Genomic DNA, 288,358 nt, shown 5'->3' with positions numbered 1-288,358 from the left:
TTAGAAACTTGTCCTGTCAATAGATGGCGATACTATACAGGTGGAGTAAAGTATACTCATTACCTTGCAAGGTCCTCCGAGGAAGTCCGGAATGAGATCTTTTGGGATGTAGTCGAGCAGCCCGCCGGGCTGGAGGTAGTCTTTGCCGCCGTAGAATAGGAACTTGCTGCGGGTGTTCTCGTCTGAAAATTTTTTACTTTACATTTTTCAGAACTCTTAAATAAAAACTGACGAAATAGATATTGCGATCGCAGAAACCTAAACATCAAATAGGAGTACTCATCATATAAAATATTCTACTCTGGGCATTCGGAATAAATTCTTCACCAAAAACTGTACAAAAGTTATAAGAAATATCGCCAGAAGGTATAATATTACTGCCTTACCAATAAAAGTGCTAACAATAGTCCACAGTATCGGGAAGACCCTGGGCGCCCTGACGATGAGCACGCGGCCCATGGTCTCCGGGTAGTTGGCCTCCACGATCTGTATGATGCGGAGCAGGGCGCGGACCCCTGGCCTCCACAGGTGGCGCATGTTCAGCCCATCCAAGTCGACCAGCAGGCTCCAGGCTTGGACGGCGCGTTCTTCCGAGCGAGTCGCCTCTTCTAGAAGTTTCAGACCCTCTTCGCATACGTGTAGAGTCTAGATAGCAAATAATGTGATTCTAATTAATTAAATCTCTGGGATATTGAACATATCATAAATAGTGACCATTATTCTCTATTTTGTATCTTTATCAACTTCTCATTCTTCCTATTTCATAAACTTAAGCTAACAGCAACTGGCTTTCTGTCTTTATATTAACGAAAAGACATCGTCGATCGGGATTGATAGGTGATGCAAAGCTGGGTAGCTAAATTAATGAATGTTAAAGCCTATAGAAGTTTTAAAATCTTATGATGAAACAATGAAGTTGACTTAATGAAGATCTTGTTATGATAAATCACTCACCAACTTCAAGAGGCCATCTTCGCCGATGGATTTCAGCAATCCTTTGACGTCCATCTGTCCCAATCGCAGGATGTACAGGGGACGTCCATCTAGAAAATAATAATATAATAACATTGGCAACAAAAGCGTGAGGTTACACCTATTCCATCAAATAATACCATCGGTATATTTCTTACACATTCTTATCTAGAACTCAGGTGCTTTTAATAGAAAAAATTACATACATTTTTATTGCTCTAAGGGAAATTGGAACCTAGATCTTCTAGGTTTACAGCTCGTGTAGGCTTCCAGAAGTATGAACAAGAGTGTAGGATGGGTAATACATGCTGGCGGGCGGCCCAAAAATCTTAAAAAATTGTGTTACGTAATACATGAACGGCCCGTATATACTATATAATTATGTGTTTCAAAATGTATCAATAGAAATACATTGAAGATAATTTGCTTCATTGTTATATTTATATTTGAAAACGTCACAAAACAATCACAACTGTGTTTGCAACGGAATATTTCAGAGAGATACATTTACATGGGACTTAATTTGCTTAAATTAAACACACACCTTTAATAGTACTTATTGATATTACCAGTAAGGTCTATTTTACACTAATGCCTTGCAAATAGACATTGTACACATGTGACATAGTAAATATACAAAGTCTTGTACAATTTCCTTTAATTTTAATCACATAATATAGTGAAACAAAATATTAGATAACTCTAAAGCCACACCAGTTCATGAGCAATATGATTGACGTGGAAAATCTATCCAAAAATAACAATAAACTAAAATTTCATCATAAGGCATGGGCCTTATTCACTATGACGGTGTAAACTCATAACACAGCCATGATCTTTGTGAAATTAGCCTGGAATGGTATTCTGTATGCCAATTTCTATTGTATTAAACGGGACATGACATGTACCACACTATTAAAATAAGTTATTGCATAGAGAATAAGGCCTCAGCAATATTGTTACCGAAGCTCAAATAAAACTTAAAAGACCTTTGTCATGATGGTGCCACCCGCCCGGGAAGTACTGCTTGACGACATCAGGTGTCTCGTACTCTGACAGGATCCTGTCGACCTGGTGCTTCTTGCGCCACAGCAGCGACTGGGAGAGCATCTCGCGCGCCTTCTCCACGTTGAAGTCCCTCGCGCGGAGGAAGCGGAGAAGCGTCGTGTCGCTCGGCACCTGGTGGAAATACATAGCATCACATTTCTCTTTTTAGAGGGTAGACAGAGCATTTCGCGAGGTATGTTCGATGCTATATAATAAGAGGCGAGCTTATTGATATTAACAAGTAAAATTTCAGACTCTGAGCTGATATTGAGCAAAAAAATCAATATCACTTTTTAAAGAAGAATACTTTGATGTTTAAATCGCCAATGGTGTAGTTTTGGTTACAATATAATAAGGGCAACCCTATATGATATACTATCACGCTCCCCCCTAACCCCTCACCATTCCACACAATTAAGCCGGCCTGTTCGAATTTAATGTTCTAAAATTTGTTTTAGAATGATACCTTGCCCTTCTGCAAGTCAGCGATCCACTTCCTGAGCTGCAGCAGCCTGGACTCCTGCATGGGCGTGAGCTCGCCGAGGTAACGTTTTATGTACTCGCTGTCCAATGTGTATTGATCTGAAACAATCAAAATCTTTAGATACAAGTGAAGTAATTTTGGATAGTAAGGATTTATTTCGCGATGTTCAAGTAAATGTTTTCCGTCAGTTTACGTTTAACAGGGCTGGCGAACCAGTGGCACACGTGCCAGTGGTGACACGTGACAAAATAATTCGGGCAGGCAAGACAAAACAATGTATATGTATCTTACTTTGGGCTTCACGTCGCTTAACATCAGGTGCAGTGAAGACAATTTGCCAAGCCCCGTTAAAAAATATAGTTGGGTCAAAAAAAGTCGCTAAAAAGGGGCACTCAGATAGATAAAACCGGTCCTGGATGACACGTTATAGGCAATTTTTTTATATATAATGGCACGTTAACCATTAAAAAGTTCGCCATCCCTGACGTATGCAATAGTTAATGCTGAAATTTGAATTCAAACTACCATTTATATGGCAGCATGATATTAATAACGTAATAAAGGGTATATGGGTAAATTACGCTACTCGCCGAATATAATGTAAGGCGACTAAATATAGTTGGTCGTTGTTTAGACAGACATCATTGAACGGGCGCTTCGTTATTGTTTTTGGTTGTACATTAAGCAAACATATAAATGCTAATTTCACTTGATTCAAAAATACTAACTGGGTAAGGTAGATAATATATATAAAATAAAGGGGACCCAGGTTGTTTGCCTCATATGACCGTCCCCACTTTAAGAATACAAGCCAATAAACTTAAAGACTTAATTGAGGAAAATCCGCCTCGACTACTATTGAAGCTGCGACACATTTCTACGTACCAACTGCACACATTTAGCTAAATTATTACTCTAATAACTGAATCAGAGTGCGACGTCTTGCGTTATTTTTGTCACGAAATTGTATTAACTACGTGCAATGCTAGGGACAAATAAGCTTACTATAGTATGAGATGCTTGGAATTCCTTAATTTAATGTTCGTATTGTGCGCAAATATACAGGGTCGTTTTGATATTGCGTTACTATATGAAACAACATATTTATCTACTGGGAAATAACAATTTACAATAAGTGACTTGAGCCGTAGGTATAAAATAAAAAAGTGTAAATTGCGAAGCATAAAAGGTAATTCTAATTTTACGCGCCCTAAAGCCACTACTAATACTCTAAGAGAATTCGTTGCACCGGCAACATCATACTTTTAGTCAGAAATACGCCCACGCACACGCCATATTCGCATTAAACTACAAAATTATCAAAAAATCAGAAAACTAAAACCAAGATTTTTCGCGAAAATATTAGTTATTAAAGGATATTTTTTGGCACAATGTCGGCAAAGGTGAAGACGAATATGACATGTGGTTTCATTTAGTAACGCAATGTCAAAATGACCCTGTATAATGTCAGAATTGCGTCGCTGAATGTTTTCGTTAAGTGACCAGAATTTTGTGTTTGTTGAGGCATTTATCAAGTATTGAGGTACAATTCTTGACAACCAACATATCTATAGAACATATTTGTCTATGTGTTTCCACGAAATAGTAAGGTGGATAGACGACTTGATTAAGGTGGCAGAAACACGATGTAGGCCGCTTTTGACAGGTCCGTCTGGAAATCTTTAGGATGCCTATTTTCAGCAGTAGAATTGATATGGCCGATGATGATAGTTCACAAATAGCAATACCTAAATTATTATGCAATTTATTATGGTAAATACTGAAAACCCAATCGAGCGAAAACTTGGAAAAAAATTCGTACACGTTGGTCAAATAAGCACGAAAACGTAATAGGATTAAGAATCCGTATAAGGTATATACAATTAATTTAGCACGTGCGACATACGTGTTAATTGTCGCGTGAAGTTCCCACGAAGTAATTCACGACTAGCTTGGTAATCAGACGACAAACATAAGAACTAAGTACTAGTATTAAGGTAATATTAAGTTATATCACTGTACTTTATTCTATATACATACGGGGAAAAAATCTAAAAAGTTTGCTGAGCAGCAAATGTTTCTTATGTATCAATCCGTTCGTGGTTTCACCTGACGATATTATGCACTACTATAATGTCAATTTGCCAAATGTTTGGAGCATTGAATTATTGGTACAAGAGTATATTGCAAGCCAGTAAACAAAGCTTATATATTTATATTACAGGCCCGAACCCTCTTCGCATTAAGATTACTTCATAAAACCTCGTAGAGCCTGACCAGGAAAGCAAAAACCTGCTTAGGGACTCCATTTTTGCTTCTTCCAATTAGTTCTATATTTTACCATGAGGCGGCGTGGTTCTTTGATTTTCTTGGTCACTGTATACTTGACTATCATTAATAATAAGTATAAAGTCAGTTATTATTCCTAAACCAAAATTACGTCTAGTTTACGCCTCAATAAATACATCCGCGTGATCGTCCAATTTCCTCGCCCATAATGTATCCGTTTGTCCCCCAAACATTTGGCAGATCGGACGTGGCTCCAATACTCAAACGGTCCCTTGTGGCTGGCTCATCCTATCGGGTCAGGGCCGCCGAGGAGCAAGGTCGACTCCATTGAGTAACGAGACGAATTTCAATTGATACAAGCACTGAACATTGATAACAGAATATAGTTTAACAATGCTAATAAGTTATGTATTCATATACATAGCATTATCATTAATGCTTAGATTAATCTAAGTCTCACGTCCGATAATCCATTTAAGTCCAATAACAGCTTATATTTCTGCTGCTACAGAATCTGCAAATATCGCACTTAAAAGCCTAATATTATTTTGCCTCAGAGCTACTTTTAAATAGAATTATAACTCAAATGTTTACACATTGCTAGGCGACATAAATAGACAAAGAACAGTGTTACCTGTCCATATGGGTTCACGAGAAAATTACTATCTTAGCCGGTCTGATTTTTCTGCACTGAAGCCACCTTCTGCACCATTTTACACTTAGAAGTCAACCGTCATAGTCCGACTAGTTATCTTCAGGGCGGTCATATAGGAATGAATATAAATAATTGTTACGAACTGCAAATTCCAAAACTTGCAAATATTTACAATACTCGTCCATCAGGCTTACACTGAACGGAACGGTTCAAGATCAAATCCCTCGGGAACTGTAATCGACGGAAGCAAACAGCGCTGCTCAGAACAGGCTCGGATTTAGGCTTGGTGATAGGGGTCTTTCGCCTACAAGATAAATTTAATATTTTGTTTAATCTTAGGCTATTTAAATGAAAAATCCTTAAGAGGAGTAATTTTAAAATCGGTTTAAAGTGCCACTGGTTGATGAATTGCACCTCTTTATTTTGTCTTCGTTGTAAAGGAAGTGAAATAGATACACTAAAAATTCTTTTAACGTATGATAAATCTAACATACTGAATCTTAGACTACTCGGAGCGTGAGCAGAATATTAATACATCATATTATATATTTATTTGAACATCACAATGCTTTTGTTTATGGCGGTATAGACAAATACTAATAGTGTAAGATTACTTCCTTAAAAATAGCTAGAATAGAAAAAATGCCTACACGTTTTATTTTTGTTTATTCCTTTATGTATGTAGTAAAATAAAATAATATCTATTAAAATAAATGTTAGTTTTAATTCACTTCAGCATTAATTTGGTGCCTCACACTTTTTTATTTAATCCTGAAAGAACCAGAAAATTTGTTCAATATGACCCCCAAACTAAAATCTAAGTTCGGCCCCGTCCCGTGCCATCCTCTTTCCAACTATCCCGGATTTGCGACCTTGCCGCAAAACAGCTGTGGCAAACAAGCACGCAATCCGCTATTTTATAACTATGAGTCTAAAGTTTAAATTCTTTTCGAGCGTTATTAAGTGCAGTGTTAGTGCTACAAGGTCGTATCACGTTCATTTTGTTTTAGGAACATGGAACCTTGCCGCAATTATGGCATGCGGAAAGACACCTCCATTGCGACATATTGAAAATAAACGTTCTTTGTAATTTAGTTTTATAATAGTATGTCGCGTTTTGGGAACTTGCAACCTTTATCAAGGTTATTAGACGATGGATGCAGGCCGCTTCTGACAGGTCTGTCTGGAAATGTTTAGGTCTATGCCGCAGTGGACTTAATATGGCTGATGAAAATGAGTTTTGAGGTTGATATAAATAAACGACAACGTAAAATAACTAATGTTTGTTTCGTTTTGTAGTAATATTGCTGGAACATTAAATAACTCACTTGAACACTATAATGTAACTACACAATATTGAATTGTTGCTTCTATTCATGTTCTTATTTTCATAAAAAGGACACAATTGCATATTCTCATATTCCAGGGAATAGGTCTGCTACAAACACAATACAAATTTAAATTGCAAGTGCAATAAGAGATTGTAAATCTTTTTATGAAATTGTTTCTCTTAGTACAAAAAGCAGTGCATACGAAATTGCTGTAACGAAGGTTAGTTCACACTTTCGCGTAACCTTACAAATGGTTTTTTTCACCTCTCTGTTTCAACATAGTTTAGTTAAGTTTGTAAAACTTTTTCCCTTTTCTTTCGTTATCTTTAAAATTATAATTTAATGTAAAGTTTAAGTGTGTGACTAATTTCACGCACTATTATTATTGTTTTATTTCGTTTTACATAATTTAGTCAAATTGTTGGTGTTTTTATGCATGCCGTGTACGCCTTATATTGTAATTTGTAACGACATTTAGCTTTAGAATACTATTATTGTTGTTATTGTAATGAATTTTGTGTTAATGTGTTAAGTTGGCGTTACTAAACAAATAAATAGTTTCTGTAATAATGCCATTTTTCGTCCACTATCCAATGTAAAATGTCTTAATGACAAACAAAATATATGAAAGCTATGCGTCATCCGCTTATTTTGAAATCGCAGGGTCGCACTGTTTCAAAACGCAATTACTATTAGAAGAACTTAAAAGGTAGCGAAAGACTTCATTTCATATCGTCTATTAACTAGCAATAGCCTTGATAAAAACATATGGACCATTCAAATATTTCCTTCGACATAGATTGCAACTAAGTCTGCTAATCGTCTACTGGCCATAAGTATTTATGCTATATGTATAGTCCATAGCAAGAGACCAAAACCATCCAATAATAAATTTGGATTGTCAGAATAATATAATGTCTTATGTATAATCGATTCAAAAACATATTGGGACGCAAATAAACAATATAAATGGCAGTCGCCTTGTGTGTCCGTTAACACAACGAACTAAACTCTAAACCGTGCATCACATGATGAATTTAAATTAGCTCTTTGTCATTCTTAATCCGGATGTGTCAATACACAATAAACTTTATGATTATGTTTGAAATCGATAGTGAAAGTTACATTTTTTATTTCTAAGCGTTGCCGTTATAAGACACAGAATTCTATGAATATTAATATATTAACGTTGGAATGTGAACGGACCTCTCCCAACGAATTCGCGCGTACGGCTCGGTTCCAGCTCTTTGAAAGTACACTGCATTGGATGTCAAGGTCAGACGGCCGCTTCAATGTGTAACAGATATTTAGTTATTGCTCTCTTATGGCATATGTGAACGCAATATGTCTATAATAAATATTAATTCCGAGGTCAAGGTCAGACGAGTTTGTGCGTATTATTTACGAGTTTCAGTTTTTCAAGCGACGATAAAACATTCTCTTACGGCCGTTTTCAATAAACGATCCCAATCTAAAACTTTAATCCGATTCCGAGAATGAACCAATCAAAATAGCTCATTTGTTAGCATGTCGGAAAAACTTTGTTCTAATTGGTCAAATGTTGGAAAGATCGAAAGAAGCAATTAAGATAGTTTATTGAAAATATAGTCGCAAACCACAAGGTGCAATGAAAATTATCTATGTAATTCAATTATTTTAAAAAAAGAATAGCTATAGATAACTAAAATTTTTCCCTTCGAAAGTCAACTGCATTAGAGGTCAAGGTCAGACGGTCGCTTCAGAATGTTTGTGTAACTTTCTGTTTATTACTCTAGTATTTATGGCTTATGCAAACGAAACGTGTTTTAGCACTTTTGATATTATAATTATAGTCTGAGTAGGAAAATACAGAAACCTGACTTGGGGGCGCCACACGTACTTTTTCGTTTTAAAGTTGACATTTTTAATACAAGAAATTATTTCCATATTTTACAACATGGCGGCGTTTTTTTTCCTGGCCAAGTTATATAGTCAAAGTCGTTACGTTTTGAAGTTGTTTACATATTTGTATTAATGCAGAATCTGTCAAACGAATTTCGATTAAACTTGGATCTCTCTTTGATTAGAGCCTTAGAAAATGCACAATGAGATATATTTCGCGAAGAAACCTTCACACGAGCGTAGTCACGAGCTAAAGTTAGTAGTCCCATAAAACATTGCCTCTCCTAGAGATAAAACATAGTTCTTTACTGGTTTTACAACCTTCTCTAAGCTAAGGAAACAATAACATTGTATTGAAACTATTACAGGAATAATGAGTGCGCTTTTATTGCGTCTTCGAGGGGTGGTTACTATGTATATTTGAACTTAATTGAATTTTTATGTATAAAGTAAATGGGTCCTATTCCGCCTACGGGGGTATATCCGTCTATTTGCAATTACAGGCGTTCTAGTTATAGGACAGCTTTGATAGCCGTGTAGGTATATAGGGGATTTATTGCCTGTTTTCCCTCTTTTATTTATTTATTTATTTGGACAACCAACAAAACATACACCATACATAATTATTTGTAACATTACAGTAAGTAATTGCTGCAGTGCAGTTTTAATTACAGGCTGACACTTTTCCAACTCGTCCCTATCTTTCTATTTGATTAATTTCGTTGCGGGATAATGACAAATTAGTTTTCCCTGAGACTCGCCGAGCTTCACTGCTCGATGTCATAGAATGCGTGCCACTGGCTTACAGGAGCTGTAGTGATCGGTGTGAGGGCGGGATAGTCTCTCTCTTCCCTAAACCGCTATCGAAGCTGTCCGTCGAATAGACGCCCGTAATTGCAAAAAGACGGATTTGCCCTTATAGACGGAATAGAGCCCCCTGAGTTTAAGTTAATTCATAGCCTAATAAACATAAATAAGTATTTCAAAGATAACCTTAAGTTGCTAATTGAATCAGTAATAGCCTCACGCAATGTACCTGATATGTATGTGTTTATTCATAAATGCCTTTAATATTATTTAAAAACTTTACAGGTACAAATAAATAATTATATTTAATTTCAATAAGACAGTCGTCTGTTGAGCTAATCTGCATTCAGATCAAAATAGCACGCATCACCATAGTCGATTACTGGGAGGATCAAGGTTTACCATAATCTTGGTCTTGGACGGAAAGAACTTCTTCAGACGATATAAACAACGAAGAATGCCGGGTACTGAATTAAATCTAGTAATAAAAAAACGTTTTTTTTTTTAATTGCACGAAAGGTAAAGTAGATACCTGTCTATTGGCTGTATTTTCATTCACTCAGATTCAAATCACAGTTCTAAGCCTAAAATTCTGGGTCAAGAGACATTTTTAATTAAAAAGCGACATCATTACTTTTAATTGCATTAAATACAGGACCGAGACTGATAGTGGCATGATCATTTTAACTATTTAAAAGCAGTATAAAGAGACTATATAACTTGTGTAATGTCGGAGTTTTGTATGAGGTGGCTGTTTAAACACATTTCTTTGTTTCATTTAAAATATAATTATTTAGAGTAAAACACTGTTAATGGAATACGAGTAAATACATAGCTTAATCTAAAAACAAAAAAAAGCAAAAAAGACTAAGGTTCATGGCTTAATTAAAAAGGTATTTATTATATCCAGTTTATTAAAGAAGTGCCTCATTAGAATGTCCCAAATAAACGTGACTAGTTAGTAGATGTCGTTTTATTCTGATGTTTATAATTGATCAAAAGACCTATGCGTCACTTACATATTAGTCCTTCAACTATTCCCAATGACACCTGAGTATCAGTAATGTCTCATTATGTTACTGCACTGGGTACAATATCGTTGAAACTTTTAGACAATATACAAAGGATGAGCGTTGTATAATCTCTATTTTTTGGTAAAGTATAACAGCAAATGCTCATGCACATATTCACAAAAACTGTAGTAGTGTGCGTAAAACAGACGTGTGTTTTAACTTTATTTATGTGTGCGTTTAAACCGACACAATACGGTATAGAATATGTTGCAATATCTATGTAGTAGTCACATTGGAAGTGACAGTTTTTTTTTAGCGACAATCACACGGCCCCTTTCTAAATGTCTTATTCCAAACTGCATACTATATAGCTTAGTGATAAAATATATAAAAGGGCTATCACGTAAGAGACTTACCAACTATACCTAATACAAGCCCTAAGGCCATTAGTATAGCATTAAGAAACAGTTTAAAAGTAAAAGTATCTCAGCCGTGCTTTTACTCATGGTTGTTTACGCAACTCTAGACATTTCTCAATCTGAATGTAGACCGGAGCGGATGCGCGCAGACTTTATAAATTGCTGACGCAAGGTTCCAATTACTTAGGATTTGTAGCCTTGGATTACGGAGAAGCTGAAGACCTAACTAACGGTCATTGTTATACAGTTTCAATCCTACCAAACCGCTTAAGTAGAAACACCGTGGAGGATTTCTTACCGGAAGCATTTTACTGATCTCTATTCGTTTCATTAAGACCAGTAGTTTATAGGCATTGGTAAACACTCGAAGAGAAGATAACTCTGAAAAGGTATAAAAAATATTACTAATGGTGTCACCAATCATCAGTCCACTGCTGAACATAGGCCTCTCCCAGAGTACAACAGACCCCAGTCTGCTGCTATATGCATCCAGTCACTACCCTGTTATGGAAATCGTCCCGCCATCTTGCCAGATGGCGTCCCACGCTGTTTGCCAAGACGCAGTCTCCACTCAAGTTCACGTTTACTATAGCATTTATCTGTTCTACGACATATGTGGCCAGCCCATTGACACTTCACCCTGCTACCTTTTAGAGCTATCAGTCACCTTCGTTCTTTGACGGATCACTTCGTTCCGAATTTTATCCCTTAGAGACTCCGAGCTCTTTTCATAGCTCGTTGAACGACTTTAAGCTTATGGATTAACTCACAGTCAGAGTCCACGTCTCGGCTCGACACGTCATTATGATGTAAACAAACTAATCTGCGGTTTATGATTTGCTCTCGGTTGTTTTATTTATTCGCAATTCTAGACAGTAGGTGTCTTTAAGTTCTATCTGGGTAGGCATTGCATGGTATTATCTTTTTCTGCCCGCAAGCTTGTTGTCTATGTATATTGTCAGAGAACGATAACCATAGAATAGGGTGAAGTATCCCCACCCCCCCACCCACCCTGGGATCGAACCCGAGACCTCAGCAATGCAGTCGTACCGTAATACAACTATGCCATAGGCAGTCAGTGTTAACACTCCAGATAATATTGATAACTAAAAACACTTCTGACGATTGTGTTCGGATGTCACTACAAGATATTCGATAACAATATTCGGTCAAGGTAAATAACGTGCAAAGGACATTTCGTCCGAAGTTATGATAATTTAGCTCATGTTTGTCTTATTTATTTTGTGGAGAATTATATTAAAATTATGTAAATATCGCTCGTTCTGTTGAATATTTAGCATTCTTTTATTATTTTTTAGTGGCGCGTCGATATGACTTGCGACTATTGTGTGATGAGACTTCCCGAACTATATTGAATAACTATTTTACACTATGTACTGTGACGAAAACTATATATTTTATGTTAACGCTGATATCCTCTCTGAAGTAAGCATAAGAGTAGCTAGTGTAACCATGATACTCATTCTATTGCCGTATCGTCACATGGGGCCAATTCCAATAACTAGCAAATCACATTTATCAATGAAAAAAATGTTTGAACACCTTGAAGGCAGACGCAATTCGTTTTGATTATTGCAGGGTGAAATATATTTCCACTTAAGCGTGATATACTGAAGCTTCAGGTAATGATTTACACAGTCAGGAGTGGGGGTAACTGTGACGTCACGGTGACGTACACCAGGAGTTTAGCGGTTCTATATTTAGCATATTCGGGGGTCAAGGTTTCGCGACGAGACGCTTCCTGATCTTGCGCAATATTATAAACATTTAATATATTCTAGATATATGACATATTAATTCAGATTGCAGTCAGTAATATTAGCATAAATAAATAAATCCGTAGAAATAATTGTCGATTAGTTTCGTACGATAAAAAAAGGCAATCAACTAGGTAAAATGGTGCCGAATAGATTGTGTTGACATGTTATATCATAGACTTCGGATACGCAATGTATTTTCAGTGATATTTAATTGTAGGTATTGTCGGACTGCACAAAAATGTTGCGAACTGCGAACGCATTTCAGCCGACTTCACGTATCATATAGTTAGAGGCACAGTGAAGTTTCGACGTCACTTTATGTATCTTAAAACTAAATGGAGCAGTCGATGCAGAAATCATTAATTAGAGCAAACGAAATAGACGCCAAAAGACCAGTCTTTGTGTTATAGCTTCCATTTCTAGTTCTAATGCGACCTTTAACAATTAACACAAAACGTTGCAACTGCCAAATTGTCATTACTGCATTATTGTCATTGTTATCTATTAGGAATGTTATAGTTGTAATGGGAATGTACGCGAAAATGACTTTTATTTGATTAAACCGAAACTCAATAACTATTTCCACAATATACTTAGTTATTTAGATGGTTTTGAGCACGATAGAGTAATTGAGAAAAGCTATTCGTGCAGCTGTCGTTAAAGCGCGGCAATTTAGTCATGAATTGAAATAGCTGCATTGAAGACAATTTAATTTGCCACAATGTGTAAGCTTTGGGCATAAACACACACGTTTTATCAGTGTTTAAGCAGCCTTACTAGTTAGCAACACTTCTCTGAACTTGTCTTTTTTTATTGCCCTAGTCGGCAAATGAGCTAGCGGTTCGCTTGATGGTAAGCAGATTCCGTCGCCCATGGACTTTGCAATGCCAGAGACATAACCACGCCATTATTGCCTACCAGGGTCTACCCATTGTCTTCCTCCCATAATGTTACATAAGTCTGTTAAATGCCATCCAATACCGTTCAGTGGTTTCAGTGTGAACTCATAACACCCAAATATCCATGCGCATTTATGTTAGTAAGTATTAAAATTAGTTTAAAAAACTATGATTTGTTTCCCTCCCTTGAGTCGTACCCTGATCCCTTGTGTATGAATCATGCTGCAGATGTATCCCATTGATGCGGATGGCGGAGACAGGTCGGCGACGCGCCGCGCCAGCTTCGTATCATAACGGTAAATATAGCTTTCCTTTGTCTACCATCTAGCGTAGAATTGTTTGATTCTTAGGTGAATATATTAGGATTCCCTTGTCTACCACCTAGTGTAGTGTTTGATTCTTAGTATCATTAGAAGGATTTCGAATAACACCAGGTTTCTTTACTTAAGATCTACCTAAATATTTTAGGTATGTTACTTATGTATGCGAATAACTTAGATAAATTAAAATCGAAGCTTAGGTATTTATTTAATGCTGAACAAAAAATACACCTAAAAAGCCACAAATACCATTGTAAATAAACAAACACTATTGTTTACAGTGGGTATTTTCCACGTCTCTATTTATGTTGGCTATAAGAATCGCTGCAGACTGCAGCCGTAGTGTGGGCGTCAATGCGGCGCCACCCACGCTCTGCGCACCCCAATCATTATCCGATCTAAACTATTTTGATTTTACGTAAAAAATATTTACACTAACAACTAAACTGTACCAAGCACGCGCGGATATTTGGCAAAAGTTTGCGAACGTAAATATTTCTCCATCTGGGAAACAAACCTCCTTACAGATACATTATAAGAACTGCCACTAGTCCTGTGATGATGTTTAAATTATTCAAAACCATTTTTACCTATCCTTATTCCATTCTAATGTGTGGTTGACGGAACACATATCGCATGTAGCAGAAATTATTTGCCTAAATGAAAATAGTTTCAATAACTAAAAATATTGCTGACTAGAAAATTGAATTCAGAACATTGTAGCCAGTGTAACTAGACATAATAAGACTTAACATCGCATCTCTCAGGATGGCGAGCGCAGTAGAATACCAAACAATATTTTGTAATTCAGAATGTTGGACGCGGTTTCTACTGTTTATGGGCGACCGTATCGCTTAAGGTCAGGCGAACGACAAGCTCATCTCGTCATTCAAAGCAATAGAAACAAAGTCCCACTGGCAATTACAGTATTTTGTGTATAATCTAAACTATGCATTACGTAGACAATCTTGAACCTCAATGACATCAAATCACAACGCCTGGTGCAGCACAACCCTAAGATGTAATCATGCCCGTGGGCGGAGTACATGTGCAAGTTAGATCCCGGATTAAAAATACGACTGCTGTCTTCGTAGATGTAATCAATGAGAAAACAGCGAGATTGCATTCTACAACGCTTTTGATGTGGGAAAATTTTATAACGATGTATTTATATAGAATATTCAATGTATATAAGCATAAATAAATGAACTGCTCTAAACAGCAAAAAAAAATTTTTTTTTCTATGTACTATGTACTGTAGTATAAACTACATCTATTTTCAAAATCAATTTTACGTATAAACCTTAGATTGAGTTTGAAAGAGCAAGGCCAGAGTTTTAGTCTTCTTTTTCTTATAAAGGCCCAGCAAAATGACGCCACTGCAGCCGATGGTAAGTGGAGTAGCGTCGACTGTCGACTGACGAGTGATGGATATCCTACGCTAGTCAACATATTTATGCCAGCCGCTTTAAAATTGAATGTACAGAGGGCTATCCCGAAGAGCGACACACTTTCGTCAGCCAATATATGTTCTAAGGGCAAACTATAAAACACCAAACCTAATTCGAAGATTATTAGCATAAACAGCTCAGTTCCCATCGTATCGCCGCGCACGTGCGTAACATTTCACATAGGTCGCCCACGCCAGTTCACGGGACTCGTAAAGGCAGACCCGCAGGACGGATTTAATTTCAACTTTGTTGTGTAATGAGACCGTCTCACAAGTTTTAATAATCGTGCTAATTTTATGTTTAAGCTTACTAATTATGTTACGTGACTTCAAATTTAATGGGATCAAATTGAATTTAGTAAGTTACCTTCAGTCAGAATAATATTAGCTCTAAAAACTTTGCTTATTAGCCTGTCATCTTAGATGTGCAGTATTCTAGTATACTCTGTAAATGTTTTGAGCAAAAATCCAAATTATACAATAAAAATAAACACCTTTGAAATTTGGCTATTTTCTATATAAAAGCTAAAGATTCTCCTTACGATAAATCTAAGCCAACTTCTACTAAAAAAAAATAAACAAAAATCCCCACAACTCATATATTTACACTTAACTATCGCCGCTCGCGTCTCTGCCCTAGAAAGAACGTGAGCGGCGCGGACAGAAGCAGCACGATCATCATCGAACACACCAGCACCACCAGCAGGCTGTCCCATCGGCACAGCAGCTCGCTCACGCTCACCTGCTGTCGAGGGTCGCACAGGCACGGCTTCAACGGCTGGAGGTGCAGCAACGAGTCCTCCGACTCTATTCTGTGCCGCGACAAGTCCGGATGACTCCCTACTCTTCGTTTCGCGTCTCGCTCCTCATTCGCCACTCTCTGCATAAGCTGGGTTTCTGGACTTATCGAAAGGGTCTTCAAAGACTGCGATCTCGGCAAGCGATCCTGACTTTTTGGTTTTCTCGAGAAAAAATGACTACCTTTTTGCGTTAAACTCTGTTTTTTCATTTCTGGCTGGCTGATTCTCTGAGCTACGGTGGACGGTTTCCTAATATCTGGTGAGCTTAGCTTCACATTCGACCTTGACAACTCAAACTTGGACTTGGAAGATCCTTGAGCGAGTGATTTGTTCGATACGACAGACTTCAGTCCTTTGTACATTTTTGTTGTGGACAGTGATCTTTTCGAGGGACCTGGGAACAAGGATGGTGGTCAGGATGGGTTAGGCAGGAACTAGCAGGAAATTGGTACGGGAGATAGGGAGTAGTTAATGTTACGAATTTGGATCGTTTCATTCACGAAGATACGCCCCACGACTTTCAATAATCAATTGAACAGTGTGCGTAAGCAACATGCGTACACACGCACACTACGTTGGATAACTTAGCGGAAAGAAATAAATAAATATTTAGTAATGTTGTGACAAATCGTATAATTGCCCAACATGGGTCATACTACTTGTACTACTTATGTTTATTGAATCGCTAGCGGCTCGCGACTGAGGCTTGTATCGATCCCCTTACCCCCATGAATAAGTCTACCTCCCCTTCCCCGCGCGTAAACGGTGGGGCGCGTCTTCGTGAATGAAATGACTTATAAAGTGATCCAGAGTTTTGTGTAGTTTATGCAAGTGATGTAATTAATATCGGTTTTGAAACGCAAGCGGTCTAAAAGCATTGGTTGAAATACAGGCCAACTTGACTTTCTGATTGCGGACATACAGTCAAGACTATAGCACGATTCAGTAACCCGCACTAAACCAGAGGACTGGATAATTATTGCTCCAATTTTATTTAACGCACAAAAATATTTAAAACGAAATAAAATATTTTTTACTGAATGAACAACGTTGAAACTTCTGTAAGCTTTCATTCTGAAGTTAACGTTGAAAGCCTTTTCCAGAATGTAACACGAACAATGAAAATACCGTCACAGCTGTAAATCTATCAGACCCCCACATTCCTTTCATTCATTACTCCACGCAAAACGCACAAGGTCACCTATCTAGGTCGCAAAAGCATTCAAAAGCCGATTCTGAGTATTGCAAAAACACTGCGTAAAACTAAACGCCGACGGCAAGGATAATACATATGGCCGAATGTGAAAAGGACTTGCGAGGTTACGCGGGGGGGGGGGGCTTGCGGGGAGAGGGGAGGGGAGGAGTGGGGGTCATAAATAGCGAGCATCAGGGCTGGCTGGGTAAACTGCGGCTTTACGGGCTAATGAATATTTATCGGTCTCACTACACAGGATTCGTTTTACGCAGAATATGAGTGATTTAGATAAAAAAATGTGCAATGATATTCACAAAGATTTCGTTGATATCATGTGATAAATTTTGATTTGATCGTTATGTTGATTGATAGAAGTCAATTTCAAGCCATTGAATGTGTTTTTTGAATTAAAAATAAATGTATCTAGCTCCTATGTCATTACAAACTCATTGTAATTTCACTGTTATAAATTTAACAAAATCAGTGATACTACCATTTGTAATTTAAAACGTATTATGCCGGTTATGGTAGGTATAAAATGTAAGGTTTGTCTAAACCATTTTTTCAATAAATCAAATCTTGCATACGTGAATCTCCCAGCTCCAGGAGAAGATATTTGACTCTGCAATCATGACTGATTTCGGTCGAATTCATCTGCCCATCCCATTTCTGCCGCGGTAATAAAAAAGATAGTACGTCAGAAAAAGCGGTTCTGCTATATTACATGGTTCACTAGATTATTTTATCGATTTTACTGCTGTTTATCAAAAAAAAAATAATGCATTTATAATTTAGGTATACGTATTGTAGGAATTAAACAGAGTTTGTGTATAAAAAGCTATAATCAATTAATATGGAGTATCACAAACGCATGACAAGTTAGGCTAAAGCGACAAGTAGTTTTATATTTTTTTTGACAGGTATATAAAGGTCGCAATGGATGTCATTAAATTCTAACACGTATGAAAGCTAGATAGAAATAAAGTTTGTTTAACGAACCAAATCAGTAATAAAAAAAACTGGCCGCCTTTGACGTACTGCCCTCTCGATTACCACGACAGATTTAACATCCCAATACTGCTAATATCGAACCGTAATAAAATTTTCTAATACCTATCCCATTAAAATAACATATCGAGTATGTCTTGCCACTTCAGATATAAAACATGATCCTACAGCCCCCGTATCGTGTAAGAAGCACAACCAAACGGTAGGGTTACCATTCGTGACGCCAAAGTGGGATATTTTGAATTTTTAATGACTAAAATATCACACACGTAATACAGACCCTATGTCCCCGTTGTATTTCCACGTACTTCTATAATTCTGGGATAATCTTTACCTCTGGCGACAGGGGCAGATATTTTTATTGGTGACATGTCGCCGGCTTACTGTTATAAGATTCAAAGTTATATTTTTTTTTAACAAATTTAACTATAATATCCATTCTATGATTTTTTTTAGTTAAAATTTCCCATAATCTAGAAAGTAGAATACAGGGATAACCATGAAATCTCATTTTTCCATAGTTGATTTGACATAGGATATAATAGTAGACAACATTTTTTATTATTGCTTGTGTAATTGTATGTATGAATCTTGTAATATCCCGATATATTGGAACAGATGGCGACGCTACACAGACCGTGCGTGGGTGTTAAATGTTTCACGATGAAAGGTTTCCTAGTCCCAAACTTCGCTCTTCAATTATTACTGAGCCCAACGCTTACGGTTAACTTTGTATGGCGTCTGTTTGGGCGACAATTGTCCAGAATGTGTTATGTTCTTGACCTAGTTTAGTATTGATGTGGGACTTAATTTCCTTTACAAAAGTAGTATCGATCATATAGAACAGTTACAACTTGAGTTAGGTAACAGATGGACAAAGAAACATTTGTTTCAGGGCTGAATTTTCAATTGTCATATATTTATTCATGATATAAATGATAACGCGACCGACTATAATAGTGTAACAACTTGACAACTTCATACATATAAATATTATTTTTAATTAGTTTATATTGGTACTTTATTCTACCATTGAAAAATCGGCCTCAAATGTTTTCATATTTGACTGTATATTCCTTAACATAATTGGATGGTCTACTTTCTTTCAAATATCTTACGCGCTTGTTATCAACTAGATAGACATTAGACAGCGCTGATGAGGAAGACATTACTGATAAATGGATACACAACAGACCTCTCTTAATTTCCTCCTGTAGAAGAAAAAAATGGATGTCGGTAGAATGACCTAGAACGTAGAAAATTAGAGAGAGACAAAAGATCAAAACTTGGTGTTGTAAAATGCCATAGTTGTATTCATTTTAATGTTTTGTGTGACCTCGAAATATATAAACTTACCTGGCTGCGAATGCTTTCTTGTCTCCGCCACAGGCCTGGGCGACAGCGGCTCGGTGCCGCGCGACACTATCCTGCGCAGGTGCCGGTTATACTCCGGGTCCTCGACGCTCCACGGCCTCAGCTCCGTCACGCCGTCATCGTGTACCTCCTTCATGAACGACTCGATCAGCTCCTTGCCTGTGAAGAGTTCAAGGTCTATTTTTAAAAATTCTTAGGGTCACAAAACCACGATTCAACATTATAAAATCGAATTCTTAAGTCTTAAGAGTAACAGGTTCTGCATGACGTGGCTACTGTTTATAGGCAAGAGTATTTTAGCTATTAGCTCGCACACACTCGACATCCAAGGGTATAAGAATTACAATATAAGACCGCACAAAAAAGAAACATAGAAGAGTTCGAAACTCCTATCATTCTCTATACTGGTCGGTACTGCAATGCTGAAAACTATGATAATGTCAGTTAAGACTGTCCAGGATCCGATATTGGTATCCAACTGAATAAGCACCGTATCTTATGGTAGAAAAATACCATAGTGGATTGTTACGAATCGCGCCCCGAAGGCAGTTGGGGACATCGTGTCGTCCGCACCGCGCCCTCGACATACACAACGTCTCATAAGTCGATAGTATATAAATAAAAAAAATTGTGTGTGACCATGATGACCTTCGGATAGACATGCCAATAACATTTTAATATATATTTTTTTACGTATTTTATTTGCATACGATTTGTGCTGACGACTACGTCGGCTTGGTTTTTTTATTCGTGTGTCTGTATTTATTGATGTTCCGTTTACTGATACGTCTCTAGTACGCGAGAGCCGAGCTGGGTGAATGGCACCGCTAGGTCTATTTCTTCAAGCAACATTGTGTACGCACGGATGGTTCCAGTGTAAAGGTGTAACCACTGAAATTACTGGGCATTATGACTTAGTATCTAAAGCCACCGTCTAAGGTCTAATGTCTCAGGGTGGCGAGAAGAGTACAATGCCAGGGAGTTAATAATTCAAAGTTTCAGAGGTACCGTTTATAGGTAGCTTATATTCCAACAGATAAAGTGCATGTTTAGTTTTGAATAACGAACTAATATATATGAGCTGAGAAACTACTATTAGTTTGAGTTTACAAATAAAACACACATACATACATTTCCGTCTTTTATATTTTTATACAAATTTTAAGCTCTAATCTAATACTGAGTAGAAAAACCCAATATTATTTCTCCCGACCCGGGGGTTGAACTCGAGACCTTAGCACTGCAATAGCATCGTAATAAAACAACACCATCGATGTAGTAAAAAAATAAAACAATTTTATGTATGCCGATTTTGTGTTCAGAAATATACCAGTTTACTATTTGTAAAAAAATATATTATGGAATAATTTATTATGCGTTTTTATGCGATGGGCAAACCAGATGTGGATTTTTTATTTCTTTTTGTGAGTGACTGTGTTAAAACTTTACGTTATGTTTGAAGCTACGTCTTGGCATTTCGAAATGATTGCGTTTGCTATTTCAAAACAAGTAATCAACAATTTATAATTCAAGTTTTTTTGTTCGAATTGTATCGTTTATTTATTACATCATAGAATATAGCTATTTATATATTTCTAATTTTTGATGCAATTAAATACCACGAGTAAACCGCTGGCCTGAATATAAACAATAGTTTAAGTAACAACACCCAACAATTATACAACAAACATCTGCATGGCGCAGTACTACAATCGTCAGCCTAACATATAAAAGGAACATGGCAGAAAATTTGTCAAAACAACGTCACCTAGAGACAAACTCGACACAAGAATATCACTACTGTGAACTTAAATAATTAAACAGTTAATTTTCGCCTTGGAGACATTCTTGTAATCTGTAATCTACACACGGCAATGCCACGCAAATGTTATTTCCTTATTTCGATGCTAAGGTTTAACTCGCTCTCTCTCTGTCTCTCTCTGTTAAAAAGTCGCAATGTGCTTCTTCATATTATACAATAACCTAATTAATCACCAAACCTTTTATTTTTGACCGTAAACCATCATTAACTCGACAGCATTCTTGAGCCACCCTCGAAGCTGGTAAGTGGTAAGTCGTGACACATATACGTCCCGGGGCAGATTTCAGTACCGTCGCACCGTCTACGGGTCTATTCTATTGTGCACGCTCTATTGGTTCGTGTAAAGGGGCCCTAACGGACGCCAGGGTTGGCACTGGAGAAATGTACATTTTTTATTGCAGAAAGGTGATATAAGTGGATCAAGATGGAGAGATTCTTTCCGACCATGGATAGGGCACAATGCCAGAAGAATATGGTTTGTTGAATCTCGAATGTGATAGGAAAACAATGGGTATACTTTGGGACACTGTTGCGAAGGAACACGTGACAGTACGAACCGAGAATATATTACAAATTTCTTTGAAACAGCCCAATCGTACATACTACTCTGACATAGTCGGCTTATTCTTGTAGATTAGCGGCATCTAATGAGGATAATGATTTCGATCGAAAAATACCGCAAGCGAAAGCTAGTTGTATAGAACGGTGTACGGGGAAAACCCTTGTAAATTGCTCTGTCGTTTTAGGCTCGAATCGGGCAAGTATCTTTGTTTCACAGCAAAAATTACATGAAGCGACAGTCTACTGGGTTTTGTGTAGCATTTTTTTTTTATAAAGGCACGACATAATGACCCTGATAATGAGTGGCTTTGGTTCCAATGACATGTCGACTGACCAGAGATGATTACTCGACAGTCGACACAATTGTGCCTGTTGGAACCGGATATACACAGGCTGATCCCGGAACGATACACTTACCATCAATATCATATCAACCTTGATTCCATGCATGTTTGGAGTGCTTCCATGATTCTTCTGGTTTTATAAGTTTTATTTATGGCCGTTGAATGTTACTTAAAATCAGATAAATGAATTGTTCATTTGCAAGCCCATTGAGGAAAGAAAACACGTTCCTCTTACCAACACAAGTATATACTTGTGACCTGTGTGTAACCTATGTTAGTGTGGGGATCACGATTGTGAAGGGTTTAACTTGAGATTAATAAGTTATTCAACATTTAAACCTCGGAGTGTGTTTAGAAAAAAAGCTTTATAACTTAAGTAAATTTATTTACTGAAAAGTTAACAATCATATGTGCCACCCCTATTACTAAAGCGTGAGGCTATTGTCGCTGATAAATCAACCGAACGCATGATGAATGAAAGCGTGTCCTTTCACAAAGGGATACTCCCTTCAGATTCCGTTTCATAGCACGTTTTCTTACCCCCGTTATCTAAATGTCATTGGATTTTTGTTTTAGATCGAGTGAGCAGCGGTTTCTCTTGTGGAAGTTCATGAAGATATTTTGTTTAGAAATTTATTGGAGGAATGGGAAGTATTCTTTCTAATTTTAAAGAAGCGTTTGTTAATTGTTTGCTATAATAAGACATAAATTCCTAAACGGATTTGAATGAAAATTGGTACATGGAAAGAGCAAATCCACGGTTAACTTAAAGACAACATTTTATCCAGGAAAAGGTATTTCAGGCAGATGGAGCATCATCCAAATGTAATTTATAAGCATAAGTTCTGATCTAACGGGTAACCAAATCTATAATTGTGATTCCCGTATGGTTCTACGTGAGTTATAATCAAAAATATGTTGTGGATCCTAATCATCAAATACATTTACACATATATTTCAAAAGCATTAATGACTGCGGAAGCCTACAGCATCGTATCTTACGTAACACTGGAATCGTGCCGTCTTCATTATCTTCGACGGCTTTATGAGTAACTGATGTACGATTGCACGGCCAGTGTATGTACTATGGTTATTTAACATTGTAAATTAACAGTAAAATCGATAAGAATAACAATTATTTTGGACTATATATTATGTACCATAGGGTCCAGATCAGTTTGCAAGGCGAAGATTAAACATTATAACATCGTGATCACGGAACGCGACTCACCAAAACCTAATAATGTCATATCAGATTTATCACAAAATGTAGTATTGACGCTTTCCACATATAAATAAACAATGCGTATTGAACTATAGATAGGCTCGCCCTCTACCACATCAGGGGCGGAACCCATTTGGCGAAAAGTGGGTGCCGTGGTTGCACCTCTGCATACCCTTTCGAGGATAAGTGCGTGATTATGTGTGTGTATTGAACAAATTAGCGGCCAAATTGAGAAATCAACACTTCCAATTCCAATTTATTTTGTTTGGCTGTACCGTTTATACGACAATTCTGCCAATGTCAAGTTTGAAAAGCTGAAACTAAGAGAATTATAATATATATGAGCGGAAGACCCATGGGCTATATGTCAAAAAAGTCTTTGGCCGGGTGAATATGAAAATGAAGATAAGAAAAAAGCAAAAGAAAAACCATGAATAGGAATAATTACAAATTTGAAAGTTCTTAAATCAACACTTAAAAGAGAATAATCTGAAGACAGTCACGTGTTCTTCACTGTCACATGTGAACTTGTTATTCTATCAGCTAATACAATAGTCAAACAGGACGTGCGCCGCAGATCTGCCTAAAACCGCCTTCAATTTGCAACACACGGGGCGACGAGGTCGTGCAAAGTTAATATTCCATCCAAACACTTTCAAACAAACAAACTATTCGGCTTTATATTCATTAAATATTTCAGAAATTGCCTACAATTTAATGCTGGGAACACACATGAGTTAGTCAACGACTATTAACGCAATAATGGCAATTTAATAAAATCACACCGAAAATGTCAAATCAAAATACAAAAAGTTAGATGCATAATGCCCTCAAACTATTAGAGTCACATATAAATGTGATTACGCCTTCGGGTCAATTACTGCGAAGAACAATGTCATTGGGGCTTACTGTGGCCTTAGCATTACTTTTTTCATTTTCCATCGTTAATGTAAATTGACTATCAAAAGAAATCATATCTAAAAATTGGCTAAAATGAATAGCAGATACCAACAATTCAAATCATATTGACAATTCATTAAATTGATGTTCCCGACAAATTCCCAAAACATGAATATCCGAAATCATGAACAACGCAAAGTGAGTTAATCTCGAATCTCATTGAAATGTAAGCACGCGAGATAACATTTGGTTATACAAATAAATGTTTCATGTCAACAAAACCGCAAATTTGCCAGTGGAGACAAAACAGGAAAACTGTAATCACGCGACGTACAGAATACTTAGTGCAAAGTGCACATAGATAATATTAAAAAGGTATAAACATTAGGTCATAGGAACCGGTATTTTTGTGGTTAATCCAGCTGAGCGCAGTTCGGCCGGCGACAGGGCTGTATTTTTAGGGCAGGGCAATTCTCTCTCCTGGTGCTAAACGCTACGATAACAATTGTAACACATCCAGAATTTTTAATTTCAAAACTCTACGTTGGGAATGAACAACGCTCGTCATCCTGAGACATTCTATTTTAAATCTCATAATGTCCAGTAACTACACTAGTTACATAGTCCTTCAAGTAAATTATTGCTAATTTATGCTTAAAAGAAATACGCAAGGCCGGGGTAACTACCCAGACAGCCTCTCGAATCAACACCACGTATTAAAACTCTAAATGTTCTCAGGGCCTTACCTTTAGCGATGTTGGCGGCGTACTGTTTCATCGCAATCTTCTCCACTGTGTTCTCCAGTCCGAAGAAGTTCTTCACGTCGAGCAGCGCGCTCTGTTCGAAACACGTCCATTCAGAATTCTCTGGGTGAACCTGGACCAACAAACGATGGAAATTTATTCAAATATCCCAAACACTGGTTTTATGAACCTTTGAATTAACATTTGTGTTAATTTATGTTATAATTTACATAATTTTGAAATGATATTATTTGTGACATATGCATGGTAATTTTTATCATCTCTACATTATGACTAAAATTACCTTTATATACGATACAGAAAACCTCAAATTTTCAAGTTCTAAAATGATTCAAAATATTTAAAAATACTTTAAAACTTTAATCCTTAAATTTTTAATTATATTAATAATTTTGTATTAATATTGTAGCTTATAGCCAATTTTAAACCAAATATTTAATGGTCTTTAATCCTTCGACTTCGGCCGAATGTGACGATAGCTGATTAATCGGCCCTCGGTCGGACACTATCCTCACTCACAACTTCACGACTGTTCTACCTCACTACGACACTGTCCAATCAGCCCAATAACAACAGAGCATCCTTACTTGAAAGCCTATATTCGAACCCACATCAAACACTGCCGACCCGTGATCCCCTCAAAGCTAGCAACAATGGCGCCTCACAAGACAAAGTTATCCACAGCGCAGCTGGCCCGGACGAACGCATTGTTCTATCACAATGGCCGTCGACTCGATTCCGTCACAGCAACGTGCTCTATACACTATCAAGACATTGTAGCGTGCGGTGACACGTGACTATGAATTTGGTGGTTCTACTTATAGCCTCATTGTCGTGTTGTGTTTTCGTATTGCATTTGTGGTACGATTGGCCTGTTGTTTTGCATTCGATCCCTAGGACAATTAGTGATAATTTTTTATTTCAGTATGTGACGAGTATTTAATGCTATGTTCCAGGCAATATTCCAAGCTGCATAGGTCTAACACAGCGAAATATGTTAAACATTTACCTACACTTGAAAATGGAAACAGGTTTGCATATTATGTTCTATGACATACCTCGTCTTTTAAACATAACAACATCACCAATACCATGGTATCTAAGTGTGTGAAGGAGCTACATCTCCATAACAGGTCTGTGCACCAATCAACCTTCGGATCAACGCTGCCGTCCTCGCGAAGGGTTCTGCGTAGTGCGTCGATGCGCGTGCATGGTAGTTATCGCATGAATATTTATGTGTTGCGTTCGTCCCAGATTTCGCCCACGCGCGTTACAGTTTGTAGTTACTATGAAATGACGGGAAAGGTTGTAGAAAATGGTTTAGTCACGCTTCGGGCGTATTCTGTTTACTGCTGGAAGGGTCAGCTTAAACAGAAGGGTATCAGTGTCCCAGAAACAAGGATAAGACCCGTGCTGTCGCGTTTCCAGTGATTAAAAAAGGAGAAGCTCAAGCAACTGTACTACCTAATCCCTAATTGCTTTCCTAATTCCTTCGGGAATTGTTCATGTTAATGGGAGTGAAAATCTCTTAGTGTGTCGCTTACTATCAAGCAAACGGCTTGCTAGTCTTGGTCACTTGCATGAAAAAACCTTAATCCTAGAATGCATCGGTATGATAGTCATACAAATATACCTCTAACTATTTACATGTAACAAGTTACGGTTGGGGTTGTCATGTCTGCTAAAGATAAAAACCCCGAAATTAAAATCAAGATAAAGAAAATACCTCTAACGTACTGGAGTATACAGACCATTCCTTTATAAACCGCTACTTTTTATAAGACAAAAGAAAACTGCACAGACCTTGAAAGTAGCATTACGAGCAATTACCTCAATTAATGCAAAAGCTATGCGGCGCGCGCGAACCGCCGGCGGTGGCTCTATTAAAATAATTATGTACGACATTATATTTATAATGACAGATAATTTAAATTAAACTTTAATACGTGCATATTTCAGTATAATTTGTATTATAATAACGTTGAATTTTAAAAATCAGAGTAGTATATCATACTTTGTTTCCATGTCTAATAGACCGCTCGTGTTGGTTTGAGGATACTGGATTCTAAACGCTTTCACACGTAGGTTTAAAATAGAATGGACGTTAATAAAACATACATAATGATTGAGATTTTGACAAGAGACAAATCCGCAAAGCCGTTGTCGACAAACCGCGTGACCCGCGGGACGTTCAACCGCATTGTAATTCAGAACAGGTTGCGCGCATGCCGCCGAATTCGCGCACAAACTCGTAAAGGAAATAAACACATTGCCCGACAACTTTCTAAAATATTGCAAATCATACAGCATTGAGACGCGTGTCTACAAGAGGTAGTTTTTAAACCCAAAATAGACATGTTCATCAAAGATAACGATGAGGATTTTTATATTGTGGTCGTTGGGACTCCTATAAATGTCTTACATTATCAGAATGACAAGGCAAGCTCGTCTTCTTGAGGACAACAGGTGTCTACGAACAGGAAAGTATATAGTATTGCATAGTAAGACATTGTATCTACCATGTTTTATTAATACGGGCGCCGCAAAATGACTCAATGCATTTGATGATAAGCGGAGTGGATGTCCAGATAGAGTTCCGACTGACGAGAGATGATTATCCCTCGCCAGTCAATGACACTCCGGAACTTTGACATTAGCATTAGTTACTTACTTGGTTAAATACAAAGCCATGGTATGTTAAAACATCACTAATATGAATAATGTTTTCTTATGTTTACGCGAATGTTAGACATTTAAATTAAACTATTTTACAGATTCATAATGAAGACAGCCTTCATAATCATGGGGGGGGGGGGGGCATGAAGGCTGCAAAGTCTTCGAAACGTCGAAACAAAAATAAAATATTAAAACCGCGATAAAATCCGTAAAATAGTTTAATTTAAACAGAATAATGTGTTTGGTTAAAGTTATAATGCGACTTTATTTCAGTGGGCTGATTGATTCCTTTAAGTCGAACAAAACTACGATATTGGCGACCATATAAAAGTGAGTATACTGTGCCTTCTTAATATTAACAGCTCCGATATACTTCAAATTGATATAAAATTATTTGCATATAAAAATAATGACACCTAACTAGACAAACTTTCGCATACGACATTATCGTCAAGTTTCTCCATCGCGGGCATGTTTCGTAAAAAACATCGACTAAATATGCAAGAATGTAATAAGATTTTATGCGACACGATCGAGAAAGTAATTTCGCCAATCACTTTTTAAAATTATCCCATCAAACGAATGTCTTTCACAAATCTGACGAGTTTCGTGACGTTGAGCCGCGAGCGAGAATTTGGGGAACAAATTGAGTGATTCACAAATAACGACCCAAATTGCGTGGGAACAAAGTATTCGATGTTCGAGGCTTATTTGATCTAGAACAATTTTGCTAACATTTGGATTTTTATATACAAACATCATCAGTAAATTCCCTAAAGGTGTTATTTAAATATACATTAAATCAGCTATAGCACTAAAATCTTTGCAAATATCAGAGGTAACGATAAATTTGATCTCACACAACGCAAACACAAAACAAATATTTGCAGAAACATCTCTTTGCCAACCCGAAGCATCTAAGCCCACAGCCGACTTGCCTCGTATAGGCCATATCAAAGCATCCGAACTCCAAGATTACTACCTAAACCACCGATTGAACCGATTTCTCAAATTTCTAATAAAATTGCCAGCAATCGGACGCAATTGCTAGTTTGGCAGTTATTCGCAGGACGTGAGGAAGGAACACATTGTTAGTGTATTGATTAATTATTTAATCGTTAATGAAGAGGAAGCTGCAATGTTGAAATTCGCAATGCACCGATTATATCAGAGTGATGCAAGAAATGAAAGTTGCACGCGATTTTATTGGAAGACAGCCATTGTTGTAAGTAGTCTGATCTGTTTTCCTAACAATTTTTTATGAAACGGTAGGTAATACAACCAATCTGCTTGATGGTAAGCAATACGAACTTCCAGAAACAGTAGCAACACCAACTAGAACTTCTAATTACAAAACCCTGCACGGTACTGCAGTGCTCTAATTGATCGCACATTGTTCAGTACTAACATAGGATGTGTTTAAGTTCTTCAAACCGAACAGGTATTACCCTAGAACTAAACAAAACAGTGTTATCTTCAGATAAATCCTCGGTTACGAAAGGCAGCTCTTAAATAACATTTACAGCGGTATTTGATTTGCTAAAGATCAGAAGCATAGCAGGTAAGTAATTCTGCAGCCAAATATAAACATGTACTTACATAATATTTACATTTCTCGACGACACCGACCCTGGAGGCGAAGGTTTCGTTCGTGGCTTCGATCTCCAGGACGCGGCCCTTGAGGTCCAAATGGTTCTTCTGGATGAAGTAGATGTAGTCAACGCCGATCATCTACCAAAAGGAAATGTATTTAAAATAAAGATAGCTATTTATATTGGTTTTTAGACTTAGTAGAATACATGTCCTGGATGGCTAAACTTTTTCGTTACCGTGCTACTACCGATGAAAAAAAAATCAAATAACGTCCCATCGAGGCCATCCTCGGATATTCGCCTGCCCATTATATGGAGACTTATTATAGGTCCCAACTTTATTTTAGTATGCTTACACTCACAATCATTATTATTATTAGCGTGCTGGAATTACTTTATCAAGTTCCACCATTGGCATTGTTACGATTGATTCGCCATCCCTGCCCCACACTACTGGCTTGGCTTACCTAACATACACAATATAAAAAATAAATTGGTTGTTATCAGCTCCGGAACTAATAATTAAAGATAATTTTCCAGCACATCCTGATAAATTTGTGTCATTATTTCCTCATAGTTTCTAACATTAAAGGCCTCGACACGAAGTACTTCTGATACATCTAATATCATCACAACGTATCCTTGTATGACGATGTCCAGGAAAAACACACATAAATAAATGGAATGTCACTACTAACTAATACGTATTGTTCAATTATACAATATACATCTGTGGCATTTACATCTAAAACCTAAAAGCCATTTTTATTAGCCTGTTGATTCTCCGTTGCCAGACTCTGTGAAAATTTTCTATAGAAAGAAGAGTTTCGACCGAAACTATCAGGTAGTGTGAATCGGCCAATGGGTTGTTGGGAACTGTTCTTTTTTAATATCATAAACCGTAATTTACACCTATAAGAGTTGAGAACCGCTTCTTGAGGTTAATGGAACATGAATTCATTACCAGGTCTAGAAGTAAAGAACAATTTCTCGTAAATAAAATGCCTTACATACAACACGCCCTTTTCCCTATCAGGGGTAGGCAGTGATTTTATCAGACCCACATTTCCCATGTAACCTCTATTAGGGAGAATGAAATACCTTTTTCAACAGATAAGGCGCCTCTACGTTGAGTTGACACCGCCTGGTGGTGTGCCGCTGCGAGTCGTCCGCGGACCAGCTGTCCTCCGTGATGGCGCAATCGATCACCACCGGGATCTGCGGGCAGTTCGGGAACCGCCTCTCGTACGCCTACGACAACAAGAAATTTCTTTTTGTTACCATAAATATAGTATAGTAGGTCATTAGCTCACTGCTTCACCCATGTGCACCGTGTGTGTACATTCTTGGAATAAAAGTCCCATAGCATTCATTTCAGGGATAAAAAATGTATAACAAATTTCATCCAAATTCATGCAGCAGTTTTTGCATTATATCAAAAAACATCCAAACATCAAAACTTCTGCATTTAAATAAAAGTAAAATGAGATATTTGTTCAACCCCCCATTCCATCCCAGTTTAGAGGAATAAGAGATGATGGAAGACCACGAACACAATCCATAACGTTCCCCAGGCAGCCTTAAACGGCATCAGCTGAACCAATTGCTTAACTCCTAATCGAAAATGATTCGACAAAATATAAATAGCCCAATCACAGGGCCGGGCGTGCGGGCTCCGGTCACCTCGAGGGGGATCCACGATCCATCATAATTAAAGATGGCGGATCATCCATCATGAGCCGTTATTCACAACCGTCGCAATTCGATATTAATTAAAAGTGACGCGGATTACGTTGAAACCGAAGATCTAGACAAGAAAGTGTAGGTTAGTGAAAAAAAAATTTTTTTTTAGTAATAAGAAGGTAGATTTTTTGATTGTCAGTGCCATGAATATCCACGCTGCCATTTCATCGGGGCACCACAAGGTTAAAAACTCAATATCTAAGGACGGAGAGCGTGCTGCCAATCATTGCTTTGTAATTCAAATTACTATATGATAAAACTTGCCCTTAAACCAATCTAAGAAGCCAAATTCAATAAAAAACAAATAAAAACTTCGCTAGTCACAAAGATAGTAACACGAAACTAAACAGTAACGCAAAACGTCTCACAAAAAGCTTGCGCTAAAAATATCTCTTTAATATGGCGGTAATATATTTTCCGCCAATGGCGTTCGATATTTATTTATTCCGCTGGGAACTGAACGTTTTATTCCTCGCTCCTTGTTCGACTACAGAACCAATAAAGATTTCCAAGAAATGTAAAACTTTCCTTGCTAGACGTAATTGTACATCTATATTGTGCACATTTATTTAATGCGTACTTTATTTGGTGATGAAACACATTTTCTGTACAGTGATATTTATTTTAGTGTAATAAAATTGAATAAGTTATGAAATGATGTACGGAATGTAGATGGAAGTATAGTTTAAAACAATTTTATTATTGTATTTTTAAATACAAAACTACTACGAAACCAGCATGATTAGTTAAACGAGATTTCAAGATAGTTAATGAGGTGGCGTAATTTTTAGCTTCGATCGCTTAATTTTAAGAAGCAACTTAATGCAGGTTCAGTATTTTTAAAGATTCTATCTATATAATAGAAAATTGTTTATATTAGGAATATAAAAATCTTTATTTGTGTTCGAGACGAGAAGGCTGTGTTCTTGACTAGGACCTGAAATAAGTAATAAGTAATAATAGACATTATCTCTAAGAGTTACAGTTTCCGAAACGATAAAAAGGTTACGTACATATTTGTGCCAAGAAGGAAATCACAAAAAAAATCTGCTTTTTAAAAATGAACCGCGTAGACTTTAATTTAAAGCATACATTACAATAATTGTCACTGCGTTCATAACTAAGTAAGAACAATATTTGTTAAAATTATTAGATTCAAAACAAACATCGTCGGTTATTTACGAGATCAATTACAAAGGCAAATATTTTTAATTAGTCAACAATGCCGGTAAAATTACGAAACGATGTTGAGACGCGTTGTTAGCACATTTCTGTGCAAATATTTGGCGGCTCGAATAGCGTTAAGACAAATTTATAATTCAGTTTTTTAAAGACAAAGGGCCTGCTTTACAAGTTTCAAGTACATTTCATTCAACAACTAGCTGACCCGACAGACGTTGTCCCGTCTTAACTATGAATTTGCAGCGCGCATTCTGTCAATCGCTGAGTTATTTCAAACAATTGACAGTTATATAAAATTAATATTTTTTGATAAGTTTTCTTAAATTTTCTATTTTTCCGCGCAATTATTTATTTTTTTTCTTTCATAAGAACCTTCTGCTGACAATATCAAACACAACAACAAAAAATAGTGAAATCGGTCCAGCCGTTCACGCGTGATGGCGCGACCAATGGAGATAGGGATTCATTGTTATACTATAAATAGATATAGATGATTATCGTATTAAACAATTAATGTAGATAGCAGCGGCGAATGGTTCATAAAATCCAATTCCTGCTGGCTTCCCTTCTGTTATTTATGTAAAATTTAATTATCATTAGAAAGATTTGAAGACCGCATTTATACACATTATTTGTATTTATATGTGTAAGGTTTTTTTTTTCGAAAAAAATATCACCCTTCGCTACTGGTAGATAGTACTAAATTTATTACCATTGATTTCATAGCATTGATTAGTCTGACTTGTATATTTAGTAGTGAGTAGCATTTACTCAGAAGTTGTGAAACCGAAAGACAACAACCAGAAGGTAGGTCACTTATTTAGTGATTTCAGAGTGAGTGACCCGTTGCTAGTTTAAATTAGTTGTATTTGGTTTTATGAAAATCTCATTTCCAATATAAAACGCAACAGCAAAGTGACTCAACGTCGTTTTCCTATGAGATAATGATATGACATATAAGATCCTTGGTGGAGCAGGTCCTTTCGCGTTGTAAACTAACATTTCCAATTGCGAGGTTCTATTATTTAACAGAGGGGTTCAGAGTAACCTTTATTATCATCTTTTAGTTTTTCAAAGTCCACTGCTGAACATAGGCCTTCCATAAAGATTTCCAAACCATACTATAAGAAGAGGCCTGTATGCATCGAATTCCTGCGACCTCTACCATATTGTCAAGTTTCTAGATTAGAGACATATGTTTAGAAATTCAGATTGTCTATATACTGACTAAAACATGGACATATTCCTATCCGGGATGCAGGGAAGCGCTACGAACAAGTAACGGTAAAATATGTTTAGATGCAATAGGATGCAGAGGAGATTGAATTTTGCCACGTCTTCGCGGAATAGCATTTTCCAAACTGGATAATGGGATTTTATATTGGATAAACTTTATGTTAAATATAACAAGAAAATAAACCGGAATAAATGAGTAACATATATTTTAGCATGTAACAATAAACTGTTTTATGTTAAACGTTTATGAGAACCATCGGTTCAAACATCAAACATTGCGAATTTTCTTAGTTTTTATAAAGAGACTAGTGAATAAGATGGACCAAAGAAGGTAAATCTATAGAAGGTCTCAATATGCATAGAATTAACCCCCATGTTCATTCTCCCTTTCTCTTGGTTCAATAAGGATTAGAGGGTTTAAATAGTTTTTATAAACTTTCTACCTTGACTGATCAATATTACACCTGTAAAGTTATGATGTTATAGTTTTTTGATATGCACTATTTGCTACAGGTCCTATTTTACCCTTAAATCTAACACAAATCAAAACGACACGACCAAAGAACCTAACATTCAAAAGCAGAGACAAAACATAAAAAAATTAAAACACCAAGCAAAAATCCACGCGAACATAACAGGTTTTATATCGAACAAATTCTAACATTTCATCACTAGGAAAACATTTGAAGCGCACTCGGCCAGTCCTTTGAAATGAGACAAGTTATTTAATAACATTCCGGGGTGGTGGAAGGGAGGACGGGGGGGGGGCGTTATGACACCCGCGAATATATTCAAACTGGGGAGCATTTACATCAGGATGCTATATTTAGAAATTCCCAGGTAAATTTCGTTTCAATTATTCCGGCGAATTAATTTCGTATTCTTGTTTCCAAAGGGTCTTGTGGAAAGTAAGGCTAAACATTAATTATGACGTTTATTACGGCTTGGATTTGACGTTAAGCAATTATTTTGGCATACAAACCACTTATGACTTATAAAAATAGTACCACCCTTAGTGAAGTCGTAGAGTTTTTCATAAAGCTCGATTTCTTTTATTGGGAATAGGGCGTTTTCTCCTTAAACAATATATCCCAATCCTTTTCTTAAATGCCAATAATTCTCCCACGATTCCTGATATAGTAATCATGAGCAGTAGTGATAATTTTTCATCACATGACCCACTAAGTTGTCCGTCATTGTGTTCAATCTTAAATAACCAAGACTTCTTGTTAGACTTCCATGAAAAACGTTGGACCAGTGCAGTTATATTCGCTTTCAAAGTAGACATACTACTAAGAAGTTTCACATATCTTGTTGAACAAGTTTTTTTGTTCGTATTAAGGATAATAGATCCGGATGTTCGTTAATTAACTTTTCTTTGAAGCTGTTCTGAGACATTTAAACTCGCTGCATCGCCGGACTCGAGACTACCAGCTATAGCATTTTAACACGGAGTGGTTTGATGGTGCAACTGTGACCCCGTTACGCGGGAATGTATTGGGTTTGTGCATCGCCATTAGCTTTGCAGTGGTAGGAACTCTAACATGTGACTAGAAACTCGAAATATATTAGTTGGAGTCTCCTTTACCGCTAAAACACAAAATTCTCTTCGAGCCGAATTTCGGCGTACAATCTCGACGGAGATCAGCCATACGCACTACGCACTACGCAGGAGATATAATAGTGCTCAATTATGTGCGCAATACACAGATGCACTGTCTGTTCCTTAACTATCATAGTCCGTTGAAACGACAATCCGACATGACGAGCGAAATCAGGCGCAAAACCAACGGATTTACGTGCTTCCGAAACAGCGGTATACCATCGCCACTTCCTAACTCCGAGCTGCAACTGAGTAATTTTAAGATATAAAAATCCAGTCAGATTGTTTTTGGCCTGACCCGGGATTCAAATCCGGGATCTCAACGTGAAAGTCGTCCTCGTACCGCTTACTCTACAACTATGCCACCGAAGCAGTCAAACTATAACTTATCGATCAGCCTATCGCTATCCAATTAACAAAGTCCTTCGAATGAGTATCATCAACCTTCCAACATAATAAAAATTCATTATACTAAAGGGCATACCCAATTCCCAATGTAATATTTATCTTGGGATTAATATAAATCCTAACGGATTCTGTGTTTATTCAGATCCTGGACTCACTAAGCAAAATAAACAAAAACGATACGTATTTATTCATGGAGGCACACGGCCGAGTATGTGTGAATTCTGTATGAAAGTAGTTAGAATTATGTAAATACTTATTCATAGACGTTTTTTATCTAAGGACGGAGTAAAACTGTGATAACAAGTCTGTTTCTCAGTGCTGACGGCATGGCAGTCTTTGCAGTGCGTAGACATAGGGCCTTTGTTATTGGCTAATATTGAGATTCAACTATCCTATATCTAATAAGTGGGTTCATATATTTGTTAATTATATTCATGTGAATCATTTAACATACTTCTTTTGGGGTCGGCGTAGTATAATTAGGGTATTACACTATCATACACGTTGTAATAATTAGGCTTAGTTTCAAAGTCCTGACGTCAAACCCCTCTGCCCGACCCCAGGCAAATCGTCTTACAACCCACGCAGTGTTATCCGTCTGGCAATCGAACCTCTTAATCCATTCTATATTAGATTACGGGGCGATCACCTTTAAAACTCTATCTTAATGAATTTAAATGATTTCGCGTCAGCAGGCTACGCGTGACGTATTTTTAGTGACGCGTGGGTAGCGTTGGACGTCCACGTGCATCGTAATCAGCACGCTACGTCACAACACGTCACACTCGATTACGTCCTTTATCTAATTAGCTCTCATTCAATACATTTACTAAATATTTTACATGGATATAACTTCGGGTCTAGTAAATATTCCCAACATTTTTTATGTTCCAGATTCCTATTCGGAAACGCATAAATTGCTGGACAGATGTTGATGAAATTTGGCACATGGATAGACCATATTCTTGATTAACACATGGACTATTTTTATCCCGGTATAGTACATTTGGACTCTTTAATTCCGGGCATGACTTTTTCACGCTAGCAAGCCGCGACACAGTAAAACTATATTATCGGATTGGAGTATTTATGGATTCCTCATACTATTGTTTTTAGTGCTGCATGTAAACCGTGCTACGGGTGTGGGAAAGCACAGTCATCGCAAGTTATTTATCGCCCATAAACACTTTACGGCCGCTGTTTCTGTTCCCACGGCGACCTTTCATCGATTCCATAAAAAATTAACAATACACCATGATAATGGGCTGTTGTTTTCCACCATGTAGCAAAAGCTTGAGCATTGATTAAATTCAAAAGACGTTTTGATAAAAAAAAAATGTGCTACAATCTGTAGAAGTGGTCGAAATTCCGTCGAATTTTATGTGTATATTTGCAACACATACGAATTATAAATAAAATTTTATTTTTCCTCACTCCCTTACATGAACTTTATACAAAATTATGCAAAACTTTATGCACATCACACATAAAAAGGGTGCAAAGATTTTTCTTCACGTATTAATATATAGATAACAAAAGTTTATTTTTTTTTGTTCGCTATGCGATGCGAATGGTAATGATTACAATCAAACATCAATAATTTAACAGTAAAGATTCGGCGCACACAACTAAAAAAACCGAGGTTTGCACGCACACTAACACATAGCAACCTGTAATCCCGCACCAAACCAACCTATAATTTACGCAATTCCTCCGAAACCCCGAAATTCGTTTACTGCTCTTTAATAACTCATCTTTCTCACAAATTTTTGTATATCAAACGCGGGCGTTATCTTGTTATGGTTTTGTTTCGTCCTTTGCAAGGTCCGCGTGGGCGAAGATAAAGCTGTTTATTCAAACGGCATTTGATGCGGGTTTTTTCGCTGCACGACGATGTATTAACAATTTGAGCTTCCCGTTTGGCACAGTATTTGGAAATGACATAATTATTTGAACCTATACAATTTCAAACATACATATTCTGTAAATTTGATATTCTACCACCAGTTTGGAAAGCAGTTTCCATCAGAAAAGAATGAGGAAGAAACTCTAGTGTTGGTCTAAGTTGCAAAAGTAGCGTGCATAATACAAAAGAAACATAAGATTAATATTATTATCCACAGATTACAAATACGAGATTAATTTATCATCAACCATATATAAAATTACAAGGTACTTACCATGCTTAAAAAATATACCACATTAACATTTTGACCTTGAGTCCTTTAAACTAGCAACACTTCAAAACCATTAACTTAGAAATGTATATTTTAATGCTAATGATTTACAGGTCATTTTTGCAACTCGAAGCTCGGACACTTGAGCTTGATTCAGTCCATTAGTTAGAAGTCAATGTCGAAAACAGCATAAACAAATTAAACGTGTTTATCCAAAGATATTTATTTACATTATAGTATTAATGGGCTCAATTCTAAATCTTAGTAATTGCGGAACATCGTTGAGCTGTTTACGGTGTAAACGAATATTTAATGTTAACCATAAATTCACTTTGAGTTACGTATGGCCGTTTATCTATGATAATGTTTCCTATACTGCGCTCATGGCGCAGCGGGTGAGAAACTCGTTATGAACGACAGGCCGCGGGTTCAAGGCGGCAAAAGTAATTGTGAAATGAGTAAATAGTTAATACGTATGGTACAAAATTTGTACCTGATTGTAGGACCATGATTGAAAGTGGATTTCAATATAACCATATTCTACACTAATATTTTAAAGAGGAAAAGTTTGTGAGTTTGTTTGTAGAGGCTAAACTCTCGAACTGATTTTATAAATTCTTTTACTAATAGTAAGCTACATTATTCCTGAGTGATATAGGCTCTCAGGGAAAATATATATCCTCGAAAAACTATTTCACACGGGCAGAGCTGCGAGCAAAAGCTGCTGATAAATAATTGATCGGTAGTAATCTATTTTATTTAATAAAATTAAAAGAATTAGAAAAATCCTGAGCCTTTTCATAAAACAAAATACTTGTAGTAGTATTTTTATAATACTGAATAATTATTATTATTGTGATAAGAAAAGAGACCAACTAAAGGTCCGTCCATCTATGACTATTATTTATATTTACTTTGGCGGGTTATTGTCGGCCTCCAAAAGTGCTCGTACTTTAAATAAAATTGGCTATAAGTCACATAAGAGCGCACAGGGTAGAAGCAAGACTAAAGGGTACCCAGTCTTACTTCCAGTTAAACATGCCTGTCCAGTTTATAGCCGCCGTGTCCCAAATCGGCTAGGAAGATCATAAAAAATAACTTCAGCTGCCGAAAACATCGTGAAATACTAGAGCATCAAGATCAGCTATCACTGTCAGCCGCTGAATGACGTTATCTATGTTTTTAAACAATGCGTGTCAAAGGAAGCAAGACGTTTCCTGCATCCTCGTCTAACGGCGCGTGTAGATAATGCCTTTGTTTGCAACAAGATTATTAGACACGTACGTAAATGTCACGCCTTCTGTCGCTTAGAAAGTAGACAGATACCATGATCCGTCCCAAGGTTATATTGTAGAATGCGCCCTAGGAATCAAACCCGCGATCTGAATTGAATGCCTGTCTCATTTAGACGCTGAAAAACGTTGTCCGTTTGAACATGCGCAATGGCGAGTCAGATCTCGCGCGCGTTGACGTATACGAGTCTTTGGACATAGTCAATAAACTATTATTTCTAGCAATTATTGGTCTGTCAATAATCACTAAAAGTAATGGTTGTATAAATATTTTCTTTGTTGTGTACAGTCAGTTTACTAAAAACTCGGTTGAAGAAGAAATTCGGACAATACAATGCTTGTGAAAATAGTAAATACTCATCCAAGCGGACTCTAGTATAGGATAAACTTTCCAGCGAATACCATACATTAAACAGTGTTTTATGGACCAGGATAAAATTCTTGTACTGACAATGTTAACTTTGAACTGTTGCAGCTATAGTGGCGCCCCGAAAAGCAGAATTTTTATTTTGATTCATAGCACTATTAGATAATTCCTTATTATCAACCACCGGTTTTCTTACGCTTACGTGAAATGTTAAATATTAAAATAAAACTTGTTTTAATTTACGTAATAAATTTAACATAAACCAATGCGCCAGTCCGCCCCGTGACCACAGTATCCAAAGCCTTCGAAACGCGGGAGTAAAATAGAAATAAAAACAGCGATAAAATCCGTAGAACTAGTTTATTTTCAACTTTATTGCTCTCATATTTTCGACTCGAAGGCGCCTCTTAAAAAAACCACGCACATACATTGCCAAGTCTTTGTATGAATTGAGAACAAATTCCATTCATTTTTATGTGCAAAAATAATTGCAATAATTCTTTACTGTCATCTGTAAACTAAACAGATCATACAAAAACAAACGTCGCCATTCTTAATGAAATGACAAAAACCTCGATAACTTTTTAGGTTGTGAAATATTAAAAAAAGAACATAAAGCCATATTTGGAATTTTAAAAAGTGAATTTATTTATGTTGACACACTGATATCAACATAAAAATATGTGTGCAATTAAACTGGACGAACAAAAATAAGAAAAACAACATTCTTTTTTTAAAACATGCTAATAGCCGGCCAGTATTACAAATATAGAAAATAAAGTCGCCCGTACACTCGACGATTTGTTATTAGAGTTCCCGTCCTTTTAGGTCATGGAGATAGGCAATGTCGACGATGTGGGCGGGAGTTGTTTGTAAACAACCTTAATTTTCATCAAATTAACTTAGAATTTTATTTTTCACGGACTATTAATTGCCGTCTTTTCAATTATTTAAATGAGGTCGTTGGAAGTTTTAAGAAGACAAAAAAGGAATATTTTGGGAGTTAAATTAAGTTCTCTTTATATGACACAGCTTATTTATTATAGTCTGCAAAAAGCTTACAGAAAAAAATATTTTTGCAGTATTTAAAATAATTATTGTAAAGATCGTAAAATTTCTATACGGAGCAATCAAAATAAAAAAAGGATGTTTTAAAATTGGAACGCTAGTGAGGCAGCCTTCGCTCATCGATAGACTTAAATGCCGACTGCCGACAGCCGACGAACGGATATGAAATCGACCAAATAGATTACAAAACCGTGCTGGCTGGAATCGAAAATTTTAAATCAATTTGAACCTTTTGAGAGGCGAGTGATTTGATTGCTTTTATATTTTTTATTTCTTTGCAGGAACGGTCTAAGAAACTTTATATTTACACCCCCGTTATTTATTTACAAATAGGTTTTTATTGCTGCAAACTGGATTGAAGTTGCCTGATGGTGGACTGATAGTTATTTTTTTATGCCGATCAGACGATTTTTTTAAGCAATAAGTGTAAATTATTATAACGGTACGTTGAAATTGCATCACGATGTCACATACTGACACCTACGATCTGTGGGTACTTAGATCGGAACTTTAAAAATATGCTTGAACAGAGTTCCGTTCGGTTACAAAACAATCAAAAGTGTAATTATTTTGATTGTTTTGTAACTGGACCCCCGTGACCATGAAGGCTGCAAAGTCTTCGAAACGTCGGGAGAAAATAATAATATAAAAAACCGCGATAAAATCCGTTAAATAGTTTTTAGTTTTATTTCAATGTCTAACATTCGCGTAAACATAAGAAATCATTATGTAATTATTTTGTCGGTTACCACACTAATTACCATGCCCGAAAACAAATTATGCAAGTTATGGTTTTGATTTTACAAATAAAAACCTTCTTCAAACTTGTCTTCTAAAATACCACAGTATATAAAATGTTTAGTCAATCTCAACTCTTTCTTAGGACAGTGGGACATTAGAATACGAAGGTCTGGATATCTCCGCTCCATGTATTTCTGTCAAAAAGTACTTCGTAGCCAGAATAATTACCAAACATGACACCGATCTCCTCATGTCTCAGTCCAGTCAAAACTGTCATCCTGGATCAATCACAACGAAAATAAACAAAGGTACAGACGGCCAAGTAAGGTGACCACGGCTGTAAGACGGTATTGATTTTCAGCGAGGGCCCGGAGACCGCGTTCGATAATAACACAATTAGTGTAATGGCGCGTGATTACATTAAACATCCAGCGCTGCGTTATTAGCTATTACTAAGTTCGTTTATGGGAAACTTGCCTACTTGTTTTGATTTACTTGACTTCCAAAGGCTGAAGAAGGAAATTATACCAGTAGCATAGGAGCTACTCCTGACCAAATAGAGTGGCAACGATACAAAATAAAGTTAACCACTGCGCTAGTTTAATACATTTAATATTCAGTGTCAAGGACAATAATCAAAAGCGGCTTGATAAAAAAAAAAAAAACAAAAAATTCAATCCAATTTAAAAATCGAATATCGGTTTAATTCAACGATCACAAAAGAATTTCTGTCCTTTCCATTCGCAGAGAGAAAAAATCACCAAGGCCACGAACACTTTCGCAACAATGCGAACCTTGTCTAACCTTTTAGGTATTAAAATTATCTTACTAGTATAAACACGAAGGTTATGATAATTGTAAGAAGACTAAAACCACTGAACTGATTGGGCTGAAGTTAGGCACGCAACAGACAACATATAGGTTACATTTATCCTGGGAAAGTGCGCAATGGATTCTGGAAAGATCTTTCGCGCGTCTTCGCCCGCATGGAAGGCAAAAACTAATAATGAACTGGCGAAATAATTGAGCATCATCCTTCAATCAATCTCCGTCACTTCAGACAATCGGATCATAAAAACATTTTCGGTAGACCGCCCCGCACCCTCTTCTCCTAAGTCAATCAAACTGTCATGGCGGCCGGTCAGTTATTTTCGGAGACGTTGTCGATTCGACATGGCTAATGGTGTTTTGTTTTCGATGACGGATATGAAGGGCAAAAAGGTATGGTTTACTATAATGTATTTTGTTACTATTAATATTACAAACCTGAAGTTATAGTTTGATCGCGCTCTAGACTTTTTCGATTCTGAAAACACTTTATCTAGTGAGAAGGTACTTTGTCCTTGATATATTATTTATTCCGATTACAGAATTCAACGCAGGCATAGTTGCAAATGTAAGATAAAAAAAAAACAAATATTTAATTATCATAAAAACATAACAAACCTTTTTAATGTTTATTTCTCACAGTATCTTTTAACATACCCCTAATATTTTTCCAAGTTAAATGTTTTTGAAAGTTATAAATAACGAGCTTTTGAGCATAGTTCAACTTTATAACAAGGACATCTTCCGGAACATGTTGGAACGCTTTTGTCCCCGACAAAGCTTTGTCGAGGAGCTTTTATGAAAACATACAATGGCACTGTGTAGTTGTTAAAAAAATATCATTTAATTTTTCCAAACAATATAAATAGGAAAGTTTGTAGGACATGATTTCTGGAACTATTTAACCAATTCAATAATTATTTTACTAAAAGATTCCATATTGTCCTAGAGCAACACAGATTATAGTTTGATTACTTTTGACCCCGGAAAATATGTGGACAAAGTTGCGAATAAGTTTTTTTATACGCTTTATTATTTTTTCTGTAGACTACAAACAAAACTGACTACCTTGGTGGCGTAGTTATACCGCAATGCTCTAAACCTCTGGATTCGAATCCCAGGTCGGGCAAAATTATATTTGGGTTTTTCTGCTCAGTATCAGTCTGGAATTTGTACCCGATATGGTGATAGGCTTGCCCCCTATCACATCATGGGATCCGTCCCACTTGGCGGAAAGTGCCCTAGTTGCCCCTCTGCATACCCCTTCGGGGATAAATGCGTGATGTGTGTGTGTGTACAAAAAAACATTGTTTTTATGAAAGAGGACATCAATCAAATGTGACATACTCACATATTTATTAAAAACAAAGATAAAACTAATGTAAACTAGAATTGTTATCGTCCGTACGCCCCTGTTTAAATTACGCATAAATCCGGTAAATAATGAATAATTTTTAAATCTAACCTAAACACATTTTACACGATATACATTCAGCGTTTTAACTGTATGTATGATATACAAATATTTAAAAAAAAAAACACAAGTTCCTAAAGTTTTAATGTCGGACACCTTTCATTTACCAAAACCGGTAACATACTGACCACACGATTTTGTAACAAAAAATAGTAGTGGCATTACTTTTTATTGATATTTATTTCACATCTACGGCTCAAACAACTTATTGCACGGTCTTCAAGACAATAATTATTTACTTTCATATCGTCAACCAATTTCAAATTATATTTCACATCAAGGATATTTTATTCTGCTAAATACATACACATTAATAAAAGCACGTTCACACGGCGCGAATACTGCGAAAAAATTAGCGTTATTAAAAACGTGCGGTGTATTATATTAAACGGGAGTTCAAGCATATTTCGATCACAAGATTTCACCGTTGAATTGACATAAAGTATAACAATAGATGTTTTGTAACAAGAGTCCAGCCGAGCGTGATACACACGCCTTGACGCACAAAGGGCCTCAAGGAGCTATTAATAACAGTTCGACGCCGTCGTCTGTCAAAAAGGACAACGCGTAGTCAAAATAACAGATCTAGGTCGGACGCTCAATGGACTAGATTACATGGCAGCTTTTTATTAGAAAAAAAATCTTATATCAAGGATCTTTGGATTGATATTTTGCTGATTACAAACGAAGCACCGTACTTCTCAAACCTAGCAAAATAATCTGGAACTTCTCAAACTAGCAAAATAGTCTGCAATTATATAGAGTACTAATTACACTTGCATCATGGATTTTGCGCTCATTGTAATAATTTCGAGGCATTATGAGCCCGACATTATGTCCTCGTTCAATTGTTGTTATCGACAGTCAAAGCCCGTCTTATAAATATACAAAAAGAAAAACATAATTTTATCCCTATTTTTCTAGGTTCCAACATGCTCTACATTTGTCCAAGACTGGCAATCATATTACCAGCACAAACATTGTCCTAAAAGGCCAAATATACGATAATACATCAAAACACAGTATTACATATGCCGTCCGACCTCTTTGCAGGCTCAGCAAATGTTTATCTGGTCCTCAAACATTTGTTTCGGTAATGTGTTTCAAAGACCTTCGTGAGTGACAAGTGTAACCTAGGCGCGTCCTGTGCCGCACATACATTACCGAAGACCTTAAATCATGTTTCTACTTTGTTTTCAAACACCTTTTCACGCTAATTCTGACAACATTTATGCCCGTATTCATAAACGTTATTTATCTAAGGACAGAGCATTCCTGTGATAACAAGTCTGTTTCTCAGTGCTGACAGCAGGACAGCCTTCGCATTGCGTAGACATAGGGCCGGTGTGATTGGCTAATATTGAGATACAACTTAAATCTAATTGGCTGTCAGATAAACAAAGCTGAACAAACAGCAAGCTGTCAGATAAACAAAGCTGAGTAACAGACTTGTTATCACAGCAATGATCCGTTCTTAGATAAATAACGGTTATTAATAAGGGCGTTAGACTACTCAAAAAAGTTCCAATAATTAGTATCTATACAAAATCTCTTTATAAAGTTATTATAGGTTATTGGAAAACAATATAAATTCACACACATAATTGTTACTATGCCATTTGCGACGTCACTGTCTGTGGCATTTCCGTCTTCCCCGGCCTCCCTAAAACATTGCAGACGTGACGTGTTGAATAAATTAAAATAAAGCATTTCTAAAGGCTATTTAAATACGAAACGCAAACCTTAATATAGGTAGCAGCGTTGCAGCGTTTACAATTTTCTTAAAAAAACATTTAAAGGCAATTTGCAATCGGATGCAGTTTCGATCATTTCAAGACATTAAAAGTATAAAATAGCTAGAAGATATCTACTCATATCTTTGGTTATAGACTCCGCCGACCTCATTCCCGCTAATTTTTCGGGTGAATGTCGCTCAGTATTATCGAAACCGTTAAATATTTAATGAATTCAGGCTAAACTGAGCGCTTTATTTGCGTACGCGGTCATGGATTTCATAGATATCAAAACAACTGGAATGTTATTTACGTAACTATATTTGTTTTGGCAATACAGCGCGACCTTTCCAGTATCCACTATTATTTTGAAGGGTATAGATTGGCCACTGTAAATACAAACATCTTGCTTACTCCTACTAGATTTTAGAAATGTTGAGACTTTAGGCAAAGCAAAATAAAGAGTGTTTCCACTACACGTTTATAAAATTTAAGCAAAAATCTACCTGCTTTTTAAATGATTCTTTTGTTAGAATATATTAGTTCTCCTTTGTTTCTAAAACATAATATGTGAAAACTATGTGTGGATTTCACGACAACTTACTATATAGGTAACTCTAAAATCGAGGCAATAGATGAGTTATCTATGTTTCGAAATCTGGCTTGAGTATGGACTATACATCAAAGCTTTACTGAAGGACACCCACACCTGAGTGACTACTGTATCATGATTGTATGCGGAATCTAAAATAATAGTTCATTCCTGTTAGGTGCTACTCTTCCAATATGCCAACAAAGTCTCAACTCACTTCTCTACAATCAGTCACTTTACTTTCTCTATTACCTTTTTTACCATTAATTTAATAGTGTATTACGTTTTAATAGCTCAAATAAATTATTAAATTTCAAATTTCCAAATATGTTGGAGGAGACCGTAAGAAACATCATCATCATCACCCGCAGAATGTCCACTGCTGAACATGGGCCTCACCCAAAGATTTCCAGATCGCCATATTGGAAGCGGCCCGCATCCAGCGACCTCCTACGACTTTTATGAAGTCATCTGTCCACCTCATGGGTAAGAAATATGTCTGTATTTAAATAAACTAAGTACAAAACGGTTACATCCTCGTTTAGTATCACTAACCCGTTATCAGGCAAAGAATTTGACTCGTAACTTGTACTACGACGCGACATATAGGTTAACCGATAACATTATAATTACAATTACTGTTATCTACGTAGTATAGAATGCGTTTAAAAATATTGTTAAATTAAATTTATGAGAATTTGTCGAGAATTATATAAATCTTACTGATGTTATAAATAAGAATGTTTGTTCGAAGTAAACGCTGAGACAACTGGACTGTTTTGGATGAAATTTGGCACATGGGTAGATCATGTCTTAGATTAATTCATAGACTACATTTCTATACTGGTTATTTGCTCCCATGGGAAATAATGGGTTTTTAATCTATTTTTTAACTAGATGGCGCTGACGTCGTAGATTATTTTCGCGAATTTTGTAGCAGGAATATCGAGAAGAGCTAGCAGCTCGCCTCATCACGTCTCATTAGGCAGTACACTGACAGTGCACTTCTGTTATAAAACTAGTGAATTCAGGAGTGCGAATCCGTTTTGAGAAATAAAATTTATATTCGGAAAAAAATTGTCTCTGATTTTAATTTGTACCCCATGTAGCGATTTTGCCCCAGGATAAGCTTGACTCGCCGTGTGTGTAATATAGTACGTCCATTCCCTAGGGATATACAGGCGTTGTATATCCAATACGATTTTTCCCTACAGGCAATTTATCCCAGAATAACATCGATGTTGTTTTTAATTCGTCTTTGTACCGCATACCTGTTGATGAAAGGTTTGTTAAAAAAATATTTTCTTTCCTTATATCGTCAGAAGGCCATACATGAACGAAAAATCGGGCAGATTTTAAACTTTCGGAGAATAAATATCTGTAGAAATATTTAGTGAAAGTTATTATTAATATCTTCAACATATACAGCCGCACGCGCGCACGCACACACACAAACATTCACTCACGGCTTTTATCCCTGAAGAGATAGGCAGAGGCGAAACTGATACACCAATTTTTCGTAGTGTGTATTCCGTCCCATAACGTGATATGAGGGCCTATCGCCATATCGGGCACAAATCCAGACTTCGGCCTGATACTGAGTAGAAAAACCCAACATCACTTTGCCCGACCCGGGGACCGAACCCAACACCTAATTACAGTTGTATCGTAATACAACTACGCCACCGAAGCAATCTTGATAAAATTATTCCACTGTACTAATAAAGCGGATTAGACCATAAAGCCAATAGCCACAAACAGTCACCACTCATGACCTAGTCGGCTAATATCCCCGACTGCAAATTATAAAAAAAACACGTTGAATTGTATAACCTCTTTTTTTTTAAATCGGTTAAAAATCAAAGAATTCATCGTCCAAACTGTTTTTACAAGTCCTATCAACGATCAAATACCACTCGCTGACTTTAGAGTAAAGATCAGTAATTATTTGTTTCGAAATATTACGAAAACAACATCATACTTAGTAAGTACATACGTGAGACACCATTGCGACACACGTCTGATATAGCAAGTATTCAACCTATTGACGAATTAAACAAGTTACTTACCTAGTTGTAGATGCAATGCCTTCTTACAGAAAGAAAGTAGCAAAGACAAGAAGTCACTTGTCTAATAGATGCCATGCTTCCATACACTAGCAACGAAATCTTAAAAAAGAATTACGTACATACATACGACTATTATTTATATAGTAGTAGCTTTTGCTTGCGGCTTCCCCCTCGCGGAGGAGTTTTCCGGGATAAAAAATCCCGCTATATGTATATTTCCCCGGGATAGAAATCTAATTCCATATAAAATTTCATAAAAATCCGTTCAGTAGATTTTGAGCAAATCTATTACAAACAGACAGCATTTAGGGACTTTTTTTATAATATGTATAGATGTACCTAGTATAGGATAGTATAATAACTAAACTCAAAATGTAGTACAGTAGAGCGTCGATTTTTCGTATTAATTTGGGGTCATGGGTTTCGGACAACCGGTTTATTTAGCTAATCGAAATGTATGCAAGTATATGTTTACTAATAAAAAACATACATTTATAATACTGATCTCATTTATCAGAGTGGTAAGTAGGAAATGAAGTACACGTAGCTTAAGGAACAATACATGTTTAATCAGTGACGGATTTATATTTTTTATGAGTGTAGGTCTAGGTTTATGTATGTAAGTAGGTTTCTAAAATACTTAATAATTTTCCATTTGTTTGTATTTTGGAAGGCACTAAAGTTACGTGCAGAACTTCTAAACTTTTGTCTATCGAAGCGAGCCTGTTCATTTATCGATGTTTTGATAATTACATACATAACATCACGCATTTTATCCCCGAAGGGGTATGCAGAGGCGCAACTAGGGCACCCACTTTTCGCCAAGTATGTTCCGTCCCATGATGTGATAGGGGGCGAGCCTATCGCCATATCGGGCACAAATTCCAGACTCCGGGCTGATACTGAGTAGAAAAACCCAAATATCACTTTGCTCGACCCGGGATTCGAACCCAGGACCTCAGAGCGCTATTGTACCGGACATGCAATACAACTACGCCACCGAGGCAGTCAGTTTTGATAATTGACGATTTACTATATCTCATTGCGACATGTCAGTCTAACTTTAGATTTTCGAAGCATATATAAAGGAATAAGGAATCCTTATACCTCGCTTTATGAAACCTTAAAATATATCAATTCATTTCGTCTTTCTTTTACCAGACGTACTCTTTATAACATCTACAACTGACTCCTATTTTACTCCGAAGTTTGATGATACTCACGGAAACTCATTGGAGTGAATGTACCCTCATTTCATATTATCGCTGTCACGAGCATCGCGTGTGCGATGTAGGTCGAAACTGTCGATATTCTTGGGGTAGCATGCTTGTAAATAACTTTATGACACTAAAATGGGGTTGTTCAAATATTTCACAATATGTGTTTGCTTGTGAGGGGGGCGGAATACACTTTGTAATGGCTTGAATATCGACCGGTAGGAAAAAAACCATAACTCGTTGACATAAAGACAATTATCGAACATCAAATCAAAGTTAATTAAGGATCTTGATATCTACAGATTGATCTAATTAACCAATTAGAATCCATATTTATAAACTCTAAAGTAACTCTGTTACGCTTTCTCGTCTGACCTCCTGAACCGATTTTAATGAAATTGGTATGGAGATAGTTTGTGACTCTGGGAAAGACATAAGCTACTTTTGATCCCGGAAAAATATATACTGAAACTTTTATCTCAGAAAAAGTTTATCACACGGACGAAGCTGCGAGCAATAATCATATATGAACGCTGAGAAACTTCATTCTTATGAGTCAATTTTTAGATATAGATTGAGGCAGTTCATTTGGGCAGCTAAAGTCTTCCCCACGAATGTATGAATAACCCTTTCAACTTCGTCTAAGATATATGAAAATGTTAATGTATAGACCGACAAGCATATCCGCTCTAATGTAGCAAAATCGCTGTTCAAAGTCCAAATTGATAGAATCTATTTTCGTCTAACACACTCTAATACATTTCATGGAATATATTTCTCAAACATCAAGGAGATATAATGCGCAATTTCTCCGAACACTCCAGTGCTTTCAAACTATTAACCATCAAAGTATGGGAGTATGCATCGCTTACGAAACAATGTATTAACAAACAGCTATTTATAACCGTTTATATGTAGAAGATGAAAGCTTATATCAGTGGGCGATAAAGGTATATTTACGTTACAGGCTTGTTCCAACAGCATAGTAAAATAAAATATGAATGCAGACTGTTTCAAACTATAAATGTGTATACGCTAATTAAAATTTTTGAAAAATGTCTAAAATTGATTATTGAAATAAATTATTCGCAAATTTTTGCACATCCTCCCTGAAACTTGTGCGCTGAAAGTATATGGAACGAATGCTCAAAGCTGTTTGCTCGGAGGAGGATCTTAATATGTACCCATCAGTTACGTAGACTCTATACGTTACGATTACTGCCAGCTTACGTTTGCAGAATTCTCTAAATATGCCTCTGAAATAATTTACGAGAACGAAACAGTAATCCCTGACATAATCCTGCATACGAGAGACCTAACATTTAATAAATCGCGTAAGTCTGAACCCTATAAATATTCATATTGTGTTACGACGGTTAAAGTTTTGATTGTGTATGAATGCTGTAATATGGCTTTCCGAGCTAGGCACTTCATTTTAGCTGTAAACAAGTATAATGACCTTTCACTGCATAGCCAACGCGTAGGCGAATTGCTGACGTCAAACCTAAATCCGAGACAAAAACAATCAAATTAAGATCAACTATTACAGTCATTTTCAATTAACGGTCATAATCTAAATATTCAATCCGATCTCGAGAATAAATTAATCAAGATAACTCATTTGTAAATACTCCGAAAACTCCTTAGTAATGTATAGTTCATTTTCGCGATGAACTAAAAAAAAGTTATTGCGAACGATTTTGAAAACGGTCATTAGAGAATTAAGATATCATAAACAGATACATTAAACTTATAACACATCTATTTTTCATTCGGTGTTCAAATAAAGTTTAATAGTAGACCTAATTACATTATATCTTCTCCCTGTGTTAAAATTTTGCCGTGCCAGACAGGATCCCCAATTATGTCACGTATATTAAAATGTAACATCTTTTGTTTGAAATAATTGTGGAGGTCCATGTACTTCAGGTCCATATAATTTGAATAAGATAAAAACAAATCCACACAAATATTTATTTCCAAAAATGTACTACTTACATCTCTGCCTACCTAGATTAATCGTGTTTGTATAACACGCATATTTACAAACAGCAATACAGTAAAATACATGTGTGTCTGTGGTATCAAGCCGATTCGCGGAACTTGCACGACTGGTTCCAACGGTCGCGAACAACGTCCAAACTTGATTTACCGGCCGATGTCTAATGTTTACTGCTCACCCTGTTACAACTTGAATATACGCATTACGTTATAAAATGTATGGCACAGAGCACCAGAGAATTTGATGTGTTTTTGTGCTTAGGAAAGAAAAAAAAAATATTTTCGTGAAAACTGCAAATAATAGAATAAAGTGGTTACAAATTAGTACATAGAAATTATGAGAAGTTGTGTTGCCGTGTACAGAATAGATGAAAATAGCGCAAACAAGATTTCATACTTCTTACTAGCATACTTAGTTGGTAATTGGTATACTGATACCTCATTATAAAATATAGTAGCTTTGCATTACGTTTCGTAATCGGCAAAATTGCTGAAGACAAACTCTACCTCTCTCTTTCCATTTCACACTGGAATCCATCCAAATCCATGGCTGGCAAACCCAATTCCTCTATCATTACTGTAAACTTGTACGATGCTTTCCATTAGCCGACCACCTGTGCCCGTATAGGGCTACTAAACGATAACGAGTGAGATAAACCGTGAGATTCATTGGCGCCTCACATCTGCCGTGGTCCGATGCATATATTAAACGTGTTTGTAGCCCGCAACGTGCTGCCAGCTGGTTGTCTCAAACCACTTGTAACGATTGATTGACCAAAACATTTTCAATTGGCATAAATACGAAATTATGATCTATAAATTACGTAGTTTAATTAGGTTAGTGATAAGGTAGAGAATTTGTTAAAAATCAATACTGTTGGTATACTTAAAATTATTTCGGAATTAATTCAATCATTTTTATTAATACCTATAAAATATTACATACATTAGTTTGACATAATTTACAACATACCTACTGCATAACGTAATGAAAACAGGTTTGCGTTATAACCTTTACTAATGAAGTTAGTTACTTCACACTATCAATAACTATGTACAGGTTAATGCCTTGGTTCATTGAATCTACACATAAAAGGTTTTAGTAGCAACGATTGAAGTCGTAAAGCAATTTAAAATTACAAAATTGATCGGACATTTTAATGATAATTGTACAAGAAATTAATAATATTATATAAAAAATATTGTTTTCTTTTTATTTCTAATTTAATTATATTTACTTAATTGACATATGTAAATAAATAAACCATTGCGTGTTACTAAACGATTTGATACAACCGATCCTCATTGATTGGCACAGAGATTACGAAGGAAACCTGTTTCGAGTCGTAAAAAACATGTCATTTAAAAGTAATTAAAAACACCGAACCAGTGTCGGCGTATTTGTAAACTTATAAATAAATAAACGCATTCTTCAATAATAATATTTTTATAGGAAAATAAACGCGTGGTCGACCATTTTTACAGACTAATAAAACTACCCTCATTAACATAAATCCAAAGGACACGTAAAGCCGTTGGTCCTGCGCCTGATCTCTTTTCGGTCATGTCGGATTGCCGTCTCACCGAACTATGAGAGTAAAGGATCAGCAAGTACACATTCACTACATCTATTGCGTATCTGGCTGATCTCCGTTGAGATTAGCAGCCGTGGCCGAAATTCGGTTAGGAAGGAAATAAATCAATCAATCATTGACATAATATTGAAATTGCGTGGAACTGTGCCCTTAAACTATTCTACTAATAATACCTATCTATGAGACAAAGTCAAATTGGAAAATATATTTTGTTTATGTCAACTACGAGATTCTCAAACCCGATACTAAATTTGCAGATGAAACAACACCGAGAATCGAACACACAGCCATTTAACAGTTGGCTAATCGGCTGTACAATGGCGCTCTTCATTAATCATATTTCGTACGTAGCCAGAGCAGTTTCGGTCTTATCAACATGAATAAACATTAGCAAATTATCGATTTCCTGAGGATTTGCATCCACTTCTGCGAATATAAAATATGCATAATGTCACGCGGATGTTTGCACTCGGAAGACCTAATTATATGGAATTCATACATTTCCTTATAACAACAAATATTTATTTTATTTATTTATTTTGAGAGTTTACAACAGAGAACACACATTACATTATTTTCACACAAAATTATTCTTTACAAGAAATATTTTTAGTTTGTATCTACTGGCAGTAGATTTCTAGCCAATAGAAAATACTTGCCGAATATTGGAGACCGATGATATCTTCAAAGATAAAAAAAGACTAATTTCTACATTCATAAGCTTTGCTTTATTAAATAGGTCAGCAAAGATGCACTTAGTAAACTAACGCATCAATCGCCGTATTTATTTCCATCCCATGATAGCGGAATTTATAACAATATAGGAAACGAATTTGGATACCGAACAATTGAATCCATATTACTTAACAATTGTTACTGCTAAGCGTATGATTCTCTCTAGCTTATGAAGTTATTAAGTACATCATTGATTTGTTTAATGTGTATCTGCAGTTGTATGTTGTTTTAACTTAATTAGTGTAATTGGTTTATCCGTTCTAATTGAAATAAATAAATAAACATTTAATGAATAAATTACGATAATGTCATATGTGACTTTAAAGTTTATAACGACTTGATTGTCTAGGCGTGACATTTAAAACATGTTTTATTTACGGAATGTTGTTTTATAATATGCTAATAAACAAACAAATAAACTTTAGCATTAATTCCCAAATTAGCTGAAAATAACATCGATTAATTAAATTAGTAAAAAATACTAGTCTTTCAATTACAAAAAAACACGTGAGTTCTCAGAGATTAGATCTTTGTAGGAGGCCCGTGGTCAGCAGTGGACATCCTAAGACTGATGATGATGTAGGGATTGGAGAATATTGTGCCCGAGTTAACGATGGTTCAAATATTTAATGGTTCTATGTTGAAACATAGGCACGATGAAATATGCAACAAACGTATGCTAGTTACACCTCTGTCTACCTCTTCGGAGATTAAAGCTTGAATGTCTCTACTAATATCTATCAAGGTTTATTTTTTTTTTTTCAAATTACTCGCACATTGTATACATCAACAGCATATAAACACATTTGAAGACGTATCTTATATGACGAAACCGAGATTTAGTACTCAACACGACACCAAGGCCTTTGTGATTTGTAATTACTGATACGACTCGTCGGTACACGCATCCGGGTTCCGTTTCCGACAAATTAGACATTGTATATGATTATTTAATCATGACAACATCGATAATTACGTTATTGAACTAAGATATAAATATTTCCAAGATCTGATGGAAACTGCAATAAATACAAAATATTTCGTCGCCTTACAATCTATTTTTGGTAAAAAAATAATCTGAATTTGACTGACTGCAGAATTCTGTGATTAATAATATAGGCCGGCATAATTGTGTCGACTTTTATGTCTCTCTGACTTTTCTAAAATCATGTGTGTATTCTTTGTGAATTTATCGTGTCGACAGCCGAGGGGTAATCATCTCTCATTAGTCTACATCATATCTGGATCCCACTCCACATTACCATCAGGTGCAGTAGGGTTACATTGTTCTACATGTATATAAAAAAAAAATAAGCTTCTATCACCTAAGAAAAACATATGAGGGAGCGGTAAAATTCTAGCACGAAAGCTGCAAAATCTTCGCAACGTCGGGAGAATATTAAAATATAAATACCGCGATAAAATCCGAAAAATAGTTTGATTTTAATGTCTAACATTCGCGAAAGCATAAGAAATCATTATATTAAACTACAATTCTATTAAATACGTAAACAATGCAAAACTAATTCATATTGGGGCTGCCACCTTGAACTGTATTTCAAACTATTTCAAAACAATACAAGGCTACGTTTATATTGAAGATCAAAGGTGTAGTTTTAATAGCAAATCTTGAGTTTATTTTAATCTAATTCTACTATCCGCCATTTTCAATAAACAATCCCAATTCTTATTTCGATCTATCTCAAAATTGGACCAATCAGAACAAAGCATTTTTTGACATGCTAACAAATGACGATAGGTTCATTGTTGGAATCAGATTAAAGATTGAGATTGCGATCGTTTATTGAAAACAGCTCTAAAATATGTTTAAGCAGATACTAGTGATCTTCCAGTGGTTTTAATTCGACCATCAAATTTAATATATTAGTAACATATACGTGTCATTAAGTCGAGTTTTAAACCATTTTCCCCCATTATGACATTATACATTGACACTCAGATCTGACGCGCCGAAACATTCGGCCGGACGCTGTCTAATCGCGATGTCGACGACCTTCCCGGGCCGCGGGTCAAGATTCTGAAACTCGACCAAAGGGGCGACAGGCGACAGAGAACAAACAACCTAACGATTATAACAATAGATTTACAAATCGTCCGTTAAATGCGTTTGTGGCGGCGACCGAAGCCGATCGGTCACAGAGCGACAGGGTGAAACTTGGCACTGCCTCTCAATTACACCCAATTAGTAGAAAGTGTGCCTTGACCACATTTTTTTAAAGTCTTTATTTAAACTGATACGAAACAAACATTTACTAACATATCTTTATTTTCATTGGGTATCATGACACAGGGGCAATCGGTCTCAAACCTTTGATATAGAATATAATGAGATAATATTGTACAAAAAACTTTACAATAACTATTTTCAAGTTCGTTCGGTTTTTAGTTTCGATTATATTTAATCGCGTTGGTACAATTTATAATAATTTATCTGACTCGCTATTATCAGGCGAAGGACCTATCGCATTTAATATTATACAAAACGCACAAACACTCAAGACCTTTATACCTTAATAAACATCCCTGACCCCTGAGTTTAATAACGTCAACTCGAACAATACTAAAAATATAGGATCATTGTTCCAATTATTGTAATTTTACGTAGACCAAGGCTATTGGCCCCTGACGAAATTCGTGCGAGATCGCAGGATTTCAATATTCAGAATGGGTATTTTGACCCAAACTAACAGAAAGCAATGTCTCGGTATAACTAACAAAGAAAAGTCAATGCAAGGACTTAATTTTCAAGATAGATGTGTTACCCTAATGCTATTAAATTTATTTCTTTCATAATGAAAACTGTTTATGTTATTGTCTTCAAACATAATGGCCCGGCTTGATCCGACAGAATCGATTTTTCAAACAAAACCTATTAACATAATTTTATATTTGGGTTTCAGACGAGTGAGATTTTCGAAGGCTCCAAATATATAGTTCCCTTACTTATCTTTATTCCTATCGTTTCTTTCAAGACAGGCAGGGTATACACGATTTTTCTGGACTGAGTGTTGATAGGCAGTGGAGAAGCCTTAACATCAGGTCACTTACTTTACCGGCAAATGCTATTAAATATCAGCAAGCTGATCCAATGCTCCCTTACGAGAAGACATACCCTTGTCATGCTGGGACCATGCCGACGATGTTCATTTGTGGAACGAAATATTTTGTGAATTAGACTTCCTTAAAACAGTTATATCCCATACTATAATAAAAATAAAATAGATTAACGTGCCACGCGACGTAGCGTCACGCGATGACAGGCGCTGCAGAAAACAGACGGAGTGACTAATTTTCCACCGGCCAGGTCAAATTACACACATTTTATATATTTTATAGTCTTAGAAGGTGAACGAGAACCAATCCACCCGAAAGTAGCAACTCAACCCATGGACTTTTCCCCCTGACGCAATTCTTGTGCGCTTAATCTCTATACCGAATGCACACCCATACACGGGGGGACATTTATCGCGGCCCTAAACACACAGTTAAGTGTATACCTCATGATTGCCAATTCATATTGAGGCCTATGAGGGCTCGCGCACATTTTCTGGTCTACCCCCCTCTTCCCATCCTAAGAGGTTTATGGTTTCCCCATCCATCCCTCATACTTTCTTCCCAGCTATCTGATCCCAAGTTCCCTCCAGTCGCTAAGTCGGGGGATTCCAGTATTCCAATCTCAGGTTTCCCCAGTGTTGACTGCGAGGTCCGATTCCCAAAAAAAAACCATCGACTTTAACAATATAAATTCCACCACGACCTTTTCCTACCGTTACATTAATTTTGCAACCAACATAAACAACTGTCAAAATTTAAATGCATGGATTTCGAGACGCACATTGCCACTGAATTATCTAACCCACGGATCCTACACATATAAGATGAATCACGCAAATAAATCACATCCGTTATTGCACGAGAGCTATCTCTCGTGGCGCGGAACGTGATGATGCGTCGTAAACAATGTTCGGTCAACGCGTTCACGTATTGATCCTGTGCTATGATAGGTTAGGTTACGCTGCCAAGCTAATAGTCAAGAGCTAGTATCGCTTGGTGGCTTTGCAGTTATATGTTTAGGGTCCAAACTTCTCTGAATCATCACGTGAAATTAGTGACATAATAACTATCTGTGATCACTGAAAAAATATTTTCCAAATTCATCGCCGTCGCGAGTTAAGCGGTATTCAAGATACATTGTTAATACTATAAATACATAAGTATTTGAAAATGTTTTGAATGTCTGGAAGATAAGCGCAGAAAGACCGAGTTTTAGATTTATAAAATAGTCCATAAAAATTCAGAAAGGCGCTATTATTAATAAACGGACCATACATAAAAACAAAAGCAGTTTTTAGTCTATTATCTTCTATAAGCATTGCACATAACACATTAACATAAGTTAAGTGACGTTGTTAAGCTTATTAATTATTATCTTGTCTACATAACTGCTGATTATATCTTCCATACATTAGCACACCGCGTGACAGCGAGGCGTGACATCAAACTTACTTGTTTTAGCGATTTACATGAACGTGGTTTATACATGAATGAGCAACAGAATATCAAACTTAGAAGTAACATTTTAGTTACAATTACTACAATAGAAAAAAAAGAGAAATAAAGTTAAATTAATGAAAAAGTATTAAGCGTAAATTTTTGTTCAAAAAAATATTCGCTGTACAATTCTCTGATATAAATAGATGTTTGTTAATCCGTAATCTAAACATTCAGCTATCTACACAAACTCTATCATCTGAAATATTATACAATAGTATCAGAATTCATAGATTAATAAACACTCAAAATCAGTCTAGTAATCTAATACAGTAACATTTATCCAGAAAAACCCAATCAAAGTCCACACACAGACTTTACGCCGATGTTGGCGCCGATTTCTAAATGAGTAACAACTCTCAAGATTACCTAAACCGAAACGTCTAATGCCGGGATAACTTCGGCAGTTTTCGGGGATTCTCGGCTTGTTACTGCCTGGTAATCCGGGTTATAAAACTGGATTTAGTTTTCATTTCCAGGGATAAGTGATATTTGCATCAAATTCTGTTTACATTAAAATATTTCGTACAAAATTTATTTATACCACATAAAGCTGCGAATATGTTTCTCGTCTGATCAGCTGATGCGCATTAATGTTAGAAACACAGTTCAGAACTTTACAGTTTTACCTTAACGTTCTCGTTATCTTGATCATATTTTCAGCCAGTGTTCAATAAAAAATGGCTACGATATCCTTCAAATTAAAACAGAAAATGCTTGTTTTACTAGACGACGTGAAAAAAATATGCATCAACGAAATTGTAAACGAGATAACATTTGTTTCAGAACGAAGCTAGAATCTAGACAAACACTACGTTATACTAAAACTTATTATTATCTTACGTCGGAAACCAATAAACCATCCCAGTCGCTATCTTCGGGTTGATCCCGAGAATTAACCAATCAAAACAACTCATCTGTAAGCATGTCAAACTTTGTTCTCATAGGTCCATTTTCGCGATCGATCCGAACATATCTATTGCGAACTTTTGACGTACGTTACACCCATTGGAGTTAATTATAAAGGAGTGTATCTACTAAACCGTTTCATATCACGACCGTGCTAGGAACGTGTCAGACATTTTTTTTATTGTTTTGATTGACGAGACGAGCTTGCCATTCGCCTGATGGTAAGCGACACGACTGCCCATGAACAGTGGAAACACCATCTAACACCTTATATTACAAAGTATTGTTTGGTAATCCACTGCGCTCGCCATCCTAAGAAATGAGATGTTAAGTTTCATTATGTCCAGTAGTTACACTGACTACAATGTTCTTTGTAATGACATGTTAGGCGATGATAGAAAAGTGTAGTGGACAGTCTTATATTTTCAATAGAAAGATTTGTTTTTGCTTGACACGTTACTAGCACGATCATAGTTTGAAACGCTGTAGTAAACACTCATTTATGATGCCTTTTACAGCTTTCATCTCTCAATATCGGCGCACAATTTCCGTGTTACATACATTATTACGTTTAACAACCGATCGTAAAATATTTTGGATCCCACACCACATAAAACATGTTAATAAAGCCCGTGGGCATGCAATCTGTAGTTTTGTTCAATGAAGATGATAAAAGCCGGTTTGAGACCAACTATTTTAGGCATACGCTGTGATAATGCTTTGTTTTATCGGCATATATTTATCTATACTCTATATTATGATATAAAACTACAGTTTGTTTTTGTTTGAATACTCTTATCTTAGGAACTGGTTAGAATTAAAAAAACACGTTAAGAGTTGGATAGTTCATTTATTAAAGAAGCTATAGGTTATATAACATCACGCTAGAACCAATTGGAGCAGAACAATAATGATAAAAGTTACAAATTCGGGGAAAATGTATTCCTTTAGAGAGCTTCCGTTGCACACTCTGCATAAACGGTTAGAGTTACGTAATGTCGAAGGAAGACAGGATTTGTCCTCTTAAAAAAATATATATGTAGGTTTATCGCAAACTTCAACCATGCTATTTATCACCACTCTTCTATAAGACGTATTTATACGTTGTTAAGCTTATTTGTTTGAACTACGTTTCCGATTTGCATGGCTAAACAGGTGCACGGATTTGACAGTATTTGACACATGAATTCCATGATACTGAGGGCGTACATATGCATCCCAGCAATTGATTCTAACGAGCGCATCTACTACTTTACATACGAGACATTTTGTTCTCATATCTTCCACTCTAAGCCCTGTAAATCAGCATCAACAGTGACACGCATCATCATGAACAAAACTCAAATCTAGGACAGCTAAACTCCGACCAATTTTTCTTAAAAGAAACGAACCTAAAAATATAAATTATCCACTTCGTTCCAAACTTTTTTACACCATCCGATAACGTTCCCACGATTTAACGACTTCCTAAACAACCGGAACAGAGTGCTTACCGCCCTGCAGAGGGGCTCGAAACGTTTGCGGTCACGCGTCTAATTTTGGGGCGAATTAACAGAATACTGTTTAATTCCAGATTATGCCTTCCTCACATCCAGTTTCATTTGTAATAAAATGCCTTTTGTTTTCATTCCTCGTTTTAATAAGTAAGCAATTACGTAGAATGTAAAAGGTGTTGTTTAGAAAATCTCGCGTCAAATCAACCTACTAAATGTTTTCTTTTTCACGTAGCACGTAATATTTTATGTAAAACTTAATAAATTATTACGCAGTGCAGCAAAACTTCTGAAATCTGCTTGATAAATTTGCGTCGAGCCCACCATTGATGAATAAGGGCAGGTGGAAGACTCCAGACGAGTCCAATGTGACACCCATATCAATAAGTTACCCCTGCATCATGTCGCGTCGTTGGCAAATCTTCGTGCCGCATCGCAATCATGTTTAGCATTTTTTTAAATCTTGGTTTTAATTTCGTGGTTTTCATCTTTAGCAGACATGACGACCCCATTCTAACGTGTTACAATGTAAATAAAAAATTTAATTAAAAAGCAGTCTTCATTTAGTTAGATATTAATAAATAAGGCGACTCACTACTGAACAACTGTTGCAAAACTTTCTAGCGATCTCTGATTTATTTATGCAAATGTTTCCCGCGATTACATCGCAGTCATGTTCGGGGAGACCACGAATTTGTTAAAACACGGACATTTCGCTAAGCTGGATTTTATACCGTTATGATGGACTTAATGATGCGGTGATGAAAAAAGAAAGATATTCTGGTGCTTTCGAATGTCATTTTATTCGCGCCTGTTTTGTGAACAATACTACATAAATATCATCACGCTTTCTCCCTTTTCAGGGGTAGACAGAGGTGGTTACACTCACAAGTTGGTATGTTATGTCCTATATTGGTTATGAGGGCGAAGTTTTAGCCATATCCTGGGCACTGTTCCGAACACCAGCGTCACATGAATAAATAAACCTATCAGATTACGTGACTCGGAGATCGAACCCAAGACATCAGTTACTGGTTTTATGTCGCTGCGGCGAGGGTAGTACATTGCATTATTGACAACACCGTTCAACGGGTATGGTATTTATTATTGGTATGACGTGTATTTACGTCGCCTGGTTTCTTGCGGCCAGTGGTACGTGACGAATTGTTACGCAGACTCTCGTATTACACGGTTGCCGGGTCCGTAACCCGCCACGTTCTGATGCGTTCACTATTGATCACGTGGTATAGCAACCTTCAATGAGTAACGCCGCTTTATGAAACAAGCTAGCTGTATGTGCGCTTGCGCATAAACATTGTTACAAGGAACTTTGAATCACAATGACCGGAGGCCCAAATGGATTTCTATTCTGTGTTTCTTTAAGACCGGTATTTTTAGTATTGCCCCTCCGCGTATTTCTTTAAGGCCGATATTATAACTGTTGTCCCTCCGTGCACCCCCTATCTTATGATCCAAAATGTCTTGTTAATTAGTATTACATTTGGACTTCAGCTAACTAAGAAAAAAGAATTGACCAGTAATGATATTACAACCCAACACCTTAGTTCACAAACAGAAAACCTAATCGAAATCTGAACAAGCAATAAAATAGATAACATAAATCTCTTACAAAAACAATCCACGGTCGGAGCGATAACGCTAGAGCGTGCACCAGTCACGTGTCCGTGTGCACGCACGTATATCGATATCGACAATAAGCTGTGCACACACTGCCAACAAAATATATTATATCCGGCAAATAACTTGAGCACACAACTGATCAGTGGGTGATTTGTTTTTGAACGTATAAAGAAAGAGATTAGCGTCCCCAGGCTCGTCGAATTTCACCACGCAGTGTAATAAAATACGTCCTGCTGTTGTTACTGGCTTATAGGACTTGCAGGGGGGACAGTCAAAACATAGCATACACTTATTAAATTTTTTCTAAGGCAACAAAAATACTAAAATACGTCGTAAAATTGTCTATAATTAAGAAAACCAAATATGTATTTTCTAAAATCTCTTAGATATTTTTGTAGACAACAAAAGACAATTTAGTACGGTATTATATTTAACTAAATTTTCATACCCGCATTTCCAGTGCGGAAACTGCTTGTGCCGTAGGTACAGGAAAAATTGTTAGAAACAAATTATTTGCGTACTATAGCATTTTACAGGTTTATTATTTAAACGCAATAGGATATCATGTGTAAATGTGAAAATAAATATTAAAATGATAAATGTCATGACAATTATTTCTTTGCGTATTAACCCGAAGCAGTGTGGACTCGTAGTATATATCCCTATCTCTCTCGCACGCCTTCACGTTAAAGCTGTGACGTCATAAGTCATAACATAGATTACTTTCCTCTCATTTCTCAGTTACCATTTCCCTCATTTCAAAGATTATTTATTATAGAAAATAAGTATATTATCTACTGAAATAATCTGTTACCTAATGCTTAACGAGTAGATGGGTTTACATAAGTACTATTTAGCGCTCGGACCGGTCCTGTAGCATAGCTGCGGATAATTAACCCAATAACTTTAGTAACGCGATGGCGCGCTAGTGGAAGTGTGGGTTTATTAACAGCCTATTTCATATTTTTCTTTTAAAAACGGACCTACAATGAAAATTAGATTTCAAATGGAATTTTAGTATAACAATTATAATTAAACATGATAATTATCAGATCTTTTTAAAGTGACCATTTATGTGGCCAAAATGTATTTAGGACCCTTTTACTAGCTTGGCACTTACTAGCAATGAGATATTGGTTGTATATATATTGGTTGTTTTTATAGCATTATGTAATGTTATTGGATATAGAATGTTTCTTTCACAATCCTCAATCATACAATATGACCTTTTACATATTTTCTCACAGTTTTTTGATTTTAAAAACATTTACCGAATCACATCAAGTTTTAATTACATACAAATAATATTAAACAATCTGCTTGCATGATCAAAACATAACTATAACCTAGGTTATCTGTGATTCAACTGGGCTGATTTTGATACTACTACCTAGTTAAGGTAGCAGAATTTATGAGTAATGCAAATGTGGACAGAATCATCTTATTTTCTTTAAGATATCAATCATATTATCAAATAATTGAATATGAAAAGCTATCAAGAATTCTAATAGACTATTTTTATTTTCCTGCATCCATCTTCTGGTCACTTGTTTTAATCAAAAGTGAAAATGTTATTTTAGAAAGCTTGCAGATGTATAGTGTGGAAAATTCCTTACATTTTAAATGCTTTGATAATAATCAGTACAGTAATTTAGAATATAATTAATCAATGTTATGCTGATTACACATGCATAAATTGTTTTTGTTTCGGTTGATTGAACACTGAATTTTTTTTTTATAATTTGTGCATTAACATGGCTTAAATTTGCTATCACAAAGCCCTGTCTTTGAAGAGGTTTGCCAACTTGCTCATATGATTCCACTGCTTGTTTTCTTAAGCTTTATTTTCAAGTTACTGGAGTATGCACTTTGCTTTAAAATAGTGATCATTTAGGTAATGGGTACATTTAGTTGAAAAGGAGCAAAATTTACACACTCAAATAGTCCCAGATATTGCATTTTGACTGTAACCTACATAATGGGTGAAAATATCAAGTAGGCTGTATTGCAATTAGGGTCTGAATGAGGACACCCAATGTTGGCAGAATATTTATATTTTGGTGACATTTTTATTTTTAAATACGGAATATGTTTATCCCTAATTAATTTTCTATTATTCAATTTAAAGAACAAAAGATATTTGATTTATTTTTACATTGTTTTATCTGCTATTAAACTGAATATAAATTTTATTCCTTTTTGCCCCCTTAACTTCTATAGACTCTCATTTTACTGACCATAAACAGGTAAGGACGGTTGGGTTAGATTTAAACCACAAATGGAAATTATGCAAGATTGTTACAATAACATTGAGCAAGAATTATTATGCAGTACTAATAAATATTATTTGTGTAACAATGTTACTTCAACTAGAGTTGTTTCTTGTTCAACAAGAAGTTATTATAAGGTTATTATCTTTGAAAAATGAAATATGGTTACAGGTTATCATTTTGTGTCTATAAATTATATGATATTGATGTTTTTATTTATATTGTACACACCTAAGTAACATATTCATAGTTTTTAAAGTAAACATTATGTATATAGTTATTTACTGGATTTTATGTTAAATAATATAATATAGTTTAATAAATTTTTTACCCATGTCATAATATTAGGTTGAAAATACTTTGCACTGATATAAGTATATTTTTGATACACATTGTAAATTTTCGTGAAATATTTTCTATCTCATAAATTTAACATAATAGTGCTATTTTACCTTCTGGTATAAAATGGGCTTATAATAAAGTTATTATGTGACAATATTATTCTACAATATTATATTATATCGTTGTTCAATTTTCCGTAAAATATTATTTCGAATTAAAAGTTATTAACCCTCCTATATATATGTAACAAACACGCTAAACACAATGCAAAGCACGATATTACATCCTATACGGGTACTTATTTATTCACAATTCGGTACAGAACCAATTAGCTAGGTGGCACATACCTCAGCCGACTTCGTATCAGCCAAACCACTTTATAATCCATACCAATATTCTATAAATTATACGAAAATATCTCAATGAAAGCAACAAATATTACAAATCGCAGTACTCACAGCCATCACCATTTCGAAGGGGTACTTGTGTACCCTAACGGGGGATACGTATTCTTGCACCATCTTAGCGGAGTAACACGAAATAAAACAAAATAACGTTTAAGGATTCCGAAATCCTTTGTAATTATCGATGTTTCACACAATAATCATAATGTTCGTACTCCTTTCACTGCCGATATCGCACGACAACAATTTATTCGCACGTCAAGTCAGAATGTGCGCGACGTCGTGAACTTGAAATGTTCACCAAATTGGAAACAAAATGGATTGTTTGCACTGAAGTTAGCTGCACGACATGTATTGACGTTTGACAGCTGATTTAAGTATTGGCAGTAACTATAAAATAATATTCGGTATTAAAAAAAAATCGGAAGTGCGTATTGAATATATTTGAATATAACTTTCACATAAAAATATGAAAGCTTGGAGTGAAATATATTTAATATTTTTTGTTATTGTTTTATGAAAACTATTGTTTCGGTAGAGAAATAGCAAGTATTATTATAAAATCGTATGACGTATCTGATGACATAGGCTTCTCGCATACGTATATGCCGGGACAACACATTTACTGTATAAAAGTGAAGGATAATATTCTTTTTTTGATTATTATATTATATAAACTTTAATATGAAAAAATATAGAAGAAATAAAATTGCAATTCTTTGAAAATCAATATATTTTATTACTTTTTTACACGAACTAAGTAACAATCTCTTCATCGTTTTCATTGGGTTTAAAATTTCGGATTTTCGTATGAAACAAAAACTTTGACGCAATCACGACAACAAGCAAAACGTAATTGATTTTGAATTTTAATTATTTTATATGTCCGTAGAACGCCTAAATGAATTATTTTCCTTGGTGTTGCAATACAAAAAATAATACATATTTTTTTTACTACTTTTGTACTACTTTCATAAATTTCAAATTAATTTTAATTCCAAGAGAGATTCAATGCGTAAAAACAGGAAATATTAGCACAATAATCCAAAACATTTTATAAAAATAAATAAACAAAAGAGCATTTCCGCATATCATTTCCACGTCGTTTGTAGCTAACTTCAAAGCAGTGAGTAAGCGGCCCCTGACGAAGCACGAATGTCGTTTTACATTATTTGAAGATTATTTCTTCTCACATTGTCAACGCAAAGCAAAATTCTGGCAAAATTGTGCGCGTTCGTGCCCGATGTCTAGTGCTGAAGTCGCCGATAATTCCGTTGACCCCCCGGCGAAAAAGCGGAAACTGAACACAGGAGAGTCTCGTTCGAACAACTCGGCAATGGCGAACAATGGAGCGCGCGTGGAAGATGAAATCGACGAGAGCCTGTACTCGCGGCAGCTGTACGTGCTGGGGCACGATGCTATGCGCCGCATGGCGAGCTCGGACGTTCTTATTTCTGGACTCGGCGGTCTCGGAGTGGAAATAGCGAAAAACGTGATATTGGGTGGTGTGAAGTCTGTCACTTTGCACGATGAGCGCACTTGCACAGTGGCGGATTTGTCTTCGCAGTTCTACCTGTCGGAGAGTGCGATCGGTCAGAACAGAGCGCTTGCTTCCTGCGAGCAGCTATCCGAGTTGAACCACTATGTGCCCACAACTGCGTATACCGGTCCCTTGAATGAGGAGTTTTTGCGTAAGTTTAGGGTAGTAGTGCTAACTGGTGCGTCATGGGCGGAGCAGGAGCGAGTAGCTGCGATCACGCACGCGAACAACATCGCTCTAGTGATCGCGGACACCCGGGGGCTGTTCTCGCGAGTTTTCTGCGACTTTGGGCCGGAGTTCACGGTGGTGGACGTGACCGGCGAGAACCCCGTGTCGGCCATGATCGCGAACATCACGCACGAGTACGAGGCGGTGGTCACCTGCCTCGACGACACGCGCCACGGCCTCGAAGATGGGGACTACGTTACTTTCAGTGAGGTAAGGTATACATTGGAAGTTAAAATTTAAAAAAAATCATGTTTATGAATGAACTTTGTTTAACAGCTTTAGCTCTAGACAGACTTCAAAAGTAGGTTACTAGCAATGGAATGCCGTTAGCTGAGCAACTACAAATGATAATATGGGATTACTTAAACAAATGAACACTACTCACATCTCATTCATTTCATTTTGAATAATATACATATCTAAGCGACAAATATATCGAAAATGTATTTAGTATCGCCATATTTTTCTGCATCATTTGATCTAGGTTTTGTAGTTCAGGACAATTTTTTATATCATTAGGCTATAGTTTTATAAAATAAAAAGTTTAATTGTTATGAATTTTCATGATCAAATTGAAACTTTAAATCACTACTCAAAATTGACTGTTTGTCGCTTAGATATTATTGCCTTTCAAGCGTCAATATGGATTACATCTATGATGTACAGTCCATCAATTTTGTGCTAGTACATATAAACACTTTCCACACCTATTTTTCATATTCTATCAAGCAGGTGTGGGCATTTTCGAGGCATGTGAAAGGGGCGGCAAATAATGTATATACTTTAGTTGTAAGTAAAATTTTGTTGATGAACAGTGCACAAGTGCCTTATTTAGAACCTTAAAATGGTTCAGAGACACTTTTCTGACTGTACATATAGCAACATTGTATACATTTGGAGTATTTCCCCATCAGGTGTTCGGTTTTTCCAACCTAAACAAGCAACCACAGGAAAAGTCCTGCTCTCTATATTTCCAGCATACAGAGCAATTTAAAGATAAAATATGTTATTTTAGGACATGGTCTTTCTTTTAGTTAACTTTCATCCAAATCCATATTGAATCTATTACCTATTGTTTACTTCTAACAGATACCCACACATCTTCACTTTAGTATTTCACATATTGGTAAGATAAGAGGTGTGTTGGGCAAAGACAACTATATCTTATCTAATTATCAGTAATAACAAAGAAAAATATTAGAATGAGTGATTAATCCATTCTTTTTGCATTACTAAAGGCAATGCAGTCATTGTTGGGGTAATGAAGGTTATTGATATATGGGTTATAATAAACACATACATATTCATCCTTTTTTTTTAGGACAGGTAGAGACTATGGTAAAGTGCCAAAATTAAGCTATAAAATGTTGGTGCTACCTGACTACTGATGCAAAATCCTAACAAGCATAATCATATATTAAAATTAGTTTTTTAAAATATATTTTACTTATTGAGTAATTTTGTGAGCTCATGCAACTATAACTCACATCTTTATCTTTATAACACTTGAAACAACTCAAACTGAAATAGAGAACTTACCATGTTTTGGATGAAGTCTATACAATCAGAATAAACATCATAATCTACCACTTGTTGGTACAGTAAAAGAGCCTCATTTATATAATTTGTTTCAATGATTTTAGTTATCTGTTTTATTCTTATACTACTTATTAATTATGGCAATGGTCTTGTAATAATTACTGAATAAAATAGATTATGTCCTTAGCATCCATACTAACTTCCAATAAAATTATTTTAGTTATAAATTCATAGTATTTAATAGAAAAAGCAGCTCATTTCTGTGACAGAGCTGATTTAGAAAAAAATGTGAATTTAATATCACTGCCCAAATGCCATTGAACCTAAAGACATTTGATGCTTACACAGGGCTTCACTTAGCCTGAAACCTTGCATTGTCTCCAAAGTATTGGCTTATCAATGTCATCTGTCTGTCTCGGCAGGACAAAACAAACTGCTGTGAAGATAAACATATCATAAATGAAAATCAGGCAGTATATTACTTATATGTTTATCTATATTGATTAAATATGAGATGTTTATTGATAAGTTGTATTGCAATAGAATTATGAAAAAAGGGTGAACATTTTTACATAGAGTTCATAATGCACCTTGATTGCGTCAATAATGATATCCATTGGTTACATATTCACTTTATCCAAAATGTACATCTATGTTGACCCTCAGACAAACACAGAAACAATTTAAACAAATAATATACAATATATACAATTAGTCAACTATTTAATCCAGGTTGTATTGATAAAGATATCAAAATGTGAACAGCAATCATATCTTAGCGCCAATCAGTAAATTTTTAAGTAGAGAGTGTGATTTTAAATTTTTGATTATATGAAAAAAAAATCAAAATAATTACACTATTAGTACATAAAATTATTGTCTAATGTTATTTCAATTTTCTTAGAAATACAAAATCTAGTTCAAATGATGCAGAAAATCTGGTAATTCCAAATATTAATATAACTTATTTTTGGTACATATTATACTATTTGTTGTAAATATTAGTTTTGATACGAGTTTCGCTACTGCAGTATATTTATGAGATTATGGTATTTAAATTTGAATTTTCATTGCATCTTATAATGTATTTTATTATACTTTATTTATGTATATGTATTGTTTATCCAACACACAGATAATTATATTTTTTTAAGGCTCATCATAAGTATTAGGAAATGTTTACAACTAAATATAAGAAAAATATGTTATAAAAGTTATGTAATTAATACATCTCCAGGTACAAGGCATGTCAGAGCTGAACGGTTGCGAGCCACGTAAAATCAAGGTCCTCGGCCCATACACCTTCAGCATTGGAGACACCACCGGGTACTCCAGGTACAAGCGAGGAGGCATCGTCACCCAGGTCAAGATGCCTAAGAAACTCCAGTTCAAACCACTTAAGGAGTCATTCAAGAGCCCAGAGTTCCTGATTGCCGATTTTGGCAAGTTCGACTACCCTCAGCAGCTGCATGTGGCTTTTGCAGCCCTCTACAAGTTTGAGGAGGGCGAGGGGAGACTCCCGAAGCCGTGGAGTACTGCTGACGCCAGCAAGTTCATGGAGTATGTAAAGACTGTGGTTCAAGACGAGTCCCTGTTCAAGGAAGGAGAGTTAGAGATTAACAACGAGTTGCTGGACACATTCTGCAAGGTGGGTACATTCTATATTGTGTTATTGTTGGCCTTCATAGGTCTGATAGATTGGAATAGAAGGCACTGAGATTAGTATTACCGTAGTATTCTATTTTTTGTATTTCTTTTATATGAATGCAACCATATTGCTTTATATTTCTGGCGCCGAGCAGCAAGCACGTATACTATTGGGCAAAGAGATCTAACATGTAATGCCTCAAGGTAACAAACGCAATACTATATTGTCATCTAATATTTTGTGATTTATGATACCGAAGGGTGCTACTATTTATGGCCAATCAAGGTATTCATCAGCCGAGGGGATAGCTCATATCGTCATTCGTCACTGAAAAATCTAACGAACAATAGGGCACTTTATTAGTCCTCATAAAACAGTAAATGTGTTGACGTAAATAGGCTAATGGAAAATGAATTACTAAACACATAGGCATGAACTTTACTACACTATAATTGCGTTTTTTATATTGCAGTCGCGTTGCTCAGGTTTGTATTTGTAGCCATGACTTTTATCACACCACGTTGGTAAACTAAACGATGATTATGCAATGACGAAAAAAAATTGACGAACAGACAAGCTATGTAGACTTCTATATGGTTCTATTTGGGTGGAATTGTCCCGCTAGCGAGCAGTTATTCCAGCATATTTATGTTCTGTTTTGAAAGATAATACAGCCACAATACTTACTAGGCATTGTTTAAAAATAAAACACTAATACCGCGATAGAATCCGAAAATTAGTTTAATTTCAATGTCTAACATTCGCGTAAACATAAGAAATCATTATAAAATTTTATTTTTTATATGATGGGGGCACTTTGTATTCAAGGTTCTGACTCGTGTTACTAATGATTACGGGTAAACGTGACGCTTCACACCAGGCGAGCAAATTGCTCGTTTCATTCTATACAAAAAGTCCGTTTTTTAAGACAACACCAATTTGGCTTCCTTTTGGGGTTGACAGTTGACAAGAAATCTCATATTTATCGCTTGATCGTTATAACTCAACAGGTATCATCAGGAGACCTGAACCCAATGAACGCAGCCATCGGCGGTGTGGTGGCCCAGGAGGTGATGAAGGCTTGCTCCGGAAAGTTCCACCCCATAGTCCAGTGGTTGTACCTGGACGCCATCGAATGCTTGCCCAAGGACCGGTCGATCCTCACTGAAGAAGCCTGTAAGCCCACCGGATCTCGGTACGACGGCCAGGTCGCCGTGTTCGGCAAGGACTTCCAGAAACGTCTCGGAGAGCTGAAGTACTTTATTGTTGGTGAGTTATTTTTAAACATATTTAATGGAATCACTAGCAGTTGCTCCCGGCTTTGCCCGCATGTAACATTTGTCTTATAGAAGGCCTTCTACAAACTTTTCTAAGATAAAATATTGCTTATATGTGGAATTGAGGATTCAAAGTTTACTTCTAACCAACATCCAAACATCAGAACCTCAAAAGTCCAAATATCTTACACAATCTTTCGTATCAATAATATTAGCAACATTATAGATCTATTTATTCACAATTTCTGTCTCGGGTATAACATGGAAACTTCTAGAACTATTGTAAGCGTGGTAACCATATAATATTTAAAATTCATATCGCCACTAGCAACCTTCTGCCAGTTCTCAAGTGAAACATTTTGTCGCATGAAATTAATTTAATACGTAAATATTTGATACTATTTATACTGGAACATTGCTAATGATAGTACAATCTGCACTCAACGCAAAAAGTAAATATTTATAACGTTATTTGATGGCATTTTGCTGACTAGCCTAATGCAAATATTTTTATAAAATATTTATACTACACGGGAAGAGAAAGCCGTTCGTCTAATTAAGAAGTGACACGACTGCTCCAAAGTAGTCCATAATTCCACACAAACATAGTCAGTGTAGTATAAAATTTTAAAAATAATCAAAGTAAGACAAGAATTGCCAGAGTAAACGTCACAAATTTGATGAACTAACAGAAACTGATTGAAACTGTCTATAAGTAAACTAGCCTTCAACAACTAGAACTATTCAATGCAAAGCAATTATTAACATGGCTTGGCTTTTCACGCGATACCGCACTACGTCCTTCAGGCGCCGGTACAAATGATACTGCAGTGTGACTTGTCGATTCATTTATAAATAGCATAAAGCATTTGCTAAGAAACAAAAAAAATGTATACAGCTGAATGAAGAGCTCGTGCAATCTAAGCGACTGTTCATTTGAATGAGTCACCGAGGTTATTTATTGTTTTTTTAATGAAAGGCTTGTGCTTTTTTAACTGACTTCAAAAAAGGAGGAGATTCTCATTTTTTTTATTATCTCTGAAACCATAGGGAAACATTCCTGTAGCATACAGCTTCATCGAAATTATTTTGGTCGCATGATGTGATAATACTCGTAGGCGAGTCTATCGTGATTTTCGGCCACAAAATGTAATCTCGACCAACACTGTTTTTTCATACTGGAAACTTTTTGTCGGCTTAGAATTCGTACCCTAAACTTCACAATACAAAGGAACTGTTAATAAACCAAGGACAAACATTGGACTTGACTGGCATTGGTTTTACAAATAAAAAGGTTTCCAACCATACCTTTTGACGTTTTTTATTTATTATATTCGCGGAACTAAGGCTAAACTAATGTCAGCGGGCGACTACCTGCCGTGAGCTGTCTGATAACTTAGGCTTTAGGAATGCCGTTTATTATGTTGTGCCTAGAAACGATTAACATTCATATGTGGGTGTGTTTCATGATTGAGCTGTACTCATATTTATTACGCTTAGAAAACTCACTTTGCTGGTGGTAGGATATATTTGATATTCACCCGGATAGCGACCGTTCACAAGGTGTTAAAACCCGCCATAGTGGCACACGTAAGTGTCGCGTTCTAGGATCAGCCTGTATATCCGGTTCCAACAGGCCGGCATAATTGTGTCGACTGTCGTGAGGTAATCATCTCTCGTCAGTCGACATCCTATTGGACACCACTCCACTTACCATCAAGTGCAATGGTGTCACTGACATGAATAAAAAAAATACTCAAGCCTAATTCTGACTACTCTAGTATTTTAGTCAAGTAACAAACAATTTAATTACTCATGTGTATCCAAATTCCTCAGTAAAACTTTCAGTGTTCGGGCAAGTTTAGTTACGTACTCGACTTGAATTCTAACGTAGTCCAAAATAGACTACAGCCAATATGAAGACACGTAAAGATACTATAATAACAGGAGGGCAATTTGTATTTTGATATAAAGTTTTAATAACCGACTGGACGAGTAACTCGCCTGCCTAATGATACAATACGACTAGTATGACTAAGCTACGTGACAAATTACTATGAATTATAAATGCACACCACTGCATTGCGGTATCCTGATACATTTGATGTTAAGTCATAATAATTTAATTGGTTTAATGGCAATGTAAAGGAAAAGCATTTACAAAAGTCAATATTAACTATCGATCTATACATATTATAAAACAAAGTCTCCAAAAGAGCTGTCCGTCCGTATGGGATCGATTTTCTCAAAATCTAATGATTTTTCTACCGTTTTTAAAAGATAGTGCAATTCTTGAGGAAGATTTAGGTTAATAGTACATTACGGTTTTATATACATTGCCTGAATTATAATGAGCCGTGTGGTTGTTAAAAATCTCGCGGGTCAGTATTGATGCGGGAAAAACTTTGTGACACACTAAATTCCACGCGGGCAAAGCCTCGGGCACAGTTAGTAGTTCATAATTAATTATTAATTGTCTATATAAATGCCTTATATACTGGACGATAACTTGTACTTTGTGAAGCAGGCCATGATGTCATAATGCTTATGTCAGGGGTGCCTATTCCGTCTGTAGCGGCGAATCCGTCTTTTTGCAATTACGGTCTTCCTATTAGAATAACAGCTTCGATAACCATATAAGTAAGAGTAAATAAATCCCTTATTTACCTACACGGCTATCAAAGCCTTCGATAAGAACGCACGTAATTGCAAATAGACGGATATACAAACTATGGCATGAATGTATTTATTAAAAGAACTTGTCGATTGTATAATAGTGTAACTGTAAATTCTAATTGCATTCACCTTTCTCCATCTCAGTACAGGATAAAAATCTATGTGCCAAATAATTATACATTAAGGCGATACCTCAAGGTCCATTTTCATACATTTTGTTTCACCTTTTTTAATCTGGGTAACTAAACAAGTATTGGCAAGTAAAGAATTTAAATTTAATATGACGAAATTTTAAAGGCCGAAATATCCATGATTATTAATTATTTTTACGTTTTTCTCTCAACTGCGAAAACTAATCACTAACTAGAGGTGAATTTAAATTCTTTACTTGCCAATACTTGTTTAGTTATCCAGATTAAAGGTGAAACAAAATGTCTGAAAATGGACCTTGAGGTATCGCCTTAAGGTTTTTTTTTTACATAATGTTTTCTAGATGTTGGTGCGTACTTATTTTGCGCCACCTCTTTTGTTACATGATATTGTAATCTGTGGAAACTGTTGTGGTTTATGTACTTCTAATTGTTTTTTTTATACTATATAAGTAAAATTGTACTCTGTTGTTTCACAAATAAACTACAATAAAAATAAAAATACTCCCGTAGACGGAATAGGGCCCCCTGATCTCAACATATGTCACTGTAACATAAGGTAATACAGGAAACCATTTGTAAACAACCATACACGTCCATTGTCTAGTTAGTCTCGCAAGTCGTGTCTAACTCGCTAGATTGCAGCTCTTTGTTCAAGTTCGTTTGTTGATAAGGAAAACATGGTTGGGCTCGTGCAAAAATGCAGATAAAGTTAATTGTTATAAAATTGCACTTGAACTGTTGATATTAAATGTCTTGTTTATAAACGTCATCCATAAATAGAGATTAGTACGTGGTAGATCGTACATTCGGGTCTGTCTTACTAGGTACCACCGCGGTGTCTATTTATGCCACCAAGTAGCAGTACAATGTAACTTACCGGCTTGAGGAATATAGTAGCGTATGTAATTTCAAAGAGTTATGAGACTGTTCCCGAGCACTCATAGATGTCAATGTGAATTAGCAACCGTGAGGTATACACATAACTGTGTGCGTAGGGCTTCGACAAATGTTCCCCATGCATGGACGTGCATTCAGTGTGGAATTCGAGCGCACAAGAATTGCCTCGGGGGATAAGCTTAATTTGACTGTCTTAACCTAAAAACTGTAATTGTTATGACCTTTCTGACGATGTTCGATTAGTGTATTATAATCGGAATAAAATATTAAGCCTATGTTTATTGTACAGGCGCGGGCGCCATCGGCTGCGAGCTGCTGAAGAACTTCGCCATGATCGGCGTCGGCGCGGACGGCGGCAGCGTCACCGTCACCGACATGGACCTCATCGAGAAGTCGAACCTCAACAGGCAATTCCTCTTCCGCCCGTACGACGTGCAGAAACCCAAGTCCAGCACTGCTGCTAAGGTAGATTTTCCTTTATTCAATGGTACTAATTGAAATATAGGGATATAAATAATCATTAAAAAAAAACGTACACAGGCGATCTCCCCGCTTAGCAACCACAACAGCCCCGATGTAGAGTGGGTAAGGAAATAGGGGAAGGTTGGAATTTTCCTCGGAATTGGCGAAGAAGAAGGGGAATAATCGTGGACCCTTTTAGGCGTGAATGTGTTATACAATCAAGCATACGCACTGCATTATGTGCCTCGCCCCGCAACAAATGTCCCCCAAGCATACGCGTTCATACGGTGTAAAGCTCGAGCGTACAAAAATTGTCCTTGGTTACAAAAGCAAATCCAATTGTTCCCGAATTAAAAAAAAATAAGTTGATATTGGTAAAGGATATGGAGTTAACTTTTTGTTTCAGTTTCAGTGTTAGTATCTGAAGTGAAAGCTTTGATTTGTTTAGTTTACTTATCGGGGCATAACAAACTCACATTATCTGTGATGACTGATAAGTAAATCCGTATGTAGTTTAATTAAACCATTTTGTTTTAAACCACGCATTCACATGAATTACATTACTGTGGAAAATGACAAATATGGCTTATAGAATTAACTATCAAGTGAATTGGGCTTAAAGAAATAATTGCGATACTAGTAAAAAGAATAGTTTCTTGCATACTTTTTATTGGTTATGTAAAAAAAGTACATAAGTATAAGTTAAAAAATATGCAAATTTTTTGAAACTATTTAAATTTAATATTAACATAGACACCCACAATAAACTCCCTCTTCGTTACAGGCTATCAAGCGTATGAACCCATCTATGAACGTGATCGCTCAGGAGAACCGCGTGTGCCCCGAAACAGAAGCCGTTTACGACGACGCGTTCTTCGAGGCTTTGGACGGAGTCGCCAACGCGTTAGACAACGTCGACGCTCGCATATATATGGACCGACGCTGCGTGTATTACAGGAAGCCACTTCTGGAGAGCGGCACGCTGGGCACCAAGGGAAATACACAGGTGCGTAAGAAATAGGGTAAATGAACGTATGGTTAGGTTAGATAATGGGGTAAATGAACAATTGTCGAATACTTATTAGTAGAATGTGTCAGGACGATGTCTATGAGAGGGACTTTGAATAATAGTTTTAATATTAATTTGTTAGACTTTGGGGCCTACCAGATTATTTTGTCGGAACCCTTATTTGAAGCCGCTATTGTTATATTTCATTTCATTGGTAATTAAGGATAAAAAGGTGACATGGCGGAAATATCACCAGAAACCTCTAAAATATAAAAAAACGACTATATAGATTGATTTGTACCAGTGAGTTATGGGGTTAAAGCCTAGACCTAGACGACGTTTGTTTGGGCGTTGGATGGAGTCGCCAATGTTTTCGGTAGCTTCGATCCGTATCACATAGCTTATCATTGTGTATACTGCGAAAAATTGCACAAATGAAACCGACGATCAAAATTGTCCACTTGCAGGTGGTGGTACCATTCCTGACGGAGTCGTACAGTTCATCGCAGGACCCGCCCGAGAAGAGCATCCCGATATGCACGCTGAAGAACTTCCCGAACGCGATAGAGCACACGCTGCAGTGGGCGCGCGACGAGTTCGAGGGGCTGTTCCGGCAGGCGGCCGAGCACGCCGCGCACTACCTGCAGGACCCGCACTTCCTCGAGCGGTGCATGAAGCTGCCCGGCAGCCAGCCGCTGGATGCCATCGACAGTGTTAGGGTGAGTTGGACTTGACATGGTCACAAGTAGGAAATGCAATCTCGTAAATCACGAGATCTCGCGAGACTGGATTAACGGTCTCGCGAGATCGGAGCTAGGTCTAAAATTATCAATTATGCCAGCAATACATATTGGTCGAGTCGAGTATTGGTTTTTATTTTCTCTGTGGAGATGACTGGTTTAGAGTTTGTGGCTATTATGACGATAGGCTTTGCACTTATCACATTGCAGGGAGAATATAACCTCAACAGAGACCTGCATCATCTATGTTACCAAATGGAACCCATTGGCGAAATAAGTCAATATATTCATACTTGCAAATAATCGATATATTGTACCAAACTAACTATTGACATTATTTTAATTACAGAACGCAATCAACGAACGGCCACTGAACTTCGAGGACTGCGTCACGTGGGCACGCCTGCACTGGGAAAACCAATACGCGAACCAGATTAAACAGCTGCTGTTCAACTTCCCGCCAGACCAGCAGACCACCAGTGGAGCGCCCTTCTGGTCCGGCCCCAAGCGGTGCCCGTCGCCGCTCGAATTTGACCCCAATGATGAACTTCATTTGGACTATATTGTCGCAGCTGCTAACTTGAAGGCACATGTTTATGGAATACCCAGCTGTGTGGACAGGGAATGTATTGCTAAGCTTGCTAGCACTGTTCAGGTATGTTGAGGTTTTATTCTTTTGTATGTAGATAATTATACAATTAGCATGACATTGCGAAGAGCAGCTTTTTGAGATATTAAAAAAAAAGAATGCTAATTTATAATTAGCATATAAATTATTATTATTTCAAAATGTACTTTTCATTTCAGGTACCAGAATTCAGCCCCAAATCTGGCGTTAAAATCGCAGTGACAGACGCGCAGCTGCAGCAGAACAACGACGAGATGGACCAGGACCGCGTCAAGAACATCATCGCTGAGCTGCCGCCGCCCAGCAAGCTCGGTGCGCTTAAGATCACGCCACTCGAGTTCGAAAAGGACGACGACACCAACTTCCACATGGACTTCATTGTGGCCGCCTCCAACCTCCGCGCCGCCAACTACAAGATCCCGCCCGCCGACAGGCATCGCTCTAAGCTCATCGCCGGCAAGATCATCCCGGCCATCGCCACAACCACCTCTGTGGTCGCCGGCCTCGTCTGCCTTGAGCTGTACAAACTGGCGCAGGGTTTCAACACGTTGGACGTTTTCAAGAACGGCTTCGTGAACCTCGCCCTCCCATTCTTCGGCTTCTCGGAGCCCATCTCGGCGCCCACAAACACTTATTACGACAAGAAGTGGACCCTGTGGGACAGGTTCGAGGTGAAGGGCGAGGTCACGCTGCAAGAGTTCCTAGACTACTTCAAGGACGAGCACAAGCTGGAGATCACGATGCTGTCGCAAGGCGTGTGCATGCTGTACTCGTTCTTCATGCCGAAGGTGAAGCGGCAGGAGCGGCTGAACTTGCCAATGTCGGAGGTGGTGACGAAGGTGTCGAAGAAGCGGCTGGAGCCGCACGTGAAGGCGCTGGTGTTCGAGCTGTGCTGCAACGACGACGACGGCAACGACGTCGAGGTGCCCTACGTCAAGTACACCCTGCCTTAGTAGCGCACCGGATCTGCTCACGAGCCCTTTGCATATTGTGAAGCATTTAGACCGTGACAGTTGTGTGGCGGTCGGCGCGAGCCGCCGGAGTGCCGTGAGTTCGGTGCCGGACGCGACTGTACAGTGACAGTTGATGTGTGATTTTAATTTGTGCTTCAGAACATGCTTCACTTTCAAATTTCATATATTTATAGTAGTTAATGTTCGTTTGCTCATCGTCTCATCGATACGCATTACGCGCTAGCATTTTATTATTTTATGTCGTGGAATATATTGTTTTTTTTTATACCAAATTCTATATGTCAACATTGAAATCAGATGGGTCTGTATATGAAAAGAAATAAATAAAAATGAGCATGGTGTCGTTTTATTGAGTTCTATTATCCATTAAGGTATATAGCTGATGTAATTTTAGAAATGAAACAATACTCAGTTTCAGAATAATTTATTGCGTATAAAATGTATGAATGAAAATATATCTCACTGTCTCGACGGGAACAATCTTTGGGAAGAACGAGGAATTCCGAGCCTACTGAAAAGTATGTAGAAGCTAAAATAATATATTGTTATACAACTTACTTTAATCATTATGACAACATGTCCTAAATGCCATTAGGTCCTTCAGATCGAACTCGAAAATATACCAACCAATCCAAAATAATCGACGATCAAACATACTTCCGATTGGTCGATTTCAATGATCGATCCGGAGGTAACCAAAGACTCCGCGTGACTAACTTCACTCCGTTGTATAGATTAGTGACTCCAATCTACCTTATTACTGAATTATTTATTTGTACTAGCATTAAATTGCAACAACGAGAAATGATAAATGCTTAAATTTTAAGCATAATAGATTGGCTGAACTGATAACTTATAACATATTTATAACAATTTCTTAATACTTCCACGGTTAGAACGAAATTTCAAACATTAAAAAGCCTTCCTAAAATATACTTTTAAACAACATGATTATCGAAAATTGGTGCGTGACTAGAAGATAAGTAGATAAATACCAAAATACAATTTACATTTTATTTCATAAATTAGAATAATTACAAAGAAGGAAAGATGTATTGAGTATCTAATTTGCCTAAAAGCAAATCTACGGTCCTGGAGAAATATTAAAACTATATAATATTGGAATTTTTATATCGACTCCCAGTGTTTCTTTTCCAAAACAAGGTTACCTTTGAAATGCCTCGTCATCAATACAAATAAAACTCTACTCGTTTACTCAAAATACAAGAATAAATGAAGTACTTAAAGATGAAACTAAAAGGCCAAGACCGCATACAAAACATAGCCAATAAATAAGAGCAAGTATTAAAACTAATTTCAATGGTTGAGAATCAAAGCAGACCTGGCGAAAACTATGCACTTTTATACTGATAATATCCTTATGCAATCTAAATAGAGTTAAAAATGTGCAAGCTTGTTTTAAAGCATAGGGCCTGAAAATCATGCAAATTTAGCCTCAGTCATTCAATTTTCAACTCTATTTAAATACGATTATGTCCATATTATCAGTAGAATACGCAAGCAGTTCAGCAGGACTGTTCTCCTAAACGACTACATAACACGCATTACACTAGCGAATTTAAACATCTTATAACTAAACTTATGTACTGGAATTTAAAATTCGGCGCGATGAAGGCCTCCATACGGTTCAAACAGCACGAAAGCGAATTGGGTTGTTTATAAGTTGTTTTATTTCTAAGAACTCATTTTTTCCATTAAAAAAACCAATAGATATATAAATATAGTCAGGGGGCCCTATTCCGTCTAAACTATATCCGTCTTATTGCAATTACGAGAGTATTAATCGAAAGACAACTTTTAGAGCCATACGGGCGAAAGAGTCAAAAAATCCCCTATTTACCTATACGGCTGGCAAAGCTGACCTTCAATTAAAACGCCTGTAATTGCAAAAAGACTGATTAGCCCCCGTAGACGGAATTAGGCCGCTGACTATATAACAAAACAAAACAGATTTAATACATTTCTGTACGTTGTCTTGTTGAGATTTAGCATGACCGTAGTTTGTCGCGGTGGTGTTAAATAAATATTAGGTAATTGCGGTATTCAAGAAACCAAGTCTAAATAAACACTAGTCATTTTAGTAAAATTACGGCAGGAAACACTCAAAAGCGCAATTGAGTGACATTGGGCACGCGCGACCCTGAGCATTACTTGTAAACAACCCACACTCAGTACAATTGCTATAATCACAGCTCGTAGCATACTGCAAGCCACTTGTTAACTAGATATTAAATTCGCTGCAGGCTTTATGCATAATCTTTCAAACAAAAGACAAGCTCTAAGAAAATATAGCTCATAAGAAAATACATAATTTATAAATGTCTATACGATTAAAGTCATAAACAATCACCAAATAAAATTAGTATCACTAAAATAATACTACAAATTCGGAAATACCAAAATACACGCAGGTCGCAAGATACTTTTAGTTGCATAACCGTTTTAAATTTTTTAATATTCTATATATAATCAAGAAATATTTCCAAAATTGCATTAATGTCGCTTGCAGTATGCATAAGAATCAAGCAAAGGTACGATTCTGAAAACTGCAGCTTATCACTTTTAGGGATTGTATATGCGTTCTTAAGGCTCGTATCGATTACCCTCTCCATGTTCGTGCGCAACAAAACTAGCATTTGCCGCGCGAGCCTTTTAGGTATGAATTATCTAGAGGACGGGAGATGCACGCGACACTCTTGTCGCGTGCATCTCCCGTCATCAATCCGCCACAACTCAGTTCTCAGTTATCCGTGATTGAGACTTGGGATAAGTAACTCTATCGCATGAACTAAATTAAAACGAGCAATCGTCTCGAAAGAGCACGTACATTTCTGCAGCCTCTTTGCCGCGCTCCTAAAAACCTTCAAAAAGTGGCTCACTGTTTGAACTGACTCACAAAGTAACCCGGTACCCATTAGGCGCGTATGCCGGGCGAACGGACATTCGGGTACATGCCGCACGTAATCGATACGGAACTTTAGTTTAAAGTGCCGACATATATTACAAAATCAAAGAAACTTGTCACTGTTAGCGACTGCAGATTTAATATGTCGCCACGGTCGTGTTTCAAACCGTACCTTAACAAGTTTAACATACGCCGTTAACTAGGCACTTCGGCTTCAGAAGCTTAGCGAATAACTTACAACCATAATTTATCACTTATCCTACACTACACGGGTATTTGAACTATGTTCTCTGATGAAATGAACTTTGAACTTGTAAGAAGACTTACCAGTTGGCAAATTCTTGCGGAATTTGTATCAAAATATAAAAAAAAAACTATTTTGAGTTTATAACGCCTGGCTTATATTCCTTTAAGGGGATCAATCATGAATCAGGGACCCTTATTACAACAATCCATCAGAAAAAATCACACAACGATGAATATCAGAAGTTCCCCTTATATTATAGAATGGTTGATCGAAACTAAAATTGGAATGTTTTATAACAATGTGTATGGAAAATATAAATCAAGTAAATCATCATTGACTATTCTCACTTGTAAAGTGTATTGCTTATTGCCGGATATTGTCGTGATACTATTGTCATCGTGGATCATTGCTATTTTTAAGCCTCCCGTGGCTGTGACAAGAGAAGATTGACAGTATCTGTAGACCTTGGGTGAATATACAAGCGAATTAGTCTCAAAACTATGAAAATATCAGCGTTTTAAATTTAAATTCACCTTTTTAGTGATATAAATTATGATCATTATTGCGTCATTAGGTTAAATCATTATAGAGCGAAGGAGACAAAACCCTGATTACTTAATAGTTTAATGTTTATAATTAGGGTTAAATGCCGAGCACCGTTATATTACATTATCATTATGACTGGAATTATTATGTTAACAATTTGGTATTGTGGATTATTATAGACATTCCTAAAGGACCCAGTTCCAAAATTTTATGCTAGCTTAGCTATATTTTAGGCACTTTTTTTCGATAATGTTCGATTTACATAACTTATAATATATTTTTAACTGTTTACTATAATAAAAACACAATATTATTATACGTCGCAAAAATAGAAATCTAAAAAACCATAAAATCAAACTACAAAACAAATAAAAAGGCCCATCGTGAAAAAAAATATATTTCCCTTTATAATTGGCACTGGATCCTTTGCATACATAATTACTTGACGGACGACTGCAAAATTTAGGCCATGTTTACACGTCGCGCCTGTCTGCCCAGCAGTGGGCGAAGAAGCGCGGCAGGCAGGCGGGCGGCGTGGGCGAGGGTCAGCGCCACGGGCGACGCCGCGGGCTGGGCATGTAGCGCGAACGACTAGTGCTGTACTTGCCGCTAAATGTCTCTGCGGAGGAGAGGAATTCATCGGTGTTCGTATAAAAAAAGGTGTAGTTGACGCCAATTCTTATAGTTGACGTAATGTGTCACTTATACCAGACTAATTATTTTTTTTTAGATTTAATATGACAGGAAAGGTAAAGCATAAGCATCGTGACTAACTTAAGAGCCAACCACAAAGATTGGCGTCTGCCGTGGATTCCTAACACGAGGTAGAATTGTTGAGATATGAACACTGTGCAAGATACTGAAAGAACAAACATATGCATTGAGTAGGAACAATTAGATTCCTGAATAAATAAAATGATTTAATTGAAAAATATAAATGAAAGTTGTGGAAGAAAACATGCAATAACACTAAATAGAAGTAAGTTTCGTTGTAATTTTGTGAGAATTGAAATTAGCGGTGGATTTAAAAGGCGGAAACATATCTTAATAACAATATTTTATTTATTCGCAATGGGAATCGAACCCGTGTACTTTCATCGGATATATAGCTAAGGTATATAATATTGGGTGGAACTTATATAATTGGCATTATTAGGTGAAACATGACAAAGCACAAAATTATTTTTCCTTTTTTACATGTTTATTAAAAAAAGCATAAGTAATCATCCTCATAATACATGTAAAGCTTAATAATATTTTAATGAATAAACGCTGCAGAACTGAGTTAGTAAAGATAAAAATATTTCGCAGCATGCATCATGGCGTATTATTATATTTATAATACTTACAATTATAATAATTACTGACAATGCAATAAACATGGCGGACACACAATAAATCGAAGCTGGCAACATTCTCTGTGCTATTGTGTTACCATGGTCGCAACATAACATTTCAAAGCTAGCAACATTCTCTATGTGCCATGATTACCATGGTTGCAATATAATATGACGAAGCTAGCAACGTTTTCCATGAGAAAACGTGCCTATGGTTGCAAGATAACATATCAAAGCTAGGGCCGTTCATTATGGTCTAGTGTTACCATGGTTGCAACACAAAATTTAGAAACTAGCGACATTCTCTATGTGTGAGAGTTACCATAGTTAGATTGAGTCATCAAAGATGCTGATGTTGGTCGCTTGTTGCGCGGCGGGAACGCGCCAGTGTGGCTTTGCGACATTAAGTCCCTGTTTTGTACGACACATAACCTTGACATAATTTTTTGGAGAAAGTCAAATATTCTGTAATTTGTAGAAACATGTAACATAACATAGTTTTCTTCTGCTTATATGTACAAGCGAATGTAACACATTTATGAATAATGAAGTGGCTATACACATCTATTATTTGGGACATGTTTTTAATTTATTACTATTTAATTAAGCATTGTAGTAATGTCTTGAAATTTTGTACTATGTACATTGTACAATTTATATTATACATATATGACATCGAGAGTTAAGGAAAGTAGGCGACATGATGTCATGACTGCTATCTTTAGCTCATAAGTATTATTACCATAGGATTGTAAGGGCTAAAAAACAAAAATCTCAATGACACCCGGCTGTATTCAAGAGCAGTCAGATTACTGAATTAGCTGACATTCAGCGTAAATTAATAATAACCTTATTAATCCTAATAATAAAACTCACGTCTGTCTGAATGGTTTGGGTGTCTGCCTGGCGGCCAGCGAGCGCCTCCTGCCTCTGTCCGCCGCGATCATGGCGCAACGCTCTGCTGGCGTACTTGTCACGAATGTGTCGTGCAGTGTGTAACATGCGGCTGTTATCTGAAAACGTCGCGATGTGATAGTTTTCGTACGTGATGCGTTGCTACCATGGTTGCAGTATGACATGTCAAACTCGTCGAATTTATAATGCAGAGTCCAGAATATTAGTTTGTATTAGGTCGTCATAATAAATATTCCATTAAAAATCGATTCCACACTATTTGAGATAACATCAGTTTGAAAGTTAGGGAATTGTTCATAGTATGTAGGACACAAAAAATTCACATGTAAGATATCTGTACCATGTATTTAGAATAATATCTAATATTTAAAATGTTATTATCACGCTCACGAAATAACTAAATATTATAAGTGGTGCGAGCAAAATAGTTATATTTATGGAACAATTATTATAATAAAACAAAAAATTAAAGAACAATGAATGAACAGAATTAAAGTAAGAACAAAGAATGAAAGATAAAGATTTAATACAAAAAAGCCAAAAACTAAATAAACACGCAAATGAGAAATATGAAGTACAGGAAAGACCCACAAACAAGGCTCACAGAAGCGTCCCGTTACCTGCTGGATGAGGCGGCGGTGGAGGTCGACGTCGGCGCCGCGGATGCCCTCCCTGTCCTGGTGCAGCTGCAGTGCGCACAGCAGGGCATCCTTGATCGTCTGCACGATGCCCTGCACCCGCTCCGTCCGCATCAGCCGCCGCACCAGGTAACCCTTCGCGACTGCGACTATCTTTGTGGCCGCCGACCGCTAACCAGAGCGTACGTAAAATTCGCATTTGAATGACGTAGACAAAACCAACCAAAACCACTTCGGAAATATTGATTTGAAATAATAAACAATTTTATGAATGTAAGAATTGCATTTAAATATTATAAATCACATGGTCCTTTTGAATACGTCTCCAAAAATATATTACCTCACGAGAACAGAAAGTTTGTAAGAGCAATATTGTATAAAAATATTTAGAAACGAGGATATAGAGATAAGGAATGGAAAGAAAAAATTAACCCCTGGGAAAGAGACAAAGGAAATGGAAAAATAGAAGACTGTAATTAGAAAAGGATACATAAACCCAATAACCACAGGATTTAGAAGGAAGGCGATTATATTAAAAGAATCAATCAATAACACAAAACATATAACAGTTAAAAGAACACATAAGACAGAAGACCCATCACAAGTGCAACCAGTTGTTTCCGTAAGGACAACTCCGTCCTCCGTCGATTGGTAAAATATAGTGATACATGTAGTCAATTACATACAATGAAATGAGACGAAAATTACTTAAATGATCAAACCCTTATGATATAAAGTAATAAAGAAATTACCTCTTTAGCCGTGGGCGGTTGATGCACTATTTTTGGTTTATTGGCGCGCGAGTTCGCTCTAGCCGGATTATGTATAGGCCTATCAATACTCTTCAGGGTGCTTTCCGTCCTACTGTGGATGCCGGAGACAGTCGTCGTCGGACTTGTCTGGACCACTGTCGTCTCGTGCCCACAGAGATGGCTCATCACTATGTTGTTATTCGGATAATCCCCGCTGTTATCGGATGGGAACGTAACGTTCAGATCCGCCATCGTATCGTTCGTTCGGTCGGTCAAAGCCGGTTCGTAATCACGATCGGAAGACGCGCTAGTGTCGTAGTTCAACCTTCTAGACGTATTTCTGGCCGGAGAGTGTGTTCTAGTCCTGCTACCATCTAGAGGAGTTCTTGGTGATTGAATGCTATTCCCATTTTGACTCCGTGCGTTTGGCTGCGGTTTCTTCATGCTTCCCGTTATATCCCTGCTCTTTTTGAGGACGTCATCACAGTGACTGATGTAGTGATTCGTGTCAGTTAGGGTCGAAGACACAGAGCTATCGTACAAGCTCTGGTCTGGAGATTTGTGGTTGATCAACTGACTTAAACTGACAGGACCTCGTTCTACCTCCTGGTTTTTATCATCAGGTGATTTTGGGACAATCGTCTTCAGCTGCTTGTATAGCAAGTTGTTCTGCTCTTCGAAAACTTGCTGAAGCAACATCTGCTCTCGTTTCTGCTTCTCAACTAACGTCGCCATTTGAAGCAGTTGTTGTTTTTGTATTTTCTCGTATAGCTCCCGAACACGAGTTGCTGGATCCTCCGATTCTGATATCAATTGAGAAGCTTGTTTCGCCGGAGTTCCAACATTTTGAGTTGCAGGTTTCGCCGGAGTCCCGACATTTTGATTTGCTTGTTTATGGTGTAAGTCTTTTCCACTAGTTTTAGTAGAAGCATTTCGGACGGGGCTTAAAGATTTCTTGTTTCTTTGTACTGGTTCGGATTTGGGTAAACTCCTCGACAAACTTTCCTGTCGGCTTTTCTCCAACGCCAGAGATCTTGCCCTAGGAGGTGATACTATAGGCGACTTCTTAGCAGTAGTTTTTGTCGTTGTAGTTTTAACAGTATTGGTAGTCGATTTATTTGGTAAATTCTTCTGTTTTAACTCCATGGCCATGGAGGACCATTTAACTTTCGCAGTCTCCAAATCCCAACTTCTCCGTTTCTTATTTGGCGTACTGAGGTTAGAGAGCGATTCGCTCATCGATATACAGCTTATTGCAACTCCTGTACTCAAAGACTGTACTTCCAAATGTGCAAGAAGTTGAGGGCCTGGTTTCAACAAGGTATACGATCTTTGACGAATTAATTTAGGAGTTATTTGGGAGTCTTTCATGCTGTCCGTGTGAATGTCATTGAGAGACCCTGTAAAGCTTTTTGCGCTGAGAGAAGACGGTCCATCCTCATTCATCGGTAAATTTGGAAAAGGATTTCTCGACAGGCTACCTTTTAAATCAAAATCTCGCGACTTTTGTTCGCGTCTGCTTGTTTTTACTGTATCAAATTCTGTTAAAAGTTCTTTTTCGTGTATTTTACCCGGCCGTTCATAGTCCCGTTCGGGCACATCAAGATTAGGTGACGTACGCTGTGGTATTTCCTTATTAGTATCCAGAATATTTTTGTTTGTTTCATTGATATTTAGGCTCAAATCTAATATCAATTTTGAAGAATCATATCCAGAACTTACACCATTAGCCTCTACAACTGTAATATTTGATTGCAAACTACTGTAAACATCACTAGTTTGAAATTTAGTGTCAGCAAAAATATTTTTGTCTACTTCAGTTTCGAGTTTTTGTACAACTGTAGTGTCTGGGTTGAAGACTGGCTGAATATCTTCTTTAGTTATTTCATAGTTTTCTTCATTCTCTGGGAGCTCGGGAGCGTCGGTTTTGTCATCACTGATCTCTGTTTCACTATCAGACACATAAGGCTGGAGCATAGATATTCGTTTCTCGACTTCTTTAGCCAACAGCTTGTAATACTGCATTTCTTTGCGACATTCTTTTGACAACTGCAAATATGGAGAAATTTTAATTTTAATGACCAAGTGTGAATATCAAATAAGATAATTTACAAAGGTCACCTCAATGCGAATTTTTAACATCATTCTTTTCATAGAACCAATCACTCTCACTAAAAGTTTATCAATTAATTCTTGAATTGGAATGAAATATTTACACATAATTTCTGGAAAAATTATAAACAAAAATGTTAAAACTAGAAATTTTATTCCATACACTTGTAAATTACAAAAAATAAAATATTTTAGAAAATATATGGTGGTAGGTTTGCCATAATCACATCATGGGATGGAACAATTGCTGCAAAAAGTTGGTGTCTTGGTTGGTTACTCCTTCCTGAATTAAGGAGTGAGGTATTTTTTTATCAAATTAAGCTTTTTTCACTTCACAGTGATTTAAGTAGGACATGCAGCTTTTAGCCTATTAAGCTATGGCTGTTCATAGCTTAATAGGCTAAATAAAACTTAAAATTTGACTTTTTTCATTGTTTTAAATAAAATTCTTAAGCAAAAATTTGATGTAGTAAAATTAAAAAACAAGAAGTATTCAGTTTCTTTTGGTGGTATTAATGAAATATTATGATAAAAAATTTAAAAAACAATCCTGATTTGGTAATGAACTACTTGATAAAATTAAGTTTGCAACAAATTACTTCTTTGTATGATAATGTATCTTGTGTTTAGTGCACTCATTTTGTATTCAAGCATTGTTTTACTTTCTACTCTCTACCACAGAAGTGAAATCTAAGGGGTTACCTATTTAATATTAAAATACAATTATTTGAATATATCAGCATAATTCTGTGTGTTAATTTACAATGTTTTACTTTACTTAACCCTATGAAATATTCAGACTGCAAACACAAAGAAGCCCATTTATTTGAATTAGTATTTAATACATGACCTTATGAAAAACTATTTTATAACATTAACAGATTCAACACCTAACATTATTCGAAAACAATGTGGTACATACATTTATAGATTATATAGAAAAAATAAAACTCTTAAAGTACTAGTAATACAAGATATTAATACTATGATAAAGTGTGTGCCTAAATAAATGTGATAAAATAAATAAAAGTACCAAATAATACAACAAGTTTTGGATTTCATTCAAAATAATAACTTACTATGAACCCTTTCATTCTAAGTGATCAATAACAAAAATGTGTCAGTAAGTTTATACATCATTTTTGATAATACTCCACAGAAATCTGATTTGATAAGACAATGTAGAGTATGTACATGGCTCAAAATAGAGAATTACATAAATAAAAATCTGCATTAATTGATAAATTGCAACATACCATAATAATTAGATCATGCACTGCATACTTACTTGTGAATTCTTTGAAACAAACTATACAGCCACATTCAAATGTTCCACATTCAAAATGCCCACACATATTGAGCCAATTTGTATATTTTAAAAATGTACTTACAACGGGCGGCAGAAGTGGTACCCCATTAATTTTCATACAGGACAGGTATTGTCCGGAACGTCGCACAGATTTCACATCCCACGGGTCATTCATTGCGCTAGAAATTACATCAGCGTTGTGGGCACGGCCTGTGCGGGCGAAAAACTTGCAAACTCATCGATACATTACTACTTCCGACGCACCAGACCACCGGCACTTATCGCTCTCACCAGTAACGACGATTTTGATGATAAAAGATTATGATAAAGCTGTATTAAACTTCTTTAACGGCGACTGCATCGTACTAAAGCGATGTCAGCCGCGATTACGTCAACTAACAAAAATTTTAATCAACGCCGGTCGCAACACTGTTTTTAAGTTATCTAGAAATGTAATTATTACTTCAATAGATATAATAATCACAAAATTACTGTCCAAAATATTGTCTGTATTAACTAAAATTGTATCGGCAATAATACGGATAACGTGAATTTGAAATCTAATTGGATCTGTTTCCACTTGACGAATTGTGTTGTAAGCAGGGTGCGCTCTTATTAACGAATAAGAGAAATTCGTTAAATAACGTTTGTCAACTAATATCCAATAGAAATGAAGGTAGCGGAAACAAAACACTGCATTACTCAAAGAAAACCTATTAGTTTTTGTAGTTGTCAAACAGTTGTTGTGTTGCCATGGTAACAGTTTGTAACGTTTTTATTTTATTCTTAGAAATACACAACGACATATTTTTATATTACATTATTATTTTTTTATTACAACATAAAATGTAATTTTGGTATATATTTCTTTAATGTTAAATTAAAAAAATCTACTTTCTCGGATATTATGTGAGGGATAGCTACAGCTTCTCTAACTTCGGATAACCGACGAAAAAAAGAAAAAATCTTATTGTCATTGTCAAATATTGGCATTTTAGACGGTTGTCATCAGTTGTCATATTGACCTGATATTGACGTAAAGACGAGTAGTTTTATTATACGCGCCTGTGTTTTTTTAATTTTTATCAATGTGAAATCAATTGTAGTTACCATCAAAGGCCATTAAATATCTTAAACAGTGTATCAATGTTATTTAAAAACACACAATAGACATTATATTGTCAAAATGGAAGCATACAATGATGTAGTTGAAAGGGCGTACGCTACAGGCGTACAGGCCACTATGTGTTTTATGCTTTCTGTTTTTATATTTACCATATCGCTTCTATCTGGAAATTGGCTGAAATATTCATCGGAAATCGGAACTATAACATACTGGGGCCCAGCTCTGTATTTATGTTTGCTGAACTTCGGTTTGCGGTATTGGTACAAAGGATTCGCATATAAAGTAAGACTTATAATTATTATTTGTTGGTTAATTTGGTTGGTTAGTCGTAGCAAGTAAATTAAAGTGGTATTTATAAATGTATTGTAAGATATAAATTGTATATTTCTTCAGCTCTTTATATTAACCTGTTGATATCAGTCTTTAAATGTTAATGAGATTAGTCCTTGCAAGCACTAAAACAAAAGTAAGAAATTGCGCTAGTAAAATAATATTGCAATTTTATGTAGGCAAAAATTGGAATTTTGGAATTGTTTTTCTAAGCTCAATTATGAAGGATATTTTCCTCAATTTATTTATTTATCAGATAGGTAAATAAGTTTAGTTGTCTTTTAAATTCAACTGTTATACAATATTTTAAGGACTTTGGGAGCAGGAAAGGCTTTTCATGCAAGTGACGCTTAATTATACAGAGTGGTGATGACATAACGACATTAAATGAAAACACGAACCCCACTACTTGATCAAAACACTCTAAAATTATCAGAAAAGTTATTACGCAAAACTACAAGAATCTAATTTTTCAAACAAACTAAATGCGAAAATAATCTAAATTAAACACACCAGCCTTTATGATATTGTTTATTAACCTCATCTGACCTGTAGGCACTGCACGTAAGAGGCGTACATACGTACTTATTTGGCGGTCCCTTTTGAGCGTAAAGTTTCATTCATGAACGTAATCTAAAAAATGGTGGTCATGGTCGCTAGGCTCACATTTCATGTAAACACTTGAACATTTAAACAAAACTAATACACATTCGGCGTACGAACTACAAAAGAAATGACAAAGCGTCGGCCGCTGCGCTGCGCCGCGCAGCATCAGCTGATGTGCGTCTTACAACTTACATTATATTTTTTTAATAATATTGAATTTTGTTTCTAATTAATAGTTTAGTTTATCTATCCATACGTAATGCTGTATAAGAACGTTCTCTTCTTTCGAAGAGCTAATCATTCGATCGCTCTGTCTTCGTTTTTGGTAGCGCTTCCCTTACACCTGGTATTTTTGCCTACACTGACCTACACTTACCTACATGTTTCGACAAAAATGTCGAATTGACAACGTAGCTATCTTACCAGTTTACAAAACAAGTGGTGCGCCTCGGCAATCTTTCTTTGTTAATAATAATAATGTTATCTTTATGGTGATTAGGTCTAAATACAACCAGCAATACAATAAAAAATTGTAATATTATTTCTGAGTAACGAGTAGGACATTGTATTTAGTTGTATTACGCATGTAGGTAAATGAAATTGTTTTGAGGTGAATGACCTAATGAACCTGCGTGGCTAAATCGTAATGCATGTACATCATGTTCTAAAAACGTTAAAGTAAAAAATAATTCCTGCGGCTAAACCATTGATTGTAATTTGATAATTTTTGGTATACGTACTACTAACGTGATACTCGGTATGTGGTTTCATTTAATGTCGCTATGTCGTCATCACCCTGTATATATTTTGTTTATTTTACATCTTTTTGTACACCATAGAATTACCTTAACCACCTGGTTACTGGAAAGTTAATTGTTATGTGATATTAAATAAGTCAAATAAGGCAGTCTTGAATAAAAAGCTTAATTCCCCTCAATTAATAACGCAACTCTGGTACCACTAGGAAAGAACTAAGAACTCGATAAACTTTTTCTTCACAGGTAGCAGTCCGGGCAGCATTTCTCGGAACAGCATTTGCTGCAGGCGTCTTCCTTGCCACATTTGACAATGGCTGCAAAGTGTTTGGGCTCTACATTATGATTCTAACAACATTCCATTTCTCCGAATTCATGTCAGTGGCCCTCACTAACCCATTGACGTTATCTCTGGACTCATTTATCTTGAACCATAGTGTTCAGTATGGTGTCGCGGCTGTCGCTAGTTGGGTGGAGTGGGCAGTCGAGTTCTACTTCTTTCCTGGTAAGCGTTTAATAAATATAATAAATTCATTGCTGATGTAGCAGTGTACTTGGATTGGGAATGGCGAGGTTCTAAGTTTGATTTCCAGGTTGTGATACTAGTTTTGGTGTTTTTGAAAGATGTATTTAAAGAGACTCCATATTCAAAATAGCAATAGATTGGTTCTCTATTGCAAGACATATAAATAAGTTGAGTGAATAAGTTGCACTATTTTTTTTATGCCTACACATTACCAATTAAAGCATTAGTTTATTTAGTATTACTAATAATATTTGCTCTTTGTTAGTCTACAGAGAGCAGTGAAGCATGACTTGCTGTTGATATGCTTCAATGAAACTTGTAATGGGTATCTTGTTGCTATAAATCTCTGACAAAGCAAAGTACATACATACAATCCACTTAGTACCTTGCAAATAAACAGCAATTTTAATTAATTATATAAAAATAAAAATAAAATATAATAATATATATTTTTAACAATGCAATGGAAATATATTGTGTATTACACAAAATGAAATATGTAATTAAATCACTCAAAATTTTGAGGAAAATAAATACTCTGTTATAATGAAGTACAAATATAATGGACTACACACATAATTCTATGAATTCATGATAATGGTCATTAAAACTTTGAAAAACCACTCTAACATCTAGGAAGAGGGACTTTTTCCCTAAGATAAATAAATAAAATCCTCTATTTTGTTCTAAATACTCAAGGTAATATTGTAACAGGATGTTATTTACTTTGAGTTTTGTAGTCACAAAGGTGATGTTTTTGGACTGTTTACATAATTTATTTTATAGTTTGAGCCACTTGATGTTGAAACAAGTGATCCCCACTACCCACAAATACCTACCAGAGTAAAAAAAAATCTTGAATTTTGCAATATTAAAAACCACAACAGCTCTGGACGGGCTGATGTAACTCACTTGATATGTTAAAAAATCATATTAGATTATATATTTTGTGCCTGATAATGACTATAGACTCACCTCTGTCATTACTCATTGCGATAAGTGGGTGACTAGTTGCTCCTCTGCTTATACCTCGCTGCCTGTTTGGGGATGTAGGCTGATGTGTCGATTTTATAAGCCTAACATTCTATATGGTCCACTAGCTCTATATCAGCCTACCCATTCAAAGCGTCGACTTCGAGCTGACAGAATGTATTTAATGTAATATTTTAGAAATGAAGACTTGCTTTTGGCTGTCCACGATCGGCGTGTTGATGTGCATCGGTGGCGAGATCCTCAGGAAATCGGCAATGTTTACCGCCAAGACGAATTTTAACCATACTGTAAGTTTCTGAAGAAGTAATTAACCAACTACAAAAAATCGAGGAGGTTATCAATAGGGTATTTGACTTATTGTTTTTTATAACTTTTATGAAATATGTACGTCGTATAAAAAAGAAATCATTGAAATGTAATAAACAATCCACAAGTAATAAGCCATTGAAATTCGGTAGTAGGGTAACGGTAAGTGTCAAAAAACAAAATTGTAATCAGTATATGTGTAGGTAATCTAAATAATTTTTAGTTTTTAGTGGTTTTTGTTGTATAATATTAGTAGGAAGGAAATAGTTTGGTAGTTATTATTACTAGTGTGATGAAGTCTATCAAACATCCTATACAGAAATACATAAAATTTTAAATGTTTAGTACAGAAGAGCTATCATTATAGTATTTTTAATAAATGAATCTTAAGTATAATAAAGAGGAGATTTTTATTGCAAATCGCATGTTAATTTTCAGGTCCAATTTGTGAAGAAGCCAGGCCATGAGCTGGTAACACATGGAGTGTATTCATTCTGCCGGCACCCCAGCTATGTGGGATGGTTCTACTGGTCACTTGGCACGCAGGTAAGACAAGAAATAAATTCCCTGAATCAAAGATTGTTTGTTTTATTTTTATAATTAATAATTATAATGAAATACCAAAAAACTCTTTAAGAGTAGGTTTATGAAATGACATAGTCATGGACTTGTAGCAGCGTAAAGGTAGACACACCGCCACAGACTCATAATGTTTTGTTAAGATTGTATCGCTTACCTCCCAGGCCCTAATGAGTGGTTCTTATTTCTTTAATTAAATTAAATTTAAACTTTTTCCAGATAACCCTGCTCAACCCAGTGTGCTTGATCATCTATGCATTGGCATCGTGGACGTTCTTCCGTGAACGTGTCTACGCCGAAGAGTTGACCTTGCTCTCGTTCTTTGGACCCCAGTATGTAAATTACCAGAAAAAGGTTGGCACCGGACTGCCCTTCATCCATGGATATGTCCCTGAGAACACCCGGCAGAGGATGAAAGACGATCACTGGAGTTACTGAGAGTTACTGATACTGGCGCATTTTAAGAGCATTTTCGGTGTTAATTGTGATTTGAGTACGGACAAGACTTTGACCGAGTCGGCGTGGACTCCCGACATAATAGGGTCAGGTAGGGCGTTGTAAATCCTTTTACCAACTTGGAAAAGGAGGCATTTGACCGGTTTATTTTTATTTGTATTGACGTTTATAGTGTGCGCAACAAGAATTTCTTGGGTAAGTACGGTAAAGTGCAAGTTAGGAAAAAATAGTTTGGTCAAATAGAAGTGGTTTAAAGATGAATAAGTATGAAAGATCCTATTATATTTTCCGCATGTAAAGATAAATTATTTTAGTTTGGTGCGCGTACTGGAGCAATTCTTAACATAACATCTTTTAATCAACAATTTTTTTGGCTATTTTCTTGTAGTTTAAAATCAAAGTTTACAACAGCATAATATTTTATTTAAATATGTTTTATCAATGCTAGACCGTAAATAATAGAGGTAAAATTTAAGGAATCTTGACTTTGAAATATGTATTTCGAATCGACAATATAAAATAATTTAGTACAATTTTTCTTAATACAGTAAGCTGGGGAAGGGAGGCGTACAGCCAAATATCTGTGACTTTTAATGAAACCTGTCTAGTCACACGTATTGTATGTTTAGTCACAATTTTATTATGAATGTTGTGAAATGTAACAAATACTTAGGTATAACGTTTTATGTATGTTCTTAATATATTAGCTCGGTAAATGGAATGCTGTCCAGAACTATAGCGTTCTAAGAGAACAAATTTGGCAGTAGAATACAGTAGTGTCTATGGACCGGTTCATAGTCTTATCGGAAGCCAAGCTGAACTCACAGCTATTTTATTGTGTCTGGGTTATTACCGGAGATTCAAGGAACATATCCCTTTTCCCATTTGGCGTTGTAGGTATTATTTGAGAGTGGTAATCATTCACCATCTTAGTTATTCATCGGTCTTTTGTTAAGACGGAAAGAAACTGGCAGTGGTCGAAGTTTTTATTATTTGCCTGAAGGCTCATGTAGTGATTATTTATACCAATATTTTAAAATTATATGGATAAGTGAATGGATTATTAGTGATGAAATGGAAATGATCAAGGACTGGTTTTTCTGAAAAAAGAAAGATAATTATGTAAAAATGCCCTCACGGCTTTAATGATGTAGAATAATATTGTATTTAAATATATTTAAATAAAACTTTTTAACAGACAAATAAGTTTAGATTTTTCATGTATGGAAATTCGTCCAGAATTGGGACTTAACTGGTTCTATAAATAACTAGAAAATGGAGATCATTAATATTTTACCAGATATTTATATTTAGAATAAAAATAATTATCATAATCTATGATAGATTATCTATTCTTGACTACTTATCTCAAGGGAAGAGGGGAAGTCCAGACATCCCCTCTCTCCCCTATTACCTCAGATACCAAAAGTAAAGATTGTTCTGGATGTCTACCTTGTTTTAACAAGAAATAAAACTTATAGGACAATTAATTAACAATATTATTTTTACATATTGTACCATGTATATAATGCTTTTAAATACTTACATTTGTATGATTTTTGTTTAGGCTCATAAGTCATAATAAAGTTATTTGTACATTACCAAAAGTGAAATTTACTTCTATACGTCTCTTTATCAAAGTCAGTATATGGAATCACAACCGATTTAGAGAGGATGATCATTTGTGGGTTATGGGCTTGTTTGAAAGAATAATGTGGACTTCAATGTTCCCCGAAGTAAGATTTTAAGCGGGCTAACCTGTAAATACTAATTATCGTTATTCTTATGTTTCACATTGTGGTTTTGAACATTTTAATATTTCAGTTTGTATACTTTATGGTATATATTCTGTTTGTATTCATGATACATAAACATCTTTGTGATAATCAAAGGTAATGTCCATTTTAAACTATACTGATTTATTTATTTTATTTAATATATTACACGAAACATTGTTGCAGGTTGTGTTCTGAAATGCGATCTTTTAAAATACATTTTGTATATCTTGATGTTTTGCTATAAATGTCTACCTAAAACAATTAAATGTGAATATTTTAATAATTAAATTGAATTATGTGTATAAAATATTGTCTTTTATTTAGAGTTAATGTACAAAGATAGAGCATTTCATACTCATTTTATTTTTTTCGTTAGTATGAGGGTACTTACAAATAAATATGTGGTACCGCCATCTATTAGCATATAATGTTTTTAATTGGTTATTGTTAACGACTTAGAAAAATGGAGAAATAAATCGAATAGTCATGTTGAAATAAATAATTATATTTGGTATTTTTAACTCGCATTAAAATCTCTACATTATTAAAACACAATTACTTTTTACATATAAGTAGAGTTTTGTCACAGATGTCTGTACGAAATCATTGTTATGATGCACGTATTTACTTATGAGCTATTTAAAAATATTATTTTTGTTCAACATTTCTATAGCGCCACCAACACACTATCATATTAAAAGGCACAGACTTATCACAGTTGGGCGTCTAATGTTAAATAATAATTTATAAATATAATAGATATCATTTAAACATTATTTACACTCTGATAAAAAGAATAAAATTTCGACGCCTGAACGACTGATCATTTGAATTTTTCCGTACTTTTGCTAGGAATATTTCTTTTCGATACACGATAACAAATTTTCAAAAAAAGTTACACATTGATACAAAACAGAAATATGTTGAATAATTTAGGCGTCGATAAATAAATGCAAATTTATTATCTGTGCAATACACAAGGATGGCGCTGTTATTTAATTTCCCTAATCGCCGCTAGATGCCGCTAAATCAAAAGCCTTGTTTAGCGTCGCGGAACTGTCGGCCGTTGTGCGAGTCTTCTAAACAAGGAACTTGGACTAAGTTAAAGTAGATGTGACCCATGAGGTGCGAAGCGGACGTATTGGTGGCCTTGAGGCAGTCGAAAAGCATGTCGTCGCAGGTGCAGTGGGATTTGCTGTAGATGGAGTTGTTGGTCAGATTGTACCGGCGCGAGAAGGCGCGCACCTTGCTGGGACACAGGTCGTGTGTGCGGCAGCACCGATCCAATCGCCTGTCGGCGCCTAGGTCGTGGTAGTCGGCCGCTATGTCACCGGTGCCGCACCATTTTGTGCCTGTAAACAGGTATGAAACTTAAATCATCTCATATAATATCATTCTACCCTTTATGAATATTATAAACAATATTAAAGCTGGAAAACTGCGAAGAAACAGTGAGCCATACCAGGTATAATTCCCTGCAGTAGAGTGAGTGGGCTGCCGCCGAGCAGGCCGGCGTGGACTCCGCCCGCGTCGAGCCTCGCGCGCGCCTCCGAGCCCGAGTGCTGCGCGCGCCACTCGCTCGCGCGCCCGGTCTCTTCGTGCGCCTCCACGCCTTCCACCTACAACCAAAGACACCACTCAACAATGGGAAATATCCTGTCTTAACAGCTCTTCAATTGTTAACTGTTGCAGATGGAATTAATAATAACAATTACAGAGGTGTGAAATGTGCATTATAGTATCCAAGGGCCACGACTCATCACAATAATTTGATTGCGGAATTGAGATATTTGAGATTTTGATCAAACGCAGCAATCAGCATGTTTATCAAGGCTCTTGCAGTAAATAGTGACGATCAAGCTTCAGATGTTTTATTAACTTGACAGTACGTTTGTTAGTGTGGCAAAGGTTGGCTTATACAAACATACAGGTCTCACGGGTGAGCGCATTAGGCGCTCGCAACCCTTAAAAATATTAGGGGCCCTGCTGAAAGCAACCCACTAACGGGTTACAAACATCGGCTAAGGGCGCTCACTAGTAGACGATGAGACGATTATGGATGCGCGTAACATAGTGAACTAACCATCTAACCATTACCGCATTGTCGGCACGCGGATTGGAACTATTAGAAGGGTCGGACTTCGGAGGGACGGGGAACGCGGCGAGGATGAAACTGCGGTATGCGGAGTTTCAAGAACTGGTTTTTTGGACGAATAGCCAGAGTGATATCGTCTTCTTTATTTGTCAGAAGTCAGAACTGAACGTGGCCGTCGCTATTTAGCGCGGTCGGATGGAGTATAAATCGCATTTTGCTTAAGCTTCAGAAACCAGCTATTTTTATTTTATACTAGCGTCACATCCCCAGTTGCCTGGGTAGTGACCCACAAAAATACTTCTTTAAAAAGTTGTTTGAAATTATTATCCCAAAATACTTACTTCAGGATAAACCTGGTATACAATTATTAACCCATAGAGATTGGATAAAACGAAACGATAGCCAGTTTAAAAACGGCGCAGCGACATCTTTTGGCAATTTATGTAAGCATACACCTGAAATAACTTTGTACGGGCCTTTTTAAGGACATTACAGAGAAATAGGGAAAGAATGCCGCTGGACGTTATAACATTCAAATTTAAAAAATATATTAATTGCGGTCATTTTTCGACCAGTGGGCGACCACATATGCATAATGATGTCATTGCTCGAATTTTTTTAAAAAATAGGCACTATTTTACCATAATTCGGTTCCGCGATTTTATTCGTGGTAGAAGAATGTTGGAGAGAATGAAGAAAACTTATTTTTCCATATCTATGGGTGTAGATAAAAGTGATTTTGTAGATGGTAGATACCTGTGCAGAATACTAAGAACCTACTACCGAATACTATGTCCTTATAACTATAAATTTGGTAATTTTGGTTTAATAATCAATATCTACGGCCGAGCTACGAATCAAATAGCGGAACCTCGCCCCCTTCCGTCACTCCAATTGTAAAAACAGTTGAAAATAATTATTCTGTAAGAAATATTTGTTATATTCATTTGAAAAAAAAACAAATTATAGGCTAGCTCATTATCAGGCGTGGGTACCACGCAATTCTTGGGTTGATACAGACCACTCGGCCCCACTCTACCCAAAAACCAATTCATCAAGTTTAGATACAATATGGGCGATATGGTCATGGGCAGTAACAACTTGAATGCAGTTTATACTTATATATTTCGTAATTTAAATTGTCCTTCACGTACGTTGTTATTTGCTGACTCACGATATCCCTTCACTGCATTAACGTATTCAAACATATCTATAATATTACTAATGGTAACCTGCCCGTCACTACAATTATAATAGGAAGTCATAACACAATAAACATTTAAGAATGTTTGCAAGTGTTTTATTATAAGTAAGAGGTATATTTCTTAGAAACTGTTAGGTTCCGTAGATATTATTCAACGGCCTTACGTAAATATAACATACTTCTAGTACGATTTGTTTCGTAAATTTTTGCATGGAAATATAAACAGCTCCCCGTGAACGTATTCGGTATTAAATACGGCAGCCCGAACATTAGGCGCACTGTACAAAGAGAGGATATATATAGCATGTCTTATCAAACGACAGCGACCACACAAACGACTACAGAGAAATACTTATACGCTACTCAATATGAATACTTGACGCAATACTTTAATATAGCGTTTTGGGTAATTTAGATTCTGTTATTCGATAGACGATCCAATTTAATGTCTAATCTGAAATAATGGCGTATACTTTTTATTATCCAGGTCTAATTTATCTTGACTTTACTAAAGACAATTCGAAATAGCTACGTAAGATTGATGCGCATTACATTTCATAAACCATTCCTAATCTATATATATAAAAATGAATTGCTGTTCGTTAGTCTCGCTAAAACTCGAGAACGGCTGAACGGATTTATCTTATCTTGGTCTTGAATTATTCGTGAAGGTCTAGGGAAGGTTTAAAAGGTGAGAAAAATTCGAATAATTGCCGGGAAAATCGTCAAAACAGCATTTTTCTATTTCCCATACAAACGTTTTCTAACTAATACGTAGAGTCAATTTGAGCTTTATTGCTATTGTATAAAGTTCACTGTTGTCTAAGCAATGTAGGTGTGTTCCTAACATCAAAGCAGTGTGCGTTGGAGCACAGAATATAATAATGTAATGTCGCGTTCTGAAACTCAACAAAAGTGATATCGCGGACCCGACTAAATTGAACAGTCACAAAATTTAATATATCATTAGTTATTATTTGGTTGGCTTCACGATATTATTTCTTTTGTTTTACTTTAAAATGCATGTTTTCGTTATGGACAATTTTTGAGCTACTTTTGCATATCTATACTTATAATAAATCTGTAGAGAGGTCAATTCTGTACATGAAATATATTTCCAAAATAACTATCAGGGGGTGATTAGGGATCGATACTGATGCCAAAAATGCAATTAGTAAAATTTTTGTCTGTCTGTCTGTATAACCGTTATAGACACAAAAACTACTCGACGGATTTTAACTTAACTTGGTACAATTATTTTTTATACTCCTGAGCTGGTTATAGTATACTTTTCATCACGCTACAATTAATAGGAGCATAGCAGTGATGGAAAATGTCGGGAAAACGGGAGAAGTTACTCCATTTTTTAAGCTTCCGTCATTTCGTGTGCAACCTTAATGGTTAAAAGTTCCTTCGATTTCACCAGGATCCCATCATCAGACCCTGACCGGACAATCGGACCACCTGCATACCGCCATACATTAAAAAAACATCCCGACAAATTGAGCACCTTCTCCATTTTTGAAACCCGAAATCCACGCGGGCGAAGCTGCGGGCGGAAGCTAGTTAATTATATAACTAGCTCACCCGACAGACGTTGTCCCGTCTTAACTCAGTGCGCATTCTGTAAATCGCTGACAGCTATTTCAAACAATTGACAATTTTATAAAATTAATATTTTCGTTAAGTTTTCTTAAATTTTCTAATTTTCCGTGCAATTTTTTGATTTTTTTCTTTCATAAGAACCTTCTCCTGACAATAACAAACACAACAAAAAAAATATAGTGAAATCGGTCCAGCCGTTCACGCGTGATGGCGTGACCAAGGGAAATAGGGATTCATTTTTATAAGTATAGTATATAATGTAGAAGTTGAAACAAGAACTTTTTTTTAGTTGAGGCAATGACATTAATTGAGTTTGTTGCTAAATGTGTTAGTTATAGATTCATTGAAAAATATTAAAGACTAGATTGTCTTCTAGATCTTTATATAAAACATAGTTAATGCATTGTAATAAACGTTATAGTGTACCTAGTTAACACTTCGTGGAGTGTGGATATTCAATGTTTGTGAAGTTGCGATTTACATGAAATAGCAATCATACAGTTCACGGGTGCGTGTTATCGGTACATGATGGAAATATTCATTGCCATAAACAATTAATACAGTTGCAATAAACGTTGCTTGGTACGTAACTTATGTTATTGAAATGATTCACATAATAGTTAAGTATTTCTTAACCGACATTGTGACAAGTTATTTTATGAGGGCATCTTTTAGATTGTTAACTATTGAAGATCATTGTAGACGCGGTAAAGCTAATTCTATCGGTTTTATGATTGGAGTTGAATGACAAGACGACCATCGCGTTCGCCTGATGGTAAGCGATGCGAACGACCGTAAACAGTGGCAAAACGACTCAAAACTTAAACATAAATTACAACGTCACTATTCAATTAACTCCTTGTTACTTATTCCGGTACATCCAGTTAAACACGGTAAATAAGCGAAGCTTTTTCAAAGGTTGAGTCATGTTTTAGATATTATGTAGTTATGTCTACTTATTGGAGATTCGATTGAGAATAACCCTTACTGCAGATGCTACTCTGATAGCAAACCAACGTGAAAACTGTTAATGTGTGTGCGAATGAGAGGTTAACGGTCCAAATCCCTACTCTTTAAACTCATCCTTCATATAAAAAATAATAAAATGCTCTAGGCACTCTGGGACTGACGGAAGCATTTTAAATATATTATAATGATGTCTAATTATTTAATTATTTCAATAAGTACCATCAGTGGAGTAATTACATCGTAAAATGCCTGTGGCAAATTAATCTATAGAGCCCTTTCTAACATGACAATCTCTACATACATAGTTTTTTTCCGGCCACCCTTTTAGGTCCCAATACACAAAAAACTTTGTAAGTTTTACAAATATTTGAAAACCCCTTGAACCCGGGGTTCCGCCATGTTGTCCTATAGTTACGTCATGAAGTACCGCACAAAAATAGATATTAATAAAAATTCTTTCTAATGCGGTGTTTAGCGTGATGGCGATACATCGATGTATTGCTGATAAGTTAGGTTACCCTTGGTCACTACAATAAAAACATGTCAATATAAATCTATCGCGTGAATATCGTGGGGTATTTATGACTACAGCTATTAATGATGATAATATAGCAACTAACAGGGACACTATATCATAAAAACATGTGAATATAGAAAACGATGGAAATAAAAAATATTCTCACAGTATGTAATAAAGGCCCATGCTCGAAGTCAAAATTTCAGCTTTAAACTCAGATTCCCTTTTGCGCTGATATAAACTTAGGACAATCTTGACTCTACCTACCCCAATTCTTTAAACCAGACAGATATTTACTCTTCAATGTGTCACATATCACGTTTAGAAACTTGTTCAACAGAAGCGATCGTGGAAAACAAAAACACGTCTATAGCGGCAAACAATGGTTAATTCAAGCGATGCCACGGCAACTTCTTTGAACACATTCAATGTATCGCTTTGGATATCGATTTTTGTTCTTCTATTGCTGCGTTTTCACATGGTTATCGTTTTTTTAAGATAATTCATGATTAGTTGAATGCTGTTGGTGCAGCGCGTGAGTCCAAAACCAAATGTTTCTGTGGTGCACAATATTTTTTTTGCTATGACTTGTTTGACTTTGACTTTTGACTACAAAATATTGTAGGACTGTTTCGTACTTAAATTTTGAAATGATTATAATATAATAATATATAATATAATAAATAATATATATAATGAGTATATATTCGCAACCTACTACTTATACTATTAGCGCGGGATATTCAAGGGCTTAAGGTATAACTATAGTATATGGGAGCAAACTTACAGTGTGAAATTGGGGTGTTTTACACCTCTGTCTACCCCTGAAAAAGTGAAAAGGGCGTGTTGCTATGCTATATATGTACCTGCTGACACTGTGCCATCAGCTTGATCATCTGCGGGAATGTGACTCCGAGCGGTCGGTTGATGCGGCTCAGCTGTCGTAAGAGACGAGCCGTGTCGTCCTCGTCGCTGGAAACAGAATACATAAGATATAGATCCGAAAACGTAGAAGCACTTACTATTGCAGTTACACAATACCAAGGTTAATGCGTTTACTGAGGTAAAGATTGTTTCGAAATCAATTGTAACTTTTGTCTCGTCTTTGGGAACCCAGTGTTTGACTACAATTTGCTTAATTGTATATCTCAACTGTGGATCAGCTAGCTATCCCTGAGATTATCCAATTATAAGAATAAAAAGTAATTTTATTACACATCGCTGATTCTTCTATAATTGCAAAAGAGAATTATACGGTACAGGTATGTATGCTTCGACGTAAAAGGAAATTCATAATTTCGCCATCACGCGTCGTCGATGAACATCCCGGAATCGAAACTCATAATTAAATTTAAATGAACCACAAGTCATTGAACTTTAATAATATTTAATGCAATTGGTTACTTGATGCCGTTAAGAGATGAGATAACACGTTTATTCTTGTGTTATAGAGATTAAATTATAAAGCAAATTGTATCTGGGTTGGATCCCTTAGATTTAGAATCAAAATTAAGTGGATGACTTCTATTTCGTTGATAAAAAAATATCCACGCTTCTCTTCGTTACTGGAATCTAACTGCCTGACCGACTACCAGCTCGTTAGTGAGGGAAAGGTCAGTAATTGCGTAATATCCGGCCATCACGCGTGATTACTTTCACCGCGAGGAGCTGATGGACGTCGACCGGTTCCGATAACATGTCCAATAATATAAATATAATCCGATAGTTGTACTTGTTCGGAGGTACTTATTGTTTTGAAATTTGGACTTTAATTTTCGGAATCCTTTTATTAGGAACTATCAAGCTCATTTCTTCGGTGAAGAGATTTTGTTGGCCAATTCGATTACTTATTATTTTTTTAATTATATAATGGTATTAGACTTGATTGACGTCAGACACAAGATTAGCCGGAGACCCAAAGCTATCCAAACTTGAAAACGAAGATGGGATGCCACGCCGTAGGCAGTTTTGCACGGCACAGCGCTCTTTGCCCTATAAAATTAGGTATTAAGCCTCAAAGGGCCATTTATAATACCGGCTACGTTATTCAAACCTAAACAGTGATCTCTGCCGTCTTGCATCTTTTCCTTCGCCATTAACTTGGTAAAGGCCCATAAATTTTATTTTCCGGTAATCTCGTGTATGCCGTATGTAGATGGCTCAATGACAGGACACGGCGGAAACGCATTGTGACATCTATTCAGCGGGTTCCTATCTATTGTACAACGGCTCAAGGCGCTGGAAGTGGTCTATGAGACTGTCTAAATTATTGCATATTCCAATAGCACTAGCTCCATCTAGTAGAGTCACGGTGTCACTTGTAGAAGCTCATTTGGTTCACTTTAAAATTAGCTTGTTTAGTATTTCGTTTATGAAGTAACTAACACTATAATTTTGTTCCCAAGTTGGTAATTAAGAACTACTATTATTACAAACTATACCCTAATATTTGAAATAAAACTTAACTACTGACGCGCTAACTAAACCCTAATATTAAAACTCAAGGCACTGATCGACGCGCCGCACTGTCTGACTATCCAAGACATTTCTCTATAATTTTATAACCGTAATAGGTTGTTGACATAAATTTACGTAGAATTGACTATAGTGACGACTGGTTAATTAATGCTAGACGTCCTAACAAACAGTAATAATGACAAAAAGTATTAACATATGAAGTCTAGTTGCGCGATTACGACTTAGACTTGTCCGGTTTTTTATCTGCTTTAGTTTCTGGCCATCTTTATTACAAAAGAGGAAGAACTATACATATAAATAAATGTACATGCTTTGTATTCCGTGATGGTCTTGAAGATAATCTTTTAAACAAGTTACAAGCATATATACTATACCTATACTTATGTCTGGAGGTTCTCAACTAGTATGATAGGTTTCCGCTTCATTCCTTAAAATATCATACTTAGGAACAATAGTTTTGCATACGTATGCTACATTAAAAAAATGACTGCCTAAATGCTGATGTGATTTTGTATTCCTTGCACAAAGGGACGCTCTTGGCTAGTAGCTACTAACTAAACATTATTTAAGCTTAATATGAGTGGGTAAGCTCGAATGCTTACAGAACTAACTGTTGTGTTAAAGTAAGCTCAACAGTGTCAACAAAAATTGGCCACGCCTTGTTTGTATACTTACGCAAACTGCGACCGACTTTTTCGTTTCAATAATACCAGTTTAAAGCAACGAGTGCCCTAAAAACCATAATGGCTAGTGTGAGATGTGTCTGGGTCTACGGATAACTCAGTGACGGAGCCACATTTCTGGCGAAATTTGAAGAAATCTTCACCCAATGTCTGTCCTTAAAAGATGGTATACTTATTTGGAATGTACATTCTATAAGATACTTTTGTAGTTCAGACTTTGACGGTTTTGTTTATCCGGGAACAGCTAACTGACAGCACTGCACCTGATGATAAGTAGAGGGGGGTCCAATAGAATGTTGACTGACGAGAGATGATTACCCGTCAGTAGTCGATACAATTATGCCTGGCCCGTTGGAACCGGATATACACAGGCTGATCCCGGATCGTGACACACTTACATGGGCCATTATGGCGGATTTTAACACCTTGTGTACGGTGGTCGCTATCCAAGCGGATATAAAATATATCCTACTACCAGCAAATATATAGTGGAGCCCGTCAATTTCTCTTCCGAAGATCTAAAGACCAAAGGGAGAAGACGCTAAACACTGCGAGAATACTAAGCTAAAAATTTTAAACTTTTGGATATTTAAAACAAATAAATCTTATACAAATTTTCTACAACGGTAGAGTAAAATGTTTACGCATGTAGTAGTATATTTTGTGCGTACACAGGTAAATGATAATTCAATAATGTATTCAGTTCAGTGGGTCATGCACACACCTGCGCTTCTTAACTACACAACGTGGTGACAACTTACAAATTATGGAGGTTTATCTTATGAATACATAAATCCTAAAATTATAGATACATGATGAATACTTGCATATATTTAAAAGTAAAACTTCACTTTTTTCCTAAAAAAAATATATTAAAATAAACTCTACGGTGATAGAGCGAATTCTAAATCAACACAATTAAGTATATTTAAAAATATTATGAGGCAGGTAATTTGTTAATTGGCTGAAGTAGAAATAAGTACCTACCTATAAATTTACCTAATTTAATGGAGATATTACATTAGATTTTTGTTTACTTCCATAAATTAAAAAGTACAATACAATTTAGCTTATTTTGCTATTCTTTATACTTTCATAGAATATTCAACTTACGACATATACTTTTAATCAACATTATCCTGTAACCATACATCAACGCTGCAGTTTCCGTAATTAGCGACTAAAGCCTTGTGACGAAACATTTAGAAATCCGTGGAACATCACAAAAACAACGATGTGAACAGGTTTATGTGCTAACTCGCCATCACCAAATGCTTGTGATGTTGCTGAATAATATTATGTAAGAGCGAATGCAAATACTGCAAAAACACTATCTTGTTTACTTAAAAAAATATTGACATGTGATTAACTGTTGTTTTTCAAAGCGGCTAGGAAGAAAGTTATGAAAGCATTATTTATTTGTGTATAGAAATTGTTTTAATCCACTATTATATCCTTAAATATTTTATATTCTTCCAAAGAATACTTTTGGTTAATATTCACATAAATTGAAACTATACATTTTGTTATTGTAATTATTTTGTCTTTCTTTAAGTAAAGGGCGCAAAGTTTGGGAATACATTCTATTTTTATGTTTGTATATTTTATAATTTGTTACAGTTTTTGATTGTAATTTGTTTTTCGTCTTAATTTAATAAAAATAAATAAATATTGTATAAGTTGCATACCAAATTTTCAAAGAATTTTATTTCTAACTTAGATTCCTGTTTCACAACAATGGTAGTTTTTGGTTAGGAGTTTCATAACACATTGAAAAGAAAGTAAAGATTGTATATGAATGAATTCAAATAGTTGATTTTTCCGGAGTCTAATCACTTCCCGCCATTAGTTCGAATGCATTTCACAAATCAATTTCCTCGAAGTTCGCACGATATCCATTTTATTCAATAAACGGCTCATTTATGTTTAATCGTTCTAAAGTAATAAACCAGTTATTACTTAGTTATGATTTACGTAGCTATTGTTAACTGACGTACATTACTTTAATAATGAAATAATGACTCACTACGTTAATGGATGTCTATTATTTAATAAGAAATGAAGAATGATTGAACAATGATTGATATTTAATAATCGTATTAAGTACCTAATTGAAAATGATCCGCAATAAGTTGGCAATGTAATTTCAGATGCTGAAGACGTTACTCGAATTGAGATGTTGCGTAAAAAATTCTAAACTTATATATTATACCAGTAAATTATTGAAACCAAAGCATGAGTTGACGAGAGAAACAACTGCTGGCACTTAATACTACCACACAACGCTTTCTAACCTTGCCGTTTCACTAAATAACACTGTTCAATGTAATATTCAAGAAAAATACCAGATAATACGAACATTATCTGAATGAACTTTAAGCTTTCTCGTGAGAAATTATCGTGGTAGGATATATTTTATATCCGTCTGGATAGTGACCGCCGTACATAAGGTGTCATTCCGGAATGAGCCTGTGTATATCCGGTTCTATAAGGCCGGCATAATTGTGCAGACTGCTGAAAGGTAATCATCTCTCGTCAGTCGACATTCTATTGGACCCCTCTCCACTTACCATCAGGTACAGTGGGGTCATTTTCCCGTGCAAGTATAAAAAAATATAGCTTTTTACCCATATAGCAGCAATATGTGTTAATTGTGCTGGTTTAAAGGAGATTGTAGTGAGTGTATCGCTTTAAAAAATCTATTATATGAATGTCAGTAGGTCTACAATTGACATTCGGCTATAAACGTTACACATCAAGCTTAAAAAAATGATACAATTAGCGGTGAGTAACGCACATTAGTTTTAGAAGTTTTATAAAAGAAATTATCGGTTAAATTTGACCTCACGGGATGTCGTTTCACTTACATCTATGTGACATTTCGTTGTGGTTTTGTCGCTGACTTGCCAATTCTCTTTTCTGATCTCGACACTAATATCTGTTTAGTACTTTAGTCGACTTTGTTTTGAAAGTTGATTACTGTTAACAACAATGAATGTCGGCGTGCAGCGAGCGTCATCTCGACTGCACCATGATTGCAACACTTGGTATCTAGTCCAAGGATGTCTGTAACGGCACTTGACGTCGAACTCGATGGTAACTGGTCATTTATAAAAATTATAATAATTCGGTATTTGCTTGTAAAAAAAACCACATCGAATTGATAACCTCCTACTTTTTGAAGACAAAAAAACCAATCTTAATGCTTTTGAAATTTCGTCTGTGTTAGGATTTATGATTTGTTTAAATGTAATAAGAATATTAATAGATAGTATTAGAGTGTACTGATTTTATTTTTACCGAATACAAATCATGACTTGTGGATCACCAGCGAGGAAATACAGTTGATGGTAATTCCGATCAGGTATATGAGACATAATTTTCATTAATGCACATTACTAAGCAATGAATAGGCTCGTATGATTTAGTTTTGGGTGACATTGCATCTGTTAGTTCATGGTATGACAATTTTTTTGTTTAGTGTCATAGATTTAAGCTAGCCGTAGCCTAATTTACTGAAGGTCATCACAGACCAGTAAACCTAATGCGTAATCAGTTAACCACAGCGGTTTGACGCGGCCATGTAACAGATGGGGTTCACTCATTATTCACGCTAGTTTGCATAGTTATCTAACAGAATAGTTAGTTATTAACATGTTGTTCTATTAGAATAATAATGGGTAATTAATACTTATATCAAAAATGATTTTATCCCAATTTCGTTTTCTTATTAACGTAATATATCGATTGATATATTTTGTCCACGTATTTTTTTAATTATAGCAATCGAAAAATGTTTTTTTATCAGCACAAAGTTCCGACAATACTGTTTCACAAGCACATAATGACTTATTCTCAGTTACATGAAGTCTGAAGTTTTAATGGGTCGATGTTTCCGTAACCACAGTTTAAACCTGTCGTACATCGGCAAAAAGATATCATTTATATATCAAAAGTAGGTTAAACCTGACAGTAATTGGCGAAGGAAACTAAATTAACTATAAACCGTTATCTTAAAGTTTTCCTAACAGTTTTGAAGCTATGGAAAATTTACTGACAAAAAAGCATCAGGTAGACAAAAAATCTAAATCTCTGAGTTATAATAAACTAGCTTATGCCCGCGGCTCTGTCCGCGTGAAAATGTTTTTGCGAGATAAAGGCTTTGCTCTATATATTCCCAGAATAAAAAGTAGCATTCAGAAGTAATGTAGCTACCTTTTAATGAAAGAATTTTTGAAATTGGTTAAGTAATTCCAGAGCTTAGCCTCTCGAAACCCACAACAAATCTTTATAATATTAGTATAAACAGAAGCTCATGCCCAGCAATAGGATAATACAGGCATTGGTAATGGTATGAAATGACGAGATATCACGTACAAGGTAACACGTGTTTCGGTCATCACTATTACATTCACAAAAGAACAATTTGTGAGTCATCACATACTGTATGAAAGAAGGTCTTGAAAACATTCTGCCAAGCATTTCTTATTAATAATTATTCTACAAAAACTCCGAGGAAATAGAATTAAGTGAAAAAAGCAAATTAAGTATAGTTACGTGCACTATCTTCTGTTAATGAAAGCATTTAATGGTAAGTAGTTGGGTGGTGAACAACATTTATAATATTTAGCTAACTATGAGGTAGATATTACTTAGAAGAAAAATATTACACACAATTTACATAGAATCATGTTTTTTCCTTTAATTTTAATCAGAAATAGAAAGAGCACGTATACGAATGACATTATTTTAAGATTTACCAATTTACCTTTATAATTACTAATTCAAATTCCCCTTTGATAATATTGCATAACCTTTTCAGACGTTAAATTGCCAAATAGCCCGACGACCAATCAGTGCGAGTAAGTGACTGGCACGCTGGGACTGTCTGAATCCGTACAATTCGCCTTGACTCACTGGGCTATATTACCCAAAATTACTACAGAATTGTTTAAAAATCAGTAATTCTTTGGTGCGGTAAAGTGATCATACATTTATTAGAAGTGTCCAGTTTAATGTTAACGACGAAGAGAAATGGAGTCTTCACAGATAATGCGGAAATGGTTTATCTTCGATTTGACCTGCCAAATTTCAAGCCGCTCTGGGGATTTAAACAGTATTGCCTAGGAACGTTTTTAACCTAGGAAACCCTTGTCCATAATACCTAGTTATTCAATTCTATTCATTCACGCCAGGAGTTGCTCACTAAAAGCTTATGCCAAGCATTATAATTCTTTAATGAGTATTTTAGCCTGAGTCATATTTTAAAGTGCCATTATCCGATGAGTGCCCTTCTTCATTATCTTCTATCTTCTAGAACGAGTCAGCAATTTGTATGTCGTAAGGATACGTTTGTCTGAGTTGTAATTTCTCCTGCCGCCGTATTGTATAACCCGGTCAGTGATTCAATTGACCAATGATCCAATCAGTGAAGTCTAGTGGAGCTCAGGGACTTCTGTAACCAAACCGTGCCTTGACTTCCAGAATGGGAACAGTTTATGACCCATATTTTAAATAGAGGTGGTGGTCTAGCCTAGAGCGGAATGCACTGCGGAAAGATTTCACAGTTATCGCGAATATTTATGGCTTGTAAAAGCGTGTATTTATTGTTATTGCTCGTTTTAATGGTTAAGAACAAAATGCACACGATGAACATTCTAAAAGAATTATCAAGGAAGTATGTGAAATGTAAATGCGTATTGGTTTTAACGTGCTGAACCAAATGCCTCAGCATTTTTAGTGCCTTGCAGAAATGTTGTATAATGGGCTGATAACGAAGGCTGATTATTGAAGCCACTTCGTCCTTTCAGTTTACAGAATGAAAACGTTTAACAAGTAGTAATCTTTTACAGATAACTGGCTTTTGCCCGTGAGTACTTTTCTTCCGAGATAAATATTTTCTTGAGATAAAAAGTAGCCTATACGATTCGGGAGTAATGTAGCTTCCTATTAATAAAAGAATTTTCAAAATTGTTACATTAGTTCCAGAAATTAGCTCCTACAAACAAACACACTTACAAACTTTTCCTCTTTATATTAGTATAGATATGAGATCACGATAGCACATATTCAGGTAGCATTAGTCGATTGGTGGCCTTCATATACAAATGCGTTTTCCTATAATAGTCCTTCGGATTATAACATAATAACCACAACGGCTTCAGAATATCAATGGCTTCATCCATATTTGAATTGTGGATGTTTGAAGTGTCAATTAAAGGACATCAAGTTATGATCAGGCTAGAAAGGTTCATTGGACCCTTCACCCACATATTCGTACAACTACTCTACAAGAATCTTTTAATTATTCTAGCAGTTAGCATAGCGTCGGGTTGAGATCGACAGACATCCATCTATGATAAAACGTTTTTATATTTAATATATCATCTTTTTATCCTGATATTATCGAATCCATTGTAAGGCAAGAATCCATTGTAATCCAGCAGAATATTTCAGCTACAACAAACATTTGGTTTAATTTTTGTTTCATAATCTCAAACACCCCTAGAAGTTTATTTTACTTTCATTAATTATCAATTTTATTAATCGGAAAGCAACTTTCTTTAAACAAAGTATCGTCTGTCAGAGGTGGAGGTGTCGTGGATCGTGATACACGGACAGACGCGGCGACGCTCGGAGAAAGCGCACATCCGCCGATTTCTATTACCACCAATGCTATAATTAACTACGCAAACTCAATAATAATGTTTATTTAATAAAAATCTAGTTCGCGTATTCATGTCGTTCACGAAAGTTTATTTGATTGTTTTCTCGTAGGCGAACCTGCGTTAATATTTTGTTGACCACTCCTTTGTCAATATCTTCACATAGCAGTAAGAAAACGCTATCATTTTATCTATTGTAGTTACTGACATCATGAGCCTTAATATCTTGTTTCAGAATGACGACCACTACGCGATATTACTTAGTGCTTTGTCATTCAAAGATCTAATATAACACTGTCTCCCTGCTGGGTACGGGCCGCCTCCACTACTAAGAGGGATTAGGCCTTAATCCACCATGCTGGCCCAGAGCCGATTGATAGACTTCACATCCCCTTAAAATTTTAATAGAGAACTACTCGGGTTGTAGGATCCCTCACGATGTTTTCCTCCATCGTTAAAGCACGCGGTAATTCACAAATAATACATACATAATTTAAGCAAAGTCAGAGGTGCGTGCCCTTGGGTTTTGAACCTGTGGACATTTGTCTCGGCAGTCCATTCCACTACCAACTACGCTATCGCCGCTAACAATTCAAATATCTGGATACTATTATTTAATATGTAACGTTTACCACCAGGCAGCGACGTCGTCATCCGTTGCTCGTCTCGTCGTCATAAAAACCGTCTAGATTAAGCCGTTTCGATTCATCACACAGTAAGTGATGACAATAAACGTAGAAACGGATCGGTTGCGTCTCGTTACGGGTCCATTGTGCGCATTGTGCGCGGCCATCGCTGACGTGTCCAACCGGGACTCGGGACTCGGTAAGGAATACTGCCGTTTTTGGATTGCGGATGCGGCACTTGATACTCTATCACACGAATATAAGCGGTAGTCAATCTGTAGATTTGTCTAGTATGAATGGGATGGTTGATCAGAAGTTCTTATGTGCTAAAGAGAGCTTTAGAGAAGCTGTTAAATCTTTGGCTCGTCTCGAAATGCATATGAATTGTTAGTGGGCATCTACATTTCGAAAAATAGTATCCGCCCCATAAAACCCGAAATTTAGGTGTTCTTTTTTACATCGAACACAAAACCTTGGGTTTCATACTTCTTAGTCTAAGTTTGCTACTACCAGACCGATGGAGGAACATTTTATACGGGCAAAGTGTCCCCATTGCACCTGATGATAAGCGGAGTACGTCTAGATAGTGTCTCGACGAGAGTTAGTCCCGCACTAATCCACACAATCACGCTGGCTTATTTGAAATCGGATATACATAGACTGATCCGAGAACGCAACGCAATTACGTGAGCCACTATGACGCATTTTACAGTTTGTGTATGGTGACCGATATCCGCTACTACAAATATCTTAACAGTACGAGACTTTCCCGCCCTCACACCTACCACTACAACTCCTGTAAGCTAGGATGAGCAGTGGCACGCATTTGGCTATCTTAACAGTAGCTAGCTGCGGGCCTGTTCACGCAATTTGGCTCATTTATATCAGTAGAGATGTAATCACGCGTTACAGATGCTCCGAAGCCGGTTCTCACTAATAACTTTCACTATTGCTATAATCCGCGTTGTAGCTGCGGTTTTGCATAATTGTTATGTTGTCACTAGCCGTGAAACATGACTTGCCAAAATATTATGTTACAACTGTTTTTAACATGCTTGCAACTCTAGTGCGAAAGTGTATTTGTGGACACGAAAAAGATCCGAAAAAAATTATTTCTTCAAAATCCTTATAAGAATCTCGAATATTGATGACCAAGGAATATATTATACGTAATACTTTCTGCGCATAGGTTGAACTGTTATGATAGAGTACAGATAAAGCAGAATATTTTTGCTTTAACGAAGGCTATACCCAAATCGATAGAGCGTAGTAGGTACTTAAATGATCACAGATCAGGAATTTAAAGGGAAATGTTGTTTTTTAACCTCGTATTTAAAATAAATTAGGCTTTAACCGCCTACATAATTGTTCCAAAAACGAATTTTGAGTGATTATAAAATAATTATCTGAGTTCCATAGTAGGATAAAACGTAGAATTTACTTTGTAAAAGGTTCATAGGATGAACGACGTCGCGTCGGTTACCAGGCGATCTATTTGCGGCCGGGCGTGAGCCGTGACAGGTGATTATTGCGTAAAGTTGATTGTGATACATGATGCCCGCTTTACTTCAGTATATTTCCCTTCCTAACACGTGCAAACCGCTTGGAAAAAAGGAATTTTCTAGATGGAAATTGTCGCATTTTGAAGGATTAAATGCTCCGTATATTTTGTTTGCGTCAAAATATTTGTTTGCTACGAAAACTACAATAGACATGTTTATTTGCTAAGTGACTATATTATCTTTAGTGAACATCAATGGACGATAAACACCAATCACCAAAAAATCGGATGATTTATACCTAAAATGAATATACATAAAATAATGGGAATTTATTGTTACTAAACACAACTTTACAATTTGTTTTATTGTATTTTTTTTTAATGTATTGTCGTTAGCGTTTGTAAGAACTTGTCATTGTAATTTAGAATATAAATATATGAAATTGTAATTATCTGAATCCAAAGTTCAAGATCTCTGCAAATCAAAAAAAAACGTAGATACTTATAAATAAAAGACAGATGTAATTTATTACTTACTTAGATGTATGTATGTGTATAATAATTGTTCTGAATACAATCAATACCAACGATAATTCACCGAAATGAATGAAGCAAAGAGAACAATAAAATTATCATCAGATCACGTTGAATGCCGTCACGTCAGGCACCACGCACGCAACCATTGGCAGTTGCTATTGTTTTATTACCATAGTGTAACAAACCGTTTTACCTCAGCGTTTTACATTGTTTATTGTCACCGTGAATTTTGATAATCAGCCTCTTTGTCTCCGTAAATTGAATCCTGAAGTAGTTGAAGAGTTTAACTTGAATGTTTATTGTATAGTATTTCAGTACAAGTAATAGGTACAAATAGACAGATGGGGAAGTAGTTTCTATAAGAGAACGAGCAAGAAACAACTTTCAAGACGACTGATCAGTCTACGAAATAGCCTATTACAATATTGATACAATTGCGATTTTATTCGCCGCTGTTTATTCATTTTGTTAATGAGCAGTCTCAGCTAGTGGAAGCAGGAATCGCATTATTTGGCCTCGTAAACGTATTTTGCGTTGTATTTTTGTCTGTCACACGAGAAAGTGTTATATTGTAAGCCAGGCTTAACTTTAAATTATCTATCGGTGACATAGGGTGAAATAGTCCGAAAGAAACTATACGTATTACGTACTAATACTAATTATAATTGGATTTTACCCCAGTATGCTATAAATAAATTAATTGTTTATTTGTTGATAATATAATTTACTTTTATAGTTTGCTTACAAAAGTAGAAAAGTGAAGCCGATAGGAATCCGATTGAATAGACCCTTGGCCACTACTTATATTCAACACATTACTCACACCAAAGCTAGTGAAAATGTTTGGATGTTTGCTAGAAGTAAACACAAAAACAGCTGAATGGCTTTGGCTGTATGGTCAGCGGATAAACCATGTTTTGCATTATATTTTAGTAATTTATTGCTATGAGAAAATAATGCACTTTTATAACTTTTCTTTAATAGTTTGCACTGGCGTCACACAGGTAGCGTTAAGAATCGCTACAATAATTTCGAGACTTTCATCTCGAAGACTTTTCACGCGAGCAACACCTAATATATTCATATGTTTACTAATGTCTTTGTGTCTAAAAATTAAAAAAGTATTCAGAGCTAGTATAATTTCTCAGAGCTTTTGTTCAAATCTTAAACACGAACAATTTCCAAGGTACCCAGCTGACCATAGATAAGGTCCATTACTAAACCAATAGGCCTACGATTCATTCATTAGTAATCGGAGTGCATACGGCGGTCTCCGTCTGTCGCAACGTTCAAGGAAAGACTGAATTATTAAATAGCAGACACGTGTTCGTTAGGGAACACTTTCTCTAACGGCTTAATTAGCAATGAACATGAAGACGCCACTTGAATGTTACAGGCGTAAATACATCTTTTGTAAGGGGTACTAGCAGTAGACCATAACATCCTTGCTGTCTTTTAGAACCTATGTCTTCAGTAAAAAACATAAACATATTCCTTCCTTACTTAAAATCTCGGAGTTTTAGTGAAAAACCATGTCACTTACAAATATCTTACCTAAATTTTGTCAAATGAGCTCGCTCGACCGCGACTGACGAAAATTTAAGGTAATGGAGCTTTACTGATGCATTTTATATGATCAGTTGAGATTGTAAAAACTCTCTCAATCTGCATCTCCATTAGTAACACGGTAATAGCCAGGCATAATAAAAATTAACTATAATAGAAAGGCTCACTGTAATGAAGTATTCAACAGTGGCCGTCACCTCGACCATGTTAAGCCGCGTTTGATACCCGGGTCGATACCGCGGCCTTAGCTTTACATTTTAAAATACTCAGGAAATACTTATTGGTCGATAAATGCCTTGGCATTCATCAATAATATTTCTTTTGTCCTTCAGGTGCACCCTTTCTATTTTATCCGTATTCCTTTATATCTGGCTTTTCCAGTTGTAAATGTATATGATTGAGGTTAAAAATACCTTTTGTAGTTTTTAATTTTGTCTTCCGCTTTGCTGTGAACGAAGTGGAAAGCGCATTTCAAACTCCTTCCTATCCTTCTATTTGATTAATTTCGTTGCAGGTTAAGATTAATTAGTGCTTCCAGAAGCTTGCTAAGCTTCAGCGCCCTGTGTCATAAAATGTGCGCCACTACCGATCCTGGCTTACAGGAGATGCAGTGGCGGGTGTGAGGGTGACAGTCTTATATTTCCATTCTCCTACATAATGTTGAGTTCAAAAGATTTTGATTTAAATGGCTGACGTCAACCGGTTCAGATTTTAATGATCTTAGGTACCTACAATAATTCCAGTATCATATAGTATAGCTTCCAATAACATATGCTGTATTATATAACGCACTTATTCTTAACATAAGCCGGTTACAGTTACACTATTTTTACATAAGTTAGTGAAGCCATTGCATGTAAATAAAGTGCATGCCGTAGTCCGTAGATAGAGACCACCGGCCCTGACATGGGATTCCCGCGTAACAACATTACAACACACACGATAAGTACGTGTTAAACAAATGTACAGCTTAATAATTCTTAATCTTATTATAATTCGTTTGAGCCCGATTTTGGTTGTGATAGCACTCATATGTGAAGGTCCACCTAGATAGAAACCACAGACTGTTTTTCTGCCGCCGAACAAAGTACAATGTGCATTGTCAACTTCTGGTGTAAAGGACGTTGCAGTTTCTCGGCTACTATGGCTACAGTTTTTGTGCTTACCTTGGACGAGAAACTAAATTCTGAGCGAAAAAAAAAACTAGATAATCTTCAAACCTTTCAAATATACCGAAAAGCAACTCTACATTCTTGAAACTATTGCATTTTTTTATCTTACTCGCATAAGACATTCGTCAAAAAGTTCTAGATTTCGAATTCGAACAACGAGCAATATAGTACCTGGTGTTTACAATGTGGCCTTTTCATAGCATTAGATCGCTCAGACATTTGCGTCATAAGTTGTGAGTGCTGAGTGGTGCGGGCTCGAGAGGGAAGCAATTAGCTGAAGGGTCTTTAACAGGTGCCCACTGCCCGTGCGCCAACCTCGCAGGGAGATGGAAATGCAATTTTTTCTCATTATTTTTAACGCCAGATGCATATTTTAGGAGTCTGCAGTGAATATAAGTGGGTCGGTTCTTAACCTACTTTTAAAGAAAATTTTCGGGTGTTTCGTGTTTAAGATGTTAGGGAAAATGGAACGAAAGTTAAACTTCGTATGATGTAGTTTTTACTTTTGTATCTAACTACTATCGCGGATACGGTACGCCATTAACGTAGAAATACGCATTAGCAATGGTTTTGCAACATTTCGTTATGCTGGATTGTGACGTCATTTGACACTTAACCTAGTTCATTAGACAATGTTTAAGAATTAGATACAAAAACAAAACTCGTATATTGTGCAGCGGTAATACGTTTGAACTGACAGAACTATTAACACGAAATGTAGAACATAGTAATTATTGTAAGTATTATTCACATTACATAAATATGTGCATGTTACTTAACGAATTTATTAATGATAGGTACCAAATACGTGTACGTTTTGAATGCTAAAAAATATGAATGTACGTAACTATTGAAATAAATAGGTAGGATATTAAATAATGTTACGTTAGAATTATTTTAATCCAACCTTTTTTGTCCTCGTCTCCGAAGTTGCTACCTATGTAATTTGAACTATTTTGAAATTCTTTCTTTTTAGTTATAAGTTACCTAACTTCTAACATCTTCAAACAAGTTGCGTTACTTTTAAACCCAAATTGAAAAATGTTGCACAGCTTTAATTAAGTATTTAAATTTGAATACAAATTTCGAAGAGAATTGAGAAAAATAGTAATTTTTTGTTAAAAGGCTACTAATGGTTTTAAATTTCCAGGTTAATCCGCATTTAACCTCGTAAAAGTAACTTGAAACCAGGATACCTGTAGTATGTTTAAACTTCACCTAACCAAATCTTAACGTGCAAAACATATTTAAAACCGCTTTGGCTATCCAGCAAAATATTGATAACATAATAAAATAAAAAAATTGATAAATACTTTCGTCTTCCAGGTGACCCCCCGTAGCTTTACATTATTATTAATACTAAGTATCTCTTGGTTTTAATAGTCCTTTCAACTAGGTAATTTCTAGAATTTATGAGGTAAAAATATTGGTCCTATTATTCACTTATAGCTACGTCAAAATGATGGTTAAAACTGATTTAAATGTGCCAGGGCTGTACTCGCTGAAGCATTGCGGACATTAAACTATTGTTATCCATCATTTTCATATCACCGAGTTTGATTATCATGTTTCATTACATCACTATACCTGTCATCTGGCGTCTCACTGCGCGGGGTTTAGTATGCCATGAATTTCTAACTGACTGCATGCGTGATTATAAGAAAGTATTAATAAATCGTCTGCCTGAGGGATATGGTTACCTTTAGAAGTAACCCATTTCATGATGGACTCATCTAGGTTGTGAAAAGAGCTCAGATATAAAGAAAGTCCAAGACCAGAAATTACGTCTACTTAAAAGCACTGTAGCGACTGATTGCTTTATTTGATCACGTATTTATATCTGGTTCTTCAAACGGTTTGTAAACATTAGTGTTTAATTGGAATGGAGCATTGGTTTAGGCCACGGTTTTCCATTAACTTCTTTTATTTTTTACATTAAATGACAACCTTATAATATTGACGTAATAATTTTATAATAATATTTTACAAATATATCACGTTCCTGCTTTAATACACTCATTCTTAGTCTGAATTCGTTGATAAATAATACTAAATGTAACTATGATTTGATTTTCATTCACAAGCATGCGGAAATGCGTTTTCACGACACGTCGATATATTGCGATTTATTTTCTTTCAACGTTGGAAAACTGATGATTTAAGACATACTAACGTTGCAAACATTAATGTTTCCGGAGAAAAGAATTATGTATTTTATGATTCATTAATTTTTTACTCGTAAGGTAATGTTAAAAATACAAGCGTAAGTCTAGACAAGTAGTGAACAACGTCATCCTTACATATTATAAAACTAAGTTTCCCGCCGCGTATGTCTGTCTGATCGCAATTAAAATTCTTAACTACCAGACGGATTCCAATAAAATTTTGTATAAAGATATTAAAAACCCTGGGAAGGACATAATCTATTTTTTATCCCGGGAAATTATATCGCGGTGCTTTTATCCTAGAAAAACTCCCGCGCCGGTGAATCCGCGAGCAAAAGCTAGTCATTAATTAATTGTGAGTGTCAGATATAAGTAAGAGGTACAGATCTATCGTGAAACTGTGTGGGTCCGTAACAGCGTATGCTTTTATCGTGATAAAATTATCTGTAGTAACAACTCAAACGTGCATTGCTGGTAACCATTATAACACAATATTTTAAATTTTGTTTAGATTTAGGCCTTCGTCTCTCGGAACTAAACTTATTTAGTGCAATCAAAATAATCTCAAGAACGCTCTACTTATTACGCGAAAAATATAAGTTTTTTATGCTTTATCAGAAAGTGACTGTAACTACCTAGGTATTTTTAGCACAAGGGATATCTAGAGCTGAAGTTAGGTACGTATTTGCAAGAAGGACCCGCTAAGCACCGTTCTTCAAATAGGACCAGTTTCAAAAATCTCTCCGCGCAATTATCTCGTTGTCACACAATGCAATGTGCCAGCGGTATTCAATGAATTAGGGGTCAATTTTGCCATTTGTCCAAATTACGTACGGGCGACGAGTTTTGAGGTGGTGGCTTCTTGGAAGATTCGGGACAAGATTAATATTTAGCATTATAAGTAATAGACAACTGTAGATATAATGCCTATGTGTCCAATCTCGCAAGTTTTAAAATAAAAGTACTTCATAAACTATTCTTGAATTCTATTATACTGTTATACGTTTAAACAATTTTATCTGCTTACTAGCTTCCGCTCGCAGCTTCGCCCGCGTGGATTTCGGACTTCAAAAATGGAGCCGGTCGCGAACGTTCGAGAATGTTCGTTTTACGAAGCTACTCGCTAGGTGATTCGCTAGCCTCTAGGTGCCAAGCAAGCCGCCTGCCTGTGCGTTCGCGACCTTATATATATACAAAAATAATCCTTATAGCATGATTCAGTATTCACGCATGATGGCTTATTATTAGCGTATTTCATGTATAACTTTGGTGTTTCTATACCGATTTCTATGATTCTTTTTATGGAATATTTAATAATGTTAACTTTTTTAATTAGGGATGACTGAGAGTGTTATAAACGTAAGAGTAGACAAATATAATGAGAAAGCTTCGAACTGCTAAGCTATCGGGAGTTACACGTGTTATTGTGAGTCAACCATAAAAGATAGATATGCTGTCGTGGGATATTTTTTACATAATTTTAAGGAGAACATTTCCGTCATACATGATTTCTGTGTAGCTTTAACCATTAAGGTTGCACACGCGACGGAAGCTTAAAAAATGGAGTAACTTCTCCCGTTTTCCCAACATTTCCCTTTACTGCTCTGCTCCTATTAATTGTAGCGTGATGAAAAGTAGGTATACTATAACCAGCACAGGAGTATGACAAATAATTGTACCAAGTTTCGTTAAAATCCGTCGAGTAGTTTTTGTTTCTATAACGGTTATACAGACAGACAGACAGACAGACAAAAATTTACTAATTGCATTTTTGGCATCAGTATCGATCCCTAATCACCCCCTGATAGTTATTTTGGAAATATATTTCATGTACAGAATTGACCTCTCTACAGATTTATTATAAGTATAGAATAGATGTAGTAAACTTTTCATTTTGATTATGCGTGCATATTTACCAACTTAAACAATATTGCAACCTAAATTATGAATGGAAGTGGCTATTAGGTACAATATTTTATTGTTTATTAAATAGGTACTTCAATTGAAAGATCAGTTGTATTTATTACCTTCGCAACCACACTACAGTGAGCGCAACAACCAACTACACATTATAAATACAACAACGATTTACTTACTATGTCTCAATGAGCTCGCAGTTGAGCAGTAGCTTCTCGGGCCCTAGCTCCACCACAGCCACCGTCTGGTCGTGGTAGTAGATCATCCTGAGTGTGTCGTTGCCGATGCGTCTGCCAGTGTACGGCTTCACGCCTGCAGCGGGGTCCCTTCTGTCCGCGGCATCGGCCCGCGCCCCCACACTGCCCACCAGCCCCGCCAGCGACCATCCAGCAGGGAAACTGAACGTGAACGGCTTAGCAGACGCCGACTGTGGCGACGAGACGGCGATACAGAATATAACAACAACTGATAACAAGGATTTGAAGAGTCCGTCGGCCATCGGAGCGCCCCTCATGATGGCTTCTCGCGCCGATCGCACCGCGCTCATTAACCGGCGGAGTGACATGTTTGTTGATTTATTATTCGTCCATGGCGTACGTGCGAGCCGCGCGGTAGCCCGACCACTACTGGTGCGGAGTGAGCCCACGGTGGTACTTTCTTCAGTGTGACGTCACATCGCCGGTGGTTTTCACTTGCACTTCCGTCTCACCACCAGGGCCACGGTCACTGTCACGCTGTCAGGTTCGAGTTGCGAACTAAATATGCAGTGTTTAGGGCGGAAGCCTGATAAATCTCACGGCATGCCTCGCATCTTACGTAGTAAATGTAATACCTTTGAATGTAACGTCTGCGTTATTAATTTAGTCTTCTTATTCGGCAACATATAACTCTACCGTTTCTTAATATAATTAATGTATTACAGTCATATATTATACTATACTAGCGTTTGCCGGCGCCTGCGCCCGAGTGAAGGGTTTTTTCGGGAAATTATTTTCCCGGGATAAAAAGTAGCTTACAGAACTCATGAGTAACGTAGTTTTCTATTACTAAAAGAATTTTCAAAATCGCGTCATAATTCCAGGGATTAGCCCCAACAAACCTACAAAAAATAAATTCACTAACTTTTCCTCTTTATCACATTAGCATAGATTTCAGGAGTGTACAAACGAGCACATGGTCAGTTCCGGATTATACTTTCCTGAAGTATAGACCACTCAGTTTGTGCAGCCCCGCATGTCCTGCGTGGAGGTACTTTTTGTGGAAGTATATAAATGTATGCGATTGCATTTATGCCGCCCCATAGGCCGCGGCCGAGAAAGTCTATTGACAAATCCGATTAAATATATTGTTATAGAAATTGTGACTGCCTCGGTGGCGTAGTTGTACTGCTTGCGCGGTGCGGCAGCGCTCTGAGGTCCTGGATTCGAATCCCGGATCGGGCAAAGTGATATTTAGGTTTTTCTGCTTAGTGACAGCACGGAGTCTGGAATCAGTGACGGATATGGCGACAGGCTTGCCCCCTATCACATCATGGGACGGAACACATTTGGCGAAAAGTGGGTGCCCTGGTTGCGCCTCTGCATGCCTTCGGGGATAAATGGGTGATGTTGTGTGTGTGTGTGTGTGTGTGTGTGTGTGTGTGTGTGTGTGTGTGTGTGTGTGTGTGTGTGTGTGTGTATGTGTGAAATTGTGACTAAATAGAAAATGTACTTGTAAAAGAAAGAAAGAGTGGTTAAAGAAAGAGAAGAATGTCAGCCCGCGCTATTCTGAGAATTAACAATCATTGTAAATCAAACTTTGTCCGAAAGTATCTCGATATTAAAACATGAGAAGTAAAGGATACTAAACTTGGTAACCTAGTCATTCATAATATTATTATCCGTCCCATTTTTAAAGAACAATTTTAAAAGAGTGCTTGCCTTTGTCCACATTTATAGTTAGAGTACAAAAATTCATTAGTCGTGGGGATGAGGGGGGGGGGGGGCTTAAATAGCTTCAACCAACCACTTTAAAACAATATACCTATTTCAAAATTGCATTTCGGGGCATCCCATTGTAATCCTTCACACCTGAGTTTTGTTCGTTATTCATTTTATTCATAATAGCGCCATCTAGTAGCGTAACATACTTGAACATAAACCTACCAAGATTAATTTACAAACCTCAAAAAATTCATGTAACATACCTAAATCATACCCTATAAAAATTTGTTGCCCAGCAAGATAATCTAAGTAATGTCATTTTTCTGTATGTAAAAATATATTTATATATGTAATACATCATATTTCTTAAAGAGAAACCGTAGCAATAAAAGACATAAGATTTTGAAACCGGAACGTAATATTTCTCGTCTGTGCAGTGAATCAAAACGTCAAAAAAAACGTCAACAAATTTTTTCGTGATTATATCCAGCTAATTTCGTTCTTATTATAATTTTTCCTAGTATTCACAAAATAATGCTGGATATTCCAGGAAAATATAAATTATAGGATATATTTTTGCCAATACCCACTAGCAATAAAATGTCTGTTGAACAGACGGAAGCTGTGAACGGTGTGTTTATAAGTTGATGTATTTTACATATATTGGTGCTGATTGTATTAAATATTGTTTCTGTTTAAAGCGGAAGGCGTGGGCGAGAGGAACGGCCCGTCGCCGGGTCCAGATCAGGCGCGGAAAGAGCTGGAGGAAGAGTTCAATGTGCAAAGGGCCAAGATGAAGGAATTGTTTCTGCAAAAGGAAGGTTTGTTTGACCTCCATGGAGAAATTGTGTTAACGTTGGGAAATAGGTTAAAAAAACTATTATTTCTTTGTGTTAAGATAGATCTCACAGTTTAAATTTAGAGAAAAGTGCATGACATTGCTGTGATGGCTCAGTGATTAATTTAATTTGTAATGTTACCAGGCATGTTGCAGCTGATATTACGTTGGGTGCTTGACAGGCATGGGAAACATAGTATATTCTGCCAGTCATGTGATTTTAGCTTATTATATCTCTACAGGAAAAAAAATATATGACTTATTAAGTAACTTATTCATTAAATATCTTTAATATGTTAAGAAATAAGAGTTGAATTAGATGTATATTAAATTATACACATTATAAGTATCTAGTTATTCTCAAAGTTGACAGAATATAAGAGATATCGTCCTTATAGAAATCTCACTCAGTTTTCATGCAGCAGCAAGCTATGACAGTACTTTAGTTTAGTGTAAAATGGACATACCTTGACACCATCTTGTATCACAGAAGACATGCGCAAGATGCTGAATGAGAAGGAGCAGCTTGACTCAGAGGTGATGAGCCTGCGTGCAGAACTGCAGCAACTGCAGACCCTCAGCGAGAACCAGAAGTCGGAGATACAGAGTTTGCAGCTGCTTGTCAGTGGTAAATATTACATAAGAATATTTTATTTTGTGCTAGCTTCTATGTATGGTTATAACTGCTAAGATTTTTCTCTAGTTAAAATATCAAAGGGTCCATTTTTTGAGATCAGAGATGGCACCACTGTTTTATCCTCTTGTCCATACACTAACTGTGTGATCATATTATCAAGCCTTTTGAGAAAAAACATTGTAACTTATTTCACATTTTTTACTGACAGAGCTTATTCAATATTGGTTTTAAAATATTTATATCTGTGCAATACTTAGTTACAAAAATTAAAATTCCATAACAATACTAATAAACCTGAAAATAATATAAAGGAAATCCATTTTAGCTAAATGTGTGGAGCATTGCTCACAATGTTTTTTCTGAAAAGGCTTAACATGGACTTTAGTTAATCTGATACTGTATGAAAAGAAAAATTGTGATAAGTTTTGTAGTGTTAATGCTTTGATTTGCCAAATGGGTTTTGAAACAAACCTGCATATTTATTACTTCCACAAAATGAGAGCACTGCTTTTAATTTTGCCATTATTACTTTTCTTTCTTTCTTGCAACCACTAAAACATAAAAAACCAATCAGTACATCTTTAAGTTATAACTTTGATATTTGAAATAAGAGTTGTTAAAGAAACCAAACATATTCTCTAGATTGTTTTTCAAATATACAAATGTTAATTCAGTTTGGCATTTTAATATTACTATATCAATAAAAATGTAGCTGAAAGTAACCTATATTTATGAAATCTAATAAATTAGTACTTAATTAATGGTACTTTTATCAAATTAAATTGATTGAATAGGCTCTGTTTTCCTCATTCGTGACAGTTTACAAATCATAGTTGATGTGTGTGGATTTTGAATTTATTGCTTTGTTAACTAAAATATGCTGCCGTCTTTCTGTATTTGGGGCCCGCAAGGTATTTCTAAATATTAATTATAAATTAGAAAATTATTACTACTCATATCTTTATAATATATAATAAAACTAGCTTTTGCCCGCGGCTCCGCCCGCGTTATAAAGTTTTTCGGGCTAAAGTTTTCCGTTATAAAAGTCACGCTATATATTTTCCCGGGAGCCTATGTTTTTCCCAGGGTCTCAAACCGTCTCCATACCAAATTTTATCCTAATACGTTGGGTAGTTTTTGAGTTTAACACGTTCGGGCAGACCGATGCAGCGGGGGACTTTGTTTTATGTTATATTTTTTAGAACTTTTTAAGAGGAACAATCCCGTCATACATTATTGTTGCATAACTTTAACCGTTTACGCAGCGCACGCAACAGAAGCTCTCAAAACTAATAAATTGTCCCCGTTTTTGCATCATGTTTCATTATTGCTCCGCTCCTATTGGTCATAGCGTGACGATATATTACCTATAGCACTCCAGGAACAAAGGGCTATCTAACACAAAAATATTTTTTCAGTTCGAACCGGTAGTTCCTGAGATTAGCGATTACTGCTCCGCTCCTATTGGGCATAGCGTGATGATATATATAGCCTATAGCATTCCAGGAACAAAGGGCTATCCAACACAAAAAGAATTATTCAGTTCAAACTCCTAGTTTCTGAGATTAGCCATTACTGCTTTGCTCCTATTGGTCATAGCGTGTTGATATATAGCCTATAGCACTTCACGAACAAAGGGCTATCCTATACAAAATGATTTTTTTAATTCGAACCGGTAGTTCCTGAGATTAGCCATTACTGTTCTGCTCCTATTGGGTATAGCGTGATGATATATAGCCTATAGCACTTCACGAACAAAAGGCTATCCAACGCAAAAATAATTTTTCAGTTTGGACCGGTAGTTCATGAGATTAGCCATTACTGCTCCGCTCCTATTGGATATAGCGTGATGATATATAGCCTATAGCACTCCACAAACAAAGGGCTATCCAACGCAAAAATAATTTTTCAGTTCGGACCGGTAGTTCCTGAGATTAGGCATTACTGCTCCGCTCCTATTGGGTATAGCGTGATGATATATATAGCCTATAGCACTCCACGAACATAGGGCTATCCAACGCAAAAAGAATTTTTCAGTTTGGACCGGTAGTTCCTGAGATTAGCGCGTTCAAACAAACAAACAAACAAACAAACTCTTCAGCTTTATATAATAGTATAGATTGTGACATGGTATTCTGTACATTATAAATATTTAAGAAAACCTAATATGGGGGTTGTCCACATTTGAGCAACAGAATCCAAAACAACTGTTTTATAATTTGTATTAGTCTCTCTGTATGTTTATATATGCATCACGCCAAAACTGTTGCAGGGAATTGAATGCAGTGCCCACCTATTTATTGCTAGGGAACCAACCTAAAAATAGGCTCAATTTTATCCGGGGAAAAAATACAGCAAGGTTTTTATCCCGGCAATACTTAGGCGTGCGGGCCGGCGAGTTTTTTTTTATATATTGTTGAATAGCATTAATGTCTCCATTTCCTTTCAGAGACAGTGGAGGCGTCTTCATCGGGAACTGAGGAGGTGCGGAGGCTGCGGGCCAGGATTGTAGATCTGGAACAGCAGTTGACACAGCTGCGGGCACAGCAACAGGTACCCCTTAACTTATAAACCTTGCCTGCTCGAATATCGGCACAACTCTCTTCAGAGCAGTGACGAGTAGTAGACAACAGTTCCTTTCACTTTTCAGTTAGTTGTGGTAGTCACACTGATTTTTCGTTTCATTTGATGTAAAACCAGGGACCTGCCTCGGCTTCGTAAGGGTAGCAAAGCATATTAATGGCATTTTTTTTCCTGTCGTGCATAACAATAATCAATTATACATATAAAGCACTCTGTCCAATGGTAAAAACCGTATGATAATCCGTAGTTTTTGAATTTATCCCATTCAGACAGAGAGATGCCGCCAGGACACTTTGTTTCATAATATGTAAGAGTGGTTTATAGCGTAGGAAAAAAGATAAAACGATTATACGAAAGAGTTAATTTGCTTTATAACTTTTTAAAATTTAAACCTTAGAATCTATACTATTATATAAAGCTGAAGAGTTTGTTTGTTTGTTTGTTTGTTTGTTTGTTTGAACGCGCTAATCTCAGGAACTACCGGTCCAAACTGAAAAATTCTTTTTGCGTTGGATAGCCTTTTGTTCGTGGAGTGCTATAGGCTATATATCATCACGCTATACCCAATAGGAGCAGAGCAGTAATGGCTAATCTCAGGAACTACCGGTCCAAACTGAAAATTTTTGTGTTGGATAGCCCTTTGTTCCTGGAATGCTATAGGCTATATATATCATCACGCTATGCCCAATAAGAGCGGAGCAGTAATCGCTAATCTCAGGAACTACCGGTTCGAACTGAAAAAATATTTTTGTGTTGGATAGCCCTTTGTTCCTGGAGTGCTATAGGTTATATATCGTCACGCTATGGCCAATAGGAGCGGAGCAGTAATGAAACATGATGCAAAAACGGGGACAATTTATTAGTTTTGAGAGCTTCTGTTGCGTGCGCTGCGTAAACGGTTAAAGTTATGCAACAATAATGTATGACGGGATTATTCCTCTTAAAAAGTTCTACAAAAATATATCATAAAACAAAGTCCCCCGCTGCATCGGTCTGCCCGAACGTGTTAAACTCAAAAACTACCCAACGTATTAGAATAAAATTTGGTATGGAGACAGTTTGAGACCCTGGGAAGAACATAGGCTCCCGGGAAAATATATAGCGAGACTTTTATAACAGAAAACTTTAGCCCGAAAACCTTTATAACGCGGGTGGAGCCGCGGGCAAAAGCTAGTACCAGGATAAAATTGGAGGGGAGTTTTAAAAGTGTTCTCTGTTGTCGTTTTTTATTATAAGTCGACTTCAAAAGGCGGTTATTGTTTTTAAAGATTTTGTTTAATGACTAATGTGGTAGAGAATAGTATGACATTTAAACTGATGTTTACACAATAGAGGTGAACATAGAAACAGCTGCGAAAATAGTATAAAAAAGGTATATTATTTTGAAACGATTTCGTAATCTACGCTCCTCTAACGATTTCAACATATTGAAATTTTCGAAACAAAAATGTGTTGAGAGACATCAAAACCAGGTATGGATATAAATATTATTTATTAATTGGGTAGATTGAAAACATTAAAAACTTGTAATATAATATTAAGTATCTACATATAAAGATTGTTTTTTTTATATTCATATTTGTTTTACATTTATTATATTTATCTTTACAGATAGGCAAAATATGAACTATAGGTATATAATTATTTTTTTAATAGATATGTTATATATTATGTTCAATATTGTCCTTTATATCAACAAAATAAAAAAAAGCACTTGAATTACTTTGTGTCAACAAATTAATATTCGATATGGCGACTAACTGGGTCTCTCTACAGGGACGAAACTTAAAACAAACAACAAAAATATTAGTCACCTCCGCATCACTTTTCGAAGATACACAAAAGGATAATTGTGTTGATTCTCGACAGATAATCATCTATAGTTAGTTCTATGTAGACGCCATTCCACTAACCCTCAGGTGCAGTCTCACTTGCCAAGACCGAATGAAAAAAATATAATATAATGGCTTACCCTTATGTCTTACTCGTGAAGATGTTAGGACGTTAGACCGCTATCAGCTCGTTTGAATATCGATTGTCATTAGTTACCGTCGTACGCGCAGCTTATCGCTCACTACCTTATAAAGCCTTGTACACACTATTGTTTACATACATGTTTACTAAAAAAATCTATTGATATTTGGCGAATATTCTACTCGTTTGTTATGCTATTCTATGTAAAACTAGTTACACTGGCTTTAGCGTATTTAAAATTGTGTCAAAGTGCTTTACATTGTTGCTTGGTGACAGAAACAGACAAACCTACGATGTCTGCTCAGTGGGATTTTCATATAGGAATCGTTCTACTTATAAACTTTATTAACTCCACTGAGCGCATTAAATTCAATATAGGTATCTGCAGGCCTTTTATGTGACTTATTTTTTGAGGGCACGCTAATTATCGAAATTTGTAAGTCCATAATTATTGAGCCATTTCTATACTTTTTAAAGGCAATTTTGTTGATATTTCTGAAATTTCCTTCCCACAAGAAAAGCCCTGAGTATCTAGTATAGGATATGATCTCTGTAATTGCTGAAGCTATCCTTCATCTGGAAGAAAAAGAAAATTATTACAAAAATTTGAAAAAACATTTTACGAACAGAGATTTACACTCCCTGAGTTACAGATGCTACAAAATTTAATTTAGATTTATTTTATTTCGGAAAAACTCACATGAACTCCAAATCCAAAGATATAAATACCTTTGACGATAAAATAAAAACAGTGTGCACCAAACCGCTCGGTTATCGGTGACAGTAATTGAACCGTATCGCACGCAGCAGGCAGCAGGTTGGTACGCCGCGGAGGCACACACGACCAGTACCAACAGACTGTGTAATTTAACTAGAAGTTAAAATAATGTAGAGTCGGTTTTGTGTTTTTTATTTCTAGAGTGATGTTTGTAAAGATAGTTGCATTTTTATAATGTGAATTAGTTTTCTATGATTAGGAAGTTTTAAAATCATGTCGGTTTTCGTAAAAATGTCTTATAACCGGGCGGTAATGTTCAATAAGTTTGTTAAAGTTTTCTTCAATATTTTTTTTAATTTCTTTTCGCCAACTATGTTTTATGCGGGGGTGGACGCTGTTTACTGCAACCCAGTTAGTTATACTAATTTCTAACAATTGGAGTTTGTTACTTACTGGCACCTAAGGTTTAAGAAATTAATTTACTAAAAGTCAAAGTAAGAATAACAAAACATAAATAAAAACTCACATGCGGTGGTCGCCGTGCAACTCATTCAATAAAATATTATGTGTTAATGTTCGAATGCGCATTTTTTTATTATAACAAGTAAACCTTGACTGCTGCCAAATTTAGACAATGAGTAATTGATACCAATTGTAACTTTCATTTAATGTTCTCTGTGTACAAACATTATTATTAGATTATTAATGTTGTCTATTGCTACTTTTAAACCATAACTTAAATAATTTACGTCATTTGCATACACTATTTATATATTTAAAAAAATGTGTTAGGTTTTTGTGAACAATTTGTATTTCATCAACTAAACAGAAATATGTGTACGTGTAAATATTTCACGGACTACTTATACCACACGTTATCACGTACATTCGTAATTTGTATATCGCCTTAGTTTCGAGTCCAGTAGAGTTAAACTCGACAATGTAAGCTCCGTCGTGGCGTGCAGTCATTTTATGATGTATAGTTATTGCCCGCGACGTCGCCTGAGTGAAAATGTTTTTCCGGGATAAAAGTACCGCACTCAGAAGTAATGTAGCTTCCTATTAGTGAAAGAATTTTCTAAATCTTTTAACTAGTTCCAGAGATTAGCCACTACAAACAAACAAATGCATAAACTTTACCTGTTTTTTAAATAAATAAAATAAAATAAAATAAAAAAATAAAAAGTATATAATATTAATATAGATTGATCATTGACTTATTTAAAAACAAAAAATTCGCGCGCACGTCATACACAAATGCGCATCGCTGTGCAAAATTTTTCCTCTTATGACCGGTCTTTATTGAAAGAAACTAATAGAAAAGAAAAACCAAATCTATTACGTATATAAACTAAAGGATACATCTATATAAAACAAATGTTGGCCGCTTACAACTTGTGTTCACCAATAATATGTTGTATGTAAAACTGTAAGTCACTATACTTAGTAACTAAGTAAACAGGGGCGTAGCTTCCGCCGTATCAGCCGTATTAGTGATACGGGGCCCCCATGCTTTGGGGCCCCTCTTGGCCCACACCTACAATAACCCTGAAGGCCCTGAAGAGCCCCCCAACAAATTTAGATACAGGTTCCTTCTGTGGCAAGCTACGCTACTGTAACTAGATGTTTGCTGCTCCACCCGTGTATAAAGTCCCACTGCACAAGTGGCACATGTGTTGGACGCCGTCTACGTACCAAATTTCATTGAAATTTATTCACTGGTTTTAACAACATATTCTTGAGACATTTAGAATCAGAGCTTGTTTCAGATTTCAAAATTACCGATGTTTCCTTAGCGCTATGACTTGTCTTTTAAACGAGGTAAAAAAAAGGTTTTTCACGTTAGGTAGCGGCTTAGTTGTGCCCCTGGCGTTGCTGACGTCATGGACGATGGGTAACTACTTATCGTCAGTTAGAATATTAATTCGTCTGCCTTCGGAGGCAATAAAATACTCCTTTTTCGTAAATTTTGCTGGTGGTAGGATATACTTTATATCCGCTCGGATAGCGACCACCGTACGCAAGGTGTTAATACCCGCAATTGTGGCTCACGTAAGTGTGTCGCCTTCCAGGATCAGCCTGTGTATATCCGGTTGCAACAGGCCAACATAATTGTGTCGACTGTCAAGGGTCAATCATCTCTCGTCAGTAGACAATATATTGGATCCCACTCCACTTACGATGAGATGTAGTGGGATCATTTTGGCGTGCAAGTATAAAAAAAATCAATGTAACTAATATTTACGGACGGTGTCGCGAACAAAAACTAGTAATAAATAATATCCTGTTTGATATAGCAAGCTGTTTTCCTGCTACAACCATTGAGTAGTTTTGTCGGAGCGTCGCATAACCGGACATAAGTGTTAAAACCCCACGTTCCCTCTGAGGGATACAGTTTGTTTTTTACATAATAAAAAATCCATTAGAAACAAAGTCATATATAACTAATAAATGAAACATCATCGACTATCAAAACTTATTTGTCAGTATAGTGTAATATAGTGCCAAAATTCATGGGGAATTATTGCAATCGACTTATTGGGCTCATTTTAAAGCAAGACTGGAATAAATTTGGTGGAAATCGACTTACTAGTCGATATAAAATTTGCACCGTCCCTACCTGGAAATAAAACTCTTATTGAATATATTGTATCTGGTATCTGGTGCGGAGGTTGGGTTTTTGAGTGGTTGCGATGGATGTAAACGCGATGGTGACCGCTCGCGCGTTGTGGCAGGAGGTGTCGCTGGCGCCGGCGACGCTGGTGCGCACGCTCGCCAGGAAACTCGGCGCTGATGCAGAAGTCGAGCAGCCGACCAAGAAGGTAAATCATTTATTTTTTGATTTATTTAATGTCCTCCTTTCTTAATATGTTCTTGACTATCAAATTATTTGTTGGAAAAACAGCAAAAATATTTATATATATACAAATGAATCCCTATTTCCCTTGGTCACGCCATCACGCGTGAACGGCTGCACCGATTTCACTATTTTTTTGTTGTTGTGTTTGTTATTTATTGTCAGAAGAAGGTTCTTATGAAAGAAAAAAATCAAAACAAATGCGCGGAAAATTTGAAAATTTAAGAAAACTTAACGAAAATATTAATTATATATAACTGTTAATTGTTTGAAATAACGTTCAGCGTTTGACAGAATGCGCGCTGCAAATTCATAGTTAAGACGATACAACGTCTGTCGGGTCAACTAATATCACATAATTGTAATTTGGTCTCATGTCAGAATTTCCGTTTATGTATCATTTTCTTCGGCTTTTTGTAATATTTTTTATTGAGGGTATTGTTCCATCCATGTTATCGTCGTAACGCGGCAGGTTACAAAAAAGGTTTGAGATTGAAAGTTTTGCGAAGATAATTCCAACAACGCAAAATTTGTATCTTAGTGTGAATGATGATTGAGTGATTGTGGTATGCAATTTTTCTTACAGGTGCCTTTGTAGAGTTTTATTTCAAACGGTATTGTAAATGCGTATTGATATATTTCTTTTTTAGAATGTAGAAGAGAATGAACTGCTGCAGTCCATTATACAGCCACTGGAAATGGAGATATCAGCGCTCAAGAACAAACTGAGGGAGACCGACGCACAGCTGCAGGAAGCTCTGGTATGGATACAAATTTTCATTTTTTTAAAATACGATATCCATCTGACTATAGACACTAAAAGGTATAGTAAAAAACTATAGTGGTAATATACATATTTATATATTTTTCAGAAACCAAAACCAGTCACCAAAGAACCTAGTATAGGTGGCAGTTCAGCCGGCGACAGTAAACCAACGGAACCAGGTGAGTGAGAATTTTTTTAGCACAGCAAAATAAGCATCCTGCATATTGCACCTGAAATTATATGGTATGGTTTAAATATAAGTGTTGGGGTGCCGGGAGACCTCCAGGTACTCGCGGCCGCTGGGAGTGTAACCGAGTTGAGAAACTCAGCCGCCGGTACCCAGCACTTTGTTTCTTCCCACGTCGCTGTGATGCCTCTTAAAGGCGTGTAACTGTGTGTATGTGGGTGTGGGTGCACGTAACACCTGAACAGCGGCAGGTGCAGTGTAATATAGGGAGATGGCAAATAAGAAACAATAATTTATAGATCGTAATGCCGTGCCACCCTATGGTCCCTAAACCACCCCGTCCCTATAACTCTTCCCGGGTATGCTTTCGTCTTGAGGAGTCTTCAGTTTTCAGTTTTATTCACTTTCTTGAGGTGAATTTTTGAACCCATAACAAACCCGTTATACGAGTTAGCTTACCTGGGTCGCGGCTATACCGTAAAGAGAGCCGCGACCTATTGACCCAATTTCTACACTATTTTCACTTGGCATTTTCGGCAATTATTTAATTAAATATAAATCACACAGGTACATGTTATATATCGATTAAAAGGGCACAATGAGCACTATCCAAAAACAATATAATATACGCTATACATCAAATCTACAATAAGTTATAACAAAAATAAGACAACATATTTACAAATTACCTTACTCACTAACACTGTTCACTGAGTTATATCGTCCGTATGATGTCCCTATCACCGAGAAAGGGTAGACACGTCACACGCGCACGCAGCTGACGGGGTTGGCGCGTCGCGAACAATAAGTCATAAGGAATGTTGTATTTTTCGACGGTTTGAATTTTATTTTCCTGTGTACCGGAATGGACGTTAGAATGTTGATTAGTCTGAGAGCTAATTTTGTTTATCGTGTTACCCAGTAAGTTGTAATAAAGTTTTTGATAATTTTTGTATTGTGCAGAGCGGGCGCGGCAGTGCGACATGTGCGCCAACTACGAGAAGCAGCTCGTGTCGGAGCAGAGCAAGGCCGACGCGGCGCGGGACCGGGCCAACATGCTCGACCAGGCGCTCAAACAGGTTACTACACTCATATTGTATCAACATTGAGGTGGAGATACTGAGTGTTGCATTTTTGTAGCATAAGTCGATATGTGAGAATGTGGTTTCTTTATGTCAATGAGGCCGGAGACTTCTATTTAAAAACATTTAATGGTTGCAAATTACCAGGGTAAAAAGTGGCCTATATGGTAATAGAGTTCACGGTATATCAGTGTGTCAGTGTATATAAGTAGGTATGTATGTGGCAGGCGACGGAGGAGCTGGAGGGCGTGCGCTCCGTGCACGACGAGACCGTGCGCGCGTGGCAGCAGGCGCGCGCCGCCGCGCACCACCACGCGGCGGAGCTCGCGGCCGCGGCGGCGCGCGCAGACCACGAGCTGCAGCGCCGCGCCGCCGACGCCGACCGCGCCTCGCAGCGCGCGCTGCACCACGTCACCCTGCTCACCGTCGACCGCGAGACGCTGCAGAAGAAACTCGACAGGTGCGTACACACACACAGACACACAGACACACAGACACACAGCCGACCGCACCACCACGCGGCGGAGCTCGCGGCCGCGGCGGCGCGCGCAGACCACGAGCTGCAGCGCCGCGCCGCCGACGCCGACCGCGCCTCGCAGCGCGCGCTGCACCACCACGTCACCGTCGACTCAGACTCTCGACAGGTGCGTACACACAGACACAGACACACAGACACTTACACGGCCGCGCACCACCACGCGGCGGAGCTCGCGGCCGCGGCGGCGCGCGCAGACCACGAGCTGCAGCGCCGCGCCGCCGACGCCGACCGCGCCTCGCAGCGCGCGCTGCACCACGTCACCCTGCTCACCGTCGACCGCGAGACGCTGCAGAAGAAACTCGACAGGTGCGTACACACACACAGACACACAGACACACAGACACACACGGCCGCGCACCACCACGCGGCGGAGCTCGCAGCCGCGGCGGCGCGCAGACCACGAGCTGCAGCGCCGCCCCGCCGACGCCGACCGCGCCTCGCAGCGCGCGCTGCACCACGTCACCCTGCTCACCGTCGACCGCGAGACGCTGCAGAAGAAACTCGACAGGTGCGTACACACACACAGAACACACAGACACACAGACACACACGGCCGCGCACCACCACGCGGAGCTCGCGGCTGCGGCGGCTGCGCGCAGACCACGAGCTGCAGCGCCGCGCCGCCGACGCCGACCGCGCCTCGCAGCGCGCGCTGCACCACGTCACCCTGCTCACCGTCGACCGCGAGACGCTGCAGAAGAAACTCGACAGGTGCGTACACACACACAGACACACAGACACACAGACACACACGGCCGCGCACCACCACGCGGCGGAGCTCGCAGCCGCGGCGGCGCGCAGACCACGAGCTGCAGCGCCGCGCCGCCGACGCCGACCGCGCCTCGCAGCGCGCTGCACCACGTCACCCTGCTCACCGTCGACCGCGAGACGCTGCAGAAGAAACTCGACAGGTGCGTACACACACACAGACACACAGACACACAGACACACACGGCCGCGCACCACCACGCGGCCGGAGCTCGCAGCCGCGGCGGCGCGCGCAGACCACGAGCTGCAGCGCCGCGCCGCCGACGCCGACCGCGCCTCGCAGCGCGCGCTGCACCACGTCACCCTGCTCACCGTCGACCGCGAGACGCTGCAGAAGAAACTCGACAGGTGCGTACACACACACAGACACACAGACACACAGACACACACGGCCGCGCACCACCACGCGGCGGAGCTCGCGGCCGCGGCGGCTGCCGCAGACCACGAGCTGCAGCGCCGCGCCGCCGACGCCGACCGCGCCTCGCAGCGCGCGCTGCACCACGTCACCCTGCTCACCGTCGACCGCGAGACGCTGCAGAAGAAACTCGACAGGTGCGTACACACACACAGACACACAGACACACAGACACACACGGCCGCGCACCACCACGCGGCGGAGCTCGCAGCCGCGGCGGCGCCTGCACAGACCACGAAAACTGCAGCGCCGCGCCGCCGACGCCGACCGCGCCTCGCAGCGCGCGCTGCACCACGTCACCCTGCTCACCGTCGACCGCGAGACGCTGCAGAAGAAACTCGACAGGTGCGTACACACACACAGACACACAGACACACAGACACACACGGCCGCGCACCACCACGCGGCGGAGCTCTTGTGCCGCGGCGGCGCGCGCAGACCACGAGCTGCAGCGCCGCGCCGCCGACGCCGACCGCGCCTCGCAGCGCGCGCTGCACCACGTCACCCTGCTCACCGTCGACCGCGAGACGCTGCAGAAGAAACTCGACAGGTGCGTACACACACACAGACACACAGACACACAGACACACACGGCCGCGCACCACCACGCGGCGGAGCTCGCAACCGCGGCGGCGCGCGCAGACCACGAGCTGCAGCGCCGCGCCGCCGACGCCGACCGCGCCTCGCAGCGCGCGCTGCACCACGTCACCCTGCTCACCGTCGACCGCGAGACGCTGCAGAAGAAACTCGACAGGTGCGTACACACACACAGACACACAGACACACAGACACACACGGCCGCGCACCACCACGCGGCGGAGCTCGCGGCCGCGGCGGCGCGCAGACCACGAGCTGCAGCGCCGCGCCGCCGACGCCGACCGCGCCTCGCAGCGCGCGCTGCACCACGTCACCCTGCTCACCGTCGACCGCGAGACGCTGCAGAAGAAACTCGACAGGTGCGTACACACACACAGACACACAGACACACAGACACACACGGCCGCGCACCACCACGCGGCGGAGCTCGCGGCGGCGTGTGCGCGCGCAGACCACGAGCTGCAGCGCCGCGCCGCCGACGCCGACCGCGCCTCGCAGCGCGCGCTGCACCACGTCACCCTGCTCACCGTCGACCGCGAGACGCTGCAGAAGAAACTCGACAGGTGCGTACACACACACAGACACACAGACACACAGACACACACGGCCGCGCACCACCACGCGGCGGAGCTCGCAACCGCAGCGGCGTGCGCAGACCACGAGCTGCAGCGCCGCGCCGCCGACGCCGACCGCGCCTCGCAGCGCGCGCTGCACCACGTCACCCTGCTCACCGTCGACCGCGAGACGCTGCAGAAGAAACTCGACAGGTGCGTACACACACACAGACACACAGACACACACACGGCCGCGCACCACCACGCGGCGGAGCTCGCGGCCGCGGCGGCGCGCGCAGACCACGAGCTGCAGCGCCGCGCCGCCGACGCCGACCGCGCCTCGCAGCGCGCGCTGCACCACGTCACCCTGCTCACCGTCGACCGCGAGACGCTGCAGAAGAAACTCGACAGGTGCGTACACACACACAGACACACAGACACACAGACACACACGGCCGCGCACCACCACGCGGCGGAGCTCGCAGCCGCAGCGGCTGTGCCGCAGACCACGAGCTGCAGCGCCGCGCCGCCGACGCCGACCGCGCCTCGCAGCGCGCGCTGCACCACGTCACCCTGCTCACCGTCGACCGCGAGACGCTGCAGAAGAAACTCGACAGGTGCGTACACACACACAGACACACAGACACACAGACACACACGGCCGCGCACCACCACGCGAGCGGAGCTCGCGGCCGCGGCGGCGCGCAGACCACGAGCTGCAGCGCCGCGCCGCCGACGCCGACCGCGCCTCGCAGCGCGCGCTGCACCACGTCACCCTGCTCACCGTCGACCGCGAGACGCTGCAGAAGAAACTCGACAGGTGCGTAAGTCACACAGACACACAGACACACAGACACACACGGCCGCGCACCACCACGCGGCGGAGCTCGCGGCGCGGCGGCGCGCGCAGACCACGAGCTGCAGCGCCGCGCCGCCGACGCCGACCGCGCCTCGCAGCGCGCGCTGCACCACGTCACCCTGCTCACCGTCGACCGCGAGACGCTGCAGAAGAAACTCGACAGGTGCGTACACACACACAGACACACAGACACACAGACACACACGGCCGCGCACCACCACGCGGCGGAGCTCGCGGCCGCGGCGGCGCGCGCAGACCACGAGCTGCAGCGCCGCGCCGCCGACGCCGACCGCGCCTCGCAGCGCGCGCTGCACCACGTCACCCTGCTCACCGTCGACCGCGAGACGCTGCAGAAGAAACTCGACAGGTGCGTACACACACACAGACACACAGACACACAGACACACACGGCCGCGCACCACCACGCGGCGGAGCTCGCGGCCGCGGCGGCGCGCGCAGACCACGAGCTGCAGCGCCGCGCCGCCGACGCCGACCGCGCCTCGCAGCGCGCGCTGCACCACGTCACCCTGCTCACCGTCGACCGCGAGACGCTGCAGAAGAAACTCGACAGGTGCGTACACACACACAGACACACAGACACAGACACGGCCGCGCACCACCACGCGGCGGAGCTCAGCCGCGGCGGCGCGCGCAGACCACGAGCTGCAGCGCCGCGCCGCCGACGCCGACCGCGCCTCGCAGCGCGCGCTGCACCACGTCACCCTGCTCACCGTCGACCGCGAGACGCTGCAGAAGAAACTCGACAGGTGCGTACACACACACAGACACACAGACACACAGACACACGGCCGCGCACCACCACGCGGCGGAGCTCGCAAGCCGCGGCGGCGCGCGCAGACCACGAGCTGCAGCGCCGCGCCGCCGACGCCGACCGCGCCTCGCAGCGCGCGCTGCACCACGTCACCCTGCTCACCGTCGACCGCGAGACGCTGCAGAAGAAACTCGACAGGTGCGTACACACACACACACACAGACACACAGACACACACGGCCGCGCACCACCACGCGGCGGAGCTCGCGGCCGCGGCGGCGCGCGCAGACCACGAGCTGCAGCGCCGCGCCGCCGACGCCGACCGCGCCTCGCAGCGCGCGCTGCACCACGTCACCCTGCTCACCGTCGACCGCGAGACGCTGCAGAAGAAACTCGACAGGTGCGTACACACACACAGACACACAGACACACAGACACACACGGCCGCGCACCACCACGCGGCGGAGCTCGCGGCCGCGGCGGCGCGCGCAGACCACGAGCTGCAGCGCCGCGCCGCCGACGCCGACCGCGCCTCGCAGCGCGCGCTGCACCACGTCACCCTGCTCACCGTCGACCGCGAGACGCTGCAGAAGAAACTCGACAGGTGCGTACACACACACAGACACACAGACACACAGACACACACGGCCGCGCACCACCACGCGGCGGAGCTCGCGGCCGCGGCGGCGCGCGCAGACCACGAGCTGCAGCGCCGCGCCGCCGACGCCGACCGCGCCTCGCAGCGCGCGCTGCACCACGTCACCCTGCTCACCGTCGACCGCGAGACGCTGCAGAAGAAACTACGACAGGTGCGTACACACACACAGACACACAGACACACAGACACACACGGCCGCGCACCACCACGCGGCGGAGCTCGCGGCCGCGGCGGCGCGCGCAGACCACGAGCTGCAGCGCCGCGCCGCCGACGCCGACCGCGCCTCGCAGCGCGCGCTGCACCACGTCACCCTGCTCACCGTCGACCGCGAGACGCTGCAGAAGAAACTCGACAGGTGCGTACACACACACAGACACACAGACACACAGACACACACGGCCGCGCACCACCACGCGGCGGAGCTCGCGGCCGCGGCGGCGCGCGCAGACCACGAGCTGCAGCGCCGCGCCGCCGACGCCGACCGCGCCTCGCAGCGCGCGCTGCACCACGTCACCCTGCTCACCGTCGACCGCGAGACGCTGCAGAAGAAACTCGACAGGTGCGTACACACACACAGACACACAGACACAGACACACACGGCCGCGCACCACCACGCGGCGGAGCTCGCGGCCGCGGCGGCGCGCGCAGACCACGAGCTGCAGCGCCGCGCCGCCCACCCACACCGCGCCCCCCAGAGCGCTGCACCACGTCACCCTGCTCACCGTCGACCGCGAGACGCTGCAGAAGAAACTCGACAGGTGCGTACACACACACAGACACACAGACACACAGACACACACGGCCGCGCACCACCACGCGGCGGAGCTCGCGGCCGCGCGGCGGCGCGCGCAGACCACGAGCTGCAGCGCCGCGCCGCCGACGCCGACCGCGCCTCGCAGCGCGCGCTGCACCACGTCACCCTGCTCACCGTCGACCGCGAGACGCTGCAGAAGAAACTCGACAGGTGCGTACACACACACAGACACACAGACACACAGACACACACGGCCGCGCACCACCACGCGGCGGAGCTCGCGGCCGCGGCGGCGCGCGCAGACCACGAGCTGCAGCGCCGCGCCGCCGACGCCGACCGCGCCTCGCAGCGCGCGCTGCACCACGTCACCCTGCTCACCGTCGACCGCGAGACGCTGCAGAAGAAACTCGACAGGTGCGTACACACACACAGACACACAGACACACAGACACACACGGCCGCGCACCACCACGCGGCGGAGCTCGCGGCCGCGGCGGCGCGCGCAGACCACGAGCTGCAGCGCCGCGCCGCCGACGCCGACCGCGCCTCGCAGCGCGCGCTGCACCACGTCACCCTGCTCACCGTCGACCGCGAGACGCTGCAGAAGAAACTCGACAGGTGCGTACACACACACAGACACACAGACACACAGACACACACGGCCGCGCACCACCACGCGGCGGAGCTCGCGGCCGCGGCGGCGCGCGCAGACCACGAGCTGCAGCGCCGCGCCGCCGACGCCGACCGCGCCTCGCAGCGCGCGCTGCACCACGTCACCCTGCTCACCGTCGACCGCGAGACGCTGCAGAAGAAACTCGACAGGTGCGTACACACACACAGACACACAGACACACAGACACACACGGCCGCGCACCACCACGCGGCGGAGCTCGCGGCCGCGGCGGCGCGCGCAGACCACGAGCTGCAGCGCCGCGCCGCCGACGCCGACCGCGCCTCGCAGCGCGCGCTGCACCACGTCACCCTGCTCACCGTCGACCGCGAGACGCTGCAGAAGAAACTCGACAGGTGCGTACACACACACAGACACACAGACACACAGACACACGGCCGCGCACCACCACGCGGCGGAGCTCGCGGCCGCGGCGGCGCGCGCAGACCACGAGCTGCAGCGCCGCGCCGCCGACGCCGACCGCGCCTCGCAGCGCGCGCTGCACCACGTCACCCTGCTCACCGTCGACCGCGAGACGCTGCAGAAGAAACTCGACAGGTGCGTACACACACACAGACACACAGACACACAGACACACACGGCCGCGCACCACCACGCGGCGGAGCTCGCGGCCGCGGCGGCGCGCGCAGACCACGAGCTGCAGCGCCGCGCCGCCGACGCCGACCGCGCCTCGCAGCGCGCGCTGCACCACGTCACCCTGCTCACCGTCGACCGCGAGACGCTGCAGAAGAAACTCGACAGGTGCGTACACACACAGACACACAGACACACAGACACACACGGCCGCGCACCACCACGCGGCGGAGCTCGCGGCCGCGGCGGCGCGCGCAGACCACGAGCTGCAGCGCCGCGCCGCCGACGCTCGACCGCGCCTCGCAGCGCGCGCTGCACCACGTCACCCTGCTCACCGTCGACCGCGAGACGCTGCAGAAGAAACTCGACAGGTGCGTACACACACACAGACACACAGACACACAGACACACACGGCCGCGCACCACCACGCGGCGGAGCTCGCGGCCGCGGCGGCGCGCGCAGACCACGAGCTGCAGCGCCGCGCCGCCGACGCCGACCGCGCCTCGCAGCGCGCGCTGCACCACGTCACCCTGCTCACCGTCGACCGCGAGACGCTGCAGAAGAAACTCGACAGGTGCGTACACACACAGACACACAGACACACAGACACACACGGCCGCGCACCACCACGCGGCGGAGCTCGCGGCCGCGGCGGCGCGCGCAGACCACGAGCTGCAGCGCCGCGCCGCCGACGCCGACCGCGCCTCGCAGCGCGCGCTGCACCACGTCACCCTGCTCACCGTCGACCGCGAGACGCTGCAGAAGAAACTCGACAGGTGCGTACACACACACAGACACACAGACACACAGACACACACGGCCGCGCACCACCACGCGGCGGAGCTCGCGGCCGCGGCGGCGCGCGCAGACCACGAGCTGCAGCGCCGCGCCGCCGACGCCGACCGCGCCTCGCAGCGCGCGCTGCACCACGTCACCCTGCTCACCGTCGACCGCGAGACGCTGCAGAAGAAACTCGACAGGTGCGTACACACACACAGACACACAGACACACAGACACACACGGCCGCGCACCACCACGCGGCGGAGCTCGCGGCCGCGGCGGCGCGCGCAGACCACGAGCTGCAGCGCCGCGCCGCCGACGCCGACCGCGCCTCGCAGCGCGCGCTGCACCACGTCACCCTGCTCACCGTCGACCGCGAGACGCTGCAGAAGAAACTCGACAGGTGCGTACACACACACAGACACACAGACACACAGACACACACGGCCGCGCACCACCACGCGGCGGAGCTCGCGGCCGCGGCGGCGCGCGCAGACCACGAGCTGCAGCGCCGCGCCGCCGACGCCGACCGCGCCTCGCAGCGCGCGCTGCACCACGTCACCCTGCTCACCGTCGACCGCGAGACGCTGCAGAAGAAACTCGACAGGTGCGTACACACACACAGACACACAGACACACAGACACACACGGCCGCGCACCACCACGCGGCGGAGCTCGCGGCCGCGGCGGCGCGCGCAGACCACGAGCTGCAGCGCCGCGCCGCCGACGCCGACCGCGCCTCGCAGCGCGCGCTGCACCACGTCACCCTGCTCACCGTCGACCGCGAGACGCTGCAGAAGAAACTCGACAGGTGCGTACACACACACAGACACACAGACACACAGACACACACGGCCGCGCACCACCACGCGGCGGAGCTCGCAGCCGCCGCGGCGGCGCGCGCAGACCACGAGCTGCAGCGCCGCGCCGCCGACGCCGACCGCGCCTCGCAGCGCGCTGCACCACGTCACCCTGCTCACGGTAGACCGGGAGAAGCTGCAGATGAACCTCGTCAGGTTCGTACACACACACAGACACACAGACACACACGGCCGCGCACCACCACGCGGCGGAGCTCGCAGCCGCGGCGGCGCGCGCAGACCACGAGCTGCAGCGCCGCGCCGCCGACGCCGACCGCGCCTCGCAGCGCGCGCTGCACCACGTCACCCTGCTCACCGTCGACCGCGAGACGCTGCAGAAGAAACTCGACAGGTGCGTACACACACACAGACACACAGACACACAGACACACACGGCCGCGCACCACCACGCGGCGGAGCTCGCGGCCGCGGCGGCGCGCGCAGACCACGAGCTGCAGCGCCGCGCCGCCGACGCCGACCGCGCCTCGCAGCGCGCGCTGCACCACGTCACCCCTGCTCACCGTCGACCGCGAGACGCTGCAGAAGAAACTCGACAGGTGCGTACACACACACAGACACACAGACACACAGACACACACGGCCGCGCACCACCACGCGGCGGAGCTCGCGGCCGCGGCGGCGCGCGCAGACCACGAGCTGCAGCGCCGCGCCGCCGACGCCGACCGCGCCTCGCAGCGCGCGCTGCACCACGTCACCCTGCTCACCGTCGACCGCGAGACGCTGCAGAAGAAACTCGACAGGTGCGTACACACACACAGACACACAGACACACAGACACACACGGCCGCGCACCACCACGCGGCGGAGCTCGCGGCCGCGGCGGCGCGCGCAGACCACGAGCTGCAGCGCCGCGCCGCCGACGCCGACCGCGCCTCGCAGCGCGCGCTGCACCACGTCACCCTGCTCACCGTCGACCGCGAGACGCTGCAGAAGAAACTCGACAGGTGCGTACACACACAGACACACAGACACACAGACACACACACGGCCGCGCACCACCACGCGGCGGAGCTCGCAGCCGCGGCGGCGCGCGAGACTGCAGCGCCGCGCCGCCGACGCCGACCGCGCCTCGCAGCGCGCTGCACCACGTCACCCTGCTCACCGTCGACCGCGAGACGCTGCAGAAGAAACTCGACAGGTGCGTACACACACACAGACACACAGACACACAGACACACACGGCCGCGCACCACCACGCGGCGGAGCTCGCGGCCGCGGCGGCGCGCGCAGACCACGAGCTGCAGCGCCGCGCCGCCGACGCCGACCGCGCCTCGCAGCGCGCGCTGCACCACGTCACCCTGCTCACCGTCGACCGCGAGACGCTGCAGAAGAAACTCGACAGGTGCGTACACACACACAGACACACAGACACACAGACACACACGGCCGCGCACCACCACGCGGCGGAGCTCGCGGCCGCGGCGGCGTGCGCAGACCACGAGCTGCAGCGCCGCGCCGCCGACGCCGACCGCGCCTCGCAGCGCGCGCTGCACCACGTCACCCTGCTCACCGTCGACCGCGAGACGCTGCAGAAGAAACTCGACAGGTGCGTACACACACACAGACACACAGACACACAGACACACACGGCCGCGCACCACCACGCGGCGGAGCTCGCGGCCGCGGCGGCGCGCGCAGACCACGAGCTGCAGCGCCGCGCCGCCGACGCCGACCGCGCCTCGCAGCGCGCGCTGCACCACGTCACCCTGCTCACCGTCGACCGCGAGACGCTGCAGAAGAAACTCGACAGGTGCGTACACACACAGACACACAGACACACAGACACACACGGCCGCGCACCACCACGCGGCGGAGCTCGCAGCCGCGGCGGCGCGCGCAGACCACGAGCTGCAGCGCCGCGCCGCCGACGCCGACCGCGCCTCGCAGCGCGCGCTGCACCACGTCACCCTGCTCACCGTCGACCGCGAGACGCTGCAGAAGAAACTCGACAGGTGCGTACACACACACAGACACACAGACACACAGACACACCGCCGCGCACCACCACGCGGCGGAGCTCGCGGCCGCGGCGGCGCGCGCAGACCACGAGCTGCAGCGCCGCGCCGCCGACGCCGACCGCGCCTCGCAGCGCGCGCTGCACCACGTCACCCTGCTCACCGTCGACCGCGAGACGCTGCAGAAGAAACTCGACAGGTGCGTACACACACACAGACACACAGACACACAGACACACAGACACACACGGCCGCGCACCACCACGCGGCGGAGCTGAGTATATCCGGTTCCAACAGGCCACCATCAGGTTACCATCTGATCTAGTGATAATGATTTCTTATATTTACGCGAATGTTAGACATTGAAATTAAACTAATTTTTCGGATTCTATCGCGGTTTTTTGTTTTTTATTTTTCTCCCGACGTTTCGAAGACTTTGCAGCCTTCATGGTCACGGGGGGACTGAGGTGTTGTTCATCCGCAAAGTCAAAGTTACAATATCTGCCTAAATTTTACAATTATACAACTTTTTAAATTTTTAGCTGTTGGTGGTCCGATCTACGCAGAATGAGCTCACAGTGTCTTGAAGTCTGGCAGCCGGTCTTTTGGGTTCCGATTTAATTAAATGTAGAACTGGATCCCAGGCTTGTGCAAGCTTCCAACCATCTTCCCTATTGAAATTAGGATGTTTTTAATTTCAATAGCCTCGCGAATCATCCTGGGCAAGAATCGGTGTTCTTTGGCGAGGATTTGTGGCTTGTCTAGTCGCAGATAATGATTGGCGCCTCCTTCAGAGTGTTCAGCGACTGCAGACTTCGTCGAGCGTCGGTGTTTCACGTCAGCTATATGTTCTTTTACGCGGGTCCCTATATTTCTTTTTGTTTGTCCGATATAAGAGAGGCCTCTCTTCAAGCCAGACTTCAAGACACTGTGAGCTCATTCTGCGTAGATCGGACCACCAACAGCTAAAAATTTAAAAAAGTTGTATAATTGTAAAATGTAGGTAGATATTGTAACTTTGACTTTGCGGATGAACAACACCTCAGTCCCCCCCGTGACCATGAAGGCTGCAAAGTCTTCGAAACGTCGGGAGAAAAATAAAAAACAAAAAACCGCGATAGAATCCGAAAAATTAGTTTAATTTCAATGATCTAGTGATGTCACTTTGTCCTGCCTATATAAAAAAAATCACCACTAAACGATATTGTCTTCAACTTGTGTATCGCCGATTATATCAACTACATTTGTATATACATTTAATTATTCAAATGTTTCATAAATTATAGCAGATGTTTCACTCAGTCAAATGTTTAAATTATTCTCCCAATGAAAGCTGTTTGAAGTCTAAAAATCAAACTTTAAAATAAGTTTTTTTAAAACAGATCTAGTAATAACAGAATAAAATTCTATGATTACAGTCTAGAAAGAGATAACGCTATGCTGATGGGACAGTACATAAAAATGGCGGACGAAATGCAAAACGAAATCATCGACTTACCAGATACCGTGGAGGTACGTACATCCCTTACTTTCGTTTAATAAAAAGAAAAGAAATAGGTATGAAATTGCTGATGACAACGTAGCAAGATAATATATTGTCTCCCTGACCAGATAATGATATTCTTACTTACAACCTTTGGACCATACTCTATTTGGTCTCCTACTTCTTATCGTAAAAAGAAAGCGGCTCCGCTTCGAATAGTCGCGTTTCAGTGCCAACTGCTATACATCATACAACCAATGAGATAGACCGACACATCCTCACAATCGTAAAAAAAGTTATGTCTCAGTAATGGCCATTATGGACTGTAGGCCTCTTATTATACGGTCCAGTGTCTCTTATCAAAAAACCTATAAGAATATTAGTCCAATATCCTCATTCCAGGAACTGCAAGAGTACACGCTGCGACTCCGCGAGCAGCTGATCTTCTGCCAGATCGGGCGAGAGAAGGCGCACGAGGCCGAGAACGAGCTGAGGTCGCAGCTGCTGGACCACGCCACGTTGTTTCGACAGCAGGAGGCCGAGCTGGCCAGTCTGAGGACTCAACTCACTAGTGCCAAGTGAGTTGAATGACATAAATATAAAATCTAAAATGTCTAAACAGAAGTAATAATTCCGAACTCTCGAAAATGATGTGCCATCTTTATGTTATAATTACATAACACAGTCTTTTTTTACATGTATTTTATGTACAAAGTTTACGCCTTGGTTTTATCGATTAACTTATTAAATAATGTTGTTCTGTTTCAGTGAGCAGCTGGAGCAGGTGGCGACGGAGCGCGAGCAGATGCGCGAGCTGGCCGACAAGCTGCGCACCTCCACCGACCTCACCGAGCAGCTACTAGAGGATAAGGTCGGATTATTATAATATATACATGCCATTTGTTACAGGAGTCATATATTTATATCCTCCTGGATGTGACTCACATGTGTCGCCTTTCGAGATCACCCTGTGTATATCTGGTTTAAACAGGTTGACAAAATGGTGTCGACTGGCGAGGGGTAATCATGTTTCCTCAATCGACACCATCTGGACCCTACTCACCTAACCATGAGGTGCATTGGGTTCGCTTTGCCGGCTTCGTATAAGAATAAAAAATGGTCACCACAGCAAATGCTCTGAGAAAGAAATTGGTTTGTCACCGAGTATTGCCTAAAAAAAGGAATATCCCATCAGTAATAATGCTAAAGAAATATGTGGTCGTTACAGAAACGTCTGCAAGCGGAGATGCTGGAGCTGCGCACGCGCGTGTCGGCGCTGCAGCAGGAGCTCGACAACAGCGAGAAGGTGCAGCAGGACTTCGTCAGGCTCTCGCAGTCACTGCAGGTGGATATTTTTCACACTGTCACTCTCTAATAGTATCTAATAGATAATTACTCCTTATTTGTATTGTGCTCAATATCCATGTCTACGAATAAACATTTTTAACAATTTGGCATATCACTACTGGTGATATGTATACTGGTGATATATATCTGCATAGTCAATATAAGTGACATTGGCCCGGCATAAGACATCCTACTGGGCTATTAGGCCTCACCTTGTTTTCAGGGTTATTATACAATGATTCATAAGTCGATAGTTACACAAGTGTGGTGTTTGTAGGTCCAGCTGCAGCGGTTGCGCGAGGCGGAGTGCGAGGTCCGGTGGCAGCACGACGACGATGTCAGCGAGTGTCCCGAGTGTCACGCCAGTCTGCCCACCAACAAGAAGAAGGTAATACGCACACTAGCACCTGCTACTATACACATAGCAATTTTCACAATGAAAATTGTAGATTGTTACCCCCTTATTCATAAACGTTTTTTATCTAAGGACGGAGTAAAGCTGTGATAACAAGCCTGTTTCTCAGTACCCAACGGCACTGAGAAATAGACCGTTGTGATTGGTTATTATTGTTGTATTTCAATATTAGCCAATCACAACGGCCATATTTACACTGCGAAGACTGCCATGCCGTCAGCACTGAGAAACAGACTTGTTATCACAGCCTTACTCGGTCGTTAGATAAAAAACGTTTATGAATAAGGGGGTTAGTGTTGCACGTAGAGTAACTCTTTTTTTTATAAATGAATGTCATAGCTCATTTCTACTTTTTTGTAGCTTTGCGATATGTTGCGAATACGCAAAGTCATCTATATTTTCATAACTATCTTTATAAGCATTGGCCCAAGGATATCTAGTTTCCAAATTTAATTTATAAAAAAATATGCACAATAAAATAATTAATAATATCGTACCAAATGCTTGAGCTAAGGCACTTTCCACTCGAGTAAGCTTAGAATGAGCGACAATGATTGTTAACAGTAGTATGTGTGCAGGTGCACTGCCGTCACTGCGGGCGCATATTCTGCGCGTCGTGCGTGTCGGGCACGGTGCCGGCCGGGCCGCGCCGCGTGCCCGCGCGCGTGTGCGCGCTGTGCCGCACGCTGCTGCAGCCGCACGCGCCGCCCTACTTCAGCACCGGCCCGCCCGACCACGCCTGAGCGCCGCGCCGGCCCACAACACAACCTTACACGTCCACCGCGGCTCACAGAATTGTTACGTTGTTGTGGACGCAACGCGCATGCGCATCTAAGATCATCTTATAGCGTCACAGCACAGCCACACGCCAGTGCGGGACAACACAATCCATGCGTGGTGGATAAGTTCATTGTTTGGCGCCGCAGTCGACGTCTTTGCTCTTGTAGCAGACAGAACTAGAAAATAATACGCCGACTATCCTAGTGATATTTTACTTTATCAATATGATTCATTTTACTTCGACATTGAGGGATAATATCCAAATGATGGACACATCTATTGCGATAATATCAATAAGTCCCCTTCAAGCATCAAATACCACCCGGATTTCAGTGGGAACCCTGCACTATAACAAAACAGTATTCATTAGATTTCCTTGTAAGAACTACGTGCTATTATAGTCTTTGTTAATGTTGTAGACTATAAAAGTTCGATACTAGTAAATAAAAATAGCCCCATCTGTTGCAATTATCGATATTCATTCTAATCGATTGCTGAAAAAATATATCGGTAATTTTAACACAACTTTAACTCTCTATCGCCAATATGAATTCATGTAAATTGATCGCAAAATAAAAAGAATGTATCTCAAATACGTTTATTGCTTGTCACGTAACAGTTTTGTTTTCTTAAGGCAACGCGCGAGCTGGTAGAAAAGAACTCTAGTGTTGAAAAAGAAAACTATATAGGACTATCTCACTCACTCGCGTCGCGCACCCACATGCTAGTGCGAGACACACTCCGTGTGTGCTGCACTGTACAGGTGGATAATTTATTGTTTTGGCGCCACAGACAACGTGTTTAATGAATATCGATATTTAACCAATAATAAATACCATGTTCATAAGTCTTATTTTCAATTGCCGACTTAAACACAATAGAAATCAAATTTCATAATGAAATCGCATATTGATATCGTGCCCGTGTTTTGGTCTTTGGCTGCTAGTGTACTTTCCAAGTGATTTAAAGATTGGCCGAACCATCTGTGATAATGCTTCAGGCGACGGTAGTGCTCGGTCGTGGACATTTATTTATGATTCCATAGTGTTAGCGGTAAGGATGTAATATAAATATATTGTAAATAAAAGAGTTCCATATGGATTGGGTTTGTTTTATTTCTTCTATGTTATTTAGAATTGTGACTTATACATCGCCAGCGTGACACTTTTTTGCCGGGATAAAAAATAAAGTTATTTATGCTAGCCTTTAAAATATCTAGAATGCCGAACACCTAAATCACTGTAGTGACACATAGCCCTACTATAATAGTCATTCGCACGTGCATGATTGAGTGCTACATTAGTGGCTGCCTGTGAGATTTCAATTGACTTGGAAATGATGTTAGCCTTCTTTTGGTTACGAGCCTGCAAGAAGCAGCGCGACAGCCAGTATTCTCAATGGCAGGAAGTTAGTTCTGTGAGCCTTGTAACGCCTAGCTGGGTTAGCGTGTAAGGAGTACGCGGGGGTGACCATTCTTGAAACACGGAATTACATAATCTGTCTATTGTACGCTACGGTAGTACATAGTGTCCTAAGCCTAGCGCAACTAACGCTTATATTCTACACATTCAGGTAAAGGACACTAGTACAGTCGCATACAACCGCTACAAGCGGATAAGTCTCAAAGTACATGTAACAATATTTAAGCCTCAGAGAAAACGACCTATGTTAACTCTGGGTTTACTGTTTTACTGATATAATTTCTGTCCTATGATATGAATGAAGCCCTCCTAGTCGAATTTCGGCCACGATAGCCAATCTGAAAGAAAATCAGCCGGGTGCACAGGAGATATTATAGTGCACAAGTGCGTGCGCAATGCACAGGTGCACTCTCTGTTCCTTCATTCTCATAGTCCGGTGAGACGGCAATCGGACATGACTGGAGAGATCAGGCGCAGGACTAACACCTTTTCGTGCTTTCCGAGGCTCGGCGGGTATCACACCGACAACTTCCTGACTCCGAGCTGCGCCTGAGTACTTTTTAAGATGGCAAAACCCAGCTAGCTATTTTTGGCCCGACGTAATATTGGAGCCCAGCCCCTCAGCGTATGTGTCATACTCGTACCGCGTACGCATTATCACTACGCCACCGATGCAGTCAGTATGGGATATAAATTCCAATCTTAGATAAACTACTATGAATGAAAGGAAGGGTTAAATAAAAGACAATATATTATCCTATAATTATGTCATATAATCTTAACTATAATGAAGTAAATCAATATAAAATGTATCGTCCCTGAACACGAGCCTATAATATGGGAATGAGATTAGTCGTTGTAGTTCTCTAGGCTGAGGGTGATGACGTCACTCACAAGGCAGTCCGCAGGCTGTGAACAAAACAATAGACTTAGTTATAACGGCAAATCATTTTAAGTTAATCAAACACAGCATCGAGTAAAATGCTAGTCTCTAGGGTAGACTATAAAAATGTATTTTATTTGTAATAACTGGTTACAACCCAGTTTATCTCGCCATGCACTGTACCACAACGACAAATAACACAATTAACTGAACGACTTTAATCTTATAAGGATAAGATACAAAGTATACAGTTCGAGCTACCTTCGGAAAAGTTTCTTTATTCTTAATGAGTAATTTGATGTGAGATAGGCTACTTATACGTATAGATTTAAAACAATATATCACCTCCGAACAGATGCCGATAAGCGCGTCAGCACACCCGTAGAACTCCTCCTTGAGCGAGATGACGATGGTCTGCAGACTGCCCTTCTTGGAGCGAATGTAGGAGGCCACCTTGCCGATGTTGGTGTTGTCCAGCGCCGCGTCGATCTCATCCAGCAAGAAAAACGGCGCTGGCTGATAACTGGGAACATGGGAATGTAAAATTCATCACATAGGCTCGCATGTCTTTATGTTACTACCAAATATTGGATCAAGTCTCAATAAAACAATAAAGTATCTTACGAGCAAGCAAATATCATAATATTATCCAAAGAGCAGCACACTACCAATACACGGTGCTTTTATGTGACATCGAGTTATCAGCCCGACTTATACATATCGTAGTCAAATATCTACAGTGTGGTTCTACCATCTTAATGATATTAACGTCACTTTAGTTTCCTGAAATAAAGAGATCACCCCAGCCCATACAAAACTGGGTTTTGCATATTTCTAACACGTACCTGTGTATCGCAAACAGTAACGCTAGCGCTGCGACTGTCTTCTCCCCTCCAGAGAGGTTGGACATCGGCTGGAACCGCTTGCCGGGCGCCACGCAGTTGTAGTTGATGCCGTCCAAGTATGGTTCTTCGGGGTTCTCCGGGCCCAGGAACGCTTGCGCTGACTGGTTCATAGCCAGCGCCTAGAACATGTACGTAGATAATGTCACAACTAAACGAGGCTAGCACGTTGCTCGTTTGATAGTTAACACCTATCTATAAATAATAGCGGATGTTTGACCATTGAAATACTGTATGATATTTACTGCTCGAGGTAACGTACCTTATAAATGGCGTCAATCTCGTTGGCGACGTGTTCGAAGCAGTCCATGAACTTGTCGTGACGTTCTTTCTTCACCTGATAATCAAATGGCATAATTATTGTACTTACAAAATGCAAATAAGGTCACTCAACAGTACACTTATTCCAGTCCTGTCTATCCATCTAGGATCCAAGCAAGGCGTTATGTAAATTTACGGCCCAGTCGTATACGCTCGTTTACTAGTCGTCCCCATCTAAATACGGACGCACTAACGCTTTTTATCTTGGGAATAAGCAGACGCAACTAGTACACCCACTTTTGTCAAATTTATACCAAGCAATAATGTTAAATAACCAACTTTATAACACACATCACGACTTAATCCCGAAAGGGTTAGGCAGAGGTGCAACTAGGGCACCCACTTTTCGCCATGTATGTTACGTCACATCATGTGATAGTGGGAAACCCATTTAAATATTGCTAAAATAGTCACATGTCATTTTGTTAAGCGTCCATATGTACTCTTTTGTACATCCCATTTAAGCCGTACCTTTTCAAAAGCCAGTTTGGCCTTATGAGCCCTCTTCCTGGCCGCGACGAACGCCTCGTTGGTGGCGTTGACCTTCTCCCTGACTTCGTTGAGTTTCTGCATGGCGCGCATGTTGGGCGCCTGGATCTTGTCCACGGTGTTCTGCAGCGAGTTGATCGCCTTCTGCAGCTTGTCCGCCTTGCGCTTGATCTCGTCCGGCTCGTCGAGGTCTTTCAGGTTTTCAGAGAGTAAGCTGTAGTCTACGCGTATTCTGGACATATAAAACAATTTTTATTTCTAGACCTACAGTTGGTAGTTAATGAACATAGGAAAATAGCATCAGTTACTTAATTACTATTTTTTATTTTTTAGTTTAGCAGTTTGAGAAGAAACAAATTAATAACTTTTTTATCAATATTTTTCATAGAAGGAAAAGTTTCTCCCTCTCTTCTCTGTTGCCGTGCCCTGCGATCCACGATTATGTACTTTCCTTAATTTGTAAAAGCTATATTTTAACAATTGTGAAGTGCAATAAATTGTATTGAATTGACTTATTAACTTGACATACTACGTATTGAGTTGATTCACCAAGTATATAACAAAGAAATCTAATGATTCTTTATTGAATTAAACCATCACAAATTATTCACGAACCTTGACTCCCGTCGGTACTGTTGCGTGGTGGACAGAGAGGATTGTTCCGATTCCGTATCAGCCGTGTCATCGAGACTACCTTCTAGCAACGGAATGATTATGTCATCGATCTGAAAGGAATCGTTGTAACATGTACAGGTTGATACAAAGCGCTTAACGGCTATGGAGTTAGCCGCGAACGCAAGTATAACCACGGTGACAATATTATATTTAGGTTAATTAAAATTTATGATAATTATACATTTAAAATCAAAAAGACTTATTCAATTATGACATAAGTACTATTTTACTTTGGTTGTTGAATTTTGAAATGTTTTTATAAAACAATGCTCCTTTGTATAATGTTTTTCGATCAGTTCATATTTCTGTATTTGTAAAAACTAAATACCTAATCCAAATAAATGCCATACATACAACGTGTCCTGTGATTCAAAACTTGCAAGGATAATTTTTAACAATAATATACAATTATTATCCTATCAAGCTCGGCTGTACTTAAAAAAGAAACGCACGCGTTTGACGTGTATCGGAACGTACAAAGTTCAAAGCCGGCAAGACATTTTTAAGAAACTGTATACTTAATGTAATTTTAACATTGACTTACAATGAGTTGGTTCTTACTTCATACGAGCTATAAGTAACGAAATTTCTATTTGAAATCCATTTTAGATTATGTTTATACATAAATAACTTTGAATGTACCTTGCACTGCCTCAGTATGTTGTGTCTGTCGCTGCGCCTGCTCTCGATGCGCGACTCGATGCTAGAGATCTGTTTCTGTACGGCTTGGATGTCTTTTTGGATGCTCGATAGGTCTTTGCGAGCCTGTAATATTATTATTTATTTATGACTAACTGTGTCATAATCTAAACGTAAGTGTATAGTGGTGTATACGAACCTTGTCGAGCGAGGCGTCGGCCTTGTCCATCTCGGCGCGGTGCGCGGCGCGGTCGGCCTTGAGCTTGTCGGCGCGGCGCAGCTCGTGGTCGATGTCGTGGCGCTGCTTGGCCTCGGCCTGGCGCCCGCCCTCGAGCTCGTCCTCGGCGTCCTGCACGGCGCGCTCCCAGCGCGTGACGTTCTTCTGCGTGTCGCGGCTGCGCTCGAACTCGAGGTTGGAGGCGACGCGGTCGATGTGTGCGTCGAACTCCATGCGGCGCTTGGCGCGCTCCTGCTGGGCGCGCAGCTCGCGCTCCTCGTACTGGCGGATGTTGGCGACGCCGATGTCCCTGCAGAAGCCGCGGAACACGACGTCCTCGACGTTGTTCATGTTCTCCTTGACCTCCTGTATCTTGGCGTCGCGGGCGCGGATGGTGCGCTCGATGTCCTCCACTTGCGGCTGAATGTCAACAAATAACATATTAACAACTCTCTTTTATGTTACAACAAAAAGCATTCTTTCTTATTACTTATGCAACAAATTCTCACGTCCTTTTAAAAGCTGTTTTATAACGTAACTCCATAGCAATGCATATTATTATATACTAAGAATCACTCACCCCGAAAGTCTCCATTTTTCTCTCCAACTCAGCTATCTCCGCGTCCAGTGCTTTTATTTGTTTCAACTGTAAAATAACATTCAAATTATTAATAACAGTTCAAAGACATTGTATAATTGTTTTTATATTGTTACCACAAAATGTTCAGTTATAATGTGGAACATCGTTCGTACTTGCATTCCTCCTACCCTAAGCAACTTCTCTACATAAATTTCGGATGACAAACAAATAACGCTCATACAGTAATTTTCGTACATAATATATATTATTTATCGATATGTCCTAAACAAACTTAAAGTGCGACTCAGAGAATTAAATGTAAACATTTATTTACAACAAGCCGCCTGCCTGTGCGTTCGCGACCTTATATATATACAAAAATAATCCTTATAGCATGATACAGTATTCACGTATGATGGCTTATTATTAGCGTATTTCATGTATAACTTTGGTGTTTCTATACCGATTTCTATGATTCTTTTTTATGGAATATTTAATTTAATAATGTTAACTTTTTTAATTAGGGATGACTGAGAGTGTTATAAACGTAAGAGTAGACAAATATAATGAGAAAGCTTCGAACTGCTAAGCTATCGGGAGTTACACGTGTTATTGTGAGTCAACCATAAAAGATAGACATATGCTGTCGTGGGATATTTTTTACATAATTTTAAGGAGAACATTTCCGTCATACATGATTTCTGTATAGCTTTAACCATTAAGGTTGCACACGCGACGGAAGTTTAAAAAATGGAGTAACTTCTCCCGTTTTCCCAACATTTCCCTTCACTGCTCTGCTCCTATTAATTGTAGCGTGATGAAAAGTATACTATAACCAGCACAGGAGCATGATAAATAATTGTACCAAGTTTCGTTAAAATCCGTCGAGTAGTTTTTGTTTCTATAACGGTTATACAGACAGACAGACAGACAAAAATTTTACTAATTGCATTTTTGGCATCGGTATCGATCCCTAATCACCCCCTGATAGTTATTTTGGAAATATATTTCATGTACAGAATTGACCTCTCTACAGATTTATTATAAGTATAGATAGATATAGATAAACTATTGAACATATTGACTGCCTCGGTGGCGTAGTTGTATTGCATGTCCGGTACAATAGCGCTCTGAGGTCCTGGGTTCGAATCCCGGGTCGGGCAAAGTGATATTTGGGTTTTTCTGCTCAGTATCAGCCCGGAGTCTGGAATTTGTGCCCGATATGGCGATAGGCTCGCCCCCATCACATCATGGGACGGAACATACTTGGCGAAAAGTGGGTTGCCCTAGTTGCGCCCCTGCATACCCCTTCGGGGATAAATGCGTGATGTTATGTATGTATGTATGTAACTATGAACATAAAAGTGGTTTGGTGTAAACTATTAGGTCTATAACACTAACACTAGCCAGTACTATCAACGACGGAAGCCCCAACTACTATGTACAGTCTCTATGTCAAATAAAAATATACTATCTAAATAAATATACAGTATATGATTTCTTACGGTTGTGTCCCTGTCCGTGATGGCGTACTTGAGTCTGGACTCGAGTCCGCGGATCTGCGAGTCCACGGTGGTCAGCTCCGACTCCTTGCGAGACTTCTTCATTGACTCGCGGAGCTCCTCTGTTAGTTTCTCCTGTAAATTTGAATTACATTATGATTATATGATTTTTATTTTATCGATAAATGTTCAAATTACTAACGCTTAATATTTTCATTGATTCATTAATTAAATCTCTTTAGTTATAACTATATGTAAAAAGTAAGAATATGTAAACGATGTTACCTTCTTAGACTTGAGTTGCGAGAGGTGTTTCTCGTCCCAGCGCTTGGCCTTGCGCGCCAGGTCGAGCGAGCCTCCCGAGATGATGCCAGACTTCTGGTAGAACGTGCCGTCCAGGGCTAATGCCTGTATATAAACATATAATGTATTGAATAAATATTATTTTAAAAAAATAAAGGCACCGTGAGATCTAATAAATTCGAGTTGACACAACAAAAACATACATTTAACTTATCATTCTCTAACTACATTTTTTAATATTTTCGAAATTCTATGAAACAATTTATAAAACAAACTTTCCTCTATTTAAAGTTTTCATCGCGTCATCAATCCGGCTCGAAGGACCAATAAGGCCAGGCGTAGACTAACTATGAGCATTCCGTTGGCGTTCTTATGTCCAGACACTTTAACTACGAATACTTTGAGTACGTAATAGACGTGTACTGACGTCGTATCTGCTGTTCTTGCTGCGGTCGAGGTCGTAGGCGACGCGCGAGGCGTCCTCAGGCGTCTCGCACACGAGCGCGTTGTTGGTGACGAACAGCACGGCGCGGTGGATGGCCGCCGGCTCGAACCGGAGCACGTCGAATAGCAACTTCACGTTCTTTGGTTCTTTGATGTCCCTGTATAATGATAATATATATTTTTATAGTGGACTAAAATTAATCTATTTTCAATTCCCATATAATGCAAATTGCAATATGGACGTTACGTTCCCAAACAATTATGATAATAATGGGCTGTCTTATTAAAAAATACTTCAGGTTATTTCAGCAACCAGTCAGAGTTACCGAGCATGTCGGTTTTTTAACCATTAGTGTATAGTTCACTGTCTAGTTGGGTACAAAATATATCAGTTATCAGTGCAGTACATATTATTAATTTTTTATAGTATTTGGCGTCACCTCAGCCTCTCTCGAAGCGGTTTCGCCTGTATGTAGTCCAGCGGCAGGAATGTCTCTGGCTCCAACATCCTCTCTTTTAATACCTGTAAACAATAAGAATTATCATATTATTTATCTTTATTAAAAAGTTTGTTAATATTCCTATGTTCGGGTTTAATAAGTTATTATTTTGTCTCATTATTGTCCGTATTTGAGCAAGTATTTGAGTTGAGTTTGAACAAGCATGTGTGACAATATAATGTAATTTAAGAGAGTTCGGACTTTTATTGGTAAAGTCTAATAATGTTCTTGTTAGTTTACGTGAGTCCATATACTAATGCAATTTTACCTGAATGCATCGCCGTGCAGTCTTCTCTGTGTCGACGACGATGGCCTCCATGTACTTGCCGAGTACCTTAGTGATGGCCACGTTGTACCGCTTGTGCGTCGGCTGGCACATGTTGATCATGCGGTCGTACTGCAACACAACATATGCATCATGCAACAGTTGTACACCCTGTGTAGTATGCGATGTGTTATCGTGTTTTGGACACCCTGTACCTGTAGTGTTTTGAACAAAAACTACATAAACTTTTTCAACAATTTGAGTTCGATGGTAAGTTCAATGTAGTTCAAATATAATTAGACCGAATATAAATGTTTTTCAATAATTAGTAGAATTATGCCATTCATTACTGAATGTGTACGGACTGTTTGTAACATTTAATTTGTTGGTGATAGGACATTTGTATTCGCCTGGATGGCGACCATCAGTGTAAGACTCACTGTAGTGGCTTACGTGAATGTATCTCGTTCTTGGATCAGCTTGTGTATATCCAGTTTTATACAAGGTGGCATAATTAAGTCCACTGGGAAGGGGGAATTGTTTTTCATCAGTCGAGATTCTATTTAGGCCCCACTGCACTAATAATCACGTGCTTTAAGGCGGTAGTGTGGCGTGGTGTGTGTAGTGTGTAGTGTGGTGCGTGGTGTGGTGTGGTGTGTGGTAGCGGCGAGTACTGACGACGCCGGGGATGTCGCGCTTGAAGCTCTCGACGATCTCCTGCTTCTTGCGGCGGCGCGCCTCCTCGTGCTTGTCGACGCGCGCGTCGCCGAGCTGCGCCGCCACCTCCTCCAGCTGCGCCTGCAGCGACGCGGCGCGCCCGCGCGACTCGCCCACGTCCGCCTGCCAACCGCGACACACTTACTGGTTAATGCTCCAAGCTTCGCCCGCGGGAAAAACTTTTTCAGGGATAAAAGTAGCTTACGTCCTTTTCAGAATTACAAACTATCTATATATTAAAAATTCATCGAAATCCATAAAATGGATCTGCCGTTAAAATGTAACAATGAGACGTACAGTTACTTTCGCATTTTTAATACATATAGATGGATAGCTGCTTGTATTACGCCTTACTTTCTAGGTACAAAAAAAAATGTGATTTCAAAATATGAATGAATCCCTCCTAGCCGAATTTCGGCCACGGCGGCCAATCTCAACGGAGATCAGCCAGGTACGCAGGAGATATTATAGTTCCTTCACTGTCATAGTTCGGTGAGACGGCAATCCGACATGACCGGAGAGAGATCAGGCGCAGGACCAACGGCTTTACGTGCTTTCCGAGGCACGGGGGTATCACACCGAAATATATATGACTAATAACTAATGACTATATTCATCTATCTATACATATTACAAAACAAAGTCCCCTTTTCTGTCTGTCTGTATTTTATCGGTTTTCTCAAAATCTACTGAATGGATTTTTATGAAATTGCTATACAGATAGTTTAAGACCGTGGGAAGATTGTAGGTTTTCTATCCCGGGAAAATATATAGCGGGACTTTTATCCCGGAAACTCCTACACGCAGTCGAAGCCATGAGAAAAGCTAGTTTTATTTTATTTATATTTTATGCGAATGCTACTGTGTATAATGGCAAGCTATTTCGCCATTCTTCCCCACAAGAACGATTTGAATGTTTCCACTAATCTCTCAACATTACAGGATATTTACTGCTGAACGGAGGCCTCGCCCAAAAATATCAGACGACCTAATAAAAGCCAAAGGCAATCGCAAGGTCTACAGCAGTCTACTGCTTCCGACAGATGAAAATAACTTCAGAGCAACTATAAAGCCCGATGTAAGTATACCTGCAGCTCGGCGCGGAGCCTCCTCTGCTCCTCGAGGGCCTGCTCGGAGCTCTTGATGTGTTCGTTGAGCTTGTCCACGCGCTTCATCGCCTCGTTCCGCTCGTGGCCCTGAGGATATACACCATGTCGCAATTAAGTCGGAAGGATAAACACACCCACACTGTTGTTATGTTTTAGTTTTTAAAACGAAGATATGTGTGTATATATTATGGTTTTTCTTTGTTCATAAGATAATAAAATAAAAGTAAAATTTTTGAGGTGTTTTAAATGTTTCAAGCTGCATGAAAAGCACAATGGAAACTACACGAAAGTATATTTCCACATACACAACGATTTACTATTACTAATTTCGTCACTGTAAATCAAGTTTCCGTAGTGTAGCGGTTATCACGTGTGCTTCACACGCACAAGGTCCCCGGTTCGATCCCGGGCGGAAACAATTCCAATTTTACTTTCTTACAAATTTTTACATTCTTAGATTTTTGTTACTATTCATATAAAGTTTTATTTAATTATACACTATTCAAATAAAAAATAATAAAAGAAAAAAAAAACAATTATTGCATATATTTCAGACTACATATTTTATGCGCATGTCGACATTTTATTCACGACCTCAACAACTGACAACAGACAATCCAAGCAACTAGTATAATACATGTACATACATGGGCTCCTATGTGACAATGAAGAGCCATCAGATTGAAGACCTATCTATAAATCTACAAATAAAGAAAAACCACACACCTATGTATAACAGTGACAGTTCTTTAGAGAAAAATTCTAAAATCACCTTTTCTGACACTTCATGGTAAAGCCCACTGGATCCATTCTATAATAATAATAATACCAGCCCTGTATTATATACTTGCCCACTGCTGAGCACGGGCCTCCTCTACTACTGAAAGGGATTAGGCCTTAGTCCACCACGCTGGCCTAGTGCGGATTGGTAGACTTCACACACCTTCGAAATTCCTATAGAGAACTTCTCGGATGTGCAGGTTTCTTCACGATGTTTTCCTTCACCGTTAAGGCGATACCTCAAGGTCCATTTTCATACATTTTGTTTCGCCTTTAATCTGGGTAACTAAACAAGTATTGGCAAGTAAAGAATTTAAATTCACGTCTAGTTAGTGATTAGTTCTCGCAGTTGAAAGAAAAATGTAAAAATAATTAATAATCATGGATATTTCTGCCTTTAAAATTTCGTCATATTAAATTAAAGGATACAGATACAGATTAAAGGCGAAACAAAATGTATGAAAATGGACCTTGAGGTATCGCCTTAAAGCGAACGATAAATTCACAAAGAATACACACATGATTTTTTAGAAAAGTCAGAGGTGTGTGCCCTTGGGAATTGAACCTGCGGACATTCGTCTCGGCAGTCCGTTCCACACCCAACTAGGCTATCGCCGCTTTTTTTCATCCATCCATCCATTCTATACTTCTATACTATTATATAAAGCTGAAGAGTTTGTTTGTTGTTTGTTTGAATGCGTTAATCTCAGGAACTACCGGGCCATACTGAAAAATTATTTTTATTTTGGATAGCCCTTTGTTCGTGGAGTGCTATAGGCTATATATCATCACGCTATGACCAATAGAAGCGGAGCAGTAATGAAACATGTTGCAAAAACAGGGAAAATGTATTAGTTTTGAGAGTTTCCATTGCGAGCGCTGCGTCAACGGTTAAAGTTATGCAACAATGATGGATGACGGGATTGTTCCTGTTAAAAAGTTCTACAAAAATATATTATAAAACAAAGTCCCCCGCTGCATCTGTCTGCCTGGACGTGTTAAACTCAAAAACTAGCCAATGTATTAAGATGAAATTTGGTTTGGAGCCAGGTTGAGACCCTGGGAAGAACATAGGCTCCCGGGAAAATACTTATATAGCGTGACTTTTATAACGGAAAACTTTCGCCCGAAATACTTTATAACGCGGGCGGAGCCGCGGACAAAAGCTAGTAGTTTATAATTTTAATTAGTATTTGGAAATCATTTTTTATTCTACCGTCATAATTAGTTTAGTCATCCCTGAAGCCTTTTTATCGTCACCTGGGAGAATCTGTATAATATATTGTTACTATATTATGTACATTTTGTGTGCATTACAGTGTTTATCTATTACTGACCTTCTGCCTGTGTTTATTCTCAAGCTCGCCTTTCTTGCGCATCTCATTGTCGAGCCGATCCTGATCAGCCTTCTGCTCACGGTTGACGGAGTCCAACTCCTGCAGATACCGCGCTGCCTGACGCGACGCCTCCATCTTCAGCTCCTCGTACTCGCGGATCTGCGGGACAATCACTATTATTATTATGTTTTATTGATTCAAAAGGGAAAACGATTTCTTTAAAGCATAAGTTGGGTTATCACATGATCGAGTGTATCACCTAATATTGAGCTGTTCTTCATCCATGGTCATGAACACCCACTGGCAGCTTAAAAAAGGCAGCAGAGAGCGGGAGGATGCAGACTGCTGAAGGTGGCCAGGTTGACGCTAACTTAAAGAGTGCTACATTTTAATTGTTTTCAAGCTAATTAATTTTCACAGCTCATCAAAAATATTTAATATGAAATTTTAATTTATTTTATTGTCACTGGAAAAGAAGTTTCTGCCAGACATATTGTTCAACAACACTAATATTGGTCTTCAAATTATTCCCAATATAAGTGCCCATTTTACCTGCGCCTCTTCCAAATGCACATCAGCCCTTCCACTGTGCCCTGTCCCAGAGGACTGTTCCCACGTCGCCTTCTGCTCTTCAATCTGCTTGAGTTCATCTTCCAACTTCTTGATGTCAGCCTGATGAGCCTCGTGAGCCTTGCGCGCCTGCTCCAGGGTCTTCTGAGCACTCTCCAGCTTCTTTTGTGTGTGTGTGACGCGCTCTTTGGCTTTGATGAATGTTGGTCGCTTTTTGGAAATCTCTGCTTCCTAAGAAATAAATGCGAAAACAATAATTTAGCATTGGTCAATATCTGAAAGATGTTGCTTTATTTTTTCACACAACTATAAACAACAAAAATTAAATAAGACACATTATAATCAGGGATTAACCAATTAATCTCCTTTCCTAAAAAAATATATACATACATATTATGTGTAAAATTATAATTTTATCTAAATGAAAAAAAAAATACACAAAAAAGAAAAATAGTTTTTAGTCTGACTCTTAATTATTATTTAATGTAAAAAAAAGTTGGCAGCAGTGCAAGGAAGCAAACCTGATTATAAACTTTTTTAAGAGGGCTAGGTCGTGTTAAAATGTACCAAAACCTACCACTTCTCGAATATCCTGTTCAATCTTAGCGAGTTCTCGCTGCATGGTGCCTGATTCCTTCTTCTTCTCTTTGAGTGCCTCCTCTGCTTTTTGCCGCTTCTTCTCCACTTTGGACAGCTCCTGCTGCTTGTGCTGCAAATCCTCTTCCAGCGACTGGATGTCCTTCTCGTTGTGGTACAAATGGAACAGCTGCAGCTCGACTTTTTGTTCTTGCTGTAGAAATTATAATACGAAAATGTTTACTTATACTATATTAAATGTAAGTCATTATAAAAGAAAATAATAGATTGCATCATCTGTTACTTTGTTCTATCTGCAACATTCCCACAACCATCATGATTCTGTTACATTTTTGTATTGTATTTACTCTACCAAGCTATTAATACTATTATTGATTGTCTCACCAACTCCTGTTTAAGTCTAGTGTATTTCTCAGCCTCTTCCTTCTCGAATTTGGCCTCCTTCCTCTCTGCGGCGACTCCTTTCTTCTTCTGGTAGGAGAACTGCGCCTCCTCGTCTGCGCGGTTCACTTCAGCGCGACACGCTTCGTACTGTTCTTTTAGAACACCCGATCTTTGGACAAAACAATATATAAAATATGTGTCATATATTTGGATTTTGAAAACTGTTGAGGGTTTATCTATGCTTGCAAATATTTTAATAGTAAAAGAAAGAAATGAGCAAGTGGATAATGTCATAGTGGTAAATGACCAATACTGCCCATACTTATTATTGTGGCCCTTAAGCCCCAAAAAAAGTGCGTAGAGGTACTTATTTCTTTGATTTAAAATTCCAAAAGACCCACAAGGATGTAAAGTAACATTCATAAAGGAAAAACCTGTGTGCCCAGCAGAGATATAACCATAAAGACCCATGACACATGAGGCTCCCAACATGAAAAATCATTAGTTATATGGATAGTCATAGTATTTTTTTTAGATCCCAATACACCATTTTTTGAAAACAATTTTATAAAATTTTACACTGCAGGCAGTTCATTAATCATGCCACCTCATTGTTACACCACTAACGACTAGTTGCAAAAACATACTACTCACCCACTGATCTCCTCAAAAAGTGCAGTTCTCTCTTTAGGGTTCTTCATAGCAATGCTTTCAACAGCTCCTTGGAACACAAGGAAGTTCTTGGCCTTCACATTGATGCCCAACTTCTCCAACTCTGACAGGTAGTTGCTCACTGACACAGACTGAGAACAGAAATGATGTAAATAATCATTTAAATAAGAAAGTTTTTTCATAGAAAATATATACCAAAGACAAAGAGAACCCATTACATAAAATTTAATATAAAGACATTTTGACAGACTTGTTTGAGTTCTCTAACAATATATTGGTTTAATGGTATATTTAAGTATTCTTAAATACTTAAATAAACTATATATTAATAGTACTACTGCATATTTTACATTGGCTCTTTCATGCCAGTCTTGAATTTGAAGGAAGGATATGTACAGCAGTTGACATTAGTGACTGATGAACATCAACATTGTCATTTTTTCAAGAACAGAAAGATGACTTGATAAAGATCCCAGGAACGTACTGGAAGCTAGCTGCTTTTGACAGATTTATCACAAAACCTAATGATATCATAAACCATTGTCTACCTGAAATATTCCACTAGAGTTGAAGTATTAGTAATAAGTTTTATTAGATACTTACATGTCCATCTATCTTGTGTTCTGATGACTGTCCAATGACCGACCTCTGGAACTGCTTCTCCGTCATGTCTTCCAGCACAAATGTAGCTGTTACTGATGCACTGAACATAATATAAAATCATAACAATGTTATTGTTACTGCACATGTCCTCACAAGCAATATAAAGGAAAACTTTTCGATTATCAATTAAATGATTGCATTTTATGAAACTCACAATACCTATTTTAATAATGATATCTTCTACTAAATGAAATTCTTAACACTGACTGACAAAAAATGCATATTTAACAATAGGCCTATAGATAGGTCAATATTTAGGCATAAAATCCTGAAATATTACACACAAATCCCTAACATAAAACCGGTGAGTTATAAGAAGGGATTATTAAAAATTCCCAGCCTTAAAAGTGAAATTCATTGTAAGTGGTCAGTAAATATTAAAATATTAGAAAGCATCAAGAAAATTGGGTGTTACAGTTGTAATTGTCAAAAATAAGAAATGCCCATAAACATAACATACCTCCTAGAAACTGGTTTATTTATAGAAGCACCGTGGATGAGATCGCTTAGCCTCTTCACACGCAGGAGAGATGTTTTCTCACCCATCACAAAACTCACTGCGTCCATGAAGTTTGACTTCCCTGGAACATTGTTTATTGTACTTGTGATATAAACTGTTGCAGCTATTAATTATTATAATAGACATCTGCCTTTATTGATGTATAATAAATATATATTGGCAGTAAAATATGCACACTACGCCAATCAATCTTGATATTATAGTCTATTAATGTATTTTATTCAAGTTTTATTTAATCAAGTATTTATTTGAACTTTTCTAATGGTTTTTTATTTGTGCATACTTGACAAATATTACGTGAAAGTATAATTATTGCGAAATATATCGGTCGTAGTAACTACAAATTCCGACTTCGCTTGTAGGTGGACACATACTTCAGAAATATGTATGCGATCGTGACACTTGATGAGATTATTGTCCATACTAGCAATAAGATAGACAATGTAGAAATATACTATGATAAAGCACATTTTTGCCATCTATTCATTTTTTTTTTCATACTAATTATGGATAAATACCTGAACCATTGGGTCCTACAACGGCAGTGAAAGACTTCAGTGGTCCTATCCGGTGGTGTCCCCGGTAGGACTTGAAGTTTTCCATATCAATGTATTTAAGAAACGCCGGCATTTTTCTCGTTTTCAATAATGAGGCGATTTATAAATATTACAAATTGTTTCACAGTAAATAAATAATAGCGCCAAACATTTTATCGACGTTCAACAAATAAATATGTCAATCCAAATGTCATGTATTTGTCAAAGATTGTGCAGCCATTTTATAATGAGTTGCGACGGTGATCAAAAAAAAATTTAGTCGATATTAACTGTTAGAAGATAATATATAATATTTATTGTATATTTTAAAAATGCATCATAATGTACCTTATTGAATATAGGGAAAAATCCTGAGGTGCAACCTTTGTACCAAACTTTGTAGATCAATAAAATTATAATATTGGCATGTAAATGATGCTTAAAATATTAACATGCATTTTTTAAACCTGGAACACTCCACACGTAAAATGTTTCAATTTTATTGACTTCTCGTAGTGTTGATATTTCTTACGTAGTATATTACTTACTCTATGTTGATATTGGTCTCTGGTGTTGATTTGTTTGTGTAAAAGTAAATTGTTTTTCGTACTATGGAAGCCGCAATAACGAATTATTGAAATTCCATTGACCATGAACGGTGATCGAAGCCCTGGAAGTCCCCTCGATGTGAATGACCCCGAAGACGCCGTACTGATGGATCCTATAGACCATGAGAGAAGCAGATATCCGTATTGCATCGTCTGGACTCCCATTCCCGTTCTAACGTAAGTATTACATAAAATATCTGTGAATAAGAGCTATAATAACAAGGAAATGAGTTAGAAAGGAGCTTTCCATAATAATAAAATTCATACCCTAATCATATTGGACTGTTAATATAGATAAATATTATAATGAATAGTTGGTACATATTCATCAGATTATATTTGTAGATTACAAATGATGACCAAAAGGTAATTATAAAGAAAATAACTTCATTGTGATTACATCCATTAGCAATGGTGTAATATATTATTTGTTCATTATGATTTTCACCTATCTATATATGATACTTTAATTACAGATGGATTTTCCCTTTCCTCGGCCACATGGGCATCTGCACATCAAGCGGAGTGATCAGAGACTTTGCAGGACCATACTTTGTGTCTGAAGATCTCATGGCTTTTGGAAATCCCACAAAATACTGGCAACTATCCCCACAAAAAGCTAATAATGGCCAAGCAGGCTGGGACGCTGCTGTGGCCGAAGCCTCTGAGATATACAAAAAGAGGATGGTAGGTCAATAATAAATAGCAGAATTTACTGTAGATGTAATAATTTTTTTGTAAAAATAGTTTGTGAATGTAGATGAAATATTCATATGGCATATGTCAATATCACATACACATAGAATAATATTGTTTCAGCACATCATATTTTATGACAACTGCCACTCTCATGTAGCAACAGCTCTCAACATCATGAACTATGCTGGCTGTAAGAACTGGAACATGGTCAAACTGGCCTTCTACATGATCCCATACTCCAAATATGTCAGGTAATTATTGTTTCTTAAACTACACTGTATATGTTCAGTGAAAGGAAGTTATCCTTAGTACAATGATCTGCATAAGCTAATTTGAAACCTGTTTTTAAGTATTTGTACTACAAAATTAAGGTTATAATATATTAATTACTGTAATTATAGTGTTAAGTCTGCTGGAAAACCTAATAAATATATAAACAAAAAATATCAAAATATTGTATTGCACTAATTAGGACTGGTAGCTTTATAAAGAATTTAGTATCGTGTACTAATTAACATAATTATTATGTTTCTAATCTTCTAATATTTCAGTATAAATGATTGTGCATCCAAACATACAATTATGGTAAGATTGACATAAATATTGTGTTTTCCAGTGTTGGCGCATTCTTGAAGACATGGCTGCCTTTTGTCATAATTGTTGCATTCATTTGCGGGCTTGCTGCGGTCATATAAAGGAATTGATGAACATATTCATAAAATTGTTCTATTATACTATAGTCTATGTGGTGGTGCTGCCTATGTACTACTACTATGTGACCTTTAAAGACTATCTCTTCACTTGTGTATAGACCTATAGGGAGATATGGTAATCTCCTTCAAAAAGTATACCCTTTACATTACATCCTACATTTTTAAAAATATGGATGGATGTTATTTATAAATATATTCAACACAATCCTGATCCCAAATATACATATCTTGTGTCCTGGGATTTGGGACTTATTTATAATTTTTTCTTCCCCAACCAGGCTTGAATTAAATATCTCCAGTTAACACAAACATATTTCATGGTGTGGAGATTGAACCAGGGTACTTTGTGTCAGAGATGGATTGGCACATGCTTATGCATATGTATGATGTGTTATGAAGGTTGTGTTACATATGAAATGCTTAAAATTCTACATATAAAAATATACAAATGGTATAGTTACTATGAAATAATACTGTAAATATTATATTTCATGAATGTGCTAAAATTTGTATTTTATGATATTATCTATTTCATATCCTAGCAATATGAAACCTTCCTTGTTTATAAATATTATGAAACTACTTTTTGGACTCAATTGTAATGTTTTCTAACTGGATGTGTAATATTTCAAACACTGAAAATTATTCAAAGATTTTTAATGTTCATGAAATTAAAAAAACTATTAAAATAAAATAAAAAAAATAAAATACTTTATTTATCACGTAGGCGAACAAAGTTGCACTTATGATACGTCAAAACAAAGAATAAGAATAATTATTATTTCTAAACAACTATTAAAATCACTTATATAACTATGGAGATTTTAAATTAGGGATAAAGTTTATACAAAAGACTAGGTACAAACCGAAGTAACCAGCTCGGGCTGGCAAGTAGGGGAAATAGAAGGGTAACGCGTCGCGATCCTCACCGGTGAGGACATGAGCCCTAGCCTAGCTAACCTACCAGCCTTTCACTAGCTACCTAAGTGATGACTACCCGAAGAAGAAAGACAGAAAGAAACTCCGGGCTTTCTTTTTGTCATCAATTGTTCAGTACTTCTTTTGTATTTTTTCCAAGTCTTTCTTGTACATAGTCACAATAGTTATATAAGCTAATGCACGCACATCACCGTTAACATGGGATAAGATGAAATCCAATCGACTAAACCTGGAGCGGCATAAAAATAAAATTAGCGATAGCAAATAAAAGAGAACATAGATTCATACTTAAATAACGGCGTACAGCGTGCATTCGCCTACATTTACAATCATAGTTTTCAATCATGAGAAAAGAAAAAAAAAATAGTGATATTGAACAGGCAAACACAACATGATCGGGTGGTCGTCTTTCAAAAATTACATTTCATTAAGATATGATATGATTATGTCAAATTATTAATCTTTGATGATTCCAAACCTTTCTAAGAACTGTAAAGTTTGTAAGAGACATTGGTTTTATTTTTATATTATTAATCTAATGAACCCATGCTTCTATGAACATTTATATTTACTGTCTGAAACAGTCAACAAATACTTATTCTCTGAATAATTTGGTCAGAATGAATAATGCTCCTCTAAGTACAATTTTTCTTTGCATTAAAATATGCAATGTAAGAATATTAAATAGATATAACTACTCGCACTTAGAATGCAGAATACTATTGTGTATCAAATATAGCTTTAGAATCCATATGAGGCTAACCATATTTTTTATTGTATGTCTTGTAGCTATGAAATAGAGTCAAACTTGGCTAATCCAGCAAGACTTCTGCTACAAGGGCTATTTGTGTCATACATAGTAGTTGATTGTAATCTCTAGCTTATATATATTGGCAATTATATTATCTACAGATCAAAATTTAACAATTAGAATTTAAATAACATGTAAAATATACACATTATTCATTGTAGTTTTTGAAATTACTCAATTGTATTTGTGATTTTTGTGGAACATGAAATTGAATTATTTATAGCAGTTATTTTACTCCTGCGAGATATAATTATATGTTGATATTATACTTATATGTTGATTTTTGAAGAATAAAGTACAAAACAATGATCATGACACCGTCTCATTTGTGATTTATATTATGAAATAAATATAACAGATATGAACAGAGACTTTATTTGAAATATGTTATTTATTTTTAATCAGACACAGTTTTGTTAAGACTTATTGAATCATTGTTAAACAAAAATAATTGGATGTTGTGCAAATTTAAATCTATCTCCTACTTATAATATGGTGTAATTATGGTAAAATAAATTACATTGTCTTGTATGTGGAAATAAAAATAAGATAGGTCATACTACTCCATAATCACACCATTTTATTAGTAAAGCTACAAATGTGTATTTATTTTTATATCTCTTTAAATGTATTAAAATTATATTGTCTGTGCAATTGATGTTGAAATAAAACTCATTTATTACAAATTATATTTATTTAATAATTTTAACTTTAAACACAATATCTTAAAGTACAAATTCATTGAATGTATATGAACATTTATTGTTTTTAAATAACTGGAACAATTCATATTACTATTTTTAAAACCAGTTTGATAGTAAAATAGTAATTGGTATCACTCAACACTCATTTACATTATTTATATGATATAATAATGAGCTGACTAAACAGGGGTGAGGGTGTGGCTTGCATTGACATATTTAAAATATTAAAATAAGATCATTCTCAAGTGAGATATACTTGAGAATGAAGTTGTTTTTAAGATATAATTAAAAGAAGATGAATTATTATTTATATGCTGAAAGCTCCATGCCTGTTTTTAATATAAATACCCAAAATAATCATAACAAAAAAAAAAATAAGTAACTACTCATATGATACATAAGTAGGGAGAAGTAACTTATGGAGGTTTCTTTATGTCATTTAAAACCCTATCACAGTAAATGAAATCTTATTACACTTATATTCTAGAACACTAGCAATAGCTAAAGGTCTTCAGTTGAAAACAAAGAAACAAGCATATAAAACATTTATTTTGGTCTTGACACAGCCCAGCAATCACCGCACTTGAGGGACTGTCATTTTACATAATTATGACTATCCTCACCCTGAAGATCTCATGATAGATATAATGCTATTCATGTTCACACTTTTTTTTTTCACAATTATAATCATATTCGTCACTATGTGCCCTCTTTGCCTAGCGCTGTTGTCTCACATATATATTTTGCATTGATCTGGTCAAAGCTGTTGCATTTGTAATAGAGATGATTATAGAGCAGCAGTCACAAACTGTGTGATAACTTCAAACTTGACAAATTAATTATATTCTTTCAGAACACTTTTTTCAACAGAAAAATCATAATCGTAACCAGACATGTTTACTTTGTTCGTGAGGAATGCGAGCAAATCACTTATTTCCGACGAATATGCATCTTTGTTTGACGCTAATTGCAATTCCTTAGACATGGTGAAGGGCACTCCTTGGAGATAGTGAAATGTTGGCTCAGCAGCTACTCTTGGTACCGGAGCGGGCGGTGCTGGCCTCTGCGGGTAGGGAACACCGCTCACACTTGGGTATAAACTTCCTACATTACTGGGAGATGTAGGATCTACTATTTCAAATCCATCGTCATTCTTTGCTCCAGGAATCGGCGGTGTATCATCCTCTACTGGCGACGATCTTCGTTTGCCAAACAGTGATGAAAACATTTTCTCTTTGTTTTTCGTAAGCAATTGGGTGACTCACTAAATAAAAATTGTGTTTGTTTTTAATTTGACGTTTGTGACTTTCAGACAATGTTTCAAAGCTGAATTTTATGTGACAACTGACAATCACAACAGTGACATAATAGCAATATCAATAGCAGCAACCACAGATACAATTATTGCTCATCGTATTGCCATTGGAAATATTTGTGTACTCAAACTGTAAAATGTTTAGTCGATTAAACATCTGTAATTATCGGTTTCAAGCTCTAAAAAGACCATTTCCCTTTACAGTAGGCTAATTCAGACGTCAATAACCTTTAACGTTCTTTAATCATATTGGTCAATTTCGTCAAGCACGTTCATGTAAGATTCTTATTAGCCAATGGAATCGAGAGTTTTCTGCTTATTTGCCAAATGTTTGTAAACGGAAACAATCCACTAGTTCGACGTAACATTACGTCAAAATTCTGGTCAAAACATAGATTTGCAGCTTGTTTTGAAGTAATGTTATGTGAATTCGTAGCTGTTATTATTTCTAAATGGTTAATTATGTGACTTTTTTGACCTGAACATGTTTATAGATTTGTGTATAAAACTATAGATAGTCCTAGTTTTGGAAAATTGTGGACAGAAACTGAGGCAAGTGTTTGGGTGCCCAGCTGGTGTGTGTGAGGTAGGAATTGGATTGTTTTTCTTTATACATGCTTTTATAACTTGTCAAGCATGTTTGTAAGTAATTACGTACCCTAATACAATGTTATTTTAGTTATCCCAGTTTATTTATTGTTTACATTTGCTTTACGTATATCAAAACAAAGCAGCATGATATGGGGGATTATTTGACCGTGCAATGCGCTGTAATCGCCGTATCATGTCCTCTTAATCTGTATAATTCGTTTTACAAGCTTAACTAAGAGCACACGCGCATTTAGTACATGTTCTAACATGGAATATAATTTTTGATATTAAATATTAGCATTGTTCTCATCATTAAATATTATGTTTAGTGTAATGGGTACTATTAAAGAATACACAACTATGGTATTTATTTGAGATGGAGGGTGTAAATACCATTGCATATTATGCTGCTAATACACAATATATAAAACCGAAGCATAATAGTTTGTGGTTAACTTTTAGTTACCTAGTATCAAAGAACCAAAAAATCTCTTTTCATTCCCTATTCATCCATCATTATCATCATCATCAGCCCGTTGTAGTCCACTGCTGCACATATGCCTATCCCAAGGTACACCACAGAGTCCATTTGCTGCTTTATGCATCCATTCATCCTTGAAGGTTGTAAATGCACCCAAAATTGTTCTGTCTTTGTGGAGGGTAGAGATTAAGCCATCTGACAGTTGGATGGCTACTAAGGCATGAGAAAAAAGGAAAAAAATTTACCACTTTGTGTAATAAAAATAACTTAAATTGATTACAATAGTAACCAGAAATTTAGGAGCTCATGTATTAGGATTATTGGTTGTTCTAATACATTGTTTTTGTAATGGGAATAGACCACCATTAATAATTTATTGCAAGGTAAGGTAAAATAAAATGTACATTAAGTTCTGCACATGTGTAATGAGTTTGCTTATAGCTACTGATTTAGTTATTTAAGGATTACCAGCCTAGAGGAACTGTCTTACTTTATTATGGTCTATGTAGAACATTTATTTATTCATATATGATACCATAACAATTACAGTATTAAAGCAATGTTATACAAATAAAATAGGTAATCATTTTAATAATTGGTTTCTATACACCTTTAGGCTTTCTGTAACTTCCTGCAGGTTGCAAAAAACTATATCCAAGTCCCAGGATATAATGTTGGGCAAACATATGGCACTTGACCACATGCATTGATCCCCACCCACTATGGTTCATTCTCCAAACCTACCAAATTATTCTGTCATAACTATTTTCCGTTTCCGTAGCTGTTTGTCAAAGTTACCTTAAGTTATCATACAATGGTTGATATAGAATGCTTATAATTGTCATGTGAATCATTATTCTATTTTTAATTATCCCTTAATTTTTAATTAAGTAAATTTGTTTGCTGTGTTTGAAAATATAAAACTTTAAATGTGATTTTTAATGTTGATGACTTATTGTTTTCTTATTGCTTTGTATACTATATTTCACATCAAAATTATTTTAATACCATTTACTAATTAGTATAATCTATTCTATTAAGAATTCATCTGGGTGGTTATTATTATTTTGTCTATTTCCCTCACCAGGCAGTATTGTGCAAATCAAATTATGTGTTAGTTTGAAGGACATGATATTATTAATTGACATAATATTAGGGAATTGTGAGGTTTAAGATCTGAGAATGATGTATGTATGCCAGGAGTACAATATTGTGAAGTATTTTGTTAGTTTTAATAATTTGCTGTCAGTGCTGGATGCTAATATTATGGACTGTCTTGGGACAAAGTATCACACCAGCACCTTTATTGTTTCATATAATTTATTCACCAAAATAATAAAAATATTGTATGTTGAAAAATTTTAAACCATATATAAAAAACCATGGTAAAAACAACATGGAGGTTTAAACTGTGTTTCTGTTAGTATTTAAATTATGAGTTCAAAAATTGCTTAAGGAAGTAGTTCTTTCTCACTTTACAAAAAAAAAACGTTCTGGATTTTTATATAATATGAATATTGTGTTACACTATTTTAATTACTTTATAAAAAATATTTTCAAGAGATACAATGATAAGTTTTAATTTTTTGCATTATTCAGTTACATGAATATGGTCATTTGACATTTAATGACGCCTAATTTTTTTTCGCAGTCCCATAGATAAGACGCCAAGCAGCGCAACCATATTTGACTATTTAAAGCCTGCTCACCCTTCTTTTTGGTATTTCCAGTCATCGATAAACTTACGTAGTATATTACTTACTCTATGGATAAACAGGAGCGAATACCCATCTTAGGGGGTTAACAACAGATAGATGGTTAAAAGTAAGCTAAATTATTTAAAACGAGATTCAATTTAATAAAGAAAAATCTTGGCGCCTGACTTGCTATGCACTCGAGTAAAGGATATAGAGATTTAAGAAAGTATTTTTTTGGAGAAAATTTACTGACAACCCTCTCCTCCTAGACGTATGTAGGGAGGATATTTAAGGGTCATCGTCCTTTGAATATCGCGAATCCCAAGGGCACTGGCATGTTCACTAAATATTTTCGGAAGTATTACGCACTGTAAAGTGATTTTCAAATGATTTGCAAACTGCCCTAATAATAACAACAGGAAAGATCACAGAGCTCTTAATGAGTTTAGGATTCATAGAAGATTTATTTGTTTTTATTAAAGAGAGCTATTATATTCACCTCCCGCACCCAAACCCCGTCTTAGTAAAATCGTAATTCGTCTTGTTTCAGTTTATCATTATGAGACATTGAAGCTAGTGGTATTAATAAGAAATGGGCACAAGAACATCGGAAGTCTTAGACGAATATTATCCATACATTCTAAGGTTGAGGATGCTTTGGCATATCTAATATTAAGTACAAGATATTGCTCTCGACTACGTCCGCGAAAATGTCTATTCCCGGGATAAAATATATTTACATAAATTTTGCAATAGAAAACTTCGTGTAGCTTACTGGTTATAATACTAGGGGACATAGTAGCTTTCTATAAGTGAAAATAATTTCAGAATAAGAGCAGTATTTCCATGGTATAGCGCAAATCTTCAGGTGTGTTATTATTAAGATGTGTGTTTGTTCCAGGCGGCAGCGAGTATGGCGGACGATCCAGGCCGGTCCTCGGCGCGCTCAGGTGAGTACGAGCGCTACCTTATACATCAACCACATTACTCAAGTGTTATACAGTCAGCAAATAATAGCTACAAAAAATTCACTCTGAAGTTTATTTTAGTAGAGATGAAACGATTGTTGACATGGACATAAAAGTATAGAGGCGATTTGATATTTTGCATGCATAATATTTTGTTCACCTACTTTTGTGACTGACAGTGTATACGTTTCTATTTATCATACAGTGTTTTGCCTTGCTATTTGCTGGCATACAACGTTGAAGAGGAAGCACAATTTGAAGATCATATTGTTAACTGCAAGTTATTTAGCCAAGTGTTGTAGCCATTTAAATAACCAAAATAAAACGTCTAGGTAACAAGACGTAAACAACGTTTTTAATAAAGTTCTATCTCATTTTTATACCGTGGGAGTCATGCCTTCTAGTGGGCTGAGAAAAACAAGTTGGGGAACCCGTGTTGCCCGAGCGCACTAGAGGGCGTCGCGAAGCGTCGTCGTCAGGCAAGCGGGTGTTCGTAAAACTACGCGAAATCCGTTCATCACAACGCTTAAAAATATCTGTAGCCCCGGATCCGGTTAGGAAAAAAAAGGGTTACATGTTATAATAAATTATTACAGTTTCGTAGTCTATAACAATTCGTAATTCCATTTTCGCAACGATTCTACCTTTATATGGGCCAGGACTAAAAGGAAATGATAATATTATATAAATAATGATTTTCTATGTTTACCCAACTTTTAATTATTTATATACTTTAAACTAGTTTTGGGATTTTATCACGGCCTATACTTAGTCTGGCCATAAATACTGTTACACTTAATTATAAAAAAATATTACATTTGAATTTCGAATCTGTCATTTTTATACGATTGTTCATTGTGTTTTCTCATTTTGGCGCCAATACATTGTAAAATATTTTGCGATATTAAAATGGTGTGGGGTGATAAAGAGAACCGAATCGCTGTGATAGCATTACACAAAGTAGGTATGGAGCCAAATGCAATTTTTAAAACTCTCCATACACTTGGTATTAGTAAAATGTTTGTGTACCGGGCTATTAATAGGTACAATGAGACCTCCTCTGTTTGTGACAGAAAAAGATCTGGCCGTCCACGTAGTGTTCGTACGAAAAAGGTGGTCAAAGCAGTAAGGGAAAGAATTCGAAGAAATCCTGTCCGAAAGCAAAAGATTTTATCTCGGGAAATGAAGATAGCACCTAGAACCATGTCGCGTATTTTAAAAGATGACTTAGGACTTGCAGCCTATAAGAGACGCACTGGCCATTTCTTAACTGATAATTTAAAGAAGAATAGGGTGGTAAAATCGAAACAACTACTGAAGCGGTACGCAAAGGGAGGTCACAGAAAAATTTTGTTTACGGATGAGAAAATTTTTACAATTGAGCAACATTTTAACAAACAAAATGACCGTATTTATGCTCAAAGCTCTAAGGAAGCTTCCCAATTAGTCGACAGAGTGCAACGTGGACATTATCCGACTTCAGTGATGGTTTGGTGGGGTGTTAGCTATGAAGGAGTGACTGAGCCATATTTTTGTGAAAAAGGTATCAAAACATCGGCACAAGTGTATCAAGATACCATTCTTGAGAAGGTAGTTAAGCCCCTTAACATCACCATGTTCAATAACCAAGTATGGTCCTTCCAGCAAGACTCGGCGCCGGGTCATAAAGCTCGGTCCACGCAGTCTTGGTTGGAATCGAACGTTTCGGACTTCATCAGAGCTGAAGACTGGCCGTCGTCTAGTCCCGATCTTAATCCGCTGGATTATGATTTGTGGTCAGTTTTAGAGAGTACAGCTTGCTCTAAACGCCATGATAATTTGGAGTCCCTAAAACAATCTATACGATTGGCAGTGAAGAATTTTCCCATGGAAAGAGTGCGTGCTTCTATTGATAACTGGCCTCATCGTTTAAAGGACTGTATTGCAGCCAATGGAGACCACTTCGAATAAGCTTTTTATATTTTTAATTGTTTTATATTTATGTATTAAACTGACACACTGTAAAAGTAATAAATGTTATTTGCAGTTAACAATTTTCTTTTTTCTTTATTACAATATTTATGGCAAGACTAGGTATGTTCAGTTTTACTTCCGTCGCCACGTTCGGATTTGCAGCCTTCATGGTTGATATGTTGCTATAATATGTTCGTGAATGGTGTATGTGTGCGGTTTCATGTGCATATCAAATATGTAAGTGAAGTGATCGTATTAACAATATATTTAAGACTAGGAGTTGTTTCAATGTTTTAGGACAAAAGTTCCTAAAACACTGAAGCGATTCATAGCGCCATAGAAAAGACGCCAGCGCCATCTTTTTAAATAACACGTTATTAGCCATTTCAGAAAATTACCAGGACAATAAGTAGCCTATGTGTTAATCCGGTAGGTGACCTATCCATGTGCCAAATTTCATACAAATCCGTTCAGCCGTTTCTGTGTTTACTTCTAACAAACATCGTAACGCTTAAACACTGTCGCCAACTCGCATGAATAATATAAGCAAAATAAGATAAGTTTCCGCACACAGTACCCACATACATTAAGCTGCTTCTTTGATCCCTTAGGAGTATAGTGCAACCAATACATCAACGGTTTTGGCGAAATGTTTGTAATCAAATAATAGTGGTTAAATATTGAGCTTACGGTATTCTAGTACCTTTGCCAAATTCCTGAGTAATTCATTTGGCTTTTTTCGAATCACGAAGCAGATAAATATTTAATATCTGATCTAGAATGGAACCAACCTCACCAGATCCGGTGCGGTGCCACTAGTCTAATGAGAGTAATGGATCAGTACGCGTACTATAGGTAATTTATTACAATATAAATAATACAATACTGTTGAAAAACTAAAACTAAATCTTACTTTAATAATTCATCGGTAATTACAACTAAGTCTAAAAGGCGAATGTACTTAACAACACTTAAGGCATAACGTAGTGTACATAAAGAAAATCTAGACATAACATTAAGACGTGCGACGTTACGGCGTAGAATTTTCCACTAGCGGGCGCGATGCGCAGGGGCGGCGCCGTCGGGGGCCCGCGGGCTCGGAGGCTCGTCCCCACACCCCGAGCGGTCGATGGCGCCAAGGCCACGGGCGATATCGATTTTGTATAAATAGAACCAGCCCCTGCCGCCCTGCCCGCTGCCGCATGCCGCTTGCCCCTGCCGCCCGCACGCGCACCCTGGGTTCCAGCGATAGTAACGGGGAAGTGAATATACTTTCCTCTGTTTTGTGCCATTTGACAGGGCAGAGTTTTTGGTGTAAAAATGCTTATGCCAACAATGCTAAAGAAATTGTGGCTTTCTTGCTGAATATTAAAGAAAGTTTTATTATGAGTGGGCGAAAGTCGTATAGCTAGCGGCAGATTTTAAAAAATTTTGAACCCATTTTGTTGTGATTACAGATTCATAAAAAAGAAAAATTCCATAAGATAGCTGAAGTATTAAATGATTTGTTTTGGAGTACCTAAAACTCGATGCTAAGGGTCGGTTGTTAATGCATCTCGATATTTTGTACCGATGCTTTAAATTCTATGTTGTTTTGGGGCGGTTATCTATCTAATATGTAAAGGAGAAGTGTTTTGTTTTATGATATTTCGCACGCGTTTATCGCTGGAGTGTGTGGCGAATGGTCTCCGATTCCTGCCGGCTTCCCTCTATATGGAATTTAATTATTATTAGAACGATTGGAAGACCGCATTGATGTATATTAGTACCTATATTACGTGTCGGGTTCCTTTTCGGAAAATTTCGCCCTTCGCGACAGATGGAGTTACCGCTTTAGTTCTGAAAATTGTACCCTAATATGAAGCTTCAAATTCTCCTTTTTGTCCCGTCAACGCACTTTAAAGTGGACGGAGACCAAGGCAGAAGCTAGTAAATTAACTACCGGAGGTTATTTGTAACCCTTTTTGCTTCTCCCTGTAACCGTTGGCGGGGGTTCGATGCCCGGCCAACCTTGCGGCCCCGCGTGTAACGCACCCTTCAGCCATGCCTTTGTGCATTTGCAGATGGGGTGGTTCCCAGGCTGCTGGGGGGTCGATCAACACCACTCTTTTATTACATTTCTTTTGTTTATTGTGCGATGAGTCTTTGTTTACGTTGTATTTGTTGGTTTAGGAAAAGGTTTGATTAAAAATGATTTATGATATTAACGAGTCCATTTATTTCCCGAAGTTTCCCAATAATTTATTGATTTAGGGTGACCGCGTAAATTTGATAGTAAGATATTTCCTGTCTGCAGTTGATTTCTTAAATAAACCGTTTTGCCCCCGAGCGTCTGAAAATCCCACATCATATCAATTGTCAAAATACAAATTTTGCAAGACAATGAATTTAGTTCGCATCCCTTATTTGGGAGTAAATACTATAGAATGATAAAAGCTTCTTTTAAAATAACAACCGGTCCCCTCTGCGTGTATCATTTTGACACATCAGAGTTCAATTTAAAATGGCCGTTGCGTGATTGCCACGCGCGGCTGTTACATCCGGGTAAAAGCTACGGAGCTATACCGTATGTATACTATATACTGAACTCTGTATAAGGTTCTTGCAGACACTCTTCATGGTCTAGTGACAGAAACGATTAGCCGCGGGTTTGATACCCACGCTAAGCTTTTTCATTTGCTAATATTTGCGAGAATAATTCTCTGGTAACAATACATTTTATGAGGACTTAGGTATGAAGCCGCCCACCGCTGATGGCGGTGCCGACGGCCAGGACCAAGGCGCCTCTCACCCGACCCATTAATATTATAAACGAGGTGCATGTCAAAGCAGATGTTTTGACATGTAACTCGAGTGAGCTCGCAAATATTTTGTTTTATGTCATTTGTTATGCTTAGTTTTGTTTTTTTTTTGTGTTAGATAATTAATTTTTATACATAGTTATAGAATATAGTTTTTATGTTATTATTAACAGTTCTGCCAGTCGAATTGGGTGTAACCTGTAATGGCTGTGTGTGTTGATATTGAAATAAATAAATAAATCAAGTTTTGCGAGTGAAAACCATGATGAAACTTCTGGTCATTTTCGAGAACGTTTACTTTGAACAGTTCTTCGATTAATTAGTCCACTAATTGTACATTGACCGTGAACTATGAGATACCAAGTTCGATTCCAAGGCCGGGCTATCCTTTGCGTGTGTTTACATAACATTTCCTGTTATGGCCTGAAACTATTTGTGCAAACTAATATCAGTTCCAATAACTGGTTAATTGTGCGGCGCAGTTAATTAGTTTGAGAGACAAAAGGTTTGCGGTTTTATTGGTTCATTGGTATGTCAAACTTGCATGATTCATACAGGTTGGGTCCGGTTTTGAGTTTAAGGCGCATTTTTGTACAGCTGAATGACGAGGGAGTGACTCGCCAGGTCACTGCGAGGGACGCAAGAGGAACATTATACAGAAGTTTTAATTACAAATCACATAATACTATAGCTAAAATCTATACCAATATTGTAGGTTTGTTTTTATATCATTTTTGTACTTATTCATGTATGATTGTTACTTTTAATATAGGCGTAATTTTTTAAAGGACTGTTTTGATTTATTTATATTTTCTTACTCTCATATGTGAGAGTCCGCCTACGTAGTTGTACCACCGCAATGTCTTTTTCTGCCGCTTAACAGTAGTGTGAAGTCACTGGTGTATTCCGGGTTGAAGGACATTGTAGCCAGTGTAACTATTATAACCTGTTTTGTGTTTAATAAACAAATAAATAAATAAATAAAACTACTGGACATAATAAGTCTTAACACCTCATGTCTCAGGATGGCGAGCGCAGTAGAATACCAAACAATACTTTGTATTTCTAGGTGTTGGATGGTGTTTCTACGATTTATGGGTGGTCGTATCGCTTACCATCAGGCGAACGGCAAGCTCGTCTCGTCATTCAAAACAATAAAAAAAACGTGTGATCGGATTATAGTAAGAAGCATTATTAGGAAAAAAATATACAATGATTATAAAAATGCTTATGTTGATTGAAAGCTATGTCATCACTGAGTGCCTTTGAGTGAGCCATATATTTCTCAAAATTAATGTACGTAACAAAATATTACTACGAAATCTTTTGTCTCATCTGTCGGTTTCGTTTGACTTACATTTCTTCAAACAAAAAAATATAGGAAATGTTATAGAAATAATATTAAGAATATTTCATAAACACTATTTCGTTGCGTACACTTAGTTTGAGAAATACTCCTTGACTAGTTTCCATTCCTCAAACAAAAAATAAGGGGTGTGCCGCGCTTGGAGCTGATTTTTGTATCCTTGGTACCGAAACACAAGGGGCGTCGTACACCACTGCTTTGCTGAATAGACAAATATTGATATCCGAACAGACGGTACCCCACATAACAGAGAGCTAACGTTATAACGTTAAACAATGGAGCCTGTTTACGAGTGTCTGGAAGGAATTCCTAAGATCTGTAGATCGTTATCATCTTAAAAAAAAACAAAAAAAATTGTTAGTTAATATTTTGAAATATGAAGGCAATATTTTGAAATATTTTTATCATATAAATTCAATAAAAAATTTTGGTTTTTGTATTTTCCAATAAGTATAGATGAAAAGGTACATGATGAACGAATCCTCGGCTCGTGTCCCGTTCTTGTTGTGACTGCCGTTGTTTGGAAACGGAAGGTCAAGGGCGCATTTAGGCACGGCGTGCGGGGGGCTCGGCCGCGGGGTGGCATGGGCGGGGCTCGCGCTCGAAATAGACGCAGCGCCGTCGTTTGTCAACACACGCCCACGCAGCGAGCGGCGAGTCCCGGGGTGGTTCCCGGGCCGCGGCTGCCGGGTGGGGTGGCGGCCCCGCTCCGGGCACTGATGGCTGCTCTGCCCTTCCCGAGTGTTTTAGGGATGATTAATTGTCGCAATGATTTCTGCTGTTGCCACGCTGTGCGCGCTGTACGTAATCTCACTTCATACTATTGTAAATGCGAAGGTTTGTGAAAATGTTTGTTTATATATTCGTTAGAAGTAAACGCAGAAACAACTGATTGGATTTGATTTTGGAATTTGGCACACGGGTTCACCATATTCTGGATTAACACATAGGCTACTATTTGTCCGGTCAACTTCTCCTATGAGAAGTAAGTAATATTTTTGTGAGTCTGGTTTTTTAAATTGATGGCAATTCTAATAAATATTGAGATGGTATCAGAAACACTTCCACGTACTGTATGTTTGACAATGTGCTCTTTATTTATATTCAAGGTAGGCAGAAATACAACTAGTGCCATCACAGTTTGACGACAGAGACGATGGAGATGACAGGATGCCATCGGCATAACAACTTAAAACCGCTATCAAACCAGTTACGCGATCTATTGTTTGTTAAAACTGTAGGTGCATCTAGTCTGATCCAGTAATGTTTTCCCGTTTATCGATCATCAAGTAGTCGAGGAACGCACTAGATACCAGTTAGTTTCAGTGGCGAGGTGGGCACCGATGGCCCTTATCGATTAATAGCGTGTGGTCGTGACCCCCGCGAACCTTGAACTGCGCGGTGCGGCTCCGGTGTTGGCGGGAATTTACCCAACATCCAGTAAACAATGGTGATAGATGGAAAGTTTCATATAGATAACACGCGAGAGGATTTTTTTATTGACAATTGGGGCAGGGAGGTATTTCTGTGAGTCGATGATATTGTTTTCTATCTGCCTTTACCCGCTGCCATGTAGTCAGCGCAAGCTTTTGTTAGTAAGGTGCTAATTTTATTTGGTTTAGAATTTATGATTGGCCGCCTGCCTTCTTAAACCCCTCTGGGTGGTTTGCCCCAATCCCATCGCGAACAAATGTGTTCACCAACACAAGATGTTTGCCGATTTGGCACACACAGTGACTATCCACTGCTTCTCTGTTTATTTATCTGTAATATACTTAAAAACGGTTTAATGCATTCAAGTACTTATGTTAATTATAAGGAAAACTTCAATAACAAGACCAAAATATCAAACAATACTGAATGATTAAGACGCAAATTTTTATTCTTTTTAATATCTATGGAGAATATATCATACGTCAGATCTGTAAAGATTGGAATGGTGGAATAACTGTTAACGGCACAAAAATACTAAATTTACGCTACGCCGACGACACTATTCTTTTCGCATCCAACGAAACTGAAATGTACAACCTGTTGAATAAAATGGAGCAACATAGCTTGGAGATGGGACTGACTATAAATCGCTCAAAAACAAAGATCATGGTAGTGGATCGTGCTTCTAAACTGGAATTAAATGGGATACTCAAACTAGAAACCGTTGACCACCTCATTTACCTGGGCTCTAGCATTAGTAACAATGGATCTAGCGAAGGTGAAGTCTGCAGGAGAATTGGAATGGCTAAAGCTGCAATGTCTCAGCTCGACAGGATATGGAGGGACCGGAGCATCAGCAACAAGACAAAAGTGGCACTGGTGAGTGCTCTAGTCTTCTCTATCTTCCTATACGGGGCAGAGACATGGACACTAAAAGCTAGAGACCGCCAGCGTGTAGATGCCTTTGAAATGTGGTGCTGGAGGAAGATGCTCCAAATTCCGTGGACGGCATTCAGGACCAACCTCTCTATCTTAGAAGAACTCAAGCTTGACAAGGAACCGAGGCTCTCCAAAATTTGCCTGAGGAAAATCCTTGAGTTTTTTGGCCATATCGCCCCCAAACCAGGTGATAACCTCCAAAAATTGATAATCACTGGATGAATGGAGGGCAAGAGATCGAAAGGCAGGAATCCAATGCGCTGGACCGATCAGGTCCGCACCACACTCAACATGAATGTGGTTAAAGCGGTTCGTGTCGCCAAACACCGAACCAGATGGCAAAACATCGTGCGCGAAGGACTGTTTCCCTGATGACTCACGACCCCCAGCATTGGGGAATCGATGCAAGGAGGAGGAAGACGCAACTAAAATTCTACGTGGCCCTTGTCACGTTGTTAATTATTTTAGTTTTATATACATCTGTATCATTGAAAAAGGGAATTCTATTTGTTAATAATTTGTTCAGAGGGCGATTGTCAGTCACGCCATATCACAGATGCCTACATAATAATAGCATTTAACTGCAAGTTATTAAGAATATTGGGTTGAAGGGTTTCAGTTTGTATTTCCATTTACGCTATGTTTTATTTTAGCGCGTAAAGGATCGCAGTTTTCATATTATATATGTACTTATTTAACAAAGCTATAGCCTATAATATAATAAGCTATTACCATAGAATACTCCTAAATACTGCTTACTACCTACTAGTAAATACATATTGCAATTTATGTTGACATACAGACAAATTGAATGAAAGTTAGTCAAAATGTGTACCTACGTATTTTCCTGTTATTATATGTAGGTATTTTATAAAATGTGCTTATAAGTCATTTGTAAGATGTTTGTGGTTGTTACATTCTTTAAGAAATATATTTCACCGCCTTCATGTGAAATGAAAATTGACGTTGATCTTGGAATCACTACCTAACTCACTTATTACCAGGACGTACCTATCTACACCAGACCCTAAGTATACTGTGAAGTGACACAACAAGCCAAACTCCCATTTTTTATGTATTTGTATATTAAAACAACATACCTCGGTGTCGGTACATTGAAAGTAAGGTGAAAAAAAAGGGAATCAAAGAAGAGTAATAGAACACAAATCTGCGACTTTCGACTTTTTTGTCTATATTTTGTCGCAAGTAAGTAAATGTTAATTTCCAAAAGTAATGAAATGAAATGCGATAATTTATTTGAACCTGTAGAATGTTATACATTTTTAAGATTCCGTTAATTTTAACTCTAGCACCAATTCGGAAAGCAGTTCTCACCAGAGTAGAACGAGCAAAAAAATATTGTGTTGCTTTTTTCAACTACAGTACATGATACACAGAAATAAATACAGTTCATTCATTCTCAATTAATTTCATTTCATACTAAACAGATATTCACATGGAATGTAACTAGGAGCAGAATATAGGCTTTACTTCATGAATCTTCCATAGATAAATATTTGTACTTGCTCCATTTCCACGCCTGCTCTGTCTCATTTACCCGCTGCCACCGACACTGCACCTCAGTTCTACCGAACCTTATCTTTATCCAGCACGAACCGATTACAAGGAGTCGGTTTCTCGGATCTCGTTAAAGCGTACTTGCCGTATCAGATCGATTATCCATTAGCTGTCTTTGTGTCCGCACTCTATAGTATCGAGGAAATTATGTAATAACACTTACAGAAGTTCGATTGGAATTATATTGTATGAGTAGGGTGGGCACACATTGTCAAACTACAGATAGCACTTTATGTACACTACCTTTCATTTTTTAGATCCTGACAACAGCGCCACCTATCGGATCAAAAGCTAACTTATAATTTAAGTTGAAATTAACTAAACGCTAAAAAAATTTTATTGAAATCGTTTTGGTGATTTCAGAGATTAGCACGTACGAAAAAATATTTTTATACAAAATATCATCCAAATGGCCGACTTTTCCCGTTTTTTCCTGTGAATTTTCAAAATATTCTTTGATACAAACCTTGTCTTGATAATAAGGAACACGACAAAAGAGGAATCAGTCCAGCCGGTTGAGCCGTTATCATGTGACGCTGTTAAATATACCTGGCAACAGATTTTTATTTATGCAGATTTTTTGAATAACTAAATAGCTAAACGAGTATCTCGTGTGATAGTAAAGTAATAAATTGCCATAAGCATCACTCATAATTTTAAATTACTAATTAATCCATAAGTAATACGCTATGCGCTCGTCACTATGATATAAATGGTGAAGGTAGGATATATCTTATATCAGCCCGGGTAGCAGCCACTGTACACAAGGTGGTAAACCGCCATAGTGGCCCATAGTATAGTAAGTGTGTCGCGTTCAGGGATCAGATATATCCGGTTCCAACAGGCCGGCATAACTGTGTCGACTGTCGAGGGGTACTCATCTCTCGTCAGTCGACATTCTCTTGGACCCCCCTCCACTTACGATCAGGTGCAGTGGGTCACTTTGCCTCCTCGTATAAAAACAAAAAATAAGTCTAAAACAGACCAATGATACATTGTCGGTAATCATTGTTACCGGCTGATTCGATTGTTAATGCATACTATAAAAATAATTATTTCTAATACCAATCTCATTTATGACATATAGCCGTCTAGGACTAGGTCAGTGTTGACCTTTACACCAGTAGGTATTGTATCACATCGACTAGAAATAATTTATTGTGCAATAACTATTAACGGTTGGTGACATTATAAATAGAATTCCCGTGGCGGTTATGGCGTGTTTTCGACATTACGAGAGCCCGCAATCAATGCGACTGTTACGTAAAATCTATGAATGTATTGCTAAGTTTAGCTGCATTGTTGGTTGAATTCAACGTTGGGAGTTGTGAACTATAAGGGTTTTGCCATACCGGGCTATTAAAAGTTATTTCTTTCAGATTCGAAAAACACGCTATTGGGGATTGGTATTTGTGTCCGAAATGGTGATGGACATACTTCTTATCACATTGTGCGATGGGTATAAAATTGAACTTACTTGACTGTCTTGTTCTCGGGCGGTTTGGCGGAGGCATAACTAGTGCTCTCAATTTTTTATAATTATACAGCTCCAGTTTTTGAGAGGCGGAAAGACCTTTGACCACCGCGCTAATCTCGATAGACTTTACAAACCGCATATAACACGCATGCACAATGCGTGCTTCATAGGGATTCTGAATAGATTTCGATTGCTTACGGAACTATTCTCAAGTGATGCCTTTGCGCTTTTTTTAGTCCGAGACCTTGCTCTCAATGTAAATGTTTAAACTCTGCATCCTAATAAGATGTTGCAGTCTCGCAAAGTCAATACATTTCATTAAAACCGTTAGCAACACTAAAATAATGTCAATCAAATAATTCTACTAGGTATATAAAGCGATTTTAAGTTGCAAAGTCACGGTGATGTTATCGTTATTTCAGATATAATATGGAAAATTCCTTAATTAATATAGATTAAATTATACGTATCGTACTCGTTTATAAGTGCGCGCCATAGTCCCCCGTCCAAAGATCGACCCCACATTCTCAACTGCGAAATTTCGAGAAACATTGCATTATAGAGTGGAGCTTTAAAGATGCGGCCGAAGTGCATTCAGCGGCCCCAGGCTATCCGGGTCAGGGGGCCGTGTCCCCCGCCGGTGGGGGGTGGGGGGATGCCCAAACACAGGCGCAACTGGGTTAATAAATACTGCACGGACAGCAAGTATGTCACACGCGCATAATGTATGCCAGCCACTCGATTTGCGAACTGGTTTATTGTGCTGAACGGGGTGTAGGGTGGTATGGGGTGGTGTGGGGTTGTGAGTGGGAGTGTGGGCGTGCAATGTTTTAATTACCGATAGTGTTTGCGTACCGTGATGTTTCTGCTTTAATTTGAATGTGTTTTTCAACCTGTGTAAGTGACACTGTCTCTAAAGATTCGGTTCAAATATTATGACGGATCACAAAGTCATAATGTCTCCTGTAGTATAGCGAATGTCGATTCAAATTACATAAGAGGATAAAAGTACTAAGGTTAAAAATTGTATTTCTGTTTTTAAAGGATTTTTTCTGAGACGCAACAGATTATTTTATGAGTTTATGTAACGAAATAAATCGACTAAAATTAAACTCACAAACAATCTAAACTAAGACAATTGTACTACAGTGTTTTATGGCTGTATTTAATGTTAATGTCGGCTCCTATGATCCCGTCTAAACGCGCTGAGATAAACGACCGCAATCAACCAGCTAAATGAAATATGGCGGAATATTATACTAACTGAACACTCTGAAATGTTGCTTAATAATATAAGCCCTGTATTACGTGCAGGGGTATACCCTGACTATCTTCGACTCTTGAAGGTTTGAGCCTAGAGCGGGTCGGCATTTTATAAATTCAAAACTCAAGTGTTAAATTTTCTCAGAATCATTTATATCATAGGTTCTCAAACTCATATCGTCTACTGCCCACTTTTAGAAACAATTATTTTTCAGTGTCCCCCGAAATTACTCTGTTTTTTCATATGTGTGTATTTTTTTTCTAAGTTGAAACTCACATCTTTATTAATAAAATAAATAAGAAATTATGTGTTTGCTTGTTACGTTTTTCCGGGTAAATTATTGTCCGGATTAATGTGAAATTTGGTATTACTTCGTCGTCTTTCAATTACTTCTAGACTAACACCCCCTGAAAGCCTCATTCGCCCACAAGGGGGAATTGTCGCCCACTTTGAGGAATACGGATTTATACAATTACGTATGAAGGCACTAATAGATAATCTTTGAGATTCATTCCTATAGGAGTTGAGCCCGAGGCTAGAATATAAAGATTGTTGTGACAGAAACTTTACCATTTTATTGTACCGTGTATGAGTTATTCTATTGTTGTAGAACTTCCCGCAAATGGAGGTGCGCTAATGGAGCTTTTAGTATTGCTACATTAGAGTACGTTATTATGTAATGGTCGCTTGTTGAGTGCGGAGAGTGATGTTCAGGTTTTCGCCGCTAGATGGCGTTTTATTCCTATTACACGTTAATTGGTAAGGCGAAAACTTTAGCGTTATTTGCTTAGATTTAGATTTTATTTTCTGATTAATTGCATAATCTGTTAATATTATTTAAAAATTGGCATGACTTTTTATAATAAGCGGAGTATTGAAATAAATTGAGTATTATATTATAACTTAAATAAGCTATAATAACTTTGATATTGTTAGATGATAATTACATAAAATTTTAGTCGATTATGAAAGCAAAAAGCGGTGTTATGTGTACATAATATATTGCCCGGCTGTGTGCCCGTTGTGCTAAAAATAGCAGCTACCCTTACATAATTACTGTTGGAGGCTGCGCTTCCTTCTGCCACCCCCAGGCCCACCCCACGGGCTCCCGCGCGCCGCCCAGCGCCAGTCCTCGCCGGGACGTCGAACGGAGCGCACGCTTCTACTGACTTACGTCCTTGGAACATATGAAAAAAATATCGAGGGTTCACTTATTAGAGAAAATCAACTTTGAATGTACATCTTTAATGTTATAATTAAATTTGGAATTTAAAGTGACAGAACAAAGTGAAATGTGATGGTAGTGTGACATTTGGTGATTTATTGTTTGTGGGAATTGCTGAGAGGACAGCATGTCTGTAAACACCCCTACTGTGCCCAAAGGTATGCTTAATTTAATATTGTTCAATTATTTCAATTTGCATATCAATGTTTATAATTCTTAAAATTTTATTCAGCAAGGAAATTATAGATTTTTTGTACCATAATTTTGAAAACCCTACATACGCTACATACATTTTTTTCCCACAGTAGGTATGTGTTATACATCTTGCGTCTACACATTTTAAGTTGCCTAAATGCTTATTATGGATTTTCTTAGAACAGGCTCAATTAGGAAGTGGAACCAACAATAAAAACACCCATTATAAGAAAGGAATCATCGCTACGGAATCATTTGCAGACCAATACATGTACCGGATTCATAAATTATGCCATGTCTTTCGAGATTAGAATATAATCTTTTTGTAAGTGACGAGTTTACACCCCAACCCCCCCTCCCCCGCGCGTTTGTAACAACTCGAACGTATTATACATACAACAGAAAATGGTGACTTCAGAAGAGTAATAGACTATAAATCTGCAATTTTTAGATTTATTTTCTGCCTGTTTTGTTTTTTTATTATTTGTTTGTACGATTTTTGTAATTTCTGAGTGGATTTTAATATAGTTTTCACAGGGCACGAGGTGTAATTGTTAAGAAAATATACTCGTTGTTTTATTAAAATGAGTTACATATCGGAAAAATAAAAATTAATATATTATAATATTACGAGAAGACATTTATGTATATAAGTCCATGTACACGAATTTTCGGGCACGGCTAATCTATACTATTATATAAAGCTGAAGAGTTTGTTTGAATGCGCTAATGTCAGGAACAATTGGTTCGATATAATATATTATGTAGCACTTCAAATGATGACGCGGCTGTTGCGTTCAATCAGTTAACAGAGATTCAAGTCCTATACACGCTGGATTTCAACATTATGCAAATTTGTTTATTCTATGATATTCTTCGGTTTGAAGGTCGAATACTATCGTAGAAATGTGTGAAAATGTTTGTTGACCTCTGATGACGCGAACAATGAAACAAACGCAGAGTTTCACTTGAACTACTTACAATAAAGTAGCACGCGACGAATAGCAAAAGTATTTAAATTAACGTGACCAAGTTTATATTTAATTATTGTTAATTGCTCGAACTAAATTAAAAATACTGATTAAATTCTGATTTTCATGTTATTAAGTTAATATTTCCGTCGTTTAGGTAACGAGAAAGCAGTACAAGTAATCTTATATATATAAAAATGAATCCTTATTTCCCTCGGTCACGCCATCACGCGTGAACGGCTGGACCGATTTCACTATTTTTTTGTTGTGTTTGTTATTGCCAGCAGAAGGTTCTTATGAAAGAAAAAATTAAAAAAAAATGCGCGGAAAATTAGAAAGTTCAAGAAAACTTACCGACAATATTAATTTTACATAACTGTAAGTGACTAACAACGATTGACAGAATGCGCGCTGCAAACTCACAGTTAAGACAGGACAACGTTTGTCGGGTCAGCTAGTAAATTATAATTTTATTTCAACTCTTTTTATTATCGAACTCTCTCGAAATCACGAGATAGAATATTAAATTCTAAATAAATTCACACATCCTTGAACCCTCCCGATGGACAGGTAGGTAGTGGTGTAGCTTATGCGCTCATTTGATGAACTTACTATTGGCCCATGATGTGTTGATGCGTCCGTTGTAATATAGACGAATTTATATGTTTCTCGAATTAAGGAACTTTCACGTTTCAATTACATTTTCCGGGTATTGGATTCAGGATGTTATTGATTGGATTAGTGGCACATCTTACATTATAATCGTGGTCCTCTTCGGCCCTATTTGCCCTAAATGTCACAGTTATTCATTTTTAGGCTGCCGTACAGCAAAAGAAATCCCTATAACATCATTGTGTGGCCTGTCAGTCTGTCGAAATCTCCTTTTTCAGGAACATAACGAGGTATCGAATTGAAATTTGTATTACATACTCGGTTCTACGGTCTGTCTCAACTGTAACACTCAACGTGTAACAACGCGATCAAACACATTACCGTTTATGACGCATATTTAGCGATTTCACAAAGGAATCATGACCAGTAGCATACTTACCGTCGACTTAGAATCATAAAATTTGGTAAGAAGCAATGTTTTAAAGCACATTTAAAGGAATAAATCTGAAAACCGTGAATATGTACTTTCATAACAAAAAAAGCTAGTTTATACGGAAATCTTAGTGCACTAGTTTTTCGCACTTGTGAAGTTTCTTTAAAAACTGATGAAACGACTAACAATTAAACTGCACATTTGCAATACAACGCCTGTGTTTTTGATCCAGTATATTATCTCAAGGCGGGGATTATTGCCCAGATTTATAAGACTGCAGTCAGTGCTAAAACTGGGTTACTGCTAAAATAACTAGTCATTGTAATGCATGGTAAGATTGGTTGTGATAATCCTCGCTTTATGTTGATAGGCATAGCTGGGGATTTTTTTTGGGGTGGGGTAGCTTATAGGAGCAAAAACCTCGCCAATTTCAGCGACGTGTCCGGACTACGCGAGGTTCTAGGTTTTATAGGATTGGCAAAGACGTTTCTATGATGCCCCCGCTCCTTGACCTCCCTCCTTCTCCTAGCTACGTCTTTGCGTGTGCCAGACGTGATTAAACCGTATTGGAGGATGAATATTAAAAAAAAATCTTAGACTACCGCGGTGTTATAGTTGTGTTGTGTTCGTTGTACGGTACCGCTATAAGGTCCCAGGTTCAAATCCTGGGTCGGGCTGTGGTACTTGCTTTTCCTGCTTGATATCTGTCGGGAGCCTGGAATTTGTCCTCGTTATAGTGATAGGCTCGTCCCTACACACCCCTTCGATTATAAAAGTTTGTGTTCTTGTAATTTCTTAGAGCTCATTTTCGACGGTATCCTCATGGACTGATTTTTAACTTGACGAGTAGTTTGCACCACCATGGAGAGCTTTATTATCAGAAAGTGATGTTGTTAGTATGTTGTGCATGTCCTGACTTACCATCAGACAAGCGACATGCTCATCATTTGTATGCACAACGGATTTGGTTTTCCTAATATCAGTATAATTAATCTCATTTGATACAAAAATAAACTGGCATTTATGTAAGTCAGTAAGCCGCGTGTAATGCTCTTTGTGCGATACATTCCGAGCTATGTTTAGAATTAATCTGATAACAGGATTGGCGGCGCGTTGTGTAACGCTGGCCTGCATTCGGACCGGCCTACTCGGATGTAGGATCTACTTGTACTAGTGATTTGCGAATATTGCCCGTTGGTAGTAATTGGATGGGTTAGGAAAACTTGGGCGGGCGGGAAAAATTTAAAGCGCAGTAGGTGATGATTCTTTTGGAATCGTGGTTAGATATAGTTTTAATTATCTCATGACATAACCTATTACGTCACGAGTTATTTTGGCGATACGACTGCTCCCTGAGGCCCTTGGTTCGTATCTCGGGTCGGGTAAAGTGATATTTGGGTTTATCTGCTCAGTATCAGCTCGGGGTCTGGAAATTGTGCCCGTTATGGCGATAGGCTCTCTTATTACATCATGGGACTGAACACACTTGGCGAAAAGTGGTTGCCTTTGTTGCGCCTCTGCATACCCCTTCGGGGATAAATGCGTGATGTTCTGTGTGCGTGTGTGTGTGCGTAACCTATTTTCTTTACTTATTTATAGTCAAAACACTGAATGTAATTTGCTTTTTAAAAATACAAGATTTGATTGTTTCACATTAGGCTATGTAAACAAGCTCGGTGAACAGAGGACAGAGAAGGAATAGGGCGGATTAGTCGCGCTTCCATGCGTTCTGAGTCGTTGCAATCCGGCAGCAATGCGGTTGACTGCTTCGGTGGAGTAGTTGTAATTGTACACAGTACGAGCTGGCTAAAATTATTGTGACTTGGTTTTTCCATCTTAAAAATTACTCGGTCGCAACTCGGACTCAGGTATTTAGTGGTGTGATACTCCCGTGTCTCGGAAAGCATGTAAAAACCGGTGATTCTGCGCCTGATCTCTCTCCGTTCATGTCGGATTGCTGTCTCACCAGAATATGAGAGTAAGAGGAACAGGGAGTGCACCTTCACTATAATAGGTATCTCCTGCGTACTTGTCTGATCTCCGTTGAGATTAGCCACCGTGGCCGAAATTCGCTTACGAAGAAATTGCTATCTGCCTACTATTGATCCTAATTTGAATGACTTTATACTATTAGTCTAGCTGTCTATATTTATGAAAATAAAGATATGAGCTTAATATGTAAAAATTGATTAAAATAAAAACAAATCATCAGAAACAACGATTCCGAAGGGTGTGTCACGTCCCGTCTGGCTGCAGGTGGCGATGTAAGGTCGTGTGACGTCATGCTGCGTCGGTGACGTGTCCTTGCGTGTCGGGGCTCGCGTGCGCGGCCTGGCCCTGGCCGGGTGAACGGTTCTAAGAAACGGGGGTAGGCGGCGCGATGCTTCTGGCCTAGGTGGACTGGAGTCACGTCTGAGGGGATTTGTAGAAAAATAGTTATTTGATTGCGACAAACTTGTTAGGTACTTAGAGAATTTATTCGGCGAGACCTAGGATGATAGTTACAGCGGAATATTTCCAAAGCCAAGTCTAGCTACTACATGTTTTATTTATTCTTGATGATACAAGCAAGCAATCTGCTTGAAGGTAAATGTCATGTCAGCTCATATACAGAAACAGCACGAACAGATCATCAAATTTTAAAAACACAGCTTGAATTTGTATTTTGGTCTTATGGCGTCAACTCCTATCATGTAGGCAGTTTTTCTGTAGTATAATTACACTACTATTCCTCTTACACTAATATTCCTAGATTATGAAGAACATAGACTCTAAAGTTACTCACGTGCTAATCTGCGGGTTCAAAAATAAGTTCAGGTGCATTATAACAGTGCTGAATGTTCCACATCGCGTCATCTGAACTATACACATTAATGAGTATTGGCCACGCAGCAAACGTATCTCGGTTCCATTGTACCGAGTAATATTTAATACTTTTGGTCACTGTTAACCACAGTTTGACCCACATTGACGTCATCCTTTCCGTATAACGTTGATACGTGACGTAGTCATCCATTGTTTTAATATTTGACCGTGCCGATTCATTCATTTTTATGCGCGTTTTTCATTAATTCATTCTTGTGTTTCGATTGGCTTTTGTGGTAATTGAAATATTAACAGCTTTTTATAGTTCTTTTAATGAATAGTAAAATGTATGTTTGTTACTATATAACTTGACTGACTGTAAAGTATATCAGAGGCCCGGAGGCAGTGAGGTCGCATCTTGTGATGGATTGCAATAAACTGTTGTTAAGCGCAGCATACTTTGCTGTTTCATTAATTAGTGTTTGTAAATCGGGTATTTTCACTGCTTTTATGTGGGATTAATTAAGGAGAATACTCTAATCGCACAAATTTACACTTCTACCTTGTCAACTTTGGACGTGCTGATAAAGTGCCAATAAACACGCATTTCGCTATAAACTATCAACCACTTGGAGGCATATAAAAGTTTCGAATAATGCAAACCAAATTATTCCTTCATAATTATTTCTCTACATAGATGGTACTATGAATCGTGTAGTCTTGGGAATAAATATAATATATAGGATTTTATATTTAATGCGGAAATCCTGTTAGAACCTCTCGTATCTCAGTAGATTCTCTCTCTGTCATGGAAGCCTGTCATAGCTGGCATAAAACGTTTTACAAAACTCATTTGTTGTTAAACAATCACAATATGTAACCTGGTTTCTCGGTCCACGTACAAGTATCACCACTGGCACCAACTACCGCCACAGGATATCGTGCGTATCCCACAAAGTGTGCTGACATTTAACTGCAAAATGTATTTCGAGCGCGCCAAAAATAAATCCACCGCGTCAATTTGTTCGTACGTAAGTGCTGAGGAGCGAAAAAAGGATTTTGTGGGGCAATGTCCTTGTTATTACGGCCACTGTCAACTCGGATGCTTGTGTGCAATTATTTTTTGGAAAAAACAACCGAAGGAGTGGGAGTGCAGCCCGTAAGTCGGTGCCGTGCCAATGTCCGAGTCTCGCCGTCATCGTGATTGTAATGATTATCATTTCATTGTTTGCCTTTCTTTTTCCTGTGGTATTAAAGTTTTCTATTAATTGGACTTTTATTTCGAAACTCCCTAAAACACTATCTGATTTGATTGCGGTTTAGAGACCTGGTACTCTGAGAGGCTCTTTGAACTTTAAAGCTCCTATAATGCGCTTTATTCTAAATACTGACATAATTGAGTTGCAGTGTCGTGTTTGCGAACAAAATCTCGTATACAGTTCATTAAAATATAGGTTGGTATCCTCTACATCAAAATCTGCAGCGTGTTTGTAACTGTCCTATAGCAGTTCGTGTTACGGACTTCAGTAGTTCCACCGTTTTTTTTATCACTTGGATTTAAACTTGATATTCAGTTGATTGTTAAGAGTTCCGTATATAAAATGGAACCCCTACCAGATAACTTCGTTGTCCGCCTATCTGTTAAGACCCTTTTTGGTAAGAAGTTAAAATTATGACCGTTTAGGTCGCATATTGTTATCGACTTTCGCTTATTTTGCAATTTCACAAAAGATTTAAGACCTATGGGGTATTTCCCATTGAGTTACGAGTCATGAAATTTCATAAAGAAGATATGTTTTACGGCACATGTAAAGGAAAAAAATATGAAAACTGTTAATATGTACTTTCATAATAAAAAGAAACGAATTCACTATTAAAAACTTACCATTTGCGGTTGCTGCAATAACCGTGTCTAAAGAACGAACGGCAAGTTAAGTTTGTCAACTTTGATCGTATATATTTGGATACCTAATATAAAAGTTTTTACGGAGCTCTGGGTGCGCTAGTCCAACTCGCATTTGTCCAGTTTTTTGTCAATTTGAATACTTACTCTTACCAAGCAACATTGTAAAGCACTGCTGTTCTAATTTGAATGATATAACAGACCGTGTAGTGTAGAGTGCCTCGGTGGCGTAGTTGTAAGTGTACACGGTACAAGTACGACTGCCGCGCTGAGGTCCTGGGTTCGAATCCCGGGTCGGGCCAAAATAATTGTGACTGGGTTTTTCCATCTTAAAAATTACTCAGTCGCAGCTCGGAGTCAGGAAGTTGGCGGTGTGATACCCCCGTGCCTCGGAAAGCACGTAAAGCCGTTGGTCCTGCGCCTGATCTCTCTCCGGTCATGTCGGATTGCCGTCTCACCGAACTATGAGAGTGAAGGAACAGAGAGTGCACCTGTGTATTGCGCACACACTTGTGCACTATAATATCTCCTGCGTACCTGGCTGATCTCCGTTGAGATTGGCCGCCGTGGCCGAAATTCGGCTAGGAGGGATTCATTCAGTGTAGAGTGACTAGCACAGTACAGCGTCTTGTAGAGGACGGTGCGACTACAATTTACGGGTAGATGTGGGTGGCATCATCTGTCAAAGATGATATTAGGCTTTATTACAATAGAAAAGAGTAAAAAATTTATTGCCTAAGTATTTTCGAGATGAAACTACGGTCCCGAAGTGAGTGGTACTGGTGACGTGACACATCCTTGGAGTCCAGCCCCGGCGCCAGTCGGCCGCACCATTCAGCGGGCTCGTGATTCAAGCGAAGGCGGAAGAGCGGATGGCGTTATATTTAGTGCGGAGTGCGGGCCGCGGGCTGACGCTTGACGCCTGACGCACGGCGCGTGGTGACCGTCTGGCGAGCGCCATCGGGTATTCCCAATGACTCACGCGCTCCTGTCACCTGTTAACGTGTGCCGCAGCTTTACTGGAAGGGCGTTGAACCGACACCTGGTGGGATACGTAACTTCCATTGCTGTTTGGACATTTTTACTTGATATAGACAGTTCTGGCGTTTTATTGAAGGTCCGCTTATTCTTGGTGGTTTCTTCATTAGATGGTCATTGTTTACATTAATAACGTTGTCAGAAGTAAATTGAGCCTTAAAGTGTTGCTAACTTCATTGGATTTTAATCATGGTATACAATTCAGGAATCTGGACTCCTTAAGGCTAGTTGCATTCCAAGGTCAAGAGACATCTATACCGATAATACCAATTTGTTGACATGTTTGTATCGTATGTGGTCTGCCAATAGTAGGACTTGTGATGAGAAGAAAAATAATATATTATGTAAGTATGTATTATTTTGGTCTTAAAATATATCAAGTTTGAAAGCAGTTACGGTATCAAATTTTTATAAAACCCTAATCTAAGAAAGATGGTTTGTCTAGCTGCTGAGCAATGAATATTTGTTGATATGGTGATTATTTTTTAAGTAGACGTTGTTCTTACGTAGTCGGTGTATATTGCATGAATTAAACTTCGACAGATCTGTTGCTTCGTGAATTATTGAAACATGTGTATTACAATGAATTGTAACTAGTAGAATCAGCGGCAGATAGTTTTATTGCCAGCAGGAATGGAGAACCCTGGTTGGGTGATACGTGCGTCTAACACGTAATGTCCCAATGGTAGCTGTTCTATTGTTGTTTATATTATCGTTGGAACACAATCTAAATCCTGAACAGACATTGGCAGATGTCATGAATGTTTGTTTCAAAATATGAACCTGAGTCCTCCAGCTTCATAGCAGTATACTCATCGTCCGCTGCGCCACTGAGACTTGCACGTCAACATTGTACGAACAATGTGATTTATGGTTAGCAATGGATCCCGTGGGAATGCGGCCGCGGCTACAGCGCAAGGTTACATGCACCAGCATTGTGAGATTTATCTGTGTGGACTGAATCGCAAACAACTCCAATAATAATAATATTTGCTATTCGAAATGGAATATTGGCTGCACGAAAAACAACTTTTGGCTTTTAACAAAGGTTTAATTTAAAAAAGGTTATAGGTTTTTTGCAATATGCAGCAGTTAACGAGGTTTAATGTCACTTTGTTTAGATTCCGTAATAGGATCGGATAAAATCGATTTTGTCGAATCACGTTTTGTACATTTTTGTCCACAGCACTGAGAGGGTAGTACGAAAAAATTTAAATTAACCTTAAAAAAAAACTAGAAAAAATACAGAATAATGCTACTTAAAGCCTCTTATTTTAGCCAAGATAGCTTTTTACAATCGTTAACGCTAACATTATATATAGGCATGACATATTCTAGCGATCCATCTATTGTTAGGATATACCATTCTCATACATTCTTTTGTTTTTTTTTGCCACGAGATCTGGTCGCCTTTCGCTTACCGTGATATGGATGACGCATGCGTCTAAGGGCGTGTCGCAGGGCCTTCGCCGACTAGTATATTGTTATTTAGGGCACAATTTGTCTCGGCCGGTCACAATGTCTCCGCGTGGTTTACCTGGCCGACGTTAACGTATAGAGGATTTTTTTTTAAACATTGGGATATAAATATGTGATAGGTCTGGTGCCTCCGGTGGGATTAATATGTCGCCTCTTTGCTTCAATAACTTGAAGAATTCAACAATTTTCTTTTTTTAATTTGTTAAACCGACTTGTCCGATTTTATTTTTCCAAAAAAACATTGTATCTTAATCGAAAATAGTATTTTTCGTTGCGACTCTATTACTTTTTTTTAAAGTTGAAAACGCTGTACTTACTAATTTTAAAATGAAACATTATTAAAGCAAAGCGGTGATGTGTCTTTGGCACGGAAAGACTATGACGAGTCATAAAATAATTATCAATATTCATTTGTAATCGTGTTTTTAAAAATACAAATATAGAAGCTGTTCGGTGTAGGCACATGCTATTGATGCTACTATCGTAATTGCTGGTCAAGAGTTGTTTCGAGTAATATACTAATTTAGGTATGTCTTTCGGTGGCCAACTCAAATTTAATCATCTTATAAGTTTACTAGATTTACGACAGTAAACAATCCTGAGGCCGGAACGTATACCTTTACCCGCAGCTTCCCCCCACGGACAACTTAAAGGTAAATGCTGGGTGTGTTAGTGGCATTATCCCAAACCAAACCGGCTCACCACTTATAATATTATGAAACTTATTAAGGACAAACTTACCAGTCACGAATTGTCCGCTCTGTTTACCATAAACTCCGAGTCGCCACATACCAGCTCGGCTCGGATCTTGACGCCGCCCACGCGCGGTGACTCACGTGGGACCACGCGTGGAGCACTTGTCCCGAGCCTACGTGTTGACCCGCGCCCGAGTTACCCACGGTAATCTTGTTGGGCTTGTGTGTGGGATATTTTTAGATGCCGTACGGGAACGTTAAATTTTGCTTCAATAAATATTTGGTTGTTGAAATGCAAGTGTGGGTTTGTTAATAGTTTGAATTTAATATGTTACAACAAAGAAGCTATTGATAATATAACGAATATTAATGACTGGAAATCAGAAAAAAAACACATATCACGTATTTATCCCCGATTAGGTATGCATATGCGCAACCACGGCGCCTACTTTTCACCAAGTGTGTTCCGCGCCATGATGTGATAGGGGGCGAGCCTATCGCCATATCGGGCACAAATTCCAGACTCTGGGCTAATACTGAGCAGAAAAACCCAAATATTACTTTACCCAACCCGGTATTCGAACCCAGGACCTAAGAGCGCTGCCGTACCGCGCATGCAGTACCAATACGCCACCGAGACAGTCAATTAACAAACGCTTATAAAGAGGCTAATAAAATCCAACAATGGTACTATTGCGTATAATATTATGCCGTTCACTTGTTTGTAAACAAAATATCTTATCACGATCCATCACGCATAATGCGGCTAAATCCGCGTTGAAGTGCTCGCATCCGAGAAAATCCGCCATTTCCTGCGCTTTCGCCAGACACGCGGGAAGTGCTCGCGGATTTGTGTCCGAGCAATTTCGGAACGAATGGTCATGGTCATCTTACGCAAGCTAAAATATAAATAAACAACTAAGATAATTAATTTCTTAAATGTATGCAAAGTTCACACAGATCTTTAAATGGATAGGCAGAGATGCAACTTATGTAACCTTAACACGTTGATATTATTTTCGTCTTATGTTGTAGAGACGAGATATGACACCATATCTTAGAAGAGTTTCTATCCTTGGCAAGAATGCGGAATTGTGAAATTGAAATCTCCCAGCATCTTCCATCATTCATCATCATCAATGTATCAGGGTGGCGAACGTAATTTAATACTACGAGTATGTAGTTATGTTCTAGGTGGCGGTTAACTTAGCTGTTAGTTATGGCCTCCTAACGTTCTCTCATCGGTCTTCTATTAGTTGCGCGGAATCCCATGCCAGTTTTACGAAATTTGTTACATGATAGGACAGCGTTTGAGTCACTCGAATATCTCGCATTAATAGTCGTTACCGATATAAATATCGCGTGATAGCGCATTAGTTGTGTCTATGACTCACGGACGATGATTTAAACCCGTGTAGAAGTTTGTTCAAACTTGGCACTTTTTCCCGATAAATCATGGTAATAAGACATTGGTTGATTGGTATTTATTTTTGTATCGTTTCAGCGAAGTCTGTGTTATCTTTTTCAAACTGTCTTTGTCCTAATAATGTTTACGTTTTTTCAAACATGTTGACTTTTTAAGGCAGTCTATTTGGCAAAATGTATGAAATAGATTCAAATTGCACTTGTCAAATGAGTATGTTAAAACGCATAATTGTATGTTATTAAGGTGGTTTATTGACTTCTAGTCAAAATAAAATAAACTAGGCAACGTGGTGGTTGCTTTCCGCCCGGATACCGACCACCATACAAAATATGTATAAGCAGCCATAGTGGCCCACGTAAGCGTGTCGCGTCCCGGGATCAGTCTGTGTCTATTCGGTTTCAATCAGGCCGGCATAATTGTGTCGACTGGCGAGGAATAAACATCTCTAGTCTGTACAGTGGAATCATTTAGCCCTGACAGTACAAAAAAAATATATAAAAAGTGTTAATGGTTGGAATTGTGTTGATGATCGGTTATTGAAAGTGCAGAGCTTTTGATTGAGATCATTGAGACTTATTATGCTGACGTACTTCATCAATAACACCCTTCTACGTATCCTCTGCTTATTAGTCGACAACGAACAATATTAAAAGGTAAAGTTTTCATTTTGAACATAGAAATGTCTAGAATTACTACACGGATTCAAAAGATATTTTACTTATAAATAGTTACTTTATCCCTAGGTAACACAGGTTATATATTAATTCATGCAGAAAAAACTTTGTACCCATTTTTAAACACATTGCTCGCACGAAGGAATATGAGAATTGTCATAATTAATGTTCATATAGACCAGAAAATAAAATTTATACATGTGTACAAATATATTAAATGCGATTGTCGAATTTTGACCACTGGACAACCAATATTTTTTATTTGGTTAAAATGGGAACGACATAATATAGTAATATGTTTTGTCTTGACTCGTGTAAATGTGCGCATGAGTCACAAATTTAGGCGAGTTAATATAATTCGTACAGAAGTAAGTCATTACGCGAACAAAGTCATGAGTAATGTGATGCGCAGCGACAATTTCCGACACCTGGTACTGATGGTAAATCATACAAGTACATAATATAATATTAATTTGTCAGTTGTTTGTCTGCACAGTGATGAAAAGAATGCAATGGAGCTCTGTGTTGCCATTAGTAAAAACATGAGTTTAATGAGATCTGTATCTTACTGATATGTATGAGTAAAGTGTAGTAATACGCCAACACAGTAGTATATATGATTTAATATAATCAGACACTTATCACACTAATTCACCATATTATTGGTAAACATCCGCACTCTACGACGGTTAAGGCACAACTTCCCCTCTTCGTCCAATGCTGCCTCTTTCATAATGTTGTTTGACAGTTTATGTGTAGAGGGGAAAAGGTGTTACAATATTAAAATGAAGGTAGTTTTGACAGTGGAGACGATAGGTGCGATAACATATGTAATTCTATAATTGAGTTGCTATGTCGTGTGCATAGGTTCGTCTGAGCAGTGAAGTGACTAGCCTTTTATACGCCCTGAGATTCTACAACTGCGACCGTGCACGACCAAAAAATTGGTCTTTGCTCATTTCTGGGTCCCTTCAGAGTAAACGGCCTGTGCCTGGGCACCGCTAGTATAGTCTGGGTATCACAGGTTTGCGTTAATTCGGTTTAAAAGACACAGTAGTCTATAGTATTATACGACTTGTCTGAGGTCGTATATTTTCTAAGCCATACCAAGGGCGTAATGTGGTTAAAAAAAGCTAAAGTCCCATCAACATAAGTAACACTACAATTGGTTGGAAACTGCTTAAAAATATGACTGGTCTCTTCCAGCCGCGGTTCAAAAACAATCCTTCTGGAATACGAATGTTCTAAGTTTTATGTTTTTATAATAACACCAGAAGTATACTTTCTCATTTATTATAAAACTTCTTTTTAGTTGTGTTACATGACAGGACTAAATCTACGCGCTTATTTTCATACGTCATAATTGACACACACTAGGGCGGATACATAACACTAAGCTTTAGACTACCAGCATAAAATCCAATAAGTTTCCAACACATCGGAATATGATTTGATAGTTCTTTACACCAGAACTCATTCTTAATTAAAGTAAATTTTTATATTAAACCGCAATCAATCTATGTCCTGGGGTAATAAGTAAAACAACAATATTATTACTTTTGAATTTAACTGCTTTCATTACACAAAGCATATGTCATAAATTTGAAATAGTGTTCAATAATATGAAAACTACCATGACAGCTACACTAACAGAAGGGTGATTGTCGTAAACATACTGACAATAGCAATGATGCGCAAGCGCAGGCGCGGGCCGGGCGCCGTCTCGCCGAACTCTACCGGTCTAGACTATACTGACTAACGCTAATCTCTATTTATACGCCGGTCGGAACACAATTCACACAGATAACACCAGAGATCTAGCGAGAGTATCCTGATGAGTCTGAATAAATAATTACTGCGACGATAGATGTTTGGCAGTGATTCTAGTACACTTGCACTTATTGGCTCAAGATTAGTTTTAAAGAAATAATTGAGCAGTAGGCAGCGGCTTGATTATGCCCCTGTTATAGCCGATATCTGTGGAGTATCCAGTCGCCGTGTCAGATTTTTTTTTAATTTCATGTAAATAATACGTACAATATAAATAAAAGTTAAGAATCAGTTAAATAATTTGGTGTTTAGTCAATCTTATCAGAAATTGGAGTTCTTTCACAATCTTTATAATATGCCGCGCTAGATTGTGGCCTCACTAATAGCCTGTTACAGAGTAGGCCGACTCTAATTGCGAATCTTCAGTATCTTGAGTATTTCGATCAATGGCACAATAGGTCCACACGGTCGTTAGAGATAACAAAACTATTTCACGCCGGGACGATGACATGACGCGATTCGGTCCAGCTGAAAAAATATACATAGGTTTCAAAAAACTCGACTGCAACCCGTCGACAGACTCTCAGGTGTACTGACCGTGTTCTCCCAAAAAACTTGATCCAATTGAGATATATTTTTTTTGCGCCATACTTCAATAGTACGGCGTAAATAAAAAATTTGGTCTCGTTCATTAGTAAGATAATAATGATGATATTTACTCTATCATCGGGAATTCTATTAGTTCATACTGCTTGTAAGGTGAAGAGCTTGAACGCACTATTCTCTGGACAAAGATGCTTACGATGCCGTTTTAAAAATTGCGAAGTATAAGAGCCTAATTAATGCACACGATGATAAGCGGGTAGATGCCGCAAAATTTCACTTTACACACGTGAGAAATGCGGTACGGTAGGAAACAGAGTAAGTTTTTATAAATAATACATACGTACGTGCACGTTGAAGATGCGTAGAGTGCATGCCTATTTAAAATGCGCGCCTTCAGCTCGCTCAAAAACATTTTTGTGCATAAGCGCTAATATGGAAGAGCATCTGAAGTACCTACATTGGCTCGTAGGCTCTTGTCTTAGGTGTCAGATCTATTGGTGATATATTGCTTACTTTCCTGATAGAAGACCCATCAAGCTATGACTTTTATATACTTTTTGTTCTTTTCCATGTGGTACCAGACTGCGCATGTATTTCCAAATCTTCGTCAGTAAATGCAACACAATAATGGTATCGCTCGTATTGTAGATACGTTGTGGCGGTGATGTCTTAACATGAATCTTGCTATACGTCCACGGAAAAACCAGAAACTATTTACAATTAGTCATCGATATATTTGGAAATGTCATCATGTGTTTGAACATAACCAATTAGTTGCCCCCGACGTTGGACTATCTCGACGAAAAAACTCTATTCAATAAAAAGTATATCGATTATGCGTAGTTTTTTAAGATATCCTATCGCTGGTAGCGCGGGTGGTAACAGCATATCAGGAGATACATTATCCGATGTTGATAGTGGTACGTATTACGGTCATACCCAAGCGCTGGTTCGTCATAAATATTTGTATATCTAAACTCTAAACCGGTTGATCTGATTGTGCTATCAGTAACATTTAATTTTCCTCAAGGTAAAACTGTTAACGCGAATCATTTTTGTTGATTGATTGTTTCACAATGTAGCGTGATAATCAATGCTGAGAGATACGAAGTACGAAACCGAATATGCGAAGTAAAAAAGTGGGTGTGTCCAATATGCACGGAAACATATGGTGACTGGAATGGGGTTTTAAGTGGGGTTATAAAAGAGATTTACGTATGGTTTTTAGGAAAAATAATAAATCTGTGCTGTCACGTTGGTTTTCTCTGAGATTATAGTATTAGCTGGTGATGTTACCTACTTTATCTTTAAAGACAATTCTGGTTACGATGTGGCATAGTTGTTTAAGCTTTCCTTTGAGGGATCTAAAGGTTAATTTAAATATTATTTATCTAAAAATCATTTCGTGCAAGAGAAATGAAATATTAACGGAAAGAGCAATTAGAAGGGCAAAAATATGGAGACTGGAGGGAGATGCTTAGTCACTGTGATCAATGTGATACTAGGAAAGGCTTTTAAGAGTTAATTTCGTAAACACACTAGATTTGTCAAATTGTGTTCCTAGAACATTTTCTATCTGGTACGTTTGTAGGAAAGTTATTTTAATTAAATTATATGAATCTGATTACTGAGTAAAGCTTCGGGATTTCCTCGAAATACAATTAGATATATCTTTAAACACCTACAAGCACATATTATGTATCGTATGATGGGAGGTATCACTAGCGCTAAAATACAGCCGCAATAACACAAATATCTATTGCTTTGGTTCTCAGCATCAGGCGAGTGACTTGCTCATCTCGATATTGTATTGTATATGTTAGATTTAAATAACGTAAGCGCTTATTGAGCGAAAAAGCGACCACAATGCGTCGCGAAAATCACAAGAAGCACAACGCAAATTTCGTTTTATCGTCCTTTTGGAATATACACTACACATTGCGATAGTTTTATTACATACTTATGTAAAAGAAAAAAGCCCCCTCCCAGCACAGGAACAGTCCACACAATATCTAGTATTATGTTTTGATTGAGCGCTCATAGGTAACGTTGGCAGCGTCTCGGCGCTGAGCGGCGCGGCGCGGCGCCTGCCGAGCAATGCACGTTCATGATAACTAATTGACGGCGAGTACTCGACGTGTCAGCGATACAGTTCAGATCTTGTGCCAATAAACGTTACTTTTGCTGTTTGCTTTTGTTCGGTTGTGATTGGTATTCACTATTCGTTTATTTTTTGCGACTTGTTGATTGTTTGATGGTTTCTCAGTATTTGCTCTGTTAAAGAATTTTTATCATAAGATAAAGAAACTAATGGGACCTGGTAGCAAATGGTCACCATGAGGCCAACACACTTTCATTGCTGTAATAGTATTAAGTGCAAGTTTTAAGGTATACAAATGAAACCATCCGGACGGATATAAAATATACCGTACCTACTACCAGCAAATATACTTAGTCTGGCCATAAATACTGTTACACTTAATTATAAAAAAATATTACATTTGAATTTCGAATCTGTCATTTTTATACGATTGTTCATTGTGTTTTCTCATTTTGGCGCCAATACATTGTAAAATATTTTGCGATATTAAAATGGTGTGGGGTGATAAAGAGAACCGAATCGCTGTGATAGCATTACACAAAGTAGGTATGGAGCCAAATGCAATTTTTAAAACTCTCCATACACTTGGTATTAGTAAAATGTTTGTGTACCGGGCTATTAATAGGTACAATGAGACCTCCTCTGTTTGTGACAGAAAAAGATCTGGCCGTCCACGTAGTGTTCGTACGAAAAAGGTGGTCAAAGCAGTAAGGGAAAGAATTCGAAGAAATCCTGTCCGAAAGCAAAAGATTTTATCTCGGGAAATGAAGATAGCACCTAGAACCATGTCGCGTATTTTAAAAGATGACTTAGGACTTGCAGCCTATAAGAGACGCACTGGCCATTTCTTAACTGATAATTTAAAGAAGAATAGGGTGGTAAAATCGAAACAACTACTGAAGCGGTACGCAAAGGGAGGTCACAGAAAAATTTTGTTTACGGATGAGAAAATTTTTACAATTGAGCAACATTTTAACAAACAAAATGACCGTATTTATGCTCAAAGCTCTAAGGAAGCTTCCCAATTAGTCGACAGAGTGCAACGTGGACATTATCCGACTTCAGTGATGGTTTGGTGGGGTGTTAGCTATGAAGGAGTGACTGAGCCATATTTTTGTGAAAAAGGTATCAAAACATCGGCACAAGTGTATCAAGATACCATTCTTGAGAAGGTAGTTAAGCCCCTTAACATCACCATGTTCAATAACCAAGTATGGTCCTTCCAGCAAGACTCGGCGCCGGGTCATAAAGCTCGGTCCACGCAGTCTTGGTTGGAATCGAACGTTTCGGACTTCATCAGAGCTGAAGACTGGCCGTCGTCTAGTCCCGATCTTAATCCGCTGGATTATGATTTGTGGTCAGTTTTAGAGAGTACAGCTTGCTCTAAACGCCATGATAATTTGAGTCCCTAAAACAATCTATACGATTGGCAGTGAAGAATTTTCCCATGGAAAGAGTGCGTGCTTCTATTGATAACTGGCCTCATCGTTTAAAGGACTGTATTGCAGCCAATGGAGACCACTTCGAATAAGCTTTTTATATTTTTAATTGTTTTATATTTATGTATTAAACTGACACACTGTAAAAGTAATAAATGTTATTTGCAGTTAACAATTTTCTTTTTTCTTTATTACAATATTTATGGCAAGACTAGGTATAATATAATGCTTGTCATGCATAAAAGCAAAGATAATACTTATTAAGTTCCCTTGAACAGTACATATTATAATCAAACAGCCTAAACTGAATTGTAATCTAATTGTATCGTGTTGTTGAGTAACGTACGGTGACGTTAATAATTTCGTTATAGTTTAATCTGGCCAGATATTATCTCATGCGTGAACCATCACCCCATAAATATAGCTGGTGACGCGGCGCGGCGTCGGCGTCGGTGTCGGCGACGTCGGCGTCAGCGTCGCCACCCTCACTCACCTCTTCAACAAACATAAAACGTGACAGCGGCGCCTCGCTCAGTGCTAAAATACATTTATTACGTTAACCTCTTCGGGTTTATAGTGAATAGTCTACGCATTGTGGCGTCAGTTCACTTGTAGACTACAAATTAACGAAATTATGATATGCTAACTTTTGCTCGCATATCTACTAACGTGTTTGTTTACTAGAACATGTACATTTTACGGAACAAAAGTGACCTATGGTCTAAGTCAAGATTACTTTCTACAATCGGTAAGACTGTCGCTACGATATATCATTCCCATAACTTTTTAATTATCTAATAACGTTAACGACTAACTACTGTAGGACGGCGTCTTGTGTACGGTCCCCATATGTATATCCAGTGGTTTATCTGTTTGACTTTCAACATGCGAATCCGAGCAGGTTGATTGTCTTGCACACATTTTTCTCAACTCTATTTTATCTTTGTGTTGCTTAAAATCTTAATTATTAAAGTGACACTTGACGTCAGGCGAGAAAGGAAAAAATCAGGAGAAAGGCTACTTGCTAACTCATTGTTTATGATACACTTAAAAATAATGTATTGTTTACGCCATGTTTATTCGCATTGCGGTTATATGAGTAAAAGCTGTTTGTAATGGATCGTGATGGCGTGGTGGTTGACTCAGCGCCGGGTGGGTGTCGAGGGTTCAAATCAAATGAAGTATGTTAAAATAGGTGATGCGTCATGTTATAATCTTGCTTTGGGTGATCACGGCGGGGTGGCGTGGCAGGGTGCTTGTGTCACACGATGGTAGTCGTGACTTACATTTGACACAGTCGGGTAAAGTCTGCTGCCCCATGATAGGTCGCTGGTTCACTCTTACAAATTTCTATGTTATATTTGTGCACATAATGAAATACATATACCACCTGAAACTACGACTTTTTTATAACAAAAATCCTAAAAGATAAATTAATGGGAAAACATAAATAATTAATCAATGAAATTAATAAGATTTACCACTTTATTTTAGAGTCTAATTCACTTAATATTTGGTTTTATAACGAATGTATATAGACTTTGAGTATTACTGAAGCGTGGAGAGTAGATGATGAGTCTATGTGATAGACATTAGGACCCGCAGTTTGGTGCAAATTACAACACGTTTTGGTACAATGCCAACGTAGATAATAACTGGAGTTTCTGATCCTATTTTCATTGCGTATACAATTATACATGTTATAGGTATGTTTGTTTTGAAATAAATAATATTTTCCATCGGTTAATTTGTTTGATACTCCTGTAACTCTGGAAAGGAAGTGGCTGGACTGTAGTTCAGTAGTAGTATGCTGCATTGCCACTGGTGGGTACAATTGACCTAATTCGTCATGGATATTTGTCTATAATGATGTAACATTACTTATTTTAGCTATATTTAACAATTATTAGACCTCACTTATGTGATCGCCTGTGTTTTACGAATATAAAATACCTGAGGACGGAAACAAAATAAATCCTACTGTAAATCCTCGTTGTTTTGTTACTTTATCCACACATCAAGAAATTCAAGACAGAGATTTGAAGCTATGATTAGGTTTGTAATTAAAAATGTCTACAAGTAAAAAAAAATCGTTCCAGTTAATCTCTTTAATTTGTTGAAGGTCTATATAAATGGAGACGGACACGCAAACTTTAGTTAGTTGAACTATTCGCACGGCTTGCGTGATAGTCGTACAATTCGAGTCAACTGTTGAATGGACAAATTTATTGCAGGAAACATCGGATCATAAGAATTCTTGGCACCGGCCGCTCGGGGCAAAAAAATTGTGCACGCCCCAGCGGACTGGCAGAGATGTATTAATTTGACGTAATTACACGGGCTCCATTGTTTATGTTTTGGGTCGTATTTCGTAATTGGTGATTTTCGCTTTGTTGCGTCTCGGTTCGTTTTTGGGTTAACGCCAACACTTGTTAGACTAATCAGCGCCTTTTTACGAGGATTGGTGATGGTTTTGTATATGTTTGGATTGCTGTGGGTACAGACAATTATGAGGCCTAAATATCAGTATATATTAATTTTGTTATTAATTCTTGAGCATGTTTGCGACTTACCATGTACTATATGATGGGCCTAGGCCTTGTTTCTCATTTCTCTAAATTCCAATAGTATCTTGCATAATGCAGATATTGTGAATAAGTTGAAGCAACGGTGAGTGGCGAAAGCATTGATGGTCGGCGTAGACTTTTCAATGAGATAACACAGAGAGGACAAATTTTATGATATCCTGCCCCCACTTCATATTTGGCTCACTCTTGTGATCAAATAGCTCAAGTGTGATTTTTATGTCAAATGTCTTATTCAACATTGATAATTTTTATATTTAAAATATCACGAAAATTTTTGATTGACATGAAGAAAATTGATATGAAGATTATGCTAATACTATTACTAGGAAAACATACCACCATTGAAAACGTCTAATGACGTCACTCGACGATATAACACGATCGTGATTTGTCACCGCTATTTTAATAAACACAATCTCTATTTATTTCCAATAGAAATCTCACAATGCGTGTATAAATGCGCATAAAGAAATACAAGAAAAGCTCCAGCGGTGCGGGCGGCGGTGCGGCGGCGACGGCAAGTGTCAAAGCCGAGGTCGGATGTGTCACGGTGACGCGAGACGGTTAAATCTGAACCTGTGAGTCAAACTCGCAAACGATTGTCACTGTTGTGATACCCGACACCTGTTGTGTAACGTTTGTTGTGGAAATTGATGTGTCTGATGCTTCCGATGCAGGAGCGTGCTCAACGAGCGCGAGGGATTCAGACGTCGAGAATCATGTCGGTAACGAAGTGTGACACTTTCAAAGTGATTTGACATCGATGTTTGCTGTTGACGATTTGGGAGAGGGGTGACAGATTAAGTAATACGATGGATGTAAAGTAATCGACTTTGATGTCTGACACTTGTTCTGCAGGATGGGAAAGCTCGTTGCCATATATATTTATTAACACTTACATGTTGTATTGCTTCTTTGGAAATAAACACTTCTTTATTTAACGAGAGTATTGATGTAAAAGCCATAGTTCTGGTGATGGATGGCATCACAATCTTTCAGTGTCATAAAAGAAACATTAACATATAATGTAACGTGATTAGACGTCCGTCACCTGCCCACAGGTACGACAGCTACTATCACTTTTATACTTGTATAATTCCGCCTCCGCTCAGACCGCGGTGTGTACGCCCAAATTAACACTAATAGAGTAGTAATAATTCAAAGTTTATTGTACTCCACAAGTATTTTATACAAAACATGATTAATTTTAATAAACATGTGACATAATCGTAGACCCTGGTGGGCACGGCAAAGATTCAAGAGATTATTTAATTAACCTATTTAATGTGTATGTACTACATTGTACATATTATTTTTACTTGTTAGATCTCGCGAGTCTGTCAAGGTATCATTATTTTGTCTATTTCTGCTGCTGAGTAATGGGTTTCGGTTTAAGATGCAGGTTGTTTGTTTTCATTTAAATAAATTTCAAAAAGGCCGGCATAATTGAGTCGACTGGCGAGGGATGTCTCGTAAGTCAACATTATTTGGATCCAACTCGCAAATCAGGTACAGTAGGCGAAACTGCCGCGCCGTGCCAATATAAATAAAAAAAATATAACATAGACATTAGTAATTAATCAATAAACGACATAGATTACTGATAATGCGTTGCTAATTATCTGGAAAATACACATTGCGTGTTAATCGCAATTTGATAACGAACTTGATTATACTACAATACACGTGATAGGTGATTTATTTATCTTTTATATTATGGAATAATTACGCCCACAGTATTTATGTTTGGGCTTGTTTAATGTTAGTAAATACGACGTAACCATAATAATAATAACTATATACTAATGAATAATTAGTATATAGTACTATATATTAATGAATAATTAATAGTCACAGTTATTTTTTAATAAGAGTGTTAAGATGTTTTGTTTACCTGAGCTATATTTTAAAAATCATGCTCGGGCAGAGCTTTGTCGCGCTGATTTTCTTCTGTGTTAAACGGAACGATAATAATTATTAATATTTAAAGCTTCGTAAGAAACTAAGGTTCGTGTCCAAGGTGTAGATACTACAATAGCGATATAACCTGAGACGTGAATTATTGATAACTTACATTATTAAGGTCTATTTTTTCGTTGATTATGTTGACGAAATGTTGTTTAAGAGCACCAGTAATTATTTACATTTACTTCACAGTTGGTTTCCGGTTTGAAGGACATTGTAGCCAGTGCAATCACTGGACATAATGAGACTTAACATCTCATGTCTCAGGATGGCGAGCGCAGTGGAATATCAAACAATACTTTGAATTCAAGGTGTTTGACGGTGTTTCTACTGTTTATGAGCACTCGTATCGCTTACTATCAGGCGAACAGTAAGTTCGTCTTGTCATTCAAAGCGATAAAAAAAACTCTTAAAATTTTCTTTGAGAAAATTGTTTTAATTCGCAAGTACTATAAGTGCGTATAGTATTTATTTAGATCACTCACTAACGCTTGAGTATTACAACCCCTAATATATAATGCCGCTAAATCAGTATGGCGATCATGCTTAAACAGCAATTAAACATAGATAATAGTTAAGTTATAAAACCCATAACTTATTACATCACACTGGGCGTTGTCTATTCGTTTTTTAAAAGGAATTCGCACACGTTCTGTATGACGTCGCGAACCTACATCAACAACTCAAGTGCAGACAAACATCCTCAACTCATAAAAAAATATTTGTTATTCTAATGCGGAGGCATGGACGTGATTAGACGACCGGTGACGTGCGCAAGCGCATGCCACTTAATATGAATAGATATTTGGTTAATTTTTTTTAAATATAATCTCTATAATTAATGCAAGAAAAACGTGAGTTTAATACTTAAGTTGGCATAGATGATTTAGTTTTATTATTAAAAAATAAAACAAAAAAAAAAATGTAATAAGAGTAAAGAAGTTTATACAGGGTCATTTTGATATTGAATTAATAATTGAAACCACATTCTCTTCTTTACCTCTGCGAACGTTGTGTCATAAATCATCTAGGAAGTACGAATATTATCACCAAAAATCCCAGTTTTAGTTTTCTGCTTTTTTGATAATTTTGTAGTTTAGTGCGAATATTGCGTAGGCGTAAGTGTATTTCAGATTGTAATTGTGATGAATTCTTTTAGAATATACACGGCATATCAATAAAACTTCGCAGTTGCCATATTCGACGCATGAGGGATGGTTGCGAGCTACCTACCACGGAAGTGTCTAAGTGTTGTCCGCAACCGTCCCTGTACGGAGCCGCCTAGCGCGTACCGTAAATAAAATTTATTTTATATGAAGAATATCGGCCGAGGTAGTAAATTGGAAAAAAAATATTTTTGCTACTCTTATAATCTGTTTTGTCATGTCAAAATGTAGGTTTTTCGATATTTCACTCATCAAACTTGTTCACTTCTTCTATCATATTTTTGCATATCACGTCAAAAGAAGATGAACTCGTCCAACGAAGTGGCTGTCATCGCTTATTATTTCGTCGGAAAGTTTGCCAGTGTGCCGTGGGAGTAGATTCTCGGAAAACTGCATGTTGGAGTGTGCCGTGTTTTTGTGTCGGTCGCGCTGCCAAGTCAGCCGGCGGCGCTGGTGTGGCGTGCGGTGTGGTGCAGCCCGAGGCGCGGTGGCGCGGCTGTGGCGAACGTAGCGCGTCACGGCGCCGCCCCCGGCCCGCGCCCGCGCCCCCACCCGCGCTGAGCCGCCGCGCTACGGCGCCCGCGCCGCCCGCGCCTCAGTCAGTGTCCGACCGCGAGTGTCACCTGTCGACTGCCGCTCCGTGGTCTCGCGACTATCTCGTACGGTGCCGCCCGGTGCCGTCGACAGTGCCCTGTGCCAGTGCCAACGTTTGCGAATGATGCCCGCGCGCGTCGCGCAGGCTTTTTTCTGTGTGTCAGTTTTGTTGTGAAACCAAAGTGGATTCCGGAGGACTTTACCAGGCCGTGGAGCACACGGGCAGGATCGAGCGCTCCCGGGCCATGTATGTCATAAATTTAGGTGAGTCCGCTTTGACATTCCGTCGTCGCCGATCGACATTCTCCAATGCGTTCGCGACTCGCGGACCTATAATTGGAACCGGCCGGAACCGGTACCGGGTCCGATAAAGGGGTTCGAGCGGCGCGCGCCGTCCACGTAGTGGCCTGCCGACCGGAGGGCGGCTTTCTCCCGGGTCTCGACGGCGGTGCTGGCTGCCGCGCTGCCGGTGCCGCCGGGGCGGCGTCGCCGATGTTCGGCCGTGCGTGTGCGCGTATGTTGTTATTACAGTTCACGTTCAACGTGTGGGCGTATGTTGTGCGCCTGCGCTATCGCGGAGCTATTTTTGTCCTGCAGCGGAGTGTGCGTGTAGCATCGATGTGTGCGTATTCGTATCTGTGTAGTCGGTCGGGCGCTGTGCGATGTACTTAATAGCGTTATGTGCTGACTGTTGAGTGCTGAGTGGTGTCTCATTGTGCACTGTGCAGTGCGTGCACCCGGCGCAGTGCGCGCGACCTGCGACTATGACTGCGTAGTGTGACGCGCGTAGAGCCCTACCGCGGAAGGTTCTCTCGCGTGATCGTATCTCTGTTTATGAGCAATACATCAAAGTAGCAAGAAGTTCGTGTAGCACTTTACAAGCTTTACTATCAGTGGAATAGTTTTCGCGGAATGTTATAATCAAATTATGCGAATGTATACGTGTTCCAAACGCTACATATTGTTTGTGAAGCTCTTTTCAAACAGGATGCGTGCTCGTGCTGCTGTGAACAGTGGATATATCGTGACACACGCAAGTTTTTAATGTATGCATTGTGTATATACAGTGCTTTTTACAATATACGTCTACTCGAATATTAAATTAATATTTCACGAACTCTAAGCACTCTACCTGCCCACTAAAATGTATTTGAATGATAATTTAAACATAGCAACATAATCTGATTAATATAGAATGGTAATACGTAATTTATTAACAACAATGATTTGCAAATTGCCTTCGTTCGTGAAGTTTTCCTGTATTCGCAGAGCAGTGCACTTTACTCTGCACAAAATCTATATTTATACAAAAATTTAATAATAAACGTTGACATTCAAACATTTCAAACTTCCTTTTGTTTCTCCTCATGCTGCAGTCGCTCTGACGACTCTTTCAGGTTTGTTTCTAGAACATTTTCATCCAATCTGGGTTATTTGTTAGTAACTTCATTTATTTAGAGTTATTCACCGAGAAAGTTGCTGACATAGTTACCAATTAAATTAAAATCAAACAACTAAAATGATATGTATTATTTCTAGAATAGAAAAAAAACTAAATCAACGTTGTCAATGCATGTAGATTATAAGCATATCGAATAATAATCAGACAAAACATACAGATCTATCTACTGCAAAAATATGTATATACAAATGATAAGTTTATTCAGTTGCGGGACGCGGGTAATAAGTGCTTTTATAAATAGTTCATATTGAAATGAAGCTGTAACGTGGAAGTCGGTGTGGTGCAAGTGAGGAGGGCTCCAAGGTTACTTTTAGTTGCTTGTTGAACTGTCTAAGATTTAGATTAGTGGTTGATAGGGTTTATTGTCATCGTAGAGACGGACGCGTAACTAGTGTGTGAATAAGAATGTTTTTGTATAGACGTGCACGGAAAAATGACCTCCACTGCACCTGATGGTAAGTGAGTGAGTGAGTGAGAGATGATTACCCCTCTGCAGTCGACACAATTATGCCGGCCTGTTGGAACTGGATGTACACAGGCTGATTCCGGAATGCGACAAACTTACGTGGCCCAATATAACGGATTTTACAACACCTCCAACATCTTCTTTCGTCCTATAGTGAACAAAAATCTACTTTGGTGAAATCAAAAGAAAAAAAATAACATACATAAATAGAGGCAAATAATTTTACACATTAAAATAAAAATTCACTCATTCGTAATAAATACAGCCAGTGTATAATTGGCATAATTATTGGTGATACACGAGTCTGAAATTATTTCCATTTATTAAAATATTAATCACTAAAGCCAATTTATTCATATTATATTTATGTATTGTGCAAATAATTATAGATATCATTCCTAATTTATTGTATTTCTAATTTGAGCTATTCCTTGTACGTTCAGTTAAAACTCAGTTTATTGTACAATTGACCTGATTCGAAATTAAAAAAATGATTTTATGGTAGTATTCGTGTATGAAGAAATAGACGCCAGTTTCTCTAATAAAGCGATAAGTTCATTTGTAATATGGAATGGAATAAGCTTTGTGGAGTAGGCGTACTGTTATATAGAGACGCATCTCTACCAAATTATTTAATTGCATTAGAAAAAGCCGAGACCTTGCCTATGTTTGTAGATACTTTTCAGACCTCCAAACTAACTCAATAACGTTATAACTGTTCGCGTATAATTCACAATAATATTAATATATTTTGCGGCCAAAATTCGCAATAAACATATTCGCGATTCGAGAACCTTCCACTCCACATTGGTGGTGTGTTCCGAGTGCTATTCTCTGCTACATGTTATTTCGGACACGCTATTATTACCTACAAGCCCGATGTGGATGTTAAATATGTTGTGTATTGCATGTTTGTTACGCCCTATTCACTCGATGACATATCGTGTGCGGCGTGCTTTATTTTACCACACAAATAGCTTTGTAGAATGCCTATCATGTTAAGACAAAATGAATATATCTATTTATCAAATGCCCGTTAAAATGTATTAGTTAGCCCTGTGTATAGGTTTAAGTCTGTTGATATATTGTGTAAGGAGAGTTAATTAAATAAATATTTTTTGTGAACGTATATTAAAGGTTCTACTTAGTCCTCGAAGGCGTAACAGATAAACGATTATTTACTTCCTTCCTGTATCCTGTATTTGACTTGTGCCAAATTGAAAATTCAAATTCTAGTCAAAATATCTATAGCCTCTACTTCCACAAATTTTGAATCCAGACCATTGGAGATTACAATGCAAAAACCATCAGTAACTAAACCATGATGTTTCAACTTATCAATAATATGCAATGTAAAATAGTCAAAAACATATAAGGCAAACTGCAAAAATGTAACCTTGGTTCCACAGATGAGTAAATGATTAGCCGCGCACGATTACAGCACAAAAATCATTGTTAACATATTTGCACTCGTCGCTCGGTTATCATTCGAGCTGTTATCACTCACACTATCGCACGCGACCGGTGTGTGTGTGCTTGTGTATGTGTGTGTTGTCAAACATTTGGTGCGTTGCGTAAGCCGGATATCTATAATTAACATGCGCGCGTATGTTTGTTTGCACTGGTCTACAAGTTGATTTTGATTGATCATTACTATTAATTAATTTGTCATAGCGAATCAATACGTTTGCTTGAATGATTATGTTGTAAGCAATGTTTTTATATTATGTAGTGACAGGCGAGTCGCTTGCCTAGTGATTAATATTTGGTCAGAAACAGCTCTTTCTTTAATTTTTACTTATCTTATAACCAAGTTATCACATCGACTGCAGTGTCCTGCACTATAATCACAACGGAACACAACTGCATCGTTCATCGCTCATTCTTAAGTTACAAAAATCTTCGAAAAGGCTTAATGTTAAAATTGACTATGATTATTATTTTATCAAACCCTACAGTGATGCCCGCTGAAAAATCCGTGTCGCGGGTTCGATTCCCACACATATGTGATACGAATAGATTTCTGTGGTGGTTAGTTGCATTGATATAGAGAAAGTTTTTCTTTACTGATACTTACGATAGAGCCCCTATGTGACAAATTAATGTAAACTCAGAGCGTTCGATTTGCGATTGTTTATCTTCTAAGTTTACTGTTTGAAAACCTACACTCTGCGCGTCAATCACTATCTCATTTATCATTTGAGATATCTTTGTCCACTTATCATTACGCGTATCGCTCCCGTCTCGATGACGGCGGCCGCGTAGTTTTTCGACTGCATCTAGCGCTACATCGCCCCCCGCACTTGTTATCTGGAAGTTAAATATAGTGTTTGCGTAACGAGCACGCCGCGGCTGGCTGTGCAGGTTCGGTTCCATTCACTAACAATGTTTGTTTTGCGCAATGAACATTATCAGACGCCGGAGCGCGCGGTGATTTTCCATTTCGCGCCGATCATTTTCCACGAAATTCGTATGTGTTTCACCTTTACATCGATACGTTATTAATTGCTGCGTGCGATCGATCGTGATGTCTAGCATGTTTCTGTGTATCTTGTTTTATTGATGATGTCAGTAGCTGAGTTTGGTTTTTACTATGAAATTGTTAATGACGTTCGAAATGTTAGTACTTTCAAATAGCAATCAACAGTGGATTGTGAGGTGGTCGGTGTGTCGCGTGTATCTGGGTGGTGACTGCCATCATCGCCACCACCTCACGATGGTAATGAATCCGAGACTCGTATGCGGAGTGTGTTCGCGTTGTTCGGGTTTTACTTTCACTAACATCACGTGGTGCGCGATGCGAGCATACGTGATGTCATTTTCGAAATCACCCAAAATACTTATATGGCGTGTGTGTGGGAAAGGAAAATATACTATAGGTATTATTTCTCGTATAGTATTGCTGTGTAGAGACAGAAAAAATGCAGACACAACCGATCAGACGGGTTTTAAATCTTTTTAATTATATGTATATTATAATTTTTTTTTTACATATGTATAATAGTAATAAAAAGTTTTAATCGCCGTTATATGTCAAGTAATATGTTCTATTGTCGATGGTTAAGTAAATAAGCGTGTGGTTATTAATTACAGTACATTGTTTATATGTGAGAGTTGCGGGCGGGGTGTGCAGAGGTCGCACCCACCATATCGCTTACAACAGCTGCGTGCAAACTGTAAACACAATATCAATTGCAACTGTACACGATGTGTTACATTATTGATATATTCAATATAATCTAGGTTTGCTGTAAGAGAATTATACAAGCACTCGCGTCCATGCTATCAGTTTAGGTGTAAAGACAGGCTATTTCAGATTGTATTTCTATAATTTGATACAAAATAATGAGTTACAATAATACGTCGTTCGATTGTAGGAGTGTTTAGTCAAAGCGATTTTATTTACAACGAATGATCAAAATATAATCACTGTGTACGAAGTCGGTGGATAGCCTGATGGTAAGCTGTTAGTTGCCATCTGTAATACTACTAAAAATAGTAATGTTTTTATAAAATATATTTATATCACACAGACGCTGGTGGTTTTTGACATTATTTACTGCGCCCACACCGAAACCCGCGAAGTTTCGAAAGTTCGCAACAGCGACCGGTTATTTCCTCGACTGACAGAGGTATTCTTTTAAACTCAATCACCGCACCCATCGCGACCCGTGATGGATGAGGTCCGCTTACTGAACCAGTCGGTGGGCAGTGGTCCGGGCAGACTGGCCGGCGCGCCCGGCCCGGGACAGCGGGCCGTTGACCCGGCACGGCGGTCACTCGCGCACTCACTACACGACCCGTGTGCGAATTCCTTGCGTTCCGTTCACTTTGTTCATAAGGATGGGTTATTTTAAGGTGCGGTGTGTATCTATCGATTTGTTGGGTTTTTACTAGAGGATAATGTTGTAACGTTCAGGAAGATCCTATTACTATAAAACCCGCGACGTATAACTTTATTTGACATTGTGGAGGTTTGTGAATGGACGTTAACATTTTATAAAGAAAATACCCAATCTTTATCTATCTAAAACAGAAGTGTTGTTTAGTTAATTGTCGAGTTTTTATAACGAGACGAATTTGCTATCGTCGTAATTTCAGCGCTGTTAACTGGCATACTAACCTTCGTTTGTTTTAGTAAACACTTCGGCGTAACACTTGCACAGTAGTCTTTGCATCTTGTTTTACTTATCACCCGTCGGTCACACTGTCAAAAACCATTTATGCTGAATTGCTAATTTTATAACTATTGTATAAACATTCCCTCCTCCCGCCACAGCTTTCCCTCGGAGCTCGTTAATCATAGTCGTTAGCTTTTGCTCCATAAAAACGTTATCTGGTCTATATATAGCATATTGACGTCTGCGCGGTGATAGCGGGTATCTCTGTGGGCTAATGCGCGTGTACACAAGACGAATGAGTTTATCTACAACTAGCATGGGGCTGGTGCGAGCGTACCTGGTGAGTGCAGTTAGCAGTACTTGGTGTGATAGCCATTAAACATCTTGAGCAACAGCGTGGTGAGAGATTTGATTTGTACCTATTCCTGTATAAACCTTCCTCATCAGGCCGCACTGTGTTTAAGTTGTTTGCATGGCGGTTTCCACGGCAGTGTATGAGCTGAAACGTCGATTTCATTATGGCGAATGTGGACACAAAGCATCAGTGCCTTATTGTGTCTACAAGTTCAGGTGTGAGTCTATGTTATTAGTGGTTCTTTTATGACGGAGAATAATGGTCGTCAGTTGGACATTAATTTTAGGTTCACTCAACCGTTTATTACATTTTATTTAATATAAAAATTGCTATTCCGAAAAGTTATATGACTTCGTTAATTAGATACATTCTTGGTTTTAACTTGGAGATAATTGCTTAGAATTTAGCATAGAAATACTTTTAAATTATTTAAATTAAAACTAGATTTTTAGGAATTCTGTGAAAACCTGTCTTCTTTTTCCTAAATAATAAGATAAGTGTGTCTGTTACAGTTATAACATTAGTTTCAATAATATAATATATCTGCAGCAGATATATTATTACTCTGCAGCTTAGTAGATAAATAGACGAATGAGCGCACAACATATTCGATTTTTGCAACAGGCACAAATAACAAAACAAATAGCAAAATGGTATCTAATAAATTTGTAACACGGCATGAGATTAACACGTAACGTCGGTGAAGAAATACAATGCGATGTCATTCCGTGGGTTACTTGAACACCTGGCTGGTGTTGCTAGATGCCGCTGATATTGAGCAACAGAACTTGTACCAACAGCATCATACTCGTACGCACTCGACAGTATTAAAATCTCACTAATATTTGTATATGTGCGGCATTTGTGCCCGATATAGCGATCGGTTCCTCTATCACATCATGGGACGAAACACACATGGTGTAAAGCGGGGGCCTGGTTGCACCTCTGCCTACGCCTTCGTAAATAAAGCCGTGATGTGTACTTTGTTTATTTGGTATTATTAGTATTTGATGTATATGTTGCTGTAGGAACAGGCTGCCAATGACGCATGAAGCGCATTTGTTTATTTTGTCCAACATTAATGTAAACTAAAAACAATACGTGAAGATACTATGAATGTAAACAACGCTGTACAGTTGGTAGTTGACATCTTTCTTCGTCAAGAATGACGCAGGCGCAGCTCGGACGCAAATATGAGCTTCGCGTTATTTTGTGTTATCTTATTAACTAGACTATACAAGGACACATGTTCGTACTAATAGGTGATGTTAACATAGTAATTTTTTTTTGACATCAAATTGATAAGCAGTTATATCGACACCAACAATTTATACTAAGCTAACTCAAAAAACCGTACTTTACAGGAGAGGCGTTTAAAGGGAAAAACGTGATAACTTTTTTATTAGTTAAGATACTTATTTGAAATTTGGCACCCTTAATGATTAACTTATTATTTATAATTTCTCATATTTATTTTTCCTTAATTATTTATATTTTTAAATTAGCGCAAGTTAGCCGTGTATACATGTAATTCCTCAATTAGATTATACATACTACACACGTCTAACTAATGTTAGCGTAGTGTGTTACGGGAGACCACAGTCCTAAAGATGTGTTATTTTTATTGCGTTGCAGTAAGAAAATTGGAGAATATTATGCATTAAATATAAAATTAGGTTCCTATATATATTCACAAGATATATTATTATAAATTCCTATGCTAAATAAAAAAATATTTAACTTAGCCTTATTTTATGGGGACATGCTTTTCTGGCGGATATCGCATTAAAAGCCGACAAATTATACATAGCGTACTATACATCGAACTGTGCTCAAGTTAGCGTATCATTTAACATTCTATTGAGCTATAATACACGTTGATTTGTATAAATTATAAATGAAATTATGAAGATAATATTATTCTATACAGGTAAATGTATAATGAAAACAAAAATAGTATATTAATCAACTTTTTATTAAAATTACAGGTAAGTACTTTCTTATTAATTTACGATAAGGGATCAAGTCAATCACAGTTCGACTTCGTATATGATATCTATCTCACGATTGCACTTAATATTGTTATTTTTAAAAGAAAACAAAACTTCTAATTAGTAAATATAAATCACATAATTTAAGCAGTAGGTTGTAATCATTGAGTACTTCTAAACATTCAAACCTTATCATCACTTGCATTCTCCTCGTGTTCAGTTGTTAATAAATTTCTATAAAATTTATGATACTTTTCGGGTATAATGTTGTTATCATACTAATATTTTAAATCTTTATATTTTAAAATTAAACTATTTTCCGATTTTATCGCGTTTTTTATATTTTAATTTTCTGCTGACGTTTTGAAGACTGTAGCCTTCGTGGTCATGGGTAGTCTTTATATTTTGCTATATTTTATTTTTTATTAGGCACCGACTCCAAAATTGGGAACCAGTAAATAGATAATGTTAAATATTTTTTTTTGGTTTTTAGTGGTTCTTGAAGGCGGTATGAAATTATGTAAAAAAGATTTTGGTAAATAGAAACCTAGCTTCTAATTAGCGTAAACAATATCTCTATACTGTCTGTACTCTAATATTATAATTATTATCGGCACACAACTCAACATACAACGACATTTTTGTAAAAGTTAAAGTAGGATCTAAGTATTTTTTTATTTATACGTTTTCTAACGTAGTGAGACTCCACAGGGGTAAAAGAAATAACGTGATCTATGACACTCTGTTTCATTTCACTTGAAATTATATAGATATGGTTTTATGCCGACCTCTATCATCAGAAACACCAGTTAAATCATTGTTTACTTAGATTTTTAATATCAAAAATATTCAAGAACATTGTTTTGCAAACTTTAGGTGATGTGTTACCATTGTCAGAATTTATGGGAAGATGATAATTCAAAGCGTGTGATCGACGACTAGATTCGCTGTCAACATTAGTGGCAGTTTTGTAGGTTTTATGTATCACATATTTGGCGATGATTTTCCACTATTTCGCGTGATTACCCCAGAACTCATCAAGTAGGTCAATAAGAACTTCTTGGTTTATATTATTATGACATTGCAGACGATAATTGACGCAAGCGACTTTAATGTTTCTTGGTGCTTTAGTTTTTCCTTTTCAGGTCAGAAAACTTTTGTGTAATAAAGGATTGGAATATACCTTCCAATCCTTTATTACACAAAAATTTTCTTTTTCTAAGTATCCACTCATCTTCAAGTTTAAGACGTTTGAGACCTACATCATTATTTTTTTTAGATCTACATTTATTGTTTTTTGGGGTCGATACTGCTGAATAGTCACTATCATTAAATGCTACAGGCGAAGAAATTGAATTACTGGGAGTAGATATTGTTGATACTGAATCTGTGTTCCCACTGAGGTCGCTATCCATATAAGAATCGAAAAGACTTTCCTGGGCTGACCTACTGATTTCAGGTGTGAGTGTTCTATCTTCGGTATCTTCGCAAGTCGGTACCAAAGTATTGTTTAAACTTTGTGAAGATTCCGAAAAATCACAATAGGGTGAAGTTACGGGGGTATTATGTATGCAGGTTCCATACTTGGTGGAGTTAACGTCAATAGAGAAGGTTTTTGGATAGAAGTCAATACCTTTGGTGAATAAATATTATGTGGAACGTTGTTTAAATGTATATCTTATAATCATTTTCGTAATTGACTATATCTTGGCTTGTAGAACTGGATATAGAATAGAATAAGCATTCTCTTGAATAGGCTCATCCAACATGATGTGATTATACAAAACCACAAATTCAGGATAATCAACTTCGGCAGGTAATGGCAACGATTATAGAGTAATAGGCATAATGTATTGAAATCATATGATTGTTTTATAAAAAACATATATATGTAAAAAAAACAGTCAACATACCACCAATAAACTAATTAACATACATTTTCACGTAAGTATTTTAACGTAAAAGTCGCTAAGTCATGCATTTTACAAACATACAAATATAAACGAACGTATTAAAGTACGCTAACTAAGTGTTAGCGTAGTGTTACACGGACATTGAGTTGAGCGGATCAAATTTTCAAAAACGTACTGTGTTAATATAAAACATATTTATCTACTTTGACATACATTATAATCTTTAATAACACATTAAACTTACTTTTCTCAACAGTAGGAAGCAGTATCTCCCCATTTTTATCAACAGTGCTCAATGAATATTCCTCCTTTTAATTAAATCCACTAAATATTTAACTCGTTTTCGTGACATTTTTGTAATAATAAAGTAACACTAACAATATTTTAAATAACTTGTAACAATGAGACTATCAATCATGATTTACTGATAAGGTTTATAAAATCTCGCGATCACATCTAACACAGCGACAAGTGTCGTTAGATTAATATAAACGAACAAGCGGTGCGTCCCCTCCCCGCGTATACTCCGCTAACAATAGTTAGCGTAATTAAAATCGACTGATTTCAAAAAGTACCTTTACTTAGCGTTGTATAAAATTTGTAACTTCTTTATTTTTATATATTTCTTCACGATTTTTTTATTACATATAAAACAACATATTTTAAGCAATTTGGCATAAAAAAACGATTTTACCTAAACTTCGAGTTAGCGTAGTATAAATTGTTGGTGTCGATATGCTCGTTACACTGATCACATATGTTCGTTTTTGAGATAAACGGAATTAGTATTCTCTTAATGGGGAGGCACCTCGTTTGTTTAACGTATCAATTTATATTTTCGAATTTAAATTTATCAACTTATCAATCTTGAATATTTTTTTTAGTAATTTTATGAACTAAAACGTACTTTCTAATCAAACCTAATTAACAGTGAAAGTCTAGTCATAATTTTGTGAGTAGTGTGTTATGAAAGGTCTAGCACGTGACCATATATGCCTTTCATTATTTGGTAAAATCTTGTATATCATTACCACCAAACCGTTGACCGTGACCGTTGCTCACATGTACACTTCGAACAGAAAATCGTATAACCGTGTGTAAATTTTTGGGGAAGGCACTAAGTCTCTATTTTACATTTGTTATAGTCTAAATGAGGAATACACTAACTCACATGATATGAATACTATAATATAGTAAGTAAATTCCTATTAAGGGTGCTGGCCATTTTATACCTGCGACATACTGTAATGCTATTAAATCGTTCTACTTACCCGTCACTTGAAACGGCTTGTTAAAAAGGAGGCTGTTCGCATTCCGGCGATGTTCCGCGCGAATGCTCGCACGGACCGGATCACGTGACGTGAATATCCGTCTAAGGCGTTTTCCAAGCCTTGTATGTAAACAACTACCCACTTTTCATAACCCTTTTTGGAAACTGTTTATTCTTCTCTCCCAACTAAGATCACGGAGTTATAGACGCCACACTGCCATATAATACCATAGCATAACCGTATCTTACTTCTTACTGTACTAATATTGTAAATGCGAATGTTAATAAAGATATTTAGATGTTTGTTATAGGTAAATGCAGAAACAATTGAACGGATTTGAATGAAATTTAGCACACGGGTAGACCATGTCCTAAATTAAAACTTGGTACTATTCATCCCGATAATTTTCCACCATGGGGTATGGAATCTATGTAATATAATTTTTAAATAGATGGAGCTGTCATCGAACGATGTTTTAGGGACATTTGTAGCGGGAAACGCTTTACACACTGACGAAGCCGCGAGCAACACCTAGTGCCAAATAAAATTTACAAGTAAAACAGAAATAAGGTTATTAATGCAATATACAGTTATTAACGTAGATGTCCTGTTGTTTTGTCACTAGTAGGATCGGATAGACACAATGTCGCCACATGAGGAAAACATGCTAATGCGTCTATTTTGGGCAGCTTGCGTAAAGTATTCGACTTGAAACACTTGTTTGAATATTAAATGTTTTGTTACATAACTACACAATTCTAGATAACGCGTAACGTAGACGGTTTCAATGACGGTCATCAGCTATGTATCGTAGTATTTTTAGTTTCTTCTATGTTTGTGACTAGATGTAGACTAAGACGAACAGATACGTTTTATTATACCTTGGTCAATATATAATTTAAATGACTACATTAATTAATAATATATATCTTACTGTTATATTTTATGCTCACATCATTGACTCAAAGGAATCTATACTATTATATAAAGCTGAAGAGTTTGTTTGTTTGTTTGTTTGAACGCGCTAATCTCAGGAACTACCGGTCCAAACTGAAAAATTCTTTTTGCGTTGGATAGCCCTTTGTTCGTGGAGTGCTATAGGCTATATATCATCACGCTATACCCAATAGGAGCGGAGCAGTGATGGCTAATCTCAGGAACTACCGGTCCAAACTGAAAAATTCTTTTTGCGTTGGATAGCCCTTTGTTCGTGGAGTGCTATAGGCTATATATCATCACGCTATACCCAATAGGAGCGGAGCAGTAATGGCTAATCTCAGGAACTACCGGGCCAAACTGAAAAAATCTTTTTGCATTGGATAGCCCTTTGTTCGTGGAGTGCTATAGGCTATATATCATCACGCTATGACTAATAGGAGCGGAGCAGTAATGGCTAATCTCAGGAACTACCGATTCGAACTGAAAAATTCTTTTGTGTTGAATAGCCCTTTGTTTGTGGAGTGCTCTAAGTTATATATCATCACGCTATGACCAATAGGAGCGGAGCAGTAATGAAACATGTTGCAAAAACGGGGACAATTTATCAGTTATGAGAGCTTCCGTTGCGTGTGTTGCGTAAACGGTTAAAGTTATGCAACAATGATGTATGACGGGATTGTTCCTCTTAAAAATTTCTAAAAAATATATTATAAAACAAAGTCCCCCGCTGCATCTGTCTGCCTGAACGTGTTAAACTCAAAAACTACTCAACGTATTAAGATGAAATTTGGTATGGAGACAGTTTGGGACCCTGGGAAGAACATAGGCTCCCGGGAAACTACTACTTTTATAACGGTAAACTTTAGCCTGAAAAACTTTATAACGCGAGCGGAGCCGCGGGCAAAAGCTAATATAAAATAAATCTAAAGTAATCTAAATAATGAATACACTCTTCTGTACTATGCTATGGCCTTAACAACGACCTTTCCATCTCTTTGTCGGAGTTTTTTGGCTGTTATCACAAACTAACCCAAAAAAAACAATACGAAGTTTGTAAGCCCTATAAGAAAAATTCAATATTGAGATCACAAAACAACAAATTTTACTAAATTTAATATTTGACAAGCAACCAGTGTACAGTCGCCCGAAAACACCTGAGTCACATCTGGCCACCGCATTGACGTCAAAGAATTGAAATACGAGGAAGCGGCGGCAATGTCATCGAGGTCAGAGGAGCGCCCGGTGGACTTCCCTTCGTTAGCCTAGACACGCTTACCTCAATTTCAGGCCCTTGATTGTTCAATTTAGATTTGATGATAGGATTTATTATTTTCCTAATGGTTATATTTATCCGACTTTATATATTTTATAATAGGCACATCTTAGATGTCGAAATGAGACAAAACTATATATGTATTTGTATATTATACCTGAATTTTCAATATAGTATCTGAACCTCGAGGTGTAATGGGTGAGTTTTAAATCTTAAGGAAAGTTATAGAGATTGGTAAAAGGGTAGACGAGGGCACATGGATCAATCGGATCTATTCATATTCTAGGCAGAACTGTATACACACTACACCGTTTTTAATATCATTTTAATTTGGATTTTGCTTCATTATCTTATGCCATAATTTTACGTGGCAAATTTCAGTCAATTTGTGTCGTAAAACAAAATTATTCCTTACCTCTAATATTCTTATCGTTGCGATGGTCACAGGCGGCGGTGCCTCAAGCAAATCGTTGCGCTATTACCTCCCGGGGGTAATTACCTTATCCATTTAGTGCAAATTGTAATCACTCATCGGTTATAGAATACTCATTCACGAACGAAATTTATGTAATGTTAACACATTGTTCATCAAATGTTTTGGAGTTGTAAACATCATCATACGTCGCAATGTTGTTTATTCAATCGTTATTTTATTAATATTTTCCTGTAACTGTTATTATAAGGTAGATACAATAGTTATACGTCGCAATATAATCACAATGCCATTTAGCGTCACGTGTCTGAACTTTTTTCTCGTGTTTATGGTAACGGTGTAAGATTGTGACGCTTTCAGGAAGCGATCGCGTTGCGTCTATTTGCGTTTAGTTTCTAATATAAAAACGTGGAGAAAAACACGCCGCGTCGCGCGCCCTTGAGGGTTTTGTTGTGTGAACGTCGTATCCGCGTTTACCTTTTCCGCGCTGCATTTTAATCATAGAATACACTGAGTGTTAGGTATTATTGTTATGTATATACTGATATCTTCCGGCTGTTCACATCACCTGCATGTGATGAGTATGAGATGGCTTAGAGCGCAGTGGCGAAATGTAATTTTCCGAAGGGGAACCCGACACATACCTATAGGTACTATGCATGAAATCGTTCTAATAACTAGATTCAACATAAATTCTACACAATGGGAAGTCGGCAGGAATCAGGTTGTAAGCACTCTTCACCACTGCTAGCGACCTACCAACCCACTTTGGTCCGACGTGTTATCGTGAGAACTGGGGGAAGTCACCTTCACAAACAATAATGCCGTTTTGTGGAATTTTTAGCCTTCACGAGGATGTGTTGTGGAACGACAACCTGCGGCTTTAATCCCGGATACAAACGAATATAAAGGTGACGTACAAATATTTGTGTTATGACAGAGTTGTCAGTAAAGTCCCTTGTTAAATACGACACATTTGTATCTTAATGTGGGGTCAACATTATTTACGTGACTGTTGTTATTTATTATTCCTGATGATTCAGTGTATTGCGTACTCAATTAATATTTATGTTACACTTTATCCTTATTGCTTTACATTTACGTTTGAATTTTCCACAACTCTTTGAGAGTGCCGGCATGTACCTTTGAGATCGTTGGTTCGTGAAATTGGTTTGTTTTTTTTTTTTTATTCTAATCAAATACAGACTTCCGTAAGCAAATTCTCGTCTTAGGAAGTCAGTTTATGTTTTTTATTTGGCTTGGATTAGTTACGGAGTATTTGTACAGTGAAAACAAATGTTTACTTAGTAGGATCTGCACGAAATTTGAGCCGGATACAAAACAATCCTTTGGCCTAGTATGGGCAGTAATGTTATGACCTGAAGTGCGGCTTTACACGCGGACGCATGTAAAGCCTTTCCAGTTGTAAAAATCCTAAAACACTGACCATAGCGTTACAAGACGATTGAACCTTCTATTTAAAAATCTGTTAAAAATACCGTTATTTCCCATGGGAACAAATTAGCGGGATAAAAGTTGTCTATGTGTAATCCATTTTAACTAAATTTGTTCTTTGTCATTTAATTTGCCAAAACTTTGTACATGCATTGCCACATGTACATTATATAAAAAGAAACACTTTTCCGACGACGTATCAATTTTGCAGGCAAACAACATTGCGAAATAAAGTTAGTCCGATGTAGACAATAGGCCATTCATTTATAAATAGCTTATAATAAAAACAATAGCAATATAGCGGAAAATACGTAGATGGAAGAATTTTTTTACTTACATCATGTTAAGTATATATATGAAATGGAATCCCACAAGGAAAATGTATGATTTTGTAGGAAATTGTGTGAGAATTGTAGGCCTGATTTCCTGCGAAATCGTTAATGGGTTGTTGACCCAATGCAGGTCATGCTAGTCAATTAAACACTCGGTGAGTCAATGTTGTTTTAAATTGCATGTAGGAATGCGTAGAAGGCACGGAAAATCGAATATATTATGTCGCATTCTTGTAATTGCCGAATGCGGGAATAAATCCCTCCTCACTTGTATAAAACATTTGAACATAGTTACGCAATTTGAAAACTAACACGATATTTTTTAGTAACTATACTCTGATTAAGAAGTACAACTTCGATTTTCGTTAAAGTTTTCCTGACACGGAACCCACCGTGAGATCCAGACTCTATTTGTCTTTATCATTACAGCAAACCGGCATTATCGCTGTGATCGCGACCCTTCGACCTCGGCGGAGTGTCGCGGGTCGCTCTCCGCAATTAATGTCCGTTCGCGGAATCGTAGGAAAACTGCGAATACAATAACTTGTAATTCCAATGTGATTTAATTATATTTACTTAGAATCTGACCTCTTTAGCTTCGTATCTTGGTTTATGTTTGACGTTTGTCGGCGCGTGAAGTACCGTGTTGATCAGGTCGTGAGATTTTGTTTTTAAGAATTGTGTTGCCTGATTGTCACTATCACTGTCAATGCCCAACCACACATTTTTTGGGACAACAAACAGTTATTTAATAGAATTCTGACTGAAAACAATAGAATTTACCTAGAAAAATAATGATATAGAAAAAGGAATGGAATTTATTAGGGCTCCATCAATCTTTGACTATACAAAATGTAACATGAGTGGCATTTCACTTCTGTTTCACTGTAGGTGACGTTGGTGTGTAGCTCTACTATTTAGTTAGATTATCGTTGGTGTCTAAGCATACTTCATCTTCAACAGCCCTGCATTATATACTGTCTGCTGTGCATGGGCCTTCTCCATTATTGCGAAAGGTTAGACCTTTACCACGCTGGCCTAGTGCGGATTGGTAGACTTCAAACCCTCCAAATTCCTATAGAGAATTTCTCAGGTATGCAGGTTTTCTCACGATATTTTACTTCACCGTTAAAGCAAGCGATAATTCATAAAGAATACGCACATAATTTTATAAAAGTGTGGTGTCCTTTTGTTTTGAGCCTGCGGACATTCCTCTCTGTAGTCCATTCCACACACAACTAGCCTACCGCTGCTTCTAGGTATATTTAAACAACTTTAATTGATATATTCTAGATTTTATTGTATTGAATTACTCGTAAACACCAATGTAGTAGTCTCAATCAATGTGGTCCAAAAAAACCTTGCTTATCATGCATCTTATAGTTGTGAAAAACTGTGCAGGAAGTGATCCGACGACCCCCCAGTCGTGAGTAATTATCAATAATCACCAGTCACAGCGATAATAGCATAATTAACATTATTTTATAAAGATAAAAGCTCGTTATCTAAAATTTGTGCCCAATATTTTGATAGGCCTGCCCATAACACATCATGGGACAGAATAATCGTGGTAAAACTGGCTTGTTTGCATATTTGCCTAAACCAGAGGTTCCCTAACTTCTTTTCTCATAGACCATTTTCAAATTTTTTTTGGTACCAGTGGACACACTGCGTCTAAATATCTACCATATTTCCCAGAATATGCAAGTTATTACATGTAATAGTCGCTGAGCGTCATAAAATATTGACTGCCTACATTGATAGGCAAAGTCAAGCCAACATTTTAGTTCTTTACTATCAAAACCGGATCATTTATCGTGGACCCCCGCTTACGAATTGTATACCTCTATTTTTGGTCAATGTAGACTCCCGTCGAGTCTCCCCTGGACCACTTTTTGAATCAATGGCCTAACCTTTTGTGAATAAAATAATACTGTGGTTCCGAAGTATTAATTAAATTAATACGCATAACGTAATAAAACGTTATCATTGAATGTTTTCGAGTTACATATTAACCAAATAGTGACAGATAAACATTAGCACAATAACGTGTTATTAATACATTTAGATAACGTGTTTATTCTAGAACATTATTCAGCTATATTTATACTAGCTTTTGCCCGCGGCTCCGCCCGCGTTATAAAGTTTTTCAGGCTAAAGTTTTCCGTTATAAAAGTAGTAGTTTCCCGGGAGCCTATGTTCTTCCCAGGGTCTCAAACTGTCTCCATACCAAATTTCATCTTAATACGTTGGGTAGTTTTTGAGTTTAATACGTTCAGGCAGACAGATGCAGCGGGGGGACTTTTGTTTTATAATATATTTTTTAGAACTTTTTAAGTGAAACATTCCCGTCATACATCATTGTTGCATAACTTTAACCGTTTACGCAGCGCAGGCAACGGAAGCTCTCAAAACTCATAATTTTCCCCGTTTTTGCAACATGTTTCATTACTGCTCCGCTCCTATTGAATATAGCGTGATGATATATAGCCTATAGCACTCCACGAACAAAGGGCTATCCAACGCAAAAAGAATTTTTCAGTTTGGACCGGTAGTTCCTGAGATTAGCCATTACTGCCCCGCTCCTATTGGGTATAGCGTGATGATATATAGCCTATAGCACTCCACGAACAAAGGGCTATCCAACGTAAAAAGAATTTTTCAGTTTGGACCGGTAGTTCCTGAGATTAGCCATTACTGCCCTGCTCCTATTGGGTATAGCGTGATGATATATAGCCTACAGCACTCCACGAACAAAGGGCTATCCAACGCAAAAAGAATTTTTCAGTTTGGACCGGTAGTTCCTGAGATTAGCCATTACTGCCCCGCTCCTATTGGGTATAGCGTGATGATATATAGCCTATAGCACTCCACGAACAAAGGGCTATCCAACGTAAAAAGAATTTTTCAGTTTGGACCGGTAGTTCCTGAGATTAGCGCGTTCAAACAAACAAACAAACAAACAAACAAACAAACAAACTCTTCAGCTTTATATAATAGTATAGATATGAGTAGTTATTATATCAGTGTTCAGTGTTTTAAAACATGGTTCGTAATGAATTTATTTGTGTTTTGAGGAAGTTAGATATATTTCGTTTTATTACTGCTGATTAATATTGTTTGGTTTTGGAGAGTTATATTTATACAACAACAGAAGTGCTAACCAGGTTTGTGGTTGGTCGATTTGAGTTTTAAATAATTCATTTCATACAAGATCTAACAAAAATGAAATATTTCATCTGTTCAAAATGAATTTGATGAAGTGTTTTAATCTTGAAATAAATATTCTTATGCTGAATTAGCGACTGAATCCAAACGCCTATTTTGAATACAATTGATTGCATTGATTATTGCCTCATTTTCTACCTAACATTAGCATTGCCACAGAACTTTACTTTTCTAGTATCTATTTCTAGTCTTACTTTGTCTAAACAACTACTTATAAGTAAGAAACTCCGATGACGAATCTATACAAAGAATCAGTCATAAAATTTTTATTATGCCGTTTCCGAAGGTTAGTAATTACTGATTAGTAATGTATTAGAGCACGCGTTGTGCACGCCGGCGTGCCGGGCTGTGTGAACAGACCACGTGTGAACGAACCTTGACGGGTATTATTTACAAACAAGTGCCTGCCCCCCCTCCCTCTACGCGCGTCCCACGCGTCAACAACGCTCGTCTGGGATTCCTAGGTTGGTAATTTTATTAGTTCCATTTTAATTACATTAGTGCTGAATCGCATTGACGTTTTCCATTTATAGATTCTAAATATAATTTGCGGACCCATTGTATTTGTTGATACCATAGAGGACGAACATGTGAGTCACTGACGATAGATTATAATCATCGCTGTTTATAATCTTCAACAAAGTTAGAGCAACCGACAATGCGTGAACAGCTTTTAGGGTATAAGATTATTTTTTGAAGATATCACGTCCATTCTTGTGATAAAAATAGCCTATATCCCTCAGGGACCCTGTACACTCTTACAAACATCAGCTCTTTATATTTTTTTCTAAAGAGACTTCGCCGTCCCTCATGTTAAATGCAGTGAAGCAGAAAACAGCCTCACAGATATTCGTGTGTATGCCGCTGTAATGTGCTAATAACTAATTACATATTGTGTAATACACGGCGAGCACGTGCCCCATCTGGCTGCCGTCAGGCATTTTCCACCCGTCATCACAATGCTTTTATTTTTACCACGCGGCGGCTAGACGTCGTAAATTCTACCATTCCATTGATCATTTCGCAATTTGCAGCTGCGTTTTATTCGTCTATTGTGATGGAGACTTGGGAAGTCGTTATTAAGGCCACTAGTCCGTAATAATTGTTTGGGCGAATTTGCATGACCATCTGTTGAATTTGTATTAGAGTTGAAAGCGGTGTTTGTTTTATATTACAAACTTAAGTCAAAACTACTCGAGAGTCAGTGAGGATGGGACGAATCTTTGAAAATAAAAAACCTAATCTAATATACTAACAATGGATAAGAAGAGAAACGTGGGTAGTCGCTTTAAAGTAATTTTTTGTGCGAGTTGTAAAGTGGCAGAGACGGTAAGTCAATAATTAGTCACGCTCTGACAGGACGTCGGCTAGTCTTACAAAATGAAGGATTAATGATCCACATAAAATAATATATTATTAGGAATCTTAAAGTGAGTCAAGGCGGTTCTTAAATCATCTTAATTCAAAGTAAATAGAGGCGACTAATATGCAAAGTAAATTATCGTTGAAAACCTATAAAATTTTATATAACCATCGCTAGCCACTACGCCAATAAAAAAACAATTTGAATCAATATTGTAAGAAGAAAGCGCAACGTAGTATCATTCTCTGCGCGTGTTATATAATAAGCAATTACTCATTGTTGGCCACGGGGCAGGAAGCGGCAATGAAGTGGTGTCAGCGGTTCAACAGCCGAAACAGCTGCCTCTCAACCTTGGAGCAAGCCCGCCAACGTTGGCTCCAACGTCACAATTGGATGATTGACTGGCCGTGAATGTTGGTCAGTGGGTTCTTACCGCCGCGCACTGGAGTTCACCAGGTTTAATGACTGCCGCTATGCGGATTATTATATTATGAGCTCGGGAATAATGTTTTGTAGTCTGGCATTTTCTGATGAGGTTCGCTGGAGTAATGTTTCGAATATTTTACACTACTGGAAATATAATGGACATGGATTCGTGTTGAATTCAATTAAGTTTTGATATTTGTGTGAAGCGAAAAGCAGAATACATATACCAATTAAAACCTAATAACAAAGATCAAGGAAAAGCCACAATGAATATTTAAACTTTTAAACCCTATTTGTTATTCTTGAAGAAATTAAGTTGTTTGCGAAGTGAGTTTAACATTTTTTTGTAAATTATAATTTCAAAACAAATATCGAAACAATAGCATCGTCATTATGTAGTCCGTCGTCTGGTATTCAAAACGTATAGAATTGCTAATTTACATGGACCTTGCACTTTTGCACTCGAAATTAACATTAAATTGTTTTTTTTTATACATTTCCAGACGAGACCAGCAATTTCCTTATCTGCTGATAAGCGCTATTTAGTGCTTTGAATATTTAAACTATTGAATGATAGGAAGTACTGCTCTTCAGAATTTAGATTTAAGACGAAAGCGTGAGTAATAATATTTACTACTAAAAGCAGATCGTTTTATACAAAAGATAAACTATCGTAAACATAACATTATTATGTTAGTTTAAAAAATAATGCAATAGTAGATACCTTCTTCTTTAATAGTTACATGATGAGTTCCCTAGGGATTTCCAGATCAATGTTTTCAATGAAATAATCAGTTCATCATCAAAGAAAGTTGCTAAGCGAAATGTACTATTAACGCGCCTTGTTGAAAGTTCCATACATGTTTTACAATAGTATGACTTCCAGACCGACGTATTCAAAATATATTATTTTTGGAGTCGCATAGGGAAGCCTACTACTCGCACTCGAAGGTCCCATTTCAGTTGTACGTCAATGTTTAGCCAGTGTGGGAGGTCGTCCGACCTACCTCACAGTCACAAGGCCGCCCACGCGCCTCCGACGCAACACAACAGGTCGGCACGGACCTCCGACTACGGCGCGGTTTACGTACACTACGGAGTTGCGTGTCTTTTCAATATCATGTGGGATTTTGTAACTCTTGACTTGACTCTAGACTTAAGAATAAAAACGGTCTAGATGTAGTAGGACGGAGTGCAATTTTCAACTAGAGGCAATATTTTTCTGCTTTTACATACGTGTTTATGTATGTATTTGAGAACTGTTGTCTTCATTGTAAGGAGAAATATTTAAAAACCTGTGTACGTCAAACTGAGGGTTTAAAATAAAGAGAAATCGGAGATATGTATATCGTGTACCAACCCCATACTAGCTCATCTTTGAGATAATAAAGACCGATATACTGAAAATATAATAATTTTGCTATAAAAGAATATTCTCGGTTGTGCTATTGTAATAGTGTTTGTTAAAATATATGATTCACGTCTCCTTACCGCAATAAAACAGATTACACACAACATCACGCATTTTATCCCCGAAGGGGTATGCAGAGAAGCGCAACCGTTTTCGCCAAGTGTGTTCCGTCCCATGATGTGATAGGGGGCGAGCCTATCGCCATATCGGGCACAAATTCCAGACTCCGGGCTGATACTGAGCAGAAAAACCCAAATATCACTTTGCCCGACCTGGGATTCGAACCCAGGACCTCAGAGCGCTGCCGTACCGCGCATGCAGTACAACTACGCCACCGAGGCAGTCAATATTATTATTTTAAGTAATTTTATTGTTTTATAAATGTGCTTTAAACATCGTATAATAGCAGTGAAACATTTCCATTGACGTCATTTTAACAACAACAAAAACTAAACGAACCGTAGTTGAAGTGATTAAAATGATAATACGGATATATACAAGACGAATTATTGTACAAAATCATCTAACCGTCACATGTAGGTAGACCTCCCTAGTCGGACTTTCGATAGCATCGACATACAAGAGACTTTTACAGAATACCCATCTCCAAAATAATATACTGGTAGGTGTCTCATATGTGAGAGTCCGTCTGGGTAGGTACCATCGCAATGTCTCTTCCTGCCGCCAAGCAGCAGTGAGTGTCACTGTTGTGTTCCTGTTTGAAGAAAGTTGTAGCGAGTGTAACTATTGGACATATTAAGAGTAACCATATTACATCTCAGGATGGCGAGCGCAGTGAAATACCAAACAATACTTTGTAATTAAAGGCGTTGGATGGTGTTTCTACTGTTTATTGGCGGTTGTGTCGTTTACCATCCGGCGAACTACAAGCTTGTCTCGTCATTCAAAGCATTAAATAAATAACGAAACGATAAATATTTATCCTATGTCTAAAGTTCTAATCCGCAAACTCTCGGCTAAAGCGCATCCACTGTGCCACAAAACTTTTTACTAAATGTCGTTTTACTTGACTGTGCACATAAAATACTGTGATTATTGTAGCTATATTAAAATAAAGGAAAGTGTGTGAAATCCAAAGCGTTCTGTGCGCGGTATGCACCGGCGGATATGACGCGCGTTGCGTCGGTGCCAGCGCCGCGGTCTTGGCTCGTGCCGCGGCGTGCGCGCGCGCTGCTGGCTTTAACAACCAATCTGCGACTCTACTGACAATTTTTAATGTTTACACGCGGATCAGGATATTTTATTATAATTTCTTTAATGTACTTAGACCAAGTATAAGCATTTCTCTCTTAGTACAGTTTTTTTCCTATTTTAAGCAGTGCGCTTGGCTAAAACCTTTGATTGTCCATCTATCGCATTGTAATTCTCAGTCAACCAATTTGTACAAAGTGTAACGCAAATATCTATTAAGAAACGTTCGTATACTGCGATGATTAACGATTTCACACATACATCTCGAGCATTCCGTACGTCTGTAACAGTTTGTATCTCATGGTAGAGTCTCGCTCGCTGCACGTGGACTCGACGGATGCAGGAAGCTTCCACCCGACGTCTGTTATTGTGATGTAATTGGAACATTGGAATAGAATTGTTTGATTTGCCAATAATACATTCTAACACTTGAGGAAGCGAAGGAAAGCAGTTATATTGTTGAAATATTTTTTGTTTCCATTGAAGCTCATGGTTACTCATGAGTGATGTTTTCTTCTGCCTTATATTTTTTCGTGGTGCCAGCATCGGTCATCCTGATCAAAATCTTCTATCAATCTTCTTCAGAAGTGTCTTGCTAATTGGTCTACCCAAAAAAGCGATGGGAGAAAAACGAGCGTATGATTATAAAATAAGATTTTAATTTACTTTGCATAGAGAAACGATTTCTAGTGCCTTTAAGATTCTTACAAGTTTTGACAACGTCCTCTAAAGCGAGAGAACATGCTGTCGATATCAAAGAAGCGTCTCTCCACTCGGTTGTAAAACGCACGTACACATCTTCACCATACCATGTATTTTATTATGTAAATATTTCACGGAATTGTAAACCTTGTAGCAGTTACATGCGAATTCTGTGCTGTCTCAAGGTCGTCGGTTCTAAACACTGTTCAGATATCGTCGTGTGTTCTGTAGTCTGTATCCGCTAATCATTTTATACTGACTATGTGATAGGACATTTTCACTTACTTTTAAAACGATCTGCGATAAGATAATTCGGTTTTGTTTATAATCGCGTTGAAATTATTCATGACCTGAATGATCGAGTGGACAGTAGATATGATAAAATTTATGTAATATGTGTTACTACGTAAATATGTGTTCTTATGGAAATAAGAACAATAACAAACAGATTTGTAGGACTTTGTTGATCAGAAAATATAATTTTGCACAGATTTATGAATAAATAATAAAACCTGATGAAATCAGTTTTGTGGGCCATGACCGAGGGTATATACGGAAGTTCATTTTAAATTTAGTTTATGTTATTCTAATCACGTATATATTGATAAATTATCTTTTTCTACGTCTTCGAGAGGGACATTCAAATATAAATATTATAAATAATTGCCTTTCGTATTATGAATTAGGAATAAACAAAAGTCTTCTTTACCTGATGGTAAACAATTACATACCTACTACTGCTGTTGCTCAAGTCCTCTGGCAATCCCAACGTGCATTGCTAATTCTGAAAAAGTTATATCAGACATGCCTACTGACCGTCCAAAAATATAAGGAAACTATCATTTACCTTAGTTGACCACCATGATAGAGCCAGCCGCACATTACACGTAACTCTACGGCCTTACCACATAATATTGTAATAATACCATTATCAGGTAATGTTATAATAAAGCTGGTAGTAGGATATTGTGTCGACTGGCGAGGGATAATCGTCTCTCGTGACTCTATCTGGACCCAACATACTATCAGATGTAGAGGAGTCACTTTGTTGTGCACGTATACAATAAATATGGTTTATAAAATAGATATAATATAACATTAGAATGAAATGATTGAACGGTCCAACCGCGAGCTGCGCGCCGTGCTCCACGCGAGCCAAATCAATCGTTTGGACGAGATAAAATTATAAACACATGTCCCAAAATAACTTCCTGTGTACATTATAAAATAGATCGCAGATTGTGTTATTTTTATTGCTACAGCGTACACATAACATCGACCCGAATATAATACGTTAATGGAATTTTTACGGGAGTGTTTCGGGAGAAGCCGCTTACGTGTGTTTACATCGAATATCAATGTTTATGTACACTATAAAATGAAATGAACGGCAAGTGCTCGGCTAAACTTATAATAACCGATGAAAGGGAGTTCTATTCTAGTATTCTATTGCTTCTTAGGGTTTGGTACCTCAAGAGGGACCTTATAAGGTCACTTTCTTGTCCGTTGGTCTGTCAAGTCCCTTTCGCTGAGGAACTCGTAGAGAGTGTAAGCAGAACAACCATTACCACCTGTATATAACTTTTAATTTTGAGTCGTGGTTCACATAAATATCACTTTCTTGTCTTACGATAATGCTCTTTCTTTAATCCTATATTTTTCAGCTAACTAATGCGTATCACCCCAACGTGTACCAATAGTTACATACACTTCACATCCCGGCAAAGGATAAAACAAACCGTGAGCGTGTCCGCCGTTCCCATGGTTGTTCTAATTGCGTGCCGGCGTGGCCATCTGCGGCGGCACGTTGACTGCCGGCTATTCTCGTTCCTCTATAAACGGCACTGGCTTCGCTCGATCTAATATTAGAGATCGCCAAACTACCAAACGACCGCTCGGATAAGTCTCGCACCTGATTGGAGCGCCGCCAGAATTAGATATTGTTGGGTTAAGTGTTCCATGCTTGGGCGGGTTGCGTTTTTCGGCAAGTTGTGGAGGCTAGTATTTTTCATAATACTAATACGATTTGTTTAATGTCTGTTTACTGCAATTTCGCTTGAAACCTGCATTGAAATCGGTTTAGTCGCTGACACGCGGAAGGATTAACTCTACTGTTGTCTTGACCTTGTTGAATAATGATTACCTTAATTGCTCGTAGGTGTCTTGCATAGTAAATGAAAAACTCGTATTTTGTACGATTCCTTGAATGAATTATTTTTCTGTCTAACGTCGGTTTCGTTTCGCTTATGTGAGCTGCTGCGGTAGAGAGACGCCCTTATTTCCTACGTACTGTGTTACGTGTCATATATTTATGTATCTGCACTTTATTGAATGCAAGTGTTGATAGGTATATTATTTGTGTACACATAAATATATCGTAAATTAAATGGTAAATTATATTTTTAAGAATCAATATCTATGGGTATAATATTAGGGTTTTCTACTTGGTATTATCCCGAATTTGTTTCCGATATGCCTATCACACTATGAGACGGAACATACATGGCGAAAATTGTGTGCCCTCTCTATCTACCCGTTCGGGGATAAAAGCGTGATGTGTGCTTGTTTTTTGTAATATTTATGATGATAACTATATTAAACATTTTAAACACTTCTAATGTGCGGTTATACATTTACCATAAATTTAAATATTTATTTACTCCACCGAACCGTGTGTAGACAATGAATATTCATTATTGTAATTATTTTGACTCCATTACCTGTATGTTAAAATATAACCTAAAAAAGTAGTGTCGGTGTGTTCGGCGACATCAGTTTCCCGTTCGAGACGGTCGCGCGGCGTCTTGCCAGAAACGTTTCCGATAAAACAGCTTAATAGTTTTCAAAACACTCACTAATTTTAACCCTTGCGCTGTGTATGGCGAACTATTTCAATGGAACATTAGTTCGGTAGATAGTGAAAAACGAAAAATTGTCGTACAATCCGTCTTTAGACTTTAGCGTCTAGACAAATCCGTTAATATTTGTTTATGGTTTAATATTAAGGGATTATAAGTTGTACTTGATTCCGAAAAGGTTTCGTTGATCTTATTATGAGGACAGGACTATGTATGCCTGTTGTGGTTCGTTCCGCCAGCTAGGTCTTACGACTCCTCATTTCCTAAGCATTATAATCGTTGATTGTCATCTTTTTTATAAAGTTTGGTGGTCGAACTGTGGTATTATTTATTGTTCTTGCCAGTAAATCGCGCTTTGGTCGGTCCATTATACAATGAACTTGATAAACACTTATAAAGAGGAAAAGTTTTCGAGTGTGTTTGTGTTTTATAGCTGGAAATGTTTGAAACTATTGAGTAGATTCTAAAAACTATTTCACTTACATACATAATTTTTGTTCTTTTTTTAACTCAGCCGTAAGATGTCCACTGCTGAACATCGGCTTCTCGCAAGGATTTTCAGATCGATCTATTGGCACCTATTGAACTAATTACTTCTAATCCGTAAAAATCATTAAGAGAAACTGCGAAGAAATGCTGGTAACGTATAAAGAAAGTGATATACACAATTTGTCTTCACTTTTAAACGATGAGTCAAGCTATTGTCGCAGTGCAATTGATCCAAGTGTGGTTGTATTTAGGCATGGCGTAGTTACGGAGATATGCGGCGGTCGTGGTATTTATAAAGGGGGGCTTGGCGAACGATTTGTGGCTTGTGTTCTTGTGAAGCCTATGAGTCTCGGATTGGAGTTACGTACTGTTGTTTTTGTTGTGTTGTGACTATATAAGCGGTTACAATAATTGTTGTATTGCATTATAGTATAACTTTAGTGATTATATCAAAACAAACTATGACATGGTAATGTGTGCGGCGTGTCAGTCATTGTGCTTTATTTATTGCTGTTGAGGGCTTGTTTTTCCTCGTGTTTTAATTGTATTTATATAAGGATGTTTCCAAACAGCACTTGAAAAACCACACGGCCTTAACGGATAAAAAGTGTCAGTCAGTCATTGATCGAAGCAACATTTTATCGCAAATTATTGACGCACGAGAAACGACAAACAAAGGCAATTGAGTTTATTGGTAAATGGTCTAGTCTGTGGGCGTGGTCGCAGAACAATTGCAAGGATGACGTCGGGGCCATTCCAGACCGCTTAAATATTGTATGCGCGTCTAATTTAAGCAATGAGTATTTAATTGAACAAGTGAGGCTGGCCGGGTGCGAATGAACCGCGGGCGCGCGTCCCGCCGCCGTAATGTCACTTGGCAGCTTACAATGTTTGGTTAATATTTAACGTGTTGATATGAATATAACCCGTGTTAGTATTTATCACAGGCTCGCGGTGAGCTATTGGCGAACTGTTTAATATGACGTCGGTAAGATAATTTAATTTAATATTATTAACTTAGTTCTGTATGTGGTCAAACAAATAATATGAAACGGATCGTCCTCTTCAAATCTTTATATATTTTTCTGTAACTACGCGACGAGACGGCAAAGCCGTTCGACAAAGCAGCTAACTTTGAATTACAAACGTATGTCCATACACTTTAATCGTTATATTGTAACAATATTATGTTTATACAATTTCAAATTAAACCACAACAGTACATACACATACACCTGGCTGAAGAAATAGGCAATGCAAGGCGGACTCTCACAATCGAGAAATAACTAAACTTTAATTATACAATAAATAAATTTATTAAACTCGTAACGTTATATAAAAAGCCGTGTTGTCACAGCTACGAAGATATAATTATAACAAGCGAAGCAAATATACTGCAGGCAATATTTATAGGCACGTTAGCCTCCGCCGGTATTTTTAATTACATATTAATTGACACCGCTTGGCACTGATTTCGGCCCACATTTCACACGCTTACAGCGAACAAATAAACTGTTGTATCTCTCAGTGATAGAGTCAAACAAGCAATTTTTAATGTTATCACTTTTTTAATGCAGGCACGTTAAAGCGTACCAACTGCACCAGACGGTAAGCGAAGCAGGGTCCAGGTCCACCAGCAAGTGATTATCCCTCGCCAGTCGACACAATTATGTCAGACTGTTTTACACCGAATATCAACAGGCTAATCCCAGAACGCGACACAATTACGTGGGTCACTGTGGTGGGTTTTAAACTTTGTGTACGTGGGTCACTATGCGCACGGATACAAGTATCCTTCCACCTGCAAACCAGCCTCTCTTTGGGTTATGAAAAACTAAAATGCTCGAGCTGACGAACTATTGCGTTGGAAACGACAGAAGTTTGCAGGTATCTATTATAACTTATGTAATTATTGAGATCAGATAACATGTGCTCTATGTAGGACGGTGGTATCTGGGCTTCTTTTGATTTGACTCATTCGTTTAAAGACTATTGACACGTCGACGCTAATGTACGACTATTTCTTTTCAAATAAGCATGATGAAATAAATGATAGTAACTTTAGAGAAGCGTATTATATTAATTTTGAATATTAAGTACATTGCTCAATGTTTGGATAGAGATTACCATGTGAACAGAATGTAGGTAAGATTTTTGCACGTACATACTTCTAAATATAGGTGTCCTCGTGTTTCCTTGTGTCGGTATGTGAATCCTCGTTTGCGTCACCTATACGAATTTACACGTGTATGCTAATTGCTCGTCAGGTTTGCAATATGAGCAAGGCGACGGCTTGTGCCTGATCGGGTTAAGGTGTTAAGTCTAACGGATGTTGCGGTGTTTGTGTTTTTGGTATTTAAATTGGGGCAGATTATTAATTTATTGTAGTTATTGTACAATTTACTTAACGCTTCAAGAATATAATGAATATATTGGAGATAGACGATATTAGTATGTGACGTGTACATAAATTAGAAGTATTTTTTTAAACAACCTTATAAATTTTAATTATTTACCGAAGTTGAGTTAGTGAAATAATAATGCACAAAACTATTTTATTCCTATTATTATTTATTAAGTATGCTATATTATGAATATTCAGTATTGCTATCAACATAATAACGGCACTATGTAATAAATTAGCTGTATTTACTGCTTCTCTGATAAAAAGTAATAAAAGTATTTTCAAGATATATGTTTATTGGCGTCTAAGATGTAAAATAAATGTATATGACGGCCATATATGTATATTATAGTGTTGATTTTATGCATTAAAATATCTCCAACGGAGTGGATTTGCAATAATTTGTATATGTCACTAAAACGACTCAAAGGTAACGGCAAATGCATTTAAATACCGGTAGACCCACCTACATATTGCATTTCAAACCAGTTATAACAAATAAGTATAGTTTTCTGTTGTACATCCGTCCCTCCATTCCGGGTCAGTGTGGTGCGAAGTGTGTCGCGGTCAGGTAACCGGATAGCCGGCCGGCAGTGGAGCAGTGTGCCGGGTGCCGGAGTCGCCGGGCCGAGCCTTGACCGCGTTGCAGTAGACGGTAGGCCGCCGCGCCGCCTCGGCCCGCGTTCCCGCTGCTCACTTGCGCCCGCGCACCGTACCCTACACATCTCACCTATATAAACGGTGTTACACTTTCTTTAAACTAGATTCATTCATTTTAATGAAGAGTTAAAAAAAGAAAGTTTTAGATATTCTTATGTTTTTTACAGTTTTATAAAATAGAGCTTCGTTATGCCAATGCATGAATAACAAACTTCATCTTATATATTTTTCAAATGTTGCAAATATTCCATGCAAACCAAACTTTCCACGGGATTCATGTATGCATTTCAAATCTGATGTATATCAACTGGAAATAATTTTGAAAGAAGTTAATTACATTGAATTTTTAATATCATTTTTTTAAATTTTATATTTCAAAAATATTAAAACTTTGGGGTCATTCGAACCAAGATAAATTTCTATTGTAGTAAAATGTAGGTACTGTAGTTCCTCCTGATGGTTTATCATCCTCCTCTGCGAAAAGTTATATATTACTTATCTTGTTTACTACTCGTATACTAAACAGTTTACTAGTCCAAAAAGACACCAATCACTCGTCGTAACTAAATAATTAGTCACGTTGAAATGAACAGTATGGTTGAATGGACGTGGTTGTGGTGGGCAGTGCAGTGTACTTTCGTGTCCACTGTCCACCCCCGCGCGTTGTGAAACGGGTCCGAGCGTGGTCGGCGCGGGACCTTGGCCCCGTGCTCCACCCGCTCGGCCCGGCCCGACGCCGTGACGGGCGCTTGCACAACGAGCTATTCTGATGCATCACCTTGCTCATTACAACATCTAATTGTAAATTTTCTAGTTCATTTTTGTTACGGTTAGTTTGTGTGTTATTTATCGTTTTGGCTGATGACAGTTTACAGAGTGATTTATTTACTCTAGTTGTGCGCTATACAATTTTTGAATGAATATTACGGTTAATAATGTATACTATTACAGCGGCCACTAAAGTCGATCGCAATATTATAAATTATGTGCAAATATTAATTTCGTAATCAATAATGCAGCAGCTATTCTGCGTAGTCTAATAAAGTTCAAAGTGCTCTATTTGTGTATTACGAATGTGTAATTACATAAATTAATTACATATTAATGGAAAGTACAACGCGTGCCAACTGCTAGCCGATGGCGAGTGACCCGGCGCGGCGCGGTGAGCGGTGTGCCGCCGGGTCGCTCGTCCGTCTGTCAGCGCGGGCGCCAACTGGCCGCGGTAACTGTGCCACTGGCGCACTGTACCGCACGCCGCCACCGCCCCGCTGCGGTATCCAGCGGGAAGTTTCCAACAGTCGTAACATCTAGCTGTATAGCTCCATTAATGTCACCGTTTGTCAGACATTGAAGAGTCTATAGAAGCTGTAAGTTGCATGCAGGAGTACCACGATGTGCGATCGTCGGTTTAAAACCGCGTTATTACACTATCCCCCTTATTCATAAACGTTTTTTATCTAAGGGCGAAGTAAATCTGTGATAACAAGCCTGTTTCTCAGTGCCCAACAGCACTGAGAAACAGACATAGGGCCGTTGTGATTGGCTATTATTGTTGTATCTCAATATTAGCCAATCACAACGGCCCAATGTCTACGCACTGAGAAGACTGCTATGCCGTCAGCACTGAGAAACAGACTTGTTATCACAGCTTTACTCGGTCGTTAGATAAAAAACGTCTATGAATAAGGGGGTATGTCATTACCGGCACATCAGTAATGCGTACCTAGCAGTAAACTATCGGGTATACTGATTTCTTATGTTTACGCGAATGTTAGACATTCAAATTAAACTATTTTTCGGATTTTATGGCGGTTTTAATAACATTTACGTAATACTTTATTTAAATAATTGAACGATGATTTTATTTCGTGTCCTTTTAGTATTTTCATAAAGTTTTCGTCAATGAATATGAGTAGAGCTCGTGTCAGCCGGTGCAGCGCTGTACCGGCGCCCACGCGCTAAATATTTCGCAGTTTATTATTGTTACCGCAAATATTTTGCTTGGTAAGAGCTGCGCCGGTGCGAATTGCTCTGAACTGATAGCATATTTATATTTTTTCATAATGGCTATTCTGAGAGTTGAAGTCAAATCGTGGTTTCGTTGGAAAGTCTCGCTTGAACTATGAAGTGTGGTTAAAAATGTAGTAAGGTTGGTTACTCATCGAGCAAATGAAGTGTTGCAGTTCATTTGTAAACATAATTACAATATAGAGGATTAGTTTCTTCGCACACCACGTGATAAATAGATTTCGATTATATTTCAAATTTGTTTCTTCCCATCCCTCATTCAACACTACAACATTGTCAACAACAATTGACACATATGTATATCTACACACACACACATCTCGAATTTATCCCCGAAGGGGTATGCAGAGGCGCAACCAGGGCACCCACTTTTCGCTAAGTGGGACGGATCCCATGATGTGATAGGGGGCGAATCTATCGCCATATCGGGCAAAATTTCCAGACTCCGGGCTGATACTGAGCAGAAAAACCCAAATATCACTTTACCCGACCCGGGATTCGAACCCAGGACCTCAGAGCGCTGTCGCACCGCGCATGCAGTACAACTACGCCACCAAGGCAGGCACACATATATCTAATTGTCTCTATATTTAATGCGGAAGCTTTATAACATTGGTGTGAGTTTTTACGGTGGCATCGTGCCGCTGCGGTCGTGTGTGGCGCATGCGTGGCGCGTGCGTCATCGATGTATGCGCGTGTAATTAAACGTGGCGTTTATTGAGTTTCATTCATCGCGCGCTTGTGTAACAGGCTAGGTTTGTAATATACATACTAGAGCCTTATGCGGTCTTTTGTATAGGAGAGTTTATGTAGGACATTGATGTCAATGTGTTTAGGCATTATTATTTTTTTGCTTGCCAATGTCTACCACACTGCATCTGGTCGTAAGAAGAATATATTAAATGTAATATATTGTACTTCAATCTCATGTTATTTAAAGATTAGGATGGTGTTCTGTCGGCGATAGCCTAGTTGGGTGTGGAACGGACTGCCGAGACGAATGTCCGCAGGTTCAAATCCCAAGGGCACAAACCTCTGACTTTTCTTAAAAATCATGTGTGTATTCTTTGTGAATTTATCGTTCGCTTTAACGGTGAAGGAAAACATCGTGAGGAAACCTGCACATCTGAGAAGTTCTCTATAGGAATTTCGAAGGTGTGTGAAGTCTACCAATCCGCACTAGGCCAGCGTGGTGGACTAAGGCCTAATCCCTCTCAGTAGTAGAGGAGGCCCGTGCTCAGCAGTGGGCAAGTATATAATACAGGGCTGATATTATTATTATTATTATTATGGTGTTCTGTCGAAACAAGCGTGGTAGTTGTTAGTTCAGTAAAGTGCTCGACATATCGCTACATACACATGTATATGACTTGCTGTTAGCGCGGTAGTTCCATTTCTGCCTACCGCTTCACGGTCACAGCTTGTCTATATATTGAGTATTTCATCTAATCATGCCAAAATGTACCAGTTCCTTATTCTGTCAACAGCACATAAATAATAATAATGTAAAAGTAGCGGTAAACATAGAGCAGAGGCGGAAATTACGTTATACGTCGTGATGGTCGATTCGATGAATGGATGACGTCTGACATGTTCCAGGCTGACGCGACAACGCTGCAACAATGTCAGGCTACGGCCAATAAGCTAGTTATATCCAATGCTGACTTCCTGCACTCGGGTCTATAGTATGAAGTAGATATAGTATCATCATGGTAACTAGACAACGCCTTCTATTTGTCGTATTGGTAGATATGCCAGTGTTTTAGGCGATTTGAGGGTTAGAAAGCATTTGTTGATTACCACGTAATAGAGATTTTCTTAAGATTGTTGAACTGTTTAAAATGCTTCTTAAAACATTATGCAAGTTAGTAACGGTAATAGCAACGTATCTACTATTGAAATACAAAGTAAAAAACAATAATAGGATTCAGGTGCGAATGTACTATATATGTAATAATGTTGGTACATTTGGTTGCAGGAGCTGATGAATGTAAATTATCTATTTTCGTTACGTAATATTTGAAATGTAAAAATGTTTCTTGTGAATAGACATCAGTGGTGTAATGACATCATCTCCGTAATGTAACTGTCTACAATAAGTAATCCGCGACAAGTGCGCCAAGTTCGCCCACCGGGTGGCGTGGTGGGCGTGCGAGTTCGCCACGACTCGTCACTCCTCGCGACTCGGCGCGTTATCAGCACGATGCGTCCAGCTGATTTGTATCGGCGGAAGGGCAACAACCTCTCCGGGTTGTGCGGATGCGTTATCAGCGCCGCCTCCGCCCCGCGCGCCGCCGCGGACCCTTCCCACTCCCACAGCCATTTCTCGGTAATGGATGCCGTGTTCGGAAACGGCGCCGGATAAGCTTTTGCTGATATTTGGCAACGTTTCTTAGAATTATTGTCGGATTTATATTTTGTGTTAGTGTATTATTTCGCGGTATAACAGGAATGTCTAGTGCTGATTTATATGAGGTTGTTTATTTTTAATAACAATGGCAATTTATAGTTATAAATAATTGTTGCGATATTCCATAAATCAGTTTGAGTGCATCATTTCTATAGTTTTTATGGTAAACATAATTTTACATAAAATCAATAATTCACAGACTGTTATAAACAAACTGCATAACCCGACACAACAGTCTGTCAACAGAGCCATGAATCGAACCCGAGAGCACACGGCCGCCCGCCGCCGCTCGCCGCCACGCCGCGCGGCCCGGCGACGTCACCGCCTAGTCTATTTCGAAGCGTATACGAGATTTCCGCGAGTTTTGCGCGAATGTATTTTTGTATGCGTCCGAGCTGTTCCCACCTACATATAAACAGAAATACATCGGGAGTGAATTTTAAAATGACACCGTGGAGGTCGCAGCGGCACGAGCCGCGCCGCCCCTGAACTTTGCCGCGTAATGTTATTTAACGCTAATGGGCACGTGAACCAACTACAGATTAGCTTATTGTTACGTACGCAACGCGTGTGAGCTCGCGTGTTATCCGCCTTCGTTGACGGGGTACTGAGACATTGATCTTTGAGGTACTTACTGTATTGATATTGTTTTGATATGTGGTATAGGTCTAAATTCTGTTCCGATTTACAAAAGGTATTTATTTAGTAGGCTGTTTTTTTTGTTCATGTAGAACTGAAACAGTTTTCACAGACTGATATATTATGCCGTCCGTATCTGTTAGTCAAATAATATCTTAGGACCTAATGTTTGTAATGTATTAAAAAAAGCTAATCAATGACTTTTTGTAAAATAAAAGTTTTCATTTTTAACTCCTACATATTTCGCTTTCAATGTATACTAATATAATGTATTTACTAGTTAACAATGATTAACACGTCACACTGTTGTTTCAGGTAAGAAATGCACGAGGCGGTTGCTAATTGCTATCGCTGTATCGTACGTATCGCTACGTCACTGCCCCGTCGCCGGACAGCGCCCCCTAATCACACAGTAATCGCAATCACTGTATTATAGTCAGCTGATATTTACGAAACTGTAAACGCGAATACCTACTAGTTTGTCATTCGAACAAACGAAGTAACATATGGTCATAGCTTTAGATTTATTGTTTGCCATAAATATACTATCAGTTACTAATAGGTTCTCCTTTTATCACATTTAGTAGACCGGAAAAAGAAAAAGAATTAAATCGGGGGTTTAAAAACACATTCTGTTAATGATGCATCATCTTATCATTGTGCAAATTAAATTAAGTAAAGGTATCATTTCTTCTGCTGGGCATAAAGCCTACTTCACAATGATCTAGTAATTTTTATACTTCAGTTAAAGTATAAGACAGTTAAAGTTGAATCCATTCTTTTGTTTATAATTTATTTCGGAGTTTGACTTCTATATTTGGTCGTCTTATATTCGACTATTAGCATATACTTAAGTATAGTGAAACAGCCTATAAAATATAATATGTAATGTGGATATATCGCGGTACTCGTTAGCTTGCGCTTGCGCAGTCCGCTGTCGAGCGTCGGTTGAGTCGAGTTTTACCTTGTTTGGCGAGCTATTTATATCTGCGATTACACTCGTGTTGTGTCACATCTATATATAAACAGGATAAAGTGTTAACATTCAGATTTCGTTATATTTATGGCTAATACGCGTTAGTTATGTAAAAGACTGTGCAGAAATAATATAAGTATTTGAGAATACCAAATGGAGCTTTATTCTTTTGTTCAAACTTAATGACAGGACGCCTTAACATGATGGCTAGCCATTTTTCTTAGACAGTTAGTACACGGCAACGTTTGCTTGAGATATCGTGATGGAGGCACCAAAGACAGACAAAAAATATTTTGCTAGCATTATTTAAAAAAAGAAAAAAAATTAGAACCCGCTTTGTTACGTATAACGGTACAATAACAACGATTAAAATAGATACGTATATACTGGATAATATCATAGTTAGTGTTTGTTGTTGTCGGTACCAAGGTGAACTTGTCGCTTTTTATCATAATATTTATTTTAACACTTTTTTACTTAACGTGAAACATACTGACACCGACTCGATATAGATCTTCTACTTGGAAGATTTTATTTTTTTGTAGTAAATTGGCTATTTATTGTTCGCGACACTACCTAAAAGTTACCTAGAGCATTCAGAATTAAACAAATATTAGACAGGTCGAAAGCTTAGAATACATCTAATGTTTTCAAGTCCCCGTTTACCTGCAGTACTGGACACATTTGGAACTGATGTTTGTTTCAACTCAAATCTTTCACAATTACTCTACACTGGCTACGCTAATTTGATTTACAACATTATATTTTAGTTAGTGATTATTGTAATATATTGAGAAAATGAATGTCTTTACCCGTAAATTCTGACATTGCTCCTGTGACAAGAACTACCCGCGACCACGTTCTGTAGTAGATATGATCGCTTACCTACATGAGTTTAAATAAATGGCACAATAACTAAGTACTCTAGGTCCAAACTGGGGTTCTATAATGTATTCGGAGCACGGCTAGCTCGGCGGGCATGTACCGCGCTATAAATAGCCTTCCGAATAAGGCGGCTCAGTCATAGCCCACGCGGAGTCCACGCCTCGCGGCTAAATTAATGCCCAACTATTTATAGTGCCCTCATGGATTATTAATGGAAACCAGTGACCTTACCGTACGCCCCCGACGCCCGTTGCACTGCGATCTAAACAGGCAGGGCTGCCAACTGTGTTAACAGGTTTTTTTTAAGTGTAATTATCAAGTTGTGCTTAGTTCTCTAGATTTGTCAACAATTTTGTTATTGCTGGAGTCGTGTGGCAATTTTATCATGTTGAATATCCTTGACTGTACTAGCAGTACTATCTTACAGGAGACAGTTTGAAGTGAGATTTCACGAAGCCTTATAAATATGTTCACCTTTTCACACACATCTTTAAAGTTACGTTAGTTTAGTAAAAGTTTAAAAGAAAAATAAATCACTGGTATGGCCACATAACCTATGAAAAACGAAAAATGTATATTGTTTGATCCCCGAAAACTAATTTTGGTTTCGTTTACATATTATTATATTTTATATAAAATGTTGACAACCCTACCGCTCGCTACAATTGTGTAACATTGTTGTTATTTATAGCTGATTTAGCTATCGTTATATCGCTGTTATGCTGATGTCCATTAGATACGCCGACTATAAATATAAATGCTTTATTACTGTCTCAATATAACTAAGTTTGTTAGTTTATAACCATCTACTGTACCGAATAGTAACCTAAGAAAATTGACTTCTGTAAAAAGAGACAAAGCCATTTATGTCTCTTTTATAGGTATCAATCCGAATACTAGCAAAACATTAGTAGTCATTTCACAGCTAGACAGGACTTTATAGTTTGCAGTCTGTCTATTCTCTATGTTTATACCTTTACTAATCTAAATTCAAGTATCAATAAATCAAGTTTACAAGGTACATAAGCTTTACATAAGCACTGCATATAATTACAACAATCCAAACCGGTGCGTATTATTGTCCCTGCATTTATTATTAGAACAAAACTGTTTGCATCAAACAAGGAAAATAAATAACATGTCGATTAAATTCATTAACAATATGCACTGCACATGCACAATAGGTATTATTTATATACTAGGTATGTCTATTTATAAGTTTACATTTTTGTAAGTAAGGAAACTTATTTGAGGAAAACTGACTCCGTAAATTCACAAAGGGTTTTCCTGCAGTGAATAGAAACTCTTATATTGTTAATCCATACAATTCTAAAGTACGGCTTAGTATAATACTAATATTAACAAGGCTGTGTGTTAGGCGACAACACAGAAACCGCTGGACCGATTTGGATGAAATTTGCAACACATAGACTTAATATGTATTATGTAGGTAATTTTTATCTATGAAAATACACAATAAGGATCACGGGATAAGATTTCTTAGGCGGGACGAGACGCGTGCCAAACCAAGTACAGAATATCGAGTCATATGATCACTCATTTGATATTGCGATATGACATTCAATCCATCGGCAGATTCCACTTGTAATGATAAATGATTAACATTTTTTACTCATCATTGTAACATGTTACGCACAGACAGACCCACGCTACAGTCATCATCGACGATAAAAACAATAATAGAATCACGCTAGTTACCCGCAGCGGACAATTAAACCATTATCTGCACGGAAAATTACATGTCGGATATAAATAGAATAATCATGCGGTTGGAGTACCACTCGAGTGCTGATGTGATTACTGGATAGCGAGCTGGGTCAACAAGGTAGAGGAGGGGTATGGAAGAGGACCTAATAAGGGGGGAGGGGGGGATTCTCAATATTACCTGTTTGACTTGACAAGGTATTGATTCAAGACTGGTTGTCAATTTCGGTGTTAGTTTTGTAGTATCCGACATTTCTTCTGGGTAGGTATTACTAAGGATTACTATGTCTGTTCTGCAACCAAGCATTACAAGTTGACCAGCGCCGTTGTGTACCTGTTTCAAGTAGTAACCAAATTAATTTCTCAGCATTATGAGTCCATTACGATGCACATGCAATTTCCAATCGACTGATACTATTTGACTTGTGTTTTTAAATTGTTCGTACACTATTCACTACACACTGTTGCATCAAGTACCCCGGCGGGAAGTGATGCTATTAGTTTGAGACGCACGCTCCGGGAACTTCCGAGATGTGCGAAGTGATTGCACGCCGGCGCCTAATGCAATCTATTACTTACATTACATTGTTGTTACCATATACACTCACTTATAATATGTATGTACCTCTAAGGATTTTTTTTTATTTATTTATTACGGCTCTGGAAGCAAGTCCATTGAGCCCGTCTTCCATAAAATACAATTTCTTAGAATTATTCATGTTGCAAGTTTTCTAATTTCAAACAAAAAATTAAAATTCTTTAATCGTAGATCGCACATACTGGTATACCTGTAAGGATATTATGTTGGGTTGCTAGCTATATTGCCTTAGCATGAAAATCCACCTGTGCACGTTTTAATTGTAAAGCAGCTTATTTGTCAGGCAAAATTCATTTAAATTAAATAAACGACTGCGAGATTTTTTTAAAATCTATATAGGTATATATACATTTCGTATTTATAAACATGGAAGTAAAAGGGTATTACAATTTGGTTTGTATCGTTGTAACTTGAAGTGTATTTCGCTCTGTTGCATACAAAGCTCTTGTCACTTAGGGGTGGATATAATACAGACTAAAAGCAATTATTTTTATTGACAAATATTTAATTTAATAATAAATAATATATGGGTAATATTTAATTTATTCGATTGCGTTATTTATATTTAATTATGGTATTAACAACATAGATTCTAGAGACGTGAGATAATATTAAATGATTTTAAAAAAAATTGGGATGGAAAGACATTTCAAGTAACATCTCACGGACCCCAACCATCCAAAGGACCGACCATCATGCAACGCACAAACTTGCCAATTATCTTCTCTCTCCTCTCTTCTGCCAGGTCTCTCCTACTATCGCTAGCTTAAAGTTCAATCACGAATAAATTTCAAAAAGTTTAAATAATGGGAAAGTTAATAACTGGTGCGAAATTGTTATTAAAAAAAAAACTGCGTCCGGCTGTCGATATGTTTGTTTGGCACGCCCTCGCACTCCAGCGCCGTCAATAGCCGCGCTATAATTAGCGCGGTGCGTCGGTCACGCCGCGCGTCCGTGCTCGGCCAGCCTTGCGATACAACACTACAAACGGATAACTTACTATTGATACTGTCACATGTCGGTACCAGAAACCTTAGACAACATGCCTTTGTGCAATCGAACACGCTTATAGAAAACAAAATTACGCGAATCTTAGCGATATTGATGTACTATTATCGTTAACGATTGTAAATAGGCATCTTGTCTTAGGCTCCTGGCAACTTTGGTAAATGATGTATAAACCCGTGCTCTAAGCATTGAAGAAACATCTGTTATATGGTCATGTAATTATGTTCACGATTATACGAAAATAATAATATATTTTGCTTGTAACTTCTTTGTAAGGTCCATATGTCCATAAACATGATTGAATTATATTGTATATAAGCTAGGATCGTTAATTGGGGGGGTTATATTCAATCTTGCGGCAATTATACACTAAACACTAGCATACTACTTTTGGGAAGAAGTAGGAAACACAATTATATCCACAAGACTTACCATCCTCTATAAACTATTGAAATTATCCCAATTATACATACTTTTTTTTATTCTATAGATAAACATTTCAGCTAAATCTGGAGAGCGTACAGAGTTCCGCCGCCCTCCATCCCGGATCTGAGTCCGCAAACGTTCGCAAACGCGCGTGAAACATTACTTCCGCTAACGAATACAGTTACGGTTTGTTATTTGTGTTGTTTTTCTATTCTTACGTTTAACAGTGGCCTTATACGACCGGACTTCCTCAGCTCGCCCTTGAGCCAGTTACTTGTTTTATTTATATCGTGTTGTGTGGTAGTCGCTAGGATTATCTATTTAGTCTTGCCCAAGTTACTCGAGCCCATCAAGCGGAGTGGACGTCCGGGTAGGTTTTATCTTTCGCCGGCGAAAGTTTTTTTGGGCTTCACACTTTGACTTTCCGTCAGTTCGACAAAAAAAAAACTCTTTCAACGGGAATTTGAGGATAAACTGGATAACAATTACTGTAGTGGACATATGGTTTAAAAGTCGCGCTCCGTAGCCGTACCAGTGTTTTCCTAGATCATTCAAGCTATTCTCATAAGTTACTTCTCCTCGGTCAACATTAATTCCATCTCACTAATGTTGTTAGACGGTTTTATATGACATCCGCCATTTTATTTCATTTATACTTACTGGGCAAGAATTACCCTCCAGGTGCAACGTAGAACTCAATATTTATAAAAAAAAAATGTAGACTAGGCGAGTAGTCGCAAGTCGCACAAAACCTATTTCGAAGCGGGTGGAACGAATGTAAACGTGTAGTGTTATTTACTCAAATAATTGCGTGCTCGTGTACAATTAGCATAACTAGTTTACTGAACTAGTTACCATATTGTTTCGCGATAACGCTCGGAGATAATTTTAACACTGTTCCATACAAATTTTTGTTTTGTGATGTTTTTATGTTGAAAGTTTGTATCTCTTTGGGCCGTATTAATGGACCCAACTCAGTTTCACCCTGAAGTGCTCCCTGCGACGCTCTCCAACTAAAGTCAGCATCTTAAGGTCGCTGCCGTTTAATATGCAGATATCAATAACACATCGATATTTAAGTCAAAGAACATGACAGAATTGACAAGTCAGTGTTGTTACTTAAACAACGTCGTCTCAGCTGAGCACAAGCTCTTAAATGTCATCTTAAGCTTTGTCTATTTGAGATCGTATTTAAAGTTGAGATTGTTACTATTTCGGCCCTAGATGTTATATGATAGCGATAAATCCAAATATTTCAGTGGTCAGACACTCGGGTACCGCTGTTGCGGTTTAAAAGGAATTGTATCCAATGTGATTATCGGTCATGATAAACTTACATGTGTTGTGGTCATAATGCAGTGCAATGCCATATTCGGTGCTTTGGAATTTAATGAATGGAATTTAAATGTTGAGTGATGGGTGTACTTTTATGGGCAGTCGGGCCACTAACCATGACGTGTCCGTTTCATCATATATTTTTATAAAAATAAGAACGCGAGGTATTGACTTTTGGTGAAAGTAACATTTATAATTTAATTCTAATAATTTATTCATTTATACAGAGAGATATTTTTGTAACACAATCGATGTACAAATCTCGCGAGAAACAAACATTCACATGTTTAAAATAACAACACAATCGCTTTAAAAATATGATGTTCATAACAAAACAAGTTACAAAGAAGCACATAATAACGCAATTCCACGCGCGTTGTATCGACGCCGCGTTTCGGAACGGCCGCACTAACAATGCACGTCCAAATATAGACCAACTTGTATAATACAAAACCGGGAATTGAGCCGGCGAAACTGAACCATCCGGGCTATATATAACGCTCTCGGCTAGCACCACTCTTTGTTGGCAACAGAAATAGCTCACCCCTCTCAGCCCCCTCCCGCGCAGTGTCACCACCTCACCCCAGTGCATCGGGAGCGCCCCCCGCGCGCACCGACCGCCCCGCTCTTCAGCTCGTAATGGTGTTACAACAAGTCTATTTACGGTGCCGACACGATTGGAGGTAACTGATGGGGCCCGATTTAGAAGGGCTCTTGATAGCCTCGGCGAGGTTGTTTGCTGTACAAATGGCATGGATGTGTTTGTGTTAGATTGCGATGTGGAAATGCATTGTAAGGCTTCGGTTCGTGTGTGAGTTCTAGTAAGAAACAATCTGTATTGTGGTTGTATAATGATAATGTGTTCCTTAAAGATTTTTTTTTATGTGATATGTGTCAGTTTACAAGGAAAACTGCTGAAAACATTGGTATTTTAATATAAACGCGACTATGGTTTAATAGAAACAAGCTTAGCAAACAGAAGAAACTCTAGTTACACCATGTTACACTTCTGCCTACCCTTGAATACGGGATCGGAGTTCGATTAATTAACAAACTACACGTGATAAAGGATTTCTATTGCGCTATACACAAATATAGCAAATAATCGTGTTGACATTTTGTTCCTTGGGCTATATACTCCATGGCCGATAACATATCTATTTTTGGCAATTAACGTTCGAGTAGAGATTACCGTGTGCGGCAAGTTCCGAAACTGACCTTTTGTTATCTGAGTCCCAGATAGCCGCTGTATTAATAAACCTGACATAACAAATAAACCAAAACTGTTTTACATTTGGATTTTATAAGCTAAAGTCACTTTATGGGAAACGAATGTTACGATCTAGCAATTCAAGTTACAATGTCAACTTTGAATAAGTGGGAAATGTAGAAAAGAAAGTATTATTGGACAGCGCGCAACACAGCGGTATAACAATTGACGTAGGATTTGTGTAAGAGCTGTAACCTCGCCGAGCTGGTCCATTCATTCCGTAGACATACCTGCTTACGGCCTGACTGCCACTTAGAAATCTATGCTACATGCATAAATTAACAATTCATATGAGATTAGGCAAGAATTTCGACATTATATAAAAAGTCTACATATAATTAGATTGTCAGTGGTCTACTTTCAAAAATGCTAGTCAGTAGATGATGCAACGCACACTTGTACACAACCACCTCTACGTTATCTTAGGTCAGTGTATCTGTCACAATTTGCAATTATAAATATTTATATGTATTATAATAAAAACGATACGAAAATATGAGCATAATTAATTCGTCCCACTCCAATTCTCGCTATATAACTACAATACAATACGTGTCTTCATTCATTTGTGAAGAGTATTCTTGATAAGTCTCAGGAAGATAGGTGAAAGGCAAGTTTGTGCTTCAAATTTTACTTTATTAAGCGATCCATCTAGTAGCTCTTTATCATTGCTTTCATAGGTGAATTAATGTAACTTGAGTGTGAAAGAACCATGAGACCGCATTCGTCATTAAAAATATTTTTCGGTAAGTCTGTAAATTTTCTTCGTGTTTGATAGATTTTGAGAATAGTGTAAATGAGTATTTTATGAGATTAGTTGTATTTTGATAATGATTTATAGCGTGGTGGTGTATATTCCCGGTATCACGACACGGCACATTATTGACTTATAAAACAAATATCGCAGTTTCGTTGTTTACTTTGTGCGCAAGTTGTATTGCAGAGTATAGTATTTATTTAACGTACATTGATTTCATTACAAGGTTGAAACACAGTTGCACTGTGGTGACTTTTAAATTATTTATTTATTTTAAATAATATTGGTAAAATTTATTTAATCCGTATTCATTTGGTAAGTATTCATTAACCATATTTTAAAACACCTTACCATTTTAAATCAATATACATCGAACAGTTTATAATCCTATTATAAAAAAGCATTCAGTATTTAAGTTATAAAATAAAGGAAAACGCGCATCGGCTATAAAGGGCAAGAAACATTAATATAGTAAGAAAAAACGAACAGTCATAAAGTTGGACATTAAAACATTTTTATTGGTAAAAACGTGGCGAAACACCGTCCAGAATTAGGTCCACGCTCTATAAATAGCGACGAGTGGAATGCGTCCGTCTGTTTATAGTGGAAACGGGCGAAGCGGGGGAGATGTACATGTCTATTTGTATCGCGGGATGGGGACAGGTCGCAGCAGGTTGGAGGGACCTGTGCCCCCCGCACGTGCTTCGAGACAAGTGTACCGCACAGGTTCCTAAGGGGAGTTTTTGTCGCAACGCTCAGAAGTTATTATAACGCCTTTCGCTATTGTGATATCATGTCTAAATTTAAAAAGCATTTCAAACAACATGTACAATGTAAATATTAATGCAGAGAGCGAGATCCCGTGAAAAAGCGCGTGTAAACAAACCGGACGTAATTCACTCTGATTAAACTAAGATACAATTCTGTTTCGACCATTGGCGCCGTTTCGCAAGTGTAAACATTGCAAATTCATTTTCACATACACACGAGAGTTCACGACTCTTTCCGCGAAGGTACGGCATACTTAGTTCACCGATGTTTCGATTTTAATCCGATGATTTCCCATATCAGGCAGACGTTCCAAGCTCAAGCACTCACGAAAATCTTAGTTTCGTGATGTATGACCTCACCACGTCCACAGCCCGAGTTCGCCACCACTGCGACACTGAATTAATTTTCGCACAAGCCGAAGTTTACACAATTGATGCGTTCATCATCGTGCACAAACGAAACATTCAATACTCATTGAGGTTTACGTAACAAAGAGATGTGTACACGCGGTGCATTGTAATGCTCTGTGGGAATCCGCCGCGCCACCGTGCGCCGTATGGTGCTCTAATTATAGTCCGCGGCTATTTATACCCGTGATTCACTCCTGGGCAGCCACCGGACTCGTAAATTGTTGCATTCACGCGGGGTGTGGCCTATTTTTTTAATTGTAACAGCGTTTTGACGACGGCGCCTGCTTGTCGCTATATTTTCGGAGTCTATTGTCGTTGATTGTCATTTTGTTCATTTACATATGTGTGTATGTATATATTTGTTTATGCAATATAGCATGACATTATTCTCGATTGTTGGTGTTCACTTTTTATACAACTCATTAATGTAAATGGCATTCAAAACTGCTTTACTGTCAGTTAGTGCAATTAAGATATGATTAGTAGTCATTTTGCATTTTTTGTGAGCCTATAAAATCTTACTGTTACTAGGACAAAGGCCTTTATTGTAGAATTCACAAAATACTTTAGGACTTCACTGGTTCCCGACCTATTATATTTTTTCCATATGAGGTTTGTACTGGTTTTTATAAATGCATTCCGATGTCAGCCTAATATATTTTTTGAATATTTGATAGAAGAAATTGGTTGAAAATATCATATTTTATTTCTGTGTATATTACGTATAGCATTACCCTCGTCTAGATCCGCACAAAAGCGCATTCCTAAGTTTTAATAGAGCTTTCTATATGAGAAAGATGTTTTTTGATCATCATTATGACAAACTAGTTTCCAGGTTTACCTCCTTTGTTCATACTTGCAAAGTTTTCATGATTGTATTAAAGATTTACACATATCTCGAAGTGTGAATGTGTGGGTGTTGATGGCAGTCAAATCGTATCTTTTTAGCACGATGGTAATGTAATAATGTAAGAGTGGCACCGGACGCGGTTACATTCCGCCGCGGTTCACGGAATATGCTCGTAAATAACCAATTGAAGCGGGCGCCGCGCGGTACACATGGGCCATCCTCACGCTCTTACACGACGATTTTGATTCTCGTTGTACTGTTTGATGTGAATTTGATCAATTCAGTGTTCTATTCGGTTGTTTAATCTTTATCTTATATTCTATCTCAGCAAAAATATTAACCTGCTTTAAACCAGCGTAAAATCCCGGCATTAGAGTTCCTCATAAAATGTTTGAGCAGAAAAAGTATACACGTCGATTACGCAATATACGAGTTTCTTTTTCATTTCCTACACTAAAACTCGTTTAACAGACGCAAAAACGTACTGGGAAAATTAAATATCAACATTTCACGAATAAAAAATGACCATTTAACATTGTTTACATGAGTTTATGTAAACATATTGCACCAAACGTGCTGTGTACATCTGCTTTAACGATAAAATATTCATTTGCACGTGAGCACATCGCAACTGTACGAATTCGTTTGTAAACATTACGCCGGACACGGCGAGCACTGACTATAATACTATCTATGTTTTTACGTGTTAATTTCACAACAAAATAATCATATAATATTCGTGTTTGTTGAAGTCAAAACAGTCAATCTGTTATCAACAACATCCTGCTCAGTAAGGAGGGAACAGTTGTTATTTTGAATTTCATCCTTAAATGTACACATATTACTAAATATGAGAGGTGTAGTTTTGTCGAATTGTTTTACTTTTTATTTTTTCTTGGAAAACTGATAACTCTTAGTACTTAGGAACTAAAAATTCAATATATGGCTAGTAGTATACATTAGTAATGTCATGTGTAGACAGTAGTCTAAACTATAAATAGAATATAACTTAGTATTAAGCAAAGAGGTTTATATTTAACCGCCGCGCCGGCAGCGTGTCCGCTCACAATACGCCGCCGTATGTTCCGCACCAAATGTTGGACTCGACGCGCGTTATTTTAGTTCATCATATATTTTTAGGAACACTTTTTCTTTAACTTTACGAGGAAAGTTTGTGCCAAACGTGTGTTTGAATGAGATTTTTATTTTGATTAAAATCTGTTGATATTATTTCTGTCGCAAGAAAACTCCCTTATGATAGCGAATCTTGTGCTAGCGGACTTTTAGGAGTAATTAGTGTACTCGTAGTGGTTATCAGGGAAATATTCAGCTAAAATTATTTATTTACGTAGATTTTTTAAGACAATCTTTAGTAGTACTAACGATATGTATTCAACATATTGAAAGTCAATATAATAGTTAAATAGGTTTTATTTGTATAGCGTCCATATGGCTTATAGTGGGTCAAGTCATCCTCAACAGTTATTAGTATTACGCCGGCTTCTTACTGGTTTTATACCAATTCATCCCAAATGGCTACTCGTCGGTTCGAATCACAATGAAGATTTTTTACCATGTATATGTTGCTGCTCCGTCCAGGTGTTAGCTGCCCAGTCGGGTACAAAGTATATCCAGTGCTCCAGCAGAAACAAAGTAACAATAACATGCTTGAATATTACTCGCGTTGCGCGTTGTTTATGTACAGTGCAGGTCCATCTAGAATTATTAGTTTACATTCAGAATATATGAAGAGACAAATAAGTTTAAGTTCACAGGAAGATGGTACAACTCTTTTTAATTTTTACTGGTTACATTTAAATTTGTGAATACACGAGAATAAACATTATATATGTTATAGTAAAATATAACATTTCTGGGGAAACCCGGAACCGCGGAGCCCTTAAGCGCGTAAATGCGTAGATATAAAAAAATCAGCCACAATTTCTAATCTTTCCGGTGGTGGCTGCATTTAGCCGTATGAAAATAGCAGCGGACGCGGCGCGTGCGCATCGGACCACTGCGCACGCACACAGCTGCGGGTGTGCGTGTGTGCGCTGTGCGAACTCAGCGTTTATGGATATTTATTTTCGTCCAACATTCCGTGGAGCTACGTATTGCAAGAGTAAGCTTTTTATAAAGGTTCAATTGATTGAGCTGACCCTGTCCGCGAATGCCTTGACCGCTTTCACGAACTTTAAAGGCTCTAGGTGGATATTAAAACGGTGAATATATTACCTTTAAATTTATGCAAGGATAGCTTAAAATTTGAATCAAATTAAATATGATATCTTTTCTTACAAGCTATTAAAATGAGTGTTGTTAAAAAATATGAATAAGGCGAGTTAATCGCTAGATCCCCTGCACCGATTCTGAATATTTTTTCAAGTACCTATAGCCCTACCTACGCTACTATCACTATGTTAACCCACGGTCTTTCATTTCGCTACGGATTATACGCGTGCTGCGCAACAAACAACTTAACATCTATTATTACGTCTGATTTAAATATAAATGTACATATCATTTATAGTCCACAGTCCGCGTAGCTAATAACAATTCGTAATGGTCCCATAAAATATCTATTTATAGAAGCAATAGACTCCAAATTAATTTGATGACATAACCACACGACAAAAATATTTGAGACATATTATTATCGACTTTGTTTCACATTGCAAATGGTATAGTAAATATATTGTGTAGTCCATTGCACAGGGTTTTTCTACTACTTTTTGTCGATTACCAGGTATCATAAGGTCTATGCAACAGTTTGGCTTTGCTCTGAAAAGGAAATATATATGTGTAAAGATTTAAGTGACGTGTGTCATCGAATGTATTAATTAACGATAATTCCTGTGGGTATATTTTTAAGGCAAAAAATAAGCTAATGAGCATGTGCATACCCTGGCAGGAAGTCGCTTAATTCTAAGAAAGTATGGCTGCCCATATACTGTAGGCTGATAATAGGAAGCTGTGTATATTTTTACTACTGGCATAAGAAACCAGTTTTCAAACATTAAGCGACGTTCATTTTACAATTGTATTTAAAACATTGTAAACAAAGATATCATAAGTTTAAGTCACTTTGCCCTTGAAGTAACGAAACTAATTAATAACTTGAAGGTAAAGCATGTTATTTTAGTTAAGGCTTGGTTTGTAAACTAACACAAAGCGGTCGTGCGCCGCAGCTACGTGTCGGCCGACACCTGACTACATCAGCACGTGTCTTCGCGCCGAACGCAAAAAATTAACAACCGATTATATTGCACGCGCTCAGATCTTTTGCCGTTCCACCGAGCCGACCTCCCCCCTCCCCCTCCAATCTCCGTTTTTCTGTTTACTGTTTCTTGGATCGTCAGTCAGGTTAAAAAGAAATACATAAAATAATATTTGTTACGTAAAGTTTTGTACCTACCTTGTAAATTGAGTTATCTCGAATAGCGTAGCGAAAATGTATAATCGCTATTAAATAGAAAGAAAAATAATGTGACACGATCGGCAAACAATTACAACGAAGAAGGCCAAGTTCAATGGAGCCATTAAAATGGTTAACTTAAAGCCTTAATAAATCTTATTGCATTGAAATTATTTACGCGAGACGTTCAACTAAAATAATAAGGCATTATCGATGTTCTTTCATAATATGTTGTACTAATGAAGACAATGCGTTTGTCATTAAATACTGCAAACAAGAGCCGCGTACGAAAATCAGTTTTCCGCGAATGAACACAATTCGCTCGCGTCACGTTTCGTAGCTCGCGTGCATGTTCTATTTTTGGAATCTTAATAACTTACTCTGTATTGTTTGGCGTCTCTTTCGCTCCATAGTGCGGCTGGTGTGTGGGAAAAGGAGAGACATATTGAGGCGCGAGCGGGGCGCGTCCTTCACTTGTCGCGCGGCGAGTTGCCGGCTGTTCTATATTTAAAACGCGGGGTGCGGCGAGCGCGCGGCGCGGGACGGCTTTGTGAAATCTAGCTTTGTTAAGCCTGCATTTGTCGTGGGTACTTAGCATTTTCCATCTCAGACTGCTGTGCAGTCGTTATAGCCTTGTGTTTAAGGATGGTATTTGCTAGTTTAGTAAATTTGGTGCTTAGCTAATGTAAGTTCCCGCATGGAGAGGTTATATTGTGGCTTTTATAGGTCATAATTAAAGGTGAATTTAATGTTAATTATTCTGACTTATAGTTTTGATTGAAATAAAAAAAATATCTTATAGAGCCGGATGTCATTTTATATCCTTAATTGATGATTTCATCAAAGCATAAAAAAATAACGCAATTAATTGTTTGCAAATATCACAATGTTGTTAAAAAATCATATAATCAAGTTTTTACAAACAAAATCATGCAACAAAAAATGTATTCTCGCCAAACAATTAATTCACCTCCAATTTTTTTTGCCGCACCGATGACACAGAAACGAAACCTCACAACCGCAAAGGGCATATATTTCGAGCGGTTTTTGATGATTACAATAACAAGTTTCCAAAACCGCGCCGAAATGATATACGTGTGCGGGGGTGACTGCACTCACGAAGGACAATTTATTGTGCCCGTGAAGCGAGACGTGAAATTCACCTCAAGTCTTGAAGGACTATTTTCAATTTAATGTTGCAAGTACAGTCTAGCGCGCTATAGAACCACTTAGAATATGGCAATAACTCCCACTGGCTTAGTACGTAGACGGCGTAACGTAGAAAGTACTACGGCGTAGCAACGTTCCCGTTCGTAGCTATAGGCAGCGCGTAGCAGGTTACGAATTTTTATCACTTATTTTATTTGTAGCGAAATATCGCGAATATTGCAAAACTTCGTAAAATTAACGAATGATTATGTTCCTCGAATGATGACCAACTGATATAAATTAACTGGAATCGTACGTATTCAACAGAATAGCCGATAGCGAATATAACTAAATAAAATTAAATTCAAAATCTTAAAAGTCAATAATAAAAGTGGAACAAGCTTAACTGGACTAATTTTATAACAGTCTACGGGCCATTTAAAATATAATTTTAATTAGCTTGACACGTCTTGATAGAGCGCTCCCTCACGCCGTGAATAATTGAAACGCGTTGAACAGTTCACGAGAGGACGTTAGTGGGTCAGTGGGGACGCGTTCCGAAATTGATTTAATGCTGTTTTTGTACTTAATAATTAAATGTTTTGGTACTTAGTACTTATTCATATAAGTACGCTCCACGTATGTAGAGATGTAAGTTAGTTATTCATATGCATTACCGACTCTTCTAGGGTAGTTAATAGTGGCGAAGTATGACATTTTTCAAAAGGTAAGCCGATGTAAAAAAAAAATGCCCTAGTAATGGTATCGAGGCCAATTTAACAGAAATCAAAAACTAAAACAAACATAAATAAATCTAAAAGGGAAGCCGGTAGGAATCGGGTTCTATGAACGCTTCGTCACTGCTGGTCAGCACAAGAAAAAGTGCGACATACGCCGCTTATCATAATGTCCTATTTTAAGTGACTGGTTACAAGTGATGAAACTGTCGATTATGCACTTTACCGTGTATTATGAGCACGCCAACGCAGTGGTAGAGCCGACCCGCGGATCCCGGCATATTGAACTCTGCCTGCGTTTAATGAGTGGAGCTTACACGGTAAAACAATTCATGTTAGTGGGATGAATTCGTACTTATTCGGGATGTGAAGTTATCAGTGGCGAAGGGTGAAATTTTCGAGAAGGGAAACTGTCACAACATATACGTACATAAGTACTAATGTGTATTAATGCGGGCTACAAATAATACCTCATAGACCTGCGATAATGGTTACTTATTTTCTATACTTAAAAGACGACATTTCTAAAATTAGGTAATGATCAAACAAACATTTTATAACGTCCAGTTGTCAGCAATTCCCCCTGAGAAGCATAAAAACTTGAGTAATTTATAACCTTTATGAACATTATGACCTCAAGATATAATAAAATACAAAATCAATAAAGGCGTAAAACACTGCATCGACAAGAGGTCCGAGTTTACCGCTCGTTCTTAAAATAGCCCGCGTGAAATGGCGCCGCGACCTCGGGTATTGTTTCGCGTGACCTCCAAGCCGATCCGTAACGAAGGCCCCGAAGGACATGGATCCGTCCCGGCCGCCCACGAGCCCTTCTAAATATAGAGCAGTCCCAAAATAGCCAGGCCGCGGCCCCCTCGCGCACCGCGGGGACAGGCTTCGCGGCGCTTTGCTACTTGCGACCTACATTAGAGCGCAATTTGGCAGGGGAGGAGCGGTGGAGGGGGGTCTCTGCTGAAGATCTGGCTGCGACACGATTGTATTAAGGCATGAAATATACGAGATTGCTGTTATATGTTGAAGGTTGTGCATTTTCATTCCAATATGGTCAAAATAAGTGATATTAATAATACCTGTTTATACATTTTACATTTATAACATGAAACACTTATCTTTGGAATTCAAGTATCTCAATAATATCAGCCCTGTATTATATACAGTCCCACTGCTGGGCACTGGGGTTCTTACACAGAACTTCTGTGGTATGCAAGTTTCCTCTTAAGGTTATCCTTCACCGTTAGAGCTAGCGATAATTCACAAAAATTATGCACATAACTTTTTAAAAAAGTCAGAGCTGCAAGCTCTTGGGTTTTGAATCTGCGGCATTCGTCTCGGCGGGCCGTTCCACTCCCAGCTAGCCTATCGCCGCTTGTTTCTAGTATTGTTCTGGCATAATAAATTCGTTTTCACTGTTCTATCTTTGTCGTCGTACTTGCACGGTTTACACTGTCATAGGCCTCGTAGCAGTGAAATGTATATATATTATGCAGTTACTTCTAACCACACGAACTCTAGTTTACCAATAAAATAGTAAACTTAAACGTGATATTTAATTCAAGTAAAAATAAATATTAAGTATACATTTAATTTACATTTTATTTTTAATGTTACCTTTATTGTAATAAATAAGCTAATAACCTTTCCACATCATATAATGCGGTGAGTCATGAATTAATTAATACCTTTAATTATTTTTGTTTTTGTTGTTGCGTAAAACAATTAAAATTAACAACAACAAGTAATTTATTTATTTAATAATAGTGCTCCAAGAGAATTCACAGCGGAATCAATAACATACCATTCAAGTCGTAAATATAATATTATAAAGATCATACGATTCCGAATCCTGTAGCAAACAAGCTTCAAGTGTCGTGTTTTGTTTACGTAACTAATAAACGCTGACTATCAAGGACATTCCAGTTGTCTATGTTATTATACAGCACGTAAACAGACAAACAAAAATTACCATAAAATCTAATTTATATTTTTTATAATTATGTATAATCAAGTAACTAATTGTGGTAGCTATTCCGTCGCCTTTCCTATTATTTCTTGCAGTCTATTCGATTACTGGAATTCCGCTTAACATAATAGTGAAATTTGCGTTGTAATCCGCACAGTATATCACATTTATGCTGACAAAAATAGCTAATCGATCGCGAGAATGGACCAATCAGAATAAAGATTTTTTTGAATGCTTACAAATGCAAGACTAAATTGGACTGGTAATTCTCGGAATCCGATAGAAGATTGAGATTCGGATCGCTTATTTGAATCACCTATTATACCCCCTATATTAAGATAAGAGTCACAGCCTAACTATAAGCTTGTTCGCTGCACCACGCATTTTTTTGTATGCCGATGTTACTTATTAAGTTATACCATCTTTTGTTTAGTATTCAGTACCAAAAGTATAAACACATTTCCTTAAACATAAAAAGCACACAAACTTTTCTTCCTTTACTGAAACGAGTACATTTCGAAGGTTGACACTCGAAATGTTAAAGGTCACCCCCCAGTCTTAGTGTCGCCACAGTGACACATCGACGGACTTGTTAACAACATTAGAATTTACTTGTTTTATGGAAAGTGAATAATTTATTATTTTGAATATTTACGTATTTTTTAATTGTGATTTTTTCTTCCCTATGTAAGGGTGTTTACATCATAGGACCACGTTTGTATGTTTAAGTGATTGACAGAGAAAATAGATTTTTATTATACTTTAGTGTAACGCTCTGTAATTAAACAGCAATTAAAATTTCTTTGTCGACGTTTTTTGTGTCTAGATGTGAGGTTAGGAGACACTCTTGTAATTGTTAAGAATACATTTTATAGATATTTTGACGGGTATTTGTTGTTGCAGCTGAGATGGCGCACGAGAGCGCGGGCCGGACGGAGGGCTCGCCGCAGCACACGCCCTCTCCTCCGCACGTGCCGCGCCTCTCCTCAGCCGACACCAACAGCTTCCACCATCAGATCATGCAGGTGAACACTCTCACCATTATCTACTTATATGTAAATATGGGGCAGCGTTTCCGAAATTCAATGACAAAGCTTTTCATGCTTATCCTTGTCGAACAGTATTTCTTAACTATCGCGTATTGTATCACGCGTTGTTACTTTATAAAGTCCACGCTCACTATTTAGGAAACGTTGCTCCGCATGTTTTCACCAACCTTTGTTTATAATAAATCCAAAGCAGACCCCGCAGTGCCGTCAGATTGCCTAGACACATTATCTGTATTTGTATGAAAAATCTATATCAATTTTTTTGGCACCTTTTTATGTTTCGGACTAAATTTTTTTTTTTTTTAGTACGAAACCGAAAAATACATATAAATTGTCAAGAATCTGTATAAATTTTTCATGAATTGAAAAAAGTATATAAATTCAGATAAATCTGTGTACCTGGCAGCGATACCAAGTATTGCAACATGATCCTGCTTTGTCAAGTTTTGACCATTAGAAGGCCACAAACAAAGCTCGGTGATAACCGGTATTTATTCTGATGTAACTTTGAATTTCTCTGGAAGTGGTAGTTACTCTATGTGATTTTGAATAATGATTATAAACTCATTACTTAATTTATGTGTAATACGTAAACCCGCGTATGTCTCCATGTGTGATAGGCAGTAACTATAAGGCGCAACATACTATGATGCAATACGCTTCTGTATTCATTGTTAATACATAATATTATACCTATTACAGATTTGTAAATCAAAATACATAGATTGAACTACACACGTCCTGATTCATTTTAATTTAATGACTCATCCATCATTTCGCCTTCTATAATTATAATTTGTTTCATTTCCGACCCGCCCTGCTGGTAACTTTCTGCTTAATTTTCTCCCGTACTAACCGTCTTTACAGCCAATACACCTTATATAATTTTTATAACCTAAATATAAAATATTCAAAAATAGCACAGAACCGGAATTAAATAATATTATGTTAATAATATTCAAGACTGAGCCTAAATACATACCAGTAAGCGATTAAAATATTAATATTCTAATCCAGTAAACTAATAAATTTAATTTAGAAATATAATATGTTTATAAGCTATAAGGTCACTTAACTTTAATATTTTGTATTTAAAAATAAAAAATCCTGAACTTTAATAAAAGTGCAGGCGTGACGCTCGCTAAACGCTCAGCTCTACTCCACGTGCTACCATGTCATTTGGTACTACGATCTGTCTTACGCATGCGCATCTCGTTGTCAAGCATCACAATACGTTGCTCTGTGTTTCATGGCGTGAATCATATTGTACCCATCATGATCAGCCGTGTACTACGTCCGATAGTGATGTATCCCTCGGTTCGTAGTCGTAGTCGCGCGTGCCCCCACAATAGTTCCCTGCATCGTTCGTCCCGTACACACGGATGCAGGTCAATGTTTAAAAGCGTCGCGTCGCCGTGACCTTTTCCCGGAATATTGCACCGGCAGCCGATCCGGCCATCTTGTATTTAAATTTAAAAATCTCGCGGTATGTTGGTATTTTTAAACGCGTGCCGAAGCGAGCGCACACACACAGAGCCACTATGTTGTGTGCTATATACAACTATATTTAGATTGTTGATAGTGGAACGTTGGAAAATCTGTCGGCGAATGGTTTATGTTGTCATCTATTACTTTTATTGAAGTCTGATATTTTATTCGGACATATGAGTGGGTAATCTTTCTCTTTCTACGTTTATTTAAAATATCCTTTAGTTTGCCTCAACAATAATAGTGGGTTATTATTTTGTATAAGCCATAATAATAATTAACAACAGCCCGCAGCTGTTTGAAAGTCAGTTGTTTAATTATGTTCTTACTGTTTGTTTTTATCATTGTTATAAACTGCTTGTTACCTGTGCAATTACTCGATAGCTAAGGGTAATGAGCAAGCATATGTAGGTATAGCGCGCGGTCACGGTGCGCTTTTGGACGCACAACACAATAAATGTCAATCACCGTTCGTGAATGGCATATCAATAAACCATTATATTATTGTGTACAAGAAAGGACTGTATAAAGCAAAAACGAAGTTTATTTTTAATAATATCATAGTTTTCCTTAATGGGTAAAACTTTTTGATGAAGTAGTGTCCGTACACTACTTCATCAAAGTACGCTGACACAGGTCGGCTACGAGTCCCGCGAGCGAGCACGCGCGGGCTACGCTACAGGCGGGCCGCCCGCGCCGCCCACGCCCGGCGTCGCAAAACATCCGCCCGCGCCCGCTATTCGCGGCGCATACCCAACGTCCGCCATTTTTTTACGCCATCGAACCAAAATAATGCGTGCGACGCCAGAAATATGCGCACGCGCCGCTCCCCGCGCACCCGTCCACCCCGCACGCTTCGGATTATGATATTTTTCAATGTATCGCAGTTTCCGCCCACCACGAAATTTTGGCATCTGCAAAAGATTTTTAATTCACCCACTCTGGGCTGAAACAGTGCAATTAAACAGAAAATAATATGCGAACCGTTTTAATAGAATTCACGTTCTATTTTAAGATTTTATAATGTGTATGTCGTAACACATTACACTGTGCATGCACTAGAGACAAAAGCCACAACAATTGAATATGTTCATACAAAATGTATGAAATATATTGTCATCGATGATAGAAAAATAATAAAGACGTCAAGACGAGAATCTCGTGCTTCTGAATTGTTAACGCTGCGTTATATCTTTGAACAACTTATACAGATGTAATTTTCAAATTTCAATAAACGATGCGTTAAATAGAATAAATCTAATGTGTAACTTATCGAAACTAAATTGGCTATTCCGTAATTTAACTGTTAACAAAATATTAACCAAACTTAAACGAAAATAGTAACACTACGGTACACCTTCGTGGTATGATCAATAGTTTCATCATATTTCCTCAATAACACTCAATATTAAAAATCCTGCAAATTGATTCACTGTTTGAACTATACACATGAATTACCGAAACACCACGTTAGTTGCGGCAGTTAAATTAATACCAACACTACAAGAACTTCTATAAATGTGAATAAACAGTTAAAATGATAAATGTGTACCAATAAACATCTCTAGTTCCCATAACAGACCCCATCGCCGTGTTCATAGTCCATCACCGTTCGTGTTGTCCCTTGTCATGTGATATGTCCTCATGTAATGAATGTTTCGTTGTCAGAACCACGCACCAAGAAACAACCATATCGTGGAGAGAGCGAAACAAACTTTAGAGAACACATTCCTGTTGCAAGTGAGTGAGTTTATGTATTATGTTCTGGTATCGGGATTCGGGGGCTTTCGGTTGTCGTGTTAATAGAGTGATATAACATGTCTGAATGTTCCGTTTGTGGTGGGTTCGATTCCCGTCCGATGTATCTTTGTGTCAATCTTAAAATGTTGGGCTGGAATCGCTTTTACTTTTGATATGTAAAAGCATAATAATAATATCAGCCCTGTATTATATACTTGCCCACTGCTGAGCACGGGCCTCCTCTACTACTGAGAGGGATTAGGCCTTAGTCCACCACGCTGGCCTAGTGCGGATTGGTAGACTTCACACACCTTCGAAATTCCTATAGAGAACTTCTCAGATGTGCAGGTTTCCTCACGATGTTTTCCTTCACCGTTAAAGCGAACGATAAATTCACAAAGAATACACACATGATTTTTTTTAGAAAAGTCAGAGGTGTGTGCCCTTGGGATTTGAACCTGCGGACATTCGTCTCGGCAGTCCGTTCCACACCCAACTAGGCTATCGCCGCTTTTTATGTAAAAGCACGTCTACAAATTTTTATTTACGTTCATAATCTATTTTTTTTATGTATTTGATGTTCAATTAAGAATTGTAAGTTTCCATTCTAAGTGAGCTTAGGAAAATCCTATTTTACTATGTTTCACGCTATGATATCATCTAATATGACTTACTTAGAATTGTTCGAATGGTGCAATGTATTGCAAAAAGTTGCAACCTAACATATGAAGGAAAATCATCATCATCGAAGGGGAAACCTACATACCTAAGATTTTTTTTAAATATTTCGAAGATACAATGTTAAATCTTCCAGTCCGCATTAGGCCACCGTAGTGGGGTAAGACCTAATCCCTTTTATTATTAGAGAAGGCCCGTTCCCAAGGATGGCATGGTCTTATTATATTACACAATTCCTGATATTATCGATGACCAATTATCATCAGGTGACATCAGTTCACAAGCGATTGACACCTAAAAAGATGTGGTTATGAATTTGCTCTACATCAATATATTGTAGTGACCTTCATTTAGACGTATTCACGTGAGTTTTGAGGCAATTGGAGTCAGGCGGAATCCATTATTTCCAACATAAAACATGTCATGCGGTATTGTGCGATTGTGTTGTCGTTTACAACCTTTTAGTGCATCGTAAAATACAATCTTTATTACCTGATTGTGCATGATTGCTTTATGTAAGAAGTTAATATTATGCAGAATCCATGCTTATATATATAAAGCGGAACAGTTTGTTTGAACGCGCTAATCTCAGAAATACCTCAATTGATTTTGAATATTTTTTCACCATTGGAAGCCACATTACTGATGAGTGTTATAGGCTTTTTATGTCGGGAATATTTGTCAAGGAAAAACATTTTCAAGCCGGCAGAGCAGCAGGCGAAAGCCCGTATCAAGATGGTCAGTCGGTTTTTTAGTTTTATTAGATCTGAATAGTTTAGTTTTTATCCCTGTCGCTAAACAATATACAAACACTGTTGTGTTCGGTTTTGACACATATTGTGGACATAAATTATTATAATCAATTATGAAGCTGGCGTTCTATGCCGTCAGAATTATGAATTCTTTGTATCTTCAGCTATAATTAGTTAAACTGAATTCAACTAATCACAACGTGTAATGTAGGCATTGCATTACTGGTGTAGAGAAAATTTAGACATGTTAAATGATTATTATAAAAATTGAAATTTTATTGTGAAATACATTTTCGAGTAAGCATAAAGAAACACGTGATATTGCCTTCTAAGGCTGCACACGACACCGGGGCCGATCGAGTTTCTTAACAAATCTACTTATTGTGTAAAGTGTCGTATTCTGTGTGACAAATGTAGCGCAACACGTGACCTGCAACATGCTTAGCAACGTTGCACAGGAACAAATTTAATATGGATTGTTCATTGTAATAATATCGCGCTGTTGTGCAATGTTTGTGTACATGTTGCCCGTGTTGTTCGTCAATTGTTGTCTAATGTATATTATATGTATAGCCTATCATGCCCAATTTAAATCATGTGCATATATGAATAACTATTGCGAAGCTTACGATTAAAACCAAGCCCTTAGAATATTTTGTTTCATTAAAATTAATATTCTTAGATAGGTTCTTGCTTTTCATCCGTGGTGATTATTTATATTGTAGGTAACCACAAAAATTATTACAAATATTAAAGTTTACAAAGTGATCTCTTCTGTCAAACTAAAACCAACGTCGGCTTAGTTCCAATTTGCAATAAAAAAGGCAAGATATTTTTTATAATTTTCATGAAAAAATAATATACATAAAAAAATATATTATATCAAAATTATTTTATTAAATTAGATTTTTATCACATCTTTAAATTAAGGAACCTTTTCAAATAAATTATAATTTATAATCAAATTAGCTTCGGCTTGCGGTTCCGCCCGCATAAACAGATTTTCGGGTTAAAAAACGAAGTGTATAGTCACAGAGTTTCAATCTATTTCCACACCAATTTTCATTAAAATCCGTTCAGTAGTTCAGCCATGAAAGCACAACAGACAAACAGAGTTCCTTTTGAATTAATAACTTTGAATTTATAAATATTCTCTTCTTTATATTGTTTTGCATTCATATATATTTATTTTTGCTCTATCTTCTTTCTAATAATAGTCATAGTACTTCGTATATATCTATAGTAACTCAATGCGCGCGATCTGATCGACCTGAAGGTAGCTACTTTTCCCGCCTTCTTTTCCCTGTGACATTCCAGTCTCAAGACCGAAGTCACGGCTCCGTTTGTAACTAACTTCACGTCGACCAAGATTTGCGAGTATACAAACAATATTAACTATAATAACAAATATATAATTTTACAAATAATTCTCAGTTGCTTTAGTAATTGTAAATATTTTGATATCGCGTGATCAGGTGATTTTTTTTAATATAAACGTCAATTAATTGTGTTTCTTTTTTAATTATAAATAGAGTACAAATAGAGTAGAGTTGCAATTACATACGTGACTGTTACTATATACATGTGTGGATTTAAATTGTAGTGTAAACTCAATTAGCAGTCCATTAATAATAATGATAAATACCAAGTCGATTGTTGAAAGACGACTGTGAAGGGTCGAGTTTGTAAATGCCAAAATAAATTATTGTTTTCCTTATTATTTGATTTGCATAAAACTTGCTATCAAGTGTGCATCAAAATAAGACATCAGTCAATTTTAACAATTTACGCCACCTTCATATCAGATATATTTTACGGTATGTTTACAGTTAATTTTGTTGAAAAGAGTATGAATCTAAACGATTACTTTTTGGTTGCGTTACCTCGTAGACTGTAGATTTTAACCGCTAGAAATTAGGAAAATGAAGCTTTCATTTTCGGCGATGTACTTCATGTAATCTATATAATAAGATACTCCGATAGATTTCTGCAATTTGCACATTCAAATCATCTCTATAAATAATAAGGTTTATTGTAAAAAATAAACAAAAGTCTTAATCGCAATACTATAGTACAGTGATTATCGTGACGATTTGTCGTCGACCTTCAAAATATCGTAATGATGTGTTAAATATTGTGCTGGTGGTTTTCCAGCTGAAGAAGCAGCAGCAACTGCAGCAGGAGATACTTCTGCAGCATTTCCAGCAGCAGCGGCAGCAGCTTGCGCAAGAGCATGAGAACCAAATCAGGGAACATTTGAAAGTAAGTACGCGCTCCATGCATATAAACCGATTGAGGACATGGACAATAAAAATATATTTAAATCGACTCCTAACAAGATAATCGACACTTGAGTGGCAATCATATTTAAGCGACAAACAGTACATTTTTGAGTAAAGTGCTTTAAAATTTTGATTTTAATATTTAAATTCATAACAATTCAACTTTTTATTTTACAAAGATATAGTCTAATGTTATTAAAATTATCCTAAACTTACAAAACCTAGATAATATGACGCAGAAAAATAAGGCGATTCAAAATATTTCTATTATTCATTTTAGGTATATTTGTCGCTTAGATATGATTGCCTTTCAAACGTCGATATGGACTAATTAGTATTATAATTGAAATTAAACTAATTTTCGGATTCTATCGCGGTGTTAGTATTTTATTTTCTCCCGACGTTTCGAAGACTTTGCAGCCTTCATGGTCACGGCGGGGACCATGAAGGCTGCAAAGTCTTCGAAACGTCGGGAGAAAACTAAAATATTGAAACCGCGATAAAATCCGAAAAATAGTTTAATTTAAATGTCTAACATTCGCGTAAACATAAGATATCATTGAGATATTAAGTTTTCCAAATCATATTTCCTTCTTTCCATAATATTGCAACATTATTTAGAAATCGATAATGGAACGCTAATGTTTTGTATGTTTGCGGGGTTACCGTGTCGACACTCGGTAAATCTTTCTGCACCAATACAAAGTCTTTTTATATGTATAAGGTAAAAACAATATTAATTTTAGCTATCAATTAGTCTATAAAATCTTTTCAACCGTGGGTACACGTAATAGTTGTTTGTAAAGTTTTTGTTACCCCACACGTTAGTTTATGAGCGGGCGGCAACCTTGTCTTTAACAAAATAACAACAAACTTATTATGATGAAAATGTTTTTAATAAATATTGTGTTTTAATTTAATGAAGTATATAAATAACATTTTTTATTCATTTATTGTATTAATCAAGATATTCTTTACTTTGTTTATGTGTTGCTACTCTGTTATTCTGTTTTGCCTATACTCCGCAAGAGCAAAGATACCAGATGTTAAGTGAATGTAGTACAAATATGTCGTTCGACAGTCGCTAAGAATTGTCACGCGGGGTTGTAATAGTATTAAAAATTGGTATTAAAACTGCACACCCTTGTTAGGTATGCAGTAGGTAACATTTAAATTGAATTTTAAAACTGTGTCGACAAAATACGATCGGCATACATTTATACGAGCGAAATAACTACACGATGTTTGCGTAATTACCTACTCACATTGAATCGTTGATCAGGGAAAATTAAGTATCAACTTGTCGAAAACCGCGATTTAAACGTGCTCGTTTAACGAAACGTCGATATCTTATGTGTTTTAGAATTTTTTCGTTCGTATTCTTAGTTTTTGTTTTAGTTGTGTAGTTTTGAATAAAATATCTAAATAGTATTCAAATACTGGAATATTTAGGTTTCTGCCCGGATTCGTCATAAAGGTGAAACGTGACAAAATTCAATTAGATAATTATGTGTTATAAAAATAAACGAATTATAGTAAACAAAACCTCAACATTTCGTGACAGAGTTATAATTACTGCCCCGTATTTACAAATCGATTGCGCGCCACGTTAACGAGTCGGTGCACTAGCGACGACTGTCAAATTAACCGCGATACCCGCCCGGTGTCAATGTCCTGCCGACCCGGTTTACAATTAAAACGCTGACAACCGCGCCACGTTGCGCCCGAACTATTCGCGCCAGTGTAAACATTCCAAACATGTGGATTGTCGCCAAACATTATGGCTGTATTGTTATGATTTGATGACGATGAATCACCGGTGACTCGCCCGCGAAACTCTTCGCAGCGTCGTGTGTGGATGTAAATATTTTGGGGATTGTGATTAAACGGTGCGGCTACTGTGACGGTGACTTCGAAGGGCGCGTGATACATGCGCGAGAAATGTGGACGTGATGCGATGGCGTGTTTATTTTGCTAACGATGCGCAACATATAGTCTATTAGTTAAAATTCCAGTGGATATGTGGATCTGATGACTCAACTCTGGTCACTTCTATTTGTATGTAGTGACAAACCATTACAGTGCAATGCGGAAAAAATATTATTCACCCAATGCCTTATTTTTTATGTTGGTATAGCTAACTTGTGTTTAATATTAGCTATTAAAAATATATAATCCTTGAATGCACTTGACCCGACAGCTCATCTAATAGCAAGTGATCACCTTAACTCACTTACATAAGTTATTGTTTATCCCATACTATAATTGTATATGAAGTGTGCCGGTTATAAAGAAACATATAATATTAATGTAGGTGTTGGAATTGCAGCTGTGGGAGCAGCAGAAGGCAATGGAGGAGGCGGCGAAGCGCGAGGAGGCGCGGGAGGCGAGGGAAGCGCGGGAAGCGAGGGAGCGGCACGAGCGGGACCGCAGCGAGCTCCTGCGCAAGAAGGACAGCCACGAGCGCACGCACAGCGCCAACGCCTCCACGCAGGTCAAGCAGAAGCTGCAGGTCAATACTACTTATTTACTCTTACATTAGTTCCAGTAATATTGATCATAAGTTTGACAAACAATTGAACTCGTTGAGTTACAACTGGAGGATGCGTTGCGGACTCTTATGAAAGTAATGGGAGTTAATTATAATGTTTGATATAGAAACATTTATTAAGTAATACTCATACTCATATGCCATGAAGTGGATAATAATATTCTATTTTATTTCGCAGGAGTTCCTTAAGAAGAAGCAAGCCGCCAACGGGACGGTCGCCGGATCGTCGTATAGAAATTGGTGAGTTTGACTTTTTATTAGAAGACTAGCTTTTGTCCGCGGCTCGGTCCGTGTGAAAAAGGTTTTCCGGGATAAAGATTTCCGTTTTAAATGTCATGCTATATATTTTCCGGGGATATAAACTTTAACCGTTTACTGAGCACACACAATGGAAGTTCTCAAGGGGAGTAATTTTTTCCCGTTTCTGCAACATTTTTATTGATGCTTCGTTCCTATTGGTCATAGCGTTGTCCCCACGGGACCAAATTACCTCTACGTATAAATCCAGGACGTGGTCTATTCGTGTGCCAAATTCCATCCAAATCCGTTCACCGGTTTCTGTCTTTACTTGTAACAAATAAACTTAGTAAGAGTAAGATAAGTTGAGCAGTAAGTGTAGGAGTGGTTGTGTGAGTGTAATACTGTCTGTGCTGCAGGGGCATAGTGAAGTCGTCGTCGGGCGAGTCGATCACGTCGACGGGCGCGACGGCGACGGCGCACCCCTACCGCCTCACGGCGCCGCTGCCGCCCGCGCTCAACGCCGCGCCGCCGCAGCCCTCGCCCAGCGACTACCCGCTGCGCAAGACCGGTGAGCACGCACTTCCGTACTGCACACGTGTCCACGCTGTGGCACAGTCGAACACGATGAGTTTGGTTCGAACGTAAACAATCATCACAGATTATAAAACAGTTTCGCTATACTACTACCGTTCAATTCTTTTCCTCGTGACGTGAGTAAAATGAGCGCAGTCTACTGAACGTTATACCGAGCTATATCCATTTGAATTATAAGTATACAAGTTATTTTTCACATTTGAAATCTGTAAGTAATGTTTACATTTTCCCCAAACTCATTTGGTTTACACTGTACAAGTACTAATGACTTAGTCCCAACGTAACCCCGTAATATTGAATTTTAAAATAACAGCATCGTTTGTCCGTCGTAAAATATTTGTGATTTTGTATTGATTGAAGTATTGTATTTGAGTACTGAAGTTGAACTAACAATAGCACTTTAAAGTATGCAACTTGATTACAGTTCCTTGTATATCTATGTTAATAATAGTAGCATAATCATATATTGTAATAATTAATATGGTTACAGAAATCTGTGTGTCGTTGGGTTTTCGTATACTTCTGAATGTTTGTGGGTTTTCTAAAAAAGAAACAACAATTAAATATAATTGATAGAGGGCATTATAAGAGGGTATCTCTTTCGACTTAACGTTGGGTCATAAGACTGGTGACCCCAATGTAACCGGTCAATAATCTTTAACGCAGCGTTAAACCAGAGGGAAAGTTTTATATTGATAATAATATTTTAGCGATACAGTACTCCAGAGCTTTTCGAGTCTTGTATACTCAACGACATGACAGTGTTCTGTAGAAGTCAGAGTATAGTGTAGTAGTGTGTGTCGTGAGTGGAGTGAGCATGCGTGTGCACTAACATTGCAGCGTCGGAGCCGAACATCCTGAAGGTGCGGCTGAAGGCGCGCGTGATCGAGCGCCGCTCCTCCCCGCTCGCGCGCCGCCCGCTCAAGCCGCGCGCCAAGCAGCGCAGTGAGTACTCCCGACCGCACCCGAACACGAGCGAACACACCCGACCACATCCAACCAAAACCGAAACACGCACGAACACATCCGAACACATCCAACCAAAACCGAAACACGCACGAACATACCCGAACACATCCAAGCAAAACAGAAACACGTACGAACACACCCAAACACATCCAACCAAAACCGAAACACGCACGAACACATCCAACCAAAACAGAAACACGCACGAACACACCCGAACACATCTAACCAAAACAGAAACACGCACGAACACACCCGAACACATCTAACCAAAACAGAAACACGCACGAACACACCCGAACACATCTAACCAAAATAGAAACACGCACGAACACACCCCAACACATCTAACCAAAACAGAAACACGCACGAACACACCCGAACACATCCGAATCATAAATAACCGTACCCGAACCACACCGGTCGACAAAGGCCTTACACTAATAGCAAATCTTTAACGTGCCGCAAGACCTGCAAATTTAAATATTAGTAGAAGTCAGTTTGCAATGATTTTATCACGGTAAAAACTGCTTGCGGAATGGGACTTCTGCAAGCTTTTTGCTAAATTAAACTTTGTTTATACAGTAGTCGGTTGTGAATGTCACACATACGGAATTAAGTGAGAAATCGTCAGTTAGCTTCGAGTTTCTGCAGCTTACTACCTACTACCTGTATTATTGATTGTCGAGTAGGTACTTGTGCATTTCCCGTACTGATGGATGAAGTAACCGATCTAAATACTCTTTTTTGTTTTTATTGATTTCACCGATTGTTTATGTTGCAACTTGCATCTAACCGTGTTAACTGATTTATGTATAATAATTTTTGTAATTCGTTGATGAGTGGTTTTAGCTTGATTGATGTAACAAATCCCCTAGCATATTTTTTATTTCTATCAAAATGAACATAACAAATTCACCTAATATTGTATCTCGGCTTAGTTAAGCAGTGCAGTTGTTTTGTCCGAATTTGTTCCGCATCCGTGTCATGTCGAGTGAGTACTAAACGCATGCGTGTTGCAGACTGCGAGGGCGGGTCCCCGCGCGCGGCGGGCGGGTCGCCGGCGGGCGGCGGCGCGTGCGCGGCGGCGCCCATCCGCGAGGAGGAGGAGCACGCGCGCGCCGCCGACGCGCTGTTCTCGTCGCCGTCGCTGCCCAACATCCCGCTGGCGCGCCACCACGCGCCGCGCCTGCACGCGCCGCCGCCCACGCACCACGCGCACGCGCAGCACGTGCCGCACGTGCCGCACGTGCAGCATCCCACGGTCAGTATACATTACTACTATAATATATATTTTTTTTATAGTACTGTGGATTTTTTTGTGTAGGTATAGCGAATATACGAACAAAATATAATTGTATCACAAAAATCAAATAGAAGATAAATAATCTTTTCTTGGTATTTTTTCCGTTCTAATTAGAAATGTTCGTTATTTGCAGGTGGCAGCATCACTGCCGCCGGTGTCAGAGGCGGAGGCGTCATGCTGCGTGAGCGCAGGTGTGGGTGTAGGGGTGGGCGCGGCGGCCCGGCTCGGCAAACGGCCGCTCGGGCGCACGTACTCCGCGCCGCTGCCGCTCGGCGACGCCGCGCTACAGCCGCCCGTTGCACACCACTATTTGCGCGACCAGATACGGAAAACTGTAAGTCTAAAAAAAAACATTATTACAGCAATATGTAGATTTTTATTGGATCTACTCAAAGGAGAGTAAACAATGATTGAAATTGACCGTTGCCCGTGTGCAGGTGCTGACGCGTGCGCACGACGCGGCTGCGGCACAGCTGCGCGAGGAGGAGGGCGAGGTCATCGACCTCACCGCGCGCCGCGCCGAGCCCGCCACCAGCCCCGTCGGGCCCGGCGTCGTGCTGCCCGTGCTGCCCGCGGCGCCGGCGGTGGCGGGGCACGCGGTGGAACCGGCGCCGTTGGCACGCGCGCTGTCTTCGCCGCTGGTGGGCGCCCGCGCGCCGCCCACGGGCCTCGCATACGACCCGCTCATGCTCAAACACGGGTAAGACTCTTATTTAATAATAGTCATTATGCATGGACAGTTGTAGTTGCATGAATAGTTCATGAGCAGTGTTGTTGACTTGTGCAGCTGCGCGTGCGGTGCGCACGCGCCGACGCACCCGGAGCACGGCGGGCGGCTGCAGTCGGTGTGGGCGCGGCTGTGCGAGACGGGGCTGGCGGCGCGCACGGAGCGCACGCGGCCGCGCAAGGCGTCGCTGGAGGAGCTCGCCGCCGTGCACGCCGAGGCGCACGTCACGGAGTTCGCGGCGCGCGGCCGGGACGCGGCGCCGCCCGTGCGCCGCCTCGTGCGCCTGGCGTGCGGCGGGCTCGGCGTGGACTCCGACACGGCCTGGAGCGAGCCGCACACGGCGGCGGCGGCGCGCCTGGCGGCCGGCGCCGTGCTGGACCTGGCGCTGCGCACCGCCCGCGGCGAGCTGCGCAACGGGTTCGCCGTCGTGCGCCCGCCCGGACACCACGCCGAGCCCAACCAGGCCATGGGCTTCTGCTTCTTCAACAACGTCGCCGTCGCCGCGCGCATCCTGCACACCAGGCTGCGTCTGCAGAGGATACTCATTGTCGACTGGGTATGTACTGTGTGCCGTCTGCATATCTAAAGACGATACGGTGTGTATCGCGCACTATAACTAAACTTTTCTATTCGTTCGGCAGGATGTTCACCACGGGAACGGCACGCAGCAGATATTCTACGAAGACCCGCACGTGCTGTACATGAGCATCCACCGACACGACGACGGCAACTTCTTCCCGGGCACGGGCGCGCCCACCGAGTGCGGCGCCGGGCCCGGGCTCGGGTTCAACGTGAACGTCGCCTGGACCTCGGGCACCAACCCGCCGCTCGGGGACGCCGAGTACCTCGCCGCCTTCCGCTCCGTCATCATCCCCATCGCGAAGGAGTACGACCCCGAGTTAGTGCTGGTGTCGTGCGGGTTCGACGCGGCGGCGGGCCACCCCGCACCCCTCGGCGGGTACAAGGTGTCGGCCGCGTGCTTCGCGCACATGACGCGCGAGCTGATGGCGCTGGCGGGCGGCAAAGTGGTGCTGTCGCTGGAGGGCGGCTACGACCTGGCCGCCATGTGCGACTGCGCGCAGGAGGTGGTGCGGGCGCTGCTGGGGGAGGCGACCCCCCCGCCCGCCTACAGCGAGCTGGCGAGACCCCCCGCCGCCCCCGCGCAGGACGCGCTGCGCACCGCCATCGCCGTGCAGACACACCACTGGCCCTCGGTTAGTACACCAAACATACCCCCTGCTTATGCGCTCAACTATGACCCAGTTTTATGATGTGTCACATCTAATATCAACGTCGAATCAGAACACGAATTGTCTAGGATCAATCTTACTCGTGTTAGGCATTGTAAATACTCTGTATGAGCATATATGAATAAAATATTGATGTAATGTATGTTGTGTTTCCAGATCAAGCGATACAGTGCATTGGTGGGTCTGTCGGCGCTGGAGGCGGCGCCGGGCCTGTGCGGCGCGGGCGCGGGGGTGGGCGCGGGCGGCGCGGCGGCGCGGCGCGGGCGCCTGCAGACGGAGCGCGACGCCGCCGACACCGCCGCCGCCATGGCCACGCTCTCCATGCACCAGGCGCAGCCGCTGCCCAACACATGTCTACGGTAACCATACATTACATCTACGCACCGCCTCTCATACAAACTTTGTGACTTAAACACTCATTGCAGACGACTTTTATCTCTCCCATCGATGCCACTCTTGTGGTGGACGTTCAAAAAGCAGCTAAGCTCTTCTCAAATATACCCACTATACAGGGTGCTAAAGTAAACTGTTTAGTATTAAAATGTGAGTTTGTTAATGAAGATATCTGTTGTTGCAGGTCGGCGGAGAGCTCGCGCTCGGTGTCGGAGGAGCCGATGGAGCAGGACGAGGGCAAGTGAAGGGGCGGCGCCCCCCCTCCGGAGCCAGTCGCCCCCCCCGCCGCCGCTACACACATTCCTCGCTGAGGTCCCGCTGCGGACCCGCCGCAAACGTCTCCTGCCAAATACTCGCGTTTGTGTCGCGACGCGAATGTGTGACAATGCGTGCCGAGTGACAACGACATGTGACATACTGTGACGAGTGACAAGGACGAGTGTCGCTCGAGGACACCGCCGCTGGACTGTGGACGCTCTGTGTGTGCGTGGTTAAAATTAAGACAAATCTTAATTTGAGAGCTTTAAAACAGTAGTAAAATATATCTTGTACAAAATATATGTTTAATTATATATTTGGATGTTCGCTTCGGGTCCGGCGCCGAGCCGGCACATAACGATGTTTATTTAGTCATTGATGTGTTACGTAGTGGATACTGGATACCACGGCTCAATTCAAACTACCGTTACGAAATGATATATATTTTTTATATTGTAGAGTAATTTGATGTATGTAAACGTACGCCAGTAGTGTTAGTGCGGGGGAGCGCGTCCGTCGGTCTGTGTGCGGGCTTTTGTATATTTCTACATGTTGTACGCGGCGGTGTTTCGCCGCCAGGTTTTTCTATTGAACTGTCCATTTCCGGTCGCCCGTCGGCCGCCGCGAGGGAACTTTGTCGGATAGTCAAAAATGTGCAATACGCGATAGCGACGTACTGGTAAGTTTTGATAGAGCTCCTTAGGATTGACGTTCTGTAAGTAGTTTGTTGTGTCGGTGCGCATGCGCGCGCACGTATGTCTCTTCCAAACGATGTGCAATGATCTCCGTAGTGTTGTGATGCGGGGTGTATATATATATGATGTATATGTTTGAAACAAGTTTCGTACAAAGTGCGTAATGTTATTGTTAAGTAGTGAAGCAGCCGCCGCGCTCCTCTCGCCGCCGTCTTTCGATATATAAATATAATATATACACTATAAAATATACATGAAAGTGAATATGTTCGTGTCCCAATTGTACTTTTCTGCTATACCAAAGATTCTTTCGAATTCTGTTAGAAACAAAGAATATTTGTGTATCATAGAATCGTTTGTAACTAAATGGAATTATCTCGATTCGACTCGTCACTCGTGCTCGAGTATAAATTTGTAATTTGTATGTAATATGGCGCGTCCCGACTGCCGGCGCGGGCTGCGGCGGGACTCGGGACGCGCCGCCTCTGTCGTCATACTCTACTGGAATTAAATTATTGTATACTAAATCTATGTACTAAATGATTGTCGACGATATTGTTTCCAAATTCGTGGTTAGTACGATACGCACAATTTAACTCGGCCACTCTGAAACTAGTAACGAATGGTGTCACGGTGATGGTCATTGCAGATGGCGCTGGTGTGCTGGACTGCAGGCCGGCCGAGTTGAATAGCGCGTGTTCATTGTTTGTGTACACCCCCACCTATAAAATTAATTCAATGTTGACTTTTGTACTTTGTGTCGTAAATGTCCAGTTAAAGGAAATAATATTTGAATATATACGTACATGTT

The 288,358-nt window shown here is 38.6% G+C and overlaps 9 protein-coding genes and 1 non-coding gene across 26 annotated transcripts in view; 6 read left to right on the top strand and 4 right to left on the bottom strand.

Moving 5' to 3' along the window:
- LOC115447047 (protein real-time) overlaps nt 1-65,637 on the bottom strand; it is a 73,694-nt gene extending 8,057 nt beyond the window's left edge. For 3 of the 4 annotated variants that reach the window (XM_037438650.1, XM_030173962.2, XM_037438651.1), the window contains exons 1-10: nt 65,356-65,636; nt 30,711-30,860; nt 29,617-29,748; nt 25,324-25,453; nt 19,708-19,884; nt 2,486-2,601; nt 1,962-2,151; nt 955-1,043; nt 387-645; nt 64-182 (exon numbers count right to left, since the gene is read on the bottom strand). In XM_037438650.1, the coding sequence (XP_037294547.1) occupies nt 64-182; nt 387-645; nt 955-1,043; nt 1,962-2,151; nt 2,486-2,601; nt 19,708-19,884; nt 25,324-25,453; nt 29,617-29,748; nt 30,711-30,860; nt 65,356-65,418 (1,425 nt within the window). In that variant the 5' untranslated portion in view covers nt 65,419-65,636. Of the gene's footprint in view, nt 1-63; nt 183-386; nt 646-954; nt 1,044-1,961; nt 2,152-2,485; nt 2,602-19,707; nt 19,885-25,323; nt 25,454-29,616; nt 29,749-30,710; nt 30,861-65,355 lie in introns of all 4 variants that reach the window. The other variant, XM_030173963.2, reaches the window with a different exon arrangement.
- A 775-nt stretch (nt 65,638-66,412) lies between these two features.
- LOC115447049 (ubiquitin-like modifier-activating enzyme 1) lies at nt 66,413-79,407 on the top strand. Its single transcript, XM_030173964.2, has 8 exons — nt 66,413-67,279; nt 69,846-70,256; nt 71,267-71,525; nt 75,548-75,723; nt 76,505-76,726; nt 77,197-77,448; nt 77,819-78,124; nt 78,277-79,407. The coding sequence occupies exons 1-8, from the start codon at nt 66,545-66,547 to the stop codon at nt 79,048-79,050; spliced, it is 3,135 nt and encodes a 1,044-aa protein (XP_030029824.2). The 5' UTR covers nt 66,413-66,544; the 3' UTR covers nt 79,051-79,407.
- Nucleotides 79,408-79,479: 72 nt separating this feature from the next.
- On the bottom strand, nt 79,480-90,549 carry LOC115447050 (serine-rich adhesin for platelets). Of its 5 annotated transcripts, XM_037438645.1 has the most exons (7): nt 89,936-90,549; nt 88,554-88,657; nt 86,433-88,481; nt 85,663-85,851; nt 85,004-85,140; nt 84,450-84,538; nt 79,480-83,409 (listed from the first exon to the last, which is right to left on the bottom strand). In XM_037438645.1, exons 2-7 carry the CDS (start codon nt 88,650-88,652, stop codon nt 83,336-83,338), a joined length of 2,637 nt encoding a protein of 878 aa, XP_037294542.1. In that variant the 5' UTR covers nt 88,653-88,657; nt 89,936-90,549; the 3' UTR covers nt 79,480-83,335. The 5 variants fall into 5 exon arrangements, with proteins under 5 accessions (XP_037294542.1, XP_037294544.1, XP_037294543.1 ...); XM_037438647.1 differs by lacking the exon at nt 85,663-85,851 and having other exon boundaries at nt 89,936-90,548; XM_037438646.1 differs by lacking the exon at nt 84,450-84,538 and having other exon boundaries at nt 89,936-90,546.
- Nucleotides 90,550-90,854: 305 nt separating this feature from the next.
- LOC115447058 (protein-S-isoprenylcysteine O-methyltransferase) lies at nt 90,855-96,639 on the top strand. Its single transcript, XM_030173976.2, has 5 exons — nt 90,855-91,261; nt 92,917-93,175; nt 94,367-94,476; nt 94,934-95,041; nt 95,294-96,639. The coding sequence occupies exons 1-5, from the start codon at nt 91,040-91,042 to the stop codon at nt 95,510-95,512; spliced, it is 918 nt and encodes a 305-aa protein (XP_030029836.2). The 5' UTR covers nt 90,855-91,039; the 3' UTR covers nt 95,513-96,639.
- A 1,152-nt stretch (nt 96,640-97,791) lies between these two features.
- LOC115447059 lies at nt 97,792-123,848 on the bottom strand. The gene is made up of 4 exons (XM_030173977.2): nt 123,188-123,848; nt 104,565-104,670; nt 98,771-98,927; nt 97,792-98,660 (listed from the first exon to the last, which is right to left on the bottom strand). Exons 1-4 carry the CDS (start codon nt 123,571-123,573, stop codon nt 98,338-98,340), a joined length of 972 nt encoding a protein of 323 aa, XP_030029837.2. The 5' UTR covers nt 123,574-123,848; the 3' UTR covers nt 97,792-98,337.
- Nucleotides 123,849-145,704: 21,856 nt separating this feature from the next.
- Nucleotides 145,705-152,496, top strand: LOC115447053 (RUN and FYVE domain-containing protein 1). Its single transcript, XM_037438649.1, has 7 exons — nt 145,705-145,746; nt 148,789-148,882; nt 149,256-149,431; nt 149,622-149,724; nt 150,082-150,198; nt 150,478-150,588; nt 151,194-152,496. Exons 2-7 carry the CDS (start codon nt 148,808-148,810, stop codon nt 151,356-151,358), a joined length of 747 nt encoding a protein of 248 aa, XP_037294546.1. The 5' UTR covers nt 145,705-145,746; nt 148,789-148,807; the 3' UTR covers nt 151,359-152,496.
- Nucleotides 152,497-153,566: 1,070 nt separating this feature from the next.
- LOC115447052 (structural maintenance of chromosomes protein 1A) lies at nt 153,567-168,656 on the bottom strand. The gene is made up of 24 exons (XM_037438530.1): nt 168,404-168,656; nt 167,826-167,946; nt 167,306-167,405; nt 166,685-166,833; nt 166,031-166,199; nt 165,627-165,839; nt 165,032-165,280; nt 164,480-164,638; nt 162,342-162,449; nt 161,215-161,376; nt 160,540-160,668; nt 160,212-160,294; nt 159,755-159,929; nt 159,310-159,432; nt 159,028-159,159; nt 157,523-157,588; nt 156,925-157,362; nt 156,729-156,851; nt 156,027-156,136; nt 155,394-155,643; nt 154,864-154,938; nt 154,545-154,723; nt 154,045-154,222; nt 153,567-153,725 (listed from the first exon to the last, which is right to left on the bottom strand). The coding sequence occupies exons 1-24, from the start codon at nt 168,513-168,515 to the stop codon at nt 153,666-153,668; spliced, it is 3,663 nt and encodes a 1,220-aa protein (XP_037294427.1). The 5' UTR covers nt 168,516-168,656; the 3' UTR covers nt 153,567-153,665.
- On the top strand, nt 162,708-162,780 carry Trnav-cac. The gene has a single exon. It is a non-coding gene; the product is annotated as a tRNA-Val (tRNA).
- Nucleotides 168,657-168,898: 242 nt separating the features above from the next.
- Nucleotides 168,899-170,707, top strand: LOC115454238 (transmembrane protein 222). The gene is made up of 4 exons (XM_030182984.2): nt 168,899-169,206; nt 169,506-169,716; nt 169,849-169,979; nt 170,345-170,707. Exons 1-4 carry the CDS (start codon nt 169,073-169,075, stop codon nt 170,421-170,423), a joined length of 555 nt encoding a protein of 184 aa, XP_030038844.1. The 5' UTR covers nt 168,899-169,072; the 3' UTR covers nt 170,424-170,707.
- A 3,855-nt stretch (nt 170,708-174,562) lies between these two features.
- On the top strand, nt 174,563-287,061 carry LOC115447550 (histone deacetylase 7). 10 transcript variants are annotated; one of them, XM_037438510.1, is made up of 16 exons: nt 174,563-174,796; nt 177,881-177,929; nt 271,482-271,603; nt 274,784-274,855; nt 278,446-278,547; nt 280,882-281,079; nt 281,297-281,358; nt 281,775-281,926; nt 282,793-282,897; nt 283,941-284,182; nt 284,358-284,558; nt 284,662-284,924; nt 285,012-285,507; nt 285,593-286,165; nt 286,358-286,560; nt 286,779-287,061. In XM_037438510.1, the coding sequence occupies exons 2-16, from the start codon at nt 177,893-177,895 to the stop codon at nt 286,837-286,839; spliced, it is 2,889 nt and encodes a 962-aa protein (XP_037294407.1). In that variant the 5' UTR covers nt 174,563-174,796; nt 177,881-177,892; the 3' UTR covers nt 286,840-287,061. The 10 variants fall into 10 exon arrangements, with proteins under 10 accessions (XP_037294407.1, XP_037294408.1, XP_037294404.1 ...); XM_037438511.1 differs by having other exon boundaries at nt 278,440-278,547; nt 280,897-281,079; XM_037438507.1 differs by having other exon boundaries at nt 278,440-278,547.
- The last annotated feature ends 1,297 nt before the right edge of the window (nt 287,062-288,358 follow it).

Source organism: Manduca sexta, chromosome 14 (assembly GCF_014839805.1).
Source record: "Manduca sexta isolate Smith_Timp_Sample1 chromosome 14, JHU_Msex_v1.0, whole genome shotgun sequence".
In the NCBI taxonomy this organism is placed as follows: Eukaryota; Metazoa; Arthropoda; class Insecta; order Lepidoptera; family Sphingidae; genus Manduca; species Manduca sexta.
The sequence above is the reverse complement of the archived record's forward strand: the minus strand, read 5'-3'. Positions and strand labels throughout refer to the sequence as shown.

Coding starts and splice junctions, on each gene's coding strand:
- LOC115447049 (XM_030173964.2), top strand. CDS start 66,545: ATGTCTAGTGCTGAAGTCGCCGATAATTCCGTTGACCCCCCGGCGAAA. Junction 70,257..71,266: donor TGCTGGACACATTCTGCAAG/GTGGGTACATTC, acceptor ATAACTCAACAG/GTATCATCAGGAGACCTGAA. Junction 71,526..75,547: donor GCTGAAGTACTTTATTGTTG/GTGAGTTATTTT, acceptor TTTATTGTACAG/GCGCGGGCGCCATCGGCTGC.
- LOC115447050 (XM_037438645.1), bottom strand. CDS start 88,652: ATGTGTAAATATTTCATTCCAATTCAAGAATTAATTGATAAACTTTTA. Junction 85,852..86,432: donor AACCGCCCACGGCTAAAGAG/GTAATTTCTTTA, acceptor CGCTCTGGTTAG/CGGTCGGCGGCCACAAAGAT. Junction 83,410..84,449: donor GATGACTCAATCTAACTATG/GTAACTCTCACA, acceptor TCTCCTCCGCAG/AGACATTTAGCGGCAAGTAC.
- LOC115447058 (XM_030173976.2), top strand. CDS start 91,040: ATGGAAGCATACAATGATGTAGTTGAAAGGGCGTACGCTACAGGCGTA. Junction 91,262..92,916: donor ACAAAGGATTCGCATATAAA/GTAAGACTTATA, acceptor TTTTCTTCACAG/GTAGCAGTCCGGGCAGCATT. Junction 95,042..95,293: donor ACTGGTCACTTGGCACGCAG/GTAAGACAAGAA, acceptor AACTTTTTCCAG/ATAACCCTGCTCAACCCAGT.
- LOC115447059 (XM_030173977.2), bottom strand. CDS start 123,573: ATGTCACTCCGCCGGTTAATGAGCGCGGTGCGATCGGCGCGAGAAGCC. Junction 104,671..123,187: donor TGCGAGCTCATTGAGACATA/GTAAGTAAATCG, acceptor TTCTGTTTCCAG/CGACGAGGACGACACGGCTC. Junction 98,661..98,770: donor ACTGCAGGGAATTATACCTG/GTATGGCTCACT, acceptor ACCTGTTTACAG/GCACAAAATGGTGCGGCACC.
- LOC115447053 (XM_037438649.1), top strand. CDS start 148,808: ATGCTGATGGGACAGTACATAAAAATGGCGGACGAAATGCAAAACGAA. Junction 148,883..149,255: donor ACTTACCAGATACCGTGGAG/GTACGTACATCC, acceptor TCCTCATTCCAG/GAACTGCAAGAGTACACGCT. Junction 150,199..150,477: donor GGCTCTCGCAGTCACTGCAG/GTGGATATTTTT, acceptor TGGTGTTTGTAG/GTCCAGCTGCAGCGGTTGCG.
- LOC115447052 (XM_037438530.1), bottom strand. CDS start 168,515: ATGCCGGCGTTTCTTAAATACATTGATATGGAAAACTTCAAGTCCTAC. Junction 166,200..166,684: donor CTTTTTGAGGAGATCAGTGG/GTGAGTAGTATG, acceptor TTTTGTCCAAAG/ATCGGGTGTTCTAAAAGAAC. Junction 159,930..160,211: donor CCGCTTCGAGAGAGGCTGAG/GTGACGCCAAAT, acceptor ATCATTATACAG/GGACATCAAAGAACCAAAGA.
- LOC115454238 (XM_030182984.2), top strand. CDS start 169,073: ATGAACGGTGATCGAAGCCCTGGAAGTCCCCTCGATGTGAATGACCCC. Junction 169,207..169,505: donor ACTCCCATTCCCGTTCTAAC/GTAAGTATTACA, acceptor CTTTAATTACAG/ATGGATTTTCCCTTTCCTCG. Junction 169,980..170,344: donor CCATACTCCAAATATGTCAG/GTAATTATTGTT, acceptor TGTGTTTTCCAG/TGTTGGCGCATTCTTGAAGA.
- LOC115447550 (XM_037438507.1), top strand. CDS start 177,893: ATGGCGGACGATCCAGGCCGGTCCTCGGCGCGCTCAG. Junction 177,930..271,481: donor CCGGTCCTCGGCGCGCTCAG/GTGAGTACGAGC, acceptor TTGTTGTTGCAG/CTGAGATGGCGCACGAGAGC. Junction 284,559..284,661: donor GCGACCAGATACGGAAAACT/GTAAGTCTAAAA, acceptor GCCCGTGTGCAG/GTGCTGACGCGTGCGCACGA.